The 279,924-nt window shown below is 40.1% G+C and overlaps 11 protein-coding genes and 1 long non-coding RNA gene across 21 annotated transcripts; 6 read left to right on the top strand and 6 right to left on the bottom strand.

Moving 5' to 3' along the window:
* Positions 1–737: 737 nt before the first annotated feature.
* Positions 738–35,045, top strand: LOC125761994 (uncharacterized). Its single transcript, XM_049423645.1, has 5 exons — positions 738–2,417; positions 22,849–23,022; positions 32,182–32,291; positions 32,386–32,532; positions 32,624–35,045. The coding sequence occupies exons 2-5, from the start codon at positions 22,849–22,851 to the stop codon at positions 33,753–33,755; spliced, it is 1,563 nt and encodes a 520-aa protein (XP_049279602.1). The 5' UTR covers positions 738–2,417; the 3' UTR covers positions 33,756–35,045.
* A 5,444-nt stretch (positions 35,046–40,489) lies between these two features.
* LOC125762003 (uncharacterized) lies at positions 40,490–42,075 on the top strand. Its single transcript, XM_049423657.1, has 2 exons — positions 40,490–41,471; positions 41,546–42,075. Exons 1-2 carry the CDS (start codon positions 40,674–40,676, stop codon positions 41,801–41,803), a joined length of 1,056 nt encoding a protein of 351 aa, XP_049279614.1. The 5' UTR covers positions 40,490–40,673; the 3' UTR covers positions 41,804–42,075.
* An 11,797-nt stretch (positions 42,076–53,872) lies between these two features.
* Positions 53,873–87,907, top strand: LOC125761993 (trissin receptor). 4 transcript variants are annotated; one of them, XM_049423640.1, is made up of 10 exons: positions 53,873–54,820; positions 71,218–71,969; positions 75,222–75,366; positions 78,264–78,423; positions 81,259–81,456; positions 81,585–81,746; positions 81,876–82,087; positions 83,400–83,601; positions 83,859–84,208; positions 85,610–85,695. In XM_049423640.1, exons 2-9 carry the CDS (start codon positions 71,546–71,548, stop codon positions 83,994–83,996), a joined length of 1,641 nt encoding a protein of 546 aa, XP_049279597.1. In that variant the 5' UTR covers positions 53,873–54,820; positions 71,218–71,545; the 3' UTR covers positions 83,997–84,208; positions 85,610–85,695. The 4 variants fall into 4 exon arrangements, with proteins under 4 accessions (XP_049279597.1, XP_049279601.1, XP_049279599.1 ...); XM_049423641.1 differs by lacking the exon at positions 53,873–54,820 and adding an exon at positions 69,028–71,140; XM_049423644.1 differs by lacking the exon at positions 83,859–84,208 and having other exon boundaries at positions 85,644–87,907.
* Positions 87,908–91,601: 3,694 nt separating this feature from the next.
* On the bottom strand, positions 91,602–115,250 carry LOC125761984 (uncharacterized). Of its 3 annotated transcripts, XM_049423623.1 has the most exons (6): positions 115,119–115,241; positions 114,061–115,012; positions 96,378–96,641; positions 94,543–96,289; positions 93,310–93,482; positions 91,602–92,621 (listed from the first exon to the last, which is right to left on the bottom strand). In XM_049423623.1, exons 3-6 carry the CDS (start codon positions 96,639–96,641, stop codon positions 92,115–92,117), a joined length of 2,691 nt encoding a protein of 896 aa, XP_049279580.1. In that variant the 5' UTR covers positions 114,061–115,012; positions 115,119–115,241; the 3' UTR covers positions 91,602–92,114. The 3 variants fall into 3 exon arrangements, with proteins under 3 accessions (XP_049279580.1, XP_049279579.1, XP_049279581.1); XM_049423622.1 differs by having other exon boundaries at positions 114,061–115,250; XM_049423624.1 differs by lacking the exon at positions 114,061–115,012 and having other exon boundaries at positions 115,119–115,240.
* Positions 115,251–128,117: 12,867 nt separating this feature from the next.
* Positions 128,118–135,812, top strand: LOC125762018 (uncharacterized). Its single transcript, XR_007418159.1, has 2 exons — positions 128,118–128,277; positions 135,777–135,812. It is a non-coding gene; the product is annotated as an uncharacterized LOC125762018 (long non-coding RNA).
* Positions 135,813–161,752: 25,940 nt separating this feature from the next.
* Positions 161,753–163,426, bottom strand: LOC125762008 (calcium and integrin-binding family member 2). The gene is made up of 2 exons (XM_049423662.1): positions 162,521–163,426; positions 161,753–162,442 (listed from the first exon to the last, which is right to left on the bottom strand). The coding sequence occupies exons 1-2, from the start codon at positions 162,870–162,872 to the stop codon at positions 162,225–162,227; spliced, it is 570 nt and encodes a 189-aa protein (XP_049279619.1). The 5' UTR covers positions 162,873–163,426; the 3' UTR covers positions 161,753–162,224.
* Positions 163,427–163,836: 410 nt separating this feature from the next.
* Positions 163,837–265,442, bottom strand: LOC125761992 (inositol-pentakisphosphate 2-kinase). Of its 4 annotated transcripts, XM_049423636.1 has the most exons (13): positions 264,833–265,442; positions 219,297–219,355; positions 193,947–194,324; positions 171,554–172,376; positions 171,332–171,484; positions 171,123–171,229; positions 170,340–170,510; positions 170,196–170,254; positions 166,900–167,067; positions 166,709–166,820; positions 166,526–166,633; positions 166,198–166,463; positions 163,837–165,104 (listed from the first exon to the last, which is right to left on the bottom strand). In XM_049423636.1, the coding sequence occupies exons 4-13, from the start codon at positions 171,960–171,962 to the stop codon at positions 164,930–164,932; spliced, it is 1,728 nt and encodes a 575-aa protein (XP_049279593.1). In that variant the 5' UTR covers positions 171,963–172,376; positions 193,947–194,324; positions 219,297–219,355; positions 264,833–265,442; the 3' UTR covers positions 163,837–164,929. The 4 variants fall into 4 exon arrangements, with proteins under 4 accessions (XP_049279593.1, XP_049279594.1, XP_049279595.1 ...); XM_049423637.1 differs by lacking the exon at positions 193,947–194,324; XM_049423638.1 differs by lacking the exons at positions 193,947–194,324; positions 219,297–219,355; positions 264,833–265,442 and adding an exon at positions 178,030–178,203.
* Positions 173,757–178,007, top strand: LOC125762007 (uncharacterized). 2 transcript variants are annotated; one of them, XM_049423661.1, is made up of 4 exons: positions 173,757–174,672; positions 174,809–174,979; positions 175,048–175,206; positions 175,273–178,007. In XM_049423661.1, exons 1-4 carry the CDS (start codon positions 174,604–174,606, stop codon positions 175,438–175,440), a joined length of 567 nt encoding a protein of 188 aa, XP_049279618.1. In that variant the 5' UTR covers positions 173,757–174,603; the 3' UTR covers positions 175,441–178,007. The 2 variants fall into 2 exon arrangements, with proteins under 2 accessions (XP_049279618.1, XP_049279617.1); XM_049423660.1 differs by having other exon boundaries at positions 173,757–174,722.
* Positions 207,879–218,672, bottom strand: LOC125762000 (odorant receptor Or1-like). The gene is made up of 8 exons (XM_049423653.1): positions 213,751–218,672; positions 213,462–213,687; positions 213,227–213,375; positions 212,867–213,164; positions 212,666–212,805; positions 212,394–212,598; positions 212,234–212,322; positions 207,879–212,172 (listed from the first exon to the last, which is right to left on the bottom strand). The coding sequence occupies exons 1-8, from the start codon at positions 213,777–213,779 to the stop codon at positions 212,031–212,033; spliced, it is 1,278 nt and encodes a 425-aa protein (XP_049279610.1). The 5' UTR covers positions 213,780–218,672; the 3' UTR covers positions 207,879–212,030.
* Positions 242,979–262,508, bottom strand: LOC125762004 (protein Tob1-like). The gene has a single exon (XM_049423658.1). The coding sequence runs from the start codon at positions 260,322–260,324 to the stop codon at positions 259,404–259,406; it is 921 nt and encodes a 306-aa protein (XP_049279615.1). The 5' UTR covers positions 260,325–262,508; the 3' UTR covers positions 242,979–259,403.
* A 376-nt stretch (positions 265,443–265,818) lies between the features above and the next one.
* LOC125761977 (chromodomain-helicase-DNA-binding protein 1) lies at positions 265,819–276,723 on the bottom strand. The gene is made up of 7 exons (XM_049423610.1): positions 276,210–276,723; positions 273,938–274,699; positions 273,728–273,843; positions 268,395–273,362; positions 268,133–268,303; positions 267,845–268,045; positions 265,819–267,770 (listed from the first exon to the last, which is right to left on the bottom strand). The coding sequence occupies exons 1-7, from the start codon at positions 276,216–276,218 to the stop codon at positions 267,473–267,475; spliced, it is 6,525 nt and encodes a 2,174-aa protein (XP_049279567.1). The 5' UTR covers positions 276,219–276,723; the 3' UTR covers positions 265,819–267,472.
* A 223-nt stretch (positions 276,724–276,946) lies between these two features.
* Positions 276,947–279,591, top strand: LOC125761999 (uncharacterized). The gene is made up of 3 exons (XM_049423652.1): positions 276,947–277,258; positions 277,334–277,593; positions 277,670–279,591. Exons 1-3 carry the CDS (start codon positions 277,152–277,154, stop codon positions 278,635–278,637), a joined length of 1,335 nt encoding a protein of 444 aa, XP_049279609.1. The 5' UTR covers positions 276,947–277,151; the 3' UTR covers positions 278,638–279,591.
* The last annotated feature ends 333 nt before the right edge of the window (positions 279,592–279,924 follow it).

Here is a 279,924-nt window from a genome sequence, read left to right as displayed (position 1 = left end):
ATTGGTGTTTATGCGCTGTCTGGCCTCGATGTCACATATGGGACGTGTAGAACAACTCCAAGAATGAAGTGCACCTCAACACATGTACATGTACTGTGACATAAATGTCTGTGCAGGTTCGAGTGCACAGGCTAAACCGTTTGCATATTAATGCTGGACGAGAGAAGTACTAAGAAGAGTTGTTTTTGTTATTACTATGATCGTTGTCTTATGTTGGTTGACATGGACAGCCGGAAGCAACGCCAATTACCGGTGGATGAATTTATGAAAGCAGTAGAGCACGAAAGGATCATAGGATCATTATGAACGTGTTATGAAGTTCGGTCCATTTGGAGTAGTTAAATTATACAGTTTTTAAACTTACTATGGTACTACAGTAAAAAAATAATCTAATTTCTCGGATAAATATGCGTTTTCATAATAATACAGATAGTAATAATTTTTCACTTTTATTTATAGTTCGTATGTGTTCTAAAACGGTTTCGGTTTACATAGACTCTCATTACAAAACGTTTCTCATTTGGTATTTTGTCCTTTTCGAGAACCATAGTGCACCATAATACCGAAATCGATGAAAGTCTACGCACGTTTGGATAGCGCACGTAAATTCGAGAGAGCAGAGAGAACCGCATGCAATTAAAAAATAATCGATGAAGAGCTGAGCTGTCTGTTTCTCTCACACTCCGCATGTATGTTGCGCCTACTATGATGCTAAGCGATCTATGTTCGGTTGCATATTTTTATGTTTAAACGGCGATCCGTTCATAAGAGCAAGCGAGAGAAGAGAGATTCGACGAAACTCTCTCTTCCACACAACAACAAAAATACCTCACGCGTACGCTTCGTTGTTCATTTGTAGAGGGAGTGCGTTTTGATCTCCCTTCTAAGAATCACACGAAGAGAGTGAGAGAAATGAGGAGAGTGGATACGTACGAAAGAGCAACAGGCCGGGTTAAGTATGATTTTCCAGCTAAGCCATCTTCATTCCTCTTAAGTCGATTGAAGCGCGTGAACGTAGCCGGAATCTGTGCGCGCGTTCCACCAACGAACGATTTCAACGAGCGAACAAATAGAATTGTTTATTATTTTTTACCATCCCTCAAGTGTGAGTGCGTGTTGGGTAGGGTGTTTGAGCGTAGAACTAACGGATGTCGGGGCGATGGTTCTATAATTGGATGAAATAGTGAAGCTATCACGGTGCCGACGTGTAACGTTCCGATAGTGGTGTACAGGCGCCACCAAGTGCATTCGGTGTATCGTCTCCCGACACTGCACTTTATCAGTGCAGTTTATTTTCGCTCTGACCTCTCGCTTACTCCACAATCTATGCGAGGGCCTACACATGTCCACAGCAAATGTCCTGGAAAGGTTTCTCGAAACGCGCTAGTGTTGTGTGCCGGGAGTGCAGTTATTGAAAACGAAAATAAAAGCCACAGATAAGGGGTCGGTCGGACGGTCGGTACTGCCCGGTACGTTCGATTGCAGTTGCTTTTGCCATGATTGCTCGTTGTTCGCTGTTTGCATTGGATCGTTCCGACAGAAAGAAACGAAAACCATCCCAATAGCAGCGAAAAATGAAACAAAGTGAGTGAAATTAAAAAGCCAAACCAAACAACGGCAGTAGCAGTGCCACCATATCGCCGGTTGCACAGTTTTCGAAAACAAAACCAGCAAAACAAAAAAGATTAAAGTGACATCGAGAAGTGTAACGCAACAAAGCAAAAGTAAATGTATTGTTTGTACAACAGATGTGATGGTGAAAATCGTAATCATAAAATCAACCTTTTTTTGCGAAAAATAATAACATATTTGGAAAGAGAGTTTCCTTCCGTTGTTTGTAAATGAAAAAAAAGTGAAACATAACAATCACACCAAAGTGAAGCAAACAGTTGGAAGATAATAGAATTGAAACGAAAATAGCATAAATATGTGAGTTTAAATGCAATCAACTTTAATCAAGCATATGAAATAGTTGTGCGAGCGGAAAGCAAACAAAACAAAAAGATGCAAAACATAATAACAGAAAACCCCAAATGAAGGTTATCAGAACGGATGTGCAAAAAAAAGAAATACTAGTACGATTTGAAGTGTTGTTTTTATGCAGTGAAAAGAAAAGCACTTTAATTTGTGCTGATAAGGAAAGAAATTAGTTAAAAGTGTGTGTCAAACAAAAAATCCTTTCACTCAAGTGTACAATCAAATCATCGCTAATCGTTGTGATTGAAACGCGAACAAATTGTTGAAATATTACTTGTGTAGTACGAAACATTGTGTTGTGTGCTAATCGAAAAAGTCCTCCCTGGCAGTGGCATCTTCTACAGTTCACTTCTAACCGGACACGGTGTGACTTTGACGAGATCGCTAATTAAGCTGTTACTATCATCAGGCTAAAGACAGTCCGTTCAAAACCATCTAAGGTGAGTCATTTCAAGTTTGCTGCTTCTCGTTCGTCTTACTCCCTGTTTTACACCGCATTAAGAAGTATCGAGTGGGTCGATACTACCGCACAAAAGCCACGGAAGCTGAATCACTTCGCTATTTATCGCGAACCTGACTTTGTCTCGGTGAAGCGCGTGCCATTCGCGAGTGTGACGACACCTGACTGCACAAACCAATTGGACGGTTGTGGAGATGTGAAGGTACGCGTCTGGGGCTCACGGATCGAGCCGTGAAGTTATGAAATCGTGCCTGGCTGCGGTTTTGTGGTGGAATGTGTCTGTTGGGTCAGGTGTTCTTGTTTTTTTTTTGTTTACACCTCTAACCCGCTTGGTGGTATAATATGCGTTACCTCTGAGCTATATTTTAGGCAAAACAGGGCCCATCGACGTTGGTCAAATGAGTGACATGGTTATGGCCGGGAGGAAAAGCTAAAGAAATCTGAGAACTTGAAACAATGATACATGGTGTGGTGAAGAAACGGATGGTGAACGATGAAGAACCGAAAGATAGAAAGAATGTGTCCGTGTATGGTGCGTAATTTATGGTTAATTTATGCGGGGCCAAAATTCCAACCCGAACGATCGAGCGCCGAGGTTAGAACAAGCGGCGAACCGTGGACTCACCTGGGCCGGGATTATGGACCAACTCAAGTACCACCGACACGAGGAGTTTTGATGATTCTGGCATTTCATTAGACGAAAGACTCCCTCACCGGATGTAATGTGCGCTCTCTCTCTCTCTCTCTCTCTCTCTCTCTCTCTCTCTCTCTTTCTTCCACCCTCCATAGCAGTGTGCAATAAAACACACGAATCTCGCTCCATTTGGCCGTTTGTCTAGATGATTTTCCACTCGGCGGGTCTGGTTCTGGTGGTCACTGGCCGAAGTGTTATTACTGGAGCATGTCGGAAACGGTGCTGGACACCGTGTTGATTGAATAAATTACGGAGCATTATGCTCCACTTTCAGCCGAGACCACCGGCCAAAATTACCGACCAAAGTTTCTTGATTACTAAGCGTTCGGATACGTTAGTAAATGAATCTTGTAAAGAGCATTGCCATACAAAGTTTTTTCGTAGCAAAAAAAAGTGAAAATAAAAGTTTGCTTAAATGTTATTTAAACACACACTGTCCTTTTTTTTGAGGGGAGCAATGTTTGTAAATCCCACCATCGCAGCTATCGTCCGGGAGCCATTGTCAGAGCGTCGTATTTCAAAGCCGGCATACGTCCCGTTTGTGTGTGCGTTCTTTCGAGAAAGAAAGAAGATCCATCAATCCATCACTCCCGGGATCGGTAGCGTGGAAAATGGATGCCCGCAGCGTGGTTGTTATTTTTCGGGTGTAAATAAAGCCGTGGCCTCCTTAATTGGGATCCGCTTGGGCTTGCGAGTGTTGAGTGGCAGCTTCTTCGTATCGTTCTAGAGACCGCCTCAGATATTTCTACTTCTCAAAAAAAAACAAACCCTTTGATCGTACGTTAGATGCACCGTACCGACCAGGTGTTACACATCCGCTGGTTAAGTTGAGGTTGGATTCAATTGATCGTCATGTCCGAGAGCGCAAAGTTCTTGCTGCATCGAACCATGACGTGTTTCGAAGCAATGCGTTCAAAGTTACGCAAGCAGACCCCAATCGGCTGCAATCGACGCATTTAACCTTCAACCTTTGTTTGTTTGAAGATCGCACCAAAAAAAAAACAAGCACCATCCGATCGCCCTTAGATGGCGAACGGAACGCAAATTCGGTACCGCGTAAGGTCGGTGGCCTTGCAACGACCATTAATGCGCAGCACCATTCAGGGGAAGATCACCGCAAATGGACAATTCGAACGCTGGAATGTCGAAATTGGACCCTCTTAAACGCCACGCGTAATTACTGACTGGATCGGTAGATGATCGGTCAATGATTGGAGGGCACCGTTGAAGAAGATTCTCAAAAATCTCTTCCGCACTCACTACGTTAATGGTGCGGCTAAACGATTCCAGCGGTTACGATTTCTAATTTACATCTCGCTCTTTCTCCTGCCTGGGAACGTCTTAAAGATGTGTGGAGTTTTTGAAGGCGCTTGCCAGAATGATCCGTTCGGTTCGGATCCTCCTTTCCGGTCATTTGTTTCAACTCCTGACCTGGCGCTTCTCGGCCAAGGGGTTTGTGTTGCGGTTGCCTTCATGTAGCTTGTTGATGATGATGATGGCGATGATGATGATGGGTCAAAATGGACATTGGAATGTGTTCGGTTCGGAGGCCGAAAAGGCGGCAAAACAGTGCTGGCGATTTGATATATTGGATTCTTTACGAAACCCAAAAACCCAAGGGTTCTCGCTTCAATTATCGATTCCGATTCCGGGTCCGTAGCGTCGAGAACGCTTTTGTTTTTTCTTCTTCTCTTGTTACTTTTATGTGTCTTCTTTCTAGCTCAGTGCCTACGTTTGCTTGAGAGAAAATCTAAGGTAATTATTAAAAAATTCCTTTCCTCTAAGTGGCATGACTTTTCCATTCACTACTCGAGCTCATCCACTTGTGGTTTAGATCGTTGCGAAGATTTGATTCTGACCGAAGGAAAAGTTGCATACGGGAAAGTTGGCTCCGGGTGGCCATGAATCGGTTCGATCTCGAGCGAACGCAATTTCTATTCCATCTTCCGGGTGCACGTGTGCATATTTTTCGGTGGAAAAAGATCGGCTTCGGAATGACAGGCAATGATCGTCAGATCTTGAAAAGCTAATCGGTTTTGCTTCATTAAGTCATTGTGAAACAAAAAAGCAATTGTCTTAAATGGTTCTATTTTGCTCAAATCCTATTTTTCTCAAGTTTTTGTTTTTCACTTTATGTCTGCATGGGTGATCTATGTGCGTTAGCTGTGACCGGTCGTATTTGTCTAAAAGTGATTACATTTTAATGACCCAAGAAACGTCAACTTTTGCAAATCACTTTCATGCTAACTTTTCGATTCATCCGTACATTAAAGGCACTCCTCCGGAAAAGTCTAATTTTCTTTAAACCGGAAAACGGCATTTGTCAGCAGTAGTGTCGGATAGCGACACTTTCCAGCTCATCGATTGTGCCATTTACTTCCTCGTCTTTTGCTCAATACTCGTTAGAGTCTATCGGGAGAACTAAATTCAACTGGGGTAAACCCTCCATAGGGTGACAGTAGTAATAAAAAAAACACTCAAAGAAAGAATAAAAAGTCCAATTCCAACCAGGCACTGACACCAAAGCCCACATCGGTGGACAACAAGAGGGGGCGCGTAGAAGGCAAAAGGAAACACAAAGAAGTGCACCATTGGTACGCAAAGTTGGCCATCGTTCGAGCCTCGTGCCGGACCGGCAGAAGTGTAGAAATGTAAATTATAAATTGGAACTTCCTGTCAACCGTTCTCGCCACGTTCGCTTGTGAAGTTTGTTTTTATTATACGGATTTTCATGTCACCCGTTTCAATCCAGTGGGTGAAATTGAAAAGAAAGAAAAGAGTGTGTGTGTGTCTGTGAGTTTGAGAGTGGAATATGGACGGCATAGGTCGACCAGCGGCCATAGGACTTTGTTCGGTGCGATGTGACATCCGGGCACATTTTGGTGACGATGGGGACCAAATTTTTGGAGGTTACCCTGAAGGGCATCCAGGAATTTTCCTCTCCCCCTCACTGGTCTAGACACATGACCAGAGGTGCCAATCGCGTGATTGTGTGCGTGCGTTTATGCCCTCCAGGGAGTAGAAATAAGGAGGGCTGGAATTTCTCCCAATCCCCGTAACCATCCGAAAACGTTGCCTCCAGGGATTGGTGGGACCGTGGAATCGAGCGATAGTTTAAAATTTATCGATTTCGTTTCCGTCCCGATCGGACATTGGGAAAGCAAGATCAGCTCCAAGACAATGTAAGGCGTCCAGGCGTCCGGCAAGATAGACCAAGGGAGAGGAATTTTGATATTAAACATCTTTACGATCATTGCTTTTTTTCAATTTCTCATCATGCTTTTTCGGGCTTTTCTTTCATGCTGTCGGGAGCCTGGCGGAAGTCACTATATTACCCGTACGCACACAGACCCAAGAGGAATGGTATTCAACACACACACACATTTTCACGAAAACCACATACACGCTTCTGGAATGCTACAGAACGTTTCGTTTTGCTGGTAGCAAGACAGTAAGAATCAGCTGCGAGAGGAAGCGAACAATTCCACTTGATTATGATCGCGAAGCACGGTAGAAAGCCGATGAAGATGACGATAATAATGATTGCCCCCACCGCTCTTTACGATCCTGAGCGTAACTACGAAGAATGGCGTTGGTGAGGTTACGCGGCACAATTCCATTTCCCAAAACCCAATCTTGCCCTCCCGCACGGTATTGAAGCAGGGTGGGTTTTTTTATTCGAGATGGATTATTAGGGTAGTATTTTGCTACAAAACGATCATCCATCCGACACCGAACCGGAGCGTAGGGAATTATTCTAATGATCGACCCGATTTGTGCGTGAAGTTGGCGTCCATATTCCACCCAAAAGTACAAACGCCCCAACACTTAGAGGTCAAGGAACCGCCCGTACGTTTGCTCATTTTCCTACTAATGCTCCCGAGTTCCAACCTTTTGGGGGAGGCAAACAAAAAAATAGTCCCGTTCATGGGGCAAATTTGCCAACCGTACCAATCAACCCGGGAAAGGAAAATTGCTTTCTTTGGGTTTTTGGTTGATCACCCGAAAATATGGCGGGAAGCTTTGTGGAGTTGTGATCATGCCGTTCTTCGCGACCTGGCCCTGTCGTGATGATGATTTATGAAACCTCACATTTCCTTCCTCGCAACGATCATTAGAAATGAACAAAAGAAAGGAAGAGAGAACAAACACACAGAAAAAAAATCGCACACTAGAAAAGATAAATTTTCCACAACGATTTTTCCATCAAGGTTGCTGCATTGGGGTGTATTTTTTGTGGGTCTCAAACTTTCCACCATCGCTAAACGATGGTGCCGAGGGGGAAAAATACATAGGGAAAACCTTTTGCTACCACATAAAAGTAACGCACACTAGCTCCCGGCAGCTTGTGCCGGATGAATGTGTGTCTCATTAAGGTTGCCATTAATCACTGGCGGGGTGCGAATTTCAAGTGCCACCGACAACTCTCCGTGCAACATGCAGTTGAGCTGTGGGTTTTACTATTTGCTACACATTCTCAAGGTGGATGGTTTTTTCGGGTTGAATGGTGTGTCTTTTTTCATTTTTGCAAACCACACTTTTCCTAACACTCATACACACACACACAATGCTTCGGATGTGATTTATATTATGCTGGTAGGACGCCGCCATCTTTCTCTCGTATGATCACATTCCCACATACATGCTTTCCGGTTGCAGTTTGCGAACAGTAACAAACAGAAGAAACTAGCATAAAAGATAATCAGTGAGCATTATGGATAACATAAAAAATACACAAAAAAACGAGACCAGCGTTACAAATGCGATGATGAAGGTACATTCCCAATTTCGCTGTCACACATTTGTGAAGCGGTAATGTGCCGGAAATGGACGGAATAAAGAGAAAGGAGATGAGAGATTTATGTAGATGAAGCATGGGGAGAAATAACACACGTGGAGAGTTTTTGGGAGCAATCAGGTATCGCACACCGGAACACTAATGGTTTAATCCCGGACACATTTGTTGTGGGCTGAGCTCGGCTGAATTGCCCGACCATCTTCAAGATTCCAGAGCGGGTGACTTCCGTTCTGCAGACCGGTGTGCATGTGTGTGTGAGTGTTCGCGTGTGTGGCCATTTCCGAGACCATTATCTGAAGCGAATGTGACACTCTGCTAGGGTTGCCCTCGGATCATCATCATCATTATGGTGATCTTCTTCACCGATGCCGTGCTAGCAGCATCCGGGACCTCCCGGGAATCTGAAGAAAAAGGAAGCTGCTACGTCTTTATTCGTTTCACACCACTGCCACCGTAACACGAAACGGTTTCCGAACCCCGTCCTACGGATCCTGTAATTAACTGGAGTAGAATAGAAACCACCCGCAGGTTACTTTCGCTCCTCCGGTGGTATGGGTGATCGTTTATTCTTCTGCCACTGTTCTAAATTTAATCCTTTTCCTTCACATTTAAGAACAGATGGTTTTGTTCCTACCTTCACAAGCATGTAGAATGGTAGAAGAATGTGTTTGTGTGAATTAAGATTAAATAAAGAGCCATTTTGCGTACTAAGCTCACCCCTATATCTGCGTCCGGATGTTAAAGACAGGAAGTGTGATCAATTTAATTCCATTTTGTGCTTCAATTCTCCTCTGCCCTGTAGCACATTCTACCACATCTACCCGTTACATTAGAGAGAGGGAAGTCCCCAAAGTACTCGAGCTTATTCCGATTGACAGTTGATTGGGTTTTTGCATTTAACGCTTTGCACTTATCTGTCACTTTGTCTCACCGGCCGAATGGCGATAACGTTCGATAAGGTGTTGAAAACAGTGAAGTATAAAGGCGTACGTAGCTAATTTGCTTTTGTATGTGCCCCATTCATCCCTTTCACCGTCGAAGCTATTTTTACATCCCAAAATGTCTGTTTGCGGGTAATTCCCCTTTCCAGAATCGATCGGCATGGTGTGAAGGAACACATATTGCATATGGCGCGTTCGAAGAGGAAGTTCGAAAAAAGACTCACAACAAAAGTGAGCACCAAAGTAAAGGAAAAAAAAATGTATTGCCAACCATTACGTGGCTTCATGTTGATCGATGTCATTTTCCGCACATTTTCCGCTATCAGCTTGGATCGGATGGAACAAGATAAAAAAAAGTCGAAAAAACACAATGCCGGTGCGTAAAAATAGCGACCAAAAAGGGCAAATAACAAACATGTTCCGGGGGGCCCTGGGTTGTATTGAAGCTTACTTTGTGACAAAGTATTCACTCTTTTCTCGTGCAAGGGGGAAGTAATTTGAATGGAATTTGTAACGCCTGGTCGTTTACTAACGGTGTGTTTATCGATGCTTTTGCGGTTGCTGGAAAATGGGTTACCATGCGGAAAGTGAAAATGTGAGCTTCGAAATCAGTGCTTCACCTTGAAAGAAAGCACACACATGGAGACATTTAATTGTGTGATTTTTAGATTGAAATGGTCATGATTGGACCGAAAGTGATGAACAAAATGGAGTTTACTTTCACTTCGTGTTGTACTTTGATTGAAATTTAAAACATATAACAAAAAGTCTATTTTACAGGACACAAGTAAATTCTTGTTAAGCACGTTTGTGGATGTATTTATTTATAAATAATCCATTTTAATGTTTTTAGATTACTGTAATTGAATGTTATCACTGTTTAAAACCAACATTCCAATAAAACAGTTTTCCCGCAATCGAGAACGGCAAATCATGTTCTGCAAATCCTTGATTTATTCAACTACTTTCTTTCAACTAACACACCCTCGTTAGCCTTATGTTGACTTAAGGCGAGCTTCTTGATTGTTTATACACTTGCCTTCCTTCGCACATCTTAATCGTCACTAGAAATGGAGATGTACATCCATGTGTTTCCAATCAACCTTACTTCCCTATTTTTCGTATTTATTTTGCTTCACCCCCTCGCTGGATGGCACTCCTGCTTTGCTTTTGCAGCAGATGCGTGTAGGTGAGTTGTTCTCCCATTTTATGCATTTCGACTTCGATCAACTCCACCACCGGGCTGTCCATCCGTTTTCAATCCTAAGCCAGTTCAACGCATCGAAGCGTAAAAATTACTTAAGAAAACAATAAGAAGCGAAAACGGCAGCGACAGCAACGTGCGCATATGTTTAGCATGAATTTGCATAGCATATTCTGCACTAGGGTTGGGCATTGGAGTTTTGGGATGTGGGATTGGCGATCATCATCAACAGGCGGAGGAGCCCTTTCGGTAGCTCCCGTCGAAGGAAGCTCCCGTCGTACATCTGGAGAGAGAGAGAAAAAAAAGCATAAACACAAAACACATACAAATACTCATCCTCGGTACGGGACGGGTCGGATAGGGTCATAAATCAAATCAATCGCCATAACGGCCCCGTACGGATGCAACGTGTTTGCACAATGGTCTTCCCCCCTCGGACGCGAACCGAGCCAGCCGAGCCTGTGGATGGTGCGGAAGCACGCGACTTGGGGCCAGAAGGTAAAGAGTTTGCGTTGCGGTTTTTGCCTACGATGTTTGCATTCTCAAGCAAACTTTGTTTGCTAAAAAACCGCCTCGCGGTTGCATTCTGGGAAGGCTTCACACCGGTCAAGAGAAGGAGTTATGGTTTTCTTTTGCGTGTGTTTTTTTTGTTCGTTCGTTCGGTTTGCAGCTATGTTTGTATGTTGCGTCTGATGTTTGCCTAACCATTCCCTAAACCTTTTTCCCGAAGGCACAGCCACAGCCATGGTCGACCCGCTATCGGGTGACGACGCTTCTCGGGGGCGCTTATGCGGAAAAGTATCATTTTTCATTGCTTCGGTTATGAGGGAAAAGGAAGCAGAATGACGTGCCGAATGTGGGTTGGTTGGTAAATTTAAAACGGGCAGGAGGAGGAAACATTCTTGCAAAATCCACGCAAACGAAACGAAAAAAAAAAAAAACAGCAACGATCATACCGTCGTCAATCGGTTTCGGTTTGCGTGACCTCCAATATGAAACCGAATCGTGTCCGCTACTCACAGGATACGTTCCTGACCAAAGTCGGTACATTACCCATTCACATTCGTCTTTTATTGGCCGATCGCCACAGAAGCATACTTGCACACAACACAAAAAAGTCATTACCAATTGAAATTTGAACGCTTTTGGGGAACACAAGTGAAGCAACATATAAACCACCATTACAGATTCAATGAAGAACCAGTACCGGTGAAACTGCTACGATGGCATCCTTCAGTTCGGTACAGTTTATCTTTCCGTCGACAATATTAGCAGGTTGAAGCAGAATTTTCGTAAGAAAGCATTTCGCTTCTAAGCAACAACCGAAGTCTTCGGGTAAGAGACGATAATCGTTTTTGGTGAAACTCATCGAAGCGTGTATTGGTTCTTATCCTTTCATGATTTTGGGCGGATAAATCGGCGAACCAACTCGGGTATATTGAAAGGCGAACTGACAGGAAAAGCTTCTTTCCAAAAGGTCAATGAGGTTAAGCGATAAAATGGAGAAAGTAAGCTAAGATTATTGGATCAATCAGCTTCTTATCGTTCCAACAACATTTGTTTCTCGCAAACAGAAAAACACTCAATTCAATATTGGTTTGAAACTATAAGTGTATCACAGTTCCACACGAAGATTACACAGTTCAGCAAACATTTGTTTTCGTTTCGTGCGAAAATGACCCTTAACAATGACTTCAGCACCTGCATTAATTTAAATTCTTACCAAACGCAAAAGGGTCTCTGCCCCCTTATAGTTGAAGGTGATGCAATTTTCAGCTTCCACTTCGCCCAAAAACACACATACAAACACCTGTGTCCAGCCAACCGAAACAGCTCTCGAACTCAAACTTACTTCACATTCCACACCGTGAAGACCGTGACAGAGTGCGGACGTAAAACATGAACATGCTTTTGGTACACCACACAGACACCGTCCTGCCCCTTGCGAGTTGCGGAAAGCATGGGAATATTTTTGTTTTGCAAAGGGTGTTAAACCGACCCGATGACCTGACGAGATGCACCTTGCCGGTATGTGTGTGTGTGTTTCTGCACCAGCTGACACCATCGAAAAGAAATCGTCGAAAAGGGACTCTTGAATTCCTTGATTCAGGACGGAATAAATAGACACAAGGAACAGAGAGGGTTAAAGAAATGGACAAAAGAAACTGAAACTGCTCTGGAATGTAATTTAAAATAGCTTTCTTGTGTCTGTTTTTCTGTTCGCTTTTTTTTCGGTTTGAAATTTGAGTTGAAGGTATTAGAATTGTCCTACGTATTCAAGAACTCCGATGTATGGAGTACCCGAGGAGTGGTATGTTTTTGTTGCTGACAGCTTGGAATTGCATCGTATCACCAACGTTTGTCCAATTTCAAATATCGATCGCATGCTAATTTGATCATCTCTATAGCAGAGTCCAAGCTCCGAAAGCAAAATCCATGATCTGGTCGATTACCGCATGCCTTGAAGGGTATTTCCCTCACGTGGCTCGTATGCAGCGTCAGCATACAATTGTTGTCCAAACTCCGTCAAGCGCAAATCCTGCACACAAAAGACTCTCCAGTATTCCAGCGATGTTAAGTCGCATCAAATCTCGCAATGATAGGGCGCCGGCATACAGCACAATGGAGAAGATTTAAAATACGATACTTCCGGCTTTTCGTTTTTTGAACCATTTCCTGACATGCGTGTGTTTGTGTGTGTGAGTGTGTGTGTATAACTTCCTCTCCAAAATGCCGGGTAGGTTCTTATGCTTACCGTGCCGAGAACGCTATGCGTCAATTTTTCAGTGTCCGCAACGGGATGTAAACATAAACAATAGTCTCATCAAAACTGGCTCTGCTCTTCCGTTCCATAAGGTTGGACCGTTTTCGACAGTATGGTTTTCATGCAGACCCCCGTTTTGGGTTGGTTGGGTTCCATGTTTGGGTAATGTTTGGGTTGTGCATTTTCATAAATTTAATAAATCCCTACATGGTGCGTACACTCTCCACCTTTCCCAACCATGGCATTGCTCACAAAAGAGTTCCGCTCAGAACGTGCGACTGATGATGAAAGTTCTATTGCCGTATCCGGAGCGAAACGGCAAATGGGGGAAACTTGCCGAAAACAACGCATACCGCTGGCAGAGTCGCAAGTACTGAAGGGTTAACGGGCAATGTAATGTTTCCGGTTTATTGCATGCCGTAGCATCTGGGAGCGCCGATGAACACGGCAACGGAAAAGCAGTACATTTTTATGTTAATTTAATTGTAAACAATCGCGTTCCATCAGTTACTTGGTTCCGCCAGAACGGATAGGGGACGCATACCTTTCTTTTGGGTTCTGTTTCTCTTTAAATCCGATTTTTTTATTATCATATTTCTCCCCGGAAGCTCCAGACTGGGTGGGGATGGGGAAGGCAAATTTTATGGACAAACGAGTTGTCCAATGAAAAGGAGGAAAATTCATAACAGGAAGAATCACAATAATGTGCGCGAGGAAATCATAATTTTACTGGGAAAGTGTTATGTTTGCGTATAAACACTCGAGCAATGCCAAACAATCCGGATCAAAACAACAAAAAAAAGGATGATCAATGAAACTGAGCATTAACGGAAGCTGTAATGTTGTCGCCAGTGCCTTAAAACCAAACTCGCTGGGAAACTCAATCAACAAGGTAAGCTCATTCAACGTACATGTTTTACCGCGTCCACTCTATTTCCATGTCATCAGCGAACGTAGGTAACGTAGGCCATCTATTCCTCGGTTCTATAACCAGTGGGAAAAAACAGTTTCCACCCCGTTCTCGATAGCTCTCACCGGAAGTGCTTGGAGTTTACATTTCATTTCATTTTTTCCTGTTGATATGTTCTCTCTGCATATGACATGAGCTAATTAAAACAGAAACAAAAAAAAGAACTAATCATACCGACTGTGCTCCTGAGTCGCCAAAGAACCAGAGTCGTCATCTTTCTCTGATGGCATCCTTCCGGTTTTATGGGCCCCCCTCGCTTTTTGATATGTGGTACGTTCTCTGTTCTGTTACGGCTGGGCTGTATGCCGACTCGTTCACTGGAAGTGACACTCGATTGAGTGGTGATTATGTGCGGAGATCGCCGCACAGTACATCATGACTTCTTTGGTGGCGGCATTTTGCAACTTTGCGGACATGATCTTCAGTACAGGATGAAGTAAGTGAGCGAGTTCAAAAGAGTTCTTCCAGGGACCCACTCGTTCGGCTCAAAACAACCTTCACCAATGTTGAGGTTTTATTTTTGCCTGTTTTGCTTGAGTGTTTTGTTTTCCTTTTTTCGTTATTGCGAAACAAACAAAGTCCCCTTGCGTCGTAGCGTCCAAACCTCGTGAAGTCACGTTCACAACGGAGTAGCACAGGAGCCTCCGGAACGGATGCAAACGATCGGTTTCATCCGCTCGACAATCCAATCCGGGTTTGGATTTTGAGTACTTCATAGCACATCTTGAGCTAGTGAACTCATCATCGTCCAAGTCCCTCGGGGGCACATTCTGCCCCGAAGAGATCGTCGCATTGCAAGGTCGAACCTCACGGTTCGGAATGTTCACACCATGAACCGGGATCTTATGTGTTTCATTGCAAAAATGAAGAAAAAAAATCATACATCCATCCGCTCACTTAGCACTGGAATTCTATCTACCCTACTCGATCTCGATCCAATGATCTTGAAGCTCAGCGTAGAAACGGGTTTTTATAAATTTATACATCCACCGCGACCGGGCTTATGCTTTGCAGGAAGATGCACACTAGGGTGTCTTCAGATTGGTTCTGCCTACCACCCATTTCAAGGGAGAATGTGCATAATGCGAAGGGACAGTTAGCACGCACTGATCGTCGCGCCTGAGATATCTTCATTCGACCCGGTGGAAAGTAGGTTAAACGGCTTCCGCTCCCGAGGAGCTAGTGAGTGTGATTAGCGTTCGCATGAGTTATGCATCCTCCTGCCTCGGGTATTCGATATCCAACCCAATGGCAGAACAAAAAGCTCAAGGGGGTTAAACAGTACGAACTGGAGGCTCAGTTCATTAGGTAGCCATTTATCATTTAAAAAAAGTTTACGAATAAAAAATACACATTTCCTATCTTAACCTTTGCTCTATCTTGTGTCAGGAATGTCTTTTACAGTCACTGGTACATCTGCCAATTGTAATGATCTCACAATAAAAAATAAAACCTTAAACCCAAAGATAAAAAATTCAATATGTTTCCCATTCTTCTACCAGACTAATAGGCCCCGGATACACTATTTACCCGGTGGCAATTATTTTTCCACCATTTTTCATCATGTGACAAATCGTCCTTTTACTGTTCGCAATACAATGACAATTATTCGCCGTCCGTGACCTCGATTTCCGCCCGCTTTTCCATCGGGGCACGTCCGGGGCAAACAAATTGATTTGAAAGCAGCAAAAAATGTCTGTAACCTGCATTCAATTCCGTATCCTACGAGGGATTTCAACGATTTTTTTGTCACTGATTCTCTTCTCCGTGTTGGGACATTCTATTTTTTATTATTGTTGCTTCCTTTTTTTGCTTTGCTTTCCATTTTGAAAAGAAGGAAGGTAAAATGCGGAATGGTGAAGTACAGAAGTGCTGCCTGCACCCATAATGGGAAGCATATAAATTCGGTAAGGACACATTCTCCGGAAGCACGGTGCAACCCGATTGCATGCGACACAAATGACCGTTCGGTACTGCATCGTGACCGTACACAAAAAGGAAGTTCTCTTCCTGACCCAGAGGAAGAAAAATAAACCTGTACAAACTGAACTGAAGTCCACTGTGGACTGGACACGAGTCGTACGTACATTCGGTGGGATTTTCGGACAAACTGAGCAAAAGCTTTTATACCGCTTTTGAGTTTCGTGTGTTTGGATATAATATACATCCCTGTACGCCAGTTTTCCATCTGCATCCTCTCGGGATCTTTATAGAGGCAGCGTCTTGAGTGGAATGAAAATCGATAGCAAACATTTTTTCCAATGGACAATATATCCCTGGAGAACGTCCGCGAACAAACAGAAGCGATGAAAATCGAAACCAATAATACCATGCTGCTGTCAGCAGCTTTCCTTTTTGCACGCTGTCATTTCCTCGCGTAAGTTTTGCGATGAGCGATGCATTTGCAAACCGATTTTTCAATCACCAATCGGTTTTTCGGAGCGAAGGTCTCGATCGACTTCCAGCCGGTTAGAAGCAGCTTCACGGTGGAGGTAACGCTTGTAACATCCGGAATTGAATATGATTGGAAGGCTGAAGATGCCATTATTATGAGGGGTTGCGCGCATCCGCATCTATATTGGACGGACCGGGTGTACCATCAACCATCATTAGCCGAAACCGAGAAGGAATCGCGTCTGGTCCGTTGTGCTGCAGCGTGATGCTCTTTGTTCAGTGCCTCGGTTTTTGGGAAAAAGTGGGTGGTATGGTCACTTTTCCTTTCCATTCGGGTGGTACAACGTTTCCCCCGGTCGCGAAGCTTTTGTTTTGTTGCATTGTTTAATTAGCCTCACTGATGAGATAGATGGACCCAAGGGGTAATAGTAAAAGTGGCTTAGGCTTCGTATTTACCTGTGAGCGTTTTCGCTTTCGGATTGCGTGGGAAATCAAAGATTTAAAAAAATCTAGCTGGTGTTTAAATAAAATGCACGATTGAGTAAATTAATGAAAATACAATTATTATAAAGATTAGAAAGCGACCGTTAAAATCATCTCAAGAGCAAGATGATAAGAGTGCCAACGATATGCGATTTAATGTCTTCTGGAATATGTTTGAATTAAAAGTTAAACATTTTCTTTTCCATAATTTCTCGGATTGAGAGAACAAATAAACGTTTAAGCATAAATTAAGAAAGATAGTGAGCAATACGTTATGCTGAGATTATAAACTAAACTTTTAACATAAAAAATGAAAATGAAATGAAATAAAAAATGAAAAATGAAGTATAAGGATGAACAAACAATAGAAAACAGAAAGTTAATTTTATTTTAAAGCGCACGAATACCATACATATTATTTGAATTTTCACGATCAGTTGCAAAAATAGTTACTGTCTGTTGAGTCGGATTTATAACACTGGATTTATTGAATTGTGGATAAAAAAATCTTTTAAGTGTTTTTCAGAAAAGTTTGCTATAGTAGTATAAATAGAAAAGAGATTAATATCTATTGGAACTACAGCTGCCCGGGTGGTTCGAATCGCTAACGATCTGAAATACATAAGCGACGATGTGACTCGCGGCAAGCAACGGAATACAAGATGCAGTTTTAATTGGGAGCGCAGCTACAGATTTACGATGTAATCAAAAATGCATCATTTCCCACCAGCACCGGAGATGAGATCGGGATTTTGAGTTGCATAAATGCGTACCATATCGTTCATGCTGGAAAGCAGGAAGAAAGAAAACGAGCTTCAGAAAAGCGATGGAAGTGAAATTATTCTGTTTTCACTTTCACCCATCCATCGTTCATCTTCAACCCTCCCACCTGGCGCAGTGTGTTGCGTCGTATGTGCTAAGTATGTGCCCGTGCTGAAATTGATGTCTGTGCAAACTATATTTTTTGCCTTCCGATGCTCTCTTCCTCAAAACTCTAATGAGAACACGATTTGCCGGTACGGTTCGGTTTTCGTGTGTTGAATGAACGGTTTGCTAGCGATATGGTACTGCCAGAGCCCAGGAAATTGGACACTAATTTCAATTCATCAACTACCGCACACAATAATGCACCCCACGGTTAGAGGGTCTTGATTTCGGATGAAGTTATCAAGTATGGTTTGCTTATTGCTCTCTCTCTCCTTCTGCTGCTGGTGGGAGTGTGAGGAAACCCCTTACGGTGGGTGGGAAAATGAGCTCGAGTCAATGCCGAACTCCGACCCCGGGGACTGTCTTGGGTTTAAATCTTTTTGTGCAATGTGGAAGACAATGTGCTTTACCAACCGTTTTGCATCATCATCGCCGACGTTTTCTACCGTCCTCTGGTTAGCTTCTCAGGGAGCTGTCAAAGCTCCGGGTGCACCGAAAACCCCCTCGCACACCATTCCTTCCCGTGCCCGGTGTTTAGTGACGATGAAACAATAGGAGAACAACGCGTTGTCGTCCACTTCCTCGATGAGCGACTTGCGTGACGCCAAGGTTTAATTCACTCCGGACGTCGTCATCGTCGTCGTCGTTGTCGTTGGACGTTGGTGACACTTTGCGCAGCAAACGGACAACGGCTGGACGCAAGAAGAGAACGCACGAACAACGATGCTTACGATTGTTCGCCCAGCAATGTGTTTTATCTTCCCTTCAAGGAGGGAAAACCTACCCAGCAATACCGGTGCAGAGTCTCCCATCGTTTTGGGCAATCGGGGTGGCCATTGTAGTGCGCGCTCGGTAGCGATTGTTGCGTGGCACTTTGTTGCGACGGAACCGGACAAAGCAATGGCAAAACGCAAGTGCCTGAGATTTCCCAGCGCTTCCGAAGGTACAACCCCAACCCGGTCCCGTGTGCGGGTGGCCTTCTTTTCGAGCGCAGTTTCATTTTCGGGGCTTCCAACTGGCGGAGGTCATATACGGTTTGCCTGGTGTACGCTTGGGGCGCCCTCGCACTGGCACGATATTAATAAATGAGAAATAAGTTTAAAGACACAATAAGCAATGAACGCGCAGCCCGATCCGAAAGCTAAGATGGCCTGCATTTTCCCAGACTATTGCGGGAACATCGTGCAGATTTCGTGCCATGGTTTTATGTGAGCTAAGCGAACGGGGATGGGCTTTGTTTATTTGTCGCCATTGAAAAAGAAAAAAAACATGAAACCTGGGACCTCACAACAGAAGCTGATGGACAAGAAGGTTTACTATAAAGCAATTTCTGTTGTGAAAATGAGCATTGTGTGTGAACGGAATTGTTCTGAACAGAGCTTGAGTTTTTGCTGTTAAATTCAGTTTATAACAGTAAATTGTTGGGTGACGGCAAAACGTTGTCCGCTTGTGATAAAATGCATTTTTGTGCTCACCTGCTGTTGGGAAGGACTTTTTTATGATACCACATCAACGCTGTTTTGTGCTTTTTTACTCCTTCTTCTGTACAACGAACAGCCATATCAGCGAAAGTGTCAGTTTCGATTTCACGTACAGCAATGGTAGTATACGAAGTGGCGGTGTGTAAGTGCTACTGACAGTTGTATTTAATAGCACGTTCTAGCTGACGTTTCACTGACAGCTATTTGTACAAGCGGGAACGGGCACAAATATGCTCTTTGATATCACGTTTTATCATAGCCAGAAAAATAGAGGAATGGTTTATGCATTTTAAAATCATTGTAATTTCCCTCTTTGGGTGTCTTCTTTTCTATCACGAATCTTACTCACCATCGCGCCATGATTGTTGGCTTTATCAAAGAATCTAATTTTTGACATGGCTCACAAGATTATCACTCGTTATAAAGGCATCTTAACGCCACTGCAATGGTCGTTAGCTTTAGTGTGTCTCTTGTGGAGATTAAGAAGCTCCAAGCATTCTCTGCTCAGTGGCTCTCGAGCACGCGTTCTTGGGCGCAAACTGGCCGCCCCAAAAGGGAACCACGGCAGCGTTCTTCACACGATTGGGCTTTACATGGTGGCGAGTGGGGTTTTTGGGAGAACTGAACGTTGAATGAATAATTATTGCCTGCTTAACAAGTTCCCCACCAACCGGACACGGTGAAGGTGTTGCTGGCGGTTTGCGGCTGTTGCTTTGTAACAAGTGAAACGAGCAAGAATCTACATCTTCAAACTATTCTATTCGGAAAACATACACACGCCGGAGAAACATGCGCCATTCGGTTCGTTCTGTCTGTGGAGCGCATCGTTCAGAGGGTTTCGTGGAATGACCGTAAATTAATTTAATTAAGTGAGATGGCTACCCCCCCTTTTAGTTGGTTGTCTTTTCGACCCAACGACGCAGTGACGTTCGTGGCCGTGGTGGACTTTTCAAAGCCATGAAGCGAGGGAAATGGAGTTGATTTTTCAACCTGAACGGTTGGAATGCTGCCGAAGTTGCTCCTCTCTCTGACTAGCCTCCCAAATCGATTCCTGCCGAACCGGGGAAAGGAAACCATTCCCAATGTTCCCATGAACATGGTGCGCGATCTAACCGCAAAGGGCTTCCGGTTTGCTTTCGTTCCGGATTCCTGACATTACCCAAAAAGCAAAGCCAAAAAATGAACCGTACTCAAAATGCCTTCTAGTTTCCGTGCCGGGCTTTCTAACGTTTGCCATTCTCCGTCCGGTTTCGATCCGAGGCTTTGCTGTTAATCAACCGATAACGCATCCGGTGTTCTATTGGAAAAGGTTTAATTTCACGATTTTCCGCCCTGTACTTTGTTGGTGTGCTTCGTTCATGCTAATCGGGAGAAAGAGAATGGAAAGCCGAAGGGATTACAGAAGATCGTAAGCAGATCGGGGTTGCTGGTGCTGGGTAAAATCGCCAATCCCATCCCGAAGCCCCAGAGGGCAAATTTTCTCCCCTTTATCGAAAACCGCACCTCGTTGTGGTTGTTGTTTTTGCTGCCTTGACTCCATCCGCCGGGAGATTCCCGGGAATTCACCGAATCTGGCGCATATTTACATATTTGGAAATTTGGAAACCAAACGCCCCTATCGTGCGCGAAGCTCCAGAAGTTTGGGTTTTGTTTTGATTTTGTTGGGTGGCATTGACTGGAACAAACCGGGAAGTGGTCAGTGTGGTGACGATGGGATGATTTCAGTCAACCGGAAACTGAGTTTGCTGTATAGCCCTGCTCCCGAACCGACCAACACCAACGGCCGGACGAAGTTATTTGGTGACTTTCCGGTGCAGTTGCGAACAGGGGAGGATCACATTAAAGTAATTGAAACCTGTACCAGATTCTGACCAGGTTCTGAAAGATTTGAAACACTACAATAGCATGTATGGAGTTCTGTTGAAGGTCAAACTCGACTCTGATATCCGTTCGATAAATGGGTCAGCTAGAATTAACTCCAAAAGTATGCCTTTTAGTTATACCTTCCATCTTCCTGAATATGATAAACAAATCCACCTGACGTTACACACACGGTCTCGAAAGCTGCCCAACATCCGTTCGCAAATCTGTTGAAATTTAAGCCGGAAATACAGCCCATCCGTACAGCTTATGTTGGGACGAAAACTCCACCCAGCCTCTGGGTTGGGCCCTTTAGTCGATGCATGTGATGACATGATACACTGGCTCCTGGGTGAGATCTAAAATAGGGATGAGAAGAGAAATTAAAACAAAACAACGAAACAAAATTTTCCCAAAAACGAAAAGAGCCAGGTCAGCAAATTCCAAGGAATGCGTGTAGATGATGCCGTGTGGTGTGGATACCCTCCACAAGAATGTCGTAATCATGTAGAGCAGCGAACGATAGATACCACGCGGACGGATTGCAACGGGATCGCTTCCCGTGCTGCGAGCATTTTCTAACAACCATTCCTTCTTTTCCTGCTCGTCCGAGCTATGATCGATTCGGTTAATGAGGATTCCAGCAAGTCGCCGCCCCGGCCAAAGATCGACATTCTTTCTAAGGTCGTTTACGAAGACGCCATACGGGAATGGACGAAATTATACAAAAAAGATGGAAACAAAATCACCAAGCACAATCGCGTTTGAGGATCATCATCATCTCGAGTGGATCGGGTGGAAGATCTTCAAAGATCATGTTATACTATCGTTTGACTCTATTATTTTCTTTTTCCTTCCTATTTTTTTTCGGGGGATCGTTTGACATTGGAGTTCGGGGAGTGTCTATCTTGGCTATCTATTTCCTATCTTCTTCAACATTTTGGACGTTTGTCGTCGGAGGGAAGCGATCAGTTTTTGTTGTGCAGTGAGCTCGTATGTTGGGGCCTGTCTAATTTGGTTGTTGCTTCTCGATCGTCACCCAAAAAAGAGGAAAAAAGGAAGCATTTTAATTAACGTAAATCGTCACGTAATGGATACCAGGCAAGTTACGCAACTAGTCGGGAATAGGAAGTGTTGTACGGGCACAAACAAGCGCTTCTCGATGTGAAGACCCACCACGGTGCTGGTAGTGTTGATGATCATGACGATGATGACATCCACACACGAGCGTACTAACGGTGGCAAACAAAGTCGTCACCAATGTTTTGTGAGAAATGAAGTGAAATTCTTGTGCGATTCGTCTTGGGATCGATTTTAATGGCTGCAACGATCCGCGCTAGCTATCAATTGATCAATCGATCGATCTCGTCTAAATTTCCATCCTAGTCTCTCTCTCTCACTTTCATACACATTCAACTTCCGATGAGCTTGCATAACTTCTGTACGATCATTTTACTACAGTAAGCGGCCAACGGATACTCTAACGGCAAAGAATGGCAACGGGATATCGGACTTATCAGACCAGTGTTGCCATCTTGCCGCAGGTATATATTTGCACTGGAAAGAGAATAAGAGATAACTGGTTGAAGAATAGCTAAGGAAAAAAAAATCGGGCCAAACGGTGAATGAACGGTGATCGGAAACTTGATCACCCTTGTGCTGTGGTGACGTCCGATAATTGATCAATTAACTTCCTACTCCCGAGATCGGTTCGTTTCTGTCCAAGACAGCTGTGTCCGGTTTGTTGTGAGGCTGACGCACACCTGGCGAACACTTCAACACCGTGCACGCATCCATCGCACCTAAGCAAAAATTATCCATCATTACACAGCCGTCCCAGTTCCAGCGGTAGCATGCGACCGGTCTAATCGGAATCGATTCCATTCTTTTCGCAGATGTTGAAGCACGTGCAGATCTCGCCAATGCGCAGCCGGGCAGATTCCCTGTCGATGCGTTCGTCCACATCCTGTGCATCGTCCCTGTGCGGCAGTCCGGAGCCTCCGGGCGATCAGCTACGAAGTCACTCGAGAGCCTCCAGCTATTCCAGCCTCAACGAAACCATTCCGCAGGTAAGCTTCATTTGCGTATGTTCAAACCAAAAGCAAATTCAATTAAACCCAATCTGCCATTTCTTGGAGAGCACATAACCCCTACATTGACTTTTAGAGCCAGCAAAAACAAGAAAAGCTGATCTAATTGCGACATTGCCATCATAAAATCGTTTGTCTCGGAAATGCCGTAAATTCTTCAACAATGGTTCGCTTGATTTGTGGCACGTACCGCCCGCGCTGGACCGAGTGTTTTTTTTTACTCTTCTAGCGTACTATTTTTGGTCGACATGTTTTCGGTGAAGCTTTCCTAAACTTCATTATTTACTCCAAGCTGCCGTCTCCACCCCGGAGGCTGTCCTTGCCAATCTTCCAATAAATTTAGCTACTGCTGCTGCTGCTGCTGCTGTTGATGATGATGAGGTGCTCATTAAGATGAAGTGGTTCGACACCCAATTTTTCGAGCCAGCTTTGACGGTGCAAAACTGCCGTTTCCGTGCACTTGCTTGGAAAAGCTTTGCGTCCTTCCACAACTCCCGTTTGGCTTTGGTTTGGGCAAGAGGACTATAATTATTGTCATTACCCATGCCGGTTGTTATACACACGACAAGGGGCGGCAAATGGTTTTTTGGGGGTGGAAAAATTCTGAGCCGCAAACAAACCTTACCGTACACGCAATTTGTCGACGGCTGTGCGGTGTGGTTAGCAAATCATCTTCATTTTAATGAAGTATTGTGTTGGTTTGCTAGCGGCGTAGCGTGAAGCTAGCAAAATGGGGGATATTTTTCACCCCCTTTCAGCATTTTTCTTGTTGTTACTCCCAAACGATACCCACCCAGATGGTTTTGTAGTGGAGATTGTGCTTATTGCTTATCCATTTCTCCCGCACCGATCTGTGGGGCGCACACCGTGTGGGGTTTCCCAATGGGTGCACATGGGGTGCCAGATTTTCCGCAAAATAGCAACGCGTAACCGAAAGTGCATAAGCATAGCATTTTGAGTTTTCTTAACAGCAGCAACGGGAAGCACATTTTCACCGATGTGAGAATTTAATGCAAGCGTTACATACAGACACACCCGGTGTAGTACGGGTTTTGTGGTGATTTTACTTATCTTTCTGTTTTTTCCCCTCACCTTCCAAACCATTCTAACTGTGAGTTGAACGCTACTGGTAACATTCTCTATCTGGCTGGCAAGCAACACAGTTTAATTAAATTCTGTACGCGCTACCAAACGGTGTTGTGGCGGATTCTCATGGATTCTCATATGCAACAACCCAAACCGTTGTTCTTTGGGTGAGAATTTAAACCTCATCGTGTGGCCGCGCGTGCTTTGTGTGTCGTTGTGCAATATTCAATCGCAACATTGCATGTGCACCATCGCATACACCTATGCAACAACCTTCTCGCACCGACTGGTGGAGATGATGATGGAATTCATTACAATAACGAGATGGCCACAAAGCGCCGACCTTTTGAAGGGAGGGCTTGATGATCGGTTGCTCACCGTGAGCTTTGTGTGATTTTCCAGCGAATATGTGTCATCGTTTTAATGAGTGAGCAGTAAAGTGGTTTCTAAAGCTTCTCGTTCATTCTCGGAGTTTAAATTTCATTTGAAAAATGAAAGTTTTCGTTAGAATTCATCCAGGTAAAATCCTTTTTTCTCCGCTCTTGTCACATGCCAACGGTTCACTATTAATGCTCTGGGATGAACTCCTAAGACATAAAACTGCTTTAAAATTTTTCCTAAATAATGTTTACACTTCAAGCATTAATGAATCGAACTTTGCGAAAGAATTAATCGTACGAGTTCGCTTGCAGGAACTGACATCGTCCAGAATTACTTCCGTTCTGTGATGGCGAAGGAAACCCAAAACCGACAAAACATATGACTCGCGTGCTCCGGATGTACTTGAGAGAACGTTTTCTTTTAAGCCAAAATATCTGCTTATGACTTCGTAAACGGAAGCCTTGTAAGTGGTGTGCTGTTCACATGCTCTTGCTCAGGAAGCTACATGCACACACAGTCTGCTTTTGTGCAATCGTCGTCGTTAGGGTTTCTTTGAAGGAAAATATTTAATATGCTTAAGATCTTCACAACCCACGCATACGCTAATAGCAACCAATGGCCGCGAATACGCGAATTCAGCGTAGGAGGTAAACCTTACTCGATTGAGATACTTTTGTTTCACCTTGTTCTTATCATCCCGATACCCGGTAAGCTTTTGTTGTGTTTTGTTCAACAGATAACTTCTTTCAATTGTTTGGTCGGAACAGCTCATTTCGTACACCTAGGTTCGTGGTTTTAACATTGTTTTGCTTAATTTAGACCCAAGAACCCCAGACTAAAAGGTCCATCTTTGGTCTCTAATTAAGGATTCTGAAGTGAGAGGAAGAAAAAAACAATAAAGATCCCGACATCGTCACCTTCTCCATTGGCCAAAGTATTTGCTGTCTAACTGAAAGGATATGTAAGCCTTTGTACGATTGCCAGAGAGTTGAACATTACTTGCGGTTCATTATTTGCTCAGTTGTTTTCTTTCTCGGGCTCGGAAGATGCTTGAGCGCTATCCTCTTGTGGAAGTAAATACTCCCAGCAGGGTTGCTCATTTTAAGGGTTTAATTTTACGGTAAAGGTACCTATGGAAGGATGCCCAGGAGCATTCTATTTAATTCCGGCTTTAATCATAACCAGCAACGCGATAGGTATGGTAACTATTTATACATTGTCCATGCTGGAGGTGTTTTTGTAAGCATAACTTCATTAGATAACTATTTTAATCAACGATCTACAGAAGTAGAACTCTTTCATTAGAACTTACCAGCGGATATTTGTAAACGTGGAAAGAATGAATGGTTGTTTACCACAGTTAATGGTTAAGAGTTTTTATTTTATTTGCAAAAAAAACCTAACCAACCTCGCAGCAGGATCTGAATGAGGTTCGACTTACACTAATTTGTCCGTAAAAACGATTTATAAGCGCTTTTGACCAAAAGTTGTGGGGCGGTGTTTTTCTTGTTGCTTAACACCGTCTAAAGCCTGTCTATTTTCTCCTTTGGAAATCATTACGTTCTTGCGTTTAACCTTTCCTTTTTTATTTGTTTTTTTTTGTCAAAACAATTGTCAGTAACTAATTTAGCAAAGAGCAAAGAGTTTTTGGTTTATTTTTTTATTAGTTGAAAGTGGTTTAAGGGTTTTCTAGAAGTTGATTAATATGGTACTTCTTCTCCAAGCTAGACAGTGTACATTTAAAAAGTTCTACAAACAAAACTCAACTACGAAAGAGCGAACGTCTGCGGTTTTAGACCTTCGTAATGATAATGTACAATCCTCCATTTTTTTGTTTTACATTTCTAAACTGTTCTTTACCAATGTGTAATGTGCGTAGAAACCTTCTCTCGAAAGTGCCGGCTAGTCGGACCGATTCACCATCAACAAATGGTGGTGATCGAATCGAATTCGAAAGGTAGCGCCGGAATCCCCACAACAAACTTCAGTATTTAAATTAGTTCGGAAATGTGCTTTTTTCGCATTTTTCGACGCAAACAGTACCGGTTTGGATGCCGCCAAACCGTACCGCTTTGTTGTTTGGTTTTGTTTGTTAATTTCGTTTTTCGGGCAGGGCAGGGTTTCTTTCAGGTTTCAATTCAAACGTCCGATAGACTGTCGGGTACGAACGTATCGGAAAATATGACCACCGGAGCTCATTAATTTCGGGGTCTGCTTTTTGGCGTGGCATCGAGTGCTTCCACTCCTGTCCCTCCCGTGTGTGATTAGCACCGGAAATCGAACGATTTTCTCTTCTCGCATCCGTCCGTCAGCCGCATCAGCTCACTCTCACTATCGGTCGAATCGTTTCAAAAATTCATTTATTATTGCCGCCGGCCATACACCACCTCCTCTCAGAAAGCCATTCTCAAATGCGCATCGAGGATAGTTTTAAAAGCCAAAGCTGGAGTGGATAACAGAAATCATCCTGCTTTCATTATATTGTCTTGTGTATGTGTGACTTTTTTAAAAATATTTCAAGTATTTTCCATTCCCCAATCATTGATCACGTTGTGACAAATGTTAGCCCGTTACAAAACGGGTGTATTCCTCTTTGGTCTGATAAATAGACGTGCTTTTGTTGGATGAGGCAGGAGAGAAAAGCTTGCGATTAAAAAGCTTCCCAGTTCACGTATGTTTTCTTTTATTTCGGTTTGGTTATGGTTCACGTCCACCAGGTTGTGACAACTCGTGTGCCTCAAGCTGCTGGATGGAATATGTGGAAACAGGCGAAAAAGATAAACATAGATAGGCGGAACAACAGCCAAAAATGAACTTCACTGTCCAACTCAACGTTTGTCTAATAAACCATAAAAAGTAAAAAAAAAAAAACAAAGTTAAAAAACCGGTGGCGCTTCCGAAAGTAAAATAAAACTCTTGCAGTTCAAATAAATTGCTGTTTGATAACAACCGTTGTTTCACGTTTAATTTCACTCTCCTTTTCTGTTTTGTTAGTGTGTTCGGAAGTGGCAACGGCGAACGAATACAGCAGTGTTTCGTTTCGCTTCCTGAACACTCACCCACAGCAAATAACCAGACAGTAATCATTGCAATAGATGAAAACAGCACACCAAAGATTACTTTTTCTCAATGTGTTTCCTTTATTTATCCATCTCGCTCTCTATTGATCCTTTGGGAGTTTTAACAAACAAAAGAAGGATTTTTTTTTATATTTCGCGTGATGATACTTTTTACCCTGACTTCATGTAAAGTTCTGAATGGTTGGTGTGCTTTGGTTCGTGTCATTTAAAAAAACTTTATTATTTGTTTGTCTGCTTATAACTACTTTTTTTGCTAGTAGAAAAATTTTATTTACTACCATTAATTTCGATCCCATCTGGTTGTTCTTTCTCATCCAAACATTTCATCGCGAATGATCGATCTGGTTGATCGAGTTCGTTGCACATCGATAAACCGGAGGCCTTTTTCGGTTGACATTTTCTTCTTCACACCAAGACACCGTACTCGAGTGGGTGTAAAATTTATTACCATTGCGTGTGATGTGCCTAAGAGGAAACAAATGAAATAAATCCCAACCATCAATGGTGGAAGATTTATTTTTTTCTTCTCTACGCTTACGACCACTTGGAACACCCCGAGGAAACATAGCTCAAAGTGTAAAATCAATCATGATGCTCTTGACTTTAGTGTTCCGTAACATGTTTAAAGGTTTTAACGCGAGTGGTTCCGTGGGTAATACCGGCATTATACGAAATGAATATGTGATTGTATGGTGCTTTTCTTCAGCCCCAATTCGCGAAAGAGCAACCTTCAGTTACATTTGTTTTCATATTCCGGATTTTCCTGTCACGCGGGTACATTCAGCTTGCAATGGTTCTTGGTGGTTCGATAAGAGTTTAATGTGTCTTATGGCTCCCCAATGTCTCGACATGGAAGGGAAAAGAAAAACTCGTTATACGTTGATAGGCATTACATTTTACTGCCTCGCCTTACGCTGTTAGTTTGTTGAAGAAGTTAAAGCCGTGATCTTCTGCGTTTATGCAAATCTTTCTCTATTACTTGCTTAAATTAAAAAAAGAAAACGGATTTAAACATTCATTCAATTACCAAGCAAAACTTTGAAAATACTTTGTAAGCTATTTCTTTTCCACGTAGATAATATTTTGACTAAAAATGCCAAGCCAAGCTTCAAATATTACCCACAACGAATTTTTTTTATCGTTACTGTTTATTGGATGCTTTTACTCGATCGAATTCCTCCATATTTGATGGTATGCGGTGCTGTACGCGATGCTCCAAACAATTCCTCCTTGCTTTAAAAAAACGACGCAGAAATATGCTTTACCATGCTCTATCTATTCGGGTTATCGTTTTTTTCCAGTGGAAGCAACAAAAAAACACAACAGGCCGGTAAGGCCGTGGCACGATTGCAGCACTTCCCATAACCCACCTACCATTTCATGTTCTTGTTTGCGTGATTCAATCACGTCTTGAAACGCTTCTTTTCACCGCTCTGCGGTGAAGTGGGCGCTTTATGTACCTTCCACAGTGAACTTTTACTCACGATGGAACACAAAAGCGGGAAAAAAAAGAAATATTATTTTTCCTTGCCGCGCGACATTCGTTAGACAGGCAGTATGTGACGCATTCGCTCGGAAAATGGAAATTAAATCGAAAAGGATGCGTGAGACCGCTTTCCCGGTTCGCATCGACGCATGTTTGGCGAAAACGATGGCTTTGTTGTGGTTTTGATACGGGTGTGGAGTGTGGTCGGACAGAGGTGGAAATGTGTCTGCCTGTTGCTTGGATGCTCATTTCTGTAAACCGTCTAGTGAATTGTGATGCCATCGTCATATGAACCGGTGTTGAGTGGGTTGAAGCTTATTTCATACAAATCCTTCGAACGCATGGTAGCTTTTGCACACAAAAGTACGCGACTATTTCCATCCTGCCGACTGACTCGACCCGTTACCCGTGAATTCATTCGCTGTCAAAATAAAAACATACAATGCCAAACAGTGCCGCCCGTCTTTGGAAAACATTTTCCAGCACAAAAGAGCGCCAGGAGGCATGAGATTTCACTTAGAAAGATGGAATCCCCCCGACCTCCGATACGCACTAACTAGCGAATGCATGTTTGTTTTATTTTTGTTTGCTCTTCTAATTGACGAGCCCTTTCTTCTTTTGGGGGGGTTTTTTGTGGTAGCAATTGGTAGCCGACTTTAAGATTCTTGGAAACCACCGGCGTACAATCGGCAAAACATCAAGGCTGCAGTATTGTTTTGACGTGGCACTCGGTTGGAAAATGGCACGCGTTCTTCCAACCGAACCGAGACGAATGTCTTCCCCGAAGGGCATCTGGGACGCATTCCCATCGCTTCCGGATGCGTAGAAATGGTGCGAAAATTTAACTCGAATAATGATCGACACAAGCTGTAGCAGACGGAAGGAAAGAGAATGATGTGAATTTTCATCCACTTGGCCTTGAAGGGTGAAAGTGTCGTAGTGGGGTTTAGTGTGACTCTGAAGGTCTAAAGGCACCAATAAGTGCTCATGATTTGACGACGAATGTTGGATATAATTAGTTCTCGCGCTCGCTCTGTCTGTCTCCCTTTTTCTATTGCTCTTCATCTTTCCTTTGCATTCGAATGGCCACCGGGGAAATTTGTCTAATTAAAATTGAGCTTTTCCCTGCGGGCTTAGTCAACCTTCCCAATTCCCATTTGCTGCTGAATGGTGAACTTATTTTATGTTACTTGGTTCGTCTATTGTTTTTCTAGCAGATGCTTACACACAAATGCACAAGTCAGCGGAACAGAAAACGTCCGGAATGGAATGTGATGGGTGCGCGATTATTGTGACAATAAATTATGGAATTGCACCGACTTGCCACTGTTGGCAGTACAAGCAACTCCGGTTCGAAGGCGAACTTGTCTTTACGTAAAACTTTACGCTGCGCGTGATACAACGATTGAGGAGTAGCGAGCAAGAGCGAAAGAAAGAAAAGCACAAACCATTCACTACTGTTTTCCCCTTTCAAAGCTTATTTCCTTCATGGTGCGCATCACAATCGCACCCCGATCACGCACACCAGCGGCACGCGATTCCTTTGCCTTTTGGGTCGATGATCGTTCGTACCGAAAGGGGGGTGGGTGGCATTTCCCGCGCTTTCTCCCATTCGGTGGAGGTTCGGAAAATTGTGGCTGCATTTTTCTACCACTGATCATGATCAGGCTGATCTTCAACCGAGTTGCTGCCGGTAAATGTGTGAAGATTTACGCGGCGGGCTCGAACGCGCGCGCGCGCGTACATGCTGAGCTTATCAGGCGTATAATTCACTGCTGGGTGTCGGACGGCTTGGAAAGTAAAAAAACCGTGCCGAGCTGGCTTGAATGATGTTTGAGAAAACAGTCTCTTTTTTATCGTTTTGCTTTGTTTGTTTGGTTTGAGAAGTATTTCTTTTTTGCTTAGCTACTCTTTGTGATAAGGTAGACACACTGAAAGAGTGGATGTATCGTGGGAACCGCTTTCTTTGAACCAGGATATCATTTGAATATGTGGGGAAGAAAAGAGTTTTGCAGAAAAGGCCTGAGAAAAGAGTTTGCATCACACGATGTGGAAAAAAGCCTCTGAAAAACAAAAAAGTGTGGAAAAGCCGAAGAAAATTTTGAGAAGGTTGCTTCATTGTTGTGATTTGCTGTAAATTATAAACATATTTACATACTTGCTTTTAAATTGAAGCGTATAATATAAACAAATCTAATTTTGTTATGAAGTTATAAAAAATATTAGAAAGATAATTGTATATTACGAGTTTCACTTTGTACCTTTTTGATTAAACCTAAAGGTAATACCTGCAAGGCAACTTCCTATTACACATCTGCTATAATCCGTTTTGCTGATGCCATCAGACATGCTGATCTCGAAAGGACTCGGAGTTAAATTCATAATCAATCGAGCATGCAACAATATGTTTTTGTCAAAGCTCTTTTGCTTTTTATGGCATTAGGTGTGCTTTAAATTTTATCATCTTGTCGTTACTCTTTGTACACCACCACTAACGATTTACAGCGACTTTCCCTACCCCAAAAGTGAGGAACCTATGCTGTGTAAAAATCACTATAAAAGAAAAGGTTGTCTCGACTGCCAAATTAAATCCTTCGCAAACCATCTCGATCGGTTGGAACTGGATCGAATTCAGCCGAAACCTAATGAAGGCGCTTGAACGCGCGTTGCCGCACCTTTGATGTTACCTTATTTGCCCTTTTTAAAGCGACGTTTCGTTCGACCCAACAGGATTAGGGATTCATTTCTGTAAAGGGGCTAGTTTATTTCGACGGTGGTTGTTTCGGGCGGCTGTTACCTGCAAATCGAGATTAATGTCCTTTTCGGTGGTTGGATTTGGGGATAAATATTGAAACCCGCCATAAAGTTCATAAGCTTTCGGTACGAAATCGGGGATCATTAGAGAAGGGATGATGGTTAAAACAAAAGCGGAAACCCCAACATATTACCAAAAGGGGTTGTGTTCACCCAATGGATGTCAAGATGGAAATACAATGTTTACATCTGTTTTCTGCATTAGACACGCTTTAGTTACCTTATCGAGCGACACAATTTTAAACATCTTTCTTTTTTTTTCTCTTCTTTTTCTTTTGTTTTCATCCACAGACGACCATTAAAATCTACACAGCTTGTTTGCGGCAGGACATCGAGTACAAAACGCTTGGCATTTCGTACGATGCTACCAGTAAGAGTGTCGTGCAGCAGGTTCTTCGAAGGTAGGTTAACTTTTTTGTTAAATATTCAGTTTTATAAGCCGCTGTAGCTATGGTTTGAAGTTAGCTAATTATGGTTTCTGGTTTATTTTTTCAGATGCAAAATGCGCCATCGAGATCCGCGTTTGTTTTACCTCACGATGGAGGTGACTGTACGCCGGCCGGGTGTAAAATCGGTGCTCGAGCTAGATGACGAAGCACGACCCGCGCTATTGCAGGCATGCCATCCCAAAGGTGACTCCAGGTACGAACGAAAAACCACACCACGAAAGTGCCATTTTGTAACGCCGGTCGTTATTAAACATTTCCCTCTTGGTCTCCTCTATATTTGGCAGGTTTTGTCTTCAGCAGAAACCAGGTGGTCTAATACGGGTACACACATCAGCGCTACAGCCCAACTCCCAGTACAAATCGCTACTCATCTCGGAGGAGACAACTTCGGACGAGCTGCTGTCGCTGCTACTCTCCTGTTACAACTCGATCGAACCGGTGGAACAATTTTCCCTGTACGAGGTGTGCCCGGGCCAGGAGTATCAGCGCAAACTGCATCCGGACGATCTGCCCCTCAAGACACAGCTGCAGCGCCAACAAAAGGGCGAGATTATGCACTTTCTCGTTCGTCGTAATCCGAACTATCCACGCCGCCGTCAGCTACTCGCCACCATTGCCGAATCGAAACACTTCATCCTCAACTCATCCCTGGACTCTGCCAACGTACAGCATCCGGCAGCCGGCATCCATCATCATCATCATCATCACCAGCAGCAACAGAACCACCATCACCATCATCATCGATTGTCGCTTCATTCGGGTAGCTTTTCACTTGGGCCAACCGGTACGCCTACCAACACCTTCATCTCGGACATTGTGGACGGGTTGAGTTCGCTGAACGATCTGCCAGCAGACGCGAAGAGCCTGCGGCTTAAGGAAAGTAGTTCCTTCTGTCCTGCATCGCTCGACGATTCGGCCACCTCGACCGATTCCACCGACTCGACCGAATCGTCCTCATCGTCCTGTTCGTCCTTTTCCTCCCTTTCGTCCGATTCTTCCTTCGAGGAGCCGGAGAAACACACCATCGATAACACGAGCAATATAACACAAACGACTTCCTGCCACCAAGCACTGCCACCGGAAGTGAAGAGCAAAAACAGTGCCCAGCATCAACAACCTCCACCCCGGCCAGCTAAATCTTCCAGCATGCTGGCGGCACTTAGTCGCCCAGCGTTGCTGCCCGTCTCGACGCTGGCCGCACCGTCGTACAATCCCGTGTACAACATACGCGAAATTCGTACCGTCAGTCAGTCGTTTTCTGCACTCGGAATTGACAAAAAGTTGGCCGACATTCGAAGCAACACCGGCGTGAAAACGAACACCACCGAGAGCGGTACGGTGCGAAGTAGCGCCCTGTTGAAGGAGATGGTCAATACCGACCCGGCAAAGGGTGTCGGTAACTTTGTCTACATTTAGATCGCTGTTGGAAGCTGCAATGGGGAAAAGCTCATTTTTCGGGCACGAAACATGTAGCGAGTGTTTGTAATGCTGCTATCATCCTAGTCTTAGCTGTAATCGTAAACAAAGCAGAATATCATCTACACGCGCTAGCGGAAAGAATTTTGAGGCTTCCTCGAGCGGAAGCGTTAAAAGTGCTACCGCCGTGTAAAGGCATCGGAAAACGAATCCATTGTAGTTTTGAGTGGCACCGAAACAGAATCCAAACAATGTACAGATTACCAGGTAGGGATGGTTGAGAAGCGAGCCTACGGGAAGCCAAATAGGAACCAGAAGGCAACACACGGTTCATGGAAAATGGGAAATGGGGCCCATCCGCCCAACATCCGGCTGATGGGTGGAAGTGAACATCGATGTTGTGCTGCATGCCAAAGAGTTTTTAATCAGCTAGCTAATGTAAGAAATTGTTTTAAGACACGAACACGACCATACGCGCAGTTTACAAATCAATATGCACCATTAGCCAAAGCCTTAAGAAACGCGTACGGCAAATATACGAAAGCAACGCCTGATCCGGCCTGTTGTCCGTTCGATCGTAGCCGAGTAACTATTGAAATACCAAATGAAAGTTCTTTTCTTATCGAAATAGCAGTAGACGGCATGAGTGGTTATGAGAGCGCGAGTTCTCCATGCATGCTTCCAATGCTTTCTGCTGCCTTTGTCTGTATGCTTGAATTATTGCTATGTTTTTTTCTTTCCTTCTATACAACAATACATCTAGATAATGCTTAATGTTTAGCGAACAAAGCAATATAAACTTGTATACATTGTATTGGAACTATATGTTTGTTTACAACCGCCAACATCTATAGGAAAACTTTACTGTCTTTACGCTATCGATGTATTTTATCTTTCCCGCATTCTTTAGAAGTGTCTATCAGATGTATTTTTATTAACTCGTAAGTAAGTTATCAACTGAAATATAAAGTAGAAGTATTTGAAAACCAGAAATGGCTTTGAGTGTGTTTATTTGTTTTTTGTTTTGGTTTTCTGACTTATCAACTTTAAGGAAAGAACGACTATATAAAAAACACAGAATCTGTGATTTGTACATGACATTGATTATGAACGATGGCGATCTGATGTGAGTTTTAAACGTGACTTCTTTGAAATGGAAATTATACTGTAGAGAAAAACCTTGAAAAGGATGAAGGAGATTTCAGAATTACTCCAAGTCATGTTTTACTTTATAATTATTTATAAATTCATGAACCATGGAGCTGTTAACATTGAGGACAAAGTGTCGTCGATGCTCCGGTCCCAATCTCTCGACGAATTTTATAGGATACTCTTGATGGAATCTCAACAAAACCATGAACTTGTACCTAAGTAGTTTTTTATTTTCCTCGAATTTATTGGACTTATTAAGTATGAACGACATGCTAAAGGAATTTTGTCATATAATCCATTTTTTCATAATAAAAGTGGAGGGTTTTTTTTTATTTCCATTAGGACGCCCTGGTGCGAAAATTCAGTTTTAATGAGAAAAAAGTTTGCTTTCTTACTAGATATTCATAATAGAGCGTCCAGTAAGAAAGACAACCTCTATTCATGTAGAGGTACTCAATATTCATAACAGTTTCCTTAATGACGATTTAAGGTCAGTGCTTTTCGACAGGGGCGTCCCTGTAGTGCATGTGATAAACGGCGCCGGTCAACACCTTGGGATCGGGTTCAAATCCCATCCGAACCGTCCCCACGTAGTGTGTGGTAAAACAAGTCTAGTAAGCCAGAAATGGCCGACATGACCTCAGAGGTCGTTACGCTAAACAGAAGAAGAAGAGGCTTGTCGACAATAAAACATTCATCAGAAATTCAGATATGCAATTTTTCAATTTTTTTAAAATAGTTTCTTTTCAACTCACTCGCCTTAAATAAAAAAAAGAATACAAAATAATAAAAGAAATTAAAAAAAAATTATAAATTTGCCAATTTCCTAAGGCTTGCCTATGTTTCTTGAATAATTTAACAAAATTTATAAATTGATATATTTTAATGCGAATTTGTTGAAAAAAGTTTCTTTTCATTCAAATAATGCTTTAATCAAAAAAAGAATACAAAATAATAAAAAAATATAACTAATTCTTTAAATTAGCCAATCTCCTAAAGATATTCATTCAAATAATGCTTTAATTAAAAAAAGAATACAAAATAATAAAAAAAATAAAACAAATTCTTTAAATTATCCAATCTCCTAAAGCTACAGCCTTAGCCTTTTTTGAATAATTTAGCAAAATTTCTAAATTGATGTATTTTAATGCGAATTTGTTGAAAGTTTCTTTTCACTCAAATAATTGCTGCATTGTTAATGAATTTATAATTAATTAATTATTACTGGTATGTTGAACTTGCTTCAATAATTTCGGCATAAACAAGCCATCTTGCTAGATAAATATAGCCCACTTCATACAGGTGTTCGATCTGTTTCGGAAGCTTTGTCGGAATCGTAGTTATGATTACCTGAGTATTGATGTAACCGTGACGGTCATGAAATGAGAAAAACAGCCGGACAAGTTCGATACAAAGGATTTTATATTTATGCTACTCGAAGCTGCTTCTAATTGTTGCTATTCGACTCGTAATTCGATCCCGATTGTATTTTGCCCGGTGTATGACGCGGTGAGTAAAAACATCTTCGTTCACCTATTTATCTTGTTACAATTTCTTCTGGCTACGGAAAAAATATGCCAAGATTTTTCAGCGCCAAACACACAAGAAAACAAAACGGACAATTCTGCGGTACTGTTAGCCACAGTCGTTGTTTGTATCACAGGAGTCAGCAGGATCCGCTGATGAGCTTTCTTGATGGTCCATTGTTTTGAAACATCGTCACTGGGCTTAAAAAACTTTTAAAAATATTAATTTAATTTAAATCAAGATTATTTTCTCGCTACCGGCTCGATTAAAAACGTAAACAAACCTTGCACGAGAAATGTTGAACAACCATGAAGTCGCGCCAGAATCGCAAAATTATTTTAGAAAATTGAGCCGTTGAAGCGCGTTTGCGACAATGTAGTGACGTGATAAGGAGCGGCACCTATGTGTATGTGAAAAACCACACGGCACGACCGTAGATCAAATCCCGTCCGGGCCGTCCCCTCGTAGCAAGGACTGATTATCCGGTTACGTGGTAAAATAAGCCTCGTAAGCCAGAAAAGGCCGACATGACTTCAGAGGTTGTTACGCCAAAAGGAAGAAGAAGAAGTTTGAAGATACTCCCACACACGGATGATTTTGTATTAATTTTATTTTTCAATTACACTGTTTTAAAATACATTAGGTGTCTAATAAGAAACATTTATACAACTTCCACAAAACATTAAATATCTAAACAGTGTTTTATTTTAACAACATCTGTGCCTGTAAATCACTCAAAATAGACAGTAAACAAGTCACACATCCGACCATCTGCAGCAATACGCACACCCACAAGTGGTAGCTGGCGTAGTTGTTTTCAAAAACACAAACCCCAAAATCTCCGACAACACGGGGCCCATTGAACGGCCAAAAAGGGTTTTTTTTTGTCCTTCGCAATTCCCGGCGACACTTGTCTTAATTTATGTCGATGAAAAATGGAAACCAGCAAACAAACCAGCGCCAAACCTGTGCGTTCAAGTGGCTTAACTACCCCTCGGGCCAATTAGTCTACTGGGTGCTTAAGCAGGACATGGGTCTTGACGTTTGCATGCTGTATCCTGAATGTCGTTAACTCTTCAACTAACAACGGTCGCTGATTTGAATCTCAAGAGAGCTGAACGGTAAGGGAATAATTATATTCAAATTTACACCATCATACCACGAACCACAGATCCGTCGCTGGTTGTTTCCCTATTGCTTCATTTGCGGTTCCTCACATGCACTTCCGGCGAATATGTAAGGTTACACCATACTGCAACGGGCTGTTACCGCGATTGACGATCATTTTGTTAGGAAGATTCAAAGTTTTAACCCAGGATTTCGTCCACAAGCTCATAAAGTTGGTCCGGTGCATTTACTTATCCTAGCAAATGCGTAGAACTCGTCCTGATTTTCGAAACTTACGGCAACGAATTGCGATCTCAAGAAAGAGCAAACGAGCAAAGTAGTTTCATTTGCAACCAAAAGAGGTCGGACATTGAATTTGCATTTGCGCTCGCAACAGCTTGCGGATCTGTTTTGTTTCAAGCGCTTCTCTACCTCCTCGGTAAAGCCTCGCAATAAGGCATTTGAAACTTTTCCCCTGCCGATCCACAGGCCAAAGTGTGGCATTGGCTTATGCGCGCTGAAGGATACTGTTTAATGCAGGAGTTGTTGTCGTCTGTGTGCTTGAGAACAGCGGATGTTTTTGGGTACAGATTTCGATGCATGGCACTTTCACTGAAGGCACAAAAAAACTTCTCAAGTGTATCGTGCTCTTGGCTCGTTTTAAGGTAAATAATGTAACAAGGTTGGTTTAAAATGCATTTTCTGTCACATACACCTTGGAATGTCTCAGTAACTTGACGAGTGATTTAGTGAAGTTGGAAAGATTAATTGTGTGTATGTGTTGGGAACGAAAAGTTGGATGATTTCTGGAAAATAATGTCTTTTTCAAGAGCTGATCGTAAATGTTTCCTTTGAAACAGTGATTGACCTTGAAATTGTAACTTTAGTCCCTTCATGCTGGTTATTTTATATTTTATACGTATTGATACGTTTTTAAATGTATTGTTCTTCGTAGTCTTTGTTTTCAAATGTTTGTATCACTTCATTTTTTCTTGTAACATTACATTGAAATTAATGCCCGTGATATTAGAATTTTTAAGCAATCATTTTCTAAAGGTTTTTGAACGATTTTTAAATTATGTTGCCTTTGTGAGGAGTGGAGGAGGAGTCGATATGATTGACAGATCCAAGAAACACAAGATGCACTAGAACAAAACAATGTCATGATCTGAAATTGAATTGAGAAAGTTTAATGGTATAGATATGTATATGTCCAACAAAAGAGGCGAAATCAAGGATTCACCTGTTCACTATGCTACAAAAGCGAGCATTAAAAAAATTTAGTTAATTTAGTCAACCAGTTTTGAACCATATTTACTAAAAGAAGTAATAATTTGGGTTAGATTATATCAAGTATAAGAGCCCTTGTAAAAATAGGTTTTGAAAACTCAATTGAACTCATATTCATATTTTATTCTGCTATTAACTATAATCGTTTAAACAAATCTTGGGATTTGATTATAAATTTTTCCTGCGAATTAAAATAGTCTTATTTCCCTTACCCATTCCAACAATGTGGAAATAAACTCTACGGTGGGTTGATGTGAAGAGTAGAATAAAAGTCGTGATACAACATAACCTGTGTAATTTTCAATTCCACATCATGCTTAACTCTCACATCACATTCTCGATTGTAACTGCAGCAGCACAAAAGCTTAACGTTTTGTTGATTTCAAACAAACAAAAACCGCGTCTCTCCGCGTCGTCGGCAGTGTGTAAATAATAAACACATGCAGCGTGATCCTTTTGTAGACCACCGTGCTTGTACCGAAGGATGCATCCGTGAGCTGTGAGCCCGCAGCGTGCAGGGACTTCATAAACACGATAATTTAATAACAAAACATTTAAATGTAAATCCTCCACAATCGAACCGTAACGGGCCAGGGGTGTGGCCAGACGGCGGGTTGGAAATTGGACAGTAAAATGATGCGAACCTCACTGCACCACCAAGGGACAAACATGGCCATGATGCTGGAAGAACCGGAAATGGCAAATAAGGATTAAAAATGTATCACCTTCTTTGTGTACAAGCGGGTATGCATGGTACACTGACTGAATGCAGCATTTCACGCCATGTTTGTAAGCATGGAATGGAGAATTATGTAAATCGGTACCATAAAAACAAATATAATCCCCGGTCTGTAGATTGGAGTTGGTCCGCTCGGACTAGACGGGAACATTTACAACCGGCGAGAGTCAGTTTTCGTTTGGTAATTAATTTTCCCCGGCACACTGTTAGTATTCTCACGATCCTTTACGATTTCCCTAGATCCGTCCGATGGAAACGTTTATCGTGGAAGCAGTTGAGTCAGCTGCTTTCGTTGATAATGGTGGGCGGAAAAAAAACACCACCCCCGATGGTGGTCGTGATTGGCAAGCATAAGATATGGTGTAGCTAAATTTAGCGATCAATAGTCATTGCCTTTTATGGTCACTTTCGCAAATTTCGATTGCTGCATGTTAGGAAAGGTCGGATCTCTATTGCACAATGTTACTGATTACACAGCTCTCTCAAAAATTACACCGTATTGAACTGTACTTCAATACATGTCACAATTACAGGTGAAAAATAGGTATTGGGCTATCTTCAAATGATCTTTAATTTTACTCTTATCTTTTTGTGTAGCATAACAATAAATGCGTTACTATTGCTATTATGTATGTGCATTGTATCATTATCGTTGTAAATTTGTATATTAAAGTTGTTTAGCAACATTATACTTTAGCTTCATACATTAAAAACCATAATTTGTAATACTCTATAACTTTCGCATCAACCCACGAACGCACGATCTACTGATGGCGACTGTACAATACGCAACGGAGAGATAAGATAAACACGGACGCACACACATCCCGCGAAGACTTGGAGCCGGAACTTCTCTCTTTCTGACTCCCTTGGATCGTATTTTCTCTCAACGCTCGCCATGCGAATTCCATCACACAACTACCATCGCCGTGTGACTCTGCGCTGGAACAAACACTGCAAAGATGACTTGCCGGCCTATTTAAACCGCTCCCGGGGCCACAGATTGTGTCAATTCAATCAAGAACGATTGCTCCGTAAGGGCAACAGTAACAGTGACAGTGAATAGTTAGCCTCAGTATTACACCAACCAAGCGCCCTTCATCATGGCCAGCCGGAAGATAACTCCCATGTTTAACGATTACGTGTACGAAGCGATCCGACGGATCGCGGTCGAGCAGGGCTTTACGCCGGATCTGTTTTCGGTGGATTTTGACGAGGAGACACGGCTCGAGTGTGACGGGTACGTGAGCTTTGTGTTCAAGGCCATCATCAATGGAGATGACCGGGAGTTTACGCTGTGGTGCAAGGTGCCGCCGAACGATGACAAACGTTCACTGGAGTTGTTCAAGCGTGAGTGCTTCTTCTACCGGGAAACGCTGCACGGTTTTTACGAGTTCCAGGCGGAAAAAGGTGTGTCGGAGGAGTCTGGTGACGGGTTTTACGCGACTCCCAAATGTTACCTGGCACATTGCAACACCGACAAACCGGAACCCGAAGCATTGATCATGCTGGAGTACAACGAAGCGTTTGAGAAATGGGACTGGGACAAGCTGGAACCAATCAACCTGGAACATACGCGATTGGTGATGCAGCAGCTCGGTCGGCTGCATGCAATGTCGTTCGCGATGAAGGAACAGCGACCCGAAACGTTCGAGCAGTACAAGCAGGTGGTCTCTGGAGAGCAGGGTAGCGGTTTGATCACCCTTATGAAGGAATCGTTCGATCGCGCACTCACCACCATGAAAACTAGGTTCGAGTCGGAACAGGAGCGTATCACCGCGGTGAAGGATGCTGTGTTCGAGAGTCTGAAAACGAGTTGTGATCCGACCACAGCGGAACCGTACTGTGTTGTCACGCACGGAGACTGCTGGATCAATAACTTAATCTACTCGCATAATGAGGTAAGACTAATCGATAAACAGTTGAACTCTCTGATCCACTTTACTCAACGTATCGATAACGTATCGTTTTTCAGAATAACGTGGCAACTGGTGTTATCTTGACCGACTGGCAATCGTCTCGGTACGCTTCGCCCATCCTGGATCTGTGCTACTTCTTCTTCATCTCAGCAGGTGAGCAGTTCCGACGGGATCATATGGACGCCTTGCTGCACCATTACCATGCCTCGTTGGCCGACTTTCTTACCAAACTCGGTGGGGACGCAACGCGTCAGTTCCCGCTGACCACACTGTTGAGGCTTATGAAGCCGTACCGTGATTTACTCGGGAGCTAGTTGCCTGCATATCCCGCGATCGCGTTGCGTATCGTTAGCCGTATTCCGTTGTAATGGAACGCATCTGAAACTGTGATCGGAACAGTGGTTACCGATCCGATGCGATGCGCGGGACCATCGTTAGGCACCAATGTGCAAAGTGACGTGAAATGGTTATTCCGCAAGCCAGTGAACAAGTCCTGCACGATAAAGAGACGTGTACGTTGAGACATACCTGTAATGGGGGGGCTCGTATTGATTGTACGCTCGTAAATATAAAGTTAGATAAGATACCTCTCGCTTGAATGATCGTCGTTGCATGTGGCAGTCTCATGATGACTTGATAGCAAGATTGTGCGTTGGATGGCATCTTTGCGTAGCTTCAGCTCGTATTGCCATTCCAATATGACTGATAGAAATGTGTCGACCATATCAACGAATGACGATTCGATTTAATTGCCAGATAGAACGATATAATTCCAGAGATACGCTAATATAGCGTACCGCAAAGATCCCTAAAAATCCGCTTTTCTCAAATTTCCACGCACGTCGTATGCATGTATATTCCTATGCAATTTCGTTTCAAATTGACAGTTATAGAAATCAACTTCCTTTTCTACTTGTAATGCATTCCCTTTTTTGTGCGGGAAAACAATTACAGAATAGATAATCAACCAAATTTAATCTGAGACACGTGAGAATCCTTGCGAGGAGAAGGCCGGTTTAAATGCAACTCGATCCACAACTTTCGATGCATTTATGCTAATGCTAATGCTAAAAGCCGATGCTAGAAAATGCAAGCAACACGAGAAGAAAGGGCAGGATATTCTTTACTGCTGTGATGTTTGAAAATATGTCCTGTAAAAATGATCTCTTCATATGTATTGATAGACATCTATTACATACGCAGGACAACTACTGAGCAGTCAACTACGGGTAATGAAAATTAATTAATTACAACTGAAGATATGTACTTGTAGTAACAACAAAGTTCATATAATAACATTTTAATAAAGATCGGAAAGTGCTAGTATCATCCACAGACAATTAAAACTAAATTAAAACTAAACTAAAATAAATGTAAACAAAGTCTGACAAGAATGCAAGAACTTCAGAATACAAAATATCATCCTTATAGAAATTAAAAAAAAAAACAAACAAAAAAAAGGAAAAACAAGAAACGCAATTAAATCATCTACCATTTTCACTCCATTTCATTTTTATTGAGTGCACATAAACATTACCAATTCGTTATACCAACGACATCGCAAACATACCGATATCCTTACTGGCTTATCTTAATCTTACTCTTTAAAGGATCTTTTCTAGACAGCATTCCTTTAGCATAGAGTTGTCATGAGTATGTTCACTTTAACAACTTAAAAAAAATAATATCATTATTCCGATACCCGATCCGGGTATATAATTATGGAGAATCTCTAAGAAGAGGAAGCGCATGGTGTCGAATGAACTCCACGAACGATTAAGCAGCAAATCGATGCCACACGTTATAAGGATCGGTGCCAATTCCGGAAAAGTTTGCCACAAACTTCTTCTACATGAACAACGTTGGTATATTGGTTGTAACTAACACCAGAGTATGTAAAACTTGCTTTGAAAGACTAAATGAACTACCTTAGGGATGATCTAATTATTACGTTACGCATCTTCCCTCTATTATTTACGTAATACTTTAGCTAAACCCTTCAACCTTTTTTTACAGAACCAACGATTTGTCCATTGGGTGACTACACTACATATATGCTTCCAAAGTGAGCTTTTTCTGTTACATGGGATGGATGATCACTTGCTGTCAAACAATCGCGTTGGAAGGTTTTTTACCGGCCGATAATAGAGAAATTTACGAAAGGAAGTAATCATACAATACTTCATTTTTCATCCTACTTACTCACACTATCGATCATGTGTTCCATAGCTGATATTTTCCAAGCATGTATCAAAAATCCAGAATTTTCAAAATATCTTATTTTTATACAATGTAACACAAATTTGAACCCTCCTCCCCTAGATGTAACAAATCATAACGCTTGCAGTAGCTGCCCCTTCATCCCTTCCAGTGTTACGTTATAGTTGAATGATCCCCTAAAGACAAAACAACCTCTTAGAAGACACTGTGCTGTGATGTACTGTTGTTGTTCTGCATGAAGAATGAGCTCCCGGTAGCTTCATTGTGTTTTATGCTTTGCCTCCAACACGTTACACTTTACTGTTTTCATTCAGACAATGTTTTACTTTTTTTTTTATCCCTGCGTATTTTCTCCCTGTTCGTTTTACTTGTGCCCATGTGGCGTGTCTTGTTTTTGTAAGCGTATTTTCTTGTTGCTTCCAATACTGTCCTCTTTCAACTGCGCTTTCCTCCCATCCCTTCGCAGGTCTAATTCGAAAGGATGCAACGGCACAAACATGCAGATTAAGTCAGGACCTGCCATGATGGTTGTTTGTGTTCGCTGTAGTTCCTGGCCCGGCTTCATAGTTTCCATAATCGTCGATTAAGTGCCGGGCTATGACTGGTTTTTCTTTCTGTGTGCCTTTGAAGGAGGGAATGCATACAAAAACAAGGTTATCCTTACTCACTTGGACGGATTCCGGGAACAGATTCCGTAATGCGATGCAGTTCAGTGCGTTGGATGAGTTTTTTTTTCTTGGTTTTCTCTCTCCGCGGCATACGTATTATTCTTCAATCCTTTTTTATTCTTCAATCCTAAGTTCCTTAGACCTTCCCGCATCTTCTTCGCTTCGAGCACGTGCTCAGATGTCAGTGTACGGTCGGTGCTGTCGTTTAAGGTTCACTTCCTGTGCTACGCTGTCGTGTGTTTTATGTGCTTTTCGGAACAAAACTCTAGTTTTCTAGTCGCTTTTTTATCTTCTTTGATTGTGTTGCAGAGGCAAAGGCTCTGTTTTTTTTTCAACTCTCAATAAAGAGGGAAAAAACAAATCTTACGCCACATGCTATTTTGATGTGCTGTAGAAGCCGCTTTATAGCTGTCGTCATTGTGCTGACAGGAAACGGTATTCGTCGGCGATCAAGAACAGTGCATTTCTTTGTCTTTAATCGAACAGTCATCATTGAAGGTGTTTGGTTTCCTTGAGGACTATACAAACGCTGGTCAAGCCAAAACAAACTCATTCGATGAGAGAAATTCTGGATTTTAGATTAGAAATACACCCATCAGCAATCGATTCCTGTCAAGTGTTATAGAAAAAGGACGCTTATGGGTTAGATTATTATACAGTAGCAAACATTCCACCAGGAAGCCACAAAACCCGGAAAATAACCTTCGTTAAAAAAACCCTCTCCTGGCAATGTGTTGAACATTCTTTAAAGGGTATGTGGGTTAGTATAAAAAGGGTGAATATTCATTGTGGCTTGATATCTCGAACGGATTCCTATCTTCAGGAAGAAAACCCTTTAAAGGGCTTTTAGTTTGAAAAAGCTTGTGGATAGCACATTGATGATGGTTTTGGAAGATGTTATTGCATGAATTTTATATTTCCTCATGCATGAACCATTAAGGGAATCTGGTCAATCGTTTTGCCGTTATGAATATTTTCCACATCTAAAAAGGTGCTTCTGTAATTAACATATTGACCATCCTTTTTGCCTTATTTTTTTCAAACCAATCAATCATTTGTTTGCTGTAAACATTAATTAATGGAAAACATCGTAGTCAAATCATTCTTGGTACAGGTTTGCTGAATAAAAATAAAACAAAATGTTGAGGACAGAATGCAGTATTTACCATGAAGCTTTTTGTTATAACATAACATTTCGGTTAATTTATTATCGTTAGTTTTCAGTCCCTTATTTAGTTATTCAATTTATTTGCTAATTTAAATAAGTAATGGTTGGAAAACAGATCACATAAATTTTAACTTTCAGTACAAAGGAAAAGGAAACATCTCGTTGAAGGGTGGATGCTTGAGCTTTTCATTGTGTGCTGTGGGTTGCATACTTTTAGGCGGCAATAAATTTTAAGCTCAGCTACAAACGCTTCTCCATGGGAAAAGGAATACACAAGACTGGTAAATTTCATATCAATGTGATTTATTCTGTCGGTTGTACTTAGTTTTATTCTTAAAATATGGCAACAGAATGTTACAGAAAATTAAAGTTCCGAGCTTTCGGGATACATATCTATCATACACCTAACACACCTATCTGCATATTTCATCATGAACTTCCGCTCCGGTTGTAACATGTGGGAGCAGCTATTCCATGCACAAAGAAAGACACCTTCCCCACACCACAAACCGCCTAAACCTATCAAAACTGTCACACTTGCTCAACGGCAAAGTAAAACAGTTTGACAAAATTAAACAACAGCTGAAGTGACACCCGCGAATCACTTCATCTCTTGTTGTGTGTTTCGCGACACGAAAAACCGCAGCCGAACGGTACACCGGTACGTGCCATATTAACCGGTGCGACGCAATCAAGCGCCACTGATTCATCTGTTCGCTCGCTAAATCAAGCAGAAGTTTGATTATTTTTAGCACTTGCCGCCCGGCACAAATTGTTAGCTTTTACCTCTTATCAGTGGCCAGTAGAGGGGCGTGTGGAAAGGAAAATACTTTTTCATCCTTGTTTTCCATCATCTTCCCGTCTGCAGGTGTTTGGAAGAAGTATCTGTTTGAATAGAGCAACGAAAATAAAAAAAAACGCCCTGAATACAGCCAAAGTTGTGGCGGGAAATAACATCTTTTAACTTTGATCAAGTTCCTTTCCACAATCGAGAATCACGGGTACAGAAATAGCTGAACGTAGCCGAGTTTGTATTTTTGCACTTTCGTTTTTCCTGCTAAATGCCAAAACAAAAGTAAATAAAAAAGCTCCTCGCATTCATCGATAGAGGAAAGAGAGGAAAAACGAAAATTTGATAAATGGCCGCATAAGGTAAGTTCATCAAAATGGAGCACACCGAGGCGTAACCGAGTTCAGTTCAGTTCGGTTGGGTTGTTTTGTTGAAGTTTGGTACACCATTTTGGGCTTGGCTCATCGTTTGCTAATGCTTGATTTGTGCGATAAGAAGAGATACGATGGTGTACAGGGAAGCGTCCATTGTAGTCGGAATGCCAATTAAGTGTTACTTTGCTTTAATCAAAGTTAGGCTTTAATTTAACATTTCCTTTGTTGTTGAATGAAGGATCTTGTGAAAGAGTAAATTGATGTATAATAAAATCTATTCTGTTAAAGCCGAACGTATTAGGCAAATAATTAATTATATTTTCAAAGATTTTATGCGGATCAGAGCACAATTTGATTGATTTGGTTGCTTGGCTAAGCAATAATAGGCGATTATTTAATGTGAATTAATCTATAAATATTTTTAATTTATAATTAAATTAATATTAAATGGAACGGGAAAGCTATTATTTTTTACAGTTTCCTACACAATCCAGAACTTATGAAAAAGCTGTTCGAAAGACAAAAGGAAACAACTTGCAAAAGGGCTTTCTTCTTTTCTTTTCTACTAGACATTAATCCACACAAGAGCTAATTCCAGTGGCAGCCAAAATCACCTTCATAATCCCAATCAAAACCAAGGGTTAGGAGAGTGTCTAGACTCTGGAGCACCGCAGGCTCCGTAACTCTGCCCACTACTGGCAAACTGCGATCTTAATTTTTCGCCCGAATGAACTCATCATTTATTACCAACGGTCCAGATCGCGGGAATGCCTACCACCTTCCTAACCCCCTAACCAACGTCTCGATTAATCGGTTAAGGATTCTCTATTCATCCGGGAGCAATGGTGTTTCGAAAACAAAAACCGCCATTTTGGTGAGCTGTTGCTTGATCGATGAGACTATCATTCAGTGTGACATAGACGAACTGCCTATCCGTGGGACCGGCAAACCACATCGATATAGTCCGACACATCAGTGGCATATACACACACAGGAAACGTGAAGGTTCGAAAGAAATTATTCCATAAATCAGCAACTACAGTTTGATATATCGCTGTTTTGGGGAAAAGTGCGTTTAAGCAGTTATTCGTACGTTTCAATCATTTTTTATTCAGAAGATAAGATTACATTTAGTGTTATATGTTGTACAAGTTAAAGTCAACTTTCAAAAGTTAAAACGAAAGTTATTTTAAACTTTTGATAATTTGTTACATTTTGTAAAATTAGGCAGTTTGTGGATTGTTAATTTGAGATTTTTATTATAAATGTTTGAATAAAACCATAAAACCGCTCCCATCAGTCTCTTATGATTTCCCTTATTATGCTTTTTATGCTAAATTCCATGTTAGTCATTAGAAACGATAACAGATTTTTAATAACGTCGTAAACAGTTAACTATTTTTGATTCTGTATATTTTTCTGCAATGGCTTGTGCAAAGTTATTAAACATTCTCAAAATGTTTATGATATATTGCAAAAAAGGTAAATTTTTTTTTCAACAGGATCAACATTTCAACATGGCAAATTAATATTAGACAGGTAGCTTGTAAACATTATGAACACTTGTAAAAATTATATTAATACAAATATTTTTTGCATCTAACCATCAGCACAAGCGGTGCTGCTAATACGACAAAAGTTGTAATAGTGAATTGTATAAATAAATAAATAATTTTTGCATTCTTCATTGTCTTGAAATCGTAAACAATTTTAATAGCTTTTGTTGTAGAATAATTGGGAACTTGCAATATTTTTAAGACTTTCATGTTTTCCTTATTTTATTTGGTCTGTTCATTACATTTAGATTCATAGCAAATCATCTCATTTGTAAGAACGGCTCGATACCAACCTTGGTGGAATTTCATTTGGTAGAATTATGTGTAAACTCAAAGCCGTGGGATGAAGACTCTATTTTAAGTCTAAAATATGTAAAATGAAGAAGTAATCTGAAATTTTCACTCGAACAATGATTTGAATTTTTTCTATCGCAAAACATTAATCCGCTCCACATTATTCACATTACACAACACGTTGAAATAATCTTCTTCTTAACGCATGTTCATAATGTAACACCCAAAAGCCATAGACATCTTTACGTACAGCACGTCTTCTATTTAAGAATGACGCATTTTTCACGTAACGTGATCTAGCGCTACTCGAGGCATTTTGTCGGTTATACCGTTTCATGTTCCACGCGGAAAGAGCGCATACTGATCGGGATGTGTAGGTATGTATGTGTAGATAGGGTGTGAATTTATTCTTAGATTCAAAATTACAAGCATCCGTGGTGTTGTAATGCTCTCGGATGAGCTTGTTAAGCTCGTTCTTCCCGGTACATCCTTGTTATGTGCTTTTTTGTTCTCTTTCTTGCCTTCGAAACCAAGGCTCGTTCCAATGGAATCGACTAAAGGGATCGGGGCGAATGTGGCAAACACATGACTTTGGAGTGCATTTTACCGATCATATCAATGCAAATGGTTTCTACTTTTGGTTGAACTGCAATCCAGTTACACTATCCAAGTTGATGCTCGAGTGTTCGATTTCTTCGATTTTTCTCCTTACAAGTTTTGCATCGTTTACCATTCCCGGATATGTGCCAACTATTGCATAGGGCAAGATCAAATACTTCACATTCAAGTTCACTTTTCAATAAAGGCAATGTAACAGCCATTTGCATGCGTGTGAGCAGAGTGGGAAACGGTGGAAACCTCCTAGAATCGATAAGATTCCTTTCAGGGGAAAAAAGCTCTCCTTTCCGGTGGAAAGATAAAGTTTCACTGCTTCACACAACTTAGTGCATCATCTCGTTCACTGCACTGCTCCACACGTGGAATGGTTTGAATGAGCGTTATATGAATGTCAAGTTCGCGATTGTTCGTATGCTTCATCCGGCACTGAAGCTTCAAAGTGCCCTCACTTTTATGCATGTATGCATGTAAGCGAACAAATAGTTGTGGGAGTTAATAATTTCGTCATGTCTTTCTTTTGATTTTTTTCTCACCCAAAAATTTATCCCTCTTACCAAAATTGATGCAAGCGGTGCCCTGCCAGTGAGTGGAGTGTTTTCCGCTCATGGCGATGATTCAATCGAGTCATAAAGCCACGGATGGCAATGCACATAAAAAGCGGTGTGCAGGTGGATAAAAATGGAAACAAGCGAAGCTTTTCTTCACATCCGAAAGGTACCGTCGAAAAATGGAAAAAAGTACGTACCATACCGTACAACAATTTATATGATAATTTTCCCACAGCACCGCCGTGGGTTTTCCGACCTTTGCAAACAAAAATTCAAGGTTAAGGATCCCTCTATCCTATCGGTTGGTCGTTTTTGACGGTTAAGAGAGGCATGAAAAATTGTACATATTGTAATATGGCTGTTGCCCACCGATCGGTGATGGTTGGCCCTCAACCATTTCTCTTTATCCATGGTTTTAGGGGCTTATTTTTAGGTTTCTGCAATCAGTGCGAGTCAGTAAATTTTTGGTCCATCTTTTTTTTCTCAAGTATTCTGAGAAAAATCCTCTTGAAACAAATTGAATTTTAACATAACAGAAATATATGGCTATCCCATGGTGCTTTTTACCAAATGAAATCTGGGAAGGGTTAAAGGAGCAGTGATTGATATAAAAGATCGAAATCATCAACGTCATCATCGCAGCTTGCAAGAGGCCAGTTGTAAAAAAAGGTCGAGTATTTAACACACAAAGTTGTTTTCATTAAAAACTTTTTAGCTGGAGTGCATAAATCATGTAATTTAATTAACATACAACATGAATTATTTAAATAATTGCATAAAATATCTATTGTGTTGTTTGTGCCATGAAGAGAACTGGCCGTTTTCTCCTTTGAATTAAATTGTTTATGGGAGCAGAGTCTTTTTTATTTTGTTCTCTTAATGTTTGTAGGCTAAGGAATTTAAGCACAAGTTATAAAGTATTGATTAAAATATTAATTTGAAAATACAATAATCATCAGGTTTTCAGTTGGTGGATGTTTCTGAGTTAGTCTCGGTATAGTTTGTATGAATTTAAAATAACTTTATACATTTTTATGTATAAAGTTATTTTAAGTATAAAAGTGTTTAGTAGCGTTCTGTTGAATGGTATCATTAGCATAACAAGCAGCCTGTCACGGATCGGGCTAGTAAACGACGGTGTTGCACTTCTGGCATGCATGCATTAAGCTACTGATCACCAGCAAAACCAACAAACCAGACGGGGGAAAGTTTTGCACCCTATCTGACATGAACCTATTTTAGTTTTGTAAATTGCTATCATCAAAAAGCGGTACGTTTCACAAATTATATTCCATCCTACAACTGTATTTATGTTTGCTGTTGCCTGAGCACTATCTTAAACGTGGACGGTAAAACTCAGCAATCGTAAGCACCGAGTGTTGTGCTTTAATAAGAAGCAACTCACATTTTATTTCTATGTGCTAGAAATGCTGCAGGAACCTTTCAGCTTTACTCCTTAGCTTTATTTGTACTTAATTTCCCCTTCCAAATGGCGTCTTGATGATCGTTTACATAAAATCGATAACTCCCTTTCCAGTCCATACCATTACCTCACTGAATGTCAGCCTGGGTATAATATTTTCCATGGTATTGAGAAACAAACATAATCGCACCAAAGGACTCCTGTTGCACTGGGATTTGAATCTATTAGCGAATGCTATTGACAAGGCAAATACACGCGTACGAACGGAGGTGCAAAGGTATCAACGAAAGGTGTGTTCATGAATGTAAATATGGCAATGATGTTACCATTAGTCCAGCAAAAACAAAACTCCCATCGACAACAAGCCTTTGCGTTCGTGTGAGAATAAGAAAGCTTTCACTCACTGCCGACTATAATAATCAATAACGATAGTCTTTTGCCTAGCCTGTCTTGTCCGCTTTGGTGTGGTGTAGTAAGCTTTGCCTGGGGAATCTATTGACGAATAAAGTTCCGCTCATGGTAGCTCTGGATGGGTTTTCTTGCTTTTTGCATGGTATTTATGCAAATAGTATCGTTCGTATGTTGCAAGAAGCTGACAGGAACTTAATTTGCTAATAAATAACCCTAACTGAGGGTGTTACAGTTAGTTGAACCGTGGCTCAACCCTCATCGTGATGTGTGCAAAATGAATTTTGCTGCTGATTTTTCGCATTAACTTTTGCTGGTAAATGATCCCGAAAAGAAAAGGCTTTTTTTATTATAAAGTTAGCTTTGGAAAACGGCTATCGTAATCAATCAATCAAGAATTATTAGATTTCGAAAAGGATAACGTACTTATATGAACTTGACAATGTGGCTTACGTTCTTTCTTATCCGTAGAGAGTATGTAACGTGGTGTAAATATTTAATGAACTTCTTTTTTTCGAATAATTCATTTGCCCTTTTTTTTCTTCTTAAATAAACTTATACTTCATATTGAATAAAATCAACAAAACCTGGAAGTCTCTTAAGCCATATATCCCTTCTATTACAAGCTCATGTTTGATGCAAGAGCCATCATTGTAAAGGTAAATCATGACGCTTGTTGATATACTGGCATAAATGAACCATCAAGCTTTATCAGGAAAGCACAATTCGTTACAAATTATGAATGACGGGCATGCCATCTAGGACGTAATAAAGCAAACATTCGCTCACAAAAACCACACATTGGACGTCATATCGTAAACATCCATCGTAACGTAATGCCAAGCAATAGAAATAATGTTCTCCTTACGCAAACCAATTATCGATCAACCAAAATTAAATTCAACTATTTGTTGCCGCCCTTTTCATGGTTATGCTTTTTTTGTTTGTCATATTGTATCGCCATCAAACTTTGGTTGTACATTTCAATTTATTATAATGCCAACCTAAAACTGTTACAGCTATTTTTCATCCATTAATACCATTTTACTGAACTTTTTCACGAAAACAGAACACAATTCATCAGATTGACGCATACATCGATACTAGCACCGTAGGTAATTGCGCGATGGTTGGCAGGTCGTAAGATGCTGACCATGACCATACAAATCTCTGGCCCATTCAATGTCTTTCGTTTGTCACTAGGGCAACTGACGCTCGTACTCATTCATAAAAATGCTCTGGCGCAACCGAAGGCGTCGACTCGTTGTTGTGCTATGTTTATATCTTTTTCTTTTTCGTACATTTCCGACCAACCGCACACTGGGTGGGTTCGACAGTTGGATGAACTTTCCCGAGTAGTTCCCGGACCAGGTGAAGGAAGGTAGCTGTACGAACGTTAGCATAGACCGAAAGTCCGTTACCGGATATAATGATGCCAACCCGTACGTTCTATCGAAGAAAGGTTCATCTACAATCTCGGGCACAATTTTCAATGGTCGTTGGCCTTTTGGGCACATTTCCATCTTCACATCGATGCCAAAGGTGTCGGAGATAATTAAAAACACACGTTTTCATACACCTTCCTGTCAACTGCGTTATGGTTGCATTTGTAAGGCATTTTAATAATTCCGTTGGGTTTCCCTTCTATTAAATTTTAGAAACAGCTGTTCAGAATGAAACGTGTTGTTTGTTTGTAGTGATGTTTCAATTGGAAAAGATGTTATATGTGCTAAAGATGTTATATATTTTTCGTACTGAAATTACAACTGATTTTTAAGCATTCGATGGAAAAATTTTCTCTGATTGAAACAAAAAATTTCTAAAGGTCAGTGAGGTTTTCCTTAAATCTTTTATTATTTCAAAATACCAACACTTTAGGCGGCAATCGGTTGTCGATGTTGCATGAATCACATTGTACAAATAAAATATGTTGCACAACTGTGCTATTGTTAGAAAATGAATCAAACGAGCTTGATTACAAATTCATTCATGGTTGATGGTTAAGCTTAGGGATGGTAGACACGATTTGTTATGGGTTCTAATATAGATTTTATGTATGATTGCGTTACAGTGAAATGGAAGAATTTTTTTTTTCATAGATTTCAATTTTTGAAACTCTTTTCTTTTTGCTTAAAAATTATGAAGAAAAGCAATAATTGTTAATTCATTATAATTTTCTATAAAAACTATGTTGCTGCTTAAAAAATCATCTGTATTCGGTAACGGTTTTCGAGAAATATTCTGATTTATATGTGAATTGATTTTCAATTTTGCATTAAAAAAAAGCATTTCCTTTTTAACACATTTGCTTGCTTAAAATAATATATAAAGTTTGGATGAACTCACTCTACAATATTGAAACACAAATATCTGTACTTATAACTAGCAACTTCACTGTACTGTTCATGCGCAACATTCATCCGCATGCAACATCCAAACGTGACATAACACGGAAATCGGTTCACCGAGTAAAGATTGTAACTGGCGCCTCCATCGCCGGCAGCAGCACAGTGGCGTTTAATTCGACCGATAAACGTGAACGGGCAAACATCGAGCCAGTGCGCGGCATGTTTCAATCACGAGAATCGGTCGCTCGAGTTCAATAGGAGGAAAGTTTATTTACGACTTCGCGCGTAACCTAAACTGTGATCGGCATCTGACGCTGGCGAGGAATCAGTGAGTGTGTGGCCATTGCACCGAAATCGCAACGGATGCAATCTGAGTGTTGATTTCTCAGTGATCTTTATTTATGTGAAGTGCATTCCACTTGGCAAGTGTAAAATTTTACGGCCGAAAAGGGAGCGCTTTAGTGCGTTCCTTGAGTGATGGTAAAAATTAAAGTGGATAAGTGAATCAAAAAAATTCTTCGATGTGGAGTCTTTTGATGATGGTCTAGTAAATTCGCGTAAGGTGAAGTGTGGTGGTAAGAGAGCAATTTAAATTACAGTCAGTTTGAAAGTGCCGAAAGCAGTGTTAAGTGTTCAGAAGTTTGCATCCAGTTAGATGCATTAGAGAATCCTTCGGATGAGATTCTCTCAATCAATGGTTCCAATCTCAGCCAAATGTGGAGTGTGTGTGAATGATGAGTGTTTAAAAAATGTGAGAAAAATGTGTTATTTAAAAAAAATGAATGTGAGTGAATAAAAGCCGGAACAAGCTTGTAATATTAACCAGATACGTTAAGTTACACCCCACGGGGCTTCAATTCGGTTGGACATCATCATTGGGAGTATAACTGCAGCCGAAAATGTTTCTGTGTGAAAAGTGAGTCTAAATCATAAATCAACAAAAATACGAATCTCAGTCGCGACACTCTGGGTGTCGAAATCGGTGGAACCTGGTGGTGTGTTAAATTGGCTGAAAAGTAGGACCCAATTGATCGGATTAATCCACTGCATGGAGAGATTTTCCTCTTGACCACCTTCACACACAGAGCGATGGTTTTTTCGGGGAGCCAATTCAAAACGGTCTGACGAAACGAATCAATTTGACCATTGACGAAACTCGCCACCTAAGCCAACTGAATTGATGGATTAAACTGGCACTGACGGTGACGGGCAGATTTTTTTTTATCACAGTTAAACTTCTTCATCAGTATCATCGTTGTCGTCTCTGTCGCCATCTTGGCGTTTTGGGGCTATTTTTTTATATATATTTTGGCTCTTTCGTCTTCGAATGAATATATTTTTGAACGCACGTTTTCGTGAGTGGACAGCTTGAAAAGGATGTTGCTTCAAAGCGGCTTTGATAAGGGTACACACTGGAAAGGACAGATTTGGTTTTTTTTGTTCTCATTTTCACTGATTTGTATTGTCCTTTTTTATATTTATGTTATTTTCATCTGTTTTTCTTACATCATATCCTTGTTTCATTGATTACTGTAAACGAACGGTCGATTGGTGGTTGGGTCGAAGGATATGGGATCGGTGATGTATATTTTTTTACAATCACTTGCTATTTTTAGAACGTATTTGCCATGGCCCTAAGTAAGCGGATGAAGTTTTGAAGAAAAAAAAAATCACGGTTTTTCCAGAAGGATCTTTGACTTTTTAACATATTCAAGAATTATGTCACCGGCTACTGATGAAATGTATGCTCCAAGGAATGAGGTCACGATTAATGTTTTTATATATCGTATCTGGGCAACGGGGTTAGATGGTTCACATTGAATTCAATCATTTAAGCATGATTTTTCTGAAATTCGCTTCAACTAGCTGAAATGAGGTTTATATTTATACATTTCGTTTCCATTGTTTCCAGAGTGGCTTCATGTGATATAATAAAATAAAATAAATCTGAAGCCTTTTTGGCCTTTTGCTGTTGATATTAGTAATTTATAAGCAGGCAGAAATATGTTGTAATGGAATTTGGAGCACGCAGCATAGAATTTTGAAAAGCATTACATCAACTATTATAAAATTGGTTAATCCAACAATTTAAATAAGGAAAAAAATGTTAAATATCAAACTGGCTGCTCGGTTAGTCCTAGTGTTGAACTTCAAATCCGTTTAAATAATGCTGAAATACTATGATATTTAGTGAAAAAACATCAGTAACAAATTTAACTGAAATTTAATATTTGTTAACAAGTATGAACCCTTACAAAAATATCAGCAATTGCAAAAAATGCTTAAAAGGTTGAAGTTAAAACATTTATTAATAAACCATAAAAAATTGTTCAAAAGTTATGTTAAGGTGGTCTATACAAAAACTACTTCTAGTGTGAAGTATTTATTGAACTAAAAACATATTTAGTGCTCGTAAATCATCGTAAATCGTAATCTGTAATGTAAACTACCTTCTTCGTGAATAGTGTATGAAATTAAAATACAAATGCAAAACATACACGAAATTTACTTCAATTTACGATCGAATCAATCTTATTTGATAACGTCAAAAAGTTACAGCTAAGAAGTCTTACGTACAAGTTTAATTACACTTGGTGGTATGCCATCCAGCCAACCATCCAAAAAAAACCATAATATCACACCTCATGAAACACAAGTTACGCTTATTGCTTAAGCCTTAATTTGATTGAATCAAAACTCTGAAAGTGGATATATAAAACACAAGATAAATAAAATCCAAAGAAAAAACAAACAGCCTCGCACGTGAGCGTACATTATTTACGACGAGGTTAACATGAGCAGCACCAATAAGCCTTCATGCCTAGCAATCTTTCATACCCTGGCAGAGCTAAGGCAGCCATAGAAAAAAGGTTTCTTTTAAGCCAAATATTGAAGTTACACCCTGTGTAAGCTAAGAAGGTAGCTTTATCCTATGAAAGCAAAACAAACCAAAGAAAAAACAAACTTGAGTGGAAAAAACACTTAAGCTTCAAATAAATCTCACTTGATGGTTTTCTGTAACGAATATACTAAAGATGAACTACCAGTCTGCAGGGTAAGAAGTGAAGCGAAGGATTGATAGGACGCCGAGATAAATTTCCTTTTTATTCCACTAAGATTATGATCGGTTGAAAAGGGTGTATAATTAGGGTCTTTTTTATTTTGATACGCAGAAATGTCCTCAACGAGAGAGATAGAGATTAGATGGTTTTGGTGATGCTTTTGGGGTGTTTTATATGCGTGTAGATTATTGCTGTATTTATGACTTATTTTCTTAGTTATTAAAATATGATCCAAGCGTATTAGAAGTATCGGAAAATATAAATAGTGAGTATTATTTGAAGTAATAAGCTACAAAGTGAGGCAGCGCATTGGTGTACAGCAAATCCAATTAAAACAGTCTCCCAAGTAACAAAGACTATCCGACTACGTGGTAAAAATAAGTCTTGATAAGGCCTGTCCGTTGTTACTAAACTTTCAAAAATGACAATTTGCAGTTTGAGCTATATTTAGCCTGAAACTCAACAAGCCATTTGGGAAGTGAGGTTCGAATGAGATTAAATAAAATATATTGCGTCGTTTAAAATTTGATATCTAAATTCGTATCATGTGAATGAAAAGTTGCTTTGGAAATAGTAAAATATGAAGTTATTACTATTTAAACTAGCTCAACAAATTGCTAAGCACACTTTCAATGTTTGCCATCCAACTTAAATAGAAATTTCTTCAATCTTCTCAATTATATATTGGCTTGTGCCACATGTCGTCAGCGTTCACGGTAGTTTATTTGTTCTGTAAAACGAATCACGGTTTGCAAGAAGCTTATGTATCATATTTAGAAACCAATTTCAAACACTCCAACGTACTAGCTGCCACTTTTGTACCACTTCATTAACCCTCCAAACATGCTAGAAACGATCAATATATTTCATCCACCTGATGCTGTGCAGCATCGCTGGAAACATGTGGCACAACTTATCGATAACTCAAAACCCATGTTTTGCACCCCAAAATTAGAAGAACCATAAATTTCATCAATGATAACTCACCACAGCGGGGGTGTCCTGAGGATAGATGGCAGCATGGTTGAAATGCTCCAAAAATCACATCAACTGCCTGAATGGAGTAGGTTAGCACGGTACAATAAACAAAAACAGTCAGAAAGCCTTCAATCTCACTCACAAGACCCGAAACTTTTTGCCCATAAATATCAACAACTTTTCCTTATTTTTGCACCTCCACCACTCTCGCTAGACGATAACGGATCTTATTGAATTCCGTTCATCCACTGTAAATCCCCTTTTCTCTCTTATCGATAAAATATCGTCCTTTCGTGCTCGTTTGCTCTGCACGGTTCGGTAGTGCGTTTGTTCGTTGTGTATTTTCTGCAAAAAACCACCCGGTTGGGATAATATTATGAACACTGTTTTGGTTTTTGGTAAACAGAAAAGTGTACAAATTTCAGGATGGGTGAGACGGGGATAGCTATTGGCCATAGAGGAGACAGGAGTATAATGTTGTTTTAAGATAGAAAGCTTGCGCAGTGAAAAGGAAAATGCTGGAACGTGTTGCAAAACATGTACAAAGCTGATAACCACTCGAAACCATTGATTTGCTATCATTCAGACAATTCAGGGAACTTTCAGTTATGATTGGGTGTTCGGGAGAGGTATGATTGTTTAGATGAAAAGATCAACTGCTGTTAAAGCTAACCGTAGTTTACATTGTTTTTATTATTATTATCTGAAATTTGCTAGTACTCTTTCTCTTCACTATAAATCAAACTATTTCTACTTAAATCAATCATTTCTTCCAACCAACCAACCAACCATAGTTTTCATTTCAATATTTTCTCTTCCAATCTTTCTAATATCGCTGCCATTAGCTAAAATTAATTTTTCAACATATTCGTTACTAATTTAAACTAAAACAATTTTTTTTTTGTGATCAGTACCCACAACATAAGCTTGAAACACTGCAAAAACAGAAAGCAGTAGATAATGGAAATTATGCAGAAATTAAGATTTATTAATCGTAATAAATGATCAATTTGATCAACCACGAACAATACCAGAATATTGAGTTCATTGGCAGATTGGGTTAATAGATTTAAGGGCTACTCCATTATTCATTCGACTCCAAGGGTTCTTGTAAACATTTTTAATGTTGAAGTGAGCTTAAGTTTCACAAGCAGGAGTCTAAACTTACTTATCAGTCCTCTAAACCTCCCATGCCCATCCTGTCTGGAGGGCGCATCAACGTCATCATCACACGCCATTGTGATTTTTGAAAATCTAAATTCCCATGCATCATCAGTTGAACGAAGCGATGTGATTTGTATAAACGATTTTCTTTGGATTTGTGGTTGATTATTTTAAAATCAAATGAGCTGAAATTATTTGCTTTTTACAGACGAATGACATATAAAAATGCATGAGCTACATGGAAATATGAATCGTGCATCTTCAGCCTCAAAGGTTGACTCCTTGCTGAACACTCTAAAGCACACGAAATTCTCACAGATTATTTGAATTTGGGATTCTTTGCCGTGGAGACATTCAACATTGGTTGTTCTCAGGAATATTCATAAACGAAGGTGAATTTTTTTTATGTTGCAACCTACGGAGGCAGTCTGGTCGAATCTTCATGTTTCCCTGGCCTTTTGACGTGTTCGCTCAAGCCCGGAGAAGTGACTCTGAATTATAATTAGTACACAGAAATCAGGTATTTTCCAGATTTAGCCAGCACAAACCTTTGCTTTACTATCAACATACGGTTTTTGAAATCAGTACATAGTTAAAATAATTTACTGTTTCGCTATCGTAAATCAAATGTCATCTTATTTCATTCTACATGACTTGTCAACCTTGGTCTACCTTTCCTGGTGGTTAGACATCTGTGAGGTCAATTAGAAACTATATGTAAAGGAACAAATAAAATTAATTTTCTATCGTTTCATTAAAATTATCTTGTTTTTGGCTGGTTTATTAACAAATTTGGTAAAACATTATTTTTGGTAATGTAAAGAAAAATCAATTCATTCTCGTTGTATTTGATACAAACATTTTCCCTCCACTTGCGTATTTATCCTAATAATCAATTTGATTATTCAAATTTCAAAATTCAAACCATCGTATTCAACCACCTACATCGCCCAGTTCACTTTACCAAAAAAAACCCTATCTACTCAGCTTTAGCTAGTTCACATGAAATTTTGGTGCTCCACAAAACGATGCACGGTTTTGCCTTTAAATATTCGCGGAACGTTACACGAAACTGGCATAAAATAAATGTGACAGCGTTTCGCCATATGGCTCGGTGTGCGTTACAACCGACAGCTACCGGATGGAAGGTAAACTATAACGATAAATATTTTCCTATCTAGCTGAGCTTGGTGGTGAAAAGTTTTGTTACCGGTTTCTGTGCCCTGAAGTCGCGTTGGCTGACCATCGCGCTAACCGGTGCCAAAACGATACAGTGCACGATGGTAACGAGGGGAAAAAACTTTTTCCTTTTCCGGGTAGGGTACTGAAAAATAGAAAAAAACCCACTCTAGAACATACGTGCTGTATGGTGACGCGTCGGTGAACAGGTTTCCCAACGGTTGAATTCCTGTATGGTTATGATGACGGTGGTAGAAAGTGATCGTGAAAATTAATGTACTATGGTAACAAACAGACCCTTGGGTGTAGAAATGGCGCACCATATTCTGCCCAAAGGCAGGCACAAGTTTCGCTCAGGTCAGCAGAATCAGTATGTGATGATTATTGCTTTAACGGTTATTTTATGCAAAGTTTTTGGTAAAAAATACAAACTGAGAAGACAAATCGTAGAATAATATGAGTTTTGTGTCCTTTTAAAGTAGAACAACTTCATGTGGTTTTCGTATGTGCGGACATAAACAAATGGTTTAAGCAAATATTCACACATTATCACAGCTTGAATAAAATTATTGTATTTTTTTTTTGCTGCATGTAGGAAATGCCTTGTGATATTATTGAAAAACTATGGAAATCCCATAGTGAAAAATTACCTTGTGAAAAACGGCTAAAGCCATAATCATGAAATATAAATAAGTTAATGCCGCTGTGTGAATGAATAAGGGTAAAGAATGTAGAATTAAATTCAAGTATTTCACAAGCAAATTTTCATTGATTCGTCCTTTAATAATATAAGAAAAAAATATTAAGCTACCAAATGCTCTCGATTTTCCATGTTGTACCCTCAACAAACGGTGGTCATTGCCATATTGTTCATGTAATTAAATCAACCGTCCAACACTTTTTTCCATTGAAAGGTATCATTTTGCAATACATCTTCCATTTGCCCTGTCAAGAAATTTTAATTAAAGTGTTTTGCTTTGCATCCGAAGCGAGACACGATGCAAACAGAGCGTGCAATTGATTCCGTTTACCGATCATTTGAGTGCAGATGAGATTGCTGTTTTGCCGCGTTTCCATCTGTCGGTCAGTGCGGCTGGGTGTCAGCCTCCCAGCAGCAAACAAATGAATAATTCATCATACGTTGTCAACCGCTGTCTTCACCGTTCTGGCAAAGGCATGTACATAGATCGCAAGTTTTCCGGAAGCGATCGTTATTGAATAAATCAACATCAACACAAAGCAATGCGATGTTTTCCACCAAAAACAATTAACAGGAACCATTCCATTTTACAATGGAAATGTGTTTGATCGAAATGAAATTTAATTCAAAACGTTCGTACTGGAATTGGCAGCAGTATGGTTGCATTTTCGATTACATTTCCCGAGTGCATTTCTCGCTATTGCAGCATATGTCACCGAATTGATTAGAAATTGTATGGAAATCTTTCCCTTGAGAGATTTACTCGTAGAATGGCTGCGCGATTGCCACAAACGTATGATTGACGTAAATTAACCGAATCCATCCATGAACAGCTGAGAAATGCATTCGCCACACCGTGATTTAACCGTCATTTAAACATACACTCGACACTGCGCTAATCTCGCCTCGCATCTCGCGTGTAGCAAATGACTATCGTAGTACTATCAGCAGGTCACACAGCACGGTAGTAGGCAGTAGACAGGGCACTGAAAGATCATCGATTAACGCGCCCGATAGAACGGGGAAGGCCGTCCGTTCCGTCTTTCTAGCGATGGGTCTTTCAATGAGTGTAATTTCGCAGATCGGTAATGATGTGCCACTCGGTACCGATATGTCCCTCACGTGTGACGGTGTTCCGAGAACCTGCTAAGAACCGCAACCGGCTCATCATGGATGATTCGTTACACAGCCGGGAACGGGGGTGTTCCCCGGTACCGTCGTCAAGAGTGGGGTAGTGTTTTGGTTGCAATCTAATTATCTCATCTCAGTGTCAATCTAACATACGGGATTGATGCTTGTTCGAGATGCATGACGCGATCGGCACTGGTGGCAAGTGATAGCCATTAGCATGAATTAATTCAATCTCCACATCAATAATTTACCCATGGGACGCTGCGAGTAGCTTGATCCAGATGTAGAACTTTGTATGGCTTGTAAATCGATAGGAGGGGTTTTTTCCGCAAAAATTACTTCAGTACATTAGAGTGATGGAATTACCATTAGTAAGCTGTATGTAAGGGTGATTTGGGTTAATTTAATAGTCACTTTGCTAAGCTCCATTTTAAAGGGTTATATTATGTAAAATGAGCAATCCGCTAAAGATGACATTACCAATTTGAGGTTTATTGTCAAAATATGTTATTTTGTGTGAAACATTGTATGAAGAGGATTGACCCATAAACGGAAAAGTAGGATAGGACTTCAAATAAATGGTTAGCGATATTATTCATTAAATTACGGCCTTTAGCCGCATTGTCAGGTACTATTGCTTGTTAGTGGTGGTGATGTGATGGTGGTGGAGAGTACCAATAGCGATCTTGTCACTTGTTGTTTGGGACCTGCACGGGACTGTAATAGAACAAACAACAAATAGAAATTTTGACGACATAAAACACCCGGTCTGTCTTCCTTTTGCGGCTCTGTTGTTATCCTCGAATGCGACTGTTTCCTCAACGGCTTGGTTAAATCACTACAAAAAAGCATGTATAGACAAATACAACACAACGGATAACAATAGGTGAAAAAGGAAGGGGAAAGAGGGAAAATTGGGATAGGATTCAAAGGATAAGACTGTTGTCCCTGGCGAAAACGAAAGGCAAGCCTCATGTACTCCAGGTCCCTGCAAGCCAAAACATCTCGAATCGGTGTATCCTGCTGTCTGCCAATGGCCTCCACTGCGCTTATCAAGCAGGGTCCCGAGGCTTTAAATTCCACGGTCAGCGATATTAGTTGGATTATATTTATTGTGTAATAATAATATTGAAAGTATATATTTATGTGAGTTTCCGTAACGAATACGAAATTAAACAGGAAACAATTTTTAGACACATGTTTGTTAAACGATATTAATATTTCAACAACTGCAAGCAAAACAAAATTGCCTTTTCAAAAATCAAATTTTCAAATCACAAATCAATTTTTTTTTATTAGAGCTATTATGAATGGAAAATTTCCTTCTTCCATAATTGTCAGGAGTGTCAACACTGTCTTGCCTTTGTATCTTAGAATTAAATAATATTTATAGAATTCACAGATTTTTTTCTTATTATTTACATACTTTGCCCGTTTTCCCTTAGAATTTCACTTGGTGAATTACTTAAGTTCAAAACTTGTTCTATATTTTTCTTTTATCTCTACATTAATCATATATGAAATTATGCTAATAACACACAACTTCACGTAAGCAACATCTTAAGTGATTGTGTTCCATTTCAACCTCATCATACCAATTGCAATGGTACACCGTTTTCATACCACGATGAGACGACCGAAAGATAATCTTCAGATTTCCCTCGAGTTTCGCTTTATTTTTTGTCCGTCGCTAAAGGAGGTAATGGATGTGTCCTTGACGAGTAGTATTTTTCATGTGAGGCGTTTCTTTACGGCGTGAAAGCCGTACGCGGAATGCAGTCGTCTGCGAAGAATCTAATCGTTTGATGTGTTTCATGACGTAAGAATTTTCCATTACGATAATATCCTATTTTTTAAGGTAATGTTGAAAATTTGAAACAGAGGGTATAAAAGTTTAATACATTGAGTAAATAAATATTAAAGTACAAACAACCTTCTCAGATCGTAAAATCGGCATATCAATTTTAGTTTCAACTATTTGGCTAGCAAATTATTATTTATTTATTTATTTTACATGCTACAATTATTTGAAATGTTTCATTTTAACGATTGATTTATGGATATTGCTTTCGTACAAATACAACTGTTTTCAAAAGATCACACATATACGCGATGACTCACGTTTCCTAGCATCAACACGATCTGAAGGTCGGATACTCATCTACCATTGCATTCAGACGATGTTTCACTTGTTCAAAAACTGGGTCATAAAACATCTTTACACAATATTTACGACTCGCTCTCGTTTCCGATCGTAAAACCGCATACACGATCGACAGTACGTGTGAACGAATGGAAGGAAGATTGATCGATATGTGGCTTCTTATTTTCAAATTCTTGATGAAAGATTTCTGTTAGTAAAGAAGTATTGTAATACCTCTGAACCTATATGAGGATGTAATTCCATCTTTGCTAAAATACAGAACATAATAACGATTGTGCGATATTCAGTATAAATCAGTTGCTTAGAGCATTCAAACTAAATTCTTTTCTTTTTTCTTTTCCCATGCTATCTCTCTACTTCTTCTGCTCACGGGATCCTTAAGATTTCACCTTCGTTAGTGTTGCTTTAAGTAAGTTTACTGAAATGAAATGCAATGAAATCATCAAACATCTTGTGGATAATTCAAACGAATGGTGTCTTACTATTATATCATACACTTGTCGCGCTCAATCTGAAGTACATATCTACAATCTCACAACAAAAGGGTTGTAAAAATTCTTGGCATTTTGTTCAAACAGCCCACAATCTTAGGTGTTCATGGGTTTTTACCCAGAGGCAAAGGCTTCGTTAAGTCAGGGCAAGTGATGGTTCGAAAAATATTATTGAAAATAAATCATCACATACCGGTGAAACTACTATAGTAATAGACGAAACCTAGTTATTAATTTTTTTCTATGAGAATACCATAATTTGTAATTTTTATACAAAAAATGTATATTAAAATTTTTTCTCAGAATTCATTCATCATCCAAATTCATCTTCCCAATTCCCTCTCTACAGAAATGCCTACCAAGAAATCCTCGATTCAAATTACTGTCCAAGAAAAAAAAAAATACACACATTCATTCCCATGCAAATGTCGACTATTGATTGTATTACGCACGCATACCCAGAAAAAAATAATTTCGAAATCATTTCACTTTATGCAAAAACTGTCACGCATCCATGGCACAGGCAAAGCGGAGCCGACCGTCATCGATTTCTTCATCTTTGACCATCCCGCCGTGCCGAAGGGTTTCGGCTGAATACCAAATGAATATCTAAATCTCAAACACCAGTGCCTGGCCTGTCTGCAACCATCATACAATCTGTCAATCAACACCATTCAAGTTGAAGGGGAACATTTTATTTTTGTGCTTTTTCACATTCGCTGTGTGTGTGTTGAGAGAAGTAGGAAAACCCCAAAAAACATATACACAACCAGCTGGAATCATTCGTCGAACTGACGGCATTTCATTTCGACTGTTCTCATTTCTCTTGGGACAGCAAAAAGGATGCTTATCAATCACTATTTTACACCCAGTTCAAAAAGATTGGTTGGTGTGTTCGTCTATACGACAGACAGGTTCTCCTTTTACGCTTTTTGGTCCCCGTGCAGCCCTGTCTTTGGAAGTAGTTCGGAAAATGGCGAAAAGTTACGTTACATTTGAAACCGTTTCGGTAGATAAATAAAGTTGACGGGTAGGGTTTTTCCCCTTTTCGGGTGGTTTTATTTCCTTCTGGACAGTATGGTTAGATGCATCCTCGAGAAGATTCGAGTTGTTTATAATGCAATTTACAATCGGTCGTAATTCGCTCACAGTATGCAGGCCAAATACAACCATGCCCGGACGGACGTAAATTACGCAAAGAAGGATGAAATTTAATGCCTTCTAACATTTCGTTCTCAATGCAGACTCTACGGGACAGTACAAAAAAACGACGTTTAAACGAGATTATCCCATCCCCAACATTTCTTAAACGTCCGGAGATCACTTTTCTCGAGATATTCCGTCCATCCTTTATCCCATCTCCATGGTGGAGGATTAATTTGTATCGTGTTTGCGTACTTGCAGTGGCCTTCTTCTAATGGTCGGTTTGAAGGTTTTTGAGCGATTTGCGTACGCGGCATTCAAGTGCCGCGTGAATGAAGGTGGATCTATTTTTATCCGCTCAATTACCGCGGTTTTGGGTATTCGTACGGAGATAGCATCGCAAAACTTATCAGGGCCGGATGGCAATGGTTTTAGTGGCGGTGGCAAAGAAGACAAACGCCAGTGCATTATATATTTCGAGTGCATTCCTTATTCGGTTGCATTAGTGGTTCATAGTAGATTGGCACAGTGCCGATGCATTTGATACTTTCAAGGTTTGTTCTTTAGTTTTATTTCTATGGAACAATTCGAATGACAATTCATGTATCGATTTATTCATATTTTGTTAACATCTTACTGTTTAGTTTAAATGTTACTTAAGGTAATGTTGATTTCATTAATATACTCCAAGGCCTTCTTCTTTTTCTTCTTCTTTCTTTGTTGGCAGTATTTTGATCATATGATACCAGGTTGTTTCACAATCAGAGTCACAGTTTCACAATCAGAGACTGGCTGTGTACAGCAGACTAAACCTATTTTCTGGTTTCTGTTTTTACTCTTCCTATCTTTTGTGTTTTTGATTTCTTTGGTTTGGTTTATTTTATCCCAGCTTTTTATTATTTATTTGTTATTTCGTGTGTTATGCTTTTCTTTACTTTACTGTTTTTTTTTATTTTACGCTATTTTTCATTTTTATATGATTTGCCATATATTTATATTTAACATATGTTTGTTTATATTTATCATATGTTATTATTGCGTTTATATTCCTATATTCATATTGTTACTGTTTGTTCTTTTTCCTTCTTTTTTGTATTTTTTAATTTCTTAAAAAAGTTTATAACTGAAAAGTTTGCTCCCTTTTCTCGCAAAACTAATTGTTTTTTTTTTGTTTTTTTTTAACAAGCAGACTGAGTATCTCCCTTAAATTTACACGCAATGTATTCAACCATTTTGTCTACTTTATTTTTTCCCCTTTTCATTTCATGTAATTTTGTATCGTGAATTTCACATCTTGTTTTGTTATGGTTAAATTATTGGATGAATAACACTAAACGGTTCGCTGCATCTAAAGCCAACACGAACGAGCAAGACAAGTGTATTACAAGCTAGGAAATAATTTTCCTTGGCCAACAGCCAACAAACTCAACGCGCTTGTTAATCGTGTTACATTTTCCACATCTGGGAAGACCCATTAGTTTAACTCTAGTTGCTTTATGCGATCGTTAGATGAGAATCCGGCGCATGTTAATCAAATCTGCTACCCAAAAATCAGAAAATTGAATAAACCTTCGGTAAATTTTCCCACAAGCGTTTAACCGCAGGGCTGATTTTTCCAGCCATCAACTGTTGTTTTATTCTTGTCGATGATTTATGTGACGGTTTGATGGAATATTTCGCTTGAAAACCACAAACCCCGATTGCATACAGCTCTTAAACTGCGCTGAACCATCTATCAATTAGATCGGACACCTCGAGTGTTGGTGTAAACGAGATGGAACGGATTTGCAACAGCTGACAGTGAAAACCGACGGCAGCTTGGCAAATCTTTAAACTGAATCAACCCGAATCGCTCTCAGCGTTCCTCTTTACTTTCTACTACGTAAATATAGACATCGAAACATGGTTTAGAGCGGTTAGGTTTTCTTCTCTGGTTCTTGCAACGTAACAATAAAATCAAGCCACTGTTTCCTGTAACGATTACCAGACACAAACAGTAACCCTGTGCACAGCGGACCAAAACTGCAACAATAAAAAAGTATACATTTTTTTCTTAAATATTGCCACTGCATTTCATTCATCGATTGGGAAACTTTGCTTCGATTTTTATTTGCGATCGTGAGATACAGTAAACAGATCATTTTTGGTCGCAATTTGCACACCGTATGGTCAATGTTTACGATTAAACACTCCGACCAATGCTCGTGGATGACTTTGCTTTGCTGGATGAAGCTCGTGCTTCCTTTGCTTGTGGCAACCTGTCTACAGCACTTTACATCGCAAGTTTATTGGCCCGCTGGTCTCAGGGTGAATGGTTTGTTGTTTGGGTTTACGATTGAGGAATAATGTGTGGTATACGTTTGCTTTTGATGACTTTCCTGGGTTTTTGTAATACAAACAGATAAACGATGATATTCTTTAGGGAAAATGAATAAGGAGTCAAACCAGTGGTGTCGCATTAAACGATCAATTATTCGACTTTTAATACATTTATTTTTTGGCAATTTTTGTGACTATTCTCATAGGTTTGTAGAGTTTTGTAATTAAAGTGTTATTTGAGAAAAAAAAAATAATTATTTTGCAAATATTCCTTTAAATAAGATAATAAATAAGACTTTTACAATTTTTGTCAAACTAACACATAACTCTTTTTACTAGCGTACGATAAAACGTCGATTAAGGTGAATAATTGAAAAGAATTGTTCCTCTACCAAAACGGTAGCAAACATTATCGTAAAACGAATTTAAAACAATCATCTCGGCAATGTTCGGCAAGTCACAAACAGCTCCAACTACAATGCTGCGATTGTCGATTCTATGCACAAATCGTTTTCCCTCTCACGTAAGCCATTCTTTTAAGCTTTCAACTTCCCGATAATATCACCAAATGATACGAATGAAAACAGAATGCTGCATCGAAGCGGACGATGCTCATGGCAAATTTAACGATCGATTTCACAACTTCATCGCACCGTCAGCAGAAATGGATGAGCACGGAAAGGCGCTGATCCCATGGAAAGGATGCAATTTGATGCTCAAATGAAGCGTAAAAGAGGGACACAACCGCAAATCGCAACGAAAATCGCTTGTCCACTTGCCAGCTGGAGCTGAAATGTTGATTTTGATGGTATTGGGTTTTTTTTTTTGCTTAGGAAGGAAAACATTCACACGCAAACACGTACTATAGACTCTGTTATGGTTTTGGCAACAATAAAAAAAAACATCGTAAACGATAAATTGTGAAAAGGTTCGTGCAAATAAAACAAAAGCACTACAGCAGAGTCAAGGAATGATCCATTGCTCGATGAAATGACTTAATGGATCGTTTTTTTTTTGCTCCACTCTTTTCGTCACCGTTGACCGAGCAAAAGTGTCCGGGGACAATAATGATGTAGTACAGTTATTTGAATAGGAAAAGTTTTTATCTCACGTTTGCTACACCACTTACATCATTTTGAATAGAAAAAAGATTAAACTAGCATCTTAATGGCACCGGAAAACCATAAAAGTTGTCCATAGAACTTTCCTAAGATGATAAACAAGTTTTATGAGTAACTTGGAATGCTAAGTTATCGCTGTCAATGGATTCTCCAATGTCAAAGCTGCTATTTTACTACACAGGTTTAAAACACGTCTTTTTTATGGTAAGAGACTAGAGTACCTTACTTTGCCACCCTGAACCTAATGTCAAACACTGACAATTTCACCTTTTTACATCGTATTTTACTCTCGTTTGTGGTAAGATTTATTTCTTTATTTATGTGCGTAATCTTTTGGATCAGTCTTTCCTCACTATCATCATCTTACCTTCCGGTGAGGCCATTTCTAGACTAATTTCCCCTTGCAATTCATCATCTTTTCGCACTCGAGAGTTTACCGGCTGTAAGACGTAACTGTGATCTGTCACAAATCATTATCCAAAAGAAAACCTTTGCCTGGTGGTAACTGGGTAGAGGGTTACACGAACCGATGGTACCTTCACTGGGGGAGTTGTAACAACTCCAAAGGTTACACAACCACGGTTGCCATCTAAGACGATAAAATATTGGACACCGTAGCACTTCATTTTGGAACCAGCAGCTATTATGTCCCTTACTCACTGATCGTTATAGTGTGATGTCTGAGCCTCCCACGACGCCTAAATATAAATCATTCTCCTATTTCCTGTTCCGGTTTTTATACCCGTAACTTCCCTCCCAAAACGATGCCTTCCTAGTCAAGGACATACGGCAACGGCTGTAGCCAGAACGCTGTGTGTCTGTCTGTCTGTGGCTACAGTGACTAAATTATTGTACGCATGCCTTGGCACTCTATTGTACGCATCTTTATGGTACGGTGGAGAAATATAATACATACACATTTTTGTGTTTTTATGTAGCAAGATACGCTTCCCAAATCCACCATGAAGCCGTTTCCATGAAACGCACATGTGGATTCTAATTTTGCTTAAAAAGAAGAAAACCTTTTGACAGTTTGAATGCCTGCTAACGACTATTTCAGGGCGCAATTTTGTAATGGTTACAAAAAGCAATAAATAATATTGCGCTCAGTACCAAACAGCCACAAAAATATTTTAATTTCGATCCAAACTTATCTCATAGTACATTCCGCGCTGCGTTCGAGCATACTTTTTTTTGTAGCACCATAAGCTGCGGAGATGATGTCTTGCAATCACATAACCACATACACATAGAAATGCGCACGGCACGCATCTGACATACCGTACGGTGAAAGGGAATGTTCAGATTGAAGTTTATGTTTCATTCTTCCATCCGCTGCCCCTTTGTGTTTCCGTTTCGTTCGTTTATTTTCGTTCAATGATTTACTTGCAGCAATTGTATCATTCTGTTTTCGGTTTGCGAAACGCCCTTGTTTGAAGATGGCATATGCAGGTGGTGCTTCTACTTTTTCAGCGCTAGATGCCTTTTACCCAGCGGCCGTTTGAAAACGGTAAAGTGCGCACCGATTCATTTTCATTCGCTTCGTGTTCAAAAGCGGAGCACAAACATGAACGATACCACCGTACGGTGAAGGTGGAATAATGAAATTAAATTTTCATTATCCTTCTGGCATCGTTATCGTCATTATTCAGCTTCATCACAATCGATGGTTTCAACTTTTTTCCCTCTGGTTTTTTTTTACAAATATTTTTCTTTGTGTGAAATGACAGCTACCGGGCGTCTCCACCAAACTGCACGAAAACAACCATGCGTCTCCATCGCAAGTTATATTTATTTCAACAAGTTTTACCGCACCGGTGTTAATGTTCTGTTGTTGTACTTTTTTTTTCTTTTCTTGCAGGTAATTCGCTCAATTATCGATAATCCACCGTGCGGAAGACAGCAATTAAGTGATTCACATCCTCCACCGCAACAGCAGATGGTGTTTAAGTGAAATGATGAAAAATCAATTCTCACACACACATGCAGACAAGGTGCTGATTAAAACCATCCATTAAACACAGCGCTGAACAAGTGGGCAGCGTACGAATGGGGCAGATTACCTGCAGAACCCATCAATCATATCCGACCCGGATGCAAGTGGTGTGAGTGTAACGTGTAACCGTCCCCCCACCGGCGAAGTAACGGCAAATCAAAGCCAGGCCCCAGTAACACGGGGCAGTTAAAACATGCTAGACTTTCCCAACGGGACCACCACCACCAGTTCCGTCGGTGTGATGAATTTCCTCAGCTCCAGTGCAGCCTTTCTCGAGGAGCTGGGTGCGGCCAACGGTGGTGGATTGTTGCTAGCGGCTGGGAATTCTTCACCTGTCGGTGGAAACGTCTCCACACTGGGCAACTACTCTACGGTGATTAATTCCTCCTCGTCACCCGCGACTATGCTTGCGTTAGGTAGTGCAAACGGTTCGGTTGCACCTCTGCTCACTACGGCTCTGCTAAACGTGAACGGGACAGGGTTGAAGTTTCCCGATGGTAGCAATCTGACACACTCCTTTCCCAACTTTGTCCACAAGGAGTTCATATTCGATCGAACGGACGTGCGGGTCATATTCATAACGCTCTACTCGCTGGTGTTTTGTTGCTGCTTTTTCGGTAAGATGCTTTAATGTTGATAGTTTATATTTGTGAAGATTTCTTTAATTTTTTCTTATTGGTTGTGTATCACTTTCAACAAAAAAAAACCATTCAAAACGTCGAATTTTTCATGATTTCTAAATTAGTTCTATCAATATCAAAGTCTAAATTAAAATTATAAATTATAAATAAGTAAGAAACTTTTATCATTCAAATTCTTTTACTTCCACATAAAATGTAGTACTTACAATTGTTTTAGGCTAAAATTGCAATCATATCGCAGGCAATCTATTTATGTAGTTTACTCATCTGTAACAGTTCAGATTCAAGGGTCATCAACCTAAAATGAGTCTAAGCGTGTATTTCTTAGCAATGCTACAATCGAAGAAATATTGTAAACACCAACACACTCCACATAATTTAGCACACTTTCCACATATCAACTGGAATGGTTTTGTTTTGCCTTACCAATTCAAAGCCACCATCGCATAGGGGGGCCAGCATTTCGATTGCCTAAGAAACAACTTGAAAAACAACACCCTAGCGACCGCCACAAATGAACTTTGTTCGCATCGAAATGGATCAACTTGCGAGTGAAGCTATTGATAGCAATCAGTTCCGTAAGGAGTCGTCCTTCCAATGGTAAAGTCCCGGTTGAATTATTTATTACCTCCATCCGAGGGGTTATCCTTCCTGCTGACTTTTTCTGCGCTTTACTGTTTCTTTCACTGGGAAAAACTTCATCGAACCGAGGGAATTTTTTGGTTTGTTTGTGTGTCACAGGACTTGGTTTTATGCTTTCCATTGCCCGGGAAGCCGCCATTCCCAAGGAGAAAGTCATTCGCCTGGAAATATGTTTTCCACTCAAATACGTACACATGCAGTTGGGATAACTTTTTCTACGAAGCTCCTTCGTGGAATATGATTAGGTGTGTGATTGTGTGAGAAGCTTCCAAGAATACGTTATTCCGATTGGTCAGTTAATCAAGCACCTCGGAATCGAGTCCACTATGTGTAAGCAAGCCCACTCAATGATCAGCGGTGTACTTGAAAACAGTTGGGTCGATTTTTTCCCTAAGTTTGGTTCACAATATTGTGCGTTTATATGTATATGGTTACGTTTAATATGTCACTTTCAATGCAAACCGTTTATCAGGTTCAGTAACACGAAGTAATGGCAAGGGAAATCCGTTTTCTTTTGCAACTGGATCGAAAAAAAAAATCATTCCGTTCACATGTAACTGCCATACCCAACACGGTAGATAAGCAGATTTATGGCCACCTGATTGTGGATGTCGTTAAGTTTGGCCTGCCAATTAAGTGCGTACTTTTCCTTTCCATTGCCATTTCCTATCGGCGGTGGTAGCTCATGAACGCTTTCGGCAAACACCAATTTCACCATCGCCATATATGCTTCCACGATGATTTATGACGCAACTTGACCGCAACCGGTACGTGTACCAGAGCAGATTTCGATAAAACAATTACAGACCAACGTATCAACACGTACGATGATTTATTGCATTTATTTGGGCATCGAAATTATTATTATTCGTTTGTCCGGCAATGCAAACCAAGAATTTAAATTACATTGCACTTCGATGCACACGAAGCGATACTGTAAGCCTACCAATCGATTGATATGGTGAGAGTTTATAATTCATTTTTTCGCGTGTTTGCTTGCGGTGCCACAGACGAGACAATTTAATTACTTATTTAATAAAATGCGTGTTTAATTAAACGATTACTCCACATTAGCTTTAGATAATCATCATGAAGGTGAATTATAGGTTTAAGATTTTTTTTATTTATTTGGAATTTGAAATGTTCATTATCAATAATATTTAATAAATATAATAAATTTTTATTTTTCATGCTCCATGGTTTATAAATCTATTAAATTTAGTGAGATTTTTTCCAGCATTAGTGCTTAAATAATTACCAAAAGACGAAGGCATGGACGTACCAACTTTTTGTGGATGAATTTAATTTAAAAAACTTGGCTTTATTTTACGATTTACATGAAGTTCTGAAGAAATAGATAAAAAAAAAACAATATTTAGGTGCTTTTTTGTTGAAGATTTTTTTGTAATTAAAAGGAAATATTTACAACATTTTGTTTTTAGTGTTTTTTATGTTTAAAAATTTTTGGTGATGATTTTTTATATAATTCTTTTGAAAATATCAATCAAAATAGATACAAATATTATCATTGTTGTTTTACTCGTTGTATTAACTCTTAGTAATATTCAGCCTCCTAACAAATCTAACCACGGAACGCTCATAGTAATTATATTTTAAAAATGTTATCACACATTTTTTAATTTTGATTTTAAAATTATTTTAGATACATACATATAAAGCAAAAGTACTTTTCAAGAAATCACAGTGATACGATCGTTTAACATAAAGGCAGATTGAAACTATCGTTGAGGTCCTTTGACCTCCTGTTAAAACCTGTTAAAAGTCCATTTTTCCTATCCTTTATAGATGTAAAAAAAATCATCTTCTAAAACCTAATGCATTGTATACGACAAATTATGGTCGCTGATATGATTTATAAACTTACTACTGACTACTGGAGCAGACTGGAAAGATAATCCAAAAACTTTCAAATAAATTCAAAGAACAGACGAATAACTCATTCATCTGTCGCCAGTTTAATGTTCAGAAAGGTCTATCAAGCGAATTCCATCGAGGAAAGCACAACGAACGCTTGGACTTCTGTTATCGTTGTTGTTAGACATCCCTTTGCGATACGCAATTCCGGTCCATTACCACTGAACTGAAACGACCTCCGATAGTAGCGCTCATCGTCACTATGGTGAAAAGTGTTGATGTCCGAGTTTCTACTGGAATTTCCTAGAGCAGGCTATAGATACCTCCTAATATCGGCTATCATTGCTCCCCAAGCGGGACCAAAAGGGTCGATCAAGTTCCTTTTCAAGGCTGATTTTCCGAGACTCACGCGCGTTCGCATCTCCGTTGAGGATTGAAAATGATAGAAAAGATATTCTCAGTCCCAACGCTACTGCTACTTGAAACGTAGTCCGGGAACCCTTCTTTTCTGGAATTTCTTGGATTTCGGATAACGTGTCAGTAGCAGCAACGACAGGACACATCACTTGGAATCCACCGTTCACCTCCGTCAATCAGCTTCAGGAGTTTTGCTTTTATTGAAAACTCCACCATAAGAACGTCATCATCTCAATGTTATGCTTTTTCTCCCTTTTCTCCTGCTTTTTCCCCATTTCCTTTCTCTTCATCTAGGAAATCTGCTCGTGATTCTAGTGGTGACGCTCTCCAGAAGGTTACGTTCAATAACGAATTTCTTCCTCGCGAACCTAGCCGTAGCCGACCTATGCGTGGGGGTGTTCTGTGTGATGCAGAACCTTACTATCTACTTGATCGAAAGGTAAGTCACATCAACAACGTCAATGACATGTCCTTCCAGGGAAAATGGTGTTTGGTGTTCATGTAAAAAAAAAATACTACAAAATACTACGCTTTCGTTCACACCAATAGGTAACGTTTCGAAGAAATCACTGTTTGAGTATTCCATTTGGGACAATAATTGATTTTAACATTCCGTACTACCACCCAGCGCGGCCGTACTATGCCACTGTTCATCTCTCCAAACAACCTTGCGTAAATAATCGATAGCAATTAATGAGGTAGAAAAATCCAAAAATCATCGAAACGGACAAAATATCCATCCAACACTGATGACAAAAAAAAAACAGAAACGTCCAGCTGCTAATAGAGGGACATTAATTACAATTTTGATGGCATTCGACTCTTCTCATTGTGCACGAACTTAAGCTACAATTCGTGAATGTTGATCACGAAAAATTCCCTACTTGTGTTCTTTCTCTTCCATCGAATAATATTTTCCAAACGTACCGTAAGTCTTTTCTTTTTTGTTTCATGGCGTAAATACTCAACTTGCTCAAGGACGGTCTCAATGAAGCGAAAAAGCTACCATTACTATGTCAATTATTAATCTTTAATGATGCTGCTGATTGTACACATTCAATGGCGGTATGGTAGACAGGAAAAAAGAACCATCTCGTTTCGGATTAAGAGCTGACAAAGAAAAGCGAACAGCTTTTTAATTATTGAACCACGAGGTTTGTTCGGTTTCGCAACATCGCGGAGGCGATGTTCGTTTGACAAAAGCCCATAGCAACAGAGACCGGCTGGTGTTTGCTTTATAAAGAAAACTTTACCATTTGTACAAGGACCTGAACTAAACTTTAAAATCAACATCATTCCCATTAGAAAGCGGGACGCTATAGTTTTCGGAACAAAGTACACCAGAGTATGGCTTAAACACCACATCACACACTTGATGCATAACTAACTCCATGTGTCTCCATCAACGTTGTTCCCTTGTCCACGTGCACACATAATCCCTTTACCTAATTAGCGAGCATAATTAAAGTTGGTAAGCAGCACAGGCTTCTCCACAAGCAATCTTTCGACGCCGGTTGTGGGTGCTATCCAATTTCCTGCCCCAAGTCCACGTTTCACCAAAATTTCTCGCTCTACAGAAGGAGGAAGCTCCTTTTTTGAAAAGTTGTCCCGCAACATGATCCCCAAATCTGAACAAGCATTGCACTTAGCGCGAGCAAAATTTCGAGTGGAATCAAATCCGGTACTACCTTCGCATTGTTGTCGGCAGTGCTTTGTGAGGTGGAGATACTGTGAGAAGAGATGGGTTGCAGACATTGGCGAACATTGGTATCTGCGTGCAGCAGCGCAGAAAACTTCCACTGTGCCAGTGATGTCTTACGCTGCGGTGAAGGAAAATAACGATCGTTGGTTGTCCCTGTCAATTTAGCACGCTGGTGAGAAGAGAATAAAGATGAAAAAGTGTTTCCAGGGGGTTGGGAAATACCACGGAGAGGGCTGCTTTACGAACGTACACAAAAGCTACCACTATTTTGCGGTACTGACTTGTTGGGATAAAAGAAGATAAAATTTTCCATCGACGGTGGTGGTGTTTGCATCGCTGGATAGCATTATAACGGAATTTGAGGTTTACGCTTTTAAATGTTCATTAAACAAACAAATAAAAGAGAAAACACATAAAGTTGCATACATAAAGTTGCAAACAAATAAAAGAGAAAATACATAAATACATACATCAACATGCATTAGAAGTTCTTAAAGATTTCTTAATTTTTTCTAATTATCATAGGAACGACCCTAAGTATTTTTGTGCATTTTTTTATGTTTTGTTTTTTTTTTGTTTGGCTTTAATGACAATAAACTGTCACTTGGATACTTTATTAACCTAATGCAGAGTAATCAAATTAGTAACGCAGAGCGGTTACGTTGTAAAGTAGTTATGCGTTACAGAATATACTGATCGAATAAATTATTTTTTTTTTACTAAATTGGAGAAAAGTGGATGAATTTTTTTCACTTTTATTTGCCGTTACATTACTTTATGTTTATTCAATTTTACTTCTAAAATGATTTAACTTATTTTTATTTAAAAAAATCGAGGTTTAAGTAAGTTCTGCAAACAAAAAACAGCGGCGTAAAATGTTTTTCAATTCTTCAATTATTTCTTTAAAGTTAGGATATATCTAATTCGCCAGTAGCCTGCTACAAACGTAAAGTTTATCCTTGCATAACAGTCTATCATAGGGGCCGATATTTTTTTTCGATTTTCTTTACCATGTTCACGAGCAAATGTTTACACGTCGCTTGTGTAATAGTGTGAGCGTACAATCTCCGTCCGGGGAGAAAACATTTTATGTTCACAGCACGTTATAAAATGTTGTCCGTAACCATCATTCCATTGCCATGAAGGAAACCCAAAACAGCAGGAAATACAATTGCAAACAAACACATACAGCTGTTTCGGAAATATGCTTACACTAATAAACAAATAGCGCGAACGATGTTGTCTATACGTTTATAAATTTCGTTACGTGGGTGATCTGTTTTTTCCCGCCTTCCAAAACTGATAGTGTTAAATGCCATAAGGATTTCGCGTGGTACCAAAACAAACCTCCCTCATGAAACACCAATACTTAATATCAAATCCAAACCTGGTTCCAGCATCGATGTAGACTTGATGTCGTCATTAAGAAGGTAGAGATCTTCACATTACCCCATATCGACGTATGTGTCATGTGTCACTGAAGTTGCTTCACTCTGATCTCTCCCATCTGCCACATTTTCTCACAGTTTTTCTATTTCCTTTCCCTACACCAAACAGTTCGATTTCTACGTGCTGAGAACATTGACAACCCGTCAATAACATTTTGCTTCTTGTCTACCTTTTACTTCGTGCAGTTGGGTGTTTGGAGACTTTCTCTGCAAGATGTACCAGTTCGTACATTCGCTCAGCTACACCGCCTCGATATTCATCCTGGTCGTCATCTGTATGGAGCGCTACTTTGCCATCATTCATCCGATCACGTGCAAGCAGATCCTCACATCACGCCGGCTAAGGGTAGGTAGACAGTCAAACCGTGCAAAACAGCCGATGGTATCTGTACGCTATAGATAAACGGTTCTGTTCTTCGAAAATAGAAAAAATTAATCACACTGAAGCCGATAGGTTCTGGGAATTGATTTTTATATGTGTTGCTATACGTCAGACAACTCTATTACGGGGATGTTTTGACGGCAAAGTGAATATGCCAAAGCAATTGCATTTGCTGCAAGGGTAAAATGTATTGTTTTGTTAGCAATGTATAAGGATTCATTTCAATGATAGCATCATTTTATAGCTTTTCTTTATATTTGGCATTATTGGATTTGTAAAAAAGGGGATAAAAAACTGTTATAATTGTTTAAGAATAATGACATGAAATTATTAATCAAATCGTCCAAAAAATCCTTGGTGAATTTCAATTTTCACACATAATATATTTATATTTACAAAGTGAGAAAAAACTAAACACTTAGTTTCCTCAGGAAAAAGGTATAGAGAAATGTTTCAGGAAAACGTTTAAATATTTTTTTGAATAACTAAGAACCTAATAATACTAATAAACATTAAATTAACATCAATTCAATTAAAGTTGACATCAATTTGAGACACAAAACCCAGCCTTAAACAAACATCCTGTACCATTGTGGTTGTGAGCGTATCGATACTCCATGAGATTTTCCCTGACACAACAAAAAGACCATCCTGACGTACATCTCACGATCGATTGCACTTTCCATTCAGACTATGAGTGTACCGATGCGACTTGAAGTATTCCCTAATTACCCCTCGAAAAGCCACTCATGCTGGAACATTCAGCTGTACCGTAGCCAAGAAACCAGAAACCATTCGCGTTGTTCCATTCCGTTGCGTATCTACTCAATCATAGAACTGAATCGATATTGCCCTCTTCCCGCTTCGCAATCGTTCCAACAGGATGCCAACAGGACATCCCATGGTTGGTGCTTTGTCCTTCGAAACGATCGTCCACACAAAGGAACGTCATCGACGTCTTACCATGGCGTGCCTTTGTCCGTAGATCGATAAGCAGTAGAGCAAACAGTATTGCATCCATGTTTCCGCTCTCGTGTACCACCATTCCATGTTTGCCAACAAAAGGGTTGGTGCACCAGATGCACCGTACCCAGCGGCTGTGGCTGCCATCGTGTTCCACACTTTCCGAATGCTAGCCCTCCGGAAAAGTTTAATCTCGCTAACAAACAGTGTGTGCTTTTGTGGTTGTCCCTCCATGCGGACTCGGGCCGCAACTCGTGAAGCCAATAATCAGCTTAACTGCACCCCAAAAAGGAACAATCTGTCACTCGTTGCACTTTGCTTCATGGCGCGTTTGTGCCGTTTGACGAAGGAGATGCTCTTGTGTCATGGTAGTTGAATTTTTAGTTATGTTTCTACCGCAAACGAGCATTTTACATGCAACAACAACACACGCATACTTTCAGTTACCTTCCAGAAAGGTGCGCACCCCGACTAGTAGAGTTATCGCTTCGATGCGAAAGATAAACGATGAGATTCCAGCTGTACGATAGTTCATAGGAATAGGAACTAAGCTGGCAACAAGTGGCTCAAGCCTAAGTACAAACATCTGCATAAACTGATGAATGTTGAAGGAGTTTTGTGGAGCTTTTAATTTATTTGCAGCATTAAAATAGACCTTCGGGTATATGTAGTTTTACAGTGCGTGCAATCAGTTTATTTACGAGTAATATTTCTAATACTTTCTTTTTGTAAAATACACAAAATTTACACTTTTATATGTTTTCCAAAAATACTGAACTTGGTTTTGGATTACATTTTTAAATAAGTAAGAAATGTTGGATATACAGTGATACATACCCATCTAGCAAAAAAGTCTATAAACAAAAAAAAATTAATTTTATTTTAATAATAGATGAACTAATAATAGTAACAAGCACCTTAGCCGACAAGCAATAGAAGCTGACATTTCTGTAGATAATTAAAAAGGGGAATTAATTTAAAAATGGTTAACATCCTACTAGCAGTAAACATTACAAAAACACAAATCATTTTTAGGAAGTAAAGATATTGGGACAACCAGATTAATCACACGCAGTTGCCCCCCTACGATACACGATCCCAAATTTTGAACCGGGAATCGTTGGAGAGTCAACGGGCAGGCTGCTTCTAGGCGCCACTGATGTGTTTCTCGCCTCCCTTTCTATGTACCTTCTCGTGGCCTCAGACCCTTCAAGACACTTCAACAACCAGACACTTCAACAACCTGTACCACCTATTCCATTTCAACTCTTCCTTGGCCTTCTTCCGTTCCCGCTCGACACAGGTATCCAATCCTCACATTTCCTTCCTCCTTTACCTTTCCTTTCCACCTTAAACTGAGCTTTGGTCATGCTTTTAGTCTATAAGTTAAGTTTATAAGCAATTTTATCTCTTAAGTAAGTCTCTTCAAGCGGACAAGTTGAAATAAACAAGTACAAAAGAAGTGCAAATAAATAAGGTCAAATAAATCCAGAAATTGGCAAGCCAAAACCTCGCCTAAGGTAAAAGTGCCTACAAAGAGAAGGAAATGTTTGTTAGCAAACTTTGTGTATTTTATTTAGCTTTTTTTAAAGTTGTCTTTACACATGGTTTGTGAATCATGCCAACAAAGTTTGTTTATTTATTTAAAAAATAATCTTATTATAATGTTTTTTTCAAGTAGAACCTCTGTTGAATTATTAACCACCTAAGACAACCAACAAAAGCTACTGAAAGCAGACGTCATTCTATGGCAAAAATACACATACATCACCAGATGCAGGGAACAGCTAGATAACATCTTTGTCCTCTCATTAATCTATTTCTAAATTCACCTAGCTGGTCATCGTGGCCGTTTGGATAACGTCCGCCGTCTATTCCATCCCCAAGTTTATCTTCGTACGCACCATCACGAACAACCTCGGCGATGACCAGCTGGAAACGATCTGTATCGTCAACCGGAAAATGTTCAACTCCGAGCTGTTCGACATCATCAACTTTGCTCTGCTGTACCTACTTCCGCTTCTAGTTATGACGGTAAGTGCTCATTACGTCCCACACTGTAGTGTATTTGTGTGGGTGTGTTTTTATTTTCTTATCATTTTTTTTTACACTTCTGCACCTTCATAAACTCGTTTCATTTGTCGACCATTTTTTGTTTCCAGGTGCTGTACAGCCGAATAGCGATAGCACTGTGGAAAAGCTCACGAGGGCTGGAGCGTCACATTGCGCTGCAAAATACAACCTCGTCCAGCTACTCGAGCAATTTCCACCGGAAGCCAAGTAGCAAGTACGACAAGCGTACCACAGGTGTTACCGAAAGCCAGGTAAGTGTCCGCCGAAGCCTTTAGAGTACGCGAATTGCGGTGTCCACATCCGACCCGGCATAACATCGGAGATAGTGGGCTTTTTTTGTTTTGTTTTATACAAACACCACACCTTCTTTGTCCACACAGGTATCGGTAGAGTCGGATAAGGTGGTGGTGACTACCTGGCCAGCACAGAACAGCTTCCACCAGCGGCACGGTACGCAGCTGACGCAGGTGTCCCACTCGTCCAACAACGTGCTGCGTGCGCGCCGCGGCGTTATTCGCATGCTAATGGTAGTGGTGCTCACCTTTGCCCTCTGTAACCTACCATTTCATGCACGGAAAATGTGGCAATACTGGTGAGTAGCATTGTGTCACGCCGAGGGACCAGCAAACTGAAGAACGGTGTGCGAAAGTGACTTCATATTTCATTTTTTATCGACCATCGTCTACCAGTCCGGGTATGGCGCTTTGACGTCAACTGCCCAGTCAGGACCGGGGGTGTAGAATAAAATGATAAGCCCAAAAGCTTGTCATACAAAGCACAAAACCAGCGCACCGTTACAGTACGGTTTCGTATGTATGAAATTGCTTTTAAGATGGCCGAAATGCCGACAAAAGGGCCTAATCATGCACGTTTAATTGAAATATCGCACCGGCCGGGGGATTACATATAATGATATCCCCAATAAAGGAAACCGTGCTAGGGTACTGGGTAATGGGTCATTTACTTGGGGTTGCATTATACTCATTTAACCTAACAATCTTCTTAGTGATTCCTGACACCTGAACTGATTACATTGACCAACCGTTCCGTAGATTTTTATTATGGAACGAATGAATAGAAATGGTATTTTCGCTGTGAGAATATTAAAATACGTAGTTAATTTTGGATGAAGTTTTTTACCCGTCATTCGATTATAAGGTGGAATGATGATCCATAGCCACAACTAGAAACACTCTCATGTTGTACCAGCAGCGTTGGTGTATGTGATAAACGGTGCCAGTTCCGACACGACAGGAACGGGTATCAAGTCCCATCCGGACCGTCCCGCGTACCAAGGACATAGCAAGGAGAAATGGCCGGCGTGACCTTAAAGGCGTTAAACCAAGAAGTGAGAGACTTCCATGCTCCGTTAATTCTGAGATTAATCTGTTACTGAGGTCTATATGTAACACTATGCAAGTGTTTTGACGATTGATGACGTCTGTTATTATCTTTCCATACAAACAGATAAGCCTAATTAGTCTGTGTATATCAGATCAGACATGATCAGAAATGTTTTACCTAATGAAAGATAAGAGAGAATTGTGTATGTAATTTTCAAGATTTACTCTCATGCGATCGTTGAATATATCAGCAGATCAAGAGCATTCTGGAATCAGTTAATTGCTAGAATTTGTTCGATTATTTGACAGATAGTATTTTATAATTTAAGCTTTCTAACATACGGTAGGATAGACAATATTATACAATACTCATGCAGAGTGTCAGAGGAGGTACTTAAAACGATCATGATGTTCCAATCATTTATTTCCAAATGTACTGACCAACAGCAAACTTTTTAGAATCAAATATTTCATATCATTCAGTAAAGTAAATTGATTTTTTTGTGCATTAATTAATTTACAATAATTATTAATTTTCAAATCTATTTCTACAAATTCCAGGTCCACCGACTACAAGGGTGACTCCAACTTTAATGCACTGTTTACCCCTCTCACCTTTCTGGTGACGTACTTTAACTCTGGTGTCAATCCACTCTTGTACGCCTTCTTAAGCCGCAACTTTCGTAAAGGCATGCGCGAATTGTTGTTGTGTTCCTTCAAGAAGAACAAAAACAAATCGCTCAACCAGCGTATCCCGCTACACGTAAGTACAGGCTTGATCGTGCATTTCATCATTCTCGACCATTCATTTATCGAGCATTTCTTAGCGAATTTCTTCTTAGCAAGAGTTACATTATGGCGTTACGTTACGTTACGTTTCTTGCATTAATCTTGTTCTGGGTTACGTGCGTTTGTCTTTCCTGTGCTGTGCATGTTGTTGCTTTCTCATTTAACATTGGCTCTCATTACACATTCGCCCATCCTTAACCTGTCCCTTCGCTTCGCTTTCACCATGCTTAGCGACCACGATCCATCCTAGTGCTGCTGCGGCATGCCATGCTTTGCTGGGCCACGGACAAACCGACCGTCTCCCTTACGACGCATTGTCCTTCACCGACCACCCGCTCGCTCGATGGAGTCGACGAGCGGATGCTGTGATGGGATGAGCATACAAGCAAAAAATACCACAGCAGGTCGAAGGACACACATCAACAAAACACGAAGACACGCTTCCATGCGGAAGGTACCACCTATTGGTTCGGCTGCTCGGTTCGGTTGGTTCGTCGCTTGCTCGCATGAAGGACAACGTCCAATGCTCGCTGGTGGGCCATACTAACACAGAAACGAGCTAAACAAGCTTTACAACACGGGTAAATTGGTGTCAGTTAATTAATGCATGCAAACGTTTCTCGTTGGTCACCAGTAGCTATTTCTATACCAACATATAAGCCTTCCTTTCTTATTCGCTTTTTTCTGGTTTGAAAATAATATTAATTTTCTAATTAAACAAAAAACTGAAATTATTTCAATTTACAATAAGTTACTTACACAAACTTTTTAATCTAATGCATAGCTGAGTAACTAAGCAATAACAAAAAAAAACAAACCACCAAAGAATATAAAAACTATTTTCTTTATTAAAATAAAGGATTCAAATCCTGAAATTAGTTATTTATTAGGTATATTTCTTTTTCTTTGTTTTTTTTTCTTTACGTTGCATCTTGAAAATATTTAAATTTGTTGAACATAGTTTAAATAGTTTCAAAATGTTTACAAAAAATTTCTTACATTTTTTAAACTACAATAATGTCTGATTATTCAAAAAAATGTTCACGTTAAATTTTTTTTAAGGCAAACTATTTGTAATATGCATTTTTTTCCCCTTTTTAGTCATTTTAATTGTTCGTGTTTTATGTATGATTTCTTTTTCTTTTATTTCGTTTATTTATTTACTTTCTTACTTACTTGCTTACTTACTTATTTAAGAGCTAAATTTAAAGATTCATTTCATATATACTTTTATCTTTCACACTTCTAGTAACCTTTCTTAAAATCATAATCTTTATTACACCTAAACAATAATCTTTAAACATTCATAATACAACACCCGAAAAAACGGGATTAATTTAAACGTTAAAGATTTTTTAAAAATTCTTGATCAAAAAGGTAAAACTTTAACATTTTAACAAAATATATAAAAAAAATCATTAAATAAATTAATGCTCTTCAACGTTTTTATGAATCTCTAGTTTTGATTCATTCAAAATTCATTAATTTTTTATACCTATTTGTAATTTGCAACATGTTTTCATTCATTTACCCTATTTATTGCTATTATATTAATCATCCTCCTTGTTTCCCAATAAACACCATCACATCATTAGATTAAGAACTAATCAAATTATTGGCCAGCTTTTACAAAAAAAGGAAGCAAACAACAAATTACTAGATAATATACTAGACATACTAGATCATTAATACATTAATGTGTGTTTTCATGTTTGTGTGCATTTGTTGATGGGAATGCTGCAAGCGACAGGTGACAAAATTTGCATTGATTGTAGCGTTTTCTTTCCATTTCTTTTATTTCCGTTCATTGCATTGCTCGTACTCGTTTGTGTTGTTGCTGCGATGCGTTCGGGGCCGGGTTCGACCGATGCGATGATACAAAAACCGGGCTGCTTCATGCGAATGTGCACGTGCATTAAAAAAAAAAAACAAAAAAACAATAAACTTTCCAAACCCCAAACCAAACTGGTGGCACGATACAGAATCATTCCTTACCGACCGATTCGACCCATGTAGGATTTCCCCAATGATGCCACGACCTGATCGACCGCGGGTGCTGCGGTCGGTGCGTCGGCAGCGGCAGGGATGCCACAAGGGGCAGCCGCCGCCGCCGAGTGCACCACTAATGCACCCGGCTTCACTGGCCCACGGTCCCGAGTGCACCGTTTCCGCCAGCATCCGCTTTTCCGGCGCAATGAGCTACTGTTCCGGCGAACGAACGAGCTCACCAGCAATGGCGAGGACGAGGATGAGGACGACGAAGATGATCTGAATGAACCGGCCACTACCATGTCGACCACCACCGTGGCCCCACCACTTACTGTAAGTGTCATCGAAACGGGAAGTTTGCGGAATGGGACGTAAGCGTTACGTCACGGACTGCGTACGAAACAGTATTGTATGGGATATAAGTTTTATACGTTTATTCGACATCGATACTAAGGTGCTCAAAACGTTGCGTACAACGAAACTTTAGCCATAGAAGAATTCGGAGCACCGGAGAGGATGGATTATCTCATTAACAGAAAAGCATCGGATGAATGTCAATCAATGAAAATGGCACGTGGATAATCCAGTTCAATTCACACCACATTGCAAAGGATGCCAATTTGTTTGTATCGCACGCCGAAACTTTTGGCCCATTAATGAATGTGGCCGTGTGACTGATGATATGTGTGTGTGTATGTGTATTCAATCGGAAACTTTTGCCCATTTATGCCCATCATGCGTACCCCTGTTGCCTTTCATCCTTGGTTAGCTATTCGATAAGAATTCGCACTGAACGTGGCAAAGGTCAAGAGCGTTTCCGACTAATACAGCAATGATGCTAAATTCCTAATGCCAACATAACTCTACCCTTAGGCATGGAGAACATTCGATTGTTTCCGAACCGTTTCTTTTAGTGCTCGAGTTAACCGACAATAGCAGCTTCACATCGTATGGCGGCATTGGTGGTGATTTCTTCTATAAAGAAAATATCTTTATTTTTCTGATCGTAAGTAAAGATTGTAACGAAGCGAATGGAATTGATACACAAACATAAAGGAATAAAGTTTCTTCTCTGATTGTATGTAAAGATTCAGCAAACAAGATTACACAAATAGCTTTTTTGGAAATTAGTTTTCTCTGAAGAGATTGTATATTTTCTATACCATATACAGCTTCACCAAATTTTGGCTAAGACGATCAACAATCGCACCGTACGCTAATGTACTCTACTGCAATCCAAACAGTCTTTTTCATTTATTTCAATGATAAAAATAAATTAACTTGATTTTTTTCAAATATTCGCTTGTTTTTGAAATTGAACATTGAATATGTTTTATTGGAATGTTTTCATCATATTTCTCTTTTTTATTTTTGTTTGCTTTTGTAAGTAAACTAAAATTTTAATTAAGCTTTTGAATTATGGAATGCTTTCGCACAAATAACTTCAAATAACGATACTGTGATAAAGTTGAACAAAATCTGGATGAATGATAGCTACAAGATAAAGGAAACAATGGGAAGTACGAGATCGAGGCGTTTGCCACAAAGGAGAGCACTTGTATAACTGTACGAAAAACATGACGAGCAAACTGTTTGCCAATAGTGGAATCAATTACCTTTTTATGTAAACCGGATGAAATGCGTAAACAGTTAAGATACAGATTGAATTCGTAACAAAAAATAAGAAAAAAAAACGACAAAACAATATGAAAACACATTTGCAAAAAAAAAAAGGTTTGAAACATTGAAAGACTCCGAAAGTCGGACAAAGCGACGAGCACGTATTAAAGCGTAGAAATCTACATCAAAGCTTATTTTAATGCAGTATCATCAATACGTATTAGCTCGTACTTAACATCCTGCACAGAGGAGTATAATTCGTCTGACGATGAGTGTCGTGTCGTACCGTGTCATACTGGGTTGCCAAAGCAGATTTGTTGAATATTGCATCTAACTAATGTTGAGATAAAATGAAGACTATATTTAAAGAAATATATTTTTTCACATTAAAATTGTAACAGTTCGGTAGCATGATCGTAAGGATACGTTTCGATTGTAAAAAAGAATGAAACTTATAGTGGTATGAGAATACATAGGACAGCTATAGAGAAACATTATATACGATGGAAGAATAGGTACGGATTTTAACTGTAATTCCAACGATTTGACATAAGAGTGAGGTAAAGTTTAATAATGAGCGTAGCGCTAAACACGCAACACTGGAAAGAATTTATTGTATGAGTCCAAGAATACGACTAATAAAGTTATAGAACATAACTACAGATCATTTATATGTGCATCGTTGTTCGTCATCGTGATCGATTTGAGAACCTTGTTTTACGAAAAACATTGAAGCAATAGTCACTGGTAAAAAAACGGTTTTTAAGTGTTTGTCTGGTGTGAACTACTCAGCTCAAACTCCCTTTCAGATAAACTTTATGAGACGGTCCAATACAACGAAATTAGTAATGTTGAATTTTTGTTCTTTTTTCTGTACACAGATTGCTAAAACTACAAAGCTTTATAAAAATATTTTCAAGTACATTTGTTAACGTATACTTTTAGATAACAATTAACACAGATTGTCTTCTTTGTTTTACCTTTGCATTACTTATATGTATATATCTTGTATTTCCTCTTTTTAATTTCCTCTTCCATTATTGTATTTAAATATTGTGAATTCTTTAAGTACTTAATGAAGACAACAGGTACACATTATTTTTGAGTGGAAGAACCTTTTCATTTTTCTTACTTTCATTTCTTCAAATTGGTGTTATATTACTTATCTTTACATTACTTTCATCAAAATCCATCGCAGAAAGCATGAACATTACATTTATGTCCACTGTGTTTAAAGAAGTATAAACTTCATTGAATTCATGTACTTAAAGGAAAAAAGGGGATGTATTCAAAATTTTCTTAAATTTGTTGATTTGTTAAAACTGTCTTTTTCAGGATAAACGTAATTCTGACATAATTAACAAATTTATATTTAGTACAGAAATATCTTTTCTGCCTCTTTTCGCATTTCTATTCACCATTGCGAAATGAACTTCATGAAAAGAAGCAATATGTGAATCTGTAGAATAAACTTAAATTAGTTTATATTAATCGATCACTTTCGGGAACATTATCCGCATCGTCAAAATGGCACCCAAATGCACTAGGGATAGCGAATAAGTTTTTTGTTAGTTTTAAATTAATTTCATTTCGCTTTATTTTTCTGCTGTCTTTAAAGTTTTCTACCCAACACACCTTTACCAACACATTCAAGTACGAAAAAGGTGCCTTTAATCTCTCAATTACTCACCACAATTCTTCCGAGACGAAAAAAAAAAGGACAAACAACACCCGGTCAACTGCGGTACAAAAAGTGGTAACAAAGGAGGGGTTTTTTAAGACCGAACTTTACTCGTTTCGATGCTCACATTACACGGAAAGCTACTTGCTGCAACCTGTCCAGTTTTAACTTTGTTACTTACATTCAGCCACTCGTGCTTGGATGGTGTGGTGTAAGTGAAATCCGCCACGATCGAAGCGACACTAACATTCAAGGACTAGTTGTAGGAAGGAAGTGGAATAAGTGAGTGAAGAAAAAAAAACGAAATTCTTAAGAATAGAATTGTCCAACTGTACAAGCAGCAAACCGTTTAACTGGTAAGGTACTACTTTATTCTCTTTCTTGGCAAAGAAAAAGCACCATCGATAAAAAAAGGAAAAAGAAGCAAAGACGTAAAATCAATTACAATCAACGTAATCGACAAACTTATTGGGTGGCAAATGGTGTGCAGCATTTGCCCCGGATTTTGATGTAATAATTTTCCCGAAACCGGGCCCAACAAATTGGTTTAAGCCGTTGTCTTTGTTCGAATTCGTATGAAAAAAAACAAGCGTGAAAACATTACCCATTTTCCTCCATTAGCCAAAAGTTCCAAATTAGTTACAAAGAATGCTAGATTTTCCGAGAGTTCGTTATGTGATAGGGTAACGAATTTCGTGGAAAATCCATTGTTTAGCGATGTATTGACATAATTTTTCCTCTGTTATTGTTATTTTGCGTACTCATTAATTTGCAAATCGATTTTGGTGCAGATTGACGTATTTGGGTTGTGACTGTTGTAAGGAGAAAAGCATCAGCTTTAACAATACATTTTCCCATAGTTCATATACATTTGTATTCTCACTGCAACAATGAATGCAGCATAATTAACTTCCAAGTAGTTCATACAAAAAAGTTCCGTACGATCAATTTTTTTGCTATCATTTATTTTGGAATGTTGACGAATTTGGGATGATTTTCACATTTTTAATTACGTATGTTTTCCGACTAATTTGTTTCATGAACATTCACCGGTCAAAATATTGATTTAATTTGAAAACCAAGTGGAAGAAGAAAACATAATTTGAAAACTCATTTATTGGAAAAATAAACTTCAGTGCAAATGAAATATTTTAATGGCCCAAAACCAACCCTTATTCATGCAATTCTTACAGTTGCCCCTAAATGCATGCAATACGCATCACACAACCCTTATGTTCATGCAAGCATGGAACATCAACTTCGTGGAATGTATGTAAGGTGGAGCTTTTCCCAATTTATAATCTCCACTCTTCCATTGTTTTAAGTGTACGATTTGGATTGAGTGCACTTACATTATGATAATATTTTTCTTCAAAACCACAATATATGGTGAGATTTCTAAAACTACACGTACGATTACCACACTAAGCAATATTTCATTTTTGGGGTTACAATATTGGACAATAATAAGCGATCTCATGTACCCTCCTGTATATAAAACTAATAGCTTCTCAGTTCGTTTAATACATCCCAAGAAGAGAGAGGGGAAGACAGAAAGGGGAAATGCTTTATTATATTTTTCTTTCCTTTATCTTGAACAAGTGCATCGCATCGGCCGGTACTGTTTTTCCGACACAATGGAACGGTCAGCATTCAGAGGTATAGAAATTTGACTAACCAAAACAACATTGGCTAGCAAAACATTCATAAAACCTCTCGAGATAAACTCGGTGACCAAATATTACACTCCCTTGTCCCATTACCCCGAAAGCCGCTTCACAAACCGTAGTCCAACAAAAATCGGTTTTGTTATTCAAGTGCTGATTGGCTTTCATTCGAAGAATTATACCCCCTCAAAGTGGGAAGATTTTTTCGACAAAACCCGAATCTAAAGACGACATTCTGATAGATACAAGGAAGCAACAACAGCTGTCGAATTTTTCATATGGAACTCTTGTGGATGTACTTTTCTGATTTACTCTCTACCGAAAACAGACAACAGACAAAAAAATGGTTTCTATGGAAAACATATTTCCAGTATCTGCCACACCAAAGGCAGATTTTTGGTTTCTGCACCCATGTACCACACACGCATAAAATAATTCAATTCGGAACAAGAATCGACTCATAATTTCCCTAGACGAACGCATACCCTACGAATGCCCAAAAAGCATAAACTAAAGGATCAATGAAATCAGTTCGACAACTAACCACATTAAGAAGATAACGCTTTGCACAAAAATTTCCCAAAACCCAACCTCAACCGAAACTCCCACACGCGTAGAAGAGTTTCGTAACGTGTAGCAAACATATTCGGTCAAAATGTTAATTCCCTATCCGGTCTGGTTGTTCGGTGTTCGGACAAACATCTTAAAACTGATGGCGATACGGTAAAACATTCCATTGCAATTCCATTGCATTATGTTTGATCTTATTTTCTCTTTTCGATACTAAAATATACTAAAAACATGTTCGGCACACATACCAAGCTTCCAACTCGATACGAACATTTGACCATTCGTGTTTGATACGACCCCTTCATGAATATGTCAAGCAGAAGTATGCGTGCAAGATGTTCACTGGAAATTGGAAATCTTGATCTGATCTCTTAACATTTGCTTTCAATTTGTTCTATATATTACACTGTCTTTCATCACTATGAAGACATCAGTGGGTAGGAGAGATTTCGAATGGTGACATTTTCTTTTTATTCTCATTTCGTTCGTTTAGTTCATCGTATCTTTCGTTGATGGTGTATTCGTTTTGGCTCTCACATATGTACCTATATACACATTATTACACATACGCTTGGTAATAGTTTGCTGTCTTACGAGCTACAGTATTCGGAGATAAATTACAGCATTGAGCTTTCGAATATATTAAATCTTCTGGTGTCACGTACACACATACAAAAACAAACTATACATACATACAGATAAATACGGTCTCGCGTCCAACATCGTTACACGCGATGTCCTTTAGGTGTTTCTAAGCACTTCATTTTCGTTTCCATTTCCCATCCCCTGTAATGGCCTCTTCGAAGGCACTTTGAAAGGAATCGTTCAGCTTCGTTTTCGGAAAACGATTCATTCGCTATATGGCACAGACATTTCTTGGGGCTTTTTTTCATCCCTCCCTTCCCTTCCCCTCCCATGGGTAGCTCGGCTACACAGGCCTGATGTAATAATTCAATCGCTTCAGACGTAGCTTTCCTGTCGGTTTTTGTCCAGTACCATCACCGGCCCATTCACCGGATCTCGATGGATGGTAAGGCGGGTAATGTGAGGCGCTACGGGAGCGGGCCTTTGCACTCCTTCATCTGCGACATCCTTCGGGTGTTGTGGTTGAGGCCGTGTCGTAAGACTTTCGCTACACCGTCGACTGACGTACGAAATGTCCTGATAATGTTCACTTCTCCCGTCCAGCGTTCGTTCGATGCGTGCCAACACGGGGCCAATCGTTGTCTCGATTAGTTCGAGTGACGGGCCAGACGATAGGCTTCCACCGGACAGTAACCGCGACAGCACGTGAAGGATGTTGCGTATCGTCTTGCGCTGTGCCTCCGACTCTACGCCGCTCGGCAGCTGTTCGTGGAACTTTTGACTGAGCACCGTGACCACGAAGGTGAGCAGGGACCGGTTGGCGAGATGATGATGGCACTTCCAGTTAGCCGACATGTTGTACAGTGTCGAGGTGAATTGTTCCTGCGCATGGAAGTAGAAAGAAAAACGGTACACGATTAGCTATCATCTAGCAGCATGTTCACGTACGGGTGCGAGTGTCACAGAGCGAATCCTTTCCCTCGCCGGATTAATGTCATCTCATCAAAAACGAATCAATTCACGCCAATACATCCGTATCCGTTTCGTGTGCCGTGCCGTATCGGAACCGATCGGCAGAAACCATCGGATAACACCTTGGCACAGTGGAGAACCGTCGGTAATCCATCAATATGTGTCCCTTAGCAGCTATAGGGTAATATTTCACACATAGGATGTATCGTAGGCGCCATAAATTGCACAACAGCGGGGAGAAGAACAAAAAAAAATACAACGGCTTCACCACATCGATTGATTGCTTCAATCAGCCTGAACAAAGCTCTTTGGCCCTGTGCCTTTTGTTTTGTTTTGGTCACCATATGGGAATCTAGCTACGTGCACTGCATCGATGTGACGTCCTGTGACGTGTTACGCATCGTTTGTTCTTTATTGCATTTAACAGCGCGACATAGCGCATCTCGTTACAACGCAAGAAGAATGATGATCGCGCTGATGATGATAAACTAGATCCACTAAACGCTTCTCCAAGAAAAAAAAAATGGCTAAAAGATGAAGCTGTTTACTACATTTTACAAACTAACGCGAACCCATTCCTAGTACTATTTATACTTACGTAGAGAAAGATTGATGCACCGGGGCCACGCTGTTCGGTCGCCATTCTCAGCTTGTCGACCGCATCCTGTGACATCACCGAGTATACTGCCGTCGGTTCAATGCGCGTCATGTTGTTCAGGCTGGCCGAACAGAGCAGCAACGTTTGGCAGCAGTTTGTCTTCTCGATGATCTCTGTACGCGGTACGGTGAATGTGGGTTTTCATTCAATTTGCCATAAGCACAAGTTGCAAGTCGCATTTTCCAGCCCCGGAAGAAGGAGAAAAAGAAATAAAACAGAAATTAATACGACGTTCTTTTCAGTTGCATTCCCCAGGACCAGGACTGGGAGGTATAACCACCGGAGCAATTTGCTGACCGACGTAAACGTACGAGTGCTGCAAGCTCTTGTTAAGCGAACTTTTATCCACCAATTACTTTACCCCTTCTTCGGAAAACTAGGACGAACGCTAATTCTTCTAATTACGAATTTACGATGGTATCGTCAGCAAACGGAAGTAAAAAAGGATACTGCTCGTATACAGTTTTACTCGAGCTTTAGCTTTGCTACATCAGCAACCTTGTTGTGTCGGTCTTCATTACAACAAGCTTTGTGGACGTGGTGGTGTGTTGCATCATGAAGGAAACTACAACTGCAAACGCTACTTGTACCGAACGATCTTATTAAGCACTTTTCATCAACAACTAGAATGAAATGCAAATGGCTACGATAATGGTGAAACTTTCCGCATAAATCTCATCACAGCTTGCAAAAACGGCATTGACAGTGGACAATTATGCGTTGGTTGGTTGGTTGTAGATTGCTTGTAACCTGAGGTAATTTAAACACGCTTTACAAAAATCTGTCACAGGATGGTACTTACAATTTTGTGGTTAATATTATGTCTTTCACATTTAAAACATAAGTTGCAACAAAACATTCCTCTCTATTTAAATGTTTTTCAAAAATTGTACCATTTTTATCCAACAATACCAAGAAACGGTACATTCCCCACTGGTGGAATTTTCATTGGACACATAAAAATAAAGCGACGCAAATTCCAAGTATTTTGCATATTTTCCTCCCAGAAAAAAAATTGTTAGCCATTCAACAGGTGTCAACAGTGTCAATGTCACATACACAACATGACCCAATCTCCATTCCCTAAAATAACATTATTGTCTGCCACGTGCCGGTTTTGTTTTCCCTACCCTAAATCAACCTTATACGATGTCAATTGGAAGATGCTCTTACCGGTGATTGCTTCGACGATGGCATGGACGTACTGTTTCAGTCCCTCGAGCCGATGCTCCTCACCGTGCCAGGGTGCGCTAATCTGCGTCAACACCGACACTGCCTCCCGAAGTTCCGGTTCGGTCCGATCCGTATCACCCGCTGCTAGGATGTCCCGCAGTACCTCCAAACCATCGGCACGTTCCAGCTGGCGGATTGTTTCCGTCGTCGAACAGACGGTCGCCAATGCCCGCAGGGCAAGTGCACGTACAGTTGAAAGCTTCGATTCAACGCACACCAGCAGCAACACACGAACCGTACCATTCGCTATGAACGCATCGTTCAGTGACGCTAGCCCACCGTAGTCCAAATTGGAGAGACTTGCGACGTAGCTGAGATTGGAGCGTAGAATCAATTCACACCGTGCACCTTCTACTGCATCTACGATGACTCGCACCAGATGTTTGAAGATCAGTCGCACCGTAATGAGGAAGTACCGCTTCACGATCTGTATCTCCTCCTCTACGGACCGGTAATCGAACGTGTCCGTACTTGAAGTAGCTGCTCGCAAATCTCCCAACATATCCGCCAGTGCGCGGGCATTCTCGGCAAACTTCCTACGATCTTCACGTTCGGAAGCTTCACGCCCGAAATAATCCGTACCTTGCTGTTTGCGCAAGAACGCATCAATATCGGTCGCAAGTCCATGCACGAAAGGAGCCACCTTCTGGTAGATCTCCTTTTCGTCCTCTTCGTCCTCTTCATATTCCCCATCCTTATCCTGCTGCGTTTGGTACTTCCTGATGGCGGCAAACATTTTCTCCACCCGCTCGAACGTACCCTGCAGTGTGGCCACTTTGCCCTGCAAATGGCGCAATATCTTTACCGCCACCGTTGACGTAAGTTTTAGCGATCGTCCCGCTTCGGTCGCTATGGATTTGGTTTGCAGTATCGACATCACCTCACTTTGGCACGAGAACCGTAATCCATCGAGCCACCCTTGAACAGCTGGCTGATGTCCATTAAGTAGCGGATTGTCGTAGATCGTGTAGTACAGCCCATGATCACTCACGGTGCTGGAAGTGGTGTTGGTGGGTTCTTCGTAGAAATTATCCGTCCCCGAAGGTGCCACAATCGGTCGTACCGGTGGTGCCCGCTGACCCGGAGAAATTGGTAACGATCGATATAGTTTCGCCTGTCCACGAATGGGTGTCGACGTACCGCGGGTCGGATAAAGTTCGGAATACTTTGGTAGCTCTACAGCATCGCCCTTGACAGCATTGTTATTTGCATCCGATTCGGACACAGGTTCCGCACCTTCGTCGTGTATCGTTCGATTAAGAATATTCGACAGCTCACTGCTATCCAATGAGATCATCTCCTCGCCAGAATTACTCAACTGCTCACTGAGATTGCGCTTTACTCGGCTGTTTTTCGTAATAACACGTCCCCTCTTCAAGGACACGCTCCGAGGACTTTCAGATCCTTGCGTTTCGGTTAGATCACCGTACGATAGACGACGTCCTGCCGTAGCCGTAGCCCCATCAATCTCACAAACCGGCAACGGTGCAGGCCTCCGGATGACTGTTGGAGGTGTCGGTGCACTGCTGTTCAGTGAAGGTGACCGTGCAAACAATTCCTCATTGACGCTTCTCTTTGGTGTAAGCTTTTCAGCGGAAGACGACTGGCTATCATTTATGTTGCCTCGTTTCGCCAGGCTGCCACGGCCCGCATTAAGGGACGTTTCCGTGTCCGAAAACCCCGAGTCCTTGAGGGAAGAAAGGAAGAAGCGACCGAAACAAATGATATAAATAAATAAACCAAAAAAGCTTCCCCCAAACGCAACGAACGCTTACTTGACTTTTGTGACTGGCCGGGCTTCCCTGGCGGTTTGTTTCAGCCCAGCTGGTAGAATTGGTGATGTTTTTCGCGTTCGTTGCCTGTTCCTCGATCAGCTCGTCCTCCTCCTCGAGATCGTCGAAGGCGGGATATGAGGGTCGCGACATTGGTCCACTGTGAAGCTGGTATCCGTAAGGCCGGAATCCCCCGTACGGTACGCAGTCCGGTTCATTGCCAAACCAAACTTTGCTTTGAGAGCGCGCAAAGTTGGAACGTGACATCTGCAACGAAACAATAACAGAATAATAAAGATTAGAAACTTTTTTTTCACATAAATTGCTTAGAACACAAGACATTTGGAAGGAGTATCGGAATGCTTTTTTCCTTAAGACGATTAATGATCTCCTAATTAACTTTCGCAAGAAACACCCAACCAATCGGAACATTCTTCAATGCCATTCTCATCAATAATTTCAACAGTAAACTCATCTCCAACGCTTGTACCGAGGTAAGAATTAATTTAATTTAACTCCTTCTGCCCACGATGTAAACTCGTCTGCGGGATAAGGGTTGTAAATAGCAAACCTTAATCCAACGATAGTCGAAACACAAACATATCAACGCCTTCGCACGCAAGCACGATGCTACACAAACCGGAACACTTCAGATCGGACAAACATTAGAAGGCAAACACACTTCCGGGTGGTAAAATGCTTCAAACTGTGCACACCGCCCCATAGTGTGTGCGTTTGTGTTTGCGTTTCACTTCGCGAATTCACTCGGGAGACTCAGCGTATAGCGTCCTCTTGGGTTCTAGTACAACCGAACTCGTTTCCGAAGTCGTTTCCACTGGTCGTTCGCAATGGAAATAATTTATCAGAAACAAACCACACCACACGGCGACTGATGCCGTTGAGATGCAATCAACTCGTCGGCATGTTCCGTCTTTTCTGTGGGAATGTTCACCCGGCACGGTGGGAATGTTCACCCGGCACGGTGTGAATTTGCATTTCCTGGCTCAGTTGCCTGAAACACCCGCGCAAACAAAAACCTTCGTTTTGTTTTTTTGTTTGAAATTTAATATTAAACCATTTTCAGCGTTCTTAGAGAGCTGAGGAATGCACCGGGATATCTTTTTTGGGTGATAAATTTCCCAACATTTAACATCACGTTACAAGACACTCGGTATGGGAAACTAGTTATGGGAGGAACGTTCTTTGCTTTTATAATGAATAAGTTAACCGCGTTACAGTGTCCTTTCCGGATTCCAACATCCATCTACCGGACATAGTGTAGCGTATAAATTTTGCAATAATTTACACCACGACACTTCCTCACCGATCACGGGACGATCGTTCAATTAAATTATGCATTCTTTAATCTTTAACTAACCGTGCGCGACACTACAGCACTATCCTAGCGCAATCGACCACAGGAAAATGTGAACTGAAGCTTCCACAGTACTGTGTACCACAATGTTTTCTCCCACCGGGATGGGAAAAGTATTTGCCATTCGTTTCGTTACCTACAAGGACCAAACCACCGGCAAGGACGCCGCCGCGCTGCATCGCAAGCTGTACGCCGCTTTCCAACGGTCATGGTAGTCGAGCAGATGTTGCATCCATCCCCTATTTCTACCGTACGCCGTGCATAGAATGCCAAGGATGCAGGACGAAATTGCGTCCATACACATCCTTTGTACGACAATATGCGTCTACGTATGTGTTTTGTAACGTTGTGTTTCCTTTTCGCGTTGCGCAAAGCATGGTGGCGTCCCTTCGATACGTGTACGCTTCTGGGTTTAAAAACAGCCGCGATTTAATTACGCAAGGGACACGTTGGAAAACCCATGGAAAGCAATAGGGAAACAAGGATTTTTTTTGTGCGCGTGTGAGTCTACGAGTATGCTTTCGGGTTAGTGTATAAAATTCACGATATTAATCTCGGTGCGTTAGTGCTGCATGATTTCTGTTTTTTCTCTCTTTTCCTATTATTATTTTTCTTTCCTTTTTTCCCATTCTGCGACCCTTTCTGGGTTGGAAGTGGTTTATTTTCGCCACAAAGTAAGAAGGGGTGGCGCTCTAGCTAACGACTTTTCCATCCTCAAAGTTTGCTAGCAGGACCAGGACCAGGTGAGCTCACCGATCAGATGCGAAGCGGAAGTGAAGCCAGCAAGTCAGCAAAACGGTACGGATCGATGAAAGAAACGCAGCAGCTGATGGTTTTCCCTTTCTTGCTCAATTCGTCTTCACAAGGTAAAAATACAGTTGCAGATTGTGTTAGTTTGGCGAAGAACTGAGGGCGATTCATTTTACACGGTTAATTTTGCAATGATTTTTAGAGCAGAAAGCAGCTGTAGCGATCAATTCGAATATGTAGGTATTGGGTTTTCTGATATTTTTTTCCATATCATTCAATTTTATAAGAAATAATAGAAATTATATTGTAGATATTTGGCTTAGAAAAATATGCAAATGAAGAAGAAAAATTTTTATGCAATCAAACTAACTTCAATAAAAAAATTCTTCTTAAATTCAATATGCTTAAATTTAAATATATTTTATTAAAAAATAAAGCTATAAATTTTTCATTTAAAAAAAACATTTAGCATAAAATCCCTAAACCGAGAGGTAATTTCGAAAAAAAGTTTGTTTAATTTCTTATGATTGATGATTTTCTTATGTTAAATGTAAGCTATTTATAATTCTTCAAAATATTCAAAGTGAACAATTCAGGGCACAGGCCTATTAAAAAGATTCAGTTGATGAAATTGATTTGTTCTAATTCCATTTGAAAAACTGTTTTTTTTAATTATTATTTATATTCTTGATCAATATATAAATAATAATGAAAAAGTCAAAGACTAAATGGAAAAGTATGAATTGTATTAAACTAAATTGGCTAATTTTCAACCATATGTGCCAACACATAATTTATCGGCTTGTATTTAAAAGATGCCTTTAAGCAACATACTTGAACAGTACAATAAAATAACACGTCCTTCCTAACATCCGTCTGTATGTGCCATGTGAGAAGTTGCAAATCACCAATATCCTGCACCACCTTAACGCTCTATCAGCTCCACAAATGATCCCAATAAACTACGCATCATCTCCACACCAAAGCTCACCTTTTGCGACAACACGCCACACACCGCCCTTGGGCGAACGAACTGTGCTAGAATGGAATTATCTACCATCTTCTGCTTCATTTCCACCGTTTGTCGTAACATTTGCCACTCACAACACTGTCTTTGTCTAGTGGCATTCCTCGAAGCGAAAGTGAAGTTTTTAGGTAGAGTTGAGGATCATACGGAAAGCAATCGATTCCACGCTTCATCAGCATCCGATGCGCACCGTATGTCAACGGGTTCCGAGTGCTGATGGAATACCTTCCCTTCCAAAGCATAGAACACGGCCGAGTGGGGTGGGTGCGATGAGAAACATTCTTCTCCAACAACAAACGTGTAGGATTTCAAAGCGTTTTCCGGCTCGTCATTCGATCCGTTCGGCCCCTTTGGTTGGAAATCTTTAACAAGGCGGTTGCCGGCGTGAAGCACGGGAAATTGTTGCATTCTTCGTAGTAAATAAAAAAGCATTTCAAAGCATTTTTATTAATACACGAGCCACAAACAGCATCAACTGGTGTGCGGAATTGTTGAGCACATTCTCCACACACGCGGGCTGAAACCTTCACTCACTCACATTAGGAACAATTAGAATTGGCAAGTGCTGTGCAATGGAAAGACGTTCGAATGGATGGTGACTATACACTGTATGACTCACAGGTGCTGCTGCTGATGGTGGTAAAGGACAGAAATAGTTACCACTTGCGCTACATTATGCAGCTCGGAACAAATGCGAACCTTTGTCCCTTAAAGGGGAACCCTGCAAGCCATTCAGCTACTACTGGTAGCCCACAGTCGAGAGGTTTCCATCATCAACAATCGCACAGTGGCTCGGCCGTTTAGAATTCCTCCATCACGAATGGAACCGTACGGATGTTTTGTTAGTTTCACGTTGCACGTTGTCGTATGCAGTTTTTTTTGTTCCATTTCCATATCCAACGATTCCAACACCGATCGACGACAATGTTCTCGTTTGCCATTTACGGAAGAGTCGTACTTAATCGTTTCCCGTATACTACGAATCGATTAATGACACTTTATGTGGTTTAGTGGCGAGGGTTGTAACTGCGTCGGAAAGTTACCAAAGGAAACAAAAAACATTTGCAAATGAAATGACACAAACAAACCCAACCTTTCTAAGTCTTATCGAGTGTGTACAAAGTCATAGCGAATGATTAACCATTATGCCATCAGTCTTTACTCACACAATGTTCCCAACAAAACCGGCACAAGCTGAGTCATAAAACAAAAGTTGTTAAAGCGCTAGAAAAAAAAAAGCTAAACATCGGAATTTCCTTCTTTCCTTCGGTCGGCGTTGGTTAAACTTTTGCTACTAACTGTCAAAACAATATCCTGCCATGGGATGCGCAAGTCGAGCCGAAATTGTACATTTTGAATATCAAAGTGCGTCTGACAGGCAGTCCAATGTGACGAGGGGAAAAGGGGATGATCGAAATGGGTTTTTTGGCAAATGGAGTTTTTGGCACCGTCTCCATTGATGGACACGACTTGGACACGACAGCCGCCAAACAGAACCGCGGGCTGAAGGCTGAAGCATATTGCGTGCGACCTTAGAATAGTCACACTGCGATACTAACTTTATCGTCACGAGAAAAACCACCATCATTTACTAACGCTATTTACTACCTTATTTCCAGTCACAGTCACTAGTTTGTACGATAATTTACACGAAACACTCTGGTACCGTACGAATGGTTTTGATGAGCGGGGATACTTTAACGCTGAAACTTTACCGTTTGCTTAATTACCCTCCGGACAGTCACCCGGAAGAGTATGGGCAGAATGAGCGATAAGTTGTTAATAGGATTACTACTCCCGAGCGTCAGCATCGCCTCTACATATCGCACGTTAAATATCTGCCGCAGTTAAAGTTCCTTATCAACGGGTTTTCGTCTTCATATTAAGCTCGCTGTAACTCAAAAGTGGTAGAAGAAATATTTTTCCTTTTCAAAAATCCCTTCTATTGCGGGAAATCTTAACCATCGAGCACCCCTCCACATTGGAACTCATCCCCTAAAACGCTTAGTTTCATGTCCCGATCCACCCCTTTTTGGATTGGAAACTTTAATTTCTCGCTGCTCCACTTTAGCGCTTCCATGACGATCCACTCCACACCTTATCATCGCCCATCATCATAAGTATTCCGTAAGCTTCACTTTCAATTGCCACCGGGAGCCAAATGTTCGAAAAGTTCCCCGGCCCGACCCCCCCCCCCCCCCCCCCCCCCCCCTTTCTCACATACACAGGCGTGAAATGTTTTGTCGGTGACGTTTGCGGCAATGAAACTTTATCCCTTAAGACCCATTCTCCACCATTCGATATGATAATTAGTAATTAGAAATGTCATTACCATCGACCACACCGACCAAGTACCGGGAATCGTACGGGACAGTTACTGTGCCATTGCTGTTCTAAATCATCCCCCACTAAGCCACCAATTAATGGAACATCGACGGTAACCTGGTGATTCTGCCACACGGTACGTAAACTGCGGTACGCTGTAAATATACTACGTCCTTATTTGATGTCTGTGTTCTACCATTTCGTAGTACTTTTGGGCCGCCATCACGGTACCGAAGTATACGTGCCGAGCATTCCGGAACGGGTCATCATCATCGCTCACTCGCGCTGTACATACTTCATCACACTACGAGTCGTTGCTTCTGATCGACAGCTCCAGCAAATTCAAGAACTGAAATCTGCGCCATTCGAATATGAATAACATAAATATTCATTCTGTTTCCCGCGCATCATTCTGTTGCGTGAATATCAATGAGCGATGCAGCGGGATAAGTTCTTCGGCTACGGCTAACCCAAGCAAGGAGGTAATGAATATCGATTGTCATAAATAATTTCTGAGCTTTTTGCAAAACTAACAAACTAATGTTGTCCATCCGAAAGATAGTCTGCTGCTCATTTCAACGGTTTGATTTAAGAACCTCGTCAAAATGCATCCATTCTGTCGTGAATGCATTTCTGATAATAAAATGTGAATAAGGGCCAGAATAAGGGTGGCAATTGCACACGTTGCACACACCGGACCAGTGTCTAATTGCGAAGCGTGGTGCAATTAAAGCGCCACCGTGTCCGGGTCAATAAAAACAAACCACCAAGCGTGCATCGGCTTCCTGAAGAGGTGTGGCACCATTCATTGCACCTTTTCTTGCAAGTGCAGGTGAAAGTACCGACACTGTTATCTGGAGCAGACCGTACACTGCAACCTGCAATCCAATCATCGCCCGGTGCACGGAATCGGAATCAGTGTGAATGGTAGGTTATGCATATTTATCGTTATCGTGCAAGCGTCGCATCCGATCGCATCATCGATGGGGCTGCCACTTCTAAAGCACAAATGATTCATGATGAAGCAAATGCTCCGTACCTAATGGGAGAAAGTAATAATGAAAAGGCACTCAAAGTCGGTCATTGAAAGGGAGATAGAATGTTTGCTTTCATGCTGAAGCCTCGCAAGCAGGTTCACAGCAGTATCAATCAATCCTTGCAATGGAGAACGGTTTGTAATTAAAATTGCTCATGTCTCGAAGTAAATTTGCCAAGGGTTGTGTACATTTCATTCTAAGATGAAAAGAACTCAAGCAGTATTTTTAATATTTTTGTGACATTTTTTTAAAAACTGTTCAATTTAGTATATGGAAGTTTTCAACCTGGTACTAATTACTTTCGAGAAATGTTAATGATTTTTGTTTGGTTTAGATTAAAGTATAATTCATGCTATTACCATAATTGACGCTTACATTTTTGGTTTAAAAATAATAATCCATTTTTGATCCATGTTCATTTTTACTCTACCTCAAATACTGACGAAACATTTAGTCAACTACAAGTTTTAGATGGATTTTATGATTACTTCGATCATACTAATACAAATACAAAAAAACTAATCAATCACAATTTAAGTTATACAAGATTCGGATAATACAAAAAAAATCTTCATTCTTTTACGAAGTGTCAATGTTTTACATGAATATACTTTTATGTGTTTTTGAATCTTGGCCAAAACCTAAAGGAAAATGTAATTTCATTCTCGTGAAACACTTTCCCATTTGAATGAATTTTCAGAAAACCATTTATTTAGCAACTTTGCTCAAAATTCATTTCCAAAAATTTTACACATTTTCACATTTTACCAAACATGAAAGAGATTCTAAAAACTTTACATTTTAATAATGTCTGTAGATATTGCAAATTGCTTCTGCAAATGAAAACAACAAGCCTAACTAACGATTCAAGATTGCTTCCTAAGTACATTTAGCCAAAGTTCCAAATCTTCGAACGCTTTAGCGTATTATTGCATCCAAATCTGTACGAACTAATTAAAGCAAACATATCAGCGTACCTCACTGAACTACTTCCAGCATGCGGACGTAAGGCAAAAACAGCCTACGATGGAAAAACGGTGTTTCGCGGAACCAATTGCCAATTACCTTACCCAAAGGGCGCCCCGGCTCGACACGACATTTGCGACAAATTCCAACCTTTTCGTCAGCAATTAAGCGTCCAGCAAAGGTAGCTGCTACTCCAGCTGCCACTTTCGGCAAACATTCTTGCTTCCTCCGTACCATTCCAGGTGCTGGAGGTTTTCTGTGAAGGCTGCTGTCCTGATGCTCGGCAAGCAACGCTGCAACAAGGGCCACGACTTTGATCTCGATCTATTAATTACTCTCCGGAACAGCTGTGGAGTTGTTTTCGAGTTTGTTCTCTGTTTTCCGGGCACTTCCCCGGCCCGCTAGCTGTACAGTACAGATTCTACCCCCTGCTCGGCGATTCAATCGAAATCAATCGAAACACAGCCTTGACAGTGAGGCTGGACTTTCTTTCCAACCGGTCGCAAAAGGAAACGAAACGAAATTGCTCCAAAACATGTCCGGAAAGAATTTAATGCTCACGATTTGTAGCGATCGAAATTGCTCTTTTAAAGACCTGACCTACACACGATGACGCGACATCCATCCCTCCTGTGGTTTCGCTCCCGATCATCATATCCTGAAGCGTTTGCTCAACTACACAAAAACAGACAGACACTCGTACTTGAAGCCCTCCACATGCTTTAGCTATAACACGAGTCCCATACAAACGATTGTTCCGACGAAAGGAGTTTTGTTTTTTTTCTTCTCTTCAGTGTCTTTTCTCCTATCGGTATCCAGAAATCGTGCCAACTTCGGAGCTTCCAGAAAGGTACACGACACGCTAATAGCCCTCCAGCCTCCCATTTCGGTGGCCTCCCATTTCGCCGATGGAACCGTACGGTGTTATATCATTAGGCGCTATCACTCATCGAGTACCTCCAGCTCTTTGGGACCCCTGTGTCGACATAAACCACTTTTAATTCTTTCGAAGTGCCGTTACGAAAAAAAAAATTTTTTTGCTCACCAAAACCACTGACGGACGTGATCCTCTAATCGTCGGGAAGATATGCGCCATTCGGTTGAACTTACCTTTACAACATCGCGAACCAAAAAAAAAATAAATAAACCACGGTACTGCTGCCGGCACTTCAGACATTGAGAACCCATCACGCGCCCAATGGGTACGGGTAATTTTGCTCCGTAACATCTCAAAAAGTGCGCCTTGCAACTGCGCGATCGTTTCACAGTACAGACATTCCAATCTCGACAGCATAAGTACCGAGGGAATCAACTCAACATAGGCCACCACCCCATTGCCTACAGGTGAGAGCTTGTTTCGATGAAATTGAAGTCTTTTGTTCTTTACGGCAACGAAGAGCCTGTGCCCTAGGTGGAAGGTGGAATGGCAAACTGTTGACTGTTGGGTTCTCATATGGTCTAGGACCGCGGTTCTGAGCGTCTTTGCTGGACATTCTGAAAGTTCCAAGGATGTACCAAAAATTGTGTCCATCACCTCAACAAGCGATCGTTTGCTCCGAAACGGCAAAGGCCTGGAAAGGGTCTCCCCCAAGCTCGTCGTAACAGTTATCCATCATCGATCAGCATCTTTTTGCTGCATGATGGAGAGGCAACGCGGGCGTCCAGATACTCGAGAGACCTTAAACGGTACACATAAAAATGAAAAGGAGTAGAAAAATCACCCCTTTAGCAGTGTACCATAGCAAAATGGTTCTATTCATCAGTGCTCTCCATTCTCCACACTACAGAAAGATCGTTCGTCCCAACGGGGGTAAGCAACAAACGGAGCACCAGGAATGCAACACCCGCAATCCAGAGTATTCGTCTCCATACTTCCCTGGGATGGCTTTCTTTCCTTTCGTTAATTGTTTAGTGCCCAGCATTGCTGCGTGCGTTGGTACAGCCTCTTGAAATGTGGCTTGCGGATGTCGCGAACGGTAGATGGTGTAGAGATGAGGTGGTAAAAGCAATGCACACATACACAGCATTCCACACCGCACACAAGGGCACGGCAGCTTAAAAGGCGATTATTCTCATCGCCCCATTTGCAGACCACGGCCAACGTGTTTAGAATGGCTTATGCTATTTTTTTTTGTTTACCACGATACCTATCGAAGGTTCTGAGAAAGCATAAATACACCGCAGAACCGAAACCGTTAAGCCCGACGAACTGTGTAGGACGACAAATGGTAAGAAAAGTAATTCAACGATTAGAAACATTTACATACAGTACCTTCACGTCAATCAATATTTTCATAGAGGGAATGTAAAACAGACGATTGTTTGTAGAAAGAGGAAAGCCACAAGCAGTAGAGGATAATTAAATTTGCAAGAGCAATGACTTATCCGTTCATGTAGGAATAGTTTATTGTGATTTATGATACCTTTTTGAAGGAATAGATTATAGGAAGATTCTCATGCAAATTCAAACAAATTTGCATTTCAATGAACATATAAAAGATTTTGCTCCTTTGGATTGTAGGTAGGTTCCATTTGGCTCCAGTATTAATGTATTTTTCATGCATCGTATTGAAGTTGTTTCCCTGCTTCATTCCTGTTTAAGACTTCTTTATGTAGGTCTTGAAATGAAATTTTATAAAAATTTGATCGATTACTTTCTACTTCCAGTAATGAAAATCTGTTTTATAAATTATTCTGTTATTTTAAACAAGAAGTCCGTAGACTTCATGACTTTTTTGCCAGCCATGACTTCTAATAGCACGTAAAGCTACTAAGAATTGCCAGACATGACTTCTAAAAACACGTTAAGCTACTAAGAATATCTAGTAAGTATCAGTCACAATTAATCAGCATCAAATCGTTACAAATGTCTTCTAGCAATCCATTCTCAATTGCATCCACCATTTAATCGTCATTTATCACGCGGAACTTAATGAAATACTATCAACACACCGCCAATTGATTAGCACCGAAATTGAATTCAATTGTTTCATGTTTGGAAATAAACTTCCACGCAACTCACGAAACGAACTTCAGTCACGTTTTGGGCTCACGCACCCGATGAGTACTGTGGTGGCGTTTAACAAATCGACCAACCCCTTACCCGTACCTGACAATCTCCGCTTAGTTAAACGAAATACAACAACAAGACACACAAAAAAACCTTCCATTGCCTCATAATAAACACCAATCCGTTCATTGACAAAGCGGTCCAGTCTATAAAAATGCTGGCACGGCACGCACGACGAGATGTTTAAAATTCTAACCATAGGTTATAGACGAGAATTGCTTTACGGACCCGGTACGTGATTGGATTACTCGTGAAGCAGGCTCCGTTCTAACTTGAGCGTTTTTTGTCTGTTTTTTGCCTACTCCATTATTCTAACGCCACGATTCCTGGTTTGCTGTGTTGTCTGGATGTGACGGAATGGTTGGAAAGAGGGCAACTCAGAACACGACAAGTGATCAGCTAATTTTAATTCCCCACTGACAGATTATTCAAATTTTGTACAAGCGGTGATGGAAGGACCGAAGACTTAACCGGTATAGAACATGCTCCACATGTTCCACGTGCTTCCCCACATCCAGAACCTAGAAAAAGTAAACACACGTCTTGAACAAACGCCCCCTTCAACGGGACCTGTCAACTAAAACTCGCGTTATTCTCTCGTTTGAAGGCTTTATTGGTGTTTGAAGTTAGGACATCGGAAGGAGCTGCATAGGAGGTACGGCGAGAGACACATATATGAGTTCAACAACACAGTACGATTCAGATGACATTGATCCCACCATGGAGCGACCAGGGTCTTGTGGCAAACATTTATTATAGGAACCGAGTCCGGTAGCTTCCGCACGCAATCACCGATAACGAAACAAAAGGTAGTACACGCCATCGTAGACAAACAAATGTGATCAAAAGCGGTGCTGCGTAGAACAATGCGATGACCTAATGCTGCGGGTCAACATAACTACACATCCCTCTACAGTTCGATCTAAGTATGGTGGTGGAGTTTATGCTTCTGTCGAACGTGTTTGCTAAATAAAATATTAAAATTAACAACGTACAGTTACCGTCCGAGCCCCCGGGGGCTAAGTCCGTTGACAATAAAAGCGTACGATCGGCTTAGAAGTAATAAACATGTCGCCAAACCCTGCGGGGACAGCCGCGATGTCTCCGTAACGGCGCTCCGGCACTGACCGATCCCGAAAATTACCCAAAAGACACCCGTCAGTAGCCGGCGGGTGGTAACTGGTCTGGAGGTTGGCAGACCCAGCTAATATCTTTACCTTGGTATCGGCACTGGCACCACAATCACACACCAACAGTGCAACCTTATGCTTTCGACTGATCACGTTAGGCGGGTTCAAACACACAAAAAGGCTCGTAGCTGTCTGCACACGTATTTGTTTGTTTTGTCCAACAAGAAGTTGCTTAATATTCTTCCTTGTCCATTCAAATTCGGAACACCGAAACTTCCTTCATTTGCCTCCGTCACACATTCTAGTGATCGTTTGGATCAACCTAACGAGAAGGCTTTAATTATGCAACCCAAAAACGCTTACCTTTGTGGCGCGTTCCGTTCGATTACGAAAACTATCGGCCATTCCGATGGACCCGATATTACCACCGTATCCCGACTTACGCACCTTCCCGATCGGGAAGGTTTTGTTGTGATCGTTGCACAGACCTGCACGATCGTTTGGCGGGCGGAGAATGCGTTTACCTTCGCCTTTGCTTTCCTCGCATCAGCACAACAACAATATAACGACTCACTATCAGCATATTGATTGCAGTTTTGAGGGCAGCGAATCAAGATGAAAGCCAACCCAATCCGAACCCGAACGGTTCGAAACAATTTACATACTAATGGTACGTAATGAATTAAAAATGTTTCTACCCCGTTGAAGCATTTTCTGCGTCTACAAGTAGATGTCACGATGTTGGAGTTGGTTTGTAGGTTTTTTTTTATTTTCTTTTAACTTCATGCGTCTCTTTTTTCTGGAAGGGTGAAAAGCCCCGCTAATCGGAAGCGATCACCCGGGGAGAAAGGGCTCGATCGGTGTTCTGACCATTTGGTACACAATTGGGAAATAAGAGAAAACAGAAGAAATTCTACAAATTTCATCACGCCACCTGGAATCGAGTCGGTTTCATAATCATTGCCGTAATTAATTGCAGCGCATTGGAGGCGATAATTCTGATTATGAAAATGGGAAATCGTATGAACGGAATGGAACGAAAACACCGTTTTGCTGGTACATCGTATCTATGAGAAGAATCTTTTCCCGTTTTGTTTTTGTTTTTTGATTGGAACAGTTACCCTTATCGCAACATCAGCGCCTTCTCTTTTATTAAGCTAACATTCATATGTTTCGTCGTTGTATGGTGTTGATGGCAGATTTGTTTAAGGTAAATCTTATCGAAAACTTCTGTAGTAGATTATTAAAGTCAAATAAATTTTATCACACTGCTTTTTCCATTATCGTGCCGTTTTTCGTTCACTGGTAAAGCGGTCACTTAATATAAAAAATAGAACATAAAACAGAAAAGGAAAATAAAATTCCGTGAAATGAATATGTTTTTAAGATATTTGCTAATTCTAATTCTATTATTTGTTTTGGGAATCTTCCAAGTGTAACAACAGTAATGAAAAATATTTCTTTCGAAGCAACAATCATACAAAATTTGATAAAAATAAATTTAGTCTTAAGACACTTGCAGTGCTAAGACACTTAAAAAATGTAAAAATATGTTTCAACAATTGTTTAAACGTTATGTAAATATATGTAAACATACATGATTTATTTTTAACCATTTTTTATAACGTTTTTTGTGATAATGGTGTATTTAATATACGAAAAATTTCAGAAAGCATTAAATAGTCATGACTTTTGCTAGTTTAATACAGAAATACAATTTTGCAATGATCGCACAATAACAGTTCACTAATCTTTCATCCTACTTTTTCCACCATGTAAATGACAAAAACTTTGTTCATATATTTTTTTCATATTGTGATTTATTCTAAAGCATGAACGTAAGCATAACATAAAGCATATTGTAATCGTACAATACAAACAAACAATAGCAGTGTTACGTACTGCAGTCCATACAACGGAAACTTACAACCATCACTATCTTAAGGATACGACCTCAATGACATAAAGCAGCGATTATCAGAATTTATCACCAAACGTGATGCCCAACCACATATAGCGCCTACAATATTTCGATTCGAAAATTATGATTATGATCTTTGCCGTTATCCCCACGTCATAATTATAAGCTCCTTTTACGGACTACTTCATTGATAAGCTACACAGCTCGATCGATGTGGCATTTTGATTAAAACAATTCCGATGAATCGAATGCAAATCAGGCGCACGAACCGTTCGCCATATTGCTGCACGGCTTGCACTAACGAGCGATGTAACGTAGGGTTGGTTTCGTACCATCCCCAATCAACACGGTAATAACTAAACATTTGTCATTTAACCATATTTTGCTTTTACCACAAACGCCTTGAGATAAAGCGAACAACAATGGTGGTTGAAGGCATTGGGTGGAGAGAGTAAAAAAAGCATAAACACATCTTCCACCTTGACACAGTTCGTTCGAGCAACAAACGGAACCACCTTAAAGCATTGCTCAAAACGTGGTTTGGGAGTTGTACTGTGTCGTTTTTCCCACTTATCATCGATCGAGTTCATTCTCTATCTCTGGTAATGGGGTCAATAAATGTGACAAATGAACAAACCCCTTACGGTGCGTGTACAATCGATGCGTAATGAAGCTATGCAAATTTATTGGAACATAACATAACCAAGCGCAGGAAATGTGAAAGAGGGAAAGGAAAATATAAAGGGAAGATGGTTTGTGGTAAAGATGTTCCACAAACCGTGTCTACTGTACGCCTAACAGCTGTAGATATCACTCGATATCGTACCGAGTGTCCCGCATCGAACCCATAATGTCCAACGGTGCTGACAAACCCAGGACGTGCCAGACTGTAACTGTCAAAATTGTACCCTCATTCAAACGGCAACCCACCTACACAGGAACGCACTTATCGTGCACAGGATCACCCTACAGTGAGGGTTCTAAATATATCCACACGCCATCCGACAAGGACCCCTAATAGCTGTACAAACGGTAAGGAACAGCAACCGTTAAGGACTTCCCCATATGGTGCAGTTTGTCGGGCTGCAATCGCCCTCGAAATGTTTCAAACGACCGGAAGCCTGTAGCACGTATGGCACGCGCATAGACGCGCATCCCCATACAGCAATATACGATCGTACCGTGTTTGGTTACACCATTTTCCCTGTGCACTGATGCGATACCATCGGAGTACAGAAGCAGATGTATACACGGGCGTTACCTCGTCGAGAAGGTGACGCTTTTATTTGTGGTTACCATGGAAACGACGATCCTTCCCGTAGGAGAGAAAAAAACCCGTGGCAATACATTTTAATTATTATGTAGCGAGTAGATTGTTGTTTTGCTTTCGCTTTAGTTTTTGTGCGATCTAGCAAAGATTGAAGATCGTGGAATGTACTTTCCGATTCCATACACGTTAAAGAAGTTCTCTTCCACACCAGGATGACGATCGTACGATCAGTAATAAATATCATCAAAACAGTCGATAGTCATCGCGCGGTACTTCTCACCGTACTTCACCGGGAGCTGCCATCCAGAAAGGTGATCTCCGGGCCACTGAATTATGCATTACACACGCGTCAAACACACCCCGCTTCACTCAAACGATGACCTCCGTGGTTTTGCAACCGTACTCCGAGCGTCTGTGTCCGGTCGTGATTACTGTTTTCGGTAAGGAGATGCCATCGACAGCAACCTTGACAGCCTTCACAGCCTGGTACAGCTGCCACCGTTAAGGACTGGCAGCGAGCGTCACACTCATAGCCCTCAGTACCCTTCGGTTCTCCAATGTTCGCGTGCGCGCGAGCGTACTCTTTCGCTTTTTATGGCATTGTTAAGTCGTTTAGTTTATTTCTATTTTTTTTTGCTCTGCCCTGTACGATGGGGCTATTATCAACGGCACATCAGCCCAGGTGCGTATTACGATGGAGATCCGACAATGGCGATGGCTTCATCGAGCTGGTCGGAACGATAACCTCGCAACATGGTTGCAGGGTGTACGACCACTCGAAAAACAAACCCGTATCTTCTCCGATGCGGTAGAGTTCACACCTTTAGCGACGAGGTGTTTCTACCCCTGACACGAATTACTTCTTCAAAGTGCATTATCTTATCAACACAAAGAGAACGAAGAAACGAAGGTCTCCCTCAGGTTTTTGGGAAGTGTATTCGTTGAGCAATCGTTTTTGGGGAAGACTGTTCTGATAGCGTCCCCAAAACACCCACCCTTTGAAGGGTGTTTCGTTTTATTTTATTTTTTTGCACTCCGATAAGCCCATCAACATACGCCCATCTTTGGGATTCGACGGTTCTTGAACATCTCGCACCCATTTTCGGTGTGTAAATTCACCCAAGATTCTACGCTCTGGACAACGGACATCAGGTTGAAAGTGGACATGATAAGACCGTTTCGTGGTGATAACCAATCCACCTGTCAAGTGATATAACACCGTGTGTGAAGTGAGAGAATTGGTAGAATTGGACACGGTCGCACAATAAGCCAATAAGCACACATTTACTGTGAGCTCGAAAGCTCATACGACATAATGCTGATTTAGCAGGCATTAATTTTCCGACACAGTTTCGCAAAAACCGCCAAAACCGTCCGTTGACAGTTCTTCCACGCCTGTCAAGCGTGTGCGATCCGAACGTCCGAAAACCCCCGGGGGAAGTTGATTATTCGATCGGAAATGTGGATTTATGCTGACTCGGTTGGTGGTTTTGCTTTTGATTGCATTTATTCGACGTTTTGCAGTTGTTATTAAACATCACGGTAAAGGAAAGAGAGAGAGAGAGAGAGAGAGAGAGAGAGAAAGAGTAAATAAAAAAAATCATTATTGTTATGATACACAGGTTTGTGTGGATGTTCCAAACAAAAAATGGACAGTTGAAAATCCGCACTGTGTCTGCGTCTGCCCAATCCATAAGGCTACCTTTCTCGCGGGTGGAACTAATTGAGCTTAACGTGTGGTAAATATTGATCCAATTTAATACGGTTGTTAATTATGCTCGTTTTGCTCCAATTGACTCACTAATCTAATGGTTTATTTAGCCACATGAAGGATTGTGGTACGTTTAGACAAACTTTGTGCTGGTGTTTAAATTCCCTATGTGACGCTTCCTGCCTCAGCTTCCTTTATTTGACCTTCAAATTCCTCATCCCCATTCCTTAGAAACGCATTCATGTAAGTCATTCGTCAAATACTGAGTCAAGCTAATTTTAACAACCTCCAGCTCATGCGGGATCGATGAATCACGAGAAAAAAACACGTGTATTGCTTGTTTCCCTTCCCAAAGGCTACCTGTAAGCGCGCGTATCGTGAATGCGAGCTGTGACAAGACGCCAGAGACATACAACAATCAACCAACCGCGGGCACAAGTGTTTGGCACGATGTTTTAACCGAGCTTTACGAGCTCACCGTTTGAGTCGCGAATGAATCACTCGCGGTGCGATACCGCACAATTTGTTCGCCGTCTCCAGCATATGAATTGCTAATTGTTTTGCCATTAGCGTACTCCCTGCAGCCGTTTCGTGCGGAAATAATGCATATTTTAGCCAGCCAGCCAAAGCAAAAATGTACGCACGTCCTCACAAGGGACACACGGTCAAGGGCAACTTGGAAACGAGTTTTGTTGATGAGGTGCGGCGCATATACAACGGACCCCATTAGCCCATTAGCTTGCCCATTTAGCCGGCAAAAGCCGGTCGTATTGCGAGTGTTGAGCCTGAACCTTAGCGGTACCAAATCATCACGATCGATAAATCACACATCTCGGCGACTTGCGTTCTCTCGAAGCGGCGAACGAATCATATCTCCACCGGGAACTTTATCATCTGGTAGCACCAAGATGGCAGGAAGTGTGTAAATTATGAACACACAACACCTAGATAGGGTATCTCGTGTACTGGCATGGTGATGGTAAGATATAATTAGAATCGAACAAGATCTTACTGTATCTCTTGCATCTTCTGTAGCCATGTTTCCGGAGATTCCGATAGGAGATCTTCGCAGTTCGTAGCTACGTTTTCGTAAAGAACTCTTACCTTGTCTTATTTTTCGCCCTTTTTTGGGAACCTTTAAGAAGATTACGGTTGTTTCGATGGTTGTTGTTGTTGTGTCCCAAAGCTTCCTCGCTCGTTGGTTGAATGATCTGTGACCGAATGGAAGAATGGTTGCCCCGGGATTATATCCCAGCAGAGAACAGCAAACAGGTAGCACCAGATCCACCGAAGAAGAAGTAAAGTAACGTTATCTCGCAGGTAACGCGTCCGGGACTTTCGGGATGGATGGTTTCCTTTTTGCCAGATTTCGATTCAATCTGTTTTCGACCAAACTGTTTTCCCTCGATCGAATTCTATCTGAACGAATCGGCAAATTCGTTATGTCATAAAAGCGGGCTTACGATCAGCAGCACCGAGCAGCATAAGCATAATAGCGTTGCAATAAAGACCACAGCGAAAAAGGAAACAAACGCACCACATTAACGTAAACACACAAGCGCACGTGAGTAAAAAATAAAACAAAAAGTAGCACAATCAGGCAAAAGAAAACAAAACACTAGACGTGACCGTGCGCCAAAATTCGCTAATAGCTGTCAAATTGGGCAGCTTTTTTCGCGAGTTACTTCACAATTTTTTTCAGCTTTTTAAAACGCTTGCTTTGGCACTTTCCGTAACACTAGCCGCACGTTGTGATTTCTCGCTCTCTTCCTGCTCCACTGCAGCACTGATTCCCGGCGTTCGCATACAAAGTAGGCCGCTCGCTAACCACCCGGCAGCGAACAGCGATATTCACCTTTGCGCACTGCAAATCGGATGGAAATTGGCAAACACACATTCCTTCACGCGATCGCGACTTAATGATGACACATCGATTTTTCAATTAAATTCCCCAGCACGACGGTCCTGCCAGCTACCGAAACGATATAATCCGAAACGGTTGACTCAGTGTGAGCAGCAGTTGCTTCTTCCAGGTAATTACGCCGAAAACACTTCACTTCCGTTTACATCACCAGAATAAAAAAAAAACAAAACAATTGGAATGCGTACCACAAAAAGGTGATCCGAACTTTGCATATTTTTCGCGTCCGTGCGATACCAACCTTCTCACAATCGATCTCACTCGCATGGAAGCGCGTTGCCTTTTCTACTCACTACGCGCGTACGCTCTCGATGCACGTTCGCGGTCGACTTCAGAAACACGAATAAACGGCAGGCCGTAAACAGAAAGGCAAAAACTACCCCTCCTTGGTCGGCTGTGGCTCGAACGATCTAAACCGACGACGCATCGTGCGGCACTCGTTGCTGATTCACGCGTGTGTGTGTTGAAAGGGGATGGAATTTTACGGTGCGAGCTTTCGTTCCGTTTCACCCCTCGATGGTTGGGACGGACACGATCACATTCATGAACAGCTGTGAGTTAGAACAAAGTGTACAAAAATCTCTACCCTGCATGCCTTGTTGGCTTTCTCGTCTCCAAAAGCCAGACGGGTGTCCCATAGTTTTAGGAAGGATCGTGACCATGTTGCGATCCTGTACGATGACGTCATGGCGCCGCTAGCACATGCTGAGGGTTGGGCAAATCAAACGGTAGTGCGTGACGCAAAACAGTTGAGTTGTAGCGACCACTTGCGATCGGCGTTGAAGAAAGCTTATTAGTTTTAAAATTATTATGTTTTAGTTTTAAGTTTTATTCCTGTGCGTTTTCCGATTGTAGTGAACATTTGTTAAAATGTTTTGATTAATTTAAATTTTCACCAACAAAACGAATGTAATGTTTTGATTAATTTATTTAATCTTCACGTAAAATCTTTTTCTGAATTCAAATTAATTTTGTGTTATTTGCTCATTTTCCCATTGTGCACTCAATCAGGAAATTTTAAACTTAATTGAGGCTTTGAGGATTTATTTCAATTATTGTATTCTCCATGGAAAAACGCTTGTATGTCTAGTATGGGTGGTAAGGCTAGTGTCTAGTATGGTGAAATTCGATTTTCTCAAAAGAACGATTTGCTAACTAATACTCAGATTTTTTTAAACCTGTAACTCGAATAACTTGAATTTTTTGTCAATTATTTTCTTTACACACTGCTTGAATTTTTTGTATTATAGGAAAATTATTGATCACTTTTCATAAATTTGACATTTTCCATAAATTGTGGGTTTGCGTTCGTCATGTATCAGATTATAATATTTCCTTTCGTAATACTACTTATTTTACTTTAATTCTGATGTCATTCAACGTACAAATATAAATTAATGTATGAAATAAAAAACATGAAAAATTACTTCGGTTTTGAGTAAGCACCTTATATGAGCCTAATGAAATGTTTTTAAAATATGTTTATCTATACTATTTAAAATCAAAATTTCAATAAGGAAGTAGAACAGTTCAAAATAATAAGAAAATAAAGCATAATTTTATATGGTGAATAAATCTTTAATAGCTGTTGAATAAACTTAGAAATGAAGTTTGCAATTCGGTGACTCACCTTCTTATTTCAGTATAAAAAAGACCAACGAAAATTGATGCTGAGATCAACGTTATATATTTCCAAAATGAAAGATCTTAAACGCGTTGAACAGTAGCGTACAGCAGATAAATTGAATAACAGTGATGCATTTCTTTTCAACAAAAGCCATGTAATGTATTTTGTAAAAAGTAAAATGATTTAACGAAGAATAACGGTCACATTTGCACTACCATGCCGTGCATTGTAATACGAACAAACCTCCGCACGCTGCTCTGCTTTGGTTACATTAATCTTAATCTCCATTGAATCAGGATCGATTTTCTGCCCCACCAACGTGCCTCACTATCGGTTCGCTGCTATTATGCTTCGATGGAAAAGCATAATAGCATACCCGGTGTCTACTAAACTGCCCCAATCACAGCCGAACGCGCCTGCGAAAGCCCTTCCAGTCGTACGGTAACGTCGACTCATCAGTCCGTGCATCGCCGCGAAAGGTACAATTTACGCGCCATGGAATGTGGAATATGTTGAGATTCTTCAACCCGCCACGCGAGTGATTGAACCCACTCTAAATAATAATGCTTACCTTTTCCCGTGGGGCGAGAGTTTAGTTGCTTGGTACGTACACTTACTCGGTTCCTTGCACGGGGCACCGGCCAAAAACGTAAAAGGTATCGAACCGTGAAAACTTCATGCCGATCCTCAACCCCGAGCGTTTCGGTTTCGGCACCGTGCGTTAAGCCGGTCTCGCTAGATTGGGGGATTAAAATACTAGCCCGGGAGCTGGTAGAAATCCGCAGCTATCGCAGGATTGAATTACGTTTTGTCCGGTGTGCCATTGTCACGGCTCTGCGGCAGAACTGGCTGACAGCCTGGTAGAACTCGGATACTATGGGCTATTTCTAATAGGGAAAACAAAATTAGAAAAGAATAATGAAGGTTTTAGTTTTAGGTAGCTAACGATATGAACTGAAAATTGTGTTAAAATATTTCTACAATATAAAACCGTATAATTGAAAGAAAAAAATGTCCTATCTTTTATGTAACTAAACCGAAACTCCCAAGTAAATAACACAAACATGCTAACAAAGCAGTTTGTTTAATAAAAAATATCAAAAATAAACTTCAAGAAATAAAAACGATCATCTGGCATAAATCATTAATCAATCACGTAAAACAAACGAGCGAATCAAACTAACGTACACCGCTTCCTGTAACAAAACCCGTAACAGAACTGGTAACACAATTTTGCCAACACTTTTGTCCATCCGAAACCGTGCCTAACGGCCAACAGTTCCAAAACCTGTCACGCGTCAGAGCGATTTTATTTCTTTCGCGGCCTTTTCGTCGTCACATTTCGTAGCCGTCATGCGTAATCCAATTAGCGTTTTCGGAAGTGGCCTATTCCGGAATTCCACACCAAACACCTGTGGGCCTTTGGTGGGTTGGAAGGGGAGGAGAGAGAGAGAAGAAAGGGAGCAAAATGCTCCCCAGCAAATTTTGTATTCAACTTTGCCGTTTGATTTTGTAGCAATTTGTGACAGTATTATTGTACGGTGGTGAAACCATTCCATCGAATCACCTTACGAACGTCATCTCCCCTGTCGGTTTGGATGGAGCTTTCTGACCCTCTCTGATCGAGTTTAAATTTCGAAAACGATGAAAACGTTTCATTAAATCCCCCATCCTTACATTCCACTGTCATCGGCGATCGTTTTTTTTCTTCTTTGTGTTTAAAACTAGATCCAAATTAATAAACGATCATCAAAAACCGCATCTGCATGATGTTATAATGAAGCAGAGCGAGAATTGAATGCGTTTTTTATTGTTTTCCAGCAGATTTAGATAATTAAATGCTGATTCGGTGAATGGAGAGCTTTTAAATAAAAAAAATACCCAACATTCTCTGCTACGATTCGAAAGGGAAACGTTCGTTTCACGCTTTGTTGGACTTTGAAAAACTAATACAAAAAAAGAAGTTAGAAATCTGCACCACGTTCGTCGACATTCCTTTCCACGTCCTTCCATTGTAATTGAGCCCGAACTGTACGATCTCCGATGGCCCTCACGTTAGACTCATGCTTTTCTGCATCAACAAAGTGATCCTATTACTTCCTATCGGTTCTTAGTCTACCACCAGACGTGTGTACCATCAGCTTACGGTTGGGCCGGTATTGAAATTGGATCTATTCCTAATACTCCCTACGGTGGATACGTTAACTATGCTCCCCTCTTCCCAAACCAATTCCAGCTCCAATGGATGCTACCTGTACGATGAAGAATAAATAAAAACGGGAAACCCAACACGAAACAAAAATATGATAAACAAACAAACAGCACTGAACGTTCTGAAGGTAACAGTGACCTCCACAAATCATAGTACCCAATCTCATCTTTCACCCCCCCCCCCAAAACCCTCCATCCTAACCCTCCTTGCACCGCTCCACTATCACTTCCTGATGATCTCTAATCTTGTTAAAGGTTCAACTTCTTCGACTTCATGTTCGATTTCGGCTTACGGATGTGATTTCGTTTCGCTCGTTTCGCTCGAAACAAACGAAACATCCCCAGCCGAAGGTCGATTGCAAATGCAAACGATATGCGATCGCACCACAACTCATTATGACATCATCCTTGGGGCAGATTCCCAAAAGCCCTACCCGGCGCGCAACATGTGAAGGGGACGCGACACAAAACATTAGCATAGACGGACCTGTTCGGGCAGGAAAAACAAATCAAATTCTTTCAAAAATGCAATCGAATTGGGCAATGGCTGTTGGGGTGGTGTGTTGTTTGTGTGCGCAAAAGATTTTTCGCAACAAAAAAACCTTTTCCTCTTGTTGATTCAATGACAACTGAATAAGTGTGAGAATAGCAGAAAATTTGGTAATATTTCATGAATGTATAATATGAGAAACATTTGCAATTCAACAAAAATGTTAAAATTTTTATCAAGGCAATATCATTGAATTTATATGAAACAACTTTAATAAATAAGAGACTAATATTTCTTGATAACCGCTCACTTGTTGAAATTCTGCTTCTCTTAATCAATACAAGTAATGAATATCGAATATTTAAATCAAATCAGCATATTCTACGTCACGGAAGTTAAGGGATGTTCTTAAAATTCTAACACCGCATTGACAAATTGTGGAATCTCCCAATGAATAGCGTAAACGAACAGGTTACTAGCAAAATAACTGGATTTACCTTACGAAATGTATGACTCATGCTATTTATAATAAATTTATTCAATAATATTCATAATAATCTCAAATATTTTGAGATCTCTACATCGCTTCAAAAGACAGATTAGATGAATTCGTGTGGAGACAATCACCCAACAAAAACTACCTAATAAATTCGTACAATAAACAATACAGAAGCATAAAATAGGTTTGAAAGTAATTTTGTTACTTGGTATTTACATTTATAAATATCAAGTTTTTTGTGGCTATAAAATAATTGTTTATACAGAGTTGTTCTGGGTTTTGGAACGGGTTGACATCATTTCAATGTATTTCTATGGGAAAATGATATCGCTGCCGGTCTTACATGTCAGGACTGATACCAAAATCCCATCCGAACCGTTGCTCCATAGCCAGGACTGATTATTCTAATACTAAATAGTAAATAAAGTCAAGGATAGCCAGACATCATCTTGAGGTTGTAGTGCCAATAACGACTCCTAACTTAATCCTGCTTTGCTTTAAGCATCTTCAAAAATGAAAATTACAGAAATTTGCGTTTTTTAGATAACCTCGGCTATTTATGTTTATAAGCTGATCAGGTGCTGAAGTCTATATAGTGTTGAATCTTCTCAATAAAATTATGTAAATTGGCCCACCATATTAGCGCATAAATACATTTAAAGTGCGAATATTCGGATTGCTAGTGTTCCTTCCATTCCTTCTAACATTTGGATGAATTATAGCAAAGCAACAAAAATAGTTTTTTGTTAAATAAAATTCTTTTTGTTAAATGATATAGTCTCATCATCCTTTCTTGTGAAAATAAGGACAATTTTTTAAACATTTTAAAAAATGTCACAAATAAATTACTTAAAAGGTTTGTGCACACAAAAAAAATCACGAATTATTATTCCCTCATAAAAGCAAGCAAAATGATATGAAAATTGAATTCCAACTTGATAGCAGTAATTAAATCATCAGCTAATAAATAATCGCATCCAAAACTTTTGCCACAGAGGAAAGATAATTTTGTCACACGCAAATGGGAAAACTTTACTCTAACCATTCCTTTTCAAAATGGTCATTAATAAAAATGGTTTGAAGCTTGTCCAGTACCCTGTCAAATTACCCTCACAAAGAATCCAAAATACTTCTAATGCAATTCAGTTTTCCAATTAACTACACTTCGCGGCATGCTAATGGTGTGCAATAATGGCCGCGTACCAATTAAAGCCACGATGTACCGACGAGATCCTGTGCACTAAATTTTCCAACCACACCACAAGCCACCGACTATAACGGACCATTCAAAACCACAATCTCAATATTCTTTCTTTAACTTAATTTTGCTCTTGATCTTTATTTTCTCTTTATGTATCTTTCCCACTTTATCCGATAGTCGATGCTGCTTTATCTAGGAATCCGGAACAAATCCCATTATCTATGTTGATGCTACACTCCAACCGGACGGCGGGAAGCTTTCGCTTTTAACGACACAATCTGGCGTTGCACTTGCGCATACCACCAGCGCGTGCCAGCGGATGCAGCGAAATATAATTATGACGATAATGCAAATAATGGCCGGTGCTTAACCGCGGACGAGCACGCGAAACTAACCGCGCGCATTGACCGCGATTCACGTGCTGCCAGGCAACAATTTGCTAAGCTTCTGTGTGGGATTCTTCTCTACCAACTCGGCACAATCTTCAGTGTCGACACCTTCGCCGTATCATCTTTCATGTGCAGAGTTCCAAGACTTGATTATGTACTGGTCGTACAGTTCTGCTTATTATGATACCTCCACTCAATATATGCAGTGTGAGGATTGTGTTTTTACTTTCAACACATGAAGCAACTAGACGTGCTATCGAGTTACATCTCTCTTATCCCGTGGTAACTTAAAATAGATCCAAACGCACAGATTTGCTGTCAATTTTCACAAAGTGCATTCTTTGCACGCAGAATTGTTTACAAAGAACAGCACCTAAAGCTTTTTATGATATAAGATACCACACGTTGCCATTTATGTTACTTGACTTGAAACAAATGCCATTAAAAATAATCAGCGACGAACTAGAAAACAACTGACAAACAAGATTTGTTTTCATTTTCACGACGCTCACTTCTTTTTCAATGGATTAAAAATAATCCATAAAATCCAATAAAGATCTTTTAGACATAACATGTATTTGAATTATTTTGAAACAAAATAAAATACCATTTCTAAAATGGATTGTGGATGGTAGCGATGCCGGTCTCTATATGACAGGATCGGGTATCAAGTCCCATTCGGACCAAACCATCGTTCGCAGGAACACTAAAAACGGATAAATATAAAGTCAGAGAAATCCAGTAATCGCCAAAACCTCTGAAGGTTGTAGTGCAACAAAAGAAGAAAAAAATAGATTGTTCTTTTATTTATTTATTTTTTATTTATAGAGTCACAATAAAAGAGTAGATCAAGTAAAGATTACAAAATGTATTAAAAATTTGTAGTACTTTAACGTTTTTATTTATTTCTTTCACAAACATTGCAGTTTGGATATAAAAGATAAAAATGTTATTTAACTAGAATACTCAATGATAATCGATAAAACTTTTAAAAATTCCGGTTTTAAAATTTATTTTTTAGAAACATTTGAAGTACAAAAGTAAAGCAGTTGTTTTAACCTAAACCGGAAAACAAGCCAAAGAGCGATTTTAGAAGGCGATCAGCAACGAAACCCGATAAAGGCCACACGACTAACTATTATAGCTGACACGATATAAATGGAATGCAATCAAGCAGACACGTTTTAAAAATAGCGCACACTAGTGGGTAAAATTAATTGATCTATAAAATAATCCAAAGCGTCATTCGACACTGGTGATGGAAGACATGTGTTTGTTACTTTTTTTTTTCTACCCACTACACCACCTCACTATCGAATGCAATCGCAATGCTTGATGCCACAGCAGTTGTGTTGTCAGCAGTGCACCGAGTCTTGGGTAGTATGCAGCGACTGCTGCATATCGCTGGCAGCTGGCATGTTTATTTTGCGGTGATAATAATGTCCGATTACGGTGCGGTTTCCCCGTGCGAATGGATGCATCATGGAAAGCGGGAAGCTAATCGTTTCCCGCCGTGTTTACATGACCCATTTTCAAAGCCCCCCCAATCGAGTTGACGAAGCAATGAACAGTGGTGTATGATCCGCGTTTATCTGGCCGTACGAATAAAATTGAGATGAAGCTAAGCCACTAAAGTTGCACATTGGAGATGAACAAAAGCGGTAGCTGTTTCGGGAGCATCAAACCAGCAAAAGGGGTTTTTTGTTGTCTAATTCGTACACTCGATCGTCACCCTCAGGGCCATCGTCCATCGTCGGTGATTCGAACCATTAGCGTCATGCAACAGCTTCAGAGCCATGCGTGCTTGTAAGCTGATATGCTACACCGACCGGTTTGTGAAACATTCGGGGCGAATCGTTTACCGCGGAAATGGTTGTAAACTTTACACCCTCGTAAAACATGACCATAGCGACCCGGATGGATAGACGCACTGACTCATCCGGAAGACCCGTGCGTTACGATACCGCCCGGAGAAAACACGTGGAAAACATAAACATTAAAAAGGTAATACAAAGAAAAGGGGAGAAAAAAAACATTACACCAACAGTGCCACCCAACGGGAGCAACTCGTACTCCACCAACACTGATCCTTTCATCTTTCGACTCAAACATTAAACCGTGGCAAATGGCTTTCAATGCTCCTATATTGCCAAACGTTAGGCCATACCAGCAAATGATAGTCTAACTCTTCTTTTCTGTGATCTTCTCTCTCTCTCTCTCTCTCTCTCTCCATTCCACTATATCTGATGAGTAAGCATTTTTCTTGTTAAACATCATTTTTGTGCTAAGAAACACGAAACAATTTTACGCATTTGCAAAAGCGGGCCCTTTTTTTGGTTTTGGTACGGCATGTCTTTTGTTCGATGGATTTTCACCCGTCCGTAAAACGTCTGCCTGCTGTTTGAAGGGCAGTAGGAGAGCTCTCACTTAAATGGAAAGGTTCATTGCACTGTTCAGAGTTTATGCAGATTGGTTAGGTTACTTAATTGATAGTAACAAGAGGTTCCTTTATTCAAAAAATATTATACTATTCAAACATGCCTTTTAAAAGCCATCAAACAGTTCATGGAGCATATAAATAAATTGATTTATTTTGTAATAAGTATCTAAGTAACACTTCTTACATAACATAGAGTGGAAAAATAATTAAAAAAAAAACTTGTTAATTCACATCAAGAATTGCAAAATTAAATTTACAAATCTGCTAATTAAGTAAATAGTAAAAAATAATAAAGCTTAAATGAAATTTAATACAATTTGCAATACTAGTCTTGTTACCAGCAATTGGTTTTTCCATTTAACGCTCCTAAAACTAAAGCTTATCACAGTTTTATGGTTTTTTTGCAATACTCATCACAAAATAATCATGCAATAATTAACCCTTGAAGCGGTTCTAAAATTTTGCGCTGTGTAATATTGCAATGTAACTCTACAACGAATATCTTTTTTCAGGAAGTTTAATTTTAAATTAAAATTAATTCATTTTCACTCTTTCTTAGACAACTATAGGTTAAAATTAATTAATTGAAACTGTTATATTATTTATATATTTTAGACAATCTTTTTCAAGCTAACCAACTAAATTCTTGTTATGTGCAAAACACTATTAATTTACCTTTGGGACATATGGCCTAAATTGTGGTCTAGAAAAACTTTCAGGCTTTGGAGCGCTATCCCAATACGGCGAAGTAATAGCGGTAGTCCCAAGAAGCTGTATTCCTCTATCGTACCACCCAAGCGCTTCTCAGAGAGAAGAAGGAGAAGATTAATCTACCAAAGACAATTTTTATGTGTAATTATAAATAAAATATTAATATCAAATATTTTCTCTAAATACCATTCACTTAATTTTAAAAGCCGTAATCATGTAATAAAATAAATAAAAAAATAAAATAATTTTTTGTTTCACTGTAGGAAATATACAAAACTTGTGCATCCATGCATGAATCGTTTTTCATCTTATGAAAAGTAAGGAACTAATATATAAAATAATCTTTATAATAATTATAAGTAATTGAATTTATTAAATATATTTATGATAAGTAAGAAATGAGTTGTTTTCTTGTCTAAAAAATATGGATAATAAATAATAAGAAATTAAAGATTTGTCGATTGTCGATCATTTTGTTTTTACCGTTTTAGTTGAGATAGAGCTAGTAAATCAGTTAAGATTTCTAGCTGCTGGATACGAAAAATTGAACTTTATTTAATGTATACTCAAAATGAACACAAAACATATTTCGAACAGAAAAAAGATATAATAGGACTAATATCTGTTCCCTGTACTAAATAAACACTAATGTTCGATGTGATATTGCCCCAAATGCAAAAAGGTAATTCACACACATTAGCATGCACAAATCATAGCTTTCAGCGGGTGCTTTGTGTTTTTTTAGTCACTTTAGATTAGTGCTAATGTTTCATTGATCCTTTAAGCTGCAGGAAAAGCTCAACATACCACGATCGGCGTACACTCACGTTTCACTTTTTGCAAAACAACAAACAAACGGAAGGGAACCACTTTTAAGCTACCTTAATCACTTGATTGCATATAATACCTAGCCATCGATTGCCCTTGCCCTGCATTATTATACACACATGCCATCCATCCTCTTTTGTTGACCATACCACATGCCTCAAAACACCTGACTACGTGCACGGGGAAAAGTCACACGGCCCCGGACACCACGTGAAAAGTTTCACCAACAAATCCTTTTCCCGCTTTTTTTTGTCCTTTCCGTCCAACCACGCACAAATAGGATTACGAGGCTTTGTTTCGCGTTCGATGTGTAAAAGCGTGGCAAATGTCGCAAAAGTGAGTGAGAAGCGAGAAAAGCAAAAAAAAAAAAAAGCAAAGATTACTGTTCAGCACCACGAGCCTCCTTAAACAGTCTGACCCCATGAGATTTTCCAGGTGTGCGGTGCATCGGTGCATCGATGCGTGTGTCGTTTAGGTTCCACAAATCCGACCACAAACGGTTCATGTCGCTGTCGATGTCGATGTGGGTCGTTTGAGTTGTCTCCGAAACACGTGGTTCAGTTGTATGCTAATTAAAATGCCTCTTTTTTTACCCTTACGCCTCTCATTAGACCCTTTATCCTCTTTCCGCGCAATATTTAAGCTGAGTTGGGTTGACATAAAAATTTGGTGTGAAATGAAATAACAAACAGCGTTTATTCCAAACATGAGCATGACGGAATTGATGTAAGTATGCTAAATTTCTTTCATTTATTAAAAAGGTTGAGTTTTTTTATGAATATTGTTTCATTTTGCTTTGTTTAATTTTTTATCATATATCTATTTTAATTTTTTATTTTATGATTACAGTTTGTGTCGTATATATAAATATATATTTTTATGTTTTAAATTTGTTAAATATATTTTATTAATTTTATTTTTTTTATTTTGTTATTTAGTTTGTTTTTTTTTTTGTATTTCTTTTTTGTTTAATCCATTTTCTGTTAATGTGTCATTAGAATATTTATTAATCTTCGATTTATTTTTCTAATTATCGCATCGGGTATTACAGTTACACATTATGTGAGAGTTTTATCTTTCCGTTCTTAATTTACAGATTTCATGCCTCTATTTTGTTTGACTTGTTTCTGAATGTATCTTCCTGGACAAATGAATTTTAGTATCTAAACTCAAACTAGTATGTTTGATCTTTATTGAAATCTTTGATTATTAAGTTGAATTTTATATTTAATTTACTAAATGAACAATGAAATTTAGAGAGTTTATTGCAGAAAGCTAATATGCTTTGAACAAAACGATCTCCTCAATGAAACCCTTTCGTTCCTTGTGTTCTGTACATCACTAGCATCGAGTTTTTGCTCTGTTCATCACCAGCATCGAGTCAACTTCCCATTGTTTCGCTTGTCATACTCAATACAGGTGCAGTTAAACCGTTGCTCGCCGTAAAGCTCGCATAAGTTCATTCAATTTCACGTGCCCACACGCACCGCGCAACTTTATCGTGCCAGAAGGTATAAAGTATCGTTTTACCGAAGTGCAAGCCCGTACTTTGCCTGGGCCAAATAAGTTGTGCCGGAAAAGAACAGCTGGTCCAGTTACCTTGCCGCCCAGCTCCTGCCTCACACTGATGGGGAGAATTAAAATGGAATTAGTGCGTAATTATTTGCATGAACCACCGCCTGTCATGGAAAACTGCACCGATTTACTGACCGGATTGTCGCTTTCTCCCCGTCTGCTTCGGTCGTAAGGATTCCATGCCTGGCGACGTTTGGGCAATGGTCACAACAGATTTTAATTAATCCTCTGCCTTGTCGGGGTGCAATGTAAAGCGAACCATCGAGCGCTGATGGTGGCCAGCTTTTCCGGTGAAACATTGCATCGACCACGCTAAGGTCGGTCGCGGGTGGAATGATTCGGTAACTTTTCTTTGGCGCTAATGCCAAAGTGGCTCCGGGCTCTAATTACGTCTTACACTTGTTGCGAAAGTGGACCAGACATTTTCCGTACCGATACTAAATGTCTACGGGTAAACTTTTTGTACAAAAATCTATAAATTTGCGTCGTAATCGCTCGGTAGGAAGCTTGTGATAAGTTGTGAAAATAAATTATACGGATTATGAGAATTATAGGATTATGATATTTTTAAGGAGGTTAGGAAATATATCAGCTAACCCAAAGAAAATACAAAACAAAGAAAAACTTAAAGTTTCTTCTAGGACTTAAAATATTTACTGTTCTTTTTTTTACGGTGGAAACTTGGTTGGCCCGGTGATGTATGAAGACAGTCTGTTCAGGCCAGCACCGGGTATCAAATCTCATTCGAATCGTACCCGTGTACGCAGGACTTACTATCCAGGACTGGCAAAAATAAAAAGAAGAAACTTATGCCACGCTTTTTGTACAATTCACACCTTGAAGTTGTGTTCAATCTTATTTTTCCTATAAAATCTTTAATATCTTTCAATTTTCCAATCTACAATCTTTTGTTCTTATTATGTTTTATATAAGTGATTTCAATTGTTTAATTTGTTTATATTTATCATCCTAAAGAAGTTTTATTTTATTTAAAGATTTATGTTTTTTCTTTTAATTTATTGCTTTTCCTCTTTAACACTAGCTTTGGTTTTCCAACAGATTAATGTATTTTTTATTTTAAGTTTCAGGTATTTTTCTCTGATTGTGAAATGGTATTTTTAATGCAAGCTTTTAACCTGGCATGTGTATTGTATTATTTTTCTAAGTTCAGTAAGTTTTATCTATGTCTCCAATAAACACATTTCTTTTAAATATCTTCATTCAATATTCTTCATTAAATATTTATTAAGGCAATAATGAAGAAAAACTGGGGGCGGCCCGATGGTGCATGTGATAAACGGCGCCAGTCCACACGGCCGGACCGGGTTCAAATCCCATCCGGACCGTCCCCCCGTAGCAAGGACTGACTATCCGGCTACGTGGTAAAAATAAGTCTAGTAAGCCAGAAATGGCCGGCGTGACCTGTAAGGTCGTTAAAGCCAAGAAGAGCGAGAAACACATTTCTTAACTCTTTTTAAACTATTTAAACTGTGCCTTGTTTTGTCAGTTAGAAGGTTAGCAAATCCTTTTTTTCTCAACAAAAATCGATGCTAATTACGTCCAGCTTTCTTTTAATTTACTGAGTTTTATAGCATTTTTTTCTTCATTCTCTCTCTTCTTGGCTTTAACGACCTTACAGATCACGTCGGCCATTTCTGGCTTACTAGACTTATTTTTACCACTTAGCCGGATAGTCAGTCCTTGCTACGGGGGGACGGTCCGGATGGGATTTGAACCCGGTCCGGTCGTGTGGACTGGCGCCGTTTATCACATGCACCACCGAGCCGCCCCCAGTTTTTCTTCATTATTGCCTTAATAAATATTTAATAAATAGAAATTGTTTAACATGCAAGTCAATAATTCCTCACCAGTCTCTTGCTGACCCTCAACGGAGAAAGACGTATTTTGGCTATCGTTCTAAACCGGGATAAAACCTGATTTGTTTGGTTGTGTGAGTGAGGTGCGCTGCTGCTTGACAATTATTGATGCGTAGGTAAATTGGTGTACAGGTATAGTGGACTGTCATAGGCATTACGGGTATTAGTGGGGTGGTATTAGTAAACTTGACATACTTCTGAGTACGTACTAACATCTTGAACGATCTGCTGACCGAAAATGTGGTGGCCGCCTGTCGGCCACGAGGGTCCTTCCCTCCCCACTTCAAGTAGGGACAGGACTGTTCTTCACTGGATGGACAGTAATGATTCTTTCGGAGAGAAGAGGTATTTAGTTCTCAGGGCCGTGGATAATAATGAACTTCCCAAAAACCCCTGGATTATCAGTGACACTATAAAAAGAGTCACCGGTAAGGTAGAATGTGGCCGTCCTTTGGACGCACAAAACACGAAAATTTTAATAGAAACCAGATCTGCTATTGCGTTCGAAAAAATGCAAAAGATCACTAAACTTATAAACGATGTACCAGTAGTAGTGGAACCGCACCCTACACTTAACAGTGTTAAGTTTGTTTTCTCCGCTAACTCTGTTGGCAGTATGAGTATTGAGGAAATAATGAAACACCTGGCAAATGAAAAGGTTACCGATCTGTACCGCTTTACAAAAAAAGTAAACGATCAAATGTTAGCAACTAACACATTCGTAGCCACGATGAACGCTGTGCGTGTACCGGAACACATTCTGATAGGCATGGAGCGCGTTCCAACAAGACCATACTATCCAAGACCAATGCGCTGCGGCTTTTGTCTGCGTTTTGGGCACACCAAAAAATACTGTAAAAATTCCGAAATGTGTGTGAACTGCGGATTAACTGCTCACGGTGCATGTCAATCGGAGGCAAAGTGTATAAATTGCGGTGGATCTCACAACAGTCTTGATAGAAATTGCGAACATTACCTAAAAGAAGTTGAGATAATTAAAATTAAAGTAAACAGAAACTGCACTTTTAAGGAAGCTCGTGACATAATCACTCTCCAGAGACCAAAAACAACCATAGTACAACAGAGAATTGAAGAAGCCCAGAAAACCGACCACAAAGACAAAATTATTGAACAACTCACAATCACAGTTGAAAAATTACAAAATCAAATTGAATCGCTTACAGAAACCATAAAAAAACTATCGACTCAGAAAACTGAAATCACGGACAAATGCATTACTGACAAACAAATATCTATCGAAGAAGATGATGAAGACGATCTTGACTCTACGTAGCTCTGTTCATAGCGACAACTCAAGCTACAATCCTAAGAACAAAAGATCCGCCGCTTTTTCTCCCGATGAGCAAAAACCACCCACTAAATCTCCAAAAGAAGAAAAGACAAACATTGTAACTCGCAGGGCAAAAAACAATCATCGAAAATCTAAATTTAAATAACATCCCGGAATTTACTATTCCATACATCCAAAAACATAGATTCAACCCATTGCAATGAAATGCTGCCAAATCTTTATTCTCATTCAAATCAAAAACCTAAACCACTCGCCATTTCATGGAATATCAGAAGCATGACAAAAAATTTAGATGAACTAAAAATTATAATAACTAAGTATAAACCACCTTTTGTGGCCCTACAAGAAACAATGAATCCAGCCTCTATCGCATCTACCCCGTTAAAAAATTATGATTGGACATTTAAAACAAACAAAACCCCTCATCATAACGTAGCAATTGGAGTACTCAAACATATACCGATGAAAATCTTAAAATTGTCTTCAACTCTACCAGCAGTAGCCGTTAGAATCAAGGCGCCATTTGAAAGCACCCTTTTATGTTTATATCTTCCCCCAAACCACACCAATCTATCAGAACTTGATTCCAACATCCATGCTCTTATAAATCAACTACCTAAACCTCTTTTAATACTAGGTGACTTAAACGCCCAAAATAGGGACTGGGGATGCCAAAATTCAACTCGTCGTGGAATGCGGCTACAAAATATTTTTGAACTGCATAATTTGTGCACACTGTTCAATAGTTACCCGACCAGAATTGCTCCATCAAATGGGACAACATCTACTATAGATTTTTGTGTTACTTCTTCTTCTTTAGCTTCAAAATGCTCTATTTCGGTTTTGAAGGACACTCATGGAAGTGATCATTTTCCAATCCTTTTGAGTAGTAAACTTGATGCTTCTTCTGAATCTTTTAGACCCCGATGGAAGTATAATGAAGCTGACTGGGATAATTATCAAGAAAACATATCCTCTCTTTTATCAACTCACGTATCAACCCCTGACATCTCAACCTTCAGTGAAATCATCATTAAAGCAGCTTTAAACAGCATCCCAAAAACAAAAGGAAGTTATCGCACTAAATATACAGTTTGGTGGAATAAAACGGTAGCCGAAGCAATTCATGCAAGAAGATCTGCCCTCAGGAAATCCAAGAAAGCGAGTAAAAATCAAAACAACATGTTTATAGAAGTTTTAGCAGAACAATATCGGGAAGCTAATAGAGTTGCTAAATCAGCCATTCTCTCAGCCAAAACGGAAAGTTGGAATAACTTCGTAAAGGGCATAAATCCATCCATGACCAGCAAAGATATGTGGCACCGAGTAAATCTTCTCAAAGGTAATAGTACACATAATAGCCCAATTCTTATAAAAAACAAAAAGCCAATTTCCGATCAAACCGAAGTAGCTGAAATTTTTGCAGATCATTTTTGTAAAACATCCGCGACTGCCAACTATTCCAAAGCGTTTAAATCGCATAAATCCCGTTGCGAGATAAACCCTATAAAATTCAATGCGCATAAAGACCAGAGCTACAATAACCTTTTTACCCTTCAAGAACTTTCCTGGGCTCTTAAAAAATGTCAAGGAAATTCAGCTGGGCCCGACGATATTGGCTATCCGCTATTGAAAAAACTTCCTTTTGAAGGTTTGTTTACCTTACTGCGCATTTTTAACAACATATGGAAATCAGGCAACATACCTGAAGAATGGAAAGTAAGCTACATAATTCCTTTTCGTAAGCCACACAAATCTAACCACGAGGTGGACAGTTTTCGACCAATATCGCTGTTAAATTGTACTAGCAAAGTTTTGGAAAGGATGGTTAATAGAAGATTAACTGAAGAACTCGAAGCAAGAAAACTAATTAGCCCCTGCCAGCATGCTTTTAGATCTATTCGCGGATCTGTTACCTATTTCGCAGCGCTCGAAGAACTGCTAAATGAAGCAAAAACGAAACATCTCCACACGGATTGTGCAATTATTGATCTCAAAAAAGCTTTCGATCGGACATGGCACTATGGGATACTTCATCAGCTAAAAACCTGGAATTTTGGTGGTCGGCTCACTGGGTTTCTTCAAAGCTTCCTACCTAATCGCTCATTTAGGGTCCTAATCGGTGGTAAACATTCTAGTAGCAAAAAGTTGGAAAATGGAGTACCGCAAGGTGCTATACTCTCTCCAACTCTGTTTCTTATAAGCATGGAGTCCATAAACTCATATCTAACTTCTAATATAAAAGCATTTATATACGCCGACGATGTGACATTAGTTGCCACTTCTAAATCACCTGAGGAGTGCAGAAAAATCTTACAAAACGGAATGAATGGTTTACGGAAATGGTCAAAAACAAACGGATATGATATTTCCCCTACGAAATGCAAAATATTGCATATCTGTGGAATTCGCCACAATAAGAAACCTACACCAATTAAATTTGGAAACATCGCCATCCCAAATGTTCGTAAAGCATCAATCCTAGGTATTATCCTCGACTCTCGGTTGACCTTTTCAGCCCATTGAGCCCACATTAAATTGACTTCTAAAAATCGTCTCAATCTCTTCAAGATGCTAGGATACGGCAAACACCGCGCGTCACGACTACTATGTTAAATATCCTTAAAAGCTGGTTATTGCCTAAACTTTTTTACGGTATTGAATTTGTTTCTTTAAATAGACACAAATTCGAAAATACAATCGCCCCATTATACCACACCGCTATTAGGCTTTCCACTGGTGCCTTTATTACCAGCCCTATTGCATCATTAATCTGCGAAAGCGGCCAGCTCCCTTTCTCGTACCTTATAGCCTACAGATTAGTGTCAGCAGCAGGAAGCCTGTTGGAAAAAAATACGGACACCGAAGCTTTCATCAAAAGAGCTAAGGATTTATGGTTTGATCTCACAAGTCAACTATTCCCCGAGATCACCTAACAACCTCGAACTGGATATCGTCCCTGGAATAATAACCATCCTATAGTTGACTGGTCGATGAAACGATGTATTCAAGCTGGTGCAAATTCTACTACGGCAAACAAATACTTCATTGAACTAATAACGGAAAAGTACAGCCAACATCATCACATCTATACGGACGGATCTGTTTGCGACGACTCTGTTGGTTGTGGTCTATACTAAACAACAACGAAATGTGCAATAAAGCTTCCTGATCACACCTCAATTTTTTCGGCTGAGGCTACAGCGTTGATGATAGCAGCTGATGAAGAGGCGCACCCTTCCAAACCTAACATTATTTTTACAGATAGTGCTAGTGTCTTGACTGCCATAGAAAACGGAAGATCAAAAGACCCATACGTTCAGTCTCTCGATGATCTTCCTCCTACGCTAAACATAACTTTCTGCTGGGTTCCAAGCCATGTGGGAATCAAAGGCAACGAAAAGGCAGACGTATTGGCAAATGAGGGACGCAACATGTCGTCCTGCGTCACACAATCAATATCCAGAAGAGACATGCAACGATGGTCAAAAAGAGTGTTAACTCAAACATGGCAGCAAGAGTGGAGCAGAAATCTGGACGCCGCACTGAGATATATAAAGCCATCAGTTAGTGCACACCTTGATCTTCGGAGTCATCGGGATCAGGTCGTCTTGTCAAGACTACGTATAGGCCACACGTATTTTACACATAACCATCTACTGGCAAAAACGGAACCACCACAATGCGTGTACTGTGGTGATAGGGTTACCGTTCGGCATCTGCTTGCTGATTGTATCGAACTAGATGGGGAAAGGAGGAAACTAGTAATGGATACAGGAATCGATGTAATATTATCTAACGAGGATAAAAATGAACGAAAGGTGCTAAGCTTTGTAAAAAAGATAGGAATTTACGATCGAATCTGATGGATAACAAATTTTGCATTATTACTGAATTTAATTGAATTTGATGTATATGTAGTAGAATAAACGTTAAGAGGTGAAGGCAGCCATAAAAGGCTCAAAACCTCTATAATTTCAATAAAAAAAAAAAAATAATAATTCCTCACTTTTTTGTCACCCTACATGTCATCACACAACTACATACATTTATTTTCTTTAGCAGCGTTGTTAAATGGTATGCTATTTTCGACTTTTTTTAAATAATTAACCTTTCGTTTATAACAGATAATCAGAAACATAGCAAATTTTTATAAAATACATAGCATAGCATTATTGTAAAATAGCAAAAAGGGCTGAATGGGCAAGATTTAATAAAAAAAATTAAATCATTTTGTACAAGTGAACTTTCAAAGGCAGGAAGAAAACACTCTGGAAAACCAACCAGGAAAACCAACGTTTCTAGTCGGAGGAAATGGAGAGCTTTCCACAGTGCGATTATCACCCAAAAGGAAGATGCGTTGAACGATACAAATTCCCCTCATTTTATTATTGTCTCAAGCTTCGAAACCAGCACAAGAGCAATGGGACAAATAAAAGTAACACCGTCACCGGGACAGGAAAAGACACCCGTAAAGTAGTGAGTGAATGAATGAATAGCGCATTGCGATAATGGTGACAACAATAACCACCGGAATGTTCCCATTTTTTACCACGTCCACGCTGTCGGCATGACACGCAACAAAGCCGCGGGGATAATTCTTCACCATCAATAGCGACTACCCTTGTACGAGCCCGAGCGAAGCTCCAAAGCGCAACGAAACTATCCACAACTTAATTAATCTCAGCTTAATTATCTCCCCATCCAGGGCGGCCTAAGCTTCTCCGCTTGTAGGCTCCAGTGGTTTATACTCTAGGGACGAAGGATTCGTCCTAGTACGGCCCAGAAAAGAGCTACGAAAGACGAATAGATCTGCCGTTGTCTTTTGCACCGATGTGTACAGATGATGAGTTCATCATTGGAAGAGTTTATAAATGCGGAAGGGGTGATGGTAAGAGATTGCAACTACAGCAATGAACAGCAAAAAAAAAAAAAACAATATGCCTCTGCCCGGTTGGTTGGCAGGGAGGATCACGTTTTTGTTCGATGATTCATTATGCATCGACTGGATGGGTAAATAGCATCGTTTCTCGGAAGTGTTAAGATGAGCTGTTGTGTACATTCCGCACTACGTTGGTCTTATCCGAACAATCGTTTGCGGTTTATTGAGGTTTTACCTTGAAGCCGCACGAAAACCGGAAGTAGCACGATCGTTTTATGTGTCTTTTTGAATGCAAAGGAAAAATAGAGCAAACTGAGCAAAGTCATGCTAAGTGGAAAACAATCGCAAGTGGATCAATTGAACATTTAAACTGTTTCGTTGGAGAATTTTCCGATTATTTTTATTCAAAAAAGGGGATTTGAAAAAAAGATTCTATATTGGAAAAAAAATAGTTTTCAATTTTTTTCTTATATTTCCACTGAAGAAAGCAGGGAAATAATGTGATTTTTCGTTGGTTTGTTCGTGTTTTTGTACTGCATTTTTCTGCCAAAGCTGATATTGAAAAAAAGAAAATTCAAATAACCTCATTCTAACTAATAACAAAATAGCTAGTGCAACTGTTTTATTTCGAAAGCGATGAATCATTTCTAAAAAACTACTAAAAATTATCCTTCCAAATATGAAACTAAACTGTAAAGAGGGGCGGCCCGGTGGTGCATGTGATAAACGGCGCCAATCCACACGGCCGGACCGGGTTCAAATCCCATCCGGACCGTCCCCCCGTAGCAAGGACTGACTATCCGGCTACGTGGTAAAATAAGTCTAGTAAGCCAGAAATGGCCGGCGTGACCTGTAAGGTCGTTAAGCCAAGAAGAAGAAGAAGAAACTGTAAAGATTTGCATATTCCTATACTACATGAAATTAGACTAACAGATAGGAGTATAGTTCTAACGATGATGTGATTAAATCAATCACGTCCGGCAATGTAGTATTAAATAGTGTAATTAATTGTTTTTTATTATCTAACTAAGCACACTAAATAAACTAAAAAAAAACATAACCTAACATCGAGCTCTAATGTTCACATAAAAAGCTATTAGCGACATACAATGCTTCCTTATTGACATTTCGATACGCCTTATGCTGTACGAAGCGCATATCACCGGCGTTATTGCCAACATGCGGTCTAACGCAAAGCCCAAAATCATGCTTCACATTCGCTTAACATTCATCTAATTTGACAGTCCAAACCAACGCTTCGCTTCCCACTGATTGTGATGCATTTGGCCAATCGAGCTGAGCATAATTAGAGCACGAAATGCATATTTCACAGGGTTATACACCGAAAGACGAATGACACTGGTTTCAATTAATAGAACCACGGAGACGCATACAAACACGACCCTGTTTCTATTCTAGTTTGCAATCCACAATCACGCAACATAAACAGCATATCAGTGGTGTTTAATAAACGGCAAACCCTGAAACACTCCTAACCGGTCTCCATTTCGCCGTGATCCCAGTCTGCATGTACTATCACCGATAAGGATGCCGACTGCGTGCCGAGTTTCTGTCATCGAACCATGGGAGAAATGGACCGTCACCCTCGGGCCTCGGGTGGCTTCATCGTAATATATTGCGACAATATTTGCCGATGGTTAAAAGGTGCGTTTCGACGCAACGACAACAACAACCGGCACTGGCAGACAGCAACTGATATTTGTCGTGGTTGTGGTGTACTCCCGTCCCGATTGCTGTTGCTGCTGATGATGATTATGAGGTTGATAACGAATCGAAACCATGTACGCTGATGGAGGGAAACCAACCAAGAATCAATATTTGAAAAGGTGTACCCCGTTCGGTTGAGTTGCTTTTGCAAAATGGGTCTATTTGCACAGCTTACACCTTTCTTAAGAGTTTTGGCCATGTTTGACATCATGCCTGCAGTCGATTGTACTACACTTCGGTACTTCGTTTTGCGAAAAATCTGCTCCTAAAATGTGTAAGGTTCTACATCGGTCAGGATGTATGAAAATGCTACATCCTTTTTGTATGCTTTTAACTAACATGTAACGTAACACGTACAAGCAATTAAGACCACAGTCAAATTAGTCGAAGGAAAAGGATGAGAAGCTGGCGCATTGTAGTTTTTATTTAGGAAAGGGTAAGCCACACAGACGACAGACGATATTAAACTTTTAAAGCAAAGAAAAAGTTTTCGGATTCTTGCGCTTTGTAAGTTTGCTAACTACGTTGTCCACATGATTGGAAACAAGAACGCTGTGTTCATTGTGTTGAATTTTCGTTGTGTCTTATGTTTGTTTTTTTTTTGTTATTGTCTTTATGTTCGTAATTTGTTCTTTAAGATTTGAATTAATTTTTATGTTTTTGTTCCAGAGCACAATTTAAAAAAGGAAATTGTACGATCGAGATAAGATTCTATCAACGATCAACAGAGTTATTCAGACAGTTCTCATTTATTATAATTACCGCTCTCAATTACTTTTTGAGAATAAAACTAAACATGTATATAAATGCGTCAATATAACTTTCAATTAAGTTTTTAATTGCACCAGAACAAACTGTTCGAAGGAGACCCATTAGAACTGTGTAAGAAGGTGTTTTTTTTAAAAGAAAAGTGTGGTAAATAAATTTTTTTCAAACAACTTACTTACGAAAAAAACTAATTAAAACATGTTTCTTTTCTTTCAATGGTTCTCATCATTTTTTTATTTGAAAAAAATTGCTGGAACAGCTGGTAAAACAAACAAAGGTAATGATAAAACGAACGCAGCTACTGGCGGTATTAGAAACACAATGTTATTGATTAATTGCGATCATTACGAAGGTGACATTATGCACATGATTATCTTGATAACCTTCTAAAGCATAACTGTGTGGAGTGGTTTCTCGGTATATCAGATCAATGAAATTCTAACCCGAGATACTTCCGCCATCCTAGAAAATGATTCGTCAGCATGACGTGTGTTACATCGGTTGAAGTGAAGTGCTCTTGACACTTGCTACGGGGAACGCGGTCCGGATGGGATTTGATACCCGATCCTGTGGTGTGGAACCGGCATAACAGTGTGTTGTTTACCAGTATTTTACCAACCAAGATATTTTTTTTACAAACAGTTCACCCTTTGCTATCCCACAATAGGTAGACCTATCAACTTTTTTTTCTAATTTCCTTCTTCATTTCCTGAAAAAAAGCAATGGCCTTGAAAATCGCAAAACGCAGACAACTTTAACGCAGATTCACGAGTTAAACATTAAATCTAAATTGAGTTCATTTTGTTCTTTTTGTATTCTTTTATTCGTAAAGAACGGCTGGACTGTACTGTTTTGTTCTTTTTGTTACGAATTATAGAAAGTTGTTTCATGGCAAAAGCATGGTCGTACGCTTAACTGTTAAGTGAATGTTGAACACAGAAAAAATGTAGTTCTTTAGATTAGACTTTAAGCCAGAAGGTCTGTAGAATTATTTTTAATTCAATTTCGATTATGACGGCGAGATTATGACGTATTGTCATCATTTAGCAGAATAATTAATGATTGAAAAATTGTTTATTTTCTGACCATTTGGTCATCAACTCGACTCGACTCGACTCGATCAATATCCATACCGGAATGAAGTTCCCATATATGTATCTCCCAAATTCAAAGCGTTGTCTATTAATGGATAAACAAACTTCCTGCTTTTCTAAATTTACTTTCACTAAAACCTGTTCTAAAATGGTTCGGTTACGGTTAAAAATTAAAAATAAGCAACAGGTCAACATGGTTGACTTTTAATTTCATTCTACTATTGTCACAAGTTTCCATCTCACCGTTTCCCAGAAAATACACTTTCACACTTCTACCAAAAACAAATAACATCAACTTCTTCCAAAGTCGTTTGCAAACATTTGCAAACCGGATAAACAATGAAATTACGTTGCCCATATTGCTGAGCAACGTTTCACTTTAAACTGCTCTCGGTGAGTAAATCGATCGCATCCATCTCATTTAAATCATCTTCCATCGTTTCGCAATTTAATCAAAATGGGTCACTTTTTCGGGCGGGGGAACGATGGATTTGGTGGAAAACTTAACAAGAAAGCTCACCTTACTCCAACCCTCCACACCTTGCCAATGCTGCGCCGTAGGCGACATTTTGATTCCTGAATTTCCGAGTGCGATTTTCAATATACATCAGCTCCTGTTTCTTAACTGCACCATTGCTTGAAATTCGATTCGTACGGCTCCGGGAAGGTGAAACGTTTCTGACAAATTCTCGATGGATTATGATTTGATGGGGCATCATTCTCATCATTCGTTGCTCCGATAGCGATGCTGCTAGCCGGCAGAAAACTCTCATTGGATTATGATTTGGAAGAAATATCCAGCCAAGTTCATTATTTCTTCTCTCCTCCTGGAATCCCCCGGGACGAGGCACAAAATTTCAGTTGTCCTTTGCCGATTGTTTATTCAACCATGCCTTTGAATGGTTTTGAAATTGATACCGATATAATAAGGCGGGCACAGTTCTGGGTGTAACGAAATAGATTCACCAAACAGCTCCACCGAGACTTTTGGAGCCGTGTGGTTTGCTTTGGGGTGCGTTTTATTTTATGAATCTTATTTCTACCTTGTTACCTTCCCGCTTGCTCTTGTGCGCGGATTGTATTTCCGCGAGTACAAACGAAATTGAATTTCATTTATTTATCCACAATTTACCGATTCTCACCATCTAGCAATTTATTCCGCACAGTTGAACGAGAGGAGAAAAAAAAAGTTCGCCGACAAACGAACGGCGCGAAAAAATGGCGAAAAGATGCGTTTAAAAGTTGATTGTTTTGGACAAAACTTATCCTTTTCCTTTCGATGTTGGATGCGACTATGAAGATAAAAGTTTTGCAAAAGTAGTCAACTTAATTTTTTGTTGTTCCTTCACATCGATATTGTCTCTATTTTTAGAGGTCTTAACAACTTCCCCGTGGTTACACTGTTTACAACTCTAAAACGGAGATAAACTTTTCCTAAACCACCGTTCCACTCGACCAACCATCATCGTTCGTTTCTCTGGTTCCCCTGGTTTGCACCTATGCTTCCACGGAGTTCCTTTGAACGCGTGACCATCACATTTCGCATTCCGTATCATCTTTAGAACTTTTCGAAAGGATTATGCCTGAAGCATTCGGTGTGTCCTTTACCTTTCCCGGCACACGGCAAAACACAAATCTACAACCATACCGCCCGTTCCGTGGAATGTGCCAAAAAGGATTAACGCAAAAGCATCAATCTGTGAAGCAAACAGCAAAAGCAACTCCATTAAAAGACTCACAAAAATCAGGATTATGTTTCCACAAATCAGCAAAGCTTTGAATAATTTTGAATTTATATTTACCGTAACGGTTCTCTTCTCTTGATCAAGCACCAGCCTTCGAGCTGACCGAGTTCAAAGCGACCCAAAATAGGAGGGTTAATAGGAGCAATCGATACGGATTTGTTTATGATTAGCAACAGAGCTTTTCCCTGTCTGACGGTTTCCTTAGTGAGGTCCTTTGTTCTTTCTTCTGCCCACTGAACGTTTCATTGATCATGGTGACACACGGCGCGGCTAGTGATAATCCAGGGTTAGTTTGACGTTTGCCAGGCTCGTTTAAGATTTTCTTTATCCTTTCCAAAGCTTACGTGATTGGCAGTAGAAAAGCAAGTGGAAAATATGTTCTCCATAACATCAAACAAAAACAAAACGTAAAAACTGAAATGGATAAAAATCAACTGGTCAGCAAAAACTATACAAAAAGAGGAAATTTATGGTACATCCCTGACATGGGAAAATTGGACAAAGGGGGAAAAAAACCCTTTCTTTATCCTTTCCTTCCTTTTTTTTTGAAAACACTTTTTAACCTTTCCATCGATTGCCGAAGAAGAAGCGCTAGAGCATGTAGCAAACCGATAGTTTATGCACGCCAGGAACGCAAATTATGCGTTGTGAAATATGCAACGAGATTTTTATCCTAGCTGAACGTACCCGGCAATCATCTCCACTATCTGATAAACGAAACCAAGAATGAACAAACATAAAAAGGAGTAACAAAAAAAAACCTTCCCCGAAAAGCTCACCGGCGCGTGATATGCATTTGAGAACGCATATTGAACGGAATCGCGGACTGAATAAAGTGCGATTCAAAGCGAAATGGAAAATAGAACTGGTGAGCAGCAAAGTCCATATGTGTAGTATGTAAGAATGAGCCTTTCTTTTCCATTTACCTTTTTTTTTGTTTGAGAAAATAATGGTTTACCGATGGTTTTTTGCTGGAGATTCGGGGGTGGAAATTGGATCGCAAAGAGTGGTTGCAAGAGTGGTAGCATAATAACATAAATTTCAAACGGTTCAAAGGAATGTATAATGGTTCAAAAACGGTGACCATGTGAGCATTTGTTATTGGTGTATGGAAAATTTATTTTTGAAGGTGAAAAATGACATATTCGTTCTTCCTGTTACACAGCACAAAGTCTATTGGTGGGTTGGATGAACAAAATGATCACGGGAGGACAAAGGGAAAGCATTGGGCGTTTTTCAAAGTGCGCAACAAAGGATGCAAATGGTTCTACACCAAGATGTGTTCAGAACTAAATATCGTTCTGACCTATAAGGATTCATTTTGCGAGTTTGATTGAATGATTATAGTAATATTTTACATCCTGTAGTGTGTATAAAGGTGAGAAGATGAATAGTTTGAATCTAGGTTAGATGATTGTTATTTTCCCAATGATATATGTGACCCTAACAATGAAGTTGAATGGCTTATTGAATTTTTATTCACTCGCTCGAAGAGAATTAGTTAATCTTGACTTAATTGAAATAACGCGTTATAGGTTTAATTTGAAATTTATGTGAATATATATTATTTATTAAAAGATGCGTAGGTAGATCTGGTAAGTTCCATAATAAAGTTAAAAAAATATTGAGAAAAAAAACGAATAGCATCATAAAAGTAATTTAAGTAATATAAAGTTAAACGGCGCCAGTCCACACGGCCGGACCGGGTTCAAATCCCATCCGGACCGTCCCCCCGTAGCAAGGACTGACTATCCGGCTACGTGGTAAAATAAGTCTAGTAAGCCAGAAATGGCCGGCGTGACCTGTAAGGTCGTTAAGCCAAGAAGAAGAAAGTTAAACAAATAACATTATCATCGATTTTTTTGTAAATTTCGAAAAGGGTAAATTGAATTTTAATTAAATTGCTAGAAACCTACGCAATTCCGTGTATAATTAAATATAACATTATACTAAACATCAGTTAACCCATTATACGTTTACAGTCACATTACCTTTTAATCTTTTGTTTGCATTAGCCATTAAATGTACAACTGCCCATCAAAACATACTTCAAATGCCTCAACAATGTGTGCATCTCAGTGTAATTGTCCAATTAAAAAATAATTACATCACTGAATCAATTGGCCCATTGGGTGAACAATTTAGATGAAAGTAATAAATGAAACAGATTAGCCATTGAATCAAACCCGACAACCATTTATCACTGATTAAGCGTTATGCAATTAAATGCATGCAACATCATGTCCCTTCCCTAACGTTTATCTGTGTGTATCGAAGTAATCAGAAGTGTATTGTTTAGTAATCGTAATTAGATCATCGTACGATAAACTATTTGTCTGTATTAATTGGTATGAAATTCAAACAAATCGATAGAACAGCAGGAACAATTTTTTACAGGAAAATATCCGCAACTTTACCATTAAATTCTGCCGTATCTGATACTGAAACAACAAACCAACCAACGTAATTACATTCTCTTTTGCTTGCATTTAAGCTTATCTAGTGGCTTTAAACCGGGCGATAGAAAATCGATCGTAAAAAAAGATGAAGTTTTTCAACGATCGTCGTTTGTGTTTTTGATAGAAAAGTTTGCACACTTCCGATCGACCGTTAAATCCGATTACCACGTGGCACGGTTACAATGGAAATGGGTACAAGGGGGGGATTTTCTCACACTAATTTTCCACAAATCGTTGAATTGGAATGGGATGGGTTATCAAAGGGTGAACATAGTACGGCGAACAAAATTACGATCGACTAAACGGTCCTCTAAACATAGTAGGGCCAGGAGGTTTACGTTGCTAAACCTTTCACATGTGAAAGGAAAAAGTTTCCAGTTCGTCGTTCGTCGAACGGTGTGGCATGGCAAACTAAAGGCAGGTTGTTGGTGGAAATAGTTTTAATTACAACAAACAGTCCTTTTCGTCCTGTTCCGTCTGTTCCGCCAACCCACAGGCACCGTCTCATGTGCTTGTGCGCTTGTAAACATTTCAATGAGAAACTTTTACTGACCAGTCAGGCCATGCTATGCTCCAAATCGGCCCCAATCGGTGCAGCAATGATTCCAGCAGCATGGAGGATTGCCGAAATTGTTCCTAGAAGCTGATATTGAAGGTTTTGTTTTTGTTGATAAGTTTTACGATACTTGTCCATTATGTCATAGCAAGTCGATTGTTTTGAATCCTTTTAAACGAGGATGTCGAACATATACAATTCCACAAATAAAAATGCCGTATAAAACACATGTTCAATATTAAAAAATTGGTACTCACAACAAGCTATAGAAATCTAACTTATAATCCTTAATCATCGTATTTCAACAAAGGAGAAATGGTTCATCATTATTTAATTTTGGAAGGCAGACTGGGATATTTCAAAAAATATTCTTTATAAATCAATATTGCCGCCTCAACAACACGGCAAAATGCAAAAATACGACAAAAAATTGTACAACTTACTGGGGAAAAACCACTCAAATATAAACTTAAAGAAACACAATAAATGTCTTCAACTTAGCGCCATTATGGTATATTCCTCCATGTCATCCATTTTTGGCGTTTGTTTTTATTGCGATAGGCCACATCATATAACCTCAATTCATTTGTTATTCATGGGTTGATATACTGATAGCTGAAATGTTACACCTGCGGTCGGCATTAACCTGAAACTGCGGGCCAAATACTGGAAACAAATCTTGAAACATTTGAATACAGGATTTACTTGGCAGGATATTAGATGATTTTTTTTCGAAAAAAAAATGTAGATAGATACAACATAATTGGTGTTGAGGGTTTGGATTCACAGGACTAAAAATAATCTGATATCATGATAATTGGATTTTGTGTTCTTCGTGAGACCTACAAAAATTTTCTCGAGGGCCGGATCAAGTGGCCTAGCGTCTCTGTGTTCGACTATCGCTGCATTCAACATAATTGTGAGCCTGTTGTTTTAGAATGATGCTTTTTAGTCCTTATTTAGTCCTTTTCTGAGGAAGGACAATCACAAATATGCTGTTGTTGTTGGATTAGCACTTAGTTTAAACGTATTTAAAACGTAGGAGGTGTTATTTATGAAACTATTCTATATTTGATCAGCCTGATTTCATCTATTTTAGCTTCAGAAACTTACTTACATGTTTCATCAAACCTTAGGTGTTCTACACTGTCCTTAACTTCGCTATCGACTAAACTGGAAGTAATATTCTTAGATTTATTTTAACGTCTACTTTTGTTTCGATTTGGGCAACACTCGATAAAAAGCTTCCGATGATATAAATTACTGACGTCGGTTAATTGTTCGATGAGATTATGAAGATTAGCTTGAACGATCCATAGGCTGTAGATCCTAAGGGCAATCATTCGTAACGATTACCCCGTGGTGTAATGTTCACCACTATATTTTGGCATGTAGACTAACATTGTGGTAGCCAATCGCACTGAGTAACTGGACTTCTGTACAAGAGGAATACCTATGGGAGATACAGATCATTCTAAGAGCGGTCGCGGAGGATGATCCATCTGGAACGGGCTCCGAGGTTCACCAAGGTTCAACGAGGATCACCGAGGATAACAACAAGAACTATTTTATTGTAAATTTGTTATTGTATTTTCTTGTACTTTTTGTCTTATTGCTTACTCACTTACAATTCGAACTAAGCGCGTCGGTTGCGGGATGCCATGGGACTCCGTTTATCCAGTGAACGGCTCTATTTTCTAGGGTCTCTCCACTTGAGACAAAAAATGTATGGAAAAGGAGTCCACTTCCCATCCTTATGTCAGTGAGGGGCCGCAAAAAAGTCCCCACCCAACACAAATGGTTTTGAGGCCCAATTCCCAACTCTTTTCCTAAGAACCTTCAAGGACCTTGATCCGCTACTGATCTGCGGTAATGAGACTGCTGCTGCCTTCAACAGCAGCTCGGACAACCGACCATTCTAGAAAGACGTGTCCTCTCTCAGTCCAAAAATGTCATCCAAGTCTGTCCTATTAGAATGAGAAATAGGCACTCTTGATGCGGAATAAACGAAACATTGAAGGTATTTGAGTGATAAATAGTTCAACTACGAGCAGGGGGACACACGATCGTTTCCGCGGATACGCTCGAGTACTTTGGGGTCGAGCACCACGTCCGGCATCTTTAGAAGGTATGCACCAGAGCATCACGTACCACGAACGCCTTGATCGTGCAGATGCCGAATAAATGTGGCCCAAAAAGCAGTCGAAGGAGACTCGTGGTTAACGTTGGGAACAACATTGTCCGTTATGCAGCACCTTCGTGGGGAAGGACTAGGGTGTTTCCAAAGAGACACTCATCGAACCACAGTTCAAAGGATGCACCGCACAGGAGTTCTTCGAATAGCCAGCGCCTTTCAAACGGTCTCCTACGACGCCGCTGGCGTGGTTGCGAGCATCTACCCGTTAGTCCTTCTCCTGGAGGAGGATATTCGCTGCCACGACGATAAGGTAGCGAGGAGAGGGTCTGTACCAGACATAGGGAAGAAGCAACAAAAGGAGATCATGGGACGCTGGCAACAACATTGAACAGCCCGAACGGAGCAGCAGAGGATGGAGAGGGTGGCGTACACGTAACGTTCCACTGTCCACGTTTATCTGCACAGTACAATTCCTACAGCGCTGATTAACATTTAATCTATACTATTTATTTATTTATTTATAATTCATGATTACGGCTTCGGCCGTATTGTCAGCCTCTGGAGCTGAAGCAGTACAATTATCATTATTATCACAAGGCATTTAATCTATACTAAATATAATATTTTAATAGCTGTGGTTCGTTGTTTAACAAATCTGTCTATAAACTTCACTCCGCTTTATGAGTGAAATGTATCAAGAAAGCCCTCAGAGTAACTGATTTAGCTCAGGTACGGAGCTAGAGTAATTATTCTGAGAAGATACGTTCGCAAAAAGCAAACGTAAATAGCAAAAAAAAGGAGTCGAAACGGATCGGCACAAGATGAAAACAGCGAACCCCCCTCCAGAACAAAATCCCTCCGGCAGAACTTAAACTGCGGCGAGAACGAAAACAGAATGATAATTAATTATCAACCCGGTGACGGAACCGACCACGCGTAACAGCCCAAAAATGTAGAACAAAAAAAAAAAAATAAAACGGAACACAATCCGGTGCGGTGCGTTTTTTTTTTTTTGTTGTGGCCACCGTTGTAACCAACCAAGCCATCATTTTCCGCCGGTGTGGAAAAACGTGACCAAAGCTCCAGCATTTACGTAACGTGCGCATATCCAATGGTGTAGCGGTTCGATGGGATGGAATTTTTGTTGGCTGTGTTTATCCCGGTTAGCCTTTCTTTCACGCTGGCCAATTTTTTTTGAGGGTGTGGGAGATAGTGAGAGATGTTTTTTTTCCTTTTTTTACTTTGGGATGCCGGATTTACCGACAGATCAGCACCTCGGTGTGGTGTAATGTAGGCTAATGAATTCCGTGTGCTTTGGTCCAGGGCTTTGGTCGTGTGCAAGGTCAATCTCCGGGCGGTACCTTTTGACCTTTTTTTATATGTGTCTGTCGTGTATAAATCTTTTTCTTTCCACGTGAATTTATTCTTGCTTTCTTATCCTTTCTTTGTGGTAAAAAAAAATCAAGAAAGACAGGAAACAGGGTAAGCCAAAGCGTAAAGAACGCTTCTGATGCTGATGCTGACGTTGGTCGGCAACATCCAAACAACAAAAGGTGTTGGCTAAAGCAATTTCATGCCATTCGCGTACGTAAAGCATGGTTTTATGCTTATTACGGGACAGCATCCGATGGGGCTGGTCATTGTTGTGCGAGCCTTATCATTCATTCAACAAGTGCATTTGTAGGTGGGAGAATAATATTAAACGAAATTTAAAAAAAAAACAACTCACACACAAAGAACTTGTTGGGGTAACTTAAAGGCTAAAACGATTAACTTATCATTGTGTTGCACGTAGAAAAAAGATTTTCACATCTTTCACAAAGAATCATTCTGCTGGCTTATAAATGGTTTATGCTCACCATTCGAAACACTTAGCATGTCGGTAAGGAGGATTTAATGGTGCGAGATGTTTTACTTTTTCCAGCCGAACACGACTGAAAACATTTGCAAGAAGAATTATTATTGCACGTTGTACCGGTTAAGAGTTATGTGGATCATAAATTGTCCACTTAGAAAAATTAAAACCAAATACCAGCGGTTAACATTTCAATGCAATGATGAAAATAATCATTTATATGGTGTGTTTTTTTGAAGAAATAAAAATAAAACTGGAATGCGATTATTCTAAACTAGATTCATGTAATAAAAACATAAAAATAAAACAAAACAACTGAACAGAAACCGAAGACACATAAAGAATCACTTAGCAAGCGAATAAAAAACATATGATAATGGTTGAGAAGCATTAGAATAATGTTTGAAAATAGGACAAACACCGTAAAAATATCTTAAGCATTGCAGTGAAATAAAAAAGAGATACATCCGTAACACAAAACTTAATGCTGCAGTCAGAACAGCTGCAAACAAAAACAGTGAATAGTTTTAAGTGGAAACTTTTCCCAGCTACAAATAATGACAAAAGTGAAAAAAATCAAAAAATCTCCCTTACCGAGTTTTACTGCAATTTTTTTAACATATTCCTTTTTTTAATATAACTGTATCACCTATATGACTTTTAAGATAGATAGATAAGTAGATTTTTTGTATTTTAGTGAAGAGATATTTTGGAGCGGTGCGTCGCTGTATGTAACAAACGGCGCTGGTCCACACGGCAGGACGGGGGGTAGAATCCCATTCGGATCGTCCCCCGGAACAAGGACTGACTATTCGGCTACGCGGTGAAAATAAGTAAAAATAGTAAGCCAGAAATGGCCCGCGTGACCTTAGCCAACAATAGAGAGAGAGAGAGAGTGAGAGAGAGAGAGAGAAAGAGATATTTGAAAATCTCCATCCATTAAAGAAATGTCCATCATTTGTTGAAATAATCCATTACAGATTTTACACATCTTCTTTTTTTCTGTCTTTTGAATTCTTTTGTCATTTGCAATATTTCTCATCTCATCGGTTTCAGCTTCGTCTTCAGTCTATATCAATTTACTATCTACTAAAACTTTTTTGCTGAAATATTAAATAAATCAAAAATTTTTATACTTATTAATGATAGCTTTCAATTGTCCTCAATTTAGATTAATCTTAGTATTACAGCAGACGGCTTAAGCCTTTCTGAAGATTGATTTTCAAGAACATAGTTTAGCTTCATGATGCCAAATTTATTGAAGAATGAAGAGGCGATGTGTTGCTTGAAGCCAGGGGTCGGCCCGCGAGCCAAATCCTGTCCGCTAGACAATTTGACTTCACGAAGAACAACAATTTCAATTATCACGATATCAGATTACTTTTAAATCATGTGAATCCCAATCAACACCAATTATATCGTATATATCTACATTTTTTCGAAAAAAAAAATCTGGCACCGTTTATCACATACACCACGTGGCCGCTCCTGAATAAATTGTATTAACATAATTTTTGAGGATCGCTATTTAAAATCCGATTTGTTGAAGAATCTTCCGTTCTGGTATTTATATTAATCTGCCATACTATTTGGCATCCTTGTTCCATTCATAAACTGTATTAAATTATGCTACATCAGTCGATGGTTGAATTTAGTTATCTAATCAAATTCAGTCCAGGGGATCAAACGAAGATCCGGTTTAACAACAACTCAATCCTTCACCAACGCAGGATTTACCCTAATTCACTTACTATGAATAAATGCTATGAAGTGCATTTGGTTTCTACTCTATACATTTTCCAATGCTCTAAACTGCTGGGCTTTTACATTCCAATCATCCCAAACGCTATACCCATTCGAAGTGGCATGTAGCACTATCAAACGCGAGGTAGCTCTCATCCAGGGATTATACTGTGCCCCGATCCCAAAGCTGAATGCTAAAATTCTCTTCCCATGGCCGGGTGTTTATGATTGATTGCATTTCGCGTAAGCGCATCCCTCTACGCTGGCCCAATGCGCGGTGCCAATGAAAAATGATGCAGTGTGAACTGCAATTGACTTTGCTCGCAGTACTAACACTCAACACCAAATAGCCACCGGTCAGCACTCGGAACTTTCGCTACACATTCGCAGAGGCTTTTTTGTATTTATCTACGCAATAAATTCAACGCTCGCACTTGAACGGTGCTGAAGTTGTAGCTCCTTATCAAGCTGCAGTTTATTTTCGGTGGTTTTTTTATTATCATTGTAGCCTTCTGGTCTATTTGGTACTTCAACTGAGCGATTTAAATGAGCGTTGCGAGCATGAATAGGAATGAATCGTTCTGAGTGCATCCCCGTTCGTTACAGCGCTGGAGTACCATTTTGACCGTAAGCGCTGAAACGATGGAAATGTTATTTCTGAGCAAACACATAAATCTATCGGGCCTAAGGCACCATTATTCGTGTTGGATGTTTACATTTATACTAAGTTATGGGAGATGCTATAATGAACTTTGAATTAACGAATAACAAAGAAGAACTAGAATAAGAACAAAATTTAGAGAGAATAAACCAGTCCGAGTAGAGCAATCATTGAAACCACACGCGTCCCTAACAAGCACCCTTTAGAGCTACGAACATTGGTCCTTCGAACCGGATCGCTGGATTAGGGACAGGGCTTACAGTTGAAAATATATCATTGCCAACAGTTAGAAGTGATTACACTGTGGGATAATAAGTGAATTCTTATTAACCATACTTTCTGCGCACTTGTAAGAGTACTAGTGATGCGTCGGTATACGCATTCGTGTGCAGCAAAGGAACTTTGAACGTGTAAAAGGTTCATTTCTTAAAGTGGTTGTGCTGCGTGTGAAACATTAATACGAGAGCGAGCGATCTCTAACCCGATGATCACTGATAAGTGATTGGACGTATTAGTGTGAAGCGAAGTGAATTGATTCGCAGACACTTTTGGCGATTTGTGAGGTCAACGGCATCGTGGTTGATTGGCTCAGACTGTGCGCGTCAGGTGCAATGTGTGTGTAACGTTTACGCGTAGTGCGTGTTGAGACTGTATAGAAACGATACTGCCATATCAGTGCAGCCATTTCGGTATCGTAGAAGCGCGTCACATGGTTACAGTGTGGGTAATAAGTTTATGCGTACTTTCAATACCCGAATTAAATCCATCGTTTATCGGAGACAAACTAGTGGCTTTAAGCTCATTATAAGTTCTGGTGATTAAAGGAACGATAGTGTCGGACCGGAATAATTTAATTCACCAATATGCCTACCACGGACCAGCCGACTGGTTCCACAGCGTCCACTGGGGATAAGGTAGTGGTTCAACCTGCCCCCATAACGGATCGACAGTTTCGCAGGTTGAAGAGAATTTACAGTGACTGTTTGCGTAGTATCGATCAATTTAAAGAATTTGTGGATGATTACAATGCAGAAAGGCACAGCGTGCAAGTACAAGTGCAATTGGAGCAGCTGGAGGACGTGAGAAGCGAGTTCATTAGTGCGCGAAGACAATTACTGCATGAAGACGATTGTGATGAAGATGCCTTAGTGGAGGAATATAAACAATTTAATAAAACCTTTATCGAAGTAAAGGGATTTCTTAAGAGTAACTTGCATCCGGAAGCTATAATGATGCCAGCAGCTAGTAGCACAATATTGCAAACATCTACGTATCGCCCTAAAGTACGGCTACCGGAAATAAATTTGCCTTCGTTCGATGGTGACGTCACAAAATGGCTAACCTTTAAGGACCGTTTCACATCCATGGTTCATGAGGTGGTTGAACTTTCAGACGTAACCAAGCTGCAATATTTGTTAACAGCCTTGAAGGGAGACGCAGCTACTTTATACGATCACACTCAACTCATAGCTGAGAATTACGATATTACGTGGAAATCATTACACGAACGCTATGATGATTCCAAGCGTATAAAAAGGGAACATTTTAAGGCATTATATCAGTTGGAACCAATGAATGGATCGTCGGTCGAAGAATTATCGCGTTTAGTGAACGAGACAAAGAGATTAGTGAGAGGCATGGAACGAACAAGTGAACCGGTAAAGCATTGGGACACACCGTTAACGTCGCTCGTGATTTATAAGTTTGATCCTAAAACGCTTCTAGCATGGGAGCAACACTCGGCTGACCAAGAAGCTGATTCGTATAAGGAATTAATGATTTTTTGTGAGAAGCAAATCAAGATCCTTAATAGTTGTACTATGCGAAACAAAACGTCAATTGATACTAAACCAGCAAAAACAGTCAGTGGTGTGCGAAATCAAATTCCTCGGTCGAAGAAAGACAATGCAACATCGTTAGCGTGTTCCGTTCAAACGACGAACCCATCAGTAATTGTGTGCCCGGTGTGCAAGGCTGATCATGTGTTATCAAAGTGTAGTTCCTTTTCAACTATGGACCGTTCGCAGCGACAAGAACAGGTTAAGGAACATAGGCTGTGTTTTAACTGTCTGAGGAGTGGTCACAGTATTAGGTTTTGTCGATCGCATTCGAGGTGTGAACATTGTAAAAGAAGACACCATTCGTTACTGTGTGATAAGAATGCATCTGCTGTCAGTGAAACGCAAGTCGTCCCCATTAGTGCAACATTACAGGACGGCAGTAAGCAGGAAAGGAAAATGATTTGGTTATCTACGGCACAAGTGTTGGTGTCGAACTGGAATGGTGAACCTGTGCCGGCGCGAGCGTTATTGGATATGGGCGCTCAATCTAACTTCATAACCGAACGTTTAGCTCAACAGTTAAAGTTGCGGAAGACGCGAGTACAGAAACCTCTGTTTGGAGTAGGAACGGTGGCCTTGACCTCAAGCAGTACAGTTACAACTACGGTCAAATCAGTAAACTCCTCACATGCGGCCACATTAGAGTTCCTCGTGCTAACAAGTGTCACCGCAGACTTTCCTCCAAGGTCAATAGATGTACAGCAATGGAACATACCATCAGGGTTTGTATTGGCTGATCCAGGTTTTAATAAACGTGAGAAGATTGATCTACTCCTTGGTGCAGAGATATTTGCTGAGCTGTTGGAGCAAGGACAATTAAGTTTAGCGCCGAACCTTCCAAGGTTATTGAAAACCAAGCTTGGGTGGATTGTAAGTGGAAAAATGATTACGAACCCCGAAGACACGAACCAATATGATCTTGCCTGCTGTAGCGTGATGGAAGAACGCTTTAACAACTCGATGGATCGTCTCGTATCGCTCGAAAATTTGCCAGAAGAAAGGATTCCGTCAGAAGATGACATCGCATGTATGAAACATTATGAGGAGACAACTCGGCGTAGTAGAGATGGCAGGTACATTGTAACTCTTCCTAAATTACCACAGTTTTCAACATTGCTTGGTGAGTCACGGGAGATTGCCTTGAGACGGTTTTTGGCAATAGAGCGAAGAATGAGAAGAGAAAAGGAACTTAACGATGCTTATAAGGAGTTCATGCAGGAATATATAAGCTTGGGCCATATGTCCTGTATAGGCACATACTCGGAGTTCGAGGGGAAGAGTTCGGAGGTGGCATATTATCTTCCACATCACGCTGTGTGGAAGGCTGGAAGTTCAACGACGAGATGCAGGGTAGTCTTCGATGCATCTTGCAAGACGAGCTCAGGGCGATCACTGAACGATGTCCTGATCACCGGACCTCAGATACAAGAAAACATCATATGCATACAGTTGAGGTTCCGGATGAAGAAGATTGCTGTGGTGGCGGATGTGGCGAAAATGTACCGGCAGGTGCTAGTAGATGACAACGATAAGGCATTGCAGAGAATCCTGTGGAGAGATCATTCTGGAGAACAGCTAAGAGTGTACGAGCTTAAAACCGTGACGTATGGCACAGCATGTGCACCTTTCCTAGCTGTACGTACGCTACAGCGTATTTTTGAAGACCACGGAAGCAAGTACCCAAAGGCGTTAGCATGCAAAAGGGATTTTTACGTTGATGATTTGTTGTCAGGGGCAGATTCCGTTCAAGAGGCTCGAGAAATGGCGGATCAGTTAAATAAGTTAATGAACGAAGGTCAGTTCTGCTTACGGAAATGGGCATCAAATCATCATGGAGCGTTAATCGGTATTCCCAGTGAGCAGCATGCAACCGGCAGTCAGTTAGAACTTGCCACTGAACAAGACTCAATTTCAACACTAGGATTGGTTTGGACTCCAAGCAAAGATACTTTAAAGGTCCAGGTACGGGTACCAAGCGAAGTAGAAGTCAAAACAAAAACACATGTTTTATCATGTATCGCTCGATTGTATGATCCGTTGGGATTCTTGGACCCGGTCAAGATGAGAGCGAAGCTCATTATGCAGACGATATGGGCATTGAAAGATGCGGAAGGAAAACCTTGGAGTTGGGATAAGGAGCTGCCAAAACCAATAAGTCAAGAATGGTCATCATTTGTTACCCAACTGAAGCTGTTAGAAGATGTGAAAATACCACGATTAGCAGTATCCAATTCCGCCGAGCAATATCAGTTGCACATAGTCTGCGATGCATCCGAAAAGGGATACGGTGCGTGCTGTTATGTTCGTAGTCTGGCAGCGACAGGAACAGTTGTGGTTCATCTATTAATTTCGAAGTCTAAAGTAGCACCTTTATCGCAGAGAATGACCATTGCTAGACTTGAATTGTGTGGAGCATTACTTGGAAGTAGATTGTATAGTGTGGTGAAGGAGGCGTTGGTAACCGATGTGTCTTGCTACATGTGGACTGATTCTCTCACGACATGGCATTGGATTCAATCGCCACACTCTCGTTGGAAAACTTTTGTTGCCAACAGGACTGCAAAGATTCAGGCGTTAACCAGAGGGGTAGAGTGGAGACATGTTCCTGGTAAGGAAAATCCAAGCGATTTGGCATCGAGAGGATGTGATCCGGAAGAATTCTTGCAGCAGAGTGCACTATGGTGGTCGGGGCCTGGTTGGCTTTCCCAATCTGAAGATCAGTGGCCAGAACCTCCTGTGGGTAAACTGACAATTGTAGAGGAACAGCGTGCAACCACGCTGTTAGTAATGTCCGAGAAAGAAGAGAGTTTCTCAGATCGAATATTTTCGCGATATTCAACATACGCGAAATTGAGAAGAGTGATTGCATATTGCTTGCGTTACATTGCTGCTTTGCGGAAACAAAATCATCAAGGGGAATCAACAGCGCTGACGTCTGAAGAGCTAAGGCATGCAGAAGACGCAATTTGTCGTATCGCTCAACGAGATAGTTTCGCCGAAGAACTGAAGACACTAGGTACGGGAAAGAACATAGCTACAACATCGTTGCTGAAAGGATGCAATGTTACAGTAGACGACAAGGGTATCCTGAGAGTGCAGACCCGTATTGGAAATGCAAAGCTTTCAGAAGACGTTAAGTATCCAATAGTAATCGCCAAACGTCATGCGTTAGCGAAACTGTTAGCCGAACATTATCATGCCGAATTATTGCACGCTGGACCACAATTAATGATAACGACCATCAGACAGCGATTTTGGATCATGGGAGCAAGATCAGTAGTGAGGCGAGCTTACCATCAATGTATAAGGTGCTTCAAGTCCAAACCGAAGTTAATTATACAACCCATGGCTCCTCTTCCGACTACACGTGTGAATAAGGCGCGACCTTTCGCGATATCAGGAGTTGATTATTGCGGACCGGTAATGATAAAGGCACATCACCGACGAGCAGCACCAACCAAGGCGTTCATAGCAGAGTTCGTATGCTTTGTTACACGTGCCGTGCATCTAGAGTTAGTTTCTGACTTAAGTACTGCAGCGTTTTTAGCGGCTCTTAGAAGATTTGTTTCACGGCGAGGAGCAGTATCAGAGATCAACTCTGACAACGGAACAAACTTCAAGGGTGCCGCGAATGAACTTCAGCGGCTGCATGAGTTACTCCAGTCGTCAAACCATAAGGAGGCAATCACCAACTGGACGGCGGAAAGAGGAATAAAATGGAAGTTCATCCCTCCACGAGCCCCGCACTTTGGAGGCTTGTGGGAAGCAGCTGTACGTTCCATGAAATATCATCTAATCAGAGTCCTGGGTACAGCTGCGGCAAGCTACGAAGACCTGACAACACTGCTGACGGAAATTGAGGCGTGCCTCAATTCACGCCCACTCACTGAGTTATCTGCGGATTCGACTGATTTAGAAGCCCTTACTCCAGGTCATTTTCTAACCGGTTCTCATTTGAAATATATTTCAGAAATTGACTTGAAGGACATACCAGAAAATCGATTGAATCATTGGCGTGTGATGCAACAAAGGCTTCAGCACTTCTGGTCGCGGTGGCAGCGCGAGTACTTGCAACAGCTAAGAGCAAGGACAAAATGGCACAACCCCGCTGTTCCGATCAAGCCTGGAATGCTTGTAATACTCCATGAAGACAACATGCCTCCGATGAAGTGGCCGCTAGCACGCATAACTGAAGTACATCCAGGCAAGGATGGAGTCGTCAGAGTGGTCACGTTGCGCACTGCACAAGCGTCGAACGTAAAGCGTCCTGTGGTTAAATTAAGCATATTACCAACGGAAAATTAGGGGGTAAAGGGCAGATAGCAGGAACTAGAGCGTCTCGTAAGAGGAATCTGAGTGAATTTAAAATATCGGAAAGGGAATTAGGTTGCAGTAAAATATGAAATTGATTACTTACTTTAAGTTACAACTCGGAATACTAGTTGTTATAACGCCGTTACGAAATAATGAATTGAACTCAAGATTAAGTAAAATTACCACTTAAGTAAAATAACGGATTTTAGGTGGTCGGAATGTTGGATGTTTACATTTATACTAAGTTATGGGAGATGCTATAATGAACTTTGAATTAACGAATAACAAAGAAGAACTAGAATAAGAACAAAATTTAGAGAGAATAAACCAGTCCGAGTAGAGCAATCATTGAAACCACACGCGTCCCTAACAAGCACCCTTTAGAGCTACGAACAATTCGTATGAATATGTGTGTACATTTTTCGCACCAAACCGTTTAAACATGCAATTAGTGCGTGAATGGGAACGCTGTACAAACATGAAACAGATTCCTACAGTAATATAAATTAATAGACAACTACCTTTATAAATGAAATGTCCGGATGGAAACTGTTTAATTGGAAGCCTATTGTGAAAACGTAACTTCTTCTTAACTTTTAAATACTGCTACCATGAATATACGAGTTTCCATCGAAAATATTCGAATACTTTGTATAGAGAGTTCAACAAGAAATAACGATCGGAAAAATAAAACACGTCTAATAATACAAAACTTAAGCAAAAAAGTTTGCAACCCAATAGAAAATCAACGAAAATTATCGACTTTCTTTTTTCTTTTTTTTGTAAGAATGTAAGATACAAAAACAACAAATGCCAACAAACAAATTGAACATAAAAAACGCAATTACTATATGTAAAGTAAAACCTCGATTAGTATTACGATTGAAGCTTTGGAATAGTCTCAATGTGTAAAAATAGCTCTTAACTGCACAAAAGGATTATTATCAAACAACTTTACAGAGAAGTCTCAATTTCAAACTATATATACATGTTTAAATTACACATGCTGTGATATACTATATCAATTTCAAGCGATATTAAGAAACTAGTTTACATATTAATTAAAAATGGTTGCAACGAAAAGAAACAAGTAGAATAAACAATATAAATATTCTAAGTAGCAACAAAAGAATGTACTTCAATCTGATCTCATTTATGAGATGAACAGACAAGAGACAACAAACTATAAAAAAACAGCTAATTCTACAAAATCGGACAGAACCAGAGAATATAAACTAAACTTTTCCCAAATAATAAAAAAAAGGAAAATATTTTAACGTTAACACTAAGAATATAATAAAAATGTAAGATGAAAATAGAACACCGAACGACTCCAATTAAAGCAATAAAGGAATAAAAAATGAAATTGGTATAAGCAAAAAAATCACACTTAAACAAATACACACATATTTACCTTCAACTAATTCCGTTTTGCCGAAAAATCCGATTCCTCTTTCATTCTCACTTCATAACCGTTTAATTGTGTGACATGTGTCAAAACCATGTGGCCTCCTTTTTTACGTCCTTCGCGAAGCATAAGGACTTGTGCGTTGTTTCGAAGTCAACGCATATTTCCGTTACCGAGAATGTATTCCTCCTAAGCGAAAATGGGAGTCCTCGAATGGGCTCACAACCCGTCTCACACAAGGCTTTTCGAAACGCGGTTGCTCGGTAAGGACTTCTGGGTACGGCAGGGCTTGAGCTTGGAATGTTCAGTGCACGCACATCTTTAATGTGACGAGAAAGATCAGCTTACACATCGACAAAAGCGTTCGCCGACCCCTAGGAGGACGCATCGAGGCTCGTTGTTGAAGCGACTCACGTACCCTCGGGTTTTCATATACCGCATAAGGCAAGAACGCATGGGAATGGATGGAACCGGTTGGTTTATCACCTTCGGCCGCCGCTGACGATGCCACACTATCAGGATCTGGCCAGCCTTTCCGACACCGACCATCGACCACGGTTTTGCCTCGGGGCCGTTCGCGATGAATGCCGGCGATAATTTTCATTCCAGCTGGTCGACTATTTACCCGTTCGAGACAAATCCTTCCTTGGAGTTCAGCTTTTTGATATGTTTTTTTTTTCGCTTCCATGTGTGCGACGGTGCGTTACCTTTTCGAATCCCTTCGGAGCAGCTGACGGGGCGGGTGAAAGGGACACGTATTTTTTTCTTCTTCATATGTTTAACATTATTTGTCTCTGTTGAGAGCGCAAACTGGGGTGACGCGTGCCCTTGCCACTTTTGTCTGATCGTTCGTCTGATCGTTTTACCGGGATTGTGGGTTGTGAGCTGAAAGGTGTCTCGCTCCTTGCCAATTCTTCACGGTTCGTTTGCGCCTGTGAGGACGCGTGCTCGTGGAAAGTGATGCCGGGCGCATTCGAGCGGATAGTGCCGTGAGAAGCAAGACAAAAAGCTAAAGGTAGTACATCGCATCAGAAGAAGTGAATTAAACGAACAGAATTATCTAAGGCAGGAAAACGTATTCGTTTGACAGTGATGTAATAGCAAGAACAATTAAGAAGGAATTTAATTAATTGCTAAGAAAAGAATTCTTTTTTAATTTTTTGTTATCTAAGGTTTTTCTAATATTTTTAAAACATGTTAAATCGCTTGTTTTAAAAATTATTAACTCCAGTAAGTATTACTGAACTTTATAAAAGTTTGTACACATCGCAAAACAAACATATCACCGATTGGTTAACATTTTGGAATCATCTAACGAAGTTATACTTATTTATAAGTATTTCACCATCAAGTGTAAAAATTAAAAATATTAAAATGAAGAAAAACGAAACTACAAAGATGGTTGTTGCTTCCAAACAATAGAAAGAAAAGCCAAAAACGAACAAAAAACGAAAAATAAAGAAAAATATGGGCACTGCTGCTACTCTCTAACAGATGGCGCTTTTCAACGAAGCTTATAATCGTTTTTAATATGTACAAAAAAATGTCTTTGTCCTTAAAACAATTTCATATTAAACAAAAATTTTGTTTGAAAATACATTACTTTGAAGTCTGCAGGAGTACTATTAAGATTATAATGATGAATGTTCTATGTTTATTGTTGTGTTTTGCAAAGTCAGGCTTCCTCGCGACGTTGTGGAAGACGTCGAGATGTTGCTTCCTCGATCCTGATAGGAAAAAGTTTTAAAAGTATTTTTTTATGATTGCATTATAAATGAAATCTGATTAAAAAATCGTATAATAAAAACAATAAATGATTATACATATTATTACTTGACAGTTTTACATTGAATTATATTTATTTTAAATGATTTATTTTATTTTCATAAACATAGCTTTGTCTCGCCTAAGCTTAATTGCGAAATAAATCTTTCATTTTTTTCAAACGTAATAATTTTATTAAGACTTATAATGTCCATAATCTGTATTGAAAACAAAGAGTAAATAATTTGAAAAAATACAAATACAAACCCATTCATTTGTTTCCCCACCCATATTGAGAGAAAAATATAATTACCATCCATCTACTTCACAGTGTCACAAAACAAATAAATTAATTTTCTTTTGCTTGTGCTTTTCTGTTTTTCCTTTATTGCCATCATAATGACGTTAATCATCAATTATGGAAGCTGACCACTGAAATGAAGCTACAGCAAACTTTCCCCTTTCCGTCCGATCGATCGAAAGGATTGAATGATTAAATTTCAATTCGATTATGCGAAGATTTATGGCGGGCCTCGGCTATTGGAGTGAAGCTCCATAACATCCATCGTAATCCAGCGTCTGGAATCAATTTCATTTTTAACTTTTTGTTTCTGCGCAACGACATACATTTTAAATACGTCCTGCTTTTAGTGTTAACATTGACCCATTTCTATGTTAAAGTTAGTACGTTTGTCAGTTAGCTTCTACAGGGTGGCCTTACGGTTTGAATTTTATCAACGTGTAACATTAGCGTCGAAGTGCTAAAAGCATCATCTCAATGGATAAGCTTCAGTTCGATCCGAAAAAAAAATCTCACAATTACCTCATAACTCACTGAAGGACAAATGGTGGCGGTTTTAATTTACTATCCAAAGCTTAAAGTGTGTTTAAAAAAAACAATTTGACTGTATTAAACTCGTCACGCTTGTACGCGTGTCCATATGTTTTTAATTAACTTTTAAATGCCTTTCGGAACTTGGGCGATGATGCAACATTCCTGGAAGTAAGTATGGGGGATAAAAATGATATTGTTGCTCACCTCTGTTCGAAAATTGGCTGATGCATTCTCAGGCGCATTCTAATTTTTTTGTGGTGCATTTTTCAATTTGGTATGCAAATTTGTTCATGACCTTTCGTTCTCTTCATTACATATTATAGTGTGTGGTAAAGAATGGTAAAATCAGCTAATGGGTTTTGTAAGCTCGATCAAGCGTAAAGGGAGCATTCCAAACGAGTTTAATTAAGGCTTCCATGTTCCACTGATTGGGAGTGCGAGAGGCACATGTTTTGTAAATTCTTGTAAGAAAATCTTTTTTTTTTTAATATTATTATTAGGTATAGAACGGGTCTGGCCGTTAATAATTGATAATTATACGTTCTTACAGTAACATTTTATTTTTAGTATCTTTTTACATGGAATCTGTTTTCCTCGAATCATTCCGTATAACATGTAACTACCAAGAATGGCAAACATCAGCCATAAGCCATTAAAAACTTTGTAAGCGCTATACTGCCTTGAATGATTTAGTGGTTAGAATTTATTCTAACACAGTTTGCATGTGGTAGCGTAAAGGCGTTTTTTTTGCTTGTCTGTGGTACAAGCTTTTCATCTGAAAAGCATTGATAGTTATAATACCACCGCAATGCGTGGTGTGGTACGCTCGAAGGGATTACATCAATCGCTAGCTAAGTGGGAAAATAAAATTTTATTCAAAATGATTTGATTTTTAATTCGCGAACCACTTTATGGTTGATTTGCTTAAGTATTTAATACCAATACAATAAAAGTATTTTTTTTTTGCTGAAGCTGATAGTACATCGCTTAAGGAAACAAACAATTTGACCTCAAAAACATATACATTATCACATTAATATCAAGAATTACAAATTGAATATTTTTTCTTAAAATTGTTTGCATAAATATCCCTTATCATTTGAGCGTATATAACAAAATTTAAAGAACTGCTAAGCTTAGTCAAGCAAAATATTTCATTTCATTGTCAACACTACAACTCTTTCAAACTGGTACGCCTTCTTCTATTCACATTCATCACAAGCATCACTTGTGCACATCTATTCTATTCTATGAACCAAAGAAAATATTTTACCCACTTTTTACCAACAACTACTAATAAAATTTGCTTGAGATGATTCGTTCTTGGGTTGAATTAATACATTAAAATGATTATGTTTATGTTTCCATACGAAAGTTATGCTTCTGATTTCAACGAAACAACGTCCGTTTTGAAATGGCTTAACGAACATGTGAAGCTCATCATTTATTTAACGAAAGTGCTTTGCGAACGCGTTCCAGAATGTTTTTCAGGTTTGTCCAACTCAACGAATAATGTTGCCGGATGTGTAGTAAAGGAAGCAAAACGAATGAAAAGTTTTTAATTTAATACCAGATATGAAAAAACCATTGTTTCTTTTGAAATTCTATTGTGGTAACGTGTAAGCGCTATATTTAAATCCCATTCTATAGCGTCCATTAGTTTCAATCACACACAGCATCAAAATAACGTTTTAAACTTCACACTCAGAAATAAAGAAAAGAGCCACAGGCGATTCAAATCCTATCAAACTAAACAAAATTATATCAGAAAAATTAAAATAATATAAACTTTATTAACATAAGGGCAACATATTTGACTATGTTTCTTTCCTTGTTTGTTGGAAGTCAATCGTGTTTATTGTTTATTTATTTAACTTTTTGGTTTTTCGAAATGTATGACTTCTTAAAAGTAAGAGTAAAAGCATATTAGCATCAATTTAAAAAAAAAAAATGGATATAATAGTGCCTATTTATTCTACAAGCTTAAGATAATTCTTCTTATAGCTTATAAAGTTATGGTATTATCTTTAAAGATTTTCTACAACTTAAGTTAATATTTGTATCAATGTTGTCTATGATAAAAGTTAAGATTATAGAGACCGTTGTCCAATTAATTTTAAAAAGTAATGACTAGTAATAAATAAATCATTTTTCAATTAATACCTATGGTTAAGTAAGTATAATTCGAAGCAATATCAGCTAACTCAACCATAAAACTTTAGACATAACAAAACAAATTGTTTTGGGTAGTATTACTTTAAGCGGAAGAAATCTTGGCCTGCCATTTCTTGCTTTCGTTGACTTCTTTTACCCGTAGCTGGATAATCAGTCCTGGGAACAGAATTACGTTCGGGATGAGACATCATCAGCCCGCCCATAATCAATAGCTACAATTCTCTAAATGCGAATATGAAACGTAGATATAAAATCAGGAGCTCTCGTTATCACGTGTTCGAACTCCAAATACGACAACTTGCCATCCCCATCGACATCCGCTTCTTCGATTACTTTCTCCGCAATCTGTTGATGTTCCTCCAGGGATAGTTCGTTGCGCGTGAGAGCCGTAATTACGTTCAACAAATCCGACTGGCCTATAAATCCGTCACGATCGTAATCTAAAAAAAAACAAAGAAAATAGCATTAATTGAATCAACACACTGTTGCACATCTTTTTAGTCAATCCTATCACATACCATAAATCTTGAACGCGTAGAACACTTTAATGTCGCGTGGAGCCTGTTCGCTAAACACGGACAGCAGATCGAGAAAGTCCTCGAACGTTAGATTACCATCGCCATCGCGCGAAAACGCTTCACACATACGTCCCTTGAATGGGTTTTCAACCAATTCTGGCAACCGTTCGATACGTTCCCGCGGTACCTGTATCGTGGACGCTTGGCCCTCGGTCATAATCACCGGTACCAGATCCGGACTGGCCTCGTAAAACCGTTGATGCACCCGTAATATTTCCTTGCGCGTGAAAAACGTACAATCCTGATAGTCCTCTAGCTGCTGGTCGGTAAAAGTGACCACTTTGTTACCCATATTGGTAGTTACGTGCTTTGCTGGTTGATGGTGTAACAATAACTGAACTGTACTGGGTAAACTGGACGAGCATGTGGTGCCAAACACATTGGTTCGCACTACTATATCGATTCGCCCACACCTTTAATGGAACAAATATGTAACGCACCCCTAATGACTTGTTGCTCGTGCCATCGTTCACTCGTTCGGATCATCACAGCATATCCTTTAACCGCAACTAACACACAGCCCTAAAGCCACCCGTCAGGCAACGTGCTAAAACAGTTGGGTGTGTCTAATTTCTTTCGCTATAAACGATTCAGGGTGGAAAAGGAATTTATCGTCACGCAAAGGATCGCACACATAATGTTCCTTTCTTTGCTTCAGTCCGGCCACGAAAGCTTCTCGAGCTTCCCGAAACCATCAACCGACAGAAGGAAGCTTGCCGAAGGCTAACGACGGATGGGCAGCCAACTGGTGAGCGTAGCAAGGAACCATATCTTTTGCTTAATAATTGATTGACATGCTCTTTATGTGGGTGCCACATTCCTTCGCGTATCGAAAGTCCAATATAATTGCTGGCTACAGACAAATATGGACCCGAATGGATCGTTTACGATTCGTTTGTCAATGCGTTTGAACATCAACTGCAGCAGTTTGAAAGAAGCAAACAAAAAGTACATCATATTACATACCAAAAATTAAAGATTTCCATCAATTTATTGTTATAACATTGTTCGCACAAACCGGTGTAGTCAACATGTAAAACGAACCGCAGTTCGCATACAAACAGGGTAGTGTAAAACTAAACATTCTTTTCCCTTTTTCACATAGAGTGATACATTGTTCATCCTAACGGCGTAAAGTGAAATAGTACTGAATACAGTTACACAGAGAATGGTGTTCAGGTTTGTTTTTTGTTGTTGTTTTTTGTTTGTCACAGTAAAAATGCAGTACAGTTTTTTTTTCTATTCAAGTCTTCGAAACTCCAAACAGTAATCTATTCTAAAACAACCATACGGTACAGTTCTGTCACGACTGTTTAGCAGACACGCTTATTGTTAGCAAGTAGAAAATGGTTTCAAAACGTCTTATATTTCTGTAATGTTAATCTCTATAGAGAACGGAAGTTTCTGCGCAATGTGAATAATTAGCTAAATCAAACATAAATACTGTGTCACAAGTGTCACTGAATCATACCCAGCTTACCGTCTAAAGTTGTGCATGGTGAAGCGGTTAAATTACTCAAACAAAGTTTACTCACATATTAAACCCTAGTACAATGTTTATAAATAAGACAATGCATTCAAATGTTTTTAAATAAGTTTTACTTAGTGTTACCGAAAATCGTTTCTAACTAATCCATTTCAAATCTATTAAAACAACATAATAAATAGTCTGCAATAAATAGAACTGTTTAAACTAAACTCACGTACACCATCAGTATTGAATGTTAGTGCATATAATTGAAAACAAATTTAAAATGTGTATTTATGTAGAGTTTAGTTCAGTACTCTTGTCACTCTGTTCGCAAAATTTTATAAGACATTGCTTTTCCGGTTTTTTACCATCGTTACGTCTTGTAGGTTTAAATAAGTAGTTTAAATAGTAAAACTTTCTTCATCAACTCCACATAATCTTCTTTAAACTATTCCTTTTTCTTGTGTTCGATAGCATTTGTTCGTCTTTCATTGCATTTTGCCTCCTAGACACCTCACTCAAACATCATTCTGTTCCTCCGTGCGCAATGCTCATTCATTAGTTACTTATCTAATTCGACACTTAAACATACTTTTATCAACCTCTCTCACACTGTGCCGTAAAGAGCAGTTCCCGGTAGAGAGTTTTCATTCGTCTCGATTTTAAACCGACAACCAGAACACTACTGTTACAGGATGAAGGGAAATATAATATTGCTTTTCGTAGTGAGGTTGGGCGCTAGTGTGTGCTTGTTGTTTCATTCGATTTAGAATCGGGGTTTTTTTTAGGCGTATTGTATAGTCTTGGAGTCACACTTATGGATGGACTGTATAATGTAATGTGATGAGACACACAACACGGACAATGTGGATGTGCTTCTAACGTCGCAGTTTGCTTGTAAACTCGCGGTATGCCACAGCAGACGCTGCCAGCTGTTCCACGTACTTGGCGTAATGTTTGTGCGATTTTGGGTCAAGATCGGTGATCGTAACGTTTACGAGAAACTTCATACCCTCGATGGAGACGATGTGATTGCGCGCTGTCTCGTTTAGGCTGTGCAGAAAACAGAAACGAGCGATTAGATATTATAAATGGTATACCAAACCTTTTATTGAAGCTAATGAGATAATTTGTAATTACTTTTCTTTGGGGAAAATCATACATCCGCTATACAAACTTATTTTCGAACCACATTTAAAACTAAGATAACGAGAGAAAAAAACTAGCCACAACAAATAAAAAGTATAGCTTCCCATGAAACATAAAACCCCGTGTGCCTGCAGAAAAAGGTCTCAAAATACCAGCCTAAGCTCAAAGCATTTTAGGCTAAATCCTAAGGGTTTCTAATTCTGTCAGCGAATCCCTACAAGTGAAGATTTCCACCAACACACGTAGGAATCTAAAGTGTGTATTACATTAAAAAAAACCAAAGATCACCTTATGGCCAATGTCTAACGTTAATACGTACATATTTGGAATGAATAGAATGAAATAGGAAAAGAAAAATGGTACAATGCACAATTTGAAAGTGTGCGCAGTGTTTGTGCTATGCATAAAAGACAAGTGGCCGTAAGCAAAACGAAATTCTCAGGAATGTTCAATCCGACCATCACACCAAATCCCTGCTGCTTGCCATAAGATCAACGGGTCGAACAACAAAGCTAGACGAAAGCGACGGGATAATTTTTCAACCGAATCCCTAAATTGCCTTACAAGGACTAGCAACAGGATTCATCCTGTACGGCGGATGGCAGTAGGACAAAAAAAGGAATAGAAACAATTTTTTCCTTATCCTGCTCATGGACAAAATAGAGATTGCAACTGTGTGTTAGTGTCGAACGGTGTTCCTCACCGTTGTATTGTTTGATTTATAAAAGTAATCTCATCCTTCATTTTGGCTCCGTCACAGGTAACTGTCGGTTACACATAGACCTCATCAACCTATACAAGAGGTAGAAAAACCTTTCCAAATCACATGAGCCGATGAATGCTGGTGCCTTTCATTCAGCATTTCCAAAAGAAGAAAACAAACGAGAGCCTTTTAAACACTACCATATCCTTTACCATGCGAGAACAAACGTATACCAGCACCGCAGGATTCCTTTGTACGCGTTTCTGTTTGTTCATTCGACGCGCAGGTTCTTACCTGTTTTCCTCTGCACGATCGCCAGACAGCCGGCGGAACGTGATCATTATCGAACAGTCCAGGGCCGTGGCTCCGAGTTGATATTTCTCCTCCTCGGACAGATATTCCGTACTGAATGGTTCCTTTGGCCAGGTGGTACTATTGCGAACGTCGTACACAGCATCCTCCTTGTAGTTTATAAATTTTTCATACATATCGTCAATATATCTATATGGATCTGTGCGTGATTTGGCCAACAATGATGGATCGATCGTAGAAATGCTCGACTAAAACAGGACAAAAAAGATATCATTAGCATTTATAGTACAAACAAGGGTTTATAGCTTACCTTTACTAATAGCTGAACGTCCAGAATCTGTCGCAAGGCGCAACTTTTGGGTAGAAACTGTTGATTCACAGAACTGCAAGCACGTTCATGAAGCTGATTTTTATCCTTCTGTAGAGATAAAATAAGAAGATGCATTTAAAATCTTTTTCTAAAGTGCCATTTATTATGCCCACAATGATTTACCTTCTTTCGTTCCTTTTTTATGTTCAACAGCTTCCGATCGCAATGTTCATCATTCGTAGTGAAGTCTTTCAGTAAAATTTCCTTGATGAGGTTTATAAATATTGTGCTTCTCCTAAAACGGAAAACAACAGTTTGTTAGATAAAGACACGGGAGTCGGATTAACTACAGCATACGCCACAACGACACTCACTCGTCCTTTGTACGCCCATCGCGAGGAAACATTTCTCGTAGTATCCGATTAAACATGGACTTTTCTCGCTTGTCATCGTACACGACTTTGCCATTTTTCAAAATTTTAAAATTATTCTGCGGTGCACCAATAAGGCCTTTCACTGCTTGAAGAACACGTACGGGTTTGCTGTAAAAAAGGGAGTGATGTGTAAAAAAACAAGCTTAATAAACTTACAGACAAGTTCATAATTATTGTCGCAATAATCACTGTAACTTAACGCTTTCTTATATGACAAAGTAACAACACTAGCGTTGGAAGTGAAAATGGTAAACGAACATCATTTGTATGCAAAAAACCAACCCGCCAAGACCTAAACAGACGAACAGGTCCTAGGGCAACGGACCTAAAATGGAACAAACAGCAACAACTTTCCTGTGCTCCTTGACCTTTGCTCTACGTGCAGTAGTTTAGATCGTATACAAACACCAAACAACCGTGTGTCTGCATGCCTAGGAAAGGGCCGAGACGATAGCTTTGGTCAAACCTTCAGCACAACATGACATACGGAGCGGGAGATGCTGCAGAAAAAGTGAAACAAAAGCAATACAAAAAGAGCACGTGTTGTTGCATCGAAAAAGGAATGTGCATAAATTTTAAACTCTTGTCCTAGAACAGCAGCTACCAACAGTGCTGAAGGTTGGATGGCATCAGCGAACTGTGGCGTATTGCTTCTCCCCAAAGTAGTATAATTTCTTTTTGTTTTATTACTTTAAACATGCATGTGTGTACATACACGCCAGTTTTAACAGTTTGCACATAATTCAGGCTGTAAATGAATTTTATACCTTTTCCCTCCCTTAGCACAGTGTACACAGCCAAACAAAAATCAAACGAAAACGATTTTACTACGGATTGCACTGCAGGTTCGCAACCGCTGTTCACGATGATCTACAGCTACCGAGGATCCCTTTTCACGCTACCACACTTTCTTTTGCATCCTCATTCCTTCCCATCCACTATTACCCTCGCTCGTTTCGTTCTCTATCTCTCTACCGTCACGTCCATCCTGCTGCCGGCTGAGGCATAACTTGCGTGTGACAACACGGTGCACACACCGAACTAAAAATATCCCCCAAAAAAGATCATTCAAAATCTTCGAACCTGATCTCCGGTCGCGGGCGATCTCTATACCAACGGTGTGGCGTGATTTCCTAGCAAAAAATCTCTACCACACACTCCCCACTTCTTGGCTGCATTGTCCACCCGTGTGGCTGTTTGGGAAAGAGATATAGGAACAGCAATTACTGCACACAGCACAACTAGGTGCCCCCACGCACCCGCAAACCCGCAAACGGTAAAATATTGAATGTTTTTTGCAACAACAAAAAAACAAAAAGACAACAACAAAAAAGACTGAATTCGAAAGTGCACGGATCACGGTATAATGCAGCTGCAGCACAGTGTACAACGACCCAAACAAGATCGAGGCGACCGGTTTCGATGGTTGCACTGTGGTGCACCGGTGTTGGAAATATTCCTACCGTTCGGCTAGAGGCGGCACGGCTAGAGAGACACGAATGGAGCAAAAAAGATTTATATTCCGGGTGTTGGATATTTTTGGGAGGCCGAACCCAAAGGCAAAGTAATAATTGAATTTTATTTATAAACCGTTGTGGCGCGATGCGTGAGGTGCATCATCTTCTAGTCCTGTCGTGTGTGTGTGTTTTTGTTTTCTCGTTGTCTTCTGTGTACGGTGCCACATTGCAACCAACGCATCACGCGCAGTTGTATTGCAATCGATGCGAATCGGTATGGGAGAAATCTGTCGTTTACATATGTCCTAGAAAGTGGAACTTGCAGCCAAGTACTTGTAAGAATTACGTACGGTGCACAGGACACGGTAAAACAAGTCAGTCATAATTAATGCCTAAAGGTCAGTTGCTTGCTTGAGTTTCACTGCACATGCATGTAGTAGCCGTACGTCTGTACAGATCTTGAATTACCGAAAGACACGGAATGGACAACAACAGTACGATCTAGAGGCACGTTTTCCCATGTGCCAAGTATTGGGACAACGAATCAAATGAAGCATACATAAATACATTCGTTAAGCTTCGATCGGATCGATCCTAATTGATTTAGAAATAACGTATTACACATATAGTCTATATACAACTAGCCAAAGTCTAAGGAATGTCTAAGTATTGCCCTTGCTCAAAGTCTTACGCCCCATCATGCTTTATCTTATCTTCGCGTTTAATTGCAATAATCACACGACATCCGAGTCTAATTGGCTCCTAAAATTGTGTAACACACAGCTCTCTAGAGCTCCATATATACCCTCGTACCCACACGCCAACAATTTCGTCTATGTAAGTTTGTTTGCTAAGTAAAAATAAGAATGAAAAACATTTGGATGTAGTTTTTTCGGTTTTTTCCCCTTTTTTGTCGTGCTATCATGTTTATCGCTTGTGGCTCGAAATTACACACTCATCAATATAAATAACCCCAAAATACATATGGTTTCGGTTTGTACACCAACGAAAGGAAGAAGATGGACACGATGACTAATGCCACCTGCTGGTGTTTTTTTTTTTTTTTTTTGGGGGGTGACATTCCCGGACGCGTGTAACGCAAGCAAAATGCCGTGTGGCGTCATAAAGAAAATGGTCGAAACCTGCGTCACCATACCGAAACCAGCTCGGTTGAAGGGGAATTTTGGTGTGCAAATTCGAAACAAAATAAAGATTAATCTCCTTTAACCGGATCGTACCGATATCGTTCGTTTTTTGCCTTGAACGGTGGCAACAGTTCGATCGGTGAAAGATACCCCTCGCTTTGTCGTGTGTCACGTCACCGTGGTTGAGGTAGCAGATAATAAACCGTTCTTATTTTAAGCCCCGGTAAACAAACGTCGCAGCAGCACCCGATACATGACCAACGGTCGGCGGATTTGTCCTATTGAGTGACACCCGCAAAATATCGCCACGATGAATCCGATTCGATAAACCTGTTGCCGCGTACGGATTTGACGTGCGAACACTTCTTTGACAGCACTGAAGCGAGCGAAGGAACAAAACATCGTAACCGTACCGCTACCGTCGATCGCTATTTTTGGTCACCGGTGGTCTGAGTGCGAAACACAATCCGTGTACGACCCGTTGTTCGTTCGAACGGCGTCTTTTAAGTTGCAAAAATACATAACACAAGCGAGCCTTGAGATCGTACAAGTCCCCCCACAACATTTAGAAGATTCGTGAAGGAGCCAGAGCTTAGCGTTGGATAATTCTACAAACAATTCTATTCGTACTCACCCAGAGTAGAGATCCAAGGGACAGTATTTACTAATTTTTGCTATCGATTTCTTCTGGAGCTGCAAATACAGATATAGATGAAAGGGACAGGTTAGGAAGGTCAAAGCGTGATCGGTGTACTCTAGCCAGCACTAGTTGATTTACCTTTAAATATTGATGCAAACAATAACGGCACTTCCGAAGGTCCCCACCGTTGGTCAACTCCGGAAGGGGAATATTATCACAGAATTCGTACGCCAACCAGCCTTGCTTCGGTTTGATTTCGACGCAGTACGTTTGGTAGTGGGTTGGTGGTGTGGAAGAGATTTTAGGGTCCTGTAGGGAGTCATCAAAAAAGACAAACACATTTAAATAAACCATTACTAGTTGCCAGTGGTGCATCAAATTTCAACCCTCCTTTCCATTTAAATTTACAATAAAATGTTTGTAATTATTTGTACAAGCTTTGCAAGCTATTTCTAAGAAAAGGTTACAATCAAATCCTTGTGCAAATAACAATCAGACAGCAGAAAAAGATCTTCACAATTCACCTGTACGCACATTAAAATGGATTTCATAGTAACCATATACATCGAACATGTAAAAACGTCCGTTCAATTCCGTAAGGACCAGTACTAAAATATTGTATATCTCGATTTCCGAGAAAACGCTTCCAATGCCGGCCAATAAAGGCACGTTCGCAGAAGATGAAGATGCTACCCAGCGAACAGATATTAACGTATGCACGCTTGTTGAGCGAAACAAAAAGGACCCTCGAGCTTATCCTGAGTTCAATTTGATGGAGGCAAAGGCAACACACAACAGCATACGGGTAATTCGAGTGAATTGCCATCGTGTTCAGGGAAATTTCGTGGAACCAATGGTACGTTTTGGGAAATGCCCAAATGGAACAAAACAAAAAATGGAAATCAGTAAAATTATACGCACCTGACTGAAGTCCCGCACGCGCGCAGGATACAACCACTTCGGCAGGAATGCTACGTCCGGATAGAGTATGCCATCAAGCGCTCGTATTTCCTTACCGAGCCGCATGGCTAAAATGAAAGTGAAATGGTAAAGCAAATTAGTTCGTTGAGCCGTGCATCATGAAGGTGATTTATGTGTTCCTACTTTCACGTTTTCTTCTACTATCTTACCGGGACGAAAACATCGCAATCGTTCATTGAACATCTGCAGATTGTATGTATTTAGGTGGGCCAGCTTCGGCGCTGGCACGTAGCATGCAGAAAACTGGCTCGCTATGACCTCCGAGTACTTGACGAACCGTCGCAGATCTACGTTCGTATCACCTGCGCTCAGACATGTACAACATGCTTTAGTTGAAGTGAAGATACGAAGGGGGGGAAAAATATAATTACCTTTGCCCTCACGGTTTTCGACGTTAGATTTTCGCATCCGCAGCACATGTTTGTTGTCCGACACAGAGAGCACAATGTTGGCGTTACCTTCCGCCCGATAAACCAACCGATTTTCATCAATTCGCTCCAGAATGTCGTGTCGGATGGTACGTGTTTCCTGCTCATCGTCCGACGATCCGGACGCGATGCTCCGTACGTTGTCGAGTTTTTCCGCACGCCATTTTATACGATCCGGTACCTTGAGGGTTTCATTTGGTCGCTCATCGTCCTCGTCTTCATCATCATCATCGTCATCGTACGGTTCGTCGATCGGATCGACTTTGCTGCAGCTCCGAAGATACTTGTCGTCGGACCGCATCAACACGCTATCGTAACAATAGTTACTATGGCTAGCATTTATTTTACCCATGATGTTGTTTACGAGATGGACCAACAGAGAGCGAAAGAGGAGTTGTATTAGGCTGCGCTCGCGAAACACTACAGAGTATAATATTCCTCTACTCCAACTGATGAATTATCCTTCAGGGCTGTCTAACGCCTAGCTATTGCAAGCCCCGTTTGCTGTGTTCCAGTTGGTCAGCTAATGTCCGAGTTGCTGGTTTCGCTCCCGTTCAGAAGACCTCCATCAGCTCAGGAAGTAATGATCGAACGTGGATTGTGCGGTTGTGCCAACCGTTTCGAACGAAGCACCGATACCACTGACGAGATTCATGTTTTATTCACACCAATCGATGGAAATGCACGACCCCTGGTCGGCCGTTTTGTAGCGTTTGCAAACCCCCCCCAAGGGCGACAACGAGCTGGCGCGCTATCTGTAAATGCACTGGAAACGGAAACGTGTGGTAAGTGTACGCAGTATATCTACAGGTATGGGTGTCTGATAGGTGTTGTGGTGGTAATAACCCTAGACAAATATTCGGGAATCGAATGATGGGCTTGATGGCAACGAAGTCCGATAACGAAACTCCATATCCCGCACAAAAGTATGACGAGCACAAAATGTCCAGGAAAAAAAGAGCTAACAAGAGCCACAAACATGCATGTTTGTCTGACACACCGCTTTCAACTGGTAATTCTTCTTGCAGCACTGTTTTACTCGGGATTGTTTCCCGTCCACACCTAAACCTCTAAACAAAAGAAACACGTGAAGATGAGGCACAGATTTAGTTACTGGTATGAGTTGTAGATCATATGACTCAATGTGCGCATTGATTCACAGAAACCTCATGCCAGCAACTAAGTACCACCCCTGTACTGGCTAAAGGTGCGATAAAGCGTATAAATGGAACGCACTTACACCTTCCTATCCGTACCTGTGTGTTCGTAAGTATGACGTTTGGAAGCTTTTATTACCTGACTCACTAAGTCAGCAATGGCCACAACGCGAAACCTAGGTAGGAGGTGGTATTGATCGAGTATGTACGCACATCGGAGTATTGTCTTATCGGACGAGTGGTCGTTCCATAAAGATCACTCAAGGATGTAATACATCGCGGTTCTATAAAGATCGAGTTATCGCAATAAACGTACTTGGCCGCTACTAGGAAAAATTAAAAGACTTAGAAAGATTACGAGTCTTAGCTGATAGTGTGTAGTAACTATATCAACAAAGGGAAAACTATATCTTAAGGTCTCACTGCATAGCTTTGATTGTATCCGATTAGTGACTAGGTGCACGATGGCATCACTTTGTTTATGTAATAAAATTGAAATTATTTGATTTCTCTTCGTAATCGATTTAACTAACTTCTTTTAGTACTAAACTTGCATTTTACTTACTTTATTTCTTTTATTTTCTTTAAATCTTTCACCTTATCACTTGATAACGCTTAGGGGCGCGCTTTTGGAAGTTGTTGCAGGCCGCACGCACAGCTTCAACTGGCATTTCGTCCCATATGTTAAACAACCGTCGCTTGACGTCCGTCCAAATTTAAATGTTTGACATCACCCAACTTTCCAAACATGTATGCTAAAGTCCAATGGGATCAAACCGGGCTGGAGCTGAATCGTATTGGAAGCAAAAGCTTCTTAGCGTATAGTTTCCAGTGACCTTGGAGAACGTATTCTAAATAGTACTGCTTGTTGATCTTCACGCCTTTGTCGATAAATAATAGCCGAGATGTCGAGATAGCTCCCAAAACCATTACTGCTGACGTATTTTGATAACTCTCAACGGCTCAGCTAGTGTATTCGGACAGATCATTCTGCTTATTCCAGGGAGCCTCCAGAGTGAACAGTTTTTCGTCCGAAAAGATCATGTTGTAGCCTGCGTACGTCTACAACAGCAAGGTCGCCCTGTTGGCAATATTTTTGCTGGTTGAAGCCTTGAATTTCCTGCTTTTTAAGCGTATTGTATGCAAAGTCCTTTTTCAGAAAGCTTTGCATGGCAAAGTGGTTCATGTTCACTTCACGAGCCATTTTCCTGACCAAGCTAGCTGGATTCCGCTCGCGACTTGTTCACGACTTGAATCCTGTAGACTTGTAATTTACTAAATGTACAAGTTAACAAGTTAATTTGTCATGTGTTTGACACACAGTGACAGAAAACACCCTTTAGGGACACTCGAATAAATCACTTCTACGATACCACCCTGTAAATAAAATGTAAAAATAATAAGAATTTTGAAGCTTCGATGATAGCAAATGTAAATAAATTCACCTTCCGGACTATATATGGGTCTTTATTTTTAATATCACATACTTGCTTAATTTAAGTAACAGTAAAATATGTTCACATGTAGAACGTTTTTATGTTCTTAACACAGTTACAATAATAGCAAGCTTCAAATAAATACAGGAAGTAAGCGTGCAAATGTACGTTATCTAGTACATTAAAACACATCCCATCACATGCAATCATCATTTTAAAACATTGTTTTACTCGTTTCTCACAGTACAGATATTGTTGTTTGGTAACTAACAATCGAAAGTTGTTTTCGAAAGTAAATGAAACTGAGTTAATAAATACGGCGTATGTATCACGATTATCTTTAGTATGCACTGTACAACATAAGTCCCGATTGCTATCGACAACTGGCCAGTAGCACGCGATGGCCACTATCCTAAGTACATGTGTCAGCACATCGGGTCTTCACGGCAAAAGTTTACTTCCAGTGCAAGTATGTGGTTCACCATTCTGTGCCTTTCATTCCTAATCAACATTGCAAATGTCAGTAAAAGCTTATTCTTAACGTAAACATTTCTTTTACAATTTTCATAACAATATCTCTTTTACTTGGTATAAATCTATTACAGAGCGAATTTGTAGTGGAGGTTAATAAACTGTTTAAGACCTGTGCAAACCCCAAAAAAGCAGCACCATTTCCGTTGGATTTATCCAATTTGCAGGTGTATCTCAGGGAAGATGAAAAGCTCGTAATGAACGGAGAGATCAAATTTACCCAAAACATCAATCCACCGTGGGGTGTAAGTAATGAATGTGTGCAGAAGAAGAAACAGAATGTAGGACATTAATTCCCTTTTGTTTTTTCAAGGTTTCCATATACACCCATAAGCTGGATCACGGCGAATGGCTTCCGACACCATACTCTAAGCATTCGTTTAATCTTTGCATAGCGATGCACGCCAGCACTGAAATGTGGTATGCAGTTACCAAACATATGAACCAAACAAATTGTCCTTTTAAAAAAGGGGTAAGTTTTGCAAAACTTTCAGCTGGATTCTGCTGAAAATTAACATGCTCTGGTCTATTCGTATAGCACGTGGAAAAGTTCGATATGGTCGATCTGGGAAACTTTGGGTTTGATGATGTGCTGGCGGATCTTGTTGGAGATTGGAGAATATTCCTCGATTTCAGCTTAGGGCCGGTTCCACATCAGATGAAAGTTTCTTGTATTATGAATGAAATTTCCATACTGGAGCATTAACGTTTTTCTCAGTGAAATGAAAACCTAACGTTGTGGTAAAGTTGAGTCGAATGAACGTACAAGAAGAATGTTGTATTGGTAAACAAGGCAAAAATAAAACCCAACATTTGAACATGTAGTAATTGAATACTTTATTTAAGGCATAGTAATTGCATAATGTAGTTGGTATTGACTGACTCGAAAGACAGAAAAACATCACTAGACAAGGAAGAGTCTATACAAGCCTAGTGCGACATCGATAGATAAAAAATGATCAAGAATAGCAATTTTAACCATGTCGTATCTTAAATGACCATTTTCAAGAACGATCTATCATGATCGACAGTGGAACAAAAAAAAATTATCTCGACAAAAGGGGAAAAGTAGAACAGCTCATTGGCTAAAACCGCTGCAATGCCAAACCGACCGGATGAGTGTGGTCCAACGTATTCTAAATGGTGAACCTCCTGCTGTGCAAGCTGATGGACGCGCTGACTACCTCCATCATCATCTCGCGCTGCCTTTTGTCTGTATCCAGGTCGTGTGGCACAATTAACGGTGTTTAACCACTAATCGCCCTCTTGCGCAGAGGGACGCACAAATGGACGAGAAAAAAAAAAAACAAGCACCGTCAAGCATTATGACCACTTCGTAGCCTCCAAAAAGTATGCTCAGTTCACCATACTGCACTAGCTGAATGGTGGAAATTTTTGCATCCGATTAAATTTTTTTTGTATTTTTCCAACTTTTTTTGTGCTTCTTTATTTCATATCGTGATCAGCAACGCGAAGAACCGGTGCGTGGTGCTGTGCCGAACGTTGGTTAATTGTTGCGGCAAGAAATTAGATTTCGGCTGCTTCATAATTCAATTACAAACCTCGCGAGCCCTCGGACGCTGATCGATTGCGATCGAGAGCACTGCAGATCGGCATTGACCAGCGAGCAGAACGTGGCGATTACAGTGCTGGCATTAATTGTGTCTAGTGTAATTTATAGCAAACAATCGAATGAGTGTCAACGAATTCAGGCCTAATATCTAAGCGTTTCTCCACATATTTTTCATCTTACCGATCTATGTATATGTATTCTATATTACAGTAATATAATATTAAAATTCATCTATTTTTTAAATTTATAATTCCTTGTCATTTTCAAAGTTATAATCTTCATTACACCTGTTAGAGTAAACTTTTGTATAAAATTGTATTGCTATGTTGTTGTCTCGTTTTGTTTTGAATCCATGTTTCAATTTTTACATTCGATTATCGGGTGATTTTTTCATAGTTTTTGCCTATATAGATGATATTATCCCTTTTTTATATCTTTTTATGTTTTCATCATATATCTTATTTACATGTATTATTTCCTTTTCATATTTATTAATTTATTCTTGTTCATTGTTCCGTCGGTATTCATTTTTTGTCCACACTTTGTTAAATTTGAAAAAAAAATCTTTTACATTTTTCTAACATGTGCCTAGAAAATGCACTGTATTTGTTATTAAGTTTTATTTTTTCTTTTGATTAGTTTGAAAAGGTAAAAATAATATTTTGCAAACGGAAATTTAAATAAATGTACTTAAAAATGAGCATACCACTGTACGCATAACTGCGATAGCTGTTTAAATTTTAGACCTTCGAAAAACAACACCGTCGAACCATCACGAACCATTTCGTACGCTCACAAAACTTTTCCACACCGAGGCGAAGGTGCTGCTAATTGCAAATTGAGATCAATAACGATCATTAAAGCTGTATCTTGGTCCCGAGTACCGGTGCATACTGTTGCTTCTGATGCTCTACAAAGGAGAAGAAAAAAAACGCAGAAACTCTCACAGTATCCATAGCGTAAAAAAATTGCCCCGGCATCAACGCACGGTCGGTGCGCTGTTTTTCAAGTAGAGCAGTAAATAGACGATGTAGAGGAGTAAAAAAATCACAAGGGAAGGCATATAGCTTCCTATATGTCCGAATGCCGTTCTAGGATGATTTGAACAGCAAGAAAGGCGAACGGGGGGGAAAATTTAGGAAAATTACCCCACGTAACTGCTAAATGAAAATGGCCCTCGATCTACGGTGAGGTAACGTTAGTTACACGAAGAATGAAAAAAAAACAAAATCGGTAAGACGCAACATATGACTCTTAATTGAGGTTACATTGGAACACTGAGCTCCGATTCAGGATTACATGAGACAGGGGTATTGTAATGGGGATTATAATTACAAACTATTGATCGTTTTCATACGGTACAACACCGTACAGTATGAAACAGTAACGAGCAGCCAGGAAAAATCCTGTTCTAAGGATAGTTCCAGGATCCGGCAAAACACCTACTACACTCTGAATCGATAAAGGTACCCGTCACTATCTTCATTCTGTTGGTTAATGCTGAACGATTCAAACGCCACTAACCCTACCGATGGTGATTGACGTCATCAGTAAGACAATTAGAATCGTGTATAGCGCCACTAAAATTGAACCTACGGACGCAAGTACACCAACGCACACGCAAGCCAATAGGGCAATGCAAACCGTACGAGTACCTTCACAGAGACGCCTTGAAAGACTTCGATACTATCGACACCCGGTTGTACATCGGCACGTACTTACGCATAGACTTCACAGCACGCTCATCAATGTCACCAACTGGAGGAACTTCTTTCCAAACACGTCACAGTTAACACGACGAGGAAGTTGAACGTTATTTCCTGATTCCCTTCGTTTAGCGCCTCACCTCACTTCGCTCGAGAACTTCTTTGACTGTGCAACATATAGCAAAGCGATACGCCGATTTATTATTGGAAAAGGATTTTTGTGCCTGTTACTTCTCACGTTCACACCAAACACTACAATTCGTACGCACTTTTCGCAATAAAAGCAGCACCAAACAAACCTCGCTGCTAGTAGCTTAGAGAATGGGACAACTTTTCCTCCCTAGCTTACACTTTACGCTTTCTTGCAACGTGCATTACATCATTCGTACAAACAGAGGCCACAGCCAGCAGGGCAACTGGATCAACTTTAACATTGCCTAACGCGGCACGTCTTACCCCTCAGCTAGCTGCCGGTGCAACTAAAGGCCAATATTGAGCTGAAACAAACCAAAGAACTAACGCAACCTCCCAACTGCTCTCTACGTCAGCGCGGTGTTTGAGTGTATTTTTTCTTTGAAAACTAATGATCAAGCAGGTGTATCACGAGGGAGCAATAGCGGATGCACGTGAGATAAAGTAGAACCACTGGAAAAGTTATCCGGACGCTACGATGTAGGTGTAAGACAACAATTTGCTCCACATCCGGATCGTCTACGTCATCGAGCCGTTTTGTGTGGTGGAGGGAGGAAGCGTCATTCCCCACCATTTGCATTTTGAATGCTTTCGGTTGCCAAGATTTTTGCCCCTGTGATGGCACTGGCCGCAACTTTCTTCCCTTCTGACGCAAAGGGAAAGATCTGTTCCGGGAGATCTTCTACCAGCGTCACTGAATCGTCGTCATGGACATCTGTTTCGTTCATGCAACAATGACTTTCTTTCAGAAATGATTCAGATTCTTTTTAACTAAGATGTGTTAGAAAGCTTTACGGTGGCTTGAAACTGTGGCGTGTAATCGTACGTCACCAAACAGATGATTTTACGTCAACGAGAGACGAGGTAAAAGGTTGAATGAGGGTTTTGCGTTTAATGCTGTTTTAATGGCAGTAGTTTATGCCCTATCTATTTGATGTCCTTATCGGACGAACGTCAATCCTGCCAGTGAAAGGGTACGGCGTTGATTACTTTAATAATCGACCAGCGAGACAAACAGCGATGTCTTCGAATGGGGTTTGTTTTGTGTTATGTTTATTACTGCTTTCTTTCAGTTATAAATTATACGTGAGCTGCACATGGAACAGCGCTAGATAGTGTAGTAATAAACAAAGAAATCACAAAAGGGTTGTTGTTCGCAAAACGACGAAAGGCAAAGAGTTAACGATTTGCTTACTTAAGGGAATTTGTTCAAGTTTACTGTACCTCGAGATTTATTAACGTTCGAGAGTTAGAAATATTTTTTCTTCTTTTTAAAGAGAACTGCAATACGTAGCATAACTATGCTAATGAAAAAAAAATTTATTGCAAAGTATTTTGAGTTTAACATGTGTTTTGTATTCAATTTTCTTTGTTAATCACTGCTCCTTTCTGGTAAGCTATCATTGGAAGCTATCAAGCAGGGTTTGTTGAAAGAAAAATCAACACTGAATAAAAATTCACTTTGTGACAGATCCTCCAATAATACCGTATACAACAGATCTCCACGCATCTCCGCATTATCTACTTCAAGGCAACCTTGAATCCTTATCTATGATAAAGATAGATCGGACTGAGCTATTGAATATCCCTGGGAAGCTAATGTGCCTGTTGAGGAATGTCCACGATGGATGAAAAAAGCCTCAAAAATGCTTTAATAACCGTTCAAATTTCAACGAGAACTTCAACATAGCCCTGGAAAGTGTCATGCGCAATGCTGGCTTCGATATACGAGTTACGATTATTACCCATTCTCTACGAGATACTTGGTTTCTTGCATGAAATCGAAATCCTCGACAATCTGGGAAGTGGATACCCGAATAAACCTAAGGATTGAATTGAGGATTATTTCGACGAGTTCTGTGAACTTTGTACGATCGTCCCGTCGGATAACAACCCAAGTCGCGAATTACGGAGTTGCAATATTTCGCAAACGAATGTTCCTCAAACTCGTATGTTCCAGAAGACCGGATCAAGCTACAAAATGCAGTATAAACTGCATTCTGAGGACGTATCACTTAGTCCTCTATGAACACTAGTCTTGGACATTGCTGGCGCTAGACACCACACTAGAACGACTAGTGCTACGGACTGTCTTTGGCGATATTTGAGAGCAGAGCGTATGGAGCAGGAGAATGAACGATTCATCCTAACGATAGTTGAGGCACGTGATTAGGATACCATACTAAATCCGAGGATGAAGAATAGCGGCCTGGTGACTATGTTTCTTGAAAACAGATTGATGACCTGTCTATGTCAGAACAAAGAAGAAGACACATCCTTTAATAAATCAGCTGACAAACTTTTTATGATAGGAGACTTAATTTTAGCAATATCTTTAACACTTAAGAAAATTAGCACAACATTAAACACATATTTTGCTGCAAACGATTACACGCAGTCAACCAAAGTTCGTTTGCAAACCATAAATGGGTGAACAACGAAACAAAACGCCCCAAATACAGACGAGCTGCACCGAACAGTACACTACGTCGTATGCAATCTATGCGATTGGGTTATGTTGGGCGGCAAAAATTTGAATAGCAAAATATGCACGATACGCTTCACGGCCATAAGTATATGTGCCGCCTAATGAGTTAAACATGGCCGGATGGAGGTTTTGTATGTTGCTGGGCTGGATGTTGGTGCTGATGATGATGATGATGATGATGACGATCATGGCAGCAGTATGATGCCTATCTTTCGCCGATGCGTTCAATGCTCGTTTGAGGGAAAGTTAAGCAAACTCCACCATCCCTCACACACCCGTTCTCATGATCCATTTAGTTGTGGAGTTGAAGATTTTTTTTCTTTTTGCCCAGTTTACACTCCAACACAATGTACAAAAAAAACCACACATTGACTAATGCAGACAGTTAAAAGAGGAACGATAAGAATATCTGCAAGTTTGCCAACACATCCATTTGCCGCGGGATAGCATCAAACGGATGAAGGTGCGGAACAATATAAAAAAGGGTAAACAAATAAACACAAAACAATAACACCAAAGCTAACATCCCGTGAAGATCCGTGCAATAAAACAGTCCACAAACAAAGGCCCGAGTGACCCTTTCGTGGGGGGCGCAATCGGTGGATTAGTGATGCGCCAATTCACGCCAAACAAAGGGCCGCAAAAATGTAAGTGTGAACGTTTTTTTTTGGTCGCATTGGAGTGGATTTGCTCTTTGTCGATGGTCGAACTGCGAACACGTGAAACGCTTTTAAAACCGAAAAGCAATAAATAAAAGGGAAAAAACGAAGAATAATGTTGATCATGCCCATCCGATAGTTGTAAAGGAAAGTTCATTTAAGTAGAATGAAAGAAATTATAATGAAAACAAGCATTATTTTTTATTTGTTTGCTTCAAAACATAATTCTCATTATAGTAATATGATCATTCTTCAAGAAATAAAAAAATCCATATATTTCCTTACAATATATTGTAGTATTTTTTAATTAAGTATGTATGTATTTATTTATTTTTAATTATTGTGGCATTTAGCCGTATTGTCAGCTTCGAAGAGCTATTTTTTTAATTAATTAAAATATTTATTATACTCCAATGATGTGGACTAATAAAACATTCAAACTGTTAAAGCATTATTTGCAAAGCAAAGCATATTAAAGCATTATTTGCAAAATACGTTTATCTACATACACAAAAAATGACTTAGAAACTAATGAATAATGAAAAGCTGTTTGTCTCGTATTACATGCGAATTTGTTTCGAAAGACATTAAAAGCTCAAAGCGAAAGAAAAGCAGTTTATGAAACTTTCTTAGTGATTATGCTCCAATAAACCCTTCGTAACTCGCCCTCCTTTCCACAAAACAGTACACGTGAATATATCGAAATGTGAATGCCAATTTAAGCCTTACATTACAAAATATGTCACACAACATAACGCTGACCGGACGATCCCATTTCTCTCCGATGACAACATGCAACATGTGCTTGCCTAACACTCATCACATGTGCGTCAACAAGAAAAAGACACTAACTAGTACGTACGTCATCGATTGTAAGGCACACTTATACACTCGATTGAACGGTTTTACTATTTTCAGTCACAAACACTCTTCCCCGCTTATTCGCTTACCATTCCGCCGCATTATACACCACCCTCACCCTTGCACAGAAAGGAGGGACCGCCATGCAAGATGGTGGCCACACCGTTGCGTGCAAATGGCACGTGAGCTATGGAGGCCATAAATGTCAGTCCGTTTTGCTACTAATCGTCGACGTTGATTTGGCCACAGGCAACCATAATAGAACCGGCATTAGCGATCGTCAAACCTTAAGCCACGTACTCGTGTACAAACGATCGACGGAGCGCAAAAAAAAGTAGTCAAACGAACCGAACCTGAAGCACGGTCCTCAGGACCCTCACATTTGTCTCACGTGTTGGTGGCCACTTTACCACCGTTTTCCCTCAGGCTTTGCTAATTTGGAGGAACGCGTCGAACGAATCGATACTGTCTGATACAGGCGGAATCCCTGAATGGCGCACGAAATATGACACTAATTCCTGGCATGGCCTGTGGGCAACGCTTAGGTGCAAGTGTAGTGGGAGCTGGTTTTACTGTAATACTCTCACCATCCCCCAAGGTTTTTTTTCTTGCACTATTCAACGCTATGAGTTCAATAAACTAGTTGTGAACCGGTACCAGTGTGCACGCTAGTAGTTTAGTAACGGCAAACGGAATACATTCTATTGCTTAGCTTCACGTTAGCATCTCTTGGGCCGTATTCTGGAAAGATATTAATGCGTTCGTTACATTTCGTTAACCGAACAGTCAATCAAATGTTAAAAAAACCCCAAAAGAGGAGAAAACGGATTCACTTGCAGTGTTAAATCAAGCCTTTTCTGCCAAAAATAACACCGTTAGGTGCATTAACCTGTTCATAGTAAATGATGATTTTTAATGTTTCGTTTATGGTGTTGATTTTTTATGTTTTGTTTCGTTTGCGCATTTTAATTTGCAATTAGTTTTTAAAAAAAGGTTAACTTTAAGAGAGCAACTTTACAAAAACGAATTGTCTTGTCATAACAACTTATTAATAAAAAATGAAATTTGAGAAATAAAAACAAAATATTAAAATTATCGTATACTAATGCAATCAAAATTTTTTTTAGACCTTATACATGAAAATTAAAATAACGCTAAAATTCTCAATAAAACACAACCGATTAATCGCACAAAATCATCATCTCGAGTGAAAATCGTTCTTTTCACAATGCTTCATGAATATGCGTCAATAAATGAAAAAAAACACACACGAAGAAGAATTAGTACATTAAAAACGTACTTCAAATCAAGATAAGCCAACACTGCAAATTCCCACCGTTAAACCGGAACGCCAACATTACACCATTGGTACCATATTGGCTTTTGTTATCCCAAACTCTCCACACATTACGGTGAGGTATTGTATATGAAATGCCGCCTTTTTATTTAGCATATTTTCGTAAGTGTATTGAATAGCCGCAGTGCATGCAGATGAGTGGTTTTCGATAGCATTCATTGGAATTAGCATGAAAATTGAAATTCTCTTTAGTACAAAATGCAAATCAATTCCCCGCTGCCGGTTCTCGTGCAGCTACAAAATAGGACAATTCGCAATTCAGATGAGGCTTGATAAATGCGTTTGGTGCACCGATTATCGATGTGCTACTTTGTGTAGTAGAAGTATTTCTCTTACAAGCGGACACAAAAAACGCTTATGGTATGATTGTTGCCGCACGATAACACAAAGTAACAAATTAAATTGTACAGATTGTGGAACTGCATAGATGAAACGTTTTCTAAGAAATGTTATAATCATTTCGATTAATAATTAATTGGTAAAAAAATCATAATTAATTGATGGTAAAACAAGTCTTGATACGGCCAGGCCGTTCTAACCGAGCAAAAAAAAAATGGTACAAAAGTAGACAAAAATATTTAGAACTCATGATAAAACAAATGTCTAATAGCGTGTAGTATTAGACAAAAGCACAGGAATAAAACAAGAAGTACATCAAATTCTAATGTCGTGTATAAATTTGCTGTAACAAAAAATTAAATCTTCTAAACACCTTTTGAAGTCAACGAAAGACGCCCATCCATAATAAGAATGCGCCATTTTACAAACAATGTAAAAGCATTTGTAATTTTCCACCAGGGTAATGTTGGAAATGTAGCTCGATCTAATCACCAGACACCTTTCTCTCTGACACTATTTAAACAATGAAAACAATGCACTAACGCAAAACCCCTTTCTATTAGCAAAAAAAAACACGTTGGTAAGAGTGCTGAAACTCTTATTCGCCAGGTACATTACCATGGTCGCTTTAGGTGACAATTTGAATGTGCACTAATTTACGGTAGTTTGCATTTTCTCCAAACCCATTCATGTGAATGGCGGTGTCGGTCCTGCGGGAAAAAAAATTTGCAATACGATGTTATTGTCAACATATTTAAATTGTGCAAAATTTCCACACCAACTCACCAGATGGCAGCATCGCACGTTGATGGTGCGATCCACTCTCGCACCCGAAGGGATTTATGTGCGTTTTTGGTGTGCTGTCGCACAACGGGCGAGTTCATCGACGGTACGGTGTATGAATAAAATATTGTTTCACAACAACGCGGTGACCATCCGCGTTCGTTAATTCATGTTTGGACTAACTCATTCACCCATAAGTTTCGAAGCTGAAAGGGGTGTGCGTCAGCGCCATCATTGTGCAAACGGTGAATTGGAATTTATTCATTTCAATTTCATCTCCCAGCGTCCAGCTACAATACCGAACCGACCACCGCCAGCCCATAGACTTGCAAATTCTGCATCGCATGATGAAGAAATCTGCTGTTTGAAGGCAAAAGGGGTTTGGGGGAACACAGAGTGCAACAAACACATTCAACATATTCTAAAACAGTCACGTTGTGCACGTAACAGAAGTACGCACCGGTACGGTCAGAGGTAAGCATCGGCAATGCGTTTGGCGATCAATCCTATTCGGCATAGCCATGGATAACCTTAAACAGGGTTCGATCGGCTTAGCATACCCGGTATGTATGGACTATGGCCTAAGGTTTCGACCTCATGACTTTAAAAAGAATTAAATGAATGAACGTTACAAATGCGTTTCATGCGTATGTTCAACAGGGCACAAACATCATGTTTAATATACTTTTTTTGTAGTTTGACATTTCATTTGATCCACACTAACTCAATAAAGTAATCATTTTACATACAACTTACAACTAACGAAAAAATGACCAATAAACTATTAATTAAAATTTACATTTCATAAACGAAACAACTTTTAAAAAAACATTAGTTTTAGCAAAACATTAAAGAAAAGAACTAAAATGTTTCTATCCATGTACATAAGATCGAAAAAAGGAAATAAAAGAACGAAAACAATACAGAAGAAAAAAAAAACAAATGCAATAAAAATGTAAAACACTAAACATACAAAGCAGAAAAACAAACTAACCGGATTGACAACGAACGAATGAAAAAAAAAAAACATAATCAAACAGCAAAACGTAAACAGATAACCTACAACATACATCAGCATACGAGGACATCCTCTGTTAGTCAATTGTTGCGAAATAAATCAAGAAAGAAGACCAAAAACCAGCAAACGGGAACACGAAGAACAAGCGCGCTATAAAATAATGCTCCGGGGCAGCAGCAGCAGCAGCGCTCCGGATTGGAACAAAAACAACTCACCCAATAGATCGACCATTGTTCAATCGGCTTTCTGGCCCGGTCGATCCCCGCACATGTATGTGAGCAACGATCTGGTGTTGATTTTGAATGCGAAAACAGAGCGCGACAGGAATACATTAACCTCGCTTAAAGCTGACACACGAATGGCGGAACGGTTAGTGCGATTGAGCCATCGGTTCACTGGTGGAAATGGTGGATTGTGTTGGCACTAAGGGATTCGTTGGCACCAATGAAGGGGAAGGGAAACCCAATAGGGGAGGAAAAGGAAGCGAAAAAGAAAGAGTAGAAAGAAGCCACCGAACTCCATAGCGCCACGGGGTGTGTTTTGGTCTAGGGTAGGCTCGTTTAGCTTTCCGGCCCACTCCGGTTTGCATATACTGGCACAATCTATCAAAACCTTCGTTCCTTGCTGCTTTCCTCCCATATAGACGCCCTTTCGAGTGATTCGATGTTTCGACAAAAAAAAAAACAGAAACGTAGCAAAGCGTTAGAAAGCTCCAACTGGGGCAGAGCCTCTTTCACTTTGTCAGCGTCACATCGTGAGACCGGGACAAGCCGAGGAGTTCACTAAACTGAGCATCGTGTTGGAAAGGTGTTCTGAAAGCAAAGGTAGAAGTATTGGCCTCGTTGTTACTCGAGCGAAGGTAAATTAGCTTAGCTAATGTTGGGCTGACACATCACGCTTAGAAGAAATAGGGAGGAAATTTCATTCGAACGGAAATCATGAAACACAATCTTGAAACGATCTGCAAAATGTTCCTCAGAAACGTGTACTTTGTACGACATCAATCAATGCAGCCATCTTTATGTTCTCTGGTATAATTATCTGTAGAAAATCCCACAAAAGATTTTTTTTGTTTATTTCTAAACAAACGATAGATACTCTCATAAGTCTAGTTAGTTATGTGTTTTTATAAAATATTTTCGAAACTCTAGTAACAAAAGTCATATAATGCTCAAAGTCGTTAGATCATGACTCAATTTTATTCCCGACCTTACGCAACAAAAGCACTCCTCAGCCAGACGTTTTGGGCACACAGACTGATGAACGGTCCAATTTTAGCCACGATCGGACGAATTACTAAGATGATGATAATGACTTGCTCAAAGAAAAAAGATTGCGGTGCCGAATCGAGTAGCCAACAGTGTAACTTGCTTCTAGAACCATCACCGTAAGAGACACATATGTGCGTGCTGTTGCAAAATTTTCAAACATCGTCCATCAAGGATCGCGAAGAAAGAACAGCACACCAATCAGCCACCGACCAATCTCTACAGCTACACAATATTGCTGCCCGAGCGTCTCGTTTCGATGTTGTTGCATCGTCCTTATCGGTCTTTCCGTACACGACCTTTGTGACTTTTTTTGCAAACGAAAGCAAAAAACTCGGCATCCTCTCCGCAACAAACCATCGGAAGAAATGCTGATAAATGCAGTCGGCAAGATTGACGAGGCCATCAGCCGATTGCTTCAGCTCTGATGTCGATGCATTACTGAGCAGAAAGGCGTAGTTAAACGAGCCCAGAAACGGAGTGTTTGGTATGTAGAGAAGTCATGTTTTAAAATTGATAGCAAGAGCATGTCAGCATGATAAAGTGACGGTATACTTGTGGTGTATAAAAAGGCTCCAGAAGCTCTGTTTGTAGGACAGATTAGATAAGCGTTATTATTTTTATTTCCGACAGCAGAGAAAAAAATCTGAACGAAAGAGAGTGCATACTTCTTACTATTCCTACTACTTAAACATGAAAATTAAACAAACTATACCTTGGCGTCGCCGAATTCCAATAAGATCTTCTGCTGTGACGACGGCAATATAACCTTCGCTATCTGTTCCGGTTCACAATAGTCCACGGACAGCAACAAACGTTGCACCACGGAAGTAAATTACTATTCTTCGCACTGTGCAAATCTCAATGCATCGCTCCGTCTGGTCTGTAGGTGTCTGTTGTGCCTTCAACATAGAGCACGGAACAGAATAAATGGATGACCCACGTGTTACAGGTACCGTTAAGTCGAATAATACCGCAGTTGTCTGCCAGCCAACCTTTGTTTTGGCATACGCACGACAAACCACTCATGGAACTACGGTACGCTCAAGGTGAAGTGTCAAACGAACGAGTGGCCCATGCTCGGACTCCCACCACACATTATGCTTGTGCCTGGAACACACTTACACACGTTATGCTTCACTCACCTGAGGGGACAAGAAGTAGTTTCATATTTCGCAGATATTGCAAAAAATGGTTCTTCTTCATCCTGCCATACTACTACCAGCAAATGCCACCGAATGGATGTCTTTTTGTGACTATCAACACCCCAAATCCCAATTGTCGACAGACACACAGACCAACCAACCGGGCCGACCAGGCAGACAGACAGACAGACAGACAAACAGAGAGAACATGGTGAGACATCCAACGCATACGTCCGTACGGTGTGAGGATAGGCAACGAAGTGCAGCGGTAACTGCATCATGCACTCACGAAATTGCATTCGCAATCCAATTGTTGGCGATTGCCAGGTCTCGATTGGATTTGTGCCGTAGGCTTGGTTTGTTCCCATCGAATTAAGCGGCGTAGGTAGGGAAGATGATCGGTGGGAAGGTAAAGCAAGGGCCCCGCGGGCAATCGGCCCATCGCATTCGCGTGCTTGGGGACCAGGGTAATGGATCGTGCAAAGTTCAGAATTAAAATCAATAAGCTCTATTGAGTTAAGGCACTGCGATATACACGGCTAGCGAAGTATTTCTAGCGCGGTTAATCAAGCACAAACGGTACTAGATAACTGGCCCCGGTGTAAGGTAGACTTACAGCAGTAGTCGGAGATCTAGGACGATTAAAAACAGTGTGGGAAGTCGCTATGGATGAATAGATTTAGTGACTGTTTTCTTTTTGTAATTAAATTAATTTGCCGAAACTACGTACCAAGGAAAATGCTGTAATAATATAGTTATAATAGCATAGTGGCTTTATTTGTTTTTACTATTCACATGATATTTTCTCGTTATATACTGCACATTAATTCGAAATTCCAAGAATACTTGAATTTCTGTTTTTATAACTAAAAGTTAGTCATTTTTAACACATAGAGACCATGTATATAGTAAGGCTTTCCTGAAGCAGAGAAACAATACTTTAAATAAAATATTAATTTATAATACATAAAATTAATGTTCTCTTCTAATGAATAGATCCATTGCTTGGAGCTTGACCAGCAATATACAGAACAAATATGAGACTCCATTTTGCATATGCATTCACATACGTGAACCAACGGTATTTGTGTAGCATATTATGTGTTTTCCTTTTCACGCAAACATATAAAAAATTGTGAATATCGCAAATGCAAATCTCTTTTTTAACGTGGAAAGTACTGGGTAAAATAAAACCAGAACAACAACCCGCCTGCACTCCGGCGCTTGACGGTTAAAAGCTAGATTTCCAGATTAGTGTCTGCCTACGGTCCGACGCTCAGATGCCAATCTAGTGAATTGCACCGTGCATTTGCATTCATTTAATTTCGCTACTTGCTTCTCCTTACACTCCCATGCTTACCAGCGGTTTACGAGCTTTTTTTTTAATTTTATTGCACTTTCGCACAGCTTTCTATTGCTGCAAGCGCAGCTCGTTAGATAATACATCGTAGTGAAAAAATATTTATATTTTAACAACATACATATTAGTATTAAAAAACACTCAAACAAAAACTCTTTCGATTTGAATTGGATCCGTTTCTAACGACCTTTTAACTTTTCAAACTACACTTTTCAGCACACACTAATAATATAATCCCAGCCATAAAATAAATTGGTTCGCACATACGACTCCTTGCATCCTAAGAGCAATCCTGTTCCATGAACGTTCCTTTCTCTGTACGAAAGATCGTTCAACCTTTTCCTAGAAATGGTTATCCAACGTTTAAAACATATTTTGCACCGAAAAAATATCGCTCATTGTAAAGCACAAGCTATTTGAATAAATTTCACGCAGGAAAGTTTTGGAGCGCCCCCATGGGGAGAAAGTTTTCGATTACCGTGCGAGATAAACGGTCTCGGGATGGAGGAGACCAAGTTACGAGCCAACCTCTTGCACAATCATGAACTTCATCGATGTGGCAAGAAAGCTACTACAGAGGACACCCTTATCTTCATTACAAAGGGGGGGGGGGGGGGGGGGTGTGCGGGGGTGGGGGGACGGGTTGCCCAGATGTCTTCCAGCGGAAACTGTCAGTTTGTGTGGTTGACGTGGGGCAAAAAAAGGTAAGTTTCTTCCAATATGCGCTACCCTTCTTTTCGATCACCGGTCGCAAAGGAAGACAGAGTGTGCGTGTGTGTGTGTGGTTTTTTTAACAATAGCTTTTTGCATTATTCGAGTGAAAATGCAAAAAACCAAGAGCTGCTAGAGGACAGTGCTAAATTGTTGCATATTATCAAGGTAATTCACACATTCGACCCGCAACCCCTTTCGAAACCTTTACCTTGCAAATTGTCGTTGTGACAGTATGACTTGGGTATTGGACCACCACACACTGTTGTTACCACCCTTGCCGATCTTCTGCAACGACCTAGCAGCCACCAGATTTTGCTTACGTGATTCGCACTCCACTACATCCGCTTCAATCGATCCCTTCTTCGCGAGCAACCGAAAGGACTATAAGGTTTGATTCTGCAAATCATCATTCAATCAAGCTTGGAACGATAAGCAAAATGGCAAAATGGTGGTTACGGGGGATGGCGAATCAATACTTGAGCTTATTCAAACGTTTTACTACAACACACATTGTAAGCAACATTGAGGATGTAATGGCATGGCGAACATGACGGCAAAATGGCGAAAAATTCTTTACAATATTTTATCGATTCATTTATGTTATTGGTTTGCTTACCACGTTTATGATCGATCAAACGGAACAAGAATATAATATTTGATAATTACACTTTTAGGTACGCATATGAAAAGCTTTAGCTCGATAGAGCATCATATTAATTAGTTTAATGTAGGATGAGGGGCGGCCCGGTGGTGCATGTGATAAACGGCGCCAGTCCACACGGCCGGACCGGGTTCAAATCCCATCCGGAACGTCCCCCCGTTAGCAAGGACTGACTATCCGGCTACGTGGTAAAATAAGTCTAGTAAGCCAGAAATGGCCGGCGTGACCTGTAAGGTCGTTAAGCCAAGAAGAAGAATGTAGGATGAATCTACTTCTTAAGTCCTCAAGAAGTGAATAAAAATTAGATATCTATCGATGTTGCTCTCCAAAACATAAAGAATATATTTTACTTCACAAATTCCAGTTTGTTTAAGCTTCGACATGTTCTTAAACCTTTCATAAAACTATACTAACTGGAAGAGAATGAAATATTTTACACATTCTTTAATAAGGTTAGGATATAAAAGTATGAATGGATTATTGAAGAAATTGTCTAATAATAAGAATTGCTAAACCCTAAAAATGTCCACATACAATACAATTTTAATGGCGTATCATACAACTATAAATTACATCTTGTAATTCAAAGACAGTCATCATACAAAGACATGGCATCATTCAAAGACGAGTTAAATAAACATTCAACCAAGTCACAGTTTCTTGGTGAATTGATTTACGATCAAGTCCAAACGATCATCGTCCTATTCTGTTACGTTCAGTTAAAGCCAGATCTATCAAGGAATGAGCACCGGACCACCGTCTACAAAACACCCACTTACTACTCCGTTACGGTGCCGCAACTGTTGATGAACGCTAATCAGTTTGTTTATTGATTTGTGTACCATCGACCGAAGCTGGAGGATGATGCGAATGAAGGTGGGTTAATCGGTGTGTACACCGTAATATGTCGAACCTCGAGAAGAACCAATGAAGCGACCAACCCATCGTACGATGCTTTCTATTTTGTTTGAGCTTGACCCACAAAAAAAAAGATGTTTTCGTTTGATTTTCTTATCTGATCGTGAGGAGTGCAATACGGTCACCCGCCTGGGGGAAGGTACGTGAGAAGACCTCCCGAGAGGTATGGAAGAATTTAAAGGTGACGAAAGGTGATTTACTTACAAAAGCTCCCTGCTTTTATTTTTTTTTTTGCCACGTACACGATCACCGGTCGGAATATCAGCGTCAGATTCGTATGAGCGTGGTTCAATAGAAGATTTATTATCTGCCAAACAGGATCCAGACCTCCTTGAACCTGCAGGCATCAGAACAGCGGGATTTTATGATTTAGTTCGACGGAGAAATTATACACCGGTACACCGATCACAGAAGCATCGTTTCGAAACACCGCAATAATAATGTGTGCCGTCGCCGCCACCGCCGCCGCTTTGGCGACAAGATTGATGATATCGATGGGGGTTTTTGCCAGCACTTGTCCCCCATTTCCCACCTTCTCATCTTTATGGAGAAAGGGTCTAAAAAGCGGTTTTAGCTGTTTGATGGGACCGATCGAACCGAAGGAAACAAGGAAGATCCGGCCGAGTTCATCATCTCGTGTCGGCAATCTAGTTTCTCCTGCGGCACAGCGCACACCGGTACCAATCAAGCGGGGTCGGTTGGGCGTATGCAACTGGCGCAACTCTGGCTAATGGATTCGTTGCGATCGATTGCCATAGAAAGTGTGCTGCTTTGTTTGGTACGGAGGCCGCAACATTGAAACATTGAATGCCATTGCTACAAATCTAGGGTGCTGGATCACGAACCAGCTTTCGTCCGTGGGTGGATGCTACGTCTTCGGTATGCTCTTGTGCAAGTGTGTGTGTGTGTTTATGACCGGTGTCAGTGCCGGTTGTGTTCTTAGATTTCCGTAAAGTAAGGGGAATTTGTTGCGCATCGTAAAACGTGCCCCAGAGTGTATGGACGAGAAGCTATTTGACTTGGCCAAGCAGCAGTAAATCAGTTACAGAAGGAAACACGAAGTTGCATTGCAGCATCATAGTTCATCGAGTTAAATGCTGGAAATTTTATGATAAATGTTTGAAGAACACATGTCGAATTTTATGCTTCTTAGCTTCGCTAGTTCAAAAAGATATTTCGTAAAATATGTCTTAAAGGAACGTGAATTTGGTATACTACATAAAATTTAGCGTTTTGCTGGTTTCATGTAAATTTGTAAAACCACTTTTGATAAAGTTTAATATTCAGTTAATGGATAACAATTGAACAATTATGACTAAAGAAGTTATTTCTAGTATTGTTTGATTTTATTCACTTCTATATTTAGTTCTGCTTAACTGGGATTGTTGAAGATATGATTTGATACTGGTTCTGTCATGTGAAAAACATGCCAACGGGTTTGTGTAACAATTAGACAACATTTACTTAGAATTTAGTACAACACATAAGGTTGTACTAAATAGTAAACAGTAACAGTAAAAAACAGAACAATAAAATTACCAATTTTTATTGTTGAAACAAAGATTGCAACATAGACATAGGCTTTTTTAGACATAGAGCTAGGTGTCCCGAAAGCAAGACGAGTAGTATTCAACCAATGGGGCTAGACAGACAACTTAAGCGAACACTACTGAATTTTGCTAGATAGATTACATTATTGAAAAAGACTTCCAAATTCGGTAAACTTAGATATTGATATCGAAAAACTATATCAGATATTAGTTTAAAAAAATCGTATATTGGTGTATAAGGTGAGATTTAGGAAAGATCAACATAACCATCAAAATAAATAAATCATAACATAGCATATTTATGCTATTCAACACTATACAGCACATCCATGTTTGAAACACATTAAAACACATTTTTGTAAAACATCTTCTATTCCAGCCAATCGTTTTATGGGAGGCAGTTGCCGAGTATAATTCGATTGTGCGAACATTATGTACCTTCCAATTAAAACTTAATTAATGTAAACGACCAGAGACTTGTCTAAAACCAAATTTGCTGTTTTCGCTCAACACGCTTAAAACTTTCAAAGACAAAACAAAACAAACGTAGAGCGATGTAAGAACGTACAAACACCCCAAAAAAAACGATTCTGTTTACTTCAAACCGTACGTATACTTACCACACTGCGTAATAACTTTGAAGTTCACTTTAGCTCCTAACGACGCAATTTATGCCGGTTTTCGCTGCTTTGCCCAAGTTTATTCCTCTCCGGACGTGGATGCGGGCCCGCGCCGTGGCTCTTCTCACCGTTTCGGTTGATTTTATTTATTCTTACTACCATCCACCAGTACGGACTACGGGAGTTCTTCCATTTTTACCTCACCGAAACTGATGTGAAATTATAGAACGGCTTTTCTTTCGCTTCGCTCCACGATCCATCCACCGCGGTACAGAATTGGAATCTTTTTGGGTTGGTTTGCGTGTCAGTCAGTCAGCCAGGCAGCAGCAGCACCAGCAGCGAGTGAGCAACAGCGAAAGAAAAAAAAGAAAGAGAGAGCTGGAAGCACAAGAAAACCTTCAGTAAAATGGGAAAGAATGGTCAAAATGGATGGATGGATGGATCTGCTGCTGGAATACCAAATTATTGAGAAGAGAAATTGATGAAAGCTAACAGAACCGACCAGAAAGACAGGGAACCGATCGGTAGGATCTGGGTAGAAGTTGGATGGCACAAGGTAAGACACAAACACCCGTCTTTCAGCTCACGCACACAACACCGTAAACCTTCTGATACAAACATCCTACCATCACTGTCGTCGAGAAGCGGAGAATTCCTCCGGACATTAACGTCTTTCCCAAGTCTCCGACCATTCTCGAAGACGATGGAAGATTATCTTACAAAAAAACGTACACACACAATCATCTTCTGTTTCTTAACAAACGAACCGCAGAGTTTCTTCTAGATGAAAGGGAACCTTTGTGCAATAAAGGCAAAAACCTCATCCCAGAAATACCAGAATACATGCAGCGGTGCAAAATTACAATCCCAGTGTACAGGAGAACCGATCGTTCGAAAGATCTCCGATCTGAACACTATCTTTCAGATCGATACTGTACGGCCCCGGTCCCGGATTTCGGAGACCGTACAAGTGTCCCGAAGTATAGACAAGTGATTTATTTGGTAAAAGCCATAGAACCTTACCAAGAAAAAAAAGCAACACAAAACTCCTTGAAGGGAAGCGAACCATGTAGCCCTAAAGAGTCACGTTTCTCGTACCAGGTCACTTCTCACTACGTTGATGTAGGGAAGAAGCAATTTAGCAACGAAAAAACAAAATGTATGTTATAAAAGCCACCAAGAACATCGAGCGGAAACCGTAGACTGGGTGAACTTTCGGAGGCTTCGAGAAATTGGTGACGGATATGGTGACGCAAGGCAACCTCAGACGGCGGCTACGGTAAAAAAAACAACACTCCAATTGAAACACACCGCCGAAGCGGATGTAAGCAGTAGTTGTGCGTCGTCGTAAATATTCACGCAAACGTACACTTTCCAGCCGAAAACTGAAACAGGACCATAAAAACGAAAAAAAAAACCCCATGTCATCCGTAGCAAGTGCTGAAGAAACTGAACCGAAGCGTAAAGGCACGACCACAAGCGAACACCATTGCAGCAGGATCGGTGCAACCAGATACGCATCGGTTAATTATTAATAACGTATGACATGTTTTAACTTACAACATTGTAACATTAAAAGTTAAATAATAGTAAAACGTTGTTTTTCGAAAAATGCAAACTAAATTATGCAAAACAAATTATGGAAATTAAAATGCACTATACTTCTTAGAAAGTATTTCATTTCCAAATTAGAAAACAAGAAACAGAAATGAAGAAAATGTAATAAAAATATCACATAAGAAGCTTCTTGAGTTATTAAGCAAATAAAGCTATTGTCAGTCGTCAGAACAAAGATGAAAAAATACATTATGTCTAAAAAAAGTTCGTTTTAATAAGTAATTTTGAACAGATAAAGATAAGTACAGTGAACAAAGAACTAACAATGAAAACAAGAACATGTAAAAAAGTGTTAACAAATTATACGTAAGCAAAACAAAAGCCCTTAGAGAAAGCACTGCTCTTGACCAACGGATGATAATAATACTAAATCATTTTTCTCAATGTGCCATAACATTAAACGAACCAACGCGATCGCGATTATGTAGCTCAAAATGACCCAAAAAAAATACACACACCACATCGGCCGGGAGCATTAATGTCCATTTATCAAACCACACTCCCCCACACTGACTCTCGCCGTGGGTCTCATCCGCACGATTTGCCATTTCCCATGAAACTTTGGCAAATGATACACTACCGCACTCTGCCCATTATGGCAAAAGGGCTCGCCTTTTTTTTGCTAGCCCCTGTAAGAACGAAGGGTTATGAAGAAAGGTTAAGCATCCGTGTTTCGATTGCATCGTAATAACGATTGCTTTTATTTTACCGTTCCAAACCGTAACGCGTTCCGCCCGATACGTTCTTGTTACCGCTGCCACATAATAATCGCTTTGTTTTTATCTGTGGCTTCCTTCTTCGATTTGGTTCATGCATTTTTGTGTTTCAAAAACAAAACAAAAAAATCCGATTTTACCCAAATAATGTAAAGAAGAGCACCAGCATGGCGAAAAATGGGGGCGCAAGCGTTGATAATAACAAACCACCATGAACCGGAAAACGATGCTTATTTTATGTGAATGATAGAGCGTTTGGTTGATGATATCGACAAGTTGCACCCAACGACGAAAACAAAGGCACCAGCCACAGCAAATGGATGCGAAACGGAGCGAGATGACACAAGAAAAGATGGAAAATGAAATGCCATCGGTTGGAACTAAGCGTAGGGGTATGACACCCCTTGTTACTTCAGTAAAAATAAAATCACTGAAAATGTAGGTAAACAATTAATTTCGTTAATTTTAAACTAAATCAAGCAATTTTCAGTCGCTTTGTTTTTGATAAACCAAAAGTACAGTTTATTTACTGAATGTAAATCAATTTGCTGCAATAAAAGCAAAGCAAAGCTTCAAAGCCACAAGAAGCGATACATCAAGAGAAATATCAGAAAATATGATAAAATGCGAAAATTTAATAATAGAGACAAAAATATTTAAATGGTTTCATGTCTTTCACAAGTTTCTTGTAGTAATTAACTTTGCTTTTATAAATATGAAATAGAAGCAAAATTTAACGGAATTGTATAATCATTTCCTATTTATGTTCTATTAGCTCTGTTTGCTTGATTTTTTCTCATTTGCCTACTTATTCCTTTTTTTGCAGTATTAATCTATTTATTTTTTTGATGTTGTACATATTCTTTCATTCTGTTATGTTGTATTGTAATTAGATTGATGTTGTGCTAAGTTCAACTATTTAAAATTAAAATTTTATTTATAGACGTTAGTTTATGATTTTTAAAAAAGGATAGAATAATTTTCTGGGATAGATTTCATCAATTTTTATTTAAAAAAATAAATAAAATCATTCAATTTGTATTAATATTGAGAAGCATTTATTAGAATAAAACAGCTCTCGATGAAACCTATTAAAAATTTTAAATTTTAAGTAATCAATTTACACCTATATGGTATTTCATTTAAGGATTTTAATTATTTATTAGCTAAGCAAATCTTTATTGCAAGCAGTAGTGTTAAATTCTGCCGATAAAATGAACGACCATGTAGGTATGCGCTGTTTATAATTGTATATGCCTAGAGTTTTACGACGAACACATTCTTTACTGCAGCTAGCAACTAAGTGCAAGTAGTTTATGACTTTGTCACCCTTGACCAAGTTAGTTTTGTTTGTGCAACGTCACACCAACCATATTGCTATTGATCTCCGTACCGCGAACTTTGTACAGTGCCAACGTTTGTGGCAACGTTTACAACAGCAGCAACGCAATTTGCGTGCCGCCGTCTCTGGCAGATGCAACGAGCGTCTGGAGCCCCCGAAATGAAATGCGTACTGCGCAAAACTGCATATCTTAATCGCCTCCGGCAGCAAACTTTCGACAATCAAGCGCGACGAATGACGAAAGCGCAGTCATGTCCTGTGCTATTTGAATGTTTTCTTTCGCTTTTCGCTTTTTACGGCTTTTCTCCAACTTCCACCAAACCGGCGGGAAATTGGCCACATCCCGCGTACCGTTTTTGGGAGTACTGAATCTGTCGGGTCGGATAAGGAACAAAACATGTCTCTGCTTATTAGAGTGCTATTTTTCCTTCTTTTATTTCCCTTTCGGCGTGCATTTCTGCAGTGCATTGCACATGCAATGCGTGAAACCTTCCTCCCCTGAAGGCACGTTTGTATTCGTTCGTCAGATTGGTCTTTTACACCAGCAGCAAAATGTAGACACACGGTGACCAGAGGGGGGTTGGTTATTGGTGCCAATTTTCTGCATCCACAGTGCCGATTATTTATTTACGTTTTTGTTCGCATTTCTCCACTGCCATTGCATTTTACTGCCATTTTGCTGATAATTTAAGTGTCGGTTTGTTGCCGATGACACAACGCCCGTGCGACGAAGAAAGGCGAATGACCAGACGATCACCACGGTTCGCTAAGCCTGAGCGGTTCGCACTTACCCATGATCACGTACTCTAGAGCGCGTGATGCGCAATGCTTTTACGCGAATGTTGAGGACTTCAGCTTTTTGCTAATTTAATGCTTTGTTGCTGCGTACACGCGCATCAGTCAACCTTCGAAGTTTTTTTTTTTTGCTGCTTGTACCCAAAACACCCGTTATTTAACGATAAAGAAGTGACTAAAATTGCACACCAAGCACAACAAGTTTTTGCTTGATTATTAATCACTTCCTTAGCTCAGGCACATGTGTGTGTGTGTGTGTGTGTGTGTGTGTGTGTGTGTGTGTTTCACTTTGTCAAAAACTTCTTATGGTTGACGAACGCATTCCCTTCAAGTCCGTAGATCAATCCGACATGTACACAACGTCCATGAACGCGAGCAAAACTGCCATCAGCAAGCGCCGAAAGTCCATCGTTCGGGCACAACGCTATGTAATTAGTGTTGAAGAAACGATCGTATTAATTTTCATTTAACGGTTACATTCTGCGGTTTGTCGTAGGTGGCCCTTTCCAAAGGGCGTGCCCTCAATTACCAACGATGTGCGTCGTATATTGGGGCGAGTTTCTTTGTTAGACGATATTCGTCGATTTGATCAATTCTTCAATATATTAATGCTAGTTGCTAGATAGTGACATTTGAGTTCTATAAAACTCTTCTTTATTTTGTATATTTAAAAATGTTCTTCGTAGCGATCATTCAATATGAAATATAAACAAAATGTGCAACGATATTCGAGTTCTGGCTTGAGTTTCTGAGTCACTCCAATATCTTACACGTAGGAGCTTTGAGGAGCCTTAAGTAATGCGGAGTTTAAAGTTGTATTATATTGGAATTTTGAGATGATCCTTATTACATTAATAAAATACACATTTATAAAAAAAAAACAATACGCTAATTGGTTGCATACTATCACGGATTAAACGTGCAGCTGAAACCAACGCTTTTCTTAACCAACGCTCGATCGTACCAACAGCTGAACGTTCCAAGGTAAGGCAGAATATTTACCCATTTTTTTACCTTCCAGCGTGTAGCGTTTTCTAAAACCTTCATTTTAATTTGAACGCTAGATAACGCTCTAATACCAGAACGTGCAGCGTCAACGACCGACGTACTGCTGAAAGCACGCAGCAGGCCTTCGTCGCCTTTATGACCTTCGTTGCGAGAAGTGTTTGTGTGTTCAGATCTTCGCGGTTTAGGTGATGGTTTCTGAAACTAAACGCGAACGAATTGTGACGATACTACGCTCAGTCGAAAAAAAAAAGATTTTAACTTTTACACTCTAAGCTCCGGTGGATGGAGTAGCTCATTAAAACGGGCGAGATTTGGCGATTTGGTTTAATGACACTGCAGCACCGATGATACTTGAGTGACTGTTGACAGAGGGCCGGTTTAGGACAAGCTGCTTCAGTCCGATCCGTCTCCAGAGACATTACATAATCGTTTGCTTTCAAAAGGTATGGTCGTTTTGCTTTCGTATCACGTTCTCTTGCCGATGTGAAATTTAGGAAGAAACTGACGTCTGTTTCTCTAACCTCCACTCGGTGTGTCAAATGATCGGTTCGTTTATTCTTTTACGTTTCCTTCGAGATGCGTCGCTCGGATGGTCAAATCTGTTTCTGGAATGTCTGCCCCAAAGTTGTTTACTTTTTGGGCAGCCTGTTTGTAAGCGATTACTGCTCAAGACGCTTTCGACTGTTCTACCAAAAGGGGTGCCTTCGTTAAGAGTACTCAAAGCCAAGACATGGCACGAGAGGCATGATAAGACGTCATAAAACCATCTTTCATGGAGTTCATCCGACAGCAGCATACTCCTTTAACTGGTCGCATCTTTCCTTTTCAGAAGAAACCACACTGAAATAAGAGAGAAAAGCTACATTACACCAGCATATTGGAAACACAAAACACAAAAAAACACGATGTTCAAACCCGTGGGATCGCATTTTCTCATCCGCTTGCGAGCGACAAACGAAACGAGATGCCATCCATGCGAGATGCGTTTCGTACGAGCTTAATTTATTTAGTTACGTTTTTTTTTACTTCACTCCCTCTGCTGGCCTCTTTTAGTCACTCGCCCCAAGTCTGTCACTTTATCATTATTTGTGTCACTTCTTTTTATGCCACCACCATCAGTATGCATGCACGCGAAACATAGCGACATGCTCGGAAATGGCGAACCACACATCGTAGGCAGATGAACGTCGCAAACGCGATCACACGTTTGTCGCAGCGTGGAAAACAACGAAGACAAAGCGTATTCGATCCGCATGCTGTTGCCAGCTGCCGCCACCAACCAGTATCACAGTGAAAAGAGGTTCCGATCGTGCGAAACGCCAAGGGTGCAGAGGGACGAAAAAGAAAAACATTGTAGAAGAATCGCTTAACCCGCAGTAGTAGATCGTAGAAACCTGATTGTAACCGGGCCAGAGACCGAAGCAACATATGATAGCAATATAACCCACGTGTGTATGTGTACTGCGGACTCCATGCGTGTCTAACCCTTTGTTTGGAGCGCTTGTAGGACTAGTGGTTTTGTTTTGGTTTTGGGTTTTCTTTTGTTTTTTCTCTCTCTCTCTCTCTTTGTGGGTGGGAGATGTACGCTGACATGGTACTTACAGAGAATTTTCATAAACGGATACTTAATAAAAAAAAACCCCAACTGATCTTGGACACTCTCAGTATATTGCCACTTGTAGGGTAAATGTCATAACGATTTAAGGGCACACATCATCATTACATTGATCATGCATCGTATATGGCAACAGACCACTGAGTCTGTTTTTATTTTATAAATAGGTCAAAAAAATGCGGTGGCCTTTGGACAAAGGTACTTAGTCTATGTAGAAAATAAAGTTGATCTCCTGCAACGATCACATGCTATCGTGTTTTGATGTTCTATTCAATACACCGAAGGTCGTGGATCAAATCTCTACTGAACAGCGAACTTTTGGAACCAATGACTGGCGCACGATCCTAAGTAGTACATATTACTCTAGTACAAAAGGGCCAACTATGGTAAGTGATCGGGAGCAGCGAGGCCAGAAGAATGCTATTTTTTATTTATTCACTCAATTATTTATTTGGATACAACTCGTAGATACAACTTTTTTGGTAATTTCGAAAGCGATTTGTTTTCGAGGTTTAATATTTGTACATCCTATTATTAAAATTGATTGAAAATGGTCACTTAGTAAATAATGATCTGTAATTTAAGTTTGTAAATTTCGTTTTTGAACATGTTTCTTTTTGATATTTATATGTGCTATCGAGGACATTCCGGAGGGGTATTTTGTAAACGGCGCAGGTTCTATAGGACAGGACCGGCTATCAAATCTCATCCGGTACGTGTTCCCCCGTAGCAAGGACTGACTATCCGGCAACGTAGTAAAACAAGTCTAGTAACCCAAAGAATGGCCAGCGATACCATAGACGTCGTTAAGCTAAAAAGAAATAAAGTTTCACAAAATACTTAAAACTTCTATTTTTATGATGGGACAGCCGGATAAAAGGTACACGGATAATCGGCGCTCCACCGTGTTATTGTAATTAGACGTAATTATGCTGATATCTATTATCCTAGCATTTTTATAATATACATCCTATACACACCAATAAAATTTTGTGTTACAAGTATATCAGTAATATATGAATATCATTAGTGTTTGAATTGAACTAATTGAAAATTTATTTAAATATAACGAATAAAACAAAACAGCTAAATCGGTGATTTTATTATCCCTCAACACTTTACCATTCCTGATACAAACCTATTCATTACGTTTCGAGTACACTGTCCGTTAATTAACACCTATCGACTCCATAAACTAACGACAAATCATAGCCTTTGATGCATTACGGTGCGAACTGGTTTGGTTTTGTGTGATCGCGGGAACATATTGACCATGTATCAATTGTTCTCGTGCTACTGAGCTCACCGATTGCAAAACAATTAAATGAAATTATTCCATCGTCGCTCAACAACGAGACCAGATTAGCTCCATGCTACCATACCGTGTCATTCCTCGGTTGCGTCAAAGAGGACCGAATTTAATCGGCCATGATCAGATAATCATCTGATAATCGCTGAACAAGATGTGCGCCGTATGAGTTGTATAATTTTTGTTACTTACAGCTTCCATAGGGTAACCTCTATTTGCCGTTTTGGAACTGTAAGTTAAGCATGAATTAACTGTCGTAATGTTTATTCCGTTAAAAAAATATACCACCGGAATGTGAGAAAGGATGCTTTGTGTACACAGAAGTATTATCAACAGCATCTTTCGGCCAAGTAAACACCAAAAGTTTCCAACTCCCCAATAACTTCACCACGACTAACGCGATTAACGATGACCTTATGCAATACGAACAGGACCAGAGATCGAAAGAAGTAAATACTAAACATCACCTCTTTAAAAGGGCATTTCGTTAATCTCTTCATCAGAGTGCCACGTAAAGCAGTGTTCACCACACCCCGGGGGCGAAAGCGCACTGCTTATTGCTTATTATTTGATTGAGTGGACTTTTCGTTTTAACGCTTCATCAAGCGACACAAACTGACAACTGTGCGGTTTTGCAAGCAATTCGACCCGTTCCCGTCTTCTAACTGCGCATTAAAAAGATGGTCGCGGTGTTTCGCGATACAAAATTGTTTTAAATTACCAACCGGTGTCATTTCGTTTACGGCTTCACAAATACTTCACAAAACGTGCCGGGACTGGCTAGCGATAGACCGGAAACTCACGCGTCACCTAATTACGCCCAAAGCGTAGCGGCGTATGTGTTTTTAGTTGCAAACTGTATGAACGGCCGTAATCTAACGTGGCACCCGATGATGGAGGTTTGGATCGCAGTAGAAAAGCGTAAAAACCCTCGCCGCTACTGTAAAAAATCCCACATTTTTGTCTAAAACCTTTTCCCAAAGCGACACAGGCGCTATCACAACGAACGACACACGGAAGAAGATTAAATTTCAACACCTGGGTTAAACCTGAATTTAGCAAATGGTAGCTCGACCCGAACTAGTGCAAAAACGGAATAAAATTATTTACGTTAATTTAATTGTCGGGCGTTATACCCATCCAATACAAAGAAATGAATTGATGATCAATAAACTGTTTCTTATCACTGAAGTGCAACTGGCACAGAAATTCAACAGTGATTGAATGTAAAACAAAAAAACCAACTCACCATCTGGTTAAGACGAATGTTTACTGAATGGAAACTCGGTTATCTTATTGGCAGACATGCATATTTCTTAATCAATCAACGAAACCAAACCCATTCAAACACAGTTTCACCGAGGCAAAGTATACAAAGCAATAAAAACAAAGAGGGAAAAGATTACAATTCAAAATAAATGTATGTCAAATACGGTGTCATACGATATGGCCGCAAAATTGATAACGATACCGAAATAAGGAAAAGCTGTCACACTTGATTCAACTTACTAGAAATGTATCGAACATTCTGTATCCATCTTCCGAACCCGATAAGGTGATTTTCATATTAAAAATAAAATAAAGATTAGCAACGGTTTTTTATCCTCCGATCCTGAATCGTACTAACTGCATTTATCTACGATGGTTTACTAAAATCAATAAAAGAAAGTTAAATCGGAAGGGCGATTTCACCCATTGCAATACTTTGGACTTATTGCAGGCAGTAGTAATATGTGCATGATGCAAGAAATATTCACCAGATCTTCCTGCCCTACACTGATTGACTGGTGAAGGGGGTCATGCTAGCTGTAGTGTCAATCCACAGTGACATTCTTCTCCATTCGTAGTGACAGTGATTCAAGCTGCACCGACCGAGACACCGGCCGGGAGAATAAACAACCACCGAGAGTACCGTCAGCCAACCTAATTACACTCCCGTAAGTACGGTAAAAATCGGTACTAACGAACCGTTGAGGGGTTTGCCACCCCGAGAGTCAACCGGTAGTAGTAGTAGTACACACTGGCAACTTTGATCCAGTCAAGGCATCGCTAGGTGAATCGATTCTGTGTCTCTCCATCCGCTTGGCAGACGATGATTCCCCACAATCGGCAGGGTGAAAGAGCCACGGTCACAGGAGAGTGGAGCATTCGAACGAGACCTAAAAAACAAAAAAAAAGAGTAACACAGAACACCAACCAAAGCTTGCCAGCCAGACTGGCAAGTTCCGTTCACCAGAAGAACAGTTAAAACAAGCCTACCAGTTCTTGTGTTCACGCGCGAACCAAGACACGCGCGACGGGACCTAGCACAATTACCTACCCCGCTTCCGGACACTTTGCGCCTATTTCGCCTAGCAGCGAAATGTCAAACAATGGACCGAAAGCAGTCAAAGAGTGCTGCTCCCATTAGGGGTGTTCGCGATGCAGTTGAAGAAAATGGTTGACTACTATTCCGACCTCCCCCTCCGGTCTCTGACTGTGTGTGTGTGAAGCGCACGTTTTGTTCACTGACTGGTTTTGTTTCTCCACGCCATGGCAATCAACGCGTCAAAGCGAGGTCTCTTGCGAAAATAAAAACAACGACCGGAGTTGCGGCCGGATCGCCTTGGACCATTTCGCGACGAAAAGGTTCAACCGGATGGCTCGCCCTCAAACATGGGTACCTAGCAGAACACGCCAGCGGAGGTCCACCAAAATGGTTTAAAGCCGTTTAACTCTTCGGATGCTTTAGGAGCAACGGTGCCTTTCGATAAGCATTCATAATTACCTGCACTAAAAAGGATTGTCTCCACTAAATTGGTCTGTATAATCGGTGTGCTTAATAGGAACTAAAAATGCGCTGTACTCAACCAAAGATTTATTATTTAATTTTATGTTGTGCAAAGCGCTGTCAATATGAATTGCAAATTATATTCTAATGTCTTACGCTTCTAAGCTCCATAACTCACGCAGAATAAATAGCACTGACGGTAAGGCACCAATCAGCAACACGCATGACATGGGTTCAAATCTCAACTATTCTGTGTGTAATAACATCTCCATACTCTTGGTCTACGACCTGTACATTTTACTGAAGTTAATATAGGAGTCACTTTTAGGTTCTGAACAACAGTAATTTATACATTTTTCTGTTTATATCATTTACAATATTTCTTATTCGTTTATCAACATCAGTTAAAATTTAAATCATACCACAGATGAGTAGTAATTCAGGTAAAAAGGCTGCTAAATGATTAACTGTCGAGAAATATATTGGTTTTTTGATCGTCGATTCGTCGAACAGAGAACGTTTGAGTAACGATCAAGTGCTCAACATAGCAAAATCCTGTATGAATTCGTTTTCGTGACCAATAAATTGTACTTTTGCATTCCAAAGCAACTCTCCGTGTTGTTGTAGAGTTCTCAGCACAAGCGTACAAGCAAAAGCAGATCTGCTCTGTTCTGTATACCGATCGAAACGGAGCACTCTTGCCTGAGTCCTGAACAAAAAACCGTGAAAGCAATGTTCGTTTTGAACCCAAACGAACAGAAAAGAAACCAACCCAACAAACGCTGTATGCAGTTGCATCAAGCTCTAATCTACTGCTGCTGATCGATACACACCCGGGCGATACACAAGCGCAGAGCAAAAGATAGCGACAGCAAGGAAACCTCAATTTCACCTAGAGATTTCGATCGAAATATGTAACTGGGTCTCTTGGAACGACTAGCATAACTTCGTTTCCAACCATTCGATATACACACCACCGTGCTCGACACAAATGCCTTTACGAATCTGGCCGATCGAATCTTGGAGTGCGGGGATGAAACGCTTAAGGAACATTATTCCTGCTGCGCGTGGTCTGTCACTGGCTTGGATTCCGGTACACTCCTACAAACGATTGCGGCTCCCCGATCAGAGAGAGTCGTTCTCGTTGCGGCTAGCAAAGCAAACCAAACAAGAAAGACGTCCAGCGATCATCTTTTGCAGCTGTAAAGGTTATCGTGTGGTATTGATGCTCGAAACCTCAGCAAAACATCACATTCTCCCTTGCATAAAGGGCTCCAGCGTAAAGACCGCCACCAACTGAAGCGATTTTGTTTTATAAATTTATTTTCTTTTCTAGGCCAGCAAAAACGGGTCCCCCCATTTTTCCCTTGGCGTTTTCTCCGCAGCGATCGGCAGCATCAGCACGAAACCGCAACAGTGAACCAATGTGGCTCGGGGCACCATCGTTCCCGGGGTTTTCATTTGCTGATGCACCGATCGGTCACAGTGAGGTCTCCCGATCAGCGTCGTTTGCGTCCTGTTCGATCGAGCGCACCAGGCAGAAACAAAGAAGGCAACCATTATCGCGCGTATATATTGGTGGGCGAAGGAAGGTTTAAGCGTTCGGTTTCACGTCTGCCAAAGGTAAAAAGTGACAGATGGTCGAGCTGGAAAGGCTCACGCAGAGGGCTATCAAGCAAAACAAAAAAAAATGAAACCCGGGCCCTTGAAACATAAATACAGTGTTGTGCATTGGGCTCTTATGTGCGGGGGAGCTGTGTGGGCTGGTTCGTGGTGCTGCTGCTTATGCTAGCATTTTATGCTGAAAAGAAAAACCCCTTTTATGTGAAGAACCATTCCCAAGATTGCCGGGTGTGTACATTAAATGTGAGCTGATGCTCACATTCCCTTTTCTGCCCGGTTTCGAAGCACATATACATGACGAATGGACGCCATTCTCGCACGGTGCTATAGCAACTCTCGGTCGGTTGGTGTCGTTGGTGGTTGGTATGGTTTTAAAAACTTTCGTAGAACCATTCGAAACTCTACACCATTTGCCATCGTTGTCGGCGTCGTCTTGATTCGTTAGCGTGTCCTCGATTGTACGCATCGCTTTCGTTTGGCCTTTTTTGACCTAAAGTTGCCTCTTCAATCACTGCTACGGCATCACATTCAGTTGGACTAGGAACTAACAGGGAATAAAACAAAACAAAACAACAACAAAATCAAGTGGAACGAAAGACAGAGTAAAACTTCAAACCTGAACCAAAAAATGCACCGTTGCTCTGTGTTGGGTCGAGCATTAAATTATATGCACCGTACACCATCCGTTCGGGAATAAATAAAGAAGAAAAAAAAACGCATAAACACACTGTCTGGTGTGGGTTGGTTTCCTTCTTTTCTGGTTTTATTCTATATCGTTTCCTCCGACCATCCAGCATCACGGTTTGTGCACTTTTTCGAAAGGGCTCCACACACAAATGCGTAAATTAATAACATACGCATGTAGCAGGAGCACTATCTCAAGAGCCGGTTGGTTCGGTAGCATTACGATAGATGATCATGATGTGTGCTCGGCTAGTGAAGGTGCACCATTGTAGAGCCTCTCGAAATGCATTACCCTTCTCCAGTCACTTAACCAGTCATGACCTAGAGCAAATGTCTGTTCCAAGTAAATATTGGTAGAAATGAGCCTGCACTCGGAAAGGAGGACACAGTTTTGGAATTGGTAGCGTTATGTAAAGTAAACAGCATAGTTTGTTCAACATAAGCCTGGTAAGGAATGTCAAATTTAGAATTTTAAATATAAGCTTCGAAATTGATATCGTGGAAAGAATGCATGATACGATGGGTGTACGATACGATGGGAAAACTATTTTCCCGGTTTTCTATACTAGTAAGCAAGAATAAAACCAAAAAGCAAATGGGTTATTCCAAATATTCCACTAAATTATTGATTCGACATTGTTTTACATATTATATCTTACTAAAAATAAAAGATGACATTATAAAATCATTTATACTCTATTGCAATTACTTCTTTTTGGGGTTTCAGACCTTACGAAACACAAATAAGTTAGCCAAAATCTTGTATGTTAACAAATTTATCATTAGTTATATTATACATTATTCCATAGGTAATAAAACTATTAAAATGAATTCTTTAGTACGAATAACTAGTTTAAAAAAATATTTAAAAAAAACTTTATTTTTATGTAGTTGAATATGCACAATAAATCGTTTATGAGTCATAAGGTACGAGATACGACATATTATTTATTTTCTAATTATCTTTATTTTTTTGTGGTTATTAATCATTATTTGCGACAAAATCACCATGGTTTTTGTGAAGATGCATTATACTAAAAAGAGCTAATAAAACTAGTTTGAAATTTAGTTACTGATGTAAGGCTCAGTTTCAGCTTGTTTGAATTGTCAAAAGGAATTTACAAAAAGCTGTCTTAATACGTCTCTCGCGTTTGTAACGCTCAAATTCTTCGTAATTAATTAATGAATATGTTTTGCTTAAGGACACAGTTCGTTAAATATTTAATAGAAGACTGTCCAACGAATAGATTTCTTTTTTTTTAAATATGTCCTTAAAACTAAATGAGCTACCACAAAAAACAAGATCGATAACTCAAGCTTACCATATGCCCACTGTAAATGCAATTACTTCTCTTCCCCGTGGTAAATGTGCGTGTAACTGTGCAGTTGGATGCAGCCGATTAAAATCTTCTAGTTCGACATAAGAACTAAAAAAAGTGCATCTCATTACACACACACACACATACATCAATACCCACACCAATACAAAGCGAAATGGAAAAGTAGCAGCAGCTGCAAAGGAAACGATTACATTTTCCGGTTCTCCTTTATTTATGTTTGCTTCCTTTTGCTTGTTCTTCGGTTGTACGGTTGATCAACTGACTGGTTGTTCCACTGCAACATTCACAACATGGCGACGAGTTTTGTGGGCCGGTATCCCAGCTATGTTTTATGTATGTTATGCTCTACCATTTGAACGTATTAATGTGTCAGGTTTTTTATTTCGTTCGTTCCCCGTCACCGAAATTGCTTTGATCTTCCTGGGCATGGTGCATTCTATGTGGCTTTGCTGTCTAGTCTGTTGTTTTGTTTTTAAAATTCGTTTAATGTTTAGGGTCTGATTCTCTTCATCATATGGTTAGTTATGTTGTGTTCCTGTGTTTATATATTTTATTCCAAGCGCATCTTTAATAATTAAACTGTACCACAGCTGAGGTATATGATGGTGTTAGTAAACATATTTTTAAACATTATTTATTAGGTCGTCAAACAATATTGAAATTTATTAATTTATTATATTTTTATTAGCTGGTAATAACAACTATTGCATGTTATTTTGTTTAATTTTCAAACGCCAGCAGCATCCATTGCACAGTAAATACCCTACAAGTCGGTATCAAGTCGGTATTGAATCGCCACTATTGTGTGTTTATATCATTAAATAAAACTATTTCTGCATTCTATCCCGTCCTCTATTCCAACTGGCTGTGATCGTCCGAGGAACGTGCATATATCCCCCCTAGCGATCCGCGATTATCACTGATCGTGCGGCATAACAATGTATAGAAAAATGGCGATAAGTTCGATAAGCACATGCCGGACTAGCATGCAACTCGAGCAAATCGACTCCCGCGTACACCACCGCATCATCATACAACATGGGTCACGTTCGCGACCCGTACGTCGTTGGGACAGATTATTTACTTGTACCGCAGCCTTTTTTTTTCATTGTTCTGAGACACGACAGCAGTCAACTATTATCACGCCGTAATCGGTTGGCAATGCGGATTGATCCTGATGTGGATTTGTGGTTATATAAAACACTTGTAGACCTGTGATTGATACACATACACTTCAAAACAAAATGGTTTATTCGTCGACTATTTCTTTTTTGCTTCATACATTATAAATGTTCGATAAGTATGCACAAAAATCGGGCTTCAGTTAAGGCACGTACACCTTTCCAAACATAGCTATTTTATTTCTTTTTATTTTAATTAGACAACTTGTCTATCGAAAATTATGAAATTTAAATGTATTGTTTATGGTTGTTTAAATATCTTCAACTTTAAGAAACGGTTAGAACGTTTGTGTAATTTATGATTTTTATATCTCGTATTGAATCTTTACACTACCATTTTAAACTAATAGAGTTGGTGGAACAAGCTAACATATAAAAAAAACTTTAAAAAAGCTTTGTTTAGTACAAAAAAACTTAGATAAGCAGAAAATTATTAATGTTTGTAAATTGTTGTAACCAACTAAAAAAAATAAAAGAAAATACTAATAAATAAAAAAATTAAATTCTCTAATTTAAATTAGAAAAGGAATAAAACATATACAAAATATCATAAATGAATAAATCATTAGTGATAAAAATTGAAACTAAAACGAAACACAGCAGTTTACAGAAGTGAAAAAAGCACAAAATTGTTTATTACAATTAAAATATACAAATACTTAACATTCCCAAAAAAACTAAATTAGAAAAAAAAAACAATGTCAAAACCCTGTAAAGCTACATTCAAACATAGTGAACTGGCTCATGAAATGCATTAGATATTATGTTATGCAATCTGTGTTGCTTTCTCCACTCACATTCACGACTTGTTGCCGTTTTATATATCCTCATCACAGGCTGTGTAAAGCTGCGGTAAAGCTTTCCATGTCAACGGCCCTTTGGAAAGCTGACCGCAATCGGACGGAAGGTCTGAATCCGACACCCACTACGCGATCGGAAAGCCCTTTCGCCGCGACCGGTTCGGTTTCCGTTTCCGATTCGGTCGGCATTTGGCAATTTTTGAGAAGCTGAATAATTTCACTTTCCATGCGCGCAACAGCCATCGGGTAAATGGGATCGTCAGTCGGCGGTGCGCTTATCGACCATCTGGCGGCTACGGTGGGTGAGTGTGCAATCCAGTACCTACCGCAATCAAGTTAATTTATCGCAAACGGTCCTGTCTAACCACTCAACCAACCGTGCCCCCTCTTGCCTTGGGTTTTGTCGATTGTGGCCCTCCCTCATGTTGGCGTTATTTTCTTCTTTCGAAAAACCCACGAAAAACCAGCCACTCTTTTTCGCGATCACACGTATACACAAACATCCGATTTGGTTGGCGAATTAGGAGGCGATTGCAATTGTGGTGCAAAATTACGGACGCTCATTACCACTCTCCCACCCCAACCCCCGTTGGGGGGTGGGGGAGTGAAAACATAGGGGGTGCGGGATTGACAAACCGGGTCAGCGTCTGTGACGGTGCATGTATGAGTGTGAGCAGAGTGCTGCATGTATGCAGCTTTTCCATCCGAAGTACAAACGCTTCCCGGAGAGATAATACGCACCATGGTTGCAGTTTCTAGTTGCGCATACAATCTCTCTTTCGGGTCTGCTATTTTCCCTAATCTCACGGGCTGAGGGGACGTAATTGCAGTGTTACGAAACTGCCATGCACGAAATTTGCACCGCTAAGTAAATGTATTCAAATGAGTAGATGTCCATTTAGCAATGGCGCAACAGACTCGGTACGTTTTAAGTTTAATCGATATTTAGACCTCCCTATGGTATTGAGAAGAGTTTGAATACCTACATTTTCACCTTTTACAACCTACACATGGTCAAACGACATTTTTTAATAAGAAACAGAACTCATCAATTTTGCTTCGGCGTGCGATCACAAGCAGCAAGGTGCTAATATTATTTATTTGGAATATGTTTTCCAGTCAAGCATTCTACTTACTACATTTCTTTTTCTCAAACTACATGCAATAAGCGCAAAGTGTATTAGGTTTTTGTAATCTCGTAATTGGAATGCCATTAGCGCAGCTCATCCAATCGTATCTAATCCGTCATCGATCGTAGAACGGCCAGATATGAGTAGGATGTTTTTAAAATCTAAAACAGAAACAAATAATCAAACAAATATTAAACATAATGTCACCATCAATACTGCTTACCGTCACGAAGGTTGCCATACTAAGTTCGATTGTAAAAACCTTTTTTGCACTACACTGTATTCCTTTTGCGGTTCTAAAACGATTGAAAATTAATTAATAAATCAGCAAAATAAAAGAAAATTAAAAATTATTACAATTGTTGGAAAGCTATCAGCAGCTTTCTTGTTTTGATGTCCATATCCGGGTAGTTCATAAATCCAGTCGCTTGGTGTACCTTTTTAGACTTTAAATTTATTTATTTATTTATTTTTTGATAATTCTGTGAGTCTCATGCTAGTAAGAAATTGTCCTTACCATATAGTTAATTTCATTTCCAAAGTAACAATATTGCACGACCTGTATGATAATGCATATTAAGTAACATAGCGCCTTTATGGTATCTGCCGTTGTGGATACGTCTGTTAGCAGACGGAACTCAGTAATACATAGGATCAGTACGGAGCAACATAGTTGGGCCAGCATTGGTCCACTGAACAATTTTAGTACGTCTCGAAGCAACCTTGCATCAAAGAAAATTGCTAATTGTTGATATATTATTATGTTTCGCGTTTAATTAATCTACCCACCCAGTGACTTCCTGATGAAAGACGATACATTGAAGGAGTTCGTTGAAAATTTCATCATTAGAATGTTTTTCTTTAGTTACCGTTTGCACGATCATGACGCTTTTATTATCGATCTGTTCCTTTACTTTTCGATGCCCTACCTGAATGAAAAGAATAAACTTATTCAAACAGAAGTTTCACGCATTAGCTTCATTGTATCACCTTCATGAGCTGTATCTGCAATCGATGGAGGTGAGCATTCGTTAGGGCAAGCAGTGCTATTACCAGCGAATCCCACGCGATGTTAAACGAAGAATTGAAAAGCAGGGCAAAGTATTGATAGGCGATCATCATTAAAAACAGAAAGTACGGTGAGGTTTCATCTACAAAGGGCCACGCTGGTACTAACATGATAGTGTAGACGCAAGATAGTACGAACCACTTTGTAACCAAAGCATCGGAGAAGATAAAGTACAGAATCCAGCAAATGGTTGTCTTTCTACGCGCCCGTTTCAGTGGTCTATGAAATTCAGTTTAACTTTTTTGTTTAATTATTTTAAAAACAAAATAGCTTACACTTACACAAGTTCTTCGCCACTTCTAGGCAGATATAGCTCGCCCTCCAACCTACGGACAAGCGTTTGTATTTTGGACACATTTTTGTAGAAGAATTCCATCTTTAGTATCAACACCAGTTGGGTCAGGAGTACAAACATTCCGCCAAAAAGTTCCTGCCAAAAATTTTCACATCCCGAGTTCAATCGGTCCCGGAACGTCACTAATGAAACAAATTTTTGAGAAAATATCACTCGCTTACCTCACGAGTAGTCACGGTGAAGTTGTAAACGATCTGCGATGCGGTGCCGAGATAGATAAAGAAGATACGGAATAGAATACCCTTTAAACGATACCACCAGAGAGCATTCTTTTCCATGTTCACATCAGGCCAGGCGCAGAAGATCCCAAAGATGAAAAAAATCATACGCAGCGAAGGAAGCAGCTTTTTGAGCTTTTCTTCCCGCGTGATGAAGATTTTGTCCACTCTGCAAAAAATGGGTTTACCATTGCAATTGAACTACTTCTTTTACTTTATAATTTGCACTTACTTCGTCTTCCAAAAGAGAAACTTTGCCATGTCGATACACGTGAGAAGTGCAACGGAAAATGTCCTCAAAGAACTAACACTCAGTTCAATCGGTGCATCGATCCGTTTGATCTATTGGTCACCTAATTTACACTGAATACTTTATAATGCGATATTGAACTTAGCTGCACAAGGTGTAGCTAACCCGTGACGATTATGTTGAATATTTCATGGTAATATTTAATTCAATTGATGTAAATTTCAATATTTTTTTTTGTATCACTTGACCATCCAACCCCATTTGATTTCCATGATTTCTTGTCATATATCTCACTAACTACTCACTAGAAGCGCTGTAGATCAATAAGCTTTTATGACCACGTCATTAAATTAAATGGTTTTTTGGTCGTTTAACATGTTCTGAAGTTTTTGCTCATTAGCTACAAAATACTTGTTATATCCATGTTAAGCATTATTGTGCCTGGAATAAATATGTTGATATTGAGCTGGATAGACGAGAAATGATCGATTTTTTACCTTTCAATAAAAATTAAATTTTTCCAATATTGTCGAATGTGTAGACTTAAAACATAAGATAAAATAAATCATATCAATTTAAGAAAAAATGTTCACGGCCTTTGTTCTTCAACAAAGAAGAACATGAAAAAATATTAAATATAAGAATAGAAAATTCAAATTAATTTCTATTTAAACTTAAAAACACAAGAATGTAGAAAAAATAGATGATTTTGCGCATATATTTCAAATGAAAATTATTTCTTACTACTTATAACATATTTACGATTGTTTTATCAAACCGATAATAATCTATTATTTTTTGTATTACAACAAAATTATTGATAAAACGAACTTCCATCAACAAAATTCGCTATGGATCACGGAAATTTATCAATAGTTACATATTCCACTTGAAAAGAGCAAACTCACCTTTCTTTCCTCCCCAATCCGTTATCAATTCGCTCGTTGTATTTGATTGATAAGGAAATAATAAATAGTGCAGCTGTTGTTACATCGAACCCTTCAACCCACCCCCACCCCGTAATTTGTCGACAAAACAACGAAAAGAAAATGTTTGCTCAAACTCGAACCACCGATCCGGTCACTGAACTGTTTCTTTTTTTTCCTTCAGCTCAATGGTGTATACTACTCTATCTAATCTGACTGCACAGTTCTTGTACTTTCAAACTCGCTTCATAACGTTGCAACAAATCAAATCACTGTTGCAGTCACTCCTGACCGTTCCATTATAGAAACCGATGCCCAATCCGAAACATGCACTGCACGATCGTTAGACATTTCTTTGGCTTTACGGCCCCTACTCTTGCTGTCGCTAATCGCTAAAGTATCACCCAATGTCCTCAATACAATCCGTGATGGGCGATCGTAAGCACCCATCATCCTTTCTTGCCGGTGGTGATTGGTGGTGTTCAAGCCAAATCTCGAGAGAGAGAAAAAAAAAGCCAAATCGAAGCGCGAACGGCTTCCAACCTGCATGGTCCCTCAAACCGCCAACACACACCGCACCGTCGGAGAGCAGCAGCAATCCATGTCGCTCGTGCCTTTCGAATCTACGCCGGTCCATGATGATGCACAGCAGGGCCACACTACCGCGGCACGATGGCTGTTCAATGCGATCCGAAAACCAACCAAACCGGATTCGTTACGATGGCCAATCCCCACATTCACTAGCCAAACCAACGGGGTAAAGGTGCCGGGAGGATGAACTATCGGGCGGCCGCTGCAATCCTTTCGCCGAACCGAAACTGGTCCAAAATAGATTGGTTTCGTGCGGTGTGTGGTTTAAACCTTTCGTTCGGATTTTCACCCTCGTTTCATCGGCGGCCGCAATCCGCTGGCGATCTGTCTGGTCGCCGGTGCGCCAGTCACGACGAACCGCTGGAAAAGGTGAAACGGTGGTCGAGATGTCGTCGCGTTGCAAGTCGCGGTCAAAGCCCGCAGGGTAAGGCAACAACAAAAAAAGGTGTGAACTCTTTTCAAACGTTTATTGGCAACGTGCCACCGTATAAGTTGGCAAACCGTGGTTTCCCCTCTACTTATCGCGCGACCAATGCAAAAAGGAAATTTTTGATCACTTTAACGGTTTAACGGATTATTTCAAGCATTATAGCGACTACTTTTATGTATTCTTTTTATTACAATCATTTAGGTAAAATAATGTTTCTAAAAGCATCTGAAGATATCATTTTCTTTGCTGTACAGTGCGTCACATATCACCCTGGATTCGAAGTTCAAACACATCAAACAATAGCTCATTTTTGCTGCATCGTCGTCCATGAAAGTATCGATTAGAAGCGCGAAGGGATCCGCCACATCAAGCTCTTCCCATACCATGGCCGTATAATGACTTTACGATTCGCCGTTGACCGTGATTTGGCATCGTGGGCCTCTTTCACCCGTCGTCTTCGAGCATAAGTCTCCCTGTCTTTCTCTCTTCCACACCTGGACGGGATGGAAATGACCTCCTACCAATTCGATGAAATTATTCGGTACCGAAATCGTGACGGACGCCCATGGTTCATTGCTCTAAATGACGGTGAAGTACACCGTTTGACTCGATATGCTTTTAATACCTCATATACAATGCGACGTGACGAGACCCAGCAGTTAGAAAACAATAGACTATTGGAGGAACATTACCAAAAAGGGCAAACTATCAGCCCTTCTCGTTCGGAGCGATTAAATTGATAAGCGTAAATGTTGGGGCGGAATATTAATCGAAAACAGTTGCCTTTATTTTAGTATCGAAATAAGACAAAAATTGTAGTGCGATTGAAATTACAAGATGCAAAGATGTAAATTGAAAATTCTTCAAATAAAGATCGTTATCAGCCAAAAAACACACACACAGCATAGGTTCGAACTAGTGGTCGGTCATACGATTCATTGCATGGCTCGACCAAGAGTCGGATGCAGCAGAATCGGAATCGACTCTGACTCTCTGCAGCAACGGGTTGAAGTCGCTTATGGTAGCTTGTAGTGATGGGAAAATTGGACAAAATTGGAAAGGAACGGAGCTGGATTGTTTTTCAAAAAGAACGGAACGGAACTGGTATGTTAATTGTCCTAATGGAAAATGAAAATGAATCGATTAAATGGGGAGGGGGGTGCTCTCGTGATGTGGTTTTTTAATTAGAACGGAAATGTAATGCAAAAGTGGGAGTAGGGGGAAATGTACAACTATTCCATGCTAGTTCAACGGGTCGCACTCTCTTATGACATTTTGCACCTACCGGAATCGTTACACCTACTGAACCTACTGAATCTACTTTGACCCGAGACCGACCCGAACTCTCTGCACCAACGGGCCGGAGTCGCTTATGGCAGCTTGAACGTACCGGAATCGTTGCACCTACTGAACCTACTGAACCCATTTCGACTCCAGTCCGACCCGAACTCGCTGCACCGAATGCTAGGAGTCGCTTATGGTAGCTTGCACCTACCGAACCGGTTCGGGTCGCTTATGGATGGTTCCGATCCGGTAAGTTTGGGTCGACCCGCCCATCACTAATTCGATTACAATTTCCACAAATGTTAAAGGAAACTATTTTTCAAACATTGTTTAAATTTTTTTAGTACTTTAGCAAACCAAATGTTTAATAAAAATATTGTTCTGTTTTGCAGCCAAGAATCCACAGGAAAACTATCACTAAAATTTCACAGAACGAATAAAATAAGTTAAATCCTAAAATTTTATAAAAATAAACAAAAAGAATGTTTTATTCAATACTTTTTTATTTGTTTACCAGCCATTCTTTAATATAAATATTATTTTTGGGGCTATTTTGGTCTACTAAGTGGCCCCGAACCATTGAAAATCCATTCAAATAGTTGGATAGTAATAGCTCGCATATTCAGTACCTACTTTGCCTAATTGTGTATGAAAAGTTTGTTTGAGTGCGATATCTATGCCACAAACAACCCCCACCCCCAAAATAAACATGTGAGAGGTGAAAGGCAAATGGAGGCAAAAATCAAAGCAAAAACAATCAAACCGCCCACACTAATCGTTCGGCCGGCCCGTTTAAAAGACGCCTCTTGAGAAATGGCAGACGGTTTCTCGCCATCCCACTCACCGAGTACACATACAACAATGGCCCTCCCCGGTACGCCACATACACAATGGGAAGGGCAGAGATGCTCCACAGCAAAACAATGGATCCCCGATTCGGGACGCGATACGGTTCAGCAGCATTCAGCGGCAACGGGGGCGCTTGCGTAAAGGATGCAAACGAGATGCAGTGAAACTCGATTTAAATACTGCTCGCCAACGATCGAGTGAGATTATGTTTCCTTTATTGTGCTAATAATGTATTGCCGTAGCCAATTGTCCGACAGCGCGCAATAGAACGATGCCCTCCCCCCTATTGTGGAACAGAAAACGCAACTAAACGACTTTCGAACTGACGTCGTTTGAGGGAGATGGGGTCATTGTGGATTGTTTCTACGTAGTAACAAACACGCGGCAAGACAGGCAAGCTAGGTGGTAATAGAAAACATTAAAAATCTTTTACCCCTTCGCTTATCATTGTGTGTCATTGATAAGACAGCAAGCGAAGCAATAGGCAGCAGGTTTGACATACAGTATCGACCAAGCGTTCCCAACAAAATGCACAGCGACACACGAAGGTGATAGCTGCACTAGCATAATACATAGCATAGTTGTGATAGGGAAAAAACCATACATACTTGCACTAAAAAATAGGAAACACGATAGTTGCGGTTTACTTTTAAAATTGTTTTTTCCTTTTGATAGGTAAACGAATCGAACAACCCGTAGGCCAACGAGAACAAACAATGAAACAATGAAGTTTTATGTATCGTCGTTTCAGCTTGATATCATGCTGGTGGCTTAAGAACACAAACAAAATTTAAAGGTTGTGGAACGAATAAATAGAGCTGAGTTTAAGAAGAAAGTTTACTTTCTTTAATAAAAAAAAATACATCCACATTAACAAATCTGGATTCGTTTCAATAGCACCAACTCTTAAAAAAAAGATGCTAATGGATAAAAAAAGAACAGGATGCTTAAAATGATACTTAAAAGCTTCCAAACATTCAATCTCACCAGCAGCATATGTAGCCTAGCATGGCATAAAATGGCTGTGCCGTCGTCTGGTGCTATCGTGGTGGTTGTGAAGCGCTCGCTCGCTTGCCAGAGCATCGGTTTGCCGTGGCTCGAGGAAATTGCTCGCTTGATTGAGGAAGTTGATTGATTTCGACGGCAGACATTGCTAGCAGCCCGGTTGTCGTGTTCTTTTTGGCTGTCGCTTTGCCGTATCTCAAATGGCATCACTTTAGGGGTACAGGATTCGTATCAGACCAGCGAGATAAAGTTAGTCAGAGCAAACACATACACAGAGAGACAAACAACAAAAAAAATAAAGCCATCGTCCCGTTATGTTACGGTCCCCAAAAAACGGTGTCTCTTTTTTTATTCGGTGGTGTGGGGATCTTTCATTTTGAGAACCATTTTGGAAACATGGTAAACGTTGTTATAGCTGTAGGAAGCCATTTATATCATATTACCTTTTGTAGCCTCAGGAATCGGCTGGATGTGATAGAAAAAGTTCACGATGTATTAATATCTGTAAAATAAAAATAAAAATTTATCAATTATAAATTAACTTAGAACAATAATTATGTGGACAAAAATAATAAGATAGTTATTATAAATTTTGAAAACACACTTTTATACGATGCTTATGAACCTTGCCCATAATCGAAATCCATTGCCGTCCAAACAAACCTTCCCCTTGAGCACTGTCAGACAAAACCGAACAAATTGAATTTGTTGAATTTTCCCGCACACATTAATTCTCCCGCTTCGTTACGTACACGTTTTATCAGCAGACACAAAACAAACATCCTCTCGATGTGCGTATCGAATCATTTCATAAAGCTAAAAATATGTTATTCCATGAGGCCCAAACTGTTAATTCGTCGAGCAGCCACCCAAAGCAATTAACATTCAGTATGACCTCGCGCATAGTTGTTTTGGAATACATACAGTTGATTAAGCTGACGAATCTGTTTACATCGTTTGGATGAATGACATTCGTTAGCGAGAGAGGACAACATTCAATCAAAAAAAAAAACAAAGAACAAGGGGGAGAGGAGCAAAAAGACAAGCTAATAGAATCAATTACCAAGTAGCATGTCCACTTTAACTATTTGTAAAAGCGTTTATAATAGGTTGTAGCGTATGGTAAATAGAATAAATACCAACTCATCAATCATTCTTTACATGAAAAAGGAAACAAATTATCAAATGAAACAAAATCAAGTAAATATTAGGTTTATAAACGGCATGGAATGTATGGTAGAAAATTTTTGGAAATGGAAATGCAAATGTTAATTTTGAGATTAAATTACAACTAAAACATGTAAAAAAATTTAAATGTGAAAAAAAAATTTTTTTTTACTTCTTAACAACGTCCGTATCAAGAAATGTAAAAAAGGAAAAGGAAAACAAATAGAAATGTAAAATTATTCTATAATATTGAAGTATAGGGGGAAAATGATAAACTGTTAAATAATATAAACCTAAGTAACAGATGTTATATGGAAATAAAGAAAAAGAAAAAAAAAGAAAAAAGAAAAACAAAACATAAAATTTAAAAAACGGAACTATAATTCAGAAACTGTACATATCATAAAAAAGAACATTTTATAACACAAGTTTAGAAAAAATAATAACTTTAAAATCTTTAAACAAAAAACAAAAGCACAAAAAATAGGAAAAACGGAAATGAAATAAGTTTCAATACAAATTAAATTATACTTTGGAAAAACAAAACAAAACTAAATCGTCTAAAAAGCATCGTCTGAAGAATAGACTCTGATGATGTCATCGCCGTGTGGTGTGAACCCGCAAACAAAACCAAAATAAAAACAACAGCAAACCCAAATCCTCCTTTCACGCGGATATGAAATCAATCACTCCTTTCCGTTCACCAGCGGTCTCACACAACCATCTCTCCAACTCGCACGATTTTTTATCCTTTTGCTCCACGGCACAGAAGTGCCCTATATGGTCTAATTGGAGAAACTGCGTGAACTCAATGGGTGAACTAACCAGATAAAAAGTGATTTTCTATCATTTTCGAATTTGGTCAGACTTTTTGTGTGGTGCTAGACCTGTGTCTAGTGCCGGTGGTCATAAAGTTTTAGCTCTCGCTGCATATTTGGGGGAACAAACAACAAAACCCCTAACAGAGAGCGTTTGGATCAGAGTGTCACTGACAGCATTCGCTTAAGGAATGTTAAAACATAAATCCATGGTTTCTGTTGAATAACAAACAGTTGCACAGACGGAAGAAAGAGAGTCTAAGAAAAGCATTTCCACAAGGTTGGGCTGTTCTATCCGAACAGACAAACAAAACTGATGATGAAGGTTCGAAGAATCGTTCAAAGTGAATATCTCGTCTCGAAACTAATTTGCACGCCCATGCAAATGAGGCTGCTGTGTTTCATAAATAACACCACCCTTTTTCCACGGATGGAGAAACAACAAACAGCTCCCCACACACACACACACACACTCACAGAGGATACCGTGATCTTGCATCTCTTCCTCTACCTTTACCCCCCTTCCCCAGCATAAATTAATCCCTTTCCCTTTGCAAAGGGAGGGAGGTTATATGTTTAATTTTCTTGCCATTTTTCTTGACCAACAGAGTTCAAGCGACCATGACGAAGTTGTCGCACTCGTAGCGCCACTAAAGTGAACTTTGCTGTGTACCATCCGCGACTGTGTGTGAGTGTAACGATGAAGGGAAAAGAAAGTGGCACTTTTGTCTCGCACATCTTTGTGCATTTTAAGGTAAAACGAATTCAACCACCCACAGCAGCTAAAGCCCCATCGATGACTGCAGCATCAAATGGCTTCAGTATTTCAGTGCACAAAATACAACCATTGTGCTTTTGTAGTGTCTTAAGCATTTACACCATTACTACCTTTTTCCCTTCAAACCGTCCGCTCATCGATCGGCATAAAGTCAGTTCCACACTTAAGCGGCACTCTAAACCAAAGAAAAGTGCACCGCCAACAGTATTTACAGACACGCACACACACACGCGGAACGAAACGTATGGAAAAGTGTTCGAAGCTCGTTGCGTTCCGGAGAAATGGTTCTCCGGTTTTTTGCTGCTGCTGCTGCTGCTGCCGGTTGACCGAGGCTGGGCAAGGGTGCAACATGTGTACGTGTTTGCTTAACATATTTACTTTAATGACCATTACGAGTTTCCTGTCATTTGGGCCATCTCTCAGGGACAGAGACTCTCAGCGGCCCTTCTTCCTGGTAAGCCGGTGTTCGGCACCGGAGTGGGAAAATACACGACCCTGTGTCTGAAGTTCCACTTCCTCCTCATGATTTCGTACCCATTTCTGGTTTAATGGTTTAACGAATGCATTGTTTTCTTCCATCCGTTTGCTTCATCGGTGTTTTTTTTTTTGCTTTATGCTCCACCACTTTACGAAGCTGTTTCGCGAGAGCAATAGCAACGGAAAAAAGGTTATGCGTCACACAGCCTCACATTTGCCATCGTGATCAAACCGATCGGTGGCTGAAGGGTAGGTATACGATCGTATGCAAATCGATGCAGTTTCGTTCAAGACTTTCCGCTTTGAAAGGCATTAAGAAAGCAATGAGATCATTTTATGATCATAGTTTATAGGCTTATTAATATTATCCCCAAGGAAATGGTTAAGACGAGATACAGTTCGGAACGTAACTATAACTCCACTGGGGTGTTTCAAACTAAAACAAAATTGAAGAAACCGATAAAATTAAAAATTATTTTCTTTTTTGGAAATGCCGTTCATTTACGCCTACATTTACAAAAAGACAAATTTCGTAAGATGTGCAAATTATTTCTATTTATTTATTAACGTTTTTCAAATGAAATTGTAATGGCATCCACATTTTTTTGTAAATACTTCGTATGAAAAAATAAACACAACTCGATCTATGCGACAATTGATGTTTTGTTAAAACTTTAATCTAAAATTGTAATCAAACAAATTCCCGTATAATTATGCTACCAACTGTACAATCTAATATTATCTTCAGGTAAAATTCAGGTAAAATAAAATTCAGGTTGAAAGGATTTTAGTCCCGAGGTGCTCAATTTAAACATCGGAGTATTAAAGTGATCACCATTTTGCCAAGAATAATTAAATATTTTTTAAGTCTTGTTACAAATTTTGCTCTTTATAAATGTTTATTGATCTTAACTTTATTTCACAAATTTCATTTTTCTTGCTCAAATTTATAAAACCGGTTATGGTATTACTACAAGATCATATAACACTCTCAATAAACGCAATGCTTGCTTGCTTCCTATCAACCTACGTCATTCGCATGGATCATTTCCTTGCTACTTGACCGGTAGGATCACCTTTCGACAAAATAACCCCTTGATTGCGAAACCGACTTTGAACGCACGCAATGACTCACCGTGCAGATTTATCGTGCATCGAGTCTGTCCGTTCCACACTTCCTTTGCGGAAAGATCACGATCAGGATCTTCACAAAAAGATGCACGTCACACCACCACACAGTGAAACCACTTTCAATTAGTGTAGCTTTAAATAACAACCGGCTCGAAACGAATCTACGCACACGGCTCACCGGAGCCTCAAAAAGATCTCTTCGGATTTTCGGATGAATCATCCACGTCTGGTGGGCGGATAATGGTTGACTGCCCACGACGACTCGAAGGCCATCGAAGACGCAATAGACGGCTTGTGGTAATAGATGGCCGGTGGGGTGGGTGGGATAGGTAAGAAAAAGCTAGTTTGAACAAATCGAAACCTCGTTCCGATGGCTCGCGGTGGCGTTTCGAACTATACGGTATGTCCGAATCAAATACATCATCGTGTGCCTAGTGAGGCGTATTTTTTGAGCCACCGATCTTTACGACCAACTTCACCATCAAAAGTTGTTGGAGGTTCCATTATTGGCAGGGCATTTGCGTACGAGCCTTTCCGCCCGGTGAAGAAATCCCATCGATCTCTCTTGTTTCTTTAATGCTTCACAGGTAAAACGGTAGTATGTAGGCTACATTTTTCTGTTGCTTCCAATGCCTTTTGCAAGGCATTTTCACACCTCCATGTTAAAGCTGTTCACTGCTTAAAAAAGGAAAACGGAAACGAACCACTCCTTTAACACAGAAGGAAAGCTCGTTCTACAAAACATGCCAGAACCTTGTACAAACGCTTTCCAGAGTATCGTCATGAATTGTATTCTGAGCTCGGATATAAAGATTGAAGCATACCGAAAGTCGTGCCCAGCACACACTCAAACTGCCAGCCCTCAATCTTACCCTTTGGAAAATCGAATGGAATGCTACTCTTAACTCTTATGGCACAACGATGGTTCTTTCCTCCTTCTACCGTCTTGTGGTTCACGCAGAACCTACAGGTTCGCTGCTGCCACGACGAAGATATGTTTTGTGAAGGGCTTCAAACAACCAAAGGCGTTGATCGTTGCTGCTCGTTGTCTAATTTATGGTTTACTCTTAGAGCAACGGACAGGAAACATGGAATAAGTTCCAAGTGATTCTCTATTCTGTCGTTCCTTCACAGTTGTTGGGGTTGGGGAAGTGTTTCCCAGCGGGTGCGTCTAACCACTTCGCCTAAATGATGACCGAGTGTCGCTCCGATGAGCAGAAAGAAATTTTAATGGCTTTTTGCTCCATTCCGACCAGCGTTTTGGCGGCCAAGGTCACCCTGGGCGATAGGAAAATGGCGTCCATTACTTCCAATGTTTGAGGTGAGAATTTCATATTACGTTACTTTCGTTGCCTAGAGGAAAAAAAATAATGTACAATATAAGAAATTTACGACACCTATCACTGCTTCTCACAACTTAAATTTTATATTATTATAATTAATTTAGACCTTTAGAAATCTTTAAAGAGATTTGAAAATTAATATAAAATTATGTAAGGATATTCATCCAATAGTTGTATAATTTACATTAATAGAAGTTTATATGAGACTAACCATCTTTTTGTAATCACGGTTAGTGACATTTTTTCTTCCCTTTCTACCGGGTTTGCTTCTGTGTCACAAGCGCAATTTATGCGAAATATCTAACCCCTTAACCAAACTTGATGAGCTAATGGTTCCAAACCCTCTCTAGACAACTCACAGAGAACCTCAACACATTGAGGAACAAAAAGATGTCCTGCTGCTTCGTTCCATTCAGCCTGTAGAAACTTGGTTCCTATCGCTAATTATTTGCCAAAAACAGCGCCGGATGGTTTATGAACATCGTTCGAGTTGCAGCTTAAGCAGCTGCTACTCGGTATGTATCGTTTCACCCATTGGGAAGGGCTCAATCAATCAAATACAATCGCGTACACCAAACGACGTGGGACACATCAATTTATGAGGGTGTTTAATGGTAGATTCGACGCGTTAGAACTATCTTTCTTCAGCCCTAACGGACAAAACGACCAAAGTCACTCTGAGCGACACACCGAAACAGGACATCCGGCGGACATTCGACAAGGATCTCTCTACACACCGTCGTGCCTGATATAGCATTCGGCAGAAGAGGGCAATTTCTATTTCTATGCACCCTCTAGCGTCATCGGTTGCAGCAACGTTTATGGGCACCCTACTAAAACATGGGTAAAAGGACTTTACGCATTCAACGGTTTTCTAAACCATAAAGGATCTGAAGGGCCCGCATACGATCGTATGCAACGGTGCACACACATAGAGACACATTCGGGAGGGTTGCTTAAATTAGAGTTCCCTCGGTCTTATGCTGCTGTTGCTTATCGTGTTCCTTTTTGGATTATAAATAAATGTATTTGTGCCCGCATGGTGTATATATAAGTGGAAAGAATTGTATGCTCTTCAGACATCACTGTTTCAACTTATAAAATTTGAAATTTAAAATTATGCTGCTTTTTCTAAAGACTAACAAAAAAATAACAGAATGTCTTGAACACCTTTATATTGGATATTGAAAAAAAGAATATAAGAAACTACTACTGCTTTAGTTTTACCCAGTAATGTGAGCGGAACAGTCTCTTGAAATGTCAAATAAACACCTTCCCTAAGTAATATGCAATCACACAATTATCAAACAATATCATTAGTAATAATTCCACAACCTGTGAACACATTTGAATGCATTAGTAAAGTAAGTCCATCAACAAAACGAAAACAAATTATGAATTACTCATTGCTTGACCAATTATTTACCGACGACTACGCCAGATAGTCACACGCCAAACAATTAATCTCTTACAACAACCTTCGAAATCTCTGGTTGTTCCGTTCCTTTGGCAGACCTCCTCTCTATACCAAACAACGCTATGCTAATGGTGATGATGCAATGGACCATCAATAAACGCTTCGCGCGACCGCAATTCCATTCTCAATCACGTTGACGATAAAACCATCTCCACGGCGAGACGAGTCATTGAGGTTCAAGAAGAATCGGACGTCGTTCCATTGTACCTTAACAAAACCGCACATACTATACGTGAAGTAACCATACGAGGCGTGAAATGCATCGTTGTCGTGCATTTCATAAATCATCGCTGAAGGAATGGTGTCCGATGGTGGGACATTGATTGTGTGCGCGATTAAAACAGTGTCGGTGGAAAATTGGGTCTTCTGTACATGCTTCTTTAAAATTGCCTCAAAAGGAGATTTAAGCAAAGTGTTTGGCGAAAAAATTTATACTTTTCATAGAAAACAAGATGAAACAAATTTTAGATAAATTATTGAGAAGATTTTAAAAACAAAAAATTAAACTACCAAAGTATTATTAATTTAAACATTAATCATTCAATAAGAAGTCCAAATTTAGCCTAGAAGAAACTGTAAAAACGTATTCAAATACCCGCTCAATGCGTTATTTTTCCGTTAAAAATCTGTAACATCTATAGTGACGAACAACGCTACCCTTGCCACACGATGGGAAGGATTTTTACTACGGTTCCCATGGTCATGAAGCCCTTTTTTACTAGGTCTCCTTATGTCCCGATGGCGAAAGTGGTTCTCCCGCGGGAATAAAACGAGACAAAACGAGAGAGAAAAAAAATGGAAGCGTTTAACGTTGCCAAGCAATGGACTGTGATCCAGGTTTTCCCGAGATAGGTTCACACGCCTACAACATTGAAATCGTGAGCAAAAAAGGAGCAAAACGAAAAAACACAACACAAAAAACCTTGGAATGAAAGAGGGAATTGAGAGTTGAGTGCAAGTAATATAACCACAACATAAATGGCTTCTCGTTGCGATGCGATTCAGAAACGAAGTTAAAACAGTCAGATTAAAATGTTTTCCTTATTGAGAGCTGTGTTTCTATACAGACATAGATACAGAACTGAAACCAAAATGGATAAAGTTTCTAATGAATAAACTGATGTTTGAACTCATCAGAAAGAAACATAAAGTGAGAAACGCTCGTGTACAGCGCGCGAACGTAAATTGAAACGTGCAGTGAACCATGAAGAAATACCATTCTCAATGTGCCGAATGCGCCCTCGGTCTGGAAATTGACCATTTTCCATTTGTTTCTCCCTTTCCCCCTTCTTTTCCCAACTGCAATTCAATTGAACCGCGGACATGCATGACACGTACATATATGCAGGCGAGCTGCTGCATATTGCGTCGTGCCGCGCCAGTAATTAACGGACCTTAAAACGGCTGCTGGGTAGGTTTTCAAAAAAAAAAAACGAGCCCAGGAAATAAGCGACACCGGAATCAATAGTTCCCAGCGCAGGGAAAAAGAATGAAGTTTCCCCCTTGATGTTTGGTATACGGAAGCCGGGAATTGCGTTTGTGTTTGTGTCAGTTAACCGATACATTGTATAACTGTTCAACTTATATGTACATTGTAACTATCGTCCTATTCCTCAAGGTTCGACAGGAAATATGGAATTTTAAGGTCCTTTGTTCGTATCAGTATTTTATATTTCAAACCATTCGTTTTAGGATCTCTTCCCAGTGTCAATCCACTTGATCAATGTCTAATACTTTCGTTGGCTATCTTATGCTGGATAAAATAACACTTAACGAGATATTATTAGTATGATTAATTCCTCAACTATACAAGCAAGTTTCAAAATTGCCATTTCCATCCTCTTTACAATTCACGCAGGACACGCTTCAATAAATACAGCTGCGTAACAGCCGGAATAAGAAAATATATTCCGTTTAATTGTTAACCGTTTTACTATTTCCCTACTCAGTTTAAGGTGTCTGGTTATCCTGTGTGGTGTCCGATCCCAGCGCATCGCTCGTAGAATGAAGGAAAAAAGCTCAAGTAATTACATACCATCGCCAACATCGACAGCAACAATGACCAAACATAATGCAATCGTGTTTTGTTCGCCAGCTAACCCAGTCCACGAGTAATGTCTTCATACGGTGTAGGGGAAAATTATTTTGATGAAATACTACCAATAAAGAAAGGTCATCTTGGGAAAGCAGATGAAAACAAAACGTACGCACACAGACCCAAAATTTGAGGTATTCATGTAAGGTAAAAAACGGCGGTTTTTCATTAATATGCGTCTTATGTAAATTAGAAATCCCTTTACGGTCAGGTAACATCCTCTGCGCTATTTCACCGTTACTGAAGGATTTCCGTTCCCATTTTTATGTGCCTTAAAGAAGTCAACATTCGTTTTTTTTCTACTCCTCGCTTTTCGCTACCCAGTAGGTCAGAACGAATTCCGGTGAAATGTCAACCGTGCGGCAAACGGACATTTCTTGCAAACATAAACCGTTTAATGGTTCTCCCAAATAGAGGAAAAATATGTCATGCACCATGAGTTTTATATTGTGTTGGAAAAGGGCATATCATCGTTTTGGAATTGTGGAAAGTATGGAAAAAAATCCATTGACTTGCAGAAGATTGATGAATGGTAGAATTTTGCTGCGAATTAAATGTTTTATTTAATTTCTTATTTTTAAATTATTGTTCTATTTATAAGCAGAACCGATATACCCTACTGATATAAAAAAGTCATAAAAACAGCAAAAAACAACCAACATTTAACACCTGGCTGCTACCCGATAATCCGATCTTCACAAGCAGCACTTATTTCTTGCTGCGCACATACTTTTTTCCTCACATGGCTTAAGTATTGATAACACTCGAACGTTCGCGCTAGTGTGCTTTTAACTATCACAGTATTTTTTTTTTATTTGTTCCACAAAACACGCAAAGATAAGGCAAAGATATTGCTGCACATACAGCTGTGCCCTAAAATGCACGCATAAAGCGACTATCGACAAGGTTTTTGGCTTTGAAGAGGGTAAGCAAAGAAGCAGCAAAAAAAAACAACAGAATGTCAACTCCGTAGCTGGTTCGCAAACAAAAGACACTCAAGGGTCTGGATTGCACTGGGCAAGGTAAAACCCCTGCCATAGGTTCTGCTTGCAGGCTGATACACCGTGCGAGACGCACAAGGTTGTAGAGTAAACACACGTAAAAGTGGGTCTCTGGTCTAGTGGAAAATTAATTTCACTCGAGTATGTGTACTTTTCACTCTTTGAGCGCGAAACGATTTGTAGAACTAGTGTGGGCAGTTGTTTTTAAAACACTTTTTTTCGTTCACATTGTTGATAATGTTGTAGCTGCTACTGGAATAGGAAAATTGTACTCGATCTATCTATTTATCGATTATTGATCTGTTTATATGTATGTTTTGGCACTGCAAATATTCAATTCTAAGTACGTATTTTTATGTATACGTGTCGTTTATATTAACAAATGTTATCTGTTAACAATAGACGCAATTTTATTCTGTCTTTAAATAACATGACCTGATGATAACCAAGATCTCGTATTTCGACGGTCGCAATATAATTATGTAGGCGACGCGTGTTCATTAGTTTAAAGTACAAAACTTTTTATTAATGACGACTCGTTGCTTACAGTTGAGTTGCTCGATACAAACTGAAACTTGAATTCTAAGCTAATCCTACTTGTTGTGCCTAACCGATGGTGTTTGGTGCAGCGTGGCATGATGGTGTCGGATGGCGAACGCGGTCCAGAACTGCTGAGTTGTCGTCTAGTCCGGTCTGGACGACAACCGTGGGAAATGTTGCACTGTTCTAGGTGTCGTATGACGGTCGCTTGTCATAGGCACATAACTTCTCCGGGGGGTGAAAAAAGCGTGTCCTCATGCGTCTAATCTGTCCACGAGAGTAGCTTCACTGCGATGGTTGCGTGGCTTGTTCTGTAAGCGGGATTTTCTTTTACCGATTTGATTTACTATTGCTGATACTAGGTGACTTAGATAGCAATAGGCAATTATGATCAAAATTAAAGATACTGCAAAGCTAAGTCCGATTCCGCTTAACAGACTCCAATTCCATGTTATATTCTTGTACTGTTGCAGGTAAATGTGTTCGATATGATTGCGATTCGTTAATGTTCTATTGTCTAGGGACGCCAAAGGAGTTTCTACGATTTTTCGATGAATTGCGGTGTTGAATGTTGTTCCTGACACTGAAGGGCTCTTTACATGGATTTCCTTTGATGTGAATGTTTGGTTTTCGAACTGAATGGTACAGTTAGAAAATGTAAGTAGGAAATTTCCTCTCAGTATTCTGTCATTTGGGCCACAATCGGTTTTGATTAGCTGTCCATTTGCATTCTCGATAAGTAAGAGATTATCCGCTATGAGTTTGGCTGTGATTGTGTAATCTTGTACTACAATACAATTACTTTCTTTTCCCATCACTAGAGGGAATATGCAATTGTCGATAAATTCCATTGTATAGGAATACCTTTGAACGTATTCTTCCGGTTTCGTTGTTGTGTAGAGTATCTTTTTGTGTTGTAGCAGATATCTTGGATGATGTCTGATTACGGAATTATTATGGTTTATCGCAATTATTTCAATGATTTTTGATTCGACTTCTTGTAACTGAGGAACTTTGAGTATGTATAGCAGTTTTTCTTTGCTGACTGCTATTTTGGGTGTCACGTAGGTTAAAGCTTCTTCAGGGATATCTGTTTCTACTCCTTGGTCTTCTAAAAGACGTTTGATGATGGCGTATTCACGTGGCGACAGAATTTTGCTGTTTGTAACAGACATTTTGGATAACAGTATCGCATCTTTGATATCTTCTAGTATCTTATTGATGGTGTCTATATTGATCATTGTCGTCAGCATATCAAGTTCGGTAAGGAGTACATCATTTTTAACTTCGATTATCTGCTTCACTTCATTGGTGAGGATTTTGATTCTATTTCCAAGATGTTCGTTGAATTGATATTGTTGGTTATTGCTTTCTATAAGATCATTCATCGTACGATTAATGATTTGCAGATCATGGGCATCCGGGCTTCCTCCGATCCATTTCCAAACTGACCCTATAGCTTCTATGCTTCTTGTTTGACGCTTTCTTGGTTTTATCTGATACAAGTTTGAATATACGTTGTTAATCTTATGTTTAGCGATTTCCGAAAGGGGACTATTTGTTGGCCTATTGATAGATTGATTTAGAAGAGTGATCGTATTTTCGATATCTGTTAAGTTAATTTCGTGAATTATGTTAATATTGCCGATTTGTAGCTTACATGGGTGTTTATCTAATATTAGTATTGGCTGATCAATTAGATTACTGATTAACAATTCCTGTGCTTTGGAGTAGGTGATTTTATGTATTTTGAAGATAGCTATTAAAATAATCATTTTGATTAGATCCATCTTAGTTGCTTATTCTTGTTTCCTATAGCGTTTTCCTATATCTATTCTATCTTTTTTTTTTATCTCTTAAGTAATTATTTGTTTCTTCTCTTAACTAATTTTGTTTGTCCGTTTTTCCTTTTTCCTTTTTTTTTGCTCCTTCGTGCTGTATATTGACAATACTCTGAAGATTGCTAAAAAGAAACTGGAAAATATTGGTACCGGCGTGTCAATTATTTTGATCCGAATCGTCTTGTCCTGTAACGATAAGACAATATTAGTATTATGTATAAAGATTGTTTAATACGTTTTAATTAATTGTTGTTGCATTCGAAATTTCTTGGCGCAATTTTTCCACGTCTTGTCTTATCTTATTTTCCACGTCTTGTCCTGTAAAGATAAAACAGTATTAGTATGAACTTGTTTGAATATTACTTAATCCGTCTTAATTTATTTTTGCTGCGTTTGACATTTCTTGGCGCAATTTTTATTGTTTTTTTATTGTTTTCCACGCATTTTGCTTTTGAATAACGTGGGTTGAGTTTTTTTTTCTGGTATTTTCTTTATGAAAATGTCCTGTCCTTCAGTAATAAACGGAGGATTTTCCTTTTTGTTATTGTTCTTCTTCATTCTATTTGCAGCCTGGAGAAGATTTTTCCTTACGTGTTGAAAAACTTTGTATGCATTTGCAGTCCTTTCTATAGGATTCGTATAGCCTGGATTAAAAATTATCTCATTCGGAGTGTACTTAGTGACTGAATGTACTGTATCATTGTACAAAGACGTCACAATCTGCACAATCTCTGACGATGAGCTGCTATTAAATTTGTGCTTGTTGGTGTTGTAAAGTTCTATTATGGTGCTATGAGTTTTTTCAATTTGTCCATTCGACTCTGATGAGGAGGCGAATTCGATTACCGTACCAAAGTTAGCTAAAAATTCTTGCAATTGGATGCTAGTGAATGCAGCTTCGTGATCACAAATAATTTTTCTTGGCAATCCGAATGTTCTATTGTACTGTGAAAGGGCCTTTCGAATATCTGTCATGTTTCTGGATTTAATTTCTATAAGTTGAAGGTGTTTCGAAAATGCACATATTAAAGAAAGGTAATAATGCTTATCCATTCCGAAAATATCCATGTGAACTCTATGAAAAGGACCATTTTCTATTGGTCGTGGTGATATTTTAATATTGTATGGTTTTCGTTCGTATTTATGTTGCGTACAAATCGCACACGAATTAACTAGCTGCTTAATTCGTTTCATCATGTTCGGGAAGAAGTATGCACGTTTAAGTTGTCTTTCAACTTCGATTATACCTCTGTGGGCTCTTTCGTGTTCTTTTCTTATAATATCGTCTTGGATTGGTTCGGATGTTACGTCTTCAACCATATTTTGTGTAATAACAAAATGGCAATTTGAATTGCAGAAGTTTTCTCTGTATACTGCTTGAATTATATTTAGTAAACTTTCTGGAGCAAAAATAGCATTTTGCTTTCCATTAGAAAGGTCTTTCATTAAGTGTGTGATTTTTCTTCTATCAAACGATGGTGAACTAATAGTTGTCCTCTTATAGTTTTGAAAAATGTGCTCTGTAACAACGGAGTCAGAGTTTCCTATTTTGAAAATGATTTGGTTTCTGTAACTGTTGATAGCTCTCTCTGTAAAATGTATGTAATAGTCATCGGAAGTATCAGCTGAATGTATTGTGTCAGCAGAAGATGAACTGAAATTATTTTCCACTGAAATTTCGTCTACCGAAACATCGTTTTGAAGTTCGTTAGTGTTAACTTCCACTTTTCTACTGAGTGCGTCAGCCACTACGTTGGTCTTTCCTGTCTTGTAAATTACGTCATAGTCATAATTTTCTAGGTCCAAACGCCAGCGTATCAATTTGGCATTTTTATTTGAGTTTTTTATGAAAATCAGAGGTTTATGATCGGTAACTAAGGTAAATTTATTACCATACAGGTAGGGTTTAAATTTGGTTACTGCCCATATGATGGCTAGGGCCTCTTTTTCAGTTGTGGAATAATTCGACTCTGTTTTGTTTAGAGTACGGCTAGCGAAAGCAATGGGTTTTTCTATTTTATCTATTACCTGTGAAAGGACGGCACCGAGGGCGTAGTTACTTGCATCGGTTGTCAGTATAAAAGGAAGTTCAAAATCGGGGTAAGATAAGATTTGATCGGAAATTATTATATTTTTTAATCTTTGAAATGCCTCTTCATATTCTTGATCATTCAGGTTAATTGTTGAATCCTTTCGTAAGTACTTAGAGAGGGGTTTTGTTATTTTAGAATAGTCTTTTATAAAACGTCTATAATAACCAACAAGTCCAAGAAACTGCTTTATTTCTTTCTGATTTTGCGGAAGTTTCCAATCTTGGATCTTTCTTATTTTTTCTGGGTCAGGTTTTATTCCATCGGGAGTGATAATGTGCCCCAGAAATTCGGTTTCTCTGCGTAAGAATTCACACTTGTCAAGTTGTATTTTGAGATTGAAATCACTCAATCTGCTAAGAATTTTTGAAACATTGCAGAGATGATCGTCAAGGGTTTTTCCAATTATGATTATATCGTCTAGATACACATAGCAGATTGATCCAATATAGTTTGATAAAATATTATTCATAACACGTTGGAAAGTTGCGGGGGCATTTTTCAGTCCGAAAGGCATTCTCTTAAATTCAAAATGTCCGAGAGCAGTTGAAAAAGCCGTCTTTTTTGTGTCGCCGGGATCCATTTCAATTTGGTGAAAGCCTGATTTCAAATCTAGTGTGGTAAAGTACACCGATTTGCCGAGGTTATCTAAGATTTCTTCGATTTGCGGGATGGGAAATTTGTCGTTTATAGTTTTGTCATTGATTTTACGGTAGTCAATAACAACGCGTACCTTACGCTTGCCTGAAGCGTCTTTCTTTTTGGGAACTACCCAAACTGGTGATGAGTAAGGGCTAATGGAATGTTTGATGATTCCGTTATCAAGCAATTCCCTTATTTGCTCTTCAACATCAGTTTTGAAAGCGTGGGGGTACCGATATGATTTTGTATATACAGGATTATCATCTGTTGTTAGAATTTTATGTTTTACCACAGATGTGGCCGTGAGTTTCTCTTCTGCTCTTAGTAAAACTTTTTGATTCGCAATGATTGTTTCAAATAATTTATCTTTTTCAAACGTTGATAAATGATCAGTGCGTATTATTTCATTTAGGATTTCTTTCGTAACACTGTACTCTGGCTGTAACGGGATTGGCGAAATTGTTTCAAAATTATTCACCCGTAAGTTCAGCTTTCCTTTAATGACAGGTGTTGTTTTTTTGGTACTTAACACCTTTGTCATCGTTGTCTTATTATCAGCTTTATATAAACCTGGCTCAATAATAATACCTTTACACAGTTTTTGAAATGTTGGTACGAGCCAGTCGCCATTTACTGTTGTATCCATTTGTAAATGATGCGAGTATAATTTGCTGGCGGGGAAGTATTTTTTGTATTTTAATTTCAAGTTTCCTAGCTGAAACGTTTCGTTTTCGAAGTTTATTTTAGCTTTGGTTTGCGCCATAAATTCTGAGCCGATGAGAGCATCAAAAAAATTATGAAACTGTAACTCATAATAGATTTGATTTGGCAGCATATTACCGAGTAAGTTAATGCTACCCTTCCTATTAACTTGTTGACATCCAGCAGTGTTGTTTATTTTGGTGTCGTTTACCTTTGTAGTTTGCGTCAATATGCCTGGTCGTATAATGTTTTTATTCGCGCCAGTGTCAAGCAAAATGTTTATAGGTTTGTTCGCTTGAGTGTTTGATGTTATGTAGGGCAAGTAATTCATGTGTTTCGATATTCTGGATGAGTTAAGCAAAAATTTACATCCAATTCCTCCTCGGCATCAGATTCCTGATTATCAGAAGTATTTGATATTTCTGAATTAAAAAATTGTTTCCTGTTTAGCGTTAATCTACTCTTAGATGACCCTACTTCCATGGGTTCGGGAGGAGAATTTACACCATCGGGTTTACGAGGTCTGTTGTCTTGTTGTCTTGCTGTCTTGTTGTCTTGCTGAGGTTGCGCAATGCTTTCTTTAGTAAATTTTCTGTCTATTAGTTTTTTGTTTTCATATTGCCCTATGGGACGGTAGATTCTTGTGTCTTGTTTATTTACCTGAGTAAGGTTCCGGGTTGATTCATTTGACGTGAATTTGCATATGAATGCATATGCATTTTCTATCGTTTTAGGCTCGGACGCTTGTACGTATCCAAAATACGGTTTTTCTAGTCCACTAACGTATGCTGATAGGCTATACTCGTCTATAAAATCATTTATAGCATCCCAATGTTGATTATATTTTGGGTTCTGTTTTGCTAACGATTTTATGTTGTGAACCAGTTCTTTTGTTTTCTGGTAATGCTTATTAGCGTTACCCTCCATTTTGTTATGCCAAAGTTGGCAATTATACGTGGAAAGCTGTTGTTTATCGCCAAGAGTTTCCGTTAAAATTTTCTTTACGTCGTCAAATGTTTTTGGATTTCCATTTGTACACAGCATGTCTTTAGCATGTCCCTCAATTTTATTTATCACCGCAGTAATGTAAATTTCAAAAATGTTCGGTGACACAAGGTTTTCGAATAAGCAAAGAGTTTTTTCTGCTGTTTCTAGCCAACTTACAAGTTGCTTTTTGTTGCCATTAAATGTTGGCAGCATTTTTATTGGATCCGGGATTCGGAACGGGTCTCCTGACATCGTCATTTCGCGAACAGGTTCATTTTGCCGGTATACTGGTCCATTGTCATTGCTAATGCTTTGGAATCGCAATTCATGTTGCGTTAACCTTGCACCTATGTTTTCCATGGCTTGCATCATGCGTGCCATCTGCTCACTGAAATTCTCCAGCGGGATAGATGGAATTTGAGGTTCCATTGTAAGGTTTTCCAAAGATAGATCCAAATTTTCAATAGGTATGTGAGAATGTTCTCCCGATACCAAACTTTCTTCTGACTCGGAACTAATATCAGATGTAAATCCTTGTTCCTGCAGCAGTTGTTGTGCTTTTTTAAAAGCAGTTTTCTTAATGTTTGGCATCAATTTAAAATTGTTGATACTCAAACTCAAAGCTCTATCTAGTAGTGGCTTTAAACTCGTTCGTTTATCTGATAGCACACAATTTCACTTTACCGGAAGTTGATAAATTTGAAATAATTTTACTTCTCGGAAATTAAAAATTCTTGTTGCTATCTACTTGTATTTCGAAGCGTCTATCTAGTAGTGCGCTGTCGAAAAATCCTTCTACGTCTATCTGGTAGTGCGTAAAAGGGGTGCCGAGAAATAAATTTACACTTTTCACTAACACAATACTCTTTTCACTATCAGTCTGGGGAAAATGAAAAAAAAACCGTTACCGTATGTGGTGGGACGTTACGGTTTCTTACACGCCTATCTGGTAGTACGTGCAAGAAAGTATTGATTAGAGAGCACTGTAAAAATATTTTCGAGCGTTGTAACTACACTTTTTCTATCACTACACTACACTGCACAGTGAATAAAAAAAGGTCGGTACTTACAGTCGGTGGGTCCGTGGTTCGTGCCAATTCGATGCTTAGGGGCGGGAGATCCTCTACTCCTCGGCGGACGGTAATCCTTTGCTGCTCCGGATGCTAAATGCGGGATCTTTTCGACGAAATTTGTTATTTTTCGCCTTCCACTTGTAACCACTAAGCTTTTCGTTTAACACACCGGACGGCTGCGCCAATTATGTAGGCGACGCGTGTTCATTAGTTTAAAGTACAAAACTTTTTATTAATGACGACTCGTTGCTTACAGTTGAGTTGCTCGATACAAACTAAAACTTTAATTCTAAGCTAATCCTACTTGTTGTGCCTAACCGATGGTGTTTGGTGCAGCGTGGCATGATGGTGTCGGATGGCGAACGCGGTCCAGAACTGCTGAGTTGTCGTCTAGTCCGGTCTGGACGACAACCGTGGGAAATGTTGCACTGTTCTAGGTGTCGTATGACGGTCGCTTGTCATAGGCACATAACTATATATCGTTCATCGCATCTTATCGATTCTGGTCTCTCTTAGCAAGCACTAATTATTGTATTACGTCTTTTTTGTGACACTACAACACTGTGGGCCAATAACTTAGACGAGCTTTGCTCGTAGTAGCTGAAAAGTTGAAATTGCTGCTAGCGGGAAATTGGTTCGGATGGGATTTATTTCCAATCCTATAAAACATCCTATAAAATCCTATAAAACATAATCATAGTTTAAGCTATTACATAAGTTATTAACATGAGTGATACAAATTAAATAACATTAACATGATACAACACTGAAATTGCAGGTAAGGCAAAATTTTCTCATTCGGTGGGACCAACTAAAAATTAGTTATTATGAGCCTAAAGAACCTGACTAATTTGCAACAGTAACTATTAACCGCTCTTTTGAAGTTTTCCTAAATTTCAACTATCTTGGGCCAAAGGTCACCTCCGACAACAACATTGATGTTGAAATACGCACATGGGTGCTCTCTGCCAACCGGTCTCTCTACAGTCTGAGGAAACTTTTCCACTCAAAACACCTGTCGCGACGGTCGAAGCTGAGATTATATAAAACTTATATAGTTCCAGCACTCGCATACGCCTCTGAGACATGAACTTTGTCCAAAACTGGGGTCTATGATACCTTAAGTTAGAAAGCTAAAATTTTTAGCCCAGATCTGTCAAAACATCGAGCAGAATCGAGCGGGAAATTGTTGACAGGTAATATCATCATGCAAGGATTCCTCAAGGACCTAGCATTTTGACATAAAGAATTACATTAGGCTGCAGTTTTGTAGAACCGCGTTTTGACGAAACAGGAATTACAGCGTCGAAATGTAGTTCGAAATAAAGGCATAGCACAAGTAAAAATTTGTATTATTTTTCATAAAAAGCTGAACATAATTAAACTCATGTAATTTCATTGTTGTTTTAAATAAAAATTCAATCAACATTCAGCCGAATCAAATATGGCCTAACCTGTTTCAGACCTGCTAGAAAAATGCCTTATTTTGACATTTGTCGAGCAGCTGATCGAAACTAACATTAGAAAAATTTTCTAATCTGAAATACGCAGGCTTATTTTGCTGAGCGGTTTGTATGGAAAACATGCAGCAAATAAGCCGCGAAACATCAAAGTCCATATAAAAAAACTAGTGGAAGGTATCATAGACCCCACTGACGAATCAGTCTTAGTCGTGTTCGAGAAGAAATTGCTCAGAACGATTTCTAGAACCGTATGTGTGGAAGAGCAATGGAGGAGTCGCTGCAATGAGTATAACGTATTACACTCGCCAGGATCCGGTGATATGGCAATGTAATTCGATTGACATAATTAGAAAAAACCCTCCAAAGAATCTCCTCAAATTATAAACTTTCCTTAATATAGCATACGTTTCATATATCATTTTCCTCTAATGAAAAAAAAACTAAACTAAAAGCTTATACAAAACATATCCCAATTCTTTAATTCTCCATCTATGCATGTATTCGAAAAAATAAAAACATAAAACAGATATAGCATTCCACTTTAAATTATAATTAAGAAATTTGATAATGTAATAAATCTTCGACGTAATAGAACATACTCGCAAGCACATATAGAACTCTTTTTTGAATTTTGATGACCGATACATTTATTTCATCAAATCAGCAAAATTTTACCATCACCTGCCACACTCGTCGATCACGCTCCCTTTGTACGTCTGTTGCCCAGCACCTAGAAATACAACAGGCACTACACAAACATTGCAATTGCATTATCAACCGGCTCCGGGTCCGAGAGACACTGGAGACGCCCTTCGCATTCAGTATTTGCACACGAACGGATTGACGACAAGGGTAACGCGGTCGGAAACTGAGACAAACTGTCCCTTGGGGCGATAAGCCACATCGGCGGTACGTTACACGACGATCCAAACTCACCACACCACACCGTTACCCCATTGATAGGACGGGTCGTGGCGATGGTTGTTGTTGTCGCTTGATGTGCCCCCGTGACGCAAATTAGAATCTAAGGGATTCGGTTTCAATTTTTTTTATCAACGCAATGGCCAAACCAAACACCACCCAGACACTTTACGCGGCTGCGTTATCAGCAAACATACCGTGCAGTTTGCGTATGGGTGTGTGCGTACGTAACGTTACTGTATTTGCGCGCGAGCAGCTAAGACGCAATAATTTCGCGGAAGTGTACTTAAGTACTGTTTTTACTAAGCTCGACTGTGAAGTGGCGTGATGATGGTGAATTGTTTTGTAAAGCGTTATTTACTTGCTTACTTAAATAAGGGGTTGCTTTACGATGCACCATAATTAAAATATGATATGAAATAATGTTCTAAGCGTCCAAATATTTCCTTAAAAATTCTTTATCTATAATTTAAAAATTGTCTATTAAAAAATGCAAAAATTAGGCGTTTTAATTTACTGTCTTTCAGTGAAATGGAAGTCACATATTTAAATTATTGCGTATGTTTTTATGTAAAGGAACCGATATTTTTCTCGCTTCACCTCACAACGATTCCAAACGTAATTTGAAACGTAAAACCTATCGGCCATTTGTTTGTCTCGGTCAATGCTAATTGTAAATATTTATTTTTCTCCCTCAGCCAGACATGGCCGGAAGGGGGTTGTTTCAAAACAATATCCAAACCTATCGTTCGACCAAAAAACGATCTGCTGGCACAAACATTTCGACCATTCAAATCGATCTGTTCTACATGATTCTTGTGAAGCAAACTATAGGTTCGCTTTCAATGAAGGTTAATGCAAGCGGTGGACCATGTCCATCCATTATTACAACCCTTCGAAGAGAAGATAATGATGCGAGGTCCTACCTGAGGTCCAACCAACAGGGTAAGAATCAAACAAAAACACTAACACTTGTGAGGCCCCCCTGCAACGATGGCAACACCGAGGGATCCCAAACAGACTGGGACAGGGCAATGATAAGAGAGTGAAATTATTTATGCATGTTTCGTCTCGAACCACGTACACATGCGGTCCGTAAAGACCGTACCAACCCATTTTGGTTATGTTTGGTTGAGCACATTCAATTCTGGCATGAGTTGAATTTTGCCATTTTTATCTTAACGCGCATGTGTATGTGTATGTAGGCAGTTGTTTTCAGCGTCCGTGAAGCATAAGCCGGGGAAGGAATTCGCGTTTTTTTGAAAACAAATTCACCTCCCCAACCTGCAGGTTCGGCCCCGGCTTCGGTGTTCATTTTTCTCCTTGTGTCGTTTCATTCTATCACGCCAAGCACACAAATGGAGATATAAAAAGGAAGTCAATAATTTCCTCCAGCACCAGCAGGTGTGTGATGGTGCTTTTTTGTTGGTTGCTTTCCATTATTTTGATATTATTTTGCATTTTCTCTTTTGCGCTTGCGATTCTTTCCCGCGCATCATGTTGCGCAGTTTTGGTAGAACGTTTTGTTGGGTTGGTAGTAGTGACCGCAAAACAGCTCATTCTCGGGAACAGGTTTCCTGGGAAGCCCATTGCCCAAAAAAGGTTTACGACGCAATAGTTTTACGATCGAATGGATTGAAAGAAAACACCAAAAACAAAAACTTGCTGCTCCAAGATGATGTGATCGTCGTGACCATCGAAGTAAAATTCGAAAGATGCGTTTTTTTGAAGAAATAATATCAAACAGATACAAACAACAAAAATATGTTATGCTAACCGCAAACAGATAAACACAAATGTCACCTTTCGAAAGTTTTTTTTTCTTATTGATATAGCCTACATCCACTTAGATCAGTTATAGACCGCGTCTGCAAAAATTAGAATGAGTAGCTATATTTTACCAGATGAACGATCAGTTATATTTGTCATTGATAAGACCACAAACGTATTGCGTATTTCGTTGCATATCGGCCTTTTGGATCATTACAAAAAGTATATCCTTGATCTAATTTAATACCGAAACAACATTATAGACCTTGTGAGAGTGCCTTTTTCTTAGGCGAAGGGAGTTCTTGAGATTAAGTAGTAGCTTTCCAGTTCTTCATAGTAGTTCTACGCAGTACAAAGTAGCCTGTATAGCCATAAGTGAATGACCCGGTAAAGAAGAAATTCAATGCTCCACCTTCACAAAATCGATCTCTGCCGTATACGACTATAGAACTGCGCACTTTCAAGCGAGATAGGTTCAATATCCAATATAAGTCTTTTTGGCTCTCTAAAAACACTCTAAAACCACACTAAATTCGCATTACTTTAAAGGGTGTTCTACAACTACATGCTAAGCTTTGTGACTCCGAACTAGTGATGCGCGGATCGACTCGCACCTATCAGTTGAAGCCATCTGAAAACATCTTCAAGCAATTCGACAAATAGGATCAGTAGGTGTCACTTTTGCTTTATTGATCCTACCGGAATCATCGAACTTGTTGGACATTCAGTGCACCTAAATGGAACGTTTGATCCATGCTCCTACTGATCTGAGGTGATTCAACTGATCCATTGAACTTTGAGAGACTAACCATCCAACAACTAATTGTTTAAAAATTCATAAATACGGAATCGGAATTAATGTTTCACAAATTCCCTCAAGCTAAAGCTAAGCTCAAATAAGAACCGCACCAATAAGATTGTGACATCCGTCTGACAAATCTTGATTCTATTCTGACGAAACATACTGAATTCACAGAAAAATGGAGCGTCGTATCATCAAACAGTTCCAGCGAAACTAAATTTTTAAAACAAACACATTTGTCTAAACATGCAAAAAAAAACGAATTTGCACATTAGAACACACAATTTCAAGATAAATTTTAGAAGAAAAAGACGACCTCTTAAACCAATTTTGAAATACAGCTGAGCAAACAATGTATTGATTCAACATTTTTGCAGAATCTTTGAACGTAGCTCCAGAACCAGGCGATGTACATCGATACCTCATAAGGTCTAAGAAACTTCAAGGAGACTTGAAGATGTGTAGTTAGTAGATTTTTTTCTCAAGAATTACCCATCACCCTGTCAAATTTCTGCCACGCCAATAATTACAAACCAGAGAAAAAAAACAAAAAGAAAAACACCAAACACAGTGTAACGTTTTCATTTTTTCATCAAATTTATGCTGATTTTTTATTATTTCTATGTATAATATACGTTTTAATTACTTTCAATTGTATTTTTCCACCATGCTGTATTTTCATTATCATCATAATCATTATCATGTTTTTTTTTGTTTCATCATCATTATCATCATCATTTATCGCCGTAATCTCTGTACAATTAGTTTTGTTCTTTTTTTTCTTCTTTTTTGCAAATGTTATCATGCTCATAATCATTTAATATATATATATTTATATGCTTATGTTCATTATATAGGAGAAAGAGGGAAAGGATTTTGGGGGATTGTGGGATGTTTTAGTTATGTTTTTGTTTATTTTTCTTTTCTTCCTCCCTTCAATTTTCACCATTTGTATTCAGTATATAATATATATGTAGGTTTTTTCATTCATCATTTAGTTTTGAATTATTTGTTTTTTTTTTGTTTTTTTTTTTCATTTGCATTTAATTTGTTACACAAAAGTAAGAAACTTGTTAACCTAATAAAGTAAGAAAAGAAAAACATGTTGTGTTTTTGAATTGTTGTTTTTTTGCTCTTTCTTTTTCCTGTTTCAACTGCATGTGGCAGACACAATTTTTTCTTTAAACTTTAACTTAACGTATAATGCGCAATCCGTTTGTTTTCAGTTTTACCAGCAGTACGGCATAATGTTTCGTGATCTTGTTATGAAAATAACGATTATACGTGCATTTTATGATCTTTTCCTTGCTATGAAGGGACGCTTACTTGTTGGCTGTGATGGGTTTATGATGTTATACTGCTTTTGTACAGATCTTTTTTCCAGTATCTTTTAACAGTCAGCTTGTACTTTAGGAACGTTTTTTTTTTCTTTGTTATTCTGATTGATAAACAAATGATAATATTTTTACGAATAAGAGAAAAACAAGGATAATGGAAAAGGATGAAAACCGACAAATGACTTTGAATTGCAATGTGTACAAAAGACAAAACGAACAATCGTTTGTCTCCATGCACGTCATTCTTATGCATTTATGACACATAAAAAAAATTTTTGCTTTCATTTCATAGCGTTTGACATTAAATTAAATACGATTTTAGTAACAAATCATTATTACACCATCTATGTATACTCATTTATCGTCTCTTGTTATTTTGTTTGTTTCTTTTTTCGTCATGTTTGAACGCTGCGGTTCATCTTCGTTCGCTTGCTCTTTGATCGTGATAATTTACGTCTTTATGTGTAATGTTGTCCATGGCTGTCGCCCACCTACGGTGCGTTACAGCGGCTTATTTACAAACATTTCGAAGAATCTATCGCCTCCCGCGAACACTTCTATCACTGGTACTAGGAATGGGTGGTAAAAGTAGATGCTGTATGAGTGTGTGGATTATCTTATGTATTGGTGCATTATCATTACGATTTCGTTTGGCGCAACGTCAATCGTGCGCAAGGACATTACAACAATATGAATAAGGATTTTGCAGGATTCGTATCTGGAGCGTTCGTCCATGGGCTTGCTTTTGTATGGGTGTATGAGCTACGGCCGGGTTGATAACCCGTTTGGTTGCACACCAACTCTTATCAACTCGTTTGGTTTGTTAAAGTGTGGATTAATTTTACGTTTTACACATCAGATAAGAAATCGCTACGGTTTGAAAAAACGGTTCTGCACTAAGGTGAGAGAAGATGTACCTTTTTTTGTTTTTAGCTTTATGTTTTGAGTTTTGAATGGAAACATATGGAATACATACACATACACACGCTCTACCGTTTCATCGATCTTACATTCAATTAAACAGCTTCCAATGCAAATTCGTTTCGTTTTGTGATCGTGGTTTTTGGAGTAGGTTTTACATGATTCAACATCGACATATATATTTATATAAGAATTTTGTTTTACTTTTCTGTAAAAGTTTGCCTCTACATTATCCTTTTGGTACGTTCATTTTCATGTTTGATTTTTCTCCCATTTTTTGTGTATGCTTTTTATTTCCTTTTTTTCCTTAGTTTGTTCAATTTTTTGTTTTCTTTTTTTTCAATTGGATATCGGGTACGGGATTTACATTTCATATTTTCAATGTGAATTCATGGATACAATTTTTATGTTAAAAAAAATACACGTTCAAGTTGTGACCAATTTTGAGTTTTAAAAAGAAAATAAAACAAGAAACGAACAGAAGCTACACATATTTCGACAGATCAGGGACAGATAAGTGTTAGACACATTTGTTTAGCTTCAAGTTGTGTGAAAACAAAAATACTCACTGGGGAAGTATTACTGGTATTACTTTAGAGAGTTTAAACAAGAAACGAACTACATGAGTAGCATCCTTCAGCTAAATAATGATTTCATTCTCTACGCGAAATTGAACAGATTGTTTTCATGTTTTATTTTTCAATGTGTTTTCATGTTTGAGTCGTATAATCGATCTTTTAGGTGTTGCTTTTTGCTTAGAAACACGTCGAAACACTTCCACAGGAACTGTGTTTTAACACTTTCTAACTTTCAGTTCTTTGTTTCATAGGTTGTCAATATGCTCAAGGGTGGTTTTCTTTATCTTTAATAAAAGAGGGATGGAAAATGGTTGTGACTAATTCGTGCGCGACAATTATTGCTACACCAACAAAACACAAAACATTTGGTAAAAACGAATGATCGCAGTCAAACATCGATCAGAGCAGAAGGAAGGATTCGTACAAAATTTTGCACAGAATCTTACAAAACATTACATCACATTACGTATATAAATGCTTAAACAGTGTTGTGTTTCATTCGTTTTCTCGTCTTTGTTACGCATTTGTTGTGCACGACGAATATTTGCGATGCTACTTGGGTGAACTTTTAGATGTAACAGAGCAGTACGTAGGAGAGATAAAATGTTCTTTATACTCTTTAATCGTAATCAGTTTCATTGTAGATTTGTACAAATTCACATTACTTGTTTTTATCAGTTCTTCCGTATTTTTAACAGCCATTCTATTCTTGAATTTTTTGTTGACAGTTTGTATATGTTTGTTTGTTTTTTACACCCTTTTTTCGTTCTGTCTTTCTATTTTCTTACAGTTTGTATTAGCTTTTTTTTCTACAAAAGTGAAAACAATACTGGAGAGTTTCGGGTCTTATTTCATGCTACGAGATCAATTTTGAATTGGGCAAACACACCCTCGTTTGCTTTTGATGTTATCAAGCGTTTTGTTTTATCTGTTTCATATTTTGTAGAATAATTCTTATGTACTTTTGAACTAAATTTGAAAACTAAAATGTTTTAACATTGATACATTATGTAACCAATTACTTGATGGTCTATATCTGATATTTAGATAAAACAAAACGTAACATTACTTCTATTAAAAGAAGAGCAAACAAACATATCTAATTCGAGAAACATATCAAAGAGATACTTATTCTGGTTGAATATTTTTTAATGTCGTCTTATCAACTTAAACTTTCCCAACGAAAACGTGAGAATTTCCTGTTTTATATTATCTCTTATTGCATATTGTAGTACGACATCATGTTTCTTTACCTTGTTTTGTATGTAGGTGTGTGTTCACGTTTTAATTTGTGTTGTTTGCCTTTCATTGCCCAGTTCAAAATTGAACTAATATACACAGTATTACGCACATTCTCAATGTTTTGTTCTTTCTCTTTCTCTTTCTCTCTCTCTCTCTCTTTCTCTCTCTTTCTCTCTTGCTTTCTCGCTGTCATATTTCAATGCCTCAGTTTATGCGAATGTATAATTTATGTTACCTTTTTTTTACATTTCTATACACATAACTGTACAGAGCGCTTATGGGGTTTTCTCTTTTCCGTAATCGAGGAATTATCGTTTTCGTGTACAACACGCATCACACATCGTGCTAACCATTTTTAAATAATTTTAAAACAGTTTTGCACCACCGGTTTACACTTATCGCACAATTGTTATTTCATTAATAATTTAAAAATAACAAACTCAACCAGGATTCGCTAAAACTTTGTCTCTTATAGCAACAATTATTACCAGAGATAGCTCTTGTTTCTCTTGCAACCAGTTAAAAATGCTACGAATGATTGTTTTCTTCGTTAACCGGTCTAAAGTGTAACAATATATACGTCTGTATGTGTTTTATTTTCTTCTTTTTTTGTATACATATAAAAGGGATCCATTTTTCTCAATTTTCTCCTTTACAATCTGATTTTCCACAGCTCGTTCAGGTGGCTCTATTTCGCTTATTATCAAAGCCGTGTTGTTTTTTTCTCTGTCAAGCGGAAATGCAGTTCAGAATTAGCGATAGGTTTTTTTTTCTTGTTGTTGTTCACTTTTATGTTACAATCACAGTTCTTTGCATCGATTTTTTGTATGTTTTGTTTTTCTTGTTTTTTTTTGTTTTTTGTTTTCGCTCTCTCTTGGTGGTTTGTCTTCTTAAATGTTAACACATTCGATTGGCTTGTTTTTTTTTATGAGTGCTGATGGGCTGTTCTTGTTCGCTTGCTATCGGTACGATCGGTTTATCACTTTCCTTATCTAACCGGTAAAAAAATATATCTTTCTATATAAATGTTGCACCATTACCTAACTTTGCTTAAATCCGTTTTACATACTTTTGCTTAAGGGTTCGTTTGCTTTGTTTTTGTTTTTTTCATCGTATGGGTGTGTTTGTGGTTTTCGTTTCGTTAAAAATTTGTACATTGTTACATAATTTTCGGTAGCAAGATGTGGGTTTTGTGGACGTATTAATGCATTTTTTGTTGTTGACTTTTGTACGTGAGAGTGCGTGCAAACGAGAGTAGAATATTTTTGCAAAAAAAAGGAAAATCCATGGACCATGAATTTATCGTGTTTTTTCCTAACCATGAATGAACCTTTCAAAATAATACGCTAGTTCTCGCCCAGCAGCAAAGAGAACCAACGTTTACGAGAAGAACACTTTAATAGCTGTCTAATGAGGGTACGCTTTTGCCGTGTCGTCCCATCACTGGACGGCTGAAGCAATAACTAGGCGACAGTCTGGAACGGCAAAATATCCTTATATCGCTAGTCGGAGACGAAAATAACGTACGCGACATCATGAAAACCTGTTTCCTGTGTGCGGTGCGCGCAACATACATATGCGCCCGCAACAAACCTCCCCTAAAGGTTTGCGCGACGCGTTCCCGACGAGGCAGCAACGAGAGGCAGTAAAAGAAACGCAAAAACCGGTTCGCCGTTTTTTTTTTTTAGTTCGCCCGCGTATGCGTAAGTAAGTTGCCAGCGGCAAGTCTGGTGGTTCCCTCGATCGAAAGCCCCATTCCGTGGCCGCTATAGTCTTAATGAGCCGTGGGCCGACGACGACTGCAAGTGATCTCAACCATCTTTCCCAACATCGATGCGTGGCGCACCCGGGGGGGTGGGGGATGGAGAGTCGAAAGCAAACAACACAGCGGCTTTTACATGAGGAGATCGTGCAGAAACGGGCTCGGACAAGTTTTCGAAGCTCTCATCGCCTTAAAAACCACAACAACTATTTTTTTTTTTGGAACCGGTTTGGTGCGATTGTGATGTGGTGCAAACTCCTCGGTCTTCCAAATCCAACCCTGCTGCCACCGCAATCAGGGTTGGAGAAGGAGGTTTTAATAATGAAAAAAAAACGCCTATCATAAGTTCGATCGCGTGAGATCAACCACGAGTAAACAACATTACTGGGAAGCGTAAAAAAAATTAACAACCGAACTGGTAGCACAATGCTGCTGGACATTCTGGCTACACCGGATGAAAAGCTGGACGACCCCCGGGCCGAGATATTGGTGGCAGAAAATCACTGTATCTCACATATCTGAACAGCTTCAATCCGAGATCCCGTCTACGAGAGTGTTTCTTCTAGCTGAACACTCAACACTGCAGCGAAACTTTCAAAACTGGCGCCTTAGACGAACCTCGATCGAATATATCGAACGATCATAAAACGGCGATCTTTCAAGCATTATAAAATGTAAAATAGAAATGTGGGAGGTGGCGCTTAAAAACTTCGCCTGAAACTATTAGTGGACAAAGGAGAACAACAATCACTTGTTCTTTGTTTGCAACAGTACCATATGATTAATGAATTAATTCCCTTTCAACTACACTGTGTGCATGGATAAATGAAGCATTCCTAACCTTGTTTCATGTGTCTAAAAAGACAAAAATATTTATAATCCATTCAGTCCTCTCGGTTCCCAACGTTTGCTCCTTTCCTTATCGCTCTCACGTCACGTACATTCACAGAACGGTTACTGGGTAAATGGTCCAGGAGTGAATCGTCACCACATAACGATTATTACTTGCTTGCTGTAATAATCTGTAATGTAACTTGCTGTTCTGTATAGTGTACGCTCCAACTATACTACCTATAATTTGTACGTTGGTTTTGTAGTCTTATTGATTTCGGTATTGTTCTTTTATTTCGTTTATTACATAAATATCTCGAAAGATAATAATACACAGACAAGGAAGCAAAAACGACCATCAACATATGACCCCACCCGCTGTTCCACCAAAAACACTTCTTCAGGTCACTTCAGTGGTAAAATAACCCTTTTTTGGGAGGGGGGATTTGTTTGCTGTTGTTTTTGTGCAATAAAATAAACGAAACCAAAGCTGCAAAGTTACCATTACTTCTTCGAAATGAATTTATGTTTAAAATGTCTAGATTGAGGCAAGTGATTTATTCGATACGTTATTTTACCGATTAATGGAGAAGGAAATGCCATGCGAGTTTCTCTGCTCCGTTGCAGCCTTTTTTGCTGTATTTTTGATGATTTATCTACATTTTATTCTAAATATTTTTTTATTTTAACTAAAACCCTTTAGTCATGATTTTGACAAAAAAAATATTAATTTTTTATGCCCAAATTTGAGAATAAAGTGTATGAACACTAAAAAAATTCCCAAAAAAAAGGATGCAACCACAGAGAAACATCCAGCAGTATTCCCTTTGATTTCTCTCCATTTTGCAACAGCCTTCAAAAATGTGTGTCGATAAACATTGATTGGAACTGTTTTCTGTACCACCGTCTGTTAAAAATTGGCACCAGGGACATACAATAAGTGTGTTGATTGTTTCTGTGTTTTGCTCATTTCGGTGGCCACATGTCGCATACTTAATACCACCATATATGAACCGTTCAACTCCACCAAAAACCTTGTGGAAAAAGTGCAGACGAGCTTTGTACGCGGATACTGGTTTTTGTCCCCCAAAAATATGCAACAGTTGTGGCTGCAACTGCTGCTACTGCGCACAATGCATATGATTTGGTGAGGTGATATTTTCCCCCATCTGTGTTTTTTTTGGATTGTTAGTTAATATCTATGAATGTGATAGTACCTGTTTTTATATACCTTACACTAAAGAAAAAAAAAACCACACGTCTACCCCACAACAGACAGTCGCCCGTCATGCGCGCTGTCTTGTTGGAAAACTTCTACTCGATCGTACCGTGTTAATTCAACCGTTAAAAAGGAGATACTTCAGTTAAAATCGTTTCACATTTTGTTTTAAACATTCCTGCAAATGGTTTACATATTTTGTGTGTTTGTTGTCTGTTTTTCCCCGTAGATCACAATTAAGATTGAGACGCAACTTTTCGACGTTGTTCGTAACAAAATCATAAGCACGTTTTCTATTTCGCTGTCGACTCAGTAATAACAGCTTGTTCATACATTTGAAACTGAATGATTACTGTGCTTGTGATGGAGATAAAAGTGAATATCTTCAAAACCTTTGATTTGCTGGAGAACCGGACAGGATAGGATGAAAATTATCAACCGAGGTGAAGGTATTGGGGTTGAGAAGCAAAACGTTTTTTTCTCCCTTTACACACGAATCAAACTAATACAAATACAAGAAAAATATTTTCGAAATCAATTATATTACTTCATAAAAAAATTGAAAAACTAAACTTCAGTGTCTTTAGTTAAGTAAATGAATCACTCAATGTATGACTTTGTTTCGCTAATGGAAAATTTTCCAAGCCATGTCCTGGCCCTCCAACAATTACTGTTTTGTAATTTTGTTTTCTGTTTTTGTTTTAACGCAGTTGTTTTGTTTTTTTTTTGTTTTAGTTGTTCATCAGTATGTTTAATGTTCAGCCTTTGTTATGTTGAAAGCTTGATTTGATTTCGCCCGTCTGCATGTTATGAGTGATGTTTTACGTTTGAAAACTTTATATTTTTCTTCATGTTTTGGATTGTGTTTTCTATGTTTAATTCTTTTAACTTGATCTTTTGTTAAGAAAACCAATATATCCTCCTGTGTATGCGTTCGTAGCACGATTGACTGTGTTTTTGTTTTTGTCTCTTATTTTGTAATTCATAATTTGCAGTCATTAAAGCCTCTTCAAACATACTTCTCGTTTCGTTTGTACCTGCCCGGTTGTTATATAAAAATATTTATTATCACATTCAAATATATTCGTTAGGCGCTCCATAGATCATATCTCTTGCGTGTGCGTAGGAAGCGACGTTACCAATACCACATCGTACCTCACAAAAAAAGCATATCCCTGTGTGTGTGTTTTTTCCCCTCTTGCGATTGTTTTATTCATTTTCTTGTGATTTTTTCATTGTTTTTTTCTTTTTCCCTTGTTTTTCCTTGTAAAGAGATAGCGTTTCAAGAAGTTTGTTTGTTTTATGTTATTAAATTACAACTGTTCGATACCGGTACTATGCGCTTTTTTCTAATAATTTTACTTGATTACAATCGAAAAAGGATGCAATTAAATCAAAGGGCGCAAAAAGTAAGGAAAGGAAGCAATTGAAACTATTGCCGTTTGTCAAAATTATAAAAAAAGAAGTTTTTTTTAAAGAACAGTACAATATAAAAGAACTTTCGAGCGAAAATACAAACCGGTACACCCTTATCAATTAAACTTACATATTGATAAGCGTATACCACTCCATTCGTTGCTTTGTTTGCATCAAAATATTTTACATGTATTGCATTGCTTTTGCCTTACCACCAGCACCACCAGCTATGCCGTATACGGGTTGCAGGAGCATATTTCAATTTAGCGAGACTAGAAACGGTCCAAGAAATTCCCTACAGCAATAGTGACAAGAAGGAAGGAGCAGTTCCTTCTGTCTCGAAATCACAGATCGTTCAAAATTGTTGAATCTTTATCCAATGTCCACCGGAAAGTTTTGACTTGACTTGAGTGCGACACTTGAGTGGAATAAAGAAATTTACCTTTTTTTCTAGTTGCACGATATACTCACAACATTGTAAGTTGTCACACATTGCTAGAGGTAAATACAAATTAATAGTTACCCAGCAAGATGGTAAGATCACAGGATGATACATACTTAGTCAATCCTTGGACATTATTGGAGAAATTTGCTGGTGCTGGTCGTCTAATGGGAAAGAAGAGGCAAATAGCAACGATAGTATGCGGAAATAAACAATTTTGTTCGAAACTTTTGCTAAGCTTTTCTCTAGTTTACAAGAATATCACGAATATAATAAGCTGAACCATTAGCAGAAGATATCATGCGAAGGTGTATTCCGAACAATTCAAATTGATCGACTTCGACAAAACTGAAATTGTTGGCAGAAAGCCCTTGCTATAGATGGACAATAACAGAAACTACATCTTTTTTTTTCTTCAATGATCTTTTCCCTTTTACATCCGATTACCTCTTAAACGTATATTACATCCCAGAGTTCCCCCATAAGAATGGAACGAGTTTGGTCGTGGACGATTATGCGACCAAGTGCAGTGGTTGTTATATGTACAAAAATGTAAAAAAATAACTTCAAATATACATCATTGAACCTTTCATAACAATTGTTTCTCTGTCTCTCTGTATCTCCAAACGATTAAAGCTGTTCTACGGGCTTCAAACATAAGATGGCATCGTTTGAATGCCCCATTTTCTGGAGAAACTTTCAAGCTATTCGTCTTGTTGCCTTTCCCACTCGTTTGGATTCAATTCTATACATGATGGCAGTCACTAATTTATAGAAACTTTGCTCGTACTTTTACCTCTTGCAGCTCTTATCCCAAAGCCTTTCTTAGTGTCCATCAAGGTGCTGATGAATAACGATTAGGGAAGATGTTCTGATCTACTTACAGTATTCACCCACGGGTAATGCATTAGTAACGCATTTGTGTCGCGTTCCTTTGCTGAAGCATTTACATACATAATGTAATAGTTGTAAATAACCGTTGCATATGTTTTGAAAGCATATGTGTGTACTCAAAGCTAGAACGCTTTTTCTTTCGTAAGTGTCGTATCTCGTACATCATATTCAAAGGTTTCCACAGAATCTGCCATACATAACGCTTATGAATTCGACAATTTCCAACATCTTATTTACTCTACCACCGGCAATTGGAAGTAGCCAGTGTCCATCTCAGAGTTTCAATGTCATATAAATCTCTGCATGAACAAGAAATCACAGTAGTAAACACGTTTGATCGTGCTGCTCTAATCAAAAAGCCTCCCAACCCTCAATAATGACGTATAAAAGAAAGAGCACATATAGGATTGGGTGGTCTATTTCATGTGCCATTGCTAGATCTTAGTAGCAGAGCACGGCTCGTGTGATTAGAAATAACAACAGAAGTAAAAAAAAACTCTTTACATGACAAGCGCATCAAACGTCACATCGTGATGTTTTTACCAAAATATGTAAAATAAACAACATTGCAGACGACGTCACCTTGTCCAAAGAAAGGGAGGGCGCATCAGCCATTTTGAAACATCATGTTACCATGCGTACGGGACACACAATTTACTGTGTGTGTTAGTGTGCGTGGGCTAGAGGCGTTTAGTCACGTAGCTCACATTACAAACCACGAAAATAATGCCCGAAAACTTCTCGAGCCACGAACGCGGTGGGGTGAGTTCAACGAAGAAGAAAAAAAATCGTATAATCATCATTATCATCGTGCGACTAAAAGAGGGCCGAGGGGGGGGGGGGGGGGGGGGGCGCTTGTGTCTTTTATATCGACAACATACTTCACGCATACAAACGCGCAACACATGCACAATGCGGTCCCCTCGATTTAATCTACCACCAAATAGCAGCAGGAGCGAAAATCAACCCCCTTGCGGGATGGTGTGCCCTCTCTCTCTCGAGAGAGAGAGACAGATCTATCCAGACCCTCGTAGTTCCCGTTTCCACACGCACTATCACACGTGTGACTTTTTTGTTTCGGCAAATCCAACCAGGCCAGGACCAGCAATAAACATCCAAATCACCCATCGACGTGTGTTTTTATTGCGCCGTTTGCACACGCGAAACAGTGTTGCAGGGAGCAGCCCTTCGGTTTTCGCATGAACCTAATAGACGGTTGCTGCTGCTGGATTGATGGGTTTAATGATGGCCGTTGTTTCCCAGGCACACGCACACGAACATCGAACGCACAACACAAAAACCTTGCGCAGTCTGGAACGAACAAGGCTTCGCGCGGCCATCAAACACACGGCCCATCAGTCGCGGCGAACAAACAAAAGTGCTCAAACAAAAACGCAGCCTAGTCGGAGCGCTTCTGCCCCCTTCTTTTTGTTGTGTTTGCGGGCTTATGTTTGTATGCGTGCGTGTTTGTGTGAAGGTGACTCATGCGTCCATGCACGGTAGCACCAACAACCCCGCACAATGCGTGTATGTTGGATGGAAAATCTGTGCGTAGAAGCGATGGGCTGTCGGTGATGCACTTGCACATAAAGCGAACGCCAAACAACGCTACCTCTGCCTGCCTGTACTAGTGAAAACACACATTCTCTTCACTGGCCTGGAAGTGTGTGTTGTGTGAAAATTGCAACAACAACAAAAAAGTTCAATACAAATTTTCCATTCAAATGCCACTTTCAAAATGGAAACAAAACTGCGCACTGCAGTTTGAAATTGGATGAGTTTCCACCCCACAGTTCCATTCGCTCATTTGCTACAGTTCAAACCTCAAAGCAAGAGAAGCATTTTCTATTCGCGATTACAACTTATTTGTCGGCCCAAAAACTTTCCGACCTTTTTCCCCTAGGCTGGAAAACATTAAGACAAAAAAAACATCGCAACTGTAACTATCCGAAGAAAAATATCGAAGATAAAATGTACAAACATTACCTTCAAACTTTGTAAAAAAAACCTAAATGTAAAATAAACAGATCTGGAAGCTTGATGTACGTAGCAACGAGCATGACTAGGTAAAACAACTGGAAAAATTCTGACTTTCAGCAAACCCCTCACCAGCTTAGCCTGCCTTAGTCTGCTTTAATAATCTATACTTAATGAGGAAAAGAAACCAACATACTACAAAAACACAACTGCTGATATCTTTCCTTGTCCATTATTGAAATGTATCTGGTTATATAATTAAAAGTGAACTTTTAACCCTTATTTCTATACTGGAAGGAGGAAAGTTTGCAGGAAAACACTGATGTTCACTGTTTAAACACTGAAATGCCCAGGGTTGTAGGCCACACAAGATTACGGACATAACATTCTGAGATTGTATTATGTCCAAAAAAAAAGAAGAAGAATCTCTGAGTTTAAATTTGAAGCAAAAGACTCGAACAACTGTAGTCAGGCAATCTTGAAAAATTCTAAAGATCCAGAATTATTGTTTATTCGCTAGAGTCCCAAAGTCCCTATATTGCAAAAGAATTCTTAAACATTTCAGAGTTCCAAACTACTGATTCCATTTCTAATGATAATCATATCGTTTTGTTGATTTCTGTTCTTTGTGCTAGACAAATCACACAGCAGCGATCATCCTCATAATACGAGGTGCATGATCATCCTTCTTTCGTGATCTTCCTTGTGATAAAAACTGTTGCAAACACTCCTCTGATCGCTCAAGGAATCTTAAGTTCTCGGTGAGTTATTTCAAAACGTGATTGAAACAAAGTTTAATAGTCACCACAGTTGAAGCACTCGATCGACTGGATCGACTGGCGCTCTCTGTTTTGTGTACCATCATTTTCTGTTTCCTCCATAACAGCAATCGTACGAACTTCAATCTTTCTCAGACGTATTTCTACCATGCTTAAAGTCCTCCCAAATTAAATAGCAACCCATGTAAGCGTTGCTCTCCACAATTCTCCATTTATTCCTGCGTGACTTGAGAATCCTTTCTTTGTTCCTAACAACGAACGATCGTACAAACCATAAACACAAAGGTGATCTCGAGCCAGTAGTAGTAGCGATGGTGGAAATTAAAAGACGTAGCAGTAGGCGGTGATGACGTAGTAGAAACAGCAGCTCCATGACGACGAACAACGATGACGGAAAAAACGCAGCGAGATGAACAAACAAACAAAAAACCAAAAAAAAAAAAATAAAGCAGACAAGTGAAAGATGTGGAAATGAAAGTAAACAAAAGGAAAATAAAAAAAGAAGCTTGATTTTAAAGTTTTTTTAATGCAAGTGTAGATGTTATTCTTTTCTTCTTTGATTCGAAAATTGTTACAGCAAAATAATTATAAGCAAATATAGTGTTTGTATGTATATATATATAGTTTTTTATAAACAATCGATTCTCTCTTTCTCTCACACACATCCTTCCTATCGCTACCCTTTTTCTTCCTCCTCCTCGCTTACCTTACTACAACTGACTCCCTTCATTTAGACTTTTTCGTCCCTTCCCCGGTTAGCAGGGAAGGGTACCTTTCTTCACACCCTTGTTTCGGCCTTTCCTCTTCCTACCCAATCGCTACACTTCTTCACCGATAAAAAAAACCCCAAATGCGTGCCCACCACTTGCTACTCTTTTTTTTTCAATCGGTTCCCACGAAAATGGGGAAACTCTCGCATGAAACTCCAGGACAGGAGGTAGACGCGCGCGACCCGATGTAACGGGTTAGGGGTCAACCAGGAGAAGAAGCATTACAGCAAAGGGCCTGGTTGGGCGAGAGGGGGGTATTGTTGTTTGGAAAGGGGTTGGAGAAGAAATGGATCTTATTAAAACAAACCTCTTACTACCCTGGATTCACTCGCTTCTCGCTCTTACTCGCTAACAAAATTATCATGTCACATACTTCACATATCTCTTCATCCGTCACTCTATCACGCTATCACTTTATCCACACTTTTCCTTCCGTTTCCCCGACACTCTTCCTGACCGTTGCAAGATCGCGGGTGGATCTTTGCCCCTGCTTTTTTTTGCTACCGTTTGCATTTCTTTTTCTCCCTCTCTCTCTATCTCTTTCTGTTGTCCCCGAAACAATCGAACCAAACACAATCGTTTCTCACCCGTTGTGTGTGGGGGTGTGCGAATGTGTTTGGCATGGTTGTTTTAGGATCTTATCTAGAGCGAGAGAGCTTAGGAATTGAAATAGTAACCAAAAAAAAGGAAGAAAAAAAACCATATGTGCAACGGCGAGTGAAGAAACGAAAATACGTAAAAGGAAAAATGCACACCGGACAATAAAAGTGTAATACAGAACAGAAATCTGGCATCGTTTTTTTTTTTACACGCATATACGCACATCTTGAAACTAAATTAATCGTTTGGACTGGTTGGTGAGTTTGAGGGGTTGAGAGGCAAGCGGTGGGAGGGGGCGAAATTGCAACGCCCCGTACACCTCCTCCTCTCTGTACTTTACAATCTGCACAACATCATACACGCCCGTACAAGGGCGCTTGGTGGCAGCCTCACAAAGAAAAGATTTAATTTAAACACAAATGTAAAAAAAACACATTTTATCGTAGAAAAATAAAGTATCTCAAAAAAAAGTAGTATTGTTGTTTTTCCTTCCTTTACAAACTATTCCTAATGCTTCGTTTCTAGCGTGAATATTGGTCTTCGTCCAATTTTTTTCTCTGTGCACCCACATACGCACACATACACATCGACAGTTACATTTTCGGGCTTTTCAGGGCCAGCAGCACTCTTCGGGGCCCCCCGCAATTAATATGACTTTTGCTTAATTTCAAAGCTTACTTTGCTAGCTTTCATGCAGTCACGAGCGAATCACACACGCATAAATGTTGGGAGGGTTGTATGTTACATTACGTTTCGTATTTTTTTTTGTTTCTTTGTTTTTCTTATCGTTTTGTTTGTTTCTCTTCTTCCCTTTCGCTTTCTCTCTCTCTTGCTCTGTATTTATGCTTTACTTGCTTGTACTGTTTTCCTCATCATCGTACATATTTCCATCTTCCAAAACTTGTCACACCACAGAAACATGAAAAAGATTTTCCTTTTCGCGTGTTTGTATTTCATTGTTGACTCGTTTTCTCTCCCTTCCTAAACCATTCCGCTGCTCTTCTACTACTGGTATAATAAAGACGTTTTGTGTTTTGAAATTAATATTGATCACAATTGAAATGCGTCGCGCTACACCTACAAGGTGTCTCCAAATCCATGGTTTGTTATTCAGTGTGTGTCTGTGTGTTTTCTATGATGTATGTAAAGCCACACATCAACATCATCATGTACATCTAAAACTAATGCCATCACTCTTCCACTCGTTCTCTCCATGCAACCCGCAGCAGCTTTGCGTGTTGTCTTGTGATGGGAAATAAGGAGGTTTAATCACACGCGCTGTATATTCAACGAGACATGTCGTTGCGCGTAGTTTGCTGAAGATCATCCGTTTCCATTGCGTCTACCGTGTTTTTGTTGTTGTTGTTTGTGTCTTCATTCTTCTGCAGCCACAGCCTTCTTCTTATTCTTCTTCCCGATTTCTTCTGTGCTCGTGCTTTTTCCTCTGGGCAGGTGCACACCAGAGAGCTGATGACAGTTGTGCGCACCGGTTGACAGTTGTGCGCACCCCCATCCTTCAGTTCATTTATTTTCCATACCGTTTACATAGCCTATAGGGTGGTTGAAGTTGGATTTTTCTTTTGCACTGTTTTTGTGTGACTTGTGTTGTTACTGCTACTATTCGATAAAGGTACTCCCCGCCCATCTTCTCGCGACACACTACCGCAACACGTTCTATCCTTTCACAATCTTTCGCCTTAAAAACAAATATCAGTGTAGGAACTCTCTGCTCTATTTTGCCGGAACACACGTTCCGGAGCCCGTTAAATCACACATCATATTCCAGCTGGCAAACTCCACTCCAGAAGCAGGACGAGCGTGTGTGCACACACACACGCGTTCACGCACAAAATCACACAATATACATATACGCATATACACAGTCGCTCACGATCACGATACGATCGCACACATTTAAACACGTTTTTCGATGGCAATTAAAAAAAAGACTTGGGTATCATTTTTCTGGTGGGCAAATGACGTATTGTTGTCGTATGGAATTGGCAGCAGTTTTCTGCTACTAGGTATTACTCTCATTCGAAAGGAACAGAACTTTGCTCTTCTTGTAGAACGCCACCACGCACTTATTATTTCCGGCTTTGTTTGACTTGGTTGCTTTGTACACGAATGGTGTTTGAAAAACACTCTACGACTATCCTTTTTTTGTTGCTGGATTCTTTTTCTTTCTGCTTTCTACACAACAATGCACAAAACAGAACAGAAACATACACGCGTCCGCGCACACACACACGCACCGTACAGAAGAAAAAGCAGGATCACACACACGCGCGCGCCCGCAAACGCACACACAGATACACTATTTATGCGCTGCATTTCCGTTCCTTCAGCGTCTTATTAAGCTTCCATTTTTTCCCTACCATTTGTTAAAAAACATCACATAAATCTTGCTCGTTCCTATTAGCAACGGTTGCTTGTACTTGTACTTGTACTGGGGGTTTTTGGGGGGGGGATTGGAAGGATAAAAAACATCCAGATTTCTTAAGGATAGCTGCTGCTGATCGAGGGAGAGATCCATTTTGTTGTTTGTGGGGGGATGATGTGCCTGCGATGGACATGCGATGACACACCGATAATACACAAACACATCGGTTTTTTGATCACCTTGCTGCTGGGTTTTCCCCCGTCTTCGCCTTCCTCATCGACTTAACATTGGGTGCGCACTTTGTTATTGACGAACTGGTTGTCCCAGGGGAAGTACTGCTGGGGCTGATGTACGTTCGCAGCGGCCGATGGGTAGTAGTTGTTGCTGTGCTGCTGCGGTCCATGGGGATGCTGCTGCTGTTGCTGAGCGGCCTGGTATCTGGCGAGATTTTGCTGCTGCTGATGGTTCAGGAAGCCGGCGGCACCGTACGGTGGGCTGAGCGGTGGACTAGTCTGTCCGCTCGACGACGACGACATGCTGTTGCTGTGGCGCTGCTTCGCATAATGATGATGGTGGCTGTTGTTGTTCGATTGGTTGTGATTGTACTTGTTGTTATGGTGCTGCTGCTGCTGCTGCTGCTGACCCTGGTGCGATTTCCCATTGGTGCTACCGCTGTGCTCCAGGTAGTCAACCATCATCGCGCCCGCACTACCATTGCCACTGTCCACCGACGACACGGACAGATCGAGCCGGCCGACCCGCTCCATGATGAATTCGTCGCACGCAATGCCGCTGCTGCTGCCGGTCGAGTCGAGATCGGACGATGGGCTCGCACGGCTCTGGGCCGTATCGTACAGCACGCAGATCGTACCATTCTCCCCAATCCGGTACGACACCTCGTCCGGATCGATCCAGATCGTTAGCTCGAGGGGTAGCAACTTCCGCAACACGACCGTATTCAGCCCGACCGCATGGCCCGCCTTCTCGATGATCGGATCCATCTTGCCGTTGATGCGAATGCACCGGAAACCGGACCCCTTCGTCGGTACATCCGGGTACCAGTGGCACTGGAAGTGGCGTGTCAGGATCTGTTCCAGCGAACCCTTGAAATGCTGCAGCTGGCTTTCCGACAGTTGGTTCGCCTTCCGCACACGCAGCAGGTTCATCAGGAAGTCGGCCGCCGAATTTACCTCTATCCTCATGTTCGCGTTGCAACGGGATGTCGCTGTAGAAGGGATGTCACTGAATGATGGTGATGGCGAGGTAGGACACGATACGCTCCGTGTTGCTGCCGATGTCCTTCAACGTAGGTTGCTTCTTTCCCGTCTGCTGTTGCGTTGTAGCTGCTGCTGCTGTTGGTGCTGCGTTCGTTAACACCTTTTTCGCGAACGAACAAGGTGCTGATGATGCGTACATTCAAAGCTGGCCGGGACAATACAGTACGTACGCACACACAAAGAAACGCGCGCGCGACCGAACCTCGTTTCTCGATTGCGATATGCGGTTAGGTGTGTTGGTTAGGTGTTTTTGTGTGTGGCCTTGCGCGGTTTTCGATGCTTTCCACAGGGCAGAAGAAGGTCTTAATGCGATGAAATGTGTACACACGGGGTCAGCAACGAAACGGAAGTTGGTTGAATGCACGAAATTATCACAGAGCTCCTCCGAACCAACAAACCAACATCAATAACGCCAAACGATCCGAAATAGATATCCCGATCGATCGGATTGTAAAACGCAACGTAATACGCACACGTACACACACTCTCTCAACCCCCCACACACACTGGGCAGATGTTTTCGTTCACGTCAACGATTGCTCGCACCCACTGTGGTGTGTTTTTTTCCCCCAGGGGATGATGATGATGATGATTGGCGATGTAGTGGTGCAAGCTTCCAGATACGCTCGCTAGTGTGCGTGTACAACTACAATTTCTGCTTCCTGCTTCTTCTTCTACGCACACACACACACACGAATACGCACGAATAAAAACGTACAGCTTTCGTCACTAGAGGAACGGGGTGGAGGGGGGTGTCCACACTGTATAACACACTTTCCACACTTCTTCCGTTCGTGCACGCACACTATTTTACCAAAAAGTGTTGGGGCCTCTTCAAAGATGGTTGCCAGCTCGCCACGAAATATGGAGAGGATGTGGGTACATTAATTTGCACTCATCATTGCTTTCACGAAATTATAACGATTCACATATACGTATACACACGCGTGCACACACACACACAGGACACACTCAATTATACATACATTCAACGCACTTTTGTGAGTCGTTTTCTTGGCTCACACGCGTACAAATGTGTGTGCGTGTGTTTGTGCGAAACACGGAAACGCTGGGGTTTTTTTTTTGCTCTCTATTGGTGATGAAGTTTGCCACAAAAAAACCAGCTCGAACAGCTACACACAAATAAACGACGGCCTCGTTTAATGGCTACGCTGGTGGTAGAAGAAGTGAGGACAGAGAAACACGTTCAAACTGGTCGTACAAAAAAAAGAAGGGCAAATTGTTGCGTGTGGTGGTATTAGTGGTTCGTCGTCACTCTCTATTGGTTGGTTTGCTAACAGCAGCTGCTGCTGCTGCGCCTGCTTGTAACACGTTCTGCTTAGGGAAAAATCACAAGGTTTCTTTTTTTTTCCTCTATTGGAACATGGATGGCTTTGTTTCACGAAACGGGTTTTTTTTTTGTCTGGCTGTTGTTTGTTGGTGGTAGTAGATCACAATACAGAAGAGCGAAAAATTTAACTGCAAAAATCCACCCTCTTTTTGGCACACACCGCCGTGGTTGTTCGTCGTCGCGCGTGTGGTAACCTCGATTGTGCGGAGGATGTTAGGGAGATGAAAATTGGGCACGATTTCTGCCACCGTCACTAGATGCCAATGTGTTTGTAGGCGCTAGTTGCGTTTCGCGGGGAGGGCAAGTTGGTTGGATAAGAGCACGTTCAACTTTCGAATCACGCGTTTTTGCTTGCTTTTTTGCAGATGGCAAACGATCTCTTCCTCTTTCACTCGTCCAGTCCGCTATTTCCTTTCCTCACTCTCTCTTTCTCACACACACACTCCTGCCTTTCTCACCACTCTTGGCTCTCTTGCACGACGTTGCCAAACTGCACGCTCCGTCCTGTCCGATCTTGATGCCACGGAGGTTAAAATTCGAATGCGTCGATGCAAACAGCCCTTACTGCCATTGACGCTCTTGTACATTAAAAGACAGAGACAAACAGCGTCGCGCCTTTCATTCACTCTGCTGTACTTCGCAATATCCAGGGCTCGTGAAAACTGCCACAATAAAAACAACAATTCAACCCGTCAACTACAGTATAAACACACAAATTCATTTTCGAAATTAACACCCAGCTGACCAAATCACACTGGTACGCCTTTTTCGAAATTCATTATTCTATCTGTATTTTACAAAATCTACAGATCAACCAGTTGTAATGACGTTGTTATTGTTTTTAAAAATACCAAAATTCATGAAAATAAATACATTTAAACTGTATGAATCGAATAATACACACATCTCATTTCATTCATAATTATTAGTGCGTAAAATGTTTGTATTTTTAAGATAACGGATTGATTTTTGCTAATGGCTTATGGTTGTAAAAGAAATTTTTGAGTGCTGGTGGAACTTAAGCCAATTTTATTATTCGTAATTGAGGCCTTTTTATTTGCCATCTTCAGTTTTGCAGGCAATATGTCAAAGCACCTTTTGATCGGTCATTTCAGAGCTGCACGGATTATCCGACACCCTGTTACGCGTTGGTCTACAGTCACTAAACATTCAACAAACATTCAATGAGCAAAACTGGACCTGGTCTACGCGCTCATTGAACAACGAGCAAGCTAACGAGCTTTCAAATCGACAGAATGGCGGTTGGTATAGATTCAACATAGCCGCAGAAGAAAATGGAAACTGCATCTCCAATTTACGACCGTTTTGGTTTTTGGAGAGCATCTCCGCTGTTGATATTGTTTGAAAAGACCCCGAAAAACACAATTTCTGGAAGAAAATTCAATAATCAATGACGATTAAACCTCTGCAGTAGAAATATTTTGACAGTTGCTATTCTTCTTTTCCTTTTTGTTTTCCATCTTCGAAATGTTCAATGAGCAAACCGAATCGAAACAAACTGGTTTGTTTTTCATTGAGCAAAAATGTTTATCGAAAACATTTTCCATACGATTTGACACTGTTTGTTGAATGTTCAGTGACTGTAGACCAACGCGTTAAATGGCACCCGGATAACCAGCGTTTCGCTTTATCAAACAATTTTGTAATGTTTACTCTATTTGAACAGAAAAATCTTCATTTTCAGTTCCACAATAAAGATCTAACAGAAATCATGTGTAATAGTGTAGAAAGCAGATTTCTTCAATGTTTATTGCTTAAAAAAAGATTAAGCAGGTAATGCTCCAGCTAAATGCAGGAGACGTAACTTAAAACGAATTTCTGATCACAAATTAAAGCGTTTTTAATTGACAATTATTTGTTTTACAGCATTTTAAATATTGGTACGATTAGTTTCCAAATGAAAATCAAATTGAACCGTTGGTCCTGTCATCGAACAAGGGGTAGGAATATAAAGCGAACAAATCTGAAATACAGTGGAAAGCCGATTATCCGTGCTCGGATCGGGACTCGCTCCCTGCCGAATAAGCGAATATCACGGATAATAGGCACAACTCTTTTTATTGATAAATATTAGTGTTTAGTGCGTAGTGGTTGTATTTTTTTCTAAAGTTAAATGTTATTTTATTATTCGTAGTAAAATAATATTCTTAAGTGCACTTTGGAAACTAAACCTGTTCTATTTGGTCGAACTTGAATCAGCTGTATCATTTCCTATTGAGGCTTGTATTTCTTGCCACCACCGGTTTGCAGTAAATATGTCAATTCGCCTTAGGAACTGTCATTTCCGAGCCACACGGATAATGGGGCAGCCGGATAAAAGGTACCCGGAAAACCTGACGCTCCACTGTACTTCCAACTTTCCAATTATCCAATATTAATTTCCGCATGCAATTACATTTCGAATGGTAAATGCACTTTTGGAATAGAAATTCCGCTGCAGTCGTTATGACTTTGTTTCAATTTTCACAATATTTAGTATAAAATATGAAGCAATGTAAAATTAATTTTAGAATAAATCAAGATTTACGATACCATTTGCATTAGCAAGGAAACATTAAGGAAGAATCGAATTTGAAATAAAAAATATTTTTCCTCTTTGTAAAAAACAAACATTCATGGATGCCAACAGGTTATTTTCCAGAGGTTTCTTTCGCACTGCAGTTTGACAGTTGAATGAAAATCACAATGTTTGTTTTTTTTTTAGTTTTTGCTTTGAAGGATTTTGATCATCGTAATCGAATGGAATGGATTTTTCGTGGAGCAATGCAACTGCACCTACTGAGCTGCCATCCAAAGCACTATCGAGCGATTCTTCAGGGATGGTGCATAATGTTCTTCATTCAATGAACAAATATTGAATTGATTTGCCATTCGCTAGGGCACTATTTCGTTTGTGGTCAGACGTAAATGGGGACCTAGAAAATGAATTAGGTCGCCATTATTTATGAAACAGCCCTCTACAGCGATGCTTCCGCAATGTTTCAGGGACATCGTTCGATCCGTTGACTGAGCACAGCAATAAACGGAAACTATTTACTGCATAAGTAATCTAAACACTCACCTATTCGACACAGGCACAGTCTAACTTTCCATTGGCAAGCGATGGCTGCGTTCAACTGAGCTGCAAATTTTAAAAACTACACTATGCCTTCACATGAAATGGTCAACCGCAAAACAGCTTACGAAAACCTAGCTTTGACCAACACGGCTCTTATTTGGAACGAGTCCGAAACAAACTTTTCTCCAGAGAATTTCACACATGCATTTCGATCATTTGCACACATTTCACATAACGCACGGAACGGCACATAAATACACATGCTATTATTACACAATATAGAATCACTGCCGAATACGATTGATAAGAAAGAAGTGCACCGTCGTGCCTTCACACATATTTTCTTTTTTAGCACAGAATCACTTCTTATTTCTTCACCTTCGCTGCTGCGCCCTTTGCCAGTGTGATGAATTTATCTAGACAAAAAAAACCTTCCACACTGCCAACTGCTGCACCACGAAAAACATCACATTATCAATGCAATCCGGAATGCGACACTTAATTCACCAAACAAATGCAACACAATCACAACCCGTGAAAACACGGTTCGATTTTCTTGCCCACGCACACGGGAGAATGAGTTTTTCTCTTTTTTTTTTGCAGTAGCAGCAGCAAAAGCTTACAAAAAGGCGCTAAGAACAGAGGATGCACAGTGGCGTGCTGATTGGTCATTTCGAAAGACAGTGTAATGATTGAAAATGACAAAATAATATCATTTATTTTGTGAAAATGATTTTTTTATGAGTAAATTTGACGATTTTCTCTAAACTCAAATAACATAAATATTGCTTCTCTAAAAGTAATGTTTAAATACAAAAATATCATCTGATAAAATTATTTTTATCCGAAATCAAGTTAAATAATTTAAAGTGGCGGTTAGAATCGTGTTTACCTAGCACACCATTTTGCTCTTTTCCAAGGGGGAACGTGTGAGGAGGTTAATATTAAATGAATATAGAAAATCATCTAAATAAAAACAACGGCATTGCTCAATTTCAAGAATATTGTTCTTTTGTTTATTTGTATAGTCAATGTAACCGTTTGTTCAGATTTCGTTATTAGAAGGATTGCTTCACATGTTTAATCCTTTTTATTTCTAAAGCCTTACCCGTTCTCCGCCCCAACCGGCTTTAAACGGTATGTGTATATTAGGTAATTATATAGCCTTTTTAAACTGTACATATTCTAGGTGATCTATTGCTATGCTGTTGCTATCCTTTCCTGAATGCCCCCTGAAATGGCCGATGCTAGTGGTAGTAGCACGGTTCCTATATACGTATAACTTGCTGTTTGCTGCCCGTTTTAAGCTCCCTCCAGATCTGGTACGATTAAGTATGATTTGGAAGAAAAGTGTTTACAATATAAATCTACCTTCTCTCCCATCCTCGCCTATCATTTACATTTGCTTGTGTCACGAACGGCGGAAAGATCCTGAGCGTAGGTCTTCCATCCGTTTCATTACCATCCCCATCTTTCTATGGTCCATAAGTGCATTCATTACAATCTGAACATTATCCGTGTAGTTGTTACGTACGCACTATAAAACTTAGAGTATAAAATCACAATCATTTCGTGTCGTACAGAAGCCGTGTTTCCGTGGTTTTTGTTTTCATGTTTGAGAAAAATCTACACAAACTTGCAGCCACTTGTGTCTGCGATTCTACAGGCGTAAAGGCGAAGGAAACAAGATAAACCCTTTTACAGCAAACGAAAGTGAGTGATTAAACTACGGTCAGAATAGAACGGCAACTGTGTACGGCTAGCTTATAACTTTGATTTCCAATTTTGGTACCATGTTGTTTAGATTCACGATATGTGATTTACGTATGGAGGAACAAACAAAAAACAAACAAAAACATGAATCGGAATATACCGCACCATTAACACACACACACAGAGAGAGGTTGTTCTTTTTCCATAGTTTCCGGTTTCCACATATTTTCATTCATATTTGTTTCATGGCTATATTCTCTAGGCGTATAAAAAGAGGTACTAATAGATTATTCTATTGCTTATTAACGGCTTCACATAAAATAAATAATCCTTATCGGGTAACACGATTGTATGCGTGTGGATTGTGTTGGTGTGGGGGTTTTGTGAGTTTTGAACCGAGCGACCGGTTTCTGCGCATTGTTGAGATGTTTATCAATGGGGTGGGTAGTAATGGTTGAATGATTACAAATTAAAATCATTTACACGTGTCCGTACTGTCCAACTAACTGCTATCTACTTACTTACAATCACGCACGCACACATAAACATGTACAATCGCTCGCACATCTGGTGCTTGCTTATCACCATGCTCGAGGCAGAATACATGCGCAGAGATAAACCTTGACCAATTCTCCTACACTAAAAACTAGCTTCTGGACTCTTATTTAAAATAGTCTTAATGTAAATCTGAATTCCACTATACATTTTTTTCACCGTCCCGGCTCTCCATTGCTTCTAATAATCGTTCGCCCTAACGCTCTGAACATTGAAATGTACACTGCACTGTAGAGTCCTATGTATGCTTCTTGCTTTACAGCCAACATTTAGCATCCTGTTCACCTCTATATTTACATCACTCTTTGTACCTGACCTTTTTGCAACGAAGAGTTGACCAACACACTGTTAAAATGAGTGGTGTTTGGTTAAGAGTTAATTGTTTGCCGCTGGCGGGGGCCGCCGATCATATTCTGGCCGCCGATAGTCGAGATAATCCGCTGGTGGTACAACACCGGGTGCGCCCGGTCCAGCTACGCCACCACCAACGGAGGGTAACACTACAGCAACAGGTGGTGCACCACCACCGGCGGGTCGAGAAGAAGCAGGAGGATAGCCTCCACTGCCCATCGGATACCGATAGGGACTTTCGCCGGAAGGATAATAGCCGGTGGAAGGGGACATACCATACCCGTGACTGCCAGGATAGCCTCCCGGGCCGGATGGAGGGTATCTAGAAAAGGGAGAATTTCATTTTTTTTATTTAACGGCCCTGCTGCTAGACTTCAGAAGCTTTTGCAATGTTACCTTCGCTTGTCCTTGTAAGCTCGATCTCTATCACGATCCCTGTCACGATCCCGATCGCGATCCCGATCCCGATCACGCTCACGATCACGTTCTCGATCGCGATCCCGCTCGCGGTCCCGATCGCGATGGTAGCCCGACGATGAATGCCTACCACCACCACCGTAACCATCGTATCGATCCCGTTTATGTTCAGATCCGAATCTATTTAAATAATAATACACAATTAGATGTGTGCTATTGCACGTGCATTTTGCATATCAACAGCTTCATCTGACTGTTTTAACATACCGATCGCGCCATACACCACCATCGCCCGGATAAGGTGGCCCCCGATCGTCCGGAAACACGCGCATACTTTGTGGTGTAGTCGGCGCACTTCCTCTGGATGAGGGAACGTTCCTCATTCGATCCCGATCCGAACCATAATCGTCCCACTTCTTATCGCGATCTCGATGATTACTAAGTAACAGAAGAAAAAACACTCATAACAATCAATTTCTTCCGTTCCTGCAACACTTCGCCCTCCTCTCGCTTTCTCTTCAACACCTACCGACTATCACCGTGCAGTCTTTTGTACTCTTTGCTATTTTCATCGTACTCTCCCTCCTCCAGACGCCGTTTGGAATGCATCGCCGTTGAGCTTTCGTCCTTCGCACCGGTTGCAACATTCGGATCCGATACGTGATGACTATTATTATCACCACCCGCTGACTGCTGATGCTGCTGATAACGTTCGCGCTGCTGTAACGCCGAATCGCTCATAATAGGTCCACCAATACCGGCGCCATGATGATGATGGTGATGATGGTGATGTCGCCTTTTCTCCTTCCGGTCACGTCGAGCACCTGCCTTATCGTCCTCCCTATTATCCTCCGCACTGTCCCCGGGCGGTACAGCACCCTCACTGTGACCGTTATCCTTTTTCCCTCCAGCTTTCTTGCTCTTGCCGCCTTCCCCTAACGCTTTGCCTTCCTTGACAGGCGACGAGTTGGCGTTCGTCGTGCTGTTGTCTCCACCACCAGAGCTCTGCGTGCTTTCCGTACGCTTCAGCGCATGCTTGTACAACTTAAACAACTTGCGCGCATCGAATTCGGTAAACTTGGACACGAAGTACCACAGATTGCTGCGCCATTCCTTCGCCTTCTCCGGATCCCGATAGTCGGCCAGGCAGAGATTTATCTGATCGCCAATGCTGAGCAGACAGGCGCGCGTTTGGCGCAGTTGCTCTTCCTGCGAAAGCGACTCGTCCGGATTGTCGAGTGTCTTGAGCGCTTTCTTTACCGGGCGCATTTTCTCTTTGCACTCATTGAACACGGTCGGATCCAGATCGCCCAGGATGTTAAGCGCACACGGTTCGTTGTTAGCCGTAAAGTGCATCGGACCGGTGTTTTTATTCTTTTTGTCCTTTTTAGCGTCCTTTTGCTTATCTTTCTTCGTTTTCTTCTTATCCTTCTTGTCCGGTTCCTTTCCATGCGCATGCGGCTGGTGATTCGAATGGTCGTCTGCCGCCCTGGATCCGTTCGAATGCTCATCGTAATGATGATTGTGATGATGATGATGGTCCGATTCAGACAGTTTTTTAATTTTGCTACCAGTCTTTTTCTCGTCAGTCGAACCAACCACTGATGCGTTTGCCGACCCAATGGTTCCACTCGCACCGGACGAAGGCGCTGATCCGGTTCCACCCGGCAACGAATTACCTACACCAGTTCCACTCGTAGCCACATCCTCGCCAGCCGCAACCGCAGCGATCGTTGCCGATATGGAACAGCTGATCGACGAATCAATATCCCGCATGGGACTCGCTCCAACAACCGGTGTCGCCGTGGACAGTGATTTAATCTCTTTAGGCTTCCGTTGCTTGCGCGGTTTCGAGGGACCACGCTTCAATTCGAGCGTCTTCCGCAGCACCTTCAGCAGATATTCGGCGCGCGATTGTAGATGCTTACCCTGCGGCTTCCGGCTCGCATCGTTCGACAAAATCTTGTCGGCTAATCCGAGCGATGGATCCATCTTCATCGCCTCCCAGGAACCGATACCGAACTGGTAAATGCCGCGCAGCAACCGCGAATCATCGTCACCGCTCCAATCAACGTCAAAGTTGGGCGGACGCGTTTTAATGTTAAGTGTCCAGCGAGCCCGTTCGGTAGCATCGCTCGGTATAACCTCGTCCAGCGGCTGCAACTCCTCCACGCACTGCATCATCGTTTTCACGTTAAACGAAGCACCACCGATCTTGCTAGAATATGCCGCCCGGGCGCACTTTTTCTTCGCGTCCGCCACAGCCGCCGGTGTGTGCTTTCCCACCCCTCCTTCCGCTTCGATCTCTTTCGCAATTTCACGCATCGTCTGTAGGCAACGATCGTGTAGCAGTTGGGCCACGCGACGCAAATCTGACAGTGGTTTTTCCTGCAGCTCCGCATCGCAGGCGATCGCTTCGAGCCGTTTCAACGGTGCCGGGAACTTTTTGTAGCTCTTAATCAATCGTCTCAGCTCCGCATCCGAGAACCCATTGATTTTCTCCTTGTTCGAAGGCCGGCCACGTGATCGTTTCGTTTTGCCATCCTCACCAGCACTGCCGCCATCCGATTCCAGCTCTTCACTATCGTCGTCGCCACCTTTCCGCTTCTTGCCTTTCCCTCCCTTTTGCCCATCCGCATCATTGTCCCCATGCTGGTTGTTGCCCTGCTTCACCGCCGGCCGTCGGGGTGGCAGATAAAGATCCTTTATTTCCCTATCACGCTCTTCCGCTTCTACCAGCTCGCGATATGACTTTGGAATGATTTCGTCCCAGTCCTTGGTGTCTTGGTCCTGGTCCACACCACCTGTACCACCGGTTGTTGGTTTCGCACCAGACACCACCTTGTCCTCGTCGAAATCGAACGTCGTAACGTTAAATGCTGACAGCAGCTCGTCACCCGGCATACCCGGCGCTTCATCGCGCGTTTCTGCACGGCGCAAAATCTCATCAATATCACACACCAGCTCCTCATCAGCGTCATCCTCCTCCTTAAACAGCTCTTCGGCACCAAACTTTAAAATTGCCGACAGCTCGTCCTTGTTGAACGGGTTCGACGTATTGCTGCCGCCATTTTTGTCCAGCACGGTGCGCCCGGTTGTGTCCATACGCTGAATTACGAGATGATCCAACACCATCTTCTGTTTGGCACGCTCCACAATGTTTTCCTCGACCGAGTGTGCCGTCACCAGACGGTAGATGTTAACCTGATTCTTCTGTCCGATCCGATGAGCGCGGGCCTGCGCTTGCAGATCGTTCTGCGGGTTCCAGTCCGAGTCGAATATGATTACCGTGTCAGCCGTTGCAAGATTGATGCCCAACCCACCGGCACGTGTTGAGAGCAGGAAGCAAAAATCCGTCGAACCTTCGGCATTAAAATGGTCCAGCGCTTGCTTCCGAAGTTCCCCCTTGATGCTACCGTCTAGCCGTTGGAAAGAAAAATGACGCTTCTGTAGATATTCGGCCAAAATATCCAGCATGCGCACCATCTGCGAGAAGATCAACACCCGGTGGCCCGTTTCCTTCAGCCGGCACAGCAGCTTATCGAGCAGCACCAGCTTACCCGAACCTTTCAACAGTTGCTGCACCACATTCTGCTGATTGTTTCGTTGCGTTTCAAACTCCATCGGGCGCGTTAAAGCCGCATGATTACAACACTTTTTCAGCTCGATCACAATGTTTAGGAACGTACCAACCGAACCCTTCATGCCTTTCCGTAACGCATCAAAGTTTTTCGACAGAATCCACTTGTAGTACTGCCGTTGAATCGATGTCATTTCTACACGCAGTATTTGCTCCACCTTCGCCGGTAAACTCTTCTCGACGTCCTTTTTCACCCGCCGCAGAATGTACGGTTCAAGCTCTTTGTGCAGCTTCGTGTAGCTCTTGTCGTTCGTCGTGTTGCCGTAGTTTCGCTCGAAATCATCCCACGATTCGAACCGCTCCGGCATGATGAAGTGAAGCAGAGCCCACAGTTCCTTCAGCGAGTTTTGCAACGGTGTGCCGGTAATCAGCAATCGATGATTTGTGTCGAACTCTTTCAACGCTTTATACAGCAGTGAATCATCGTTCTTCAGCCGATGCGCTTCATCCACCAGCAGCGATGCCCATCCGATCGAACCGAGGAACGTTTTATCCTTCAGCAGTATCTCGTACGTCGTAAGGATCGCGTTAAACTTTAGCTTCTTCGTGCTATCGTAGCACCATTCGTACTGGCGAATAATCTCACGCGACTGCACATCGCCCAGGTACGTCACCACGTTCAGCTCCGGTGCCCAGATGGCGAACTCGCGCTGCCAGGCCGGCATCGTACTGAGCGGTACCACGCACAGGAACGGTCCGTACAGTTGCTGCGACTTAAACAGATAGTACAGGAAGCATATCGTCTGGATCGTTTTGCCCAAACCCATCTCGTCGGCCAGTATTACCGAGTTATCCTTGCACCACGTGAGTATCAACCAGTTCAAACCGTCCATCTGGTAGTCGCGCAGCTTCAGTCCACGCTCCTCGCCGAGATACTCCGGTTGCGATTTCAGGTGCTTAAAGTTTGGTCGGTAACGTATCGCTTTGCAGTGCTTCGACGGCGTCCGGCGTGATTCCTCGCGCTCGTGAAACTCCACAATCTTTTGCTGCCATTTGCGCCGTATGAGCCCAGCATCCTCCCAGGTCGAGTCGGAATATGGCAGGGATTCCCATTTGCAGAGATACTCTAGCCCCGTATCGCCTTCCTCGGATTTGTTCGCCTGTGCGATGATTCGCTCCACGTTGTAGTAGCTTTTGAGCAGATCCTGCTGCAGCTCCTGTTGGCACTCGTAGTAATCGATGTCTTCTGGCCCGGCCTGGTACTTTCGCCAGTGCTCCAGCTGCTGTTCGCGCTTGATGTAGTTTTCCAGCTTCTTCATACCTTTCACCTTCTGTTCTCGGAGCGTTTCTTCCGACTCCCAGGTGCAGTGCAGGTACGACCAACCGGTCCATTTGATCAAAAACTGTTCCTCCAGCTCACGGCCCACTCCTTCACCTCCCACCTCGTTCGGATCACCGTTCTCCTCGATGGCATAGACGGTCGTTACGGCTCCCGTTGCACCACGGCGACCCTTCCTTCGTCCAATGATGCGTTCGATCGTTTCCGCCTTTTCTTCTTCGGCTGCCAAGGCGGCTGCTGCTTCTTCCGCTTCCTGGTCTACCTCCAACAAATCATCGCTGTCCGTGGGCTCATCGCCACTCTCCTCCTTGTAGCTTACAGTGTTGTTTTTCCTTCTTGTAGCTGCCGAACGCTTCCTTTCGTCATCGCTGTTGCTACCGTCATCTGAACTGTAAGCGTTGGATTTCTTCTTTTTGGACGAGGCCTTCGATTTGGCGTTGGTAGCCGCAGCGGAACGTTTCTTCCCAGCGGCACTAACGGTCGGAGGTTTCCGCCGATAGCGTTGCTCTCGCGAGTCATCCGAATCGCCATCACTACCATCACTTTCCGATGTCTCCGACTTCCATCGACTGTTGGAGCTGAAAGAAATGAAAAAAAGCGGCATTAAATTGGAAGCAATATCCAATTGTGTAGGGGTATATAGGTGTTACAGGTCAAAATCGGATAGAAAATGCGAAATGAAACCAAAATTAACAAAATTTAATTTAAATAGTTCGAACTCGTTTAAACGGGAATCCATTCGAAAAGTTTATTAAGGTTGCAACACAACAAAATGGCTTGAAATAAAATCAGTATCATCACACATTAAAAGGGAATTAACAGCACATAAATCAAATAATTCGGAGCTTTCAATTGAGACCAAATCGTATCCCTATAAATTCACATTTTCATTCATAATTGTAAACTTAACCTGGAAATGAATTAAAAAAAACTAAATATTTACCTTTTCTTCTTCTTTGCTTTCGACGATGGCTGGGTTGCGGGTCGTTTCCGTGCCGCGGCAACCGCTTTCTTTCGGGCACTTTTCCGCCTCAGTTTATTCGCTGCATAATCCTCGTCCTGTTGTCATTTGTAGCGTATCGGTATAGAAAATAAATCAATTGTAAAGTGATGAATAAGGATCAAATCTATAGCACCAGTTAAGCATATTTACATCGTAGCTGCTTTTCGAGGACTGCTGAGCATCCTCTTCGTCCTCGTCCTCCTCATCGTCATCTTCGTCGTCGTCTGCGGGAGGAGGTTGGGCAGGAACTGTTGGGACCGCAGTACCTAACCGCTGCTTTCTTGCCGTCTCATTATCGTCGTCCTCATCATCATCGTCATCATCTTCCTCCTCCTCGTCATCATCGTCATCGTCCTCATCCTCTTCTTCGTCGTCACTTTGACGGCTGGTATTGTTGCTGGGTTTGCTTGCGCTGTTATCGGAATCACTGTTACGATTGTGGGTTGCATTGTTCCCCGTCTCGGTTTCTCCATCTCCTGCACTATCGTCCGAATCCGCACCTGAGTGTGACGGGCTGCGTACACGACTGTTTTGCGAACGATTATGGTTAGCGCCAGCGCCAACAGTTTCCCGATCGTTCCCTATCGATGCATCGGAATCGTCCTTCGAAACGTCCTCATCATCATCCTCGTCCTCTTCGTGACGATTAATACTCGATTTTCTTTCGGAAAGGCCATTTTCTGTCGTCGTGTTACGCACGCCACTACTGCCGGTGGATGTGTTGTTGGTGGTCGACGATGCTGTACCGCTCGTATCACGGTTCGACACATTCAACCCATTGTTGGACGTTTCGTTATCGCTGGAGCTTGAACTTGACGAGCCAGACCCGGATTCGCTCTCGGAATCGGAGGATGAACCGCTTTTACTGCCACTGCTGGATTCATTTTCGGAATCACTTTTATCCTCTTTTGTCTGCGACATGAAATATAAAACAATGACAACACATGCCTATTAAAAAACACTCGTTGGTGATGCTTACAAGGTAATAGACTGAATAAATCCACAACAAAACTCTCAAAATAAAAACGAAACTGTTTGTAAACATGTGTTCCATTCTGAAATTCAGCACCCTCTGGGTCAAATTGAATCCATATTCAAATTAAATTAAAACATTTATATACTATCCACAAGTCAATTAATTGTTTCAATCAAATTTCAATAGAAAACCCGTGGCACAAACAAAACGGTATGCAAATTTGGCTATATCCAGCAGATTTATTAACATCATATGGATGTAAATTGTTTTTCACACAAATGGAGCACAAAAAGATAATTAAAGGTTGAATTATTTTAAACACGATACATGTGGCATTCCATACAATACTGGACAAACACTAAACTAACATACCAGCCACCACATCTCCGGAGCGTTCGTAAATTAAAGTTTCTTCTAAACACTCATGTATAATCGTAAAAATCAAAATTTAAAGTTGAAATGATCCAGCGTACGGAATCATATCAATTATTTCCTTACAACAACAATGAAATGACCACAATTTAAATGTTTGCTATGATTGCTACACGTAAACACTTTTTAAAAATTAAAAAAAACCCTAAAAATCATCACAAAATGGTATCTTTTTCATGTTTTAGTTGCTTTAATCCCTTTTAAAATCCACGGCCACATTTTGAAAGGGAAAAACTTGAAAATCATAAACAGGACACAGAAAACAACGCATCATACGGCCGGATTTAGCTTATAAGATCAGCCAGGATGGAAAAGAAACGTGAATGATCCCACCGGTTCCGGGCTGGATGTTTGTTAACTTTTTGCCGATCTTGTGCATGCCCTTTGTTACGGACAAAGAACACCGATTACGTAATCTTAAAGTACACTGAAAAATGGACTTTTCGGGATTTTATCCAGCTGGGGAGTTGCCAAACTACCGGGAACCATAACGGGCTAGTGCATTTCTTCAAAATCTATCTCGAAAACCGGCCCCAAAATACCACACCCGGATCCGTGGTCGCGTGATCTAGAACGTTCCACGTGGCGTTGGCACGATGACGCACATGGGTAAAGATCCGGCAAACTTCCCCGGAACCGGTTCCAGACGGTAAAAAGTACTTTCGCAGACCTTTTTACTCGACAATGCATTGGTTTTGGGCTTAATTTGCGAAAAAGGGTCCCCTTTCGATTTCGACGAAACGGGCCTCAGCGAAGATGCCGAATCATGGGCAATCGAATGGACAATGATTCAGGGTGGAACAGTGTCCGGATCCGGTTCCGCAGACCGTTTTGTTCCTGGCACAGCAGCCCCATCGCTGGAAGCAGCTACTTCTGGGAGCCCGTTTTCTCAACTAACAGTCACCGTACGCCACACCCAGCCGGGGTTCCCGTGCAGAAAAACGAGCTCAAAACACAGAGAGAATAAAAGTTTCATTAAATACATCACAAAACTGGTTAAAAATGCTATTTTACCTGGCTCATTACGCTTTTTAGCAGGGTTTTCTTCGGCGGTGTAGGGGAAAAATATTTCTACCATATGGAATTGTAGCTGAAAAAATGCACGGCAACGTTGCGAATCGAATGCGACCGTTTTCGGGCCGGAAAGTGAGCGTTCGGGTCGAAAAAAACGGATTTGATTTCACTTGAGAAAATTTTTTCACTCAACACTTGGCTATCGACGCCATTTTCTTTCCTGGCCCCGGAGGTACACCAAGGCTGACTCGCAACCACTTTCTGCACACACTGCTCTAACACCCCAAAAGCCAAGCTGCACGGACGAACAATGTTACTGTTCACCGTATGCACGTGGACACCCGGAACGAAATCACCGAAAACGAACGCACTGGCACATTGGTGATTGCTTGTATTATTGTTTACCACTCGGTGGAAGCGCTTGCAAGCTTCCGACGATCGAATTTTGCACCAGCACCGTTTTGCTACAGCTCACTTCGGCGCCATCTTAGAAATTGGTGTTGGTTCCATTCTTATTTGGGTGACATTTGGTTTCGTTAAAAAAAACGCACCACTGAACTGTAACTGGTGGCAGCACTTCGTAAAGGCAGCACTGCAGTTCGCAAACATTTGCAAATTAAATGCCACAATACAAAGAATTTGCTTTGAAACGTGCCTTTAAAGTTATATTTCTTTCATTTTTCTGATAAATTGAATTGAAAATAACCAAATATGCATGCCGTTTTAACGAAGGAATGTAGAGCGAAGGTAGATGTATAAATTTGGCACTAACTGGCAACACTGCTTCAACTACCACAGTTGAACGAACGTTATTTCGGTGAATAACAATAGAAAACGTACTTTTTGGCGGCATTCAGGTTCAAGTGATCTTCAGAACGTGAGACTGCCGATAGTTTAGTGCGGATAAAAGTGCGGATTCATAGCGAATTAAAATCCAACGACATGGAAATTGTTCTGCCATTAGCAAAGTTAAACCTGGAGACGGTGAACATTTTTTTAGAACAACACAAACTAACCGATAGCACGGTAAAACTCACCCGATCACGCAGGTAGATGTATATTCCTGCAGATGTTACCGATCCCTGTCAGCTGCTACCCTACACTATACATTTTGTTCTGTTTAGATCTAACGTGTTTAGCACCGTTCCGGAACGATCGTTTAAGAACATCACATTAGTAGATATAAAGCAGGAAATTAATCCCATTCACCCGGCAACCTTATACCAACCAACGTTGACGGCGGAAATAAACGAGAGGGTACAACCATTTATGACACGGCTCGCCGCTAAGGCTCAGGACAAAAAACACGTCATCGTGTTGCAGTTCACTGGCAAAGAACAAAATGTGAGCTCAGCCTATTGCACAAATTGTAGTGCAGCGAAAGGTATGTATCATTTAAAATGAATGTTCTTTGGCAGACTTTACCCATTGATGCTAAAATAATGCCATATATATTTTAGAGAGTTGCGGTGCACTACCGTGCCTAATGTGCTGGATTCAACAAGAACAACAGAAAACATATCCCGATAAGGAGAAGAAGGATGCTAATATTTCTCGTTTAGAAAACGCAGCAAAGAAGCGAATGCTTAAGCGGGAATGTTGTGTGTTGCTGGAACCTGTAGACGTTGGGAAATACAATGTGACACAAACCACCGTTATTGCAAAGCCCGCGTTAAAGAAGATTACGGTAGCGAGCGTTCCTTTCACTCCCAGTCAGCTGGAGCAGGCACGCAAGCTTTCAATGGTGCATTTGATTCGGGAGTTTGACGGCAATGATGCCGAGAAGTTTCTTCAATTTTGCACCGCTCGTATGAATGCACGGGTGTGCGATACCATCCCATTGATCACGCTTGGCCAAGCCGACACTGAGCTATGGCACGAGCTGCGCATCGGCCGCATTACGGCATCACGCATCCGTGAAGCTTCCCGCTGCACAATGATGCGTGGATCCTTGACGCAAAGTATTATGGGTCGGTCGTCTGGATTTTCTTTCGCCATGAAACGGGGCACCGATCTCGAAGGGCACGTGCTGGCCGAATTGCGCAAAGAATATCCCGCGTTGCGGAATACGGGATTGATCCTGGATCCGGGATGTCCGTGGATGGGTGCATCTCCCGACGGTATTAGCGATGAGTTTGTGCTGGAAATCAAGTGTCCGTACACGGAGAAGACGCACGCGTGCTATATAGATGTGGAGAAACTGGCGCCAAAGTACTACTCCCAGATACAGTTGCAAATGCACATAACGAAGCGGAAGAAGGCACTGCTTGCGGTGGCGGCACTAGATTTCGAAAAGACGAAGCAAATCACGAAATTGTGGATCAACTATAATAAGCCACTCGTCCAGGACCTAATTGAAAGTGCTTTCAGTTATTGGCGTAATGCTATATTTAAGGAGTTGCTTCGTAAGCGCTCCGACAAAAAGTAAGACGTTTGTTATGTCTTTCTATTTTTTCTCATTCTTACTAAATACATTATCTATTCACTGTTAAACTGCAGCTGATCTCAGTACAATAATAAAGCATCTAGCGTGAGCTGAATAAAGCTGAGATTGAAACGAATGAAAAATAATTGTTTTTTTCCAGGAATTGCGTGTGTAAAAGAATTATTTTTCTGTGCGAAAATGTATTAGAAAACTTAACTACAAGCGGAGCGATTTAATTCAAACTTTCGTACTACAAAAAGTTGATGAAAATTGCCTCTTTTATTCATGCAGTACGTCCTGTACAACACTTAGTTTGGTTAAGTCGGAATAGGTAGTAAAAACCAGGAATCGATACCTTTCCCAATTACAACCATTCCATATTTCTTGTAAACGTAGCTACTGAACTCGGTTGCATCCCTTGTAAAGTGTTTCCTTTCATTGGAACTGTACGACTGACCTGAGAGAAGGTTATTTTGTATCCTTTTTTTCGTATTCGATCCTAGTATCATCTTAACTTTCAACATTTCTCTACTCTGGACGGATAAAGCCAGGTTATCAACCCATATCTAGGAAATTGGACTCATGGCTTCACACCTCAATCCAATGAGGCATCCGATCTTCAGCAGGTTTCTGATTTAAACAAAAAACTCCGTATGTTATCTGAAGTTACGATCATCCGATCGGCTTATCATCGCAGTCAAACGATACTTTGCTTTCCCATCGATAGTTCTACAGACAGAACAGCTTTGCTTTGGGAGACGAGAACTGATGTCTCTCTCTCTTCTTGGCTTTTAACGACCTTACAGGTCACGCCGGCCATTTCTGGCTTACTAGACTTATTTTTACCACGTAGCCGGATAGTCAGTCCTTGCTACGGGGGGACGGTCCGGATGGGATTTGAACCCGGTCCGGCCGTGTGGACTGGCGCCGTTTATCACATGCACCATCGGGCCGCCCCTAGAACTGATGCCTATTTTTCCTGGAAACGCATGGGATTTCCCACCGATGAGGCTCCTGGCGGCCGCCAAATCCGACCATAATTTAACCTGCCATTGAGGAGCAGATACTTCGTCTTACTCTCACTGATTCCCGGATTCGAGCCTTAAAGGTCTACCGTTTCAACTGGATATATCCAAGATCATAGCTAAATCATCTGTAAAATGGAAAATTTAGTAGGACCGCGTCAAAATCATTCACTGCAAGTTGAAGCCTCTTTCCAAAGTTACGTTGAACAACAGGAGCATTTTGATGTAGTTTGAGCGCTTCCTAAAGCCTGTACTCCATATCTCA

Source organism: Anopheles funestus, chromosome 2RL (assembly GCF_943734845.2).
Source record: "Anopheles funestus chromosome 2RL, idAnoFuneDA-416_04, whole genome shotgun sequence".
Lineage (NCBI taxonomy): Eukaryota > Metazoa > Arthropoda > Insecta > Diptera > Culicidae > Anopheles > Anopheles funestus.
Note: the sequence above shows the minus strand (reverse complement) of the source record. Positions and strands in the feature narration are given on the sequence as shown.

What these genes read in the sequence shown, in the direction of transcription:
- LOC125761994 (XM_049423645.1), top strand. Translation starts at nt 22,849, where the DNA reads ATGTTGAAGCACGTGCAGATCTCGCCAATGCGCAGCCGGGCAGATTCC. An exon ending in TCAACGAAACCATTCCGCAG is followed by an intron (nt 23,023 to 32,181) that starts GTAAGCTTCATT and finishes TTTCATCCACAG; the next exon opens with ACGACCATTAAAATCTACAC. An exon ending in CATCCCAAAGGTGACTCCAG is followed by an intron (nt 32,533 to 32,623) that starts GTACGAACGAAA and finishes TATATTTGGCAG; the next exon opens with GTTTTGTCTTCAGCAGAAAC.
- LOC125762003 (XM_049423657.1), top strand. Translation starts at nt 40,674, where the DNA reads ATGGCCAGCCGGAAGATAACTCCCATGTTTAACGATTACGTGTACGAA. An exon ending in TAATCTACTCGCATAATGAG is followed by an intron (nt 41,472 to 41,545) that starts GTAAGACTAATC and finishes ATCGTTTTTCAG; the next exon opens with AATAACGTGGCAACTGGTGT.
- LOC125761993 (XM_049423640.1), top strand. Translation starts at nt 71,546, where the DNA reads ATGCTAGACTTTCCCAACGGGACCACCACCACCAGTTCCGTCGGTGTG. An exon ending in TCACATCACGCCGGCTAAGG is followed by an intron (nt 78,424 to 81,258) that starts GTAGGTAGACAG and finishes AAATTCACCTAG; the next exon opens with CTGGTCATCGTGGCCGTTTG. An exon ending in ACCAGCGTATCCCGCTACAC is followed by an intron (nt 83,602 to 83,858) that starts GTAAGTACAGGC and finishes CACCATGCTTAG; the next exon opens with CGACCACGATCCATCCTAGT.
- LOC125761984 (XM_049423622.1), bottom strand. Translation starts at nt 96,641, where the DNA reads ATGTCACGTTCCAACTTTGCGCGCTCTCAAAGCAAAGTTTGGTTTGGC. An exon ending in CGGCCAGTCACAAAAGTCAA is followed by an intron (nt 96,290 to 96,377) that starts GTAAGCGTTCGT and finishes TCTTCCCTCAAG; the next exon opens with GACTCGGGGTTTTCGGACAC. An exon ending in GTGCATCAATCTTTCTCTAC is followed by an intron (nt 92,622 to 93,309) that starts GTAAGTATAAAT and finishes TTCCATGCGCAG; the next exon opens with GAACAATTCACCTCGACACT.
- LOC125762008 (XM_049423662.1), bottom strand. Translation starts at nt 162,872, where the DNA reads ATGGGTAACAAAGTGGTCACTTTTACCGACCAGCAGCTAGAGGACTAT. An exon ending in CTACGCGTTCAAGATTTATG is followed by an intron (nt 162,443 to 162,520) that starts GTATGTGATAGG and finishes GTTTTTTTTTAG; the next exon opens with ATTACGATCGTGACGGATTT.
- LOC125761992 (XM_049423636.1), bottom strand. Translation starts at nt 171,962, where the DNA reads ATGGGTAAAATAAATGCTAGCCATAGTAACTATTGTTACGATAGCGTG. An exon ending in CGAAAACCGTGAGGGCAAAG is followed by an intron (nt 171,485 to 171,553) that starts GTAATTATATTT and finishes GTCTGAGCGCAG; the next exon opens with GTGATACGAACGTAGATCTG. An exon ending in GATGGGCGTACAAAGGACGA is followed by an intron (nt 166,821 to 166,899) that starts GTGAGTGTCGTT and finishes TTTCCGTTTTAG; the next exon opens with GAGAAGCACAATATTTATAA.
- LOC125762007 (XM_049423660.1), top strand. Translation starts at nt 174,624, where the DNA reads ATGTGTCAGCACATCGGGTCTTCACGGCAAAAGTTTACTTCCAGTGCA. An exon ending in TCCTAATCAACATTGCAAAT is followed by an intron (nt 174,723 to 174,808) that starts GTCAGTAAAAGC and finishes AATCTATTACAG; the next exon opens with AGCGAATTTGTAGTGGAGGT. An exon ending in ACATCAATCCACCGTGGGGT is followed by an intron (nt 174,980 to 175,047) that starts GTAAGTAATGAA and finishes TGTTTTTTCAAG; the next exon opens with GTTTCCATATACACCCATAA.
- LOC125762000 (XM_049423653.1), bottom strand. Translation starts at nt 213,779, where the DNA reads ATGGCAAAGTTTCTCTTTTGGAAGACGAA. An exon ending in AGAAGTGGCGAAGAACTTGT is followed by an intron (nt 213,165 to 213,226) that starts GTAAGTGTAAGC and finishes TGAATTTCATAG; the next exon opens with ACCACTGAAACGGGCGCGTA. An exon ending in TGCAGATACAGCTCATGAAG is followed by an intron (nt 212,806 to 212,866) that starts GTGATACAATGA and finishes CTTTTCATTCAG; the next exon opens with GTAGGGCATCGAAAAGTAAA.
- LOC125762004 (XM_049423658.1), bottom strand. Translation starts at nt 260,324, where the DNA reads ATGAGGATAGAGGTAAATTCGGCGGCCGACTTCCTGATGAACCTGCTG.
- LOC125761977 (XM_049423610.1), bottom strand. An exon ending in AGACTGCACGGTGATAGTCG is followed by an intron (nt 268,304 to 268,394) that starts GTAGGTGTTGAA and finishes TCTGTTACTTAG; the next exon opens with TAATCATCGAGATCGCGATA. An exon ending in GGTGGTGTATGGCGCGATCG is followed by an intron (nt 268,046 to 268,132) that starts GTATGTTAAAAC and finishes TTATTTAAATAG; the next exon opens with ATTCGGATCTGAACATAAAC.
- LOC125761999 (XM_049423652.1), top strand. Translation starts at nt 277,152, where the DNA reads ATGGAAATTGTTCTGCCATTAGCAAAGTTAAACCTGGAGACGGTGAAC. An exon ending in AAACTCACCCGATCACGCAG is followed by an intron (nt 277,259 to 277,333) that starts GTAGATGTATAT and finishes TGTTCTGTTTAG; the next exon opens with ATCTAACGTGTTTAGCACCG. An exon ending in AAATTGTAGTGCAGCGAAAG is followed by an intron (nt 277,594 to 277,669) that starts GTATGTATCATT and finishes TATATATTTTAG; the next exon opens with AGAGTTGCGGTGCACTACCG.